General features: G+C 33.1%; 2 protein-coding genes across 4 annotated transcripts in view; one reads left to right on the forward strand and one right to left on the reverse strand.

Annotated features, from left to right (window-relative positions):
* LOC129225974 (zinc finger matrin-type protein 2-like) overlaps nt 1-11,754 on the reverse strand; it is a 36,263-nt gene extending 24,509 nt beyond the window's left edge. Inside the window, 4 exon segments of the mRNA XM_054860542.1 lie at nt 223-293; nt 4,063-4,215; nt 5,149-5,214; nt 11,665-11,754. Of these exon segments, the coding sequence (XP_054716517.1) occupies nt 223-293; nt 4,063-4,215; nt 5,149-5,163 (239 nt within the window). The 5' untranslated portion in view covers nt 5,164-5,214; nt 11,665-11,754.
* A 48,453-nt stretch (nt 11,755-60,207) lies between these two features.
* Nucleotides 60,208-241,911, forward strand: LOC129226475 (cAMP-dependent protein kinase regulatory subunit-like). Of its 3 annotated transcripts, none has more exons than XM_054861086.1 (11): nt 60,208-60,421; nt 208,441-208,617; nt 213,909-214,000; nt 215,787-215,895; nt 218,776-218,874; nt 226,523-226,582; nt 226,983-227,043; nt 227,125-227,246; nt 234,202-234,283; nt 235,404-235,599; nt 240,324-241,911. In XM_054861086.1, the coding sequence occupies exons 1-10, from the start codon at nt 60,416-60,418 to the stop codon at nt 235,574-235,576; spliced, it is 981 nt and encodes a 326-aa protein (XP_054717061.1). In that variant the 5' UTR covers nt 60,208-60,415; the 3' UTR covers nt 235,577-235,599; nt 240,324-241,911. The 3 variants fall into 3 exon arrangements, with proteins under 3 accessions (XP_054717061.1, XP_054717062.1, XP_054717060.1); XM_054861087.1 differs by lacking the exon at nt 60,208-60,421 and adding an exon at nt 203,763-203,948; XM_054861085.1 differs by lacking the exon at nt 60,208-60,421 and adding an exon at nt 203,957-204,137.
* The last annotated feature ends 18,792 nt before the right edge of the window (nt 241,912-260,703 follow it).

The raw sequence follows: 260,703 nt of genomic DNA on the forward strand, positions 1-260,703 counted from the left end.
GGTACCCTAAACTGTTCATTTTGGGCCTTATGAAAGTGCTTTTTTTCACTTCAGTAACATTTTACTGGAAGGGTTGGCAAAAACAACATAGAAGTTAGAAATAGGTGCGATATAATTATTGAAGAAAAATAGCATTTCTGGAACATGACTTGAAAAAATTATCCAATATGACTAAACAGGAACACTTTTCAGCTAGGAAAATGTATAGAGCGAGCATCTTACCCTCCAGTTTGGGAGGCAGGAGTCGTCTTTGTTATGACTGTTGTTTTCCCCAATTTTGATTCAAGATCAACCTAGAAAATAATTTTATATAACAATTTAAACACTTTACCTTAAAGTACAAGGATTTTTAAGAACTCAACATGAGATTCTTTTTTCTTTTCAAAATAAATCTAGCTAATAACTACAGTAGAGCCTCGTTTTACAAGGGGTTACGTTCCAATGAAATGCCAAAATGCCACGTAAATTAAGACTTAATAGTAGTGTTAAAAAAGATGTTATGTTCTATAGATCAAAAAAATGCTTCATTCTAGTGGTGGATAAGGGTCTAATAATAAGTTTAATGCGAACTTATTCCGAAACATACGCACAACGTGCATAAAGGAAATATGAATTAACTCAGTGTTTATAGTTTAAAAAAAAGCTGGTAATGGTAGTCTTTTGGCAGCCATTATTTATTTTTCACTAGTTCTTTTTAGGGCATTAACGCAGCCATGAGAAACGCGTCTACATCATGACGGGATCTTCCCTCACTAACAAATCAGAAAAATCATTTGCCTTTCTCAAGGAAAGGCTCAAAACCTTCAATGTGAAAGCATTTGATTGCTTGTCATCAATGTTGGTATCAACGTTCGTTTCATTTTCCTTTATCACTTCTTTAACCACCTTGCAGTTAATGACGAGATATTTCGTCCATTTAACATGTAATTCCGGGACTGATAAACCACAAGGGGGTTAAGCTCTTCTTCCAGTGAGCTCTGAATTGTGTGAGTTTAATAACTTTCCTTCTGAAAAAAAGCTCTGGAACTAAACGCAAAAAATGTCTCCATTGGCCCAAGCTCGCTTACTAGCACACACAAATGCAGTTTATTATGTATCATCTGTAATCTCTGCAGTTGGGAATTTGAAAGAGGGAAACATTTCATTTGTTTACAATACCACATCTATGTAAAATAAAACCTCATCTACGTTAATCAAAATAAAGATGTTAAATCTTAAACCATGTAAAATGAGGGTCTACTGTATTATAATATACTACAAAATGTTTATGCACTTATGACTGCTTTTGTCAATGTCTAAAATCCACAGAACCCAAACCTTTTATACAAATAAATCCTTCAAAATATTTAAGTCAATATATACATTGAATAAGAATGGGGGGAGGGGGACTTATTTCGACAATTTTCTAAAGTAATCCGTTTTATTTGTTGATTGAACTACTTTTATGATGGAGAAATACTTTCCTTTATAAAACTTAATAATTTTGCTCCTTTAAAATAACAACGTCAGACCTTATGAAAAATTTAAATTAATAGTTAAAAAAACTAATTTAATAATAATTAGAATTTTGTTAAAATTTAGTAGAATATTTAAACATAGTTCAAGGTTAGAACTAGAACTTAGCATTTAGTGTGAGAAAGTTAGAAAGTTAGAAGTAGAAAATACAAAGATAAAAATTTAATTTTGTAGTATATCAAGAACTTTACAATTTGAAACACCTAAAATTTATTTTCAACTTTTACTAAAAAAACTGAAGCATTTCTCAAGTTCTAAAATCATAAAGCGTCACATTTCTAAACAAACAAATTTTTAGTATAAACTAGCTTTTAATAATAATTTTACACTTCATCATATGACAAATCCATAAAATAAACTTTTAAGCTGAAAGGAACAAAAATCTAAATAGCTTAAAAAATATGTACATAATTATTTCGAGTAAGTACATTATTTCGCATGTGACGTGGGGATATTTTGTTCTTAAGCTATTCTAAGTGGACTGATACAATTAGAGCATACATATGAAATACATGAGAGCATACATATGAAAATACATATGATCATTTAAACTTAATATGAAAATATCCTTCAATATTGAAATTCATAACTAAAAATTGCAAAATACATGCAACATAAGCAAAGGCCAATATGGTGATGTACAAAATGAAAGTCAAACTCGTATTTTTAACAAAATTCATAATGCAACAACAATCCCAGGTGAAACAAATTGATTAAAAGCAGGTTTGTAATTAATCATTACCATAAGTAACCCATACAAAAAGTATTTTAAGGGGAATGATTTAGTACTCATTATCAGAGTTTTTTTTTTTTTTTTTTCTTTTAACTGAACAAGCAACAAGTAAAATTAAAAACTTAAAAAACATTCTTCCAATGAATGAGGGAAAAAGAACTTTAGAGAAGGGGAGAGAATCAAAGTCAAGGCAAATGGAAGACCAACATTTCTGATCTAAGTCTGAATGAAGCGTGAAGGCAATCAAAGTTGATCACTCAATGTTTAAAGAATTTTGTACAATAAAATATGGAATATCAAACTTTTTCATGTCATCAAAATGTATTAAATTAATTTTTAATTTTCTACTGACATTGATCTTTTCTTACTCTATCCTCCTGATTTCTTTAATAAAAGAGACATTAAAACATAGTCGGCAGTAATTTCCTTAATTAGGAACAATTTTTTACATACATATAACAAATTTTTTTATAAAATTTAAAATTAATCATCACATAAATCTTTTTATATCAACTTAATAGCTGCTTGCAAAAGCCGAAAACTTTTGTAGTAGCTACCACAAATTTTAAGTTACTATCAAATTTTCTTTTATTAGTAGCCACTGGCAACCAAAGAAAAATCCCAACTTACAGCATTGCTATGAAGCATCCTCAAAATTGATTCTTTACACAATAGGTCATTCTCAAAAAAATAGTAAAATATGGCCAAAACTTTTGAATTTTGCTATTAAAATTGTAATATTTTTTTCCCTACTAATCATTTTTTTAAGTGCTATTTATTTCTATATAAATTATCAATGTTTATACAAAAGTAAAAATGAAGGGTTTTAAAATATTTCAACCACTCCATGTAACAGAGTACACAAAAGAGGCCCTAAAAAAAATATTCTAGTCATAAAGAACAGTTACAAATACAGAACAAGCAAAAAAATGAATCAAAGATTCTAAAATTTATTTTGTCTGAAATTTCAAGGGGAAAAAAGCTCTTAAAATCATCAATACAAATGTAACAGAGTGGACATTCCACAGTTCAAATTAACTATTAGAAAAAATGAATTAGACAAATCTTGTTTGCTGACTGGATCAAACTGAATGTAGCTAAATGAGCAAGGAAGTTTTACTACTTAGTATATTTAAAGGTAGTACCACATTCAATGTAATTGTTAATTTCATCTTCAAAATGGCTGTGACAGAGTGGACAAAACATAGGATGCAGATACATAAAATGTTGGGACATTAATATTTTTTTTTTTCAAAGGATTTTTTTTTTTTTTTTTTTTTCAAGTTCTCTTGTAATTTGATATTTTTGGGATATAATATGACTGACAATTTATATTATTTCAGCATTTCAGCACAATCTTAAATCATATTTTAACTTCAATGATTTGAAGCTGGAACACAAAAAACTCCTTGTTCAAAACAAAATATATTTGAACCCTTGATAAATTATTGAAGTTCAAACAACCGATACTTGTTAATACACAATTAAATGAAGAATCTATATATAAAAAACGATTAATTGGTAATAATAATTAAAGTTGATTTTAAAAATTTCCAAAGTCTCAGACATGATTTGTACCATTTTAGCAAGAACGACAATTTACCATAAAAAATTCTGTACTCAATATTTTTTTCAAAGATATCAACTAATACCTTGCATCAAAAGAATATTCCTGACGGTATTGCAATTAGAAAATAATCTTTTAAATTAAACAAATATTTTAATTCATTATGTTACATTACTTCTCCAGACTTTAATATGCTGCTAAATGAATGAATAGCAATCACAAATAAAAGTTTGGGAAAGAAACTCACTCGATAATCCCTGGGCTTTAAAAACTCTCGACGCACTGGAGGTTGCTTGTCAAAAGATTTTCCCCAATCCAGGTCATCATCATCTTCAAGTTTTTCTCTTGCCAGTTTTTCATATTCATCTCGGTCCCATTTTCGTCGATAGTCATCTGGCCTCTAAAATAATATTATTATGAAGTTCAAAATGTACAACAAAGGAGAAAATGCATAAAAAAATTGTTAAACAACTTTTTTTCCCCTTTTATGGCATAGCTGAAATGTTAAACAAGTTTTCATTATTTGTTAAAGTATCCTACAGTTGTAAAAAATTGTGATTTAAAACACAAAATAATTTTATGTAAATGAAGTGAATTAACAAAAGCAAAGTACAACTCATTTAAAAAATATGTTATAATTGCCGCTGTTGTGAGTGGTGTAATTTTAATGCTGAATTTAGAGGGGAGCAAGCCAAGTCTAGAGCTCTAGATTAACAATCACCAGTTGCTATTGAAAATGGCAACCAAAGAACCAAGTCCCAGTCGCCAAAACTGGTGATCAAGAGCTTCTTTTTTTTTTTGAAAATAATATTGCGCTAAGACAACAGTCTTTCGATCCTATTTCAGCCCTTCTCTTGAGTCTCTAGTAAGGATCATCTTGATTTTGAATGAATAAATTTTTATTCGTTGTTCAGTTCACACCAAATATTCAGTTGAAGTAACAAAATCAATTATTTTTGACGTTTTTACATTTACTTGTATTTTAAAATAGTCTGTTTTTGCAATCACAATTTTTTTCATCTCTCTCTTTTTTTTTTGTGATAAAGGGTTTGCTTTTACGTTGACAACATTTTATAACTACAAATTCCCTGAAAAATTATCAGGCAACAGGAATTTTCTGACTAATAAATAACTAAAAAATTTTTCATAAGCTATTGAAAGGGGTAGAGCGTGACATACTAACAAAACTATTCGTAATAATGCTTAATAACTACATAAGATCACTATGCAGCTTCTAATCTGAATAGAAAAAGCACACACACACACATTAAACATTTAAGGTTAGAAATTAAGTAAAAAGACTTTTTTAAAAACATGGTTAAAGTTAACTTACGCTTGTAGATGCCATGTTGAAGATATGGAAAGTTTTTTTTCCCCCTCAAATTTTAATACATCAGATCTGCAAAAGAAAAAAGTTTATTTTTCAATGGAAAACACAAAAACAATTTCAATTTGAATATGCATTAAAATAATAGTAAAAAACAGCCCACTTAAAATGATTAAGGAATAAAATTACATGATGAATACAAAAATAATTAAATGGACATAACCAAAATACAAATTTACTACCACATCAGGGGTCTGACCACAGGATATATGGGTCCGTTAACAGACCCTTCACAAAAATCCCATCAACCAAAACGGACCTTTCACAAAATCCCGATCAAACAAAACGGACCTTTCACAAAATCCCAATCAAACAAAACGGACCCTTCACAAAATTCTGATAAACCACAAAATTCTGATAAACAAGATCGGATATTTTACGAATTGTTTATTGAAAGAGCAAATCCGAAAGAAAAATAACGCATATTTCTGTGTATAAACGGATAATTTTTGGAACCTTTTTTAAAGTCAAATTAGAGGGATCAGCTTATACAAAATCCGCTAATTTTGAAAAAAAAAAAAAAATCGATGCTCCTGAAGCAATAAATTATTGCTACTGCCAAATAAATATAATGGTTGTTTGTTTTATCACAGCTAATTAGCAGCTGTGTTGTTGCAAACTTTTTTGAAAAGGCATTGGTAAGCACTTTTCTCCACTCATGATTTAATAAACAATAATAATATATATCTGCGAAATGAACTTAGAACTGCAAAGGGATAGTAAGGGTGAGGAAAAAATAAGATCGCTTCAGATAGGGTTACCAACTTCAAAATTATCACCACTTAGGGTCTGCCGTTGAACCTTTATAATGACTTGATTAGAAAATATTCTCATCATTTTGCCAGCTTGTCAATATTTGCGTTTTTACGGTGTCATGCGGTGGGTGGTGGGTGCAGTGCGGTGCGATGTTTAACTTTTCTTTTGGGAGAAAATTATATGGGTTTTGATTTTTCGATGCTAACAAGGATGATTAACTTTAAATATAACTCTTTTAAATAACTTTTAACTCTTTTAATTACCGTTTTTTAATTCTTTAGATGTCTACATTTTGCAAAATGCAATCTTTTAACATCCGATATGAGAATCATATTTTGTTCTTTTTTCAAGCTAACTTCGCTTTATTAGGATGCAAATAAATGGAAAGTCTCTTTATTTCTGTTAGAACTCTCATTTCAAGCTTTTAAAGCAAAATTCCATTTTCTGTTATGAGTCAAAAATTAAAATGCTGAATAGATGGTTTATTTTATTTATTTTTTTTTTTAATTTATTTATTTTTTATTTTTTTTATTTTTTTTGCGTCAACTGTGTCCACAGATATTAATGAAATGTTTATCATAGGACTCTAAAATGCAATTTTAAAATAATTTTATCAAAACTATTTCTTTTACAAGCCGTTTTTATACTTTTGATGCCTTCACTTTGAGAATTGCGATCTCTTTGCATCCGCTATGGGAATCCGATTTTTCGAATTTTTGATGATTATTACGCTTTGTTAAAAGGTAAACAGTTAAAATATCTTTTTATTTTTGTTAAAATCACAGAATTTATAAGTTTTAAACGAAATTCTGTGCTTTGTAAGAGTGTCTTGGGTCAAAAAGTTAAATGCTGAACCCTATTCTGAATTGTATTTTATTTCTTTACTTTGTTACAATTTTTTTAAATACTGTACAGAAATATTTCTAGTATAATTTAGCATAATGTAGAATGGTAGATAAATATTGATACTTGAGAGAGCGATGCCCCCCCCCCCCCCCCGCCAAATATCAGAAAAACACTCCAGAATGCTTTTCTCGACATAAAAGAGGAAAACACTCAACTTTAAGTTTAATTGATGCAGTTTGTGCCATCTATAAATTCTAAAATTTCGTTTTAACAAAAAAAAATTTTTTTTTTGCAAAATTTTTTGATTTTTCACAAAATTAATTGATTTTTCACAAAAAACGGACCCTGTGAATAATCCTGGACAAACCCCTGCACATAGGCCATTCCACAGAAAAGAAAGTTTGTCGCAGTTAGCAGCTCTATACATTTCATTTCAAAAATTATTATGACTTGTTAGTTTATTACTTGTATTAAATCCTTATATATTATTTCTGTAGCCTGTTTTTGGTTTCTGCGCGAGATTTTCCGCAATTCCTGATCGATTTCTTTGATTTACACCTTATTTTAAAGCTTATCGTGCAGGCTACTGACGAAAAATAGACCCACGGTCTTAAAATTGCTTTTTCGGGCAAAAAAACCCGTTTTAAAGAACCAGAATGAGGTTTTCGGTTAAATTTATAACTTTAACTTGCACTGTTACCGACAGAGCTGAATAGCTTGATCGGCAGAGCGATCGATTGGTAACCAGGAGAATGCGTGTTCGGGCCTACGTCCGGACAATCTGCATCAAAAAAAGATAGAAAAATATCGCGCATTACATGAACAATGAATAACAAATATGAGGGAATACATGAGGTAGAAACGCTCCTAGCTGTTATGAAAACTTGATGCAATACGGAGCTAAATTGACACTCAACTGTAAGATTTTTTTTTTAAGCTCTGGCTCCGGGAAGAAAATTAAAACATAATGTAAGCGAAAATATAAGTATCAGGTTTAAGATTTCAGACTACATTGGAATTGTTTTTTGTTCAGTAAAATATAATAAATCGTATGTTGAAATATAGATTCTTCTAATGAGTTTTTGACTCTTTGTACGAATAAAAGAAATACTACCTCAATTTAAAGGGTAATATATATATTTTTCTTCTTTTTGCAAAGAAACAAATAGCGTATCAAATTTTTACTACATTTTAAAAGCTACGCTTAAAAAAGAACTTAGTTCAAATTATTTTGTATTTTAACCGTGCTGTTAAATGATGAACACGTGCTGCCATCTAAGTCATAACGGTTCAAACAGCCTGCGATAACAAATTGTAAAAATTTTCAAAAATGAAAACACTTCTCGGCAAGAAAAAAAAATTTAAAATTACCTGTGGGTTTTTTTTTTCGGTAGAGCGTTCGGCTATAAACTGTCTGAACTTCGGACCAGTTCGGGCTGTCCGACATAATAGCCAATTTACAGTAATATTACGCATTACATGTACTCATAACATGCAACAGATAACACACGTAATAAAATAAATGCAGTAGGAATGCTATTTGGTGTTTCGACTCCTTTATGCAGGCTACAGTTATCATTCAGATAAGTTGACAGCTAATCGAAGGGTGTTCTTCCCTTTTTTTTAAGCTTTGACTCCGTCCAGACCACTGAGCATAATGTAAGCATAAAAAAAAGTATTAGATATACCTCAAGGGAATCCTTTTTGTGCAGAAAAACATTTTCATTGTATGCTGAAATGTGGATTTTTCTAATAGCAGTGTTCGAACTTTTGTACAAATGAAAAAATACTACCCCAAATTAAAACTACGAGTTTCAACCAGTAAATCTTTAATTATTTATTCGAATACGATATAAAACATTAAAATTATTATCAATTTCATTAGTGAGAAATCATTTTCTACTCCTCTGCTTTCGGCTGAAAAAAAAACATTTTATCTACGTTCGAAATATTACACTTAAAAAACGAACTCAGTTTAACTGGTTTTGGTTTTGAATTTTAAATGTTCGATTGAAAGAAAAACAAGTGCGGGCTTTTAAGCCGTACAGATTAAAGAAGCCTGCTATGGGAAATTGTTGAATATTCAAAAATAAAAACACTTATTTTTTCAACCGAATTTATTACTTCTCTAGAATGTTTGTTTCAATCGCTACGTGAGATCTTCCTCATTCTTTAATCAAACTCCATGTTTTACGAATAATTTTAAATCGTATCATGCTGGCTAATGACAAAACATAGACGCATGATCTTATTATATTTTTTTCGGCCAAAAACTTTTTTTACTGTGTTTTATTACGCATTCCTTCAATGAATAGCACTCGAAAAAGAATTCACAGTTGCTAGGTTTGTTGGAGCGTCGTACTGTTAATCAGAATGGCGGCAGTTCGAATCCGTGCCACTAAATATCTCTTTAATGTTTCTTTCTCTTCCGTCAGATGCTCACATGGGCAGGACTGTATTTGCCACAACCTGTTTTTTCACATGCAAAATTACTGATTTTTCACGTGTCACTCAGCCACACTTTTAATGATATTTATATTTGCATTGAAAATACGTACAACCAAAAGCAGAGCGATGATCAAATTATCACAACGTTGTATTTAACGAGGTTTTGTTACTGATGTCTTCAAATTAGATGCCTTCTCTTGTGCGCTTACTTTTTTCCGTTTACTTTTTTCGGTTTTTCTTTATAATATTCTTTCTTTGAAATTTTTAAAGAGCGAATTGCCTTATGAAACGATTCGAAGTACAGTGCGGAGTTCCGCACGGGTCGACTAGTATTACTTTTAAAACAGAGCTGCCATCTACATGACAAAATGTGTTCTTCCTTGGAATGGCCCAAATATTTGTTTTCATAACAATTAAAAAGACCTTTTGCAGCTAAGAACAGATACAAAGGAGTTTAAGTTGGTTTTTAAAACTAAAATTTATGCTCATGTTTATAGCTTCATAATATGTGCATAGTTTTGAAGCAGAAGAATTTCATCATTGTAAAACTACATGTTGGAGTTTCGCCCTTCAAAAACTACAAAAGATGAAGAAACATAAAATGCAAGGAATGCACCCCCAAAATATCTTTGCAATTATTTTACGCTCTGTAAGAGAATAACTATAAATGTTTCTATAGATAAATTTCACACTTTAAAACTATGCAGTAAGAAATTTCAGCAGATAAAAGTAAGCCAGTAACTCACAAGGGTTCAGTTTTGGTCTCCTTATCTCAAAAAAGATATTTCTTTAGAAAGGGTTCAAAGAAGGGCTACTAGGCTAGTGAGGGGACTTTCGGATTTAGATTATGATCCATGACTTAAAAGTGTTAATATGTATAGCCTGGAACAAAAACGAGTCAGAGGGGACATGATTCAGTTGTTAAAATTTATCAAAATGAAATGTTGATGGGTTGGATTTTTGCATGAAAAACAGAACGAGGGTCATTGTCTAAAGCTATTAAAATCTCAGGTTAATCTAGAAATTGGAAAAAATCATTAATTTTTATTGGGGTTGTGGGCATTTGGAACAGCTTACTGGAAGATGTAGTAATGAGCAAAGGGGTAGATAGCTTTAAGAGGGCCATTGATCTTCATTTGAGACCATTAAACTGATTATGACCAGAGTAGCTGGGCCCAGATCCAGGGCTCAATTTTGCAATAGGCAGCTAGCTGCTTAGGGTGATAAATTTTACTTCAACCACACTTTTTTTTTTTTCAATTTTTTTTCTTGAAAGTGAAATATTAACATTCTTTCATTTTTCATTGTGATTTTTTCTTGTAATTTAATGTTTTACTTTCATATATCTCATGAAAATGAAATATCTTTTAAGCATGGTAATAAAATGTGCAAATTAATAAGGGTCAAGGGGAGAGTTTTAGGGGTTAAATCCCTCCCATTGGGGAAAAAAGTATAAAAGGCCACTTAAAGAAAAGTGCATATTTGACTTAAAATTGACTGTAATGTTGAAGTTTGTGTACAGCATTTCTTTTTAAAAACATTCTCTTAATAGTTGAATAAAATATACTTTTGCCCTTGAAAAGTAAAATAAAAAATAACAACGTAGGAATTGCAAAAAAAATTGCAGATTACTGCAGATGCGTGTTTCAGGGCTACAAGGCCTTTTTCAATGCAAAATAAGCTAATTGCTTATTTTGCATTTAAATTGCTAAACATTGTCTTACAATTCAAAACCGACAAATATGTAAAAATTGAATTTGTGGAATGTTTTTAGTATTTATTGCAATACCGCACCAGTTTGAATCTAAACAAGCAGTAGAATGAATAAACACTGAGGCTACTGCCAGCCAAAATTTACCTTCTTAGAGGTAAGGTTCATAACGGCCCTTTGATATGTTTATAAAATACAATAGAATTAACAATATTATTTAAAACCAAGGCTTCTGGGTATTTAGGCCATCCCCTATTATTATTTTTTTAATTTTAACATCAAAAAGCATATAATTACCTAAGTTAATAATTACTACTGAAAAATACTTTGATTTTGTATGGTTGTAGGTAGAGAATTTAGCAAAAAGTAAAAAACAGCAAATTTTCATTTCAGACCATCTTCCAAAAAGTGCCCTTTCAATTCGATTGCCTTGCCTCTTTTTTGGCCTGAGGAAAACCCTATACTGTTAATAACACTACCAACTAGCTACAAGCTTTTAATTTCACGTTTTTAATTATTTATTTTCAAAGAAATAGATTAAATATAAATCTCCATTAAGGAATATAAACCAGATTCACTACAAGTACTTATACAAGAAATTTTTTTATGATTTAATAACCAGGCAACTGCTTCTTTTTTTTTTCAAACCGCATGCAAATATTTGTGAAATACATACAAAATATTTAAATGAGATAGCAAACCTTTATCAAAACTTTTTAACGTGAAATCCTTTTCCAAACAAAACAAACTCTTTATGGGTTAAATTAAGTCGTGTCTCAATACTTCGTGACGTCATACCCGAAACGATGCCAAGATTTGTCGCTCATGCTGCCATCTACCGCTATTAACGTGATTAATTTTTTCGTTCTTTGTTGTTTTCCGGGATGAATAAACAGAAAATTTTTAAAGGAAATTAAAGGAATCCGTTTCTACAAAATTAAAGTTTGCGCAATCAAAGATAACTGTTCGAAACTGGATTTCTTTCTTCTATTTTAAAACCGAATAAATTGGAGCACTTTAAGAGTTAAACTAATTCAATAAAACTCCCACAGCTAAAGTTTGCGGGAAAAAACAATAAAATGGGGAGAAATTTACCGTTGTCAAAAAAGAAAACGCTCGTGAAAAACAATCAATGAGATAAAGTCAAAACAAACAACGTAAGTAGAAGCACAAATTTGTAAATTACCGCAGACACGTGTTTCGGCGTTACAGGGAACGCCTTTTTCAATGCAAAAAATAATGAGCTTATGGATGAAAAGACATCCGACAAAAGCCAAGAGCAGATAAGCATGCAGCTTAAAAGATAAAAACAGCGGATTAGCCAAACACCAATGACAAAGTTGTAAACCGATAAGGAACCAATCAGTGGCGGATTGGTTGAAAAAATCGGCCCTGGCATTAGGAGATTTAGCGGCCCCATAGCTCTTATAGATATTAAATTTTACTTAACGATTGGGATATCACTTAAATATGAGGACTTAACTTTCTGGCTTCTGGGAGTCATTCAAGTACTAGCAGTATAAACGTAATGGAAAGATTAACATTGAATCTGAAATAGGGGGGTCCGGGGCTTCTCCCCCGGAAAATTTTCGAAATTTTAAACTTAAAAACTCAATTTTAGACAATATTTGGTAATGTTAGTTCAGGGTTTCTCTTGCTGCAATTTTTCGGAAGTGGAAATCCAAAAACAGAATTTTAAAATATCTTCGAGTATATGGTATGAAGAGCGGTTCCGGGGGCTCTCTTCAGAAATTTTTTAAAAAGTATTAGTTCTGAAAACGCAGTTTTCTTTGGTGATTTTGAGGGGTCACAGTACCTCAAAAATGATGAAACGATCAAAAAAAAAATTTTATTGCTTATTTCAAAACTAAAAACTATTCCGAACACAGGGGAAAAGTTTCATTGCTTTAGTTCAAATATTTCAAAAGTTATGAGTGGTTTTTGGCCATGCTCGCTATGTGTTCTTATGCAAAAGAAAAACTTTAAATTGCTTTTTCTCGATGATGGTTTTTTTTGTGTTTTCATGTCATTATATCCCTAAGGATTTTTTTCTATTAAAGATACAGCTTTAAAGTAATACTTTTTGCAATTGAGATAACATATTTGACAAAACTGTGCATTGGATAAGCATTTTATAAATTACTCAAAATTTTTGAGCATGTTAAATCTATAAAAACCAAATTTTTTTTTAAAAAAAACTTTGATTTTTTTACATAATTATTCACAGAAAATTTTCTAATAAATTCATAACCAAATGAATGCACAGATTTTTAGAGAGATGATTATAGTGATCGTTTAGCAAAAAATTTTTTTAAATTAGTGCAAAAGTAAAAAAACCTTAGGAATTTTAAAAAATTGAAATTTTCCTCATTTTTTTGGATTTTTAAAAAAAGTAGGCAATATTTTTAAATTTTGAAAATAAATTATTGATTACGAAATAAGTATGCATGTTATGGTTTCAAAGGAATATTAAACTTACTTAAATTTAAAAAAAAAAGTTTGAAAAGTACTGTGACCCCTTAAGTTGAGATAGATTCCGAGGCCATTCACCAGAAAATTTTCAAATTGAAGTCTTAAAAGCCTTTTTTGGTAAAGACTAAGGCACCGGCAGTTACTTGAAAGTTAAGTTCCAAAAACGAAATTTTTGCTGACCTTCAGTGATGTTAGGAGAAGAAGTTTTCAGAAGGTTCACCCCGGAAAATTTTCGAAATTGAAGCACTAAAAACGAGATTTAAAACGTTCTTTATTGATGATGTCGAGAGAGAGGAGGGGACGGAGCAATTTCCCAAAAATTTTTTGATACTGTTAATTTGAAAACACAGTTTTATACCATCTTTGTGAATGTTAAAAAAATGGGAGAGGTTCGAGTACTTTCCTCCAGCGAATTTTCGAAACTGGAATTCCATGTTATGGCGGGAGTGGATTCGGCTGTTCTCTTATGAAGTTATTCAAAATTGAAGCCCAAAAATTTAAATTTTACACGATCTTTGATGAAAGTAGGAAGTGTGGGGGGGGGGGGGGAGATTCTGGGGATCACGGAATTCTTCCGAAATTGGTTTTTATCAACTTATTTTCTTTTAAAACTGAGGGGCCCGAAACCGTGAGTTTGTACAGCGTACAGAATACTTTATGTTTCGTCAAAAAATGTTGAAACTCACATTTCGGCGGCCTTTGGCCTTTGATTTGACAATCTTAATAATCTAGAGTCTTTCATACTCCTCAGTGGTATTTTAAGATTGCATTTTTTTAAATAATTTTACGGAAAAAAAAATATTTTTTCACTTTTATTCCAATTGTTATAAACAGCCCAAGTAGGGCCCCTATTCTCCAACTAAGCTGACATGATTTCACGTCGGCTGTTGTTGTAAGTTGCATTTTATAGCTATTGTGAATTGTCATTTTTAAATAAAAGCGTCAAAGAGACCAAAAGTATTTTAACTTTTTACGACCGCTAAGGTTTCCCTGTTGTTTTTTTTTTTTTTTTTAATAATTTATTCATTTGTTTTTTATTATACCACTAATAACATATTGGCAGCCCAAAGGCCCGACTAACTAAAAGTGCGGCCCTAGGCCCAAATTAATTTGGAGCCCCCCTGTGTATTTGATTTACATTTTTAAAGCACGGCACTTTTGGAGACCTCTTTGTCTAATCACACAACTATGTATAAATCACTTATGTACATTTATGAATCCCCTTTGGGCCTCCTCATAATCGTGACCAAAAAAATTCGTTACTGGCAGAATGATTAAAAATTCCCCTTTAAAGAAGTTTTTTTCCCATTAATAAGTCATATTTTTTTTTAAGTACATGTATTTTTCATATCGTTGAAATGCTATGCACAATTCTTTGAAACATTTGGGGCCCTTTAGGAACATGGGTCCCCAGCCCTAGACCTAGTCAGCATGCGTGGCAATCAGGCCCGGGGCAGCCCCATTTCAGAAATTCCCCCCCCCCCCCTCTTTCTGAGGGCCCTGCCTCCCTCCACCCGCAAGCTTTAGACCATGCGTAAAGAGGAGCTGAGGCTGCGTTTTGCGAATTTACGTTATTCTAAACACATGCGCGCAAAATTTACATTTTGCTGTTAGTAGACAGGCCCGAAAGACTTGGCTGTTAGTTGATCGGCCCGAAGCATGACCGGCCCACCGGGCAAATGCCCGGCTGCTCGCCGGCTGTATCCGCCACTGGAACCAATAGGAATGCAAGCAAAGGCCAGGAGCTTTCCCTTAGGTACGAACCCAGAAAGAAAGAATTCAATTGGACAAGGATTAAGCCGAAGCTTAAACAAAAAGAAAAGAAATTGTCAGTAACCGTGAACCGCAAGAAAGGAAAAGCAGAATGGAAAACCATGAAATAAAATAAACAGAAACAAAAAATATTCGAAAAAAGGAAAAATAAAGATAAATAGAAGACAATTACAGCACAAAGGTATTTATTTTCTTATTATTTTCTTAATCAATGAGATGTTGAACAACTTGTTGTTTACAGAAAAAGAAAGAAAAAAGACAGAGAGAACAAGCTGGTTAATGATATTTTACTTATGGAGAAATGGAGAGGAGGAAAAGAAGGCTTGTAGAATTTAATACGAAAAACTTATAACTTCATGAAAAGCTTTTTGTAAAAGCAATCGCAGCTTTTCATTTTGTTGGTATTCTGAATAAGTTGGTCTTGCATTTAGCAGTAAATTTCACTTTTGATTTTCGGCTGCGGAGATTAGATATTACGTCATAAGGTAGAGCCGGCTTAATTTAATATGTCGAACTTTACAAGAAGTTAAAGTAAAGGAGAGAAAAGAAATCAATAATTTTTATAAACGAAAGGCTAATCTCGATTATTTAACCTAATATTGATAATTTGATGGCAATGGCACTTAAATCTCTTCTTTTTTACTGATAAAGATAGAAATATGTAAAAGGTAATTTTTCTTTGCGAAAGACTGTCCACACATGATGTTCTCTGATGTTATGAATAATTTTGTAAGAATGAAGCTTGAAGTAGCGTCCCTAATGTCGTTCCCAAAGAAGCCCATGTTCAGTTTACTTTGCAATTTTTTCTTCCTTATGCGAAGAAATAATGTGTTTACAAAAAAAATCTTACTTAAATGTCTGCCTAAAATTCCATTTTCTCAGCCCTGAAGAAATTTTGACTGTTTCCTTCGGCACTTCCTAAGGAGTACATGTTCACAAACGCATCATGGGGATTAAAAACATCCAATTTGGCCATCTTTGAGTTAATCACAATTTTTCCGGGTTTCTGTATGTATTTTAGTATATTTATCACGCCGCCCTCGTCTAACTCGGAACTGATAAGCCGTAGCTGGTTGAAAATTCGTGCAAAGAATGAAAAGCAGCCCCTGATTTCCATAGGACAAAAGTGGGACACTATTGCTCAGTAAAGTGGGTCATTTATCCCGCCCCAGGCCCGTGCTGGCCCACCGGGACACCGGGACGAATCCCGGTGCGCCCCCTTTTACGGCGCCCCTTTCCTCAATGAATGTAAAATTCTATCGAAACTAGTTGGAAAAAAAATTATTTAAAAAAGTGTAAATGTGTCGTACAAAAACTCAGCCCTTGCGACAGATTAAATATTAAAACCTTGCTCCATTCAAGTAGAATATAGCCAAAAGGGGGAAAACGATCTCTTCAGTTACTGAAGTGCCTGCATAAAGATACTGGTTTTCCAGTCTCAATAATAAGACAGTAAATTACCCTCTGCCATTCATCTCTGTTTACACCTGATCACCATCCCTCCTTTTCCCCTGGAGTAACCAGATGGTTCCTATTTTCTATTTAAATGTTCGTTAATAGGAGTTGGTTGATATAAAGCATTGATGAAGTCAAGTAGGAAACAAAGCAATGATCACTCTGTTTTTAAACGTTTTAATGCCGCCTTCAGACATTTATCGGCGCCCTGTTGTCACGGGCCGACTGAAGAGGGAGGGGGGGGGGCGAAAGGGGCAATCGCACCACGTGCTGAGATCTAAGAGGGCGCCATAAACTAAACTTTTTCTGCAAAGAAATTATTATTTTTTAAATTATATTCTTTTTGAAAAAATGTTTTTTCGAATAATTATATTTAGTTCCTGTGTTAATGGTCGGAACTTTTTCTACCATTCTTTGTGAAAAAAGGAGAGGAAGGGGGGGGGGGCAGCACCAACTAGTGCTCGACTTGGACGCCGTCCGAAGAGGTGCAATCACCCTGGGCGCCAGTTATGAGAGAGAGGGCGCTATAAACTGAGCTATCGCTGCATTGTAGTTTTTTTTTAAATTTTTTCTTTTAAAAAGTTAGAAAAAAGCTTTTTAAAAGCAAATATATTATATTTTTCCTGTCTTTTATGGTACTCATAGACTTCGGATAACATGTTCAATTATCATATGAAATTGTTCGGTACTTTTCTCACCTCACTGCGTGAGGGAAGGGGGCGCCAGAAGATGGCTGCCCCAGAAGTCGTCATTTCTTTGGTCGGCCCTGGGCAGGGCCAGCCGGGGCGGGGGGGAGGGGTCACACCGGGGGCCGAGGTATGAGAGGTTGCCATGGAAACAGTTTTTGCTGCATAAACAATTATTTTTACACAAAAAAACTTTTTTCTAAAGATGTTTTTTTTAATGCAAATTTATTTGATTTAATTCCTGTCTTTGGTACACATAGATTTCGGATTGCATTTTCAATTATCTAATAATTATTATAAAAATGTTCGGTACTTTTCTCCTCATTCTGTATGAGGGGAAAGAAGCGCCATAAAATATTCACCCAGAAAGTCGTTATTTCTGAGGTTTTGTGAAGTAAAAATCTAACGGTAACACAATATTTTACTTATGATCATTATCCCCCATTTCGTCGATTTTTTGTTGTGTGATTAGCTAATGTTAATGTATTTCTAACTTTCTCTTAATTATTTATTGATTCATGTTTTAAATTGTATACCTGCGTTATTATATAGTTCAGCTTTAATTGACATTCCAAATTCGAAGTCTCAGTGTTTAAAAAGTTATTTTTCAAATACTTTTCAATTTTAGCAGTCACTTATTAGTTTGTGGATATTTCGTGTTTTTTCATGCTTATAAAAATGCTCAGTCATCAGTACTGTCAGTCTAAGAATTAATAAAATTTTAGAATGAAGTTGTGAAGCCAGCTCGGAAATGAAACGGCAAACGTAATTTCAGTTTGATACATGAACGTTTTGGTTTTGTTACTAATAGTGTTTTTATAGAATACAGTAAAACCTGTCTACAACAATACTGTTGGGTCCTAAAAAATTATAGTAATAGAAAGATTTTCGTTATAGAGGGTTTGATTATTCATGCTGACATTTTCCTGGGGCCAAAACAAATATTGTTATAGACAGGTTATCGTTACAGACAGTAGACAGTATCGTTATACACGGGTTTCACTGTACTAAGTTTGTTTTTGCGAAGTTTGTGAAAGTAATCTTTGTAATAACACAATATTTTACCTACGGTCATTATTTCCCAGTTAGTCAATTTTTTTTGTTACGTAATTAGTTAACGTTAATATCTTTCTTAGTTTCGTTTTTTTTTTTTTTTTTTTTTTTTTTTCCATGTTTTAAATGGTATGCATATGTTGATGTACGGTTCAGACTCGAGTTCTCAGTGTTTAAAAAGTTTCTTTTTTCATACACATTTTCAATTTGCGATCACCTGTTACTTTGTGATTATGTTGCATATTATCATGCTTTTAAAAATGCTCTGTCATCAGTACTGTTACGAATCTGGGCTGAATTTACCTATTAGCTAAACAAGCTATAGTTTAGGGCCTCTGCTTTGTTGGAGGTTCCCAACTCCCGAAAAATTGCATGATTCGTTCGTAAAAATGAAAAGTAGAAAAGATAAATTTCATTTAAAAATGCTTGAAAATTTGAAAATTTAGAATAGTTTAGTTACAAACCTGAAATTTTAAAATTTCTATTAAGTGAGAGGGAGGAGAGCGGAGGAATGAGAAAATATGTCAAATTCATCTAGTTACTACATCCTGCATCAAAAATGTAAAAATCACGGCTCTCACGTTTCTGTTACACACAGGCCCAGACTGGCCAGGTCGGCTAGTCGGCGATCGCCGAGGGCCCCCAAGCTAGGACGGGCCCCTAAACGGTTTTTTTTTTTTTTTTTTGCGAAAAATGATTTAACAGTTCTTTGATTTTCTTGCAATTCTTTCGATATGCTTCTTTATACATTTTACCAGGATTAGGGCCTGATTATTGAATAGGCCGTGGTCTAAGGCCCCTTGCTTTTTCGGGGCCCCAAAATGGCTAAAATTGTTTTAGCCAATGACTAAATGTGTAAGATTTGCCCGCATGGGGGCCTACAAAAATGTCTTGGTCTAGGGCCTATCTCAAATCCCTAACAGATCCTACAGTTTTAAAGAGGCCCCGCCAGAGTAATCGTAAAATCCTCGATGATTGGTTTTAAGTAGCGATACGGAGAGTTAGAGTTGTCGGCTATTGTTGGGCCCAAACACCGGCTGTCTTACTATCATGTTTGCTATGATGAAATATTTGTTTCTTAGTAACTACTTTTTAATAAATATTCCTAGATCCTTGAAGACAACAAGTTTTTTTTTTTTTTAATTTTTACTTGATAAGGAAATAAATTTTGATATTAAAACATTTTAACGTGTAAAGATGTTTTATAATAATCCTCGATCTTTTTGCGAAACTTAAGTGAGAACAATAAGCAATCGTGATTGCTCAAAAAAAAAAAAAAAAAAAAATAGGAGGGAATAAAGAATGAACAAATGAATGTGAACAAAAAGTTATTTCCTGAAAAATTTAAATATAAATTTAATTTTAATACATTGTTTAGAAATGTCTGGGAATCTGAATTAAGACACTTTTAAATAAAGACAGCCAAAATGTAAGCCGCAATAAAGAAAAAAAACAAAAAAAAAAAAAAAACAATGCATTATGGAAATCCATGGCAAGCCTAACACGATAGCTTCATAGCCTGGGCCGGATTGCTGAAAGTAGGCAAAGGCTTTAAGGGGCCCCGAGAAATACTGATGTCTAAAGGGAAAGAAAGGACTAACTATGATTCCTTTTTCCGGATAAAAAATTTTGAAAAGCCAATTCATTTTAAGTAAAAAAAAGTCAAACAATTCCATCATCCAATAGTCCTTTTTTTCTTTTCCTTATCTCCTTCTTCCGTTTATTGCTGTGATGCCAAAAGGCGGCTTTGCTAAAAGCCGAAACCGACAACCGACACCCTCGGGAATGTCGGGCTGGACACAGAAAATAATATGTTTTACGACATTCATCAATTCGTCGGACAGCGTGGGACAGACTTGTTGGGCTGGTACGGCACTTCATTCATCCAGTTAACAAGTTAACACCTCTTCTACCCTCTGTGGTGTGGTGAGGTATTTAAAAGACCTTTCGGCATTTCCTTTCTTTTCTTAAAATGATGGGTGAATATTTCGGGCCGCGACACTCCGAGTCTAATTGCCATGAAAATCAACTGACCGCTCAAATGGACAGGCTGATCGTCTGCGCAGAACGTGGGATATTGTTATACTTCAGAACAAAGATTCTTCTTTCTTTTGAAGTTTTAAACATTATGTAGGGCTAGAACGATCCTACTGCATTTCGTCTCCAATCTTCATTCAGAACTTTTCAGACATGAATTTTGTTCTCTCCAACGTACTGGATTTATACCGTTTTATATCCACAGAACTGATGAAAGATATGTTCCGATTCTAACTCTTCGATAGTGCTATAATAATTCAAGAACATTTTTTGAAAATTTTCGAATAGTTAAAAAAATAATAATAATAAATTACCTTTTTTAATTAAAATTATTAGGGTGAATAATTTTTTGTTTTTTAATTTCAAGTTACACTAGATTTTTCAGTTGCAAATGAAAAAATATTGAGAATATAGGAAACGTTCAGACTTTTTGTTGTAACTCTGATTTCTTGTATGTGCAGCGTCTGATTTACCAATTGGACCATGAAACGTGGCTTAAGGGCAGGCTTAGGGATATCCTACCTCTGGGGTCCCTTATAAGTTATGGAACAATATTTTCAATGATAATGTCTTATGAATTCAGCAACATTATCAAAAAATTAAATAAATAAATAAATTAAATAAAATAAACTTGTACTTTGGACTTAAACCCTGTGAAATAATTGTTATGTACGATGATTCCCCCTAATATGTCCAAAGATCGCTTAAAATTGGCTTCTTGGAACTTAGATTTCAAAAAAAAAAAAAATCCAGGGCAAAGTTCCGATCCTCATCCCTTCCCCTAACGACATTGAAAGTGGTCTACAAATGGTTTTTAGGACTTTAATATCGAAAAATTTCCGGGGAGAGTCCCCGAACTTTACCTCGCTGTTATTCAAGATCATCTAAGATTGCGATTTTAGAGCAATTTCAACAAATTTCCGGGGGGGGGGGTGAGAGTCCTGAAAACCTTCTCTTCTTATCAGTTTTAAACATGGTCCACGTTTACGTTTGCAGAATTTTAATTTAGAAAAATTTTCGATGGAGAGAGTTGAATCCTCTGTCAACTTATATCATCGAAAACGTAACCAAACGTGACATGCAATTGCGATTTTACTACTACATTTTCAGAAAATTCATCTGGAGAGTCTTTGAACCCTTGTCCTTATAATCAAAAATCATCTAAGCTTCGAATTTTGGATCTTAGTCCCTTCTCAGAGACTAAGCCCCCCCCCCCCCTTCATAAGGTTTAAAAATACACCATTTTTTTTTCAAAAAATTTCCCGGGGGAGAATCTCTGGACCCCCTACAGTTGGGGTTATTTTATACTCCACTTATAGAGGATCCATGCATCACAATCCTCATACCTACTCCCCTACATGCTCAAAATAATAAAAATAAAAATAGTCACTGAAAACAGCATGATAGCAAAAAACGCATCTTTAAATAGATATTGTGAAAACTTAATGAAATTTCGTTTTGACAAAGGGGAAAAGTCAATCTTACTTAAGACATGCATTCATATATGAAAATGTTACTATAGTTTTACTACTTCCAAGTCAAAAAAAAAAAAAAAAAAAATGCAGTTTTTGAACAAATAATTTTCAAACATTTTGTGGAAGAGGGTCCCCGGATCCTACCTCAGGGACCCCATTCCGGTACCTAGCCGACCACCCTAGTAGGAGCTCGTCCGGGCCTGGTTACACAGATTACTTGAGCAAAAAATTTTGTGACTTACATGTTTCATATCTTGCTATTTATTTGATTCCGAATGCCGGGGGTTCTCAAACTTTCAGGAATCGCGGCACCCTTTGAAGAATTACATTGTTCTTAGGGCACCCTGTCTATCTTTATTATATACATTTATATTAATACTATGGACATTTCGCGGCACCCCTAGATCCTCTTGCGGCGCTCAGTTAGAGAACCTCTGCCGAATGCAGTATTTTTGGAAATTCTATTGTATTGTTCTTTTATCTCACTTCTGCAAGTTGTCAATCTGTTCAGTTAGTACGGGAAAAAAATACTACTTGTAATTAAAAAAAAAGTTGTTTCAATGAGAAATCTATAGCTTATTCTTTCTCTCATTCAATTTTAAAATAGCTCTTCTTACCAAGTTAGAACAATGTTTTAAACTTAAGAGCCATTGTCTGTAAGGATCAGGCAGGTTGTGATTGTTGACATTTTTAATTTTTCTTATTTTCACATATGCTCTTCCTTATCATGAATGTAATGTTTGTGCAAAATATGAGCTTTGCCTGCCTTATCGTTTTTGGGAAATGAAATTTTTAAATTTAGGGGGCGTGGCTCATTTTTGCGTGTTTTTCAAATTTGCAGATTTTAAAGTTCTTGTTGCTTTAAGCGCCCCTATAATGACATGGATTTTTAAATTCTATACTATTATATGGTCTTCTTAGACACTTTAACAGCTGTCAAATCGGTGTGACTACGAGGGCGACGGCCACAAACTCCGTTTAAAAATAACCGAAAATGAATGTTTTTACTACATTCAATGCCAATTTTCTCAAAGCGCCTTCCTGATGACATCAATGTTTTTACATAAATTCCTAGCTACACTTGCATACATCAAAAATATGTAATAAAATTGGTGTCACTATAAGGGCGCCAGAAGATGTTGGAACTTTTATGTGATAAATTTCACAAAAATGCAAATGTTTAAAATTTAACTACTACTCTCGCACTCATAGCAGAGATCTGAAACTAATTAAGTTTAATAACCAACATGTTCGTCTAACATATGAAATAAAAAAATCGGTGTCACTCCTATTACTTTCGGAAATATAATCATTCGAAATTAGTATGTTATGGAGTTATTTTTAAAAAGACTTTTCTAATTCGAATGGCTTTTTGCACGGTTTGTTTTCAACTTTAATATAAAATTACAGTAGTGACACCTAAAATAATATGTTTCTAATGCTTTTTATAAAATAAAGCTTTATAAAAAGCATTAGAAACACAGTAAATCGATATAGGTACAGATGGACGTATTGTGTAATGTGCATTATTGCTAAAATAGTCGTACTAATATTCATATTTTTCCAACCATACTAATTTTTTATCTCTTATTTATATTAAAAATGCAACTATTTATAACATAATGTCTTAAATAATGACGAACATAATGTATTATATAGCGAGCATTCAGAATCTGAAACATAATTTGAGGATGACGTAAACTAAAACAAAGAAAACATAAAAAATCAAATCACCCAGTTTCAGAAAGACGGTCATCTCTTCTTGATGTCTGGTAATTTTGCAGCGCTAAAGCTTGGGAAAACATGGTATCCCGGAGAAATAGTAGAAGTTGACCATTTGTAATCTGAATACAACTACCCCCCTCATAGCAGAGATCTGAAACTAATTAAGTTTGATAACCAACACGTTTGTCTAACATTTGAAGTAATAAAATTAGTGTCACTCCTATTATTTTTGGAAATATAATCATTCGAAGTTAGTATGTTGTGGTGCATTTTTTTCATTTATTATTATTATTTTTAATTTATTTTATTTGTTTATTTATGTATTTTGTTAATTTAATCTTATCACACCCAGATAGTGTTTTGACCATATTTAATTTTAATTTATTACAAAGAAGCAACGTTTAACATAAACAGCTTTGAGCAGTAAGAGCGTCTTTATCTTGAATAGAAAATGCTCGCTTTGATATAGGTACAGGTGGATCTATTGTGCATAATATTTTAAGAGTATCATACCAATACTCGCCTTTTTTCCAGTCAAATAAATTTATTTATTCCAATCCTTCTTGCCATGCATTTGACCTTTACTTGCGAATGGTCAACTTCTACTATTTCTCCGGGATACCATGATTTCCCAAGTTTTAGTGGTACAAAATTACCAGATATCAATAAGAAATGACCGTCTTACTGAAACTGGGTGATTTGATTTTTTATGTTTTCTTTGTTTTAGTCTACGTCATCCTCAAATTATGTTTCAGATTCTGAATGCTCGCTATATAATACATTATGTTCATCACTATTTAAGACATTATGTTATAAATAGTTGCATTTTTAATATAAATAAGAGATAAAAAATTAGTATGGTTGGAAAAATATGAATATTAGTACGACTCTTTTAGCCATAATGCACATTACACAATACGTCCATCTGTACCTATATCGATTTACTGTGTTTCTAATCCTTTTTATAAAGCTTTTTTTTGTAAAAAGCATTAGGAACATATTATTTTAGGTGTCACTACTGTAATTTTATATTAAAGTTTAAAAAAACCCACGCAAAAAGCCATTCGAATTAGAAAAGTCTTTTTTTAAATAACTCCATAACATACTAATTTCGAATGATTATATTTCCGAAAGTAATAGGAGTGACACCGATTTTTTTATTTCATATGTTAGACGAATATGTTGGTTATCAAACTTAATTAGTTTCAGGTCTCTGCTATGAGGGCGAGAGTAGTAGTTAGATTTTAAACATTTGCATTTTTGTGAAATTTATCACATAAAAGTTCCAACATCTTCTGGCGCCCTTATAGTGACACCAATTTTATTACATATTTTTGATGTATGCAAGTGTAGCTAGGAATTTATGTAAAAACATTGGTGTCATCATGAAAGCGCTTTGAGAAAATTGACATTGAATGTAGTAAAAAAATTCATTTTCGGTCATTTTTAAACGGAGTTTGTGGCCGTCGCCCTCGTAGTGACACCGATTTGACAGCTGTAATAGTATCTAAGAAGACCATATAATAGTATAGAATTTAAAAATTCATGTCATTATAGGGGCGCTTAAAGCAACAAGAACTTTAAAATCTGCAAATTTGAAAAACACGCAAAAATGTGCCACGCCCCCTAAATTTAAAAATTTCATTTCCCAAAAACGGTAAGGCAGGCAAAGCTCATATTTTGCACAAACATTACATTCATGATAAGGAATAACATATGTGAAAATAAGAAAAATTAGAAAAGGTCAACAATCACAACCTGCCTGATCCTTGCTGACAATGGCTCTTAAACTATACAACCAAGTACTAAAATATCAGAGATTGAAAAGTGCAAATGAAGTCCTGAAATTATTTTTAACTGCTCTTGAGTCCCCTTCAGAATAATTAGATTTATTTCTCATCAAGTACTTAAGTAATGAACTATCCAAATGGGCAGCATTATTATGTTACTATCTGATTACCCATTTTCTAAATCTGTGCACCATTTATTTTAAAACATTTTTTATTATTGATCATTCTATATTTAATTCATTGTTATATTTGTCGGTGGGTTGGAGTGGTGATCAAAAACTAATTGCACCGAAAGCTGATGTGAGCAAGTAACAGTGCATTATCTTTTATCCTCCAATGCTCTTTCTCTCTTTCGACTGCTGACTCTGACATTGATTTGTCGAACCTAAACAATTTTTAAGTTGTATTATCTTAATTTGCAAAAGAGAATATAACATTTAAAAAGCTTTGCTTGCCTATTTTCTCCCCATATTTTTGTAGTTCCAACTACCCCTTATAAGGCTTCAAAATGCAGGATTTTATATCTATTTTTTAAAATTTTCTCCGGGGGAGAAACCCCCGGACCCCCGAAATGTGAGGATATTTCACTCCCTACTAATACGGGAGCGATTTTGCCAGAAACACTCTCATGTTACCATTCCCCCTATTAAGGTTAATCCAAAAAAATCATCAGGCAGAGAACAACAACTTTCCCATAAAAACGATATCTTTCTCCCTAAAAAAATGTCCCCCCCCCCCCCAAGATGTGTGAACATTCAGATGAAAATATTGGCGCCCCCCAAATGGGCCTTCCACCGCCCTCTTCGGAGGCCCAGCACGGGCCTGTCCCGCCCCCCCCCCCCACCTACCGAAATTCTAGAGGGCACAGAATTATAAAGGTACTTCTAATCAACTTGTGTGAGGGATATTTTATTACATTTTGATAAGTCTTTTTGCCTGCGGATGATTTCGAAGTTTCGAATGTGTTACCAAGTAATGTTCTATATAGAATTGTAACAACAATAAACGTTGTTTATACATGCATAATTTATAAAAAAAACTTTAGGCCAAATTGCCTATTTAGTTAAATGCTCCCAAGGGGCAGTAAAAAATGTAGTGAATAAGGATCCCCCAAGTTATAGAAAAAGAAAAAAGACGGGGAGACATTCGAAACTAACTGAGAGAGATCGAAGATATATTTTACGCACAGTATCAAACACTGGAGCTTCTTCCAGCAATATTCTGAAGACTTTAAAACTCAAGGTGAGCTCTAGAACAGTTAGAAGAGTTCTACAACAAGCTCGGAATATGAAGCGAAGAAAAATGAAAACACAGCCAAAACTGGAGGTTCGGCATATATTACTGAAAGATTTTAATTTGCATAGAGACATGTCTTGGGAAAAAATGTGGAATTCAGTTGTTTGGTCCGATGAGAAAAAATTCAACTTGGATGGTTCAGATGACTTAAGGTACTATTGGCATGTGACATTAGAAATAAAAGAACAATACATATTTAGCCGAAATTTTGGTGGAGGTTCTGTAATGATTTGGGCTGATTTCTCTCAGCATGGTAAATCAGGATTGGCGTTTCTCAATGGAAGACAGAAAGCTGAAGATTACCAATTAATACTGGAAGATCATCTCTTTCTGCTCATCTGATTCCTGGAGGTAACTGGTTATTTCAGCAAGATAACGCGAGTGTACACACAGCGAAAAGTACAAAAGAATGGTTCAAGAGGTGGGGTGTCAAAATTATAAAACGGCCAGCTCGTAGTCTGGATCTTAATCCGATTGAAAATCTTTGGGGGACCATGGTTCGCAAAGTTTATCATGATGGGCACCAGTACCAAACCACAGAGGAATTAAAAAGGGCAATACTTTCAGCATGGAAACATATACGACTGCAGCTGTTGGAAACACTTGTGAAAGCTATGCCCAGCCGCATATTGGAGGTAATTCAGAAAAATGGTGACCCTACACGTTTTTAAAAGTTAGTAGTTTACACTGATGGCTAGATTTAATGCAGTGTTAAGTTTTAAAACATTTCAAATATTGAATTTTTTTTATAGCAAAATTACATTTTCCTAAATCTATTCCTTTGTTTTACTAAAGTAATTGCAAATGTAACTTAAACTCAAATTTTTTTTTTAATTTTCTCAGATTATTATTGTGTTAATGCAGTATCTTAAGTTTGTAATTTTGTAATTCAGCATTGGTTCATTTTTGGATATTAAATGATTAAGTATTTGATCAAAATTCTACCAAACTTCAGAGTTTTTTACTTTTGAGTTGATACTTTTGTGCTTTTGTCCAGGTTTCATGTGGTATTAAGGTATTAAAGTTGAGAATTTGTTTTAATTAAATTATTTATTTTATAAAGTTTATAAGTTATACTGAATTTAGGACTATTTAGTCAGTTATTTATCTTTACTGGAACGAAAAATTTTTAACTGAGTTAAATTATGATTGAAAAAATGAAAAACAAAATGAGTTTATAATTTTGTCCAGCGGTGCATTTATATGTTTCTCATTAATTTCCAAAAACAAAACTTTTAGTAATCAATGATGGCAACATTTATTCATTCTATGGTGTTAAATTAACATTTTCGAACGAAACTTTCTCGTAACCCTGGATTTTTTACCTTTGCGTTTATACTTTTGTCCAAGTTTCACGTAATGATAAAATATTAAATTTGCAAATTTTCTAATTTCATGAATTTTTTAATTTAATTGATATGATATACTAATTTTAGAACTATTTCTTCAACTATTTACCTTAACTTCAATGAAAATAATTTTAACTGAGTCATGTTATAATTGAAACAAAAGAAAAAAAATTGAGTCTATAATTTTGCCTACCACTGTATATAAAAAAATGTAGGTAAAAATATATTACAAAACCGATGGTATAGGGTTGCCTAAGCAAAAGTGGTGCAGTTGTAGGGTTGCCGTTGTTCGAAGTTTCATTATTGAAACTTTTCTAACAACATTGTACAAATACTAACTTTGTTGTAACAATGTTGAACCAAAATGTCGGATAAGTCAGTTCCCCTTCAGTAGCCTTAGCTTCGGATGCCCAAAGTTGTAGGTTCAAACCCGGCCACCATTTGGTGTATTTTAAGGTCTATGGCAAGCTACAACTTCTGCTTTCCTTATTTTAAATAACATAACTCCAACTGAGGAAACCACCTATCTTCTAAATGTCTCTAACTCTATTTTCGAAGCAGAAGCGTTTGCAATAAAAGAAGCAATACATCATGTAGTTGTACAATTATTATTTACCATCAATTACATGGAGTAATAGTCAATCAGTAATTACATCAATTAGCATTCTTAACCCAACAAACTCTTTAAGAGATGAAATCCAACAACAACAAATAAATTACGGTTTTATAAAAATTTCTTTGATTAAAGGTCATTCAAACTCTGCTGGATACAATAGAGCAGATTTTTTGGCAAATCAAACAGCAAATGGATTATTAATACCAACAAAACAGCCATTTACAAGAAGTTTTGCAAAACAGAAAGAATTACAAGATCTACTGAATGCTTGGCCAGAACGTTGGGATCCAGACTGAACAGAAAGAGAAATCTACAAAATTCGTTCTTAAGTTGAATTTTCTCCTTCGAATTCAAATAGACATGAAGTATTTTTCTTTACGGGACATGGCCCTTTCCCCTCTTACTTAAAAAGGTTCCACATTAGAAATAATGATCTCTGCAGATACAAAGCAACCGGAAATCCTCTGTATTACATACAACATTATATTCACTCTTCCTCATTCCAGCTTCGTTCTTCAGGTATTTGGATTCCCCCCTCCCTCCCGCCCAAAACTTAAAAACTATTATTCCTTTCCTGCCGAAAAAAAGAAAATTACCGAACTTATTTCTTTTTTAATTGAACACAAACATTTTCTTTTTAAATAAAATTTTAAATTTCAATACTATTCACTGCATCTTTTTTTCTGGCATTGAGTATTTTACAAACGGGTCATTCCATGTCAACTCAACACACCCATTTTACCTCACCCCCTCAGATTTTGATAAAATTTGGCACACATATAGTGGGCACTAAGAATAACAAAAATACAAAATTTCAAATTTTTATCTTGAATAGTTTTTTGTGTACGGCCTTGTAAAGTTTTCAAAAAATCGTGAAAAAACTACAAACAAGCAATTTTCAAATTGCTCTAAAAGCTGTCAAACTTGAGTTAGAGAGGTGGGACTGGTGTTATTTTGTAGCTTTTTTAATGCTCTTTTAAGAGATATGCAACATGTCCTATGTAGTAGTAAAAAAAGTTTTTTTTGGTGCAAATCAAATTTTTGATTTTGATTTTTTTCAAAAAGTACCACTTTTAAAATTTTCAAAAAAATTCTATAAATAGACAGTACTTTCATAAACTGCCATGCAAAGTTTTATGATGGGATGGTAATGGGATCTATGCCAAAAAAAAATATTACCAGGGGCCAATCCAGGAATTTTTTCTTGCTACCTATTTTTGTGAAAGTATTGCATCATTCTATTTTTGTGAACTTTTAGAGGCATCCTAATTTTTGTAAAAGAGAAGTAGAACAAGTGAAATTTTAGTTCGAAAAGTGTAAATATCATCTAGTATTATTTTTAACAGGTTTTGTTTTTTAACGGGGAGGGGGGAGCTAAAAACCTAAGAAGTACCAAAAATACCATCGTTATTTCAGCTTAATGGGCTATGTAATGTGTACAATATTGGAAATTATGAGAAAAACGGTGCCCCAAAATATGTTAAAAGACTGTGATGATATTGCAGAAATACACTTTGGCGAGAAACAGCTAAAAATGAGTTAAAATACCACAAAAAGGTTGCTATTCAAGCGATTGTTCATATAAACTTGCTTATAATTTTATTTTATGAGTAAATTTTGTTTTAAACAGAGAAACAAGTTTTATATTTTAAAATGCAAATTTTTGTGAAATTTTCGATGTTTTTGTGAAGTTACTGATTTTATTTCTTGATTTTTGTGAAAGTACCTATTTCAAAACAAGATTTTTGTGAAGGTACCGAAAAACGGTAGCAAAATCAGCCTGTATTGGGCCCTGATTACTGACCCCTATTTTTCTTAAATACCAGATTTTGACCAAAAAATAATTAATTTAATTGTAGTAAAATATATTGTAGTAAATGCTTTCATGACAGATATGAATGTATTGTACTTTAAATTCTTCTTATAAAAATATTAGTAAAAATTAAGGCAAATAAAATACCAAAATTTAAAATTATATCAATTTATGCTGTATGAAATACAAATACAATAAATATTTACAATAAAATTTTCATAAAAACAGTTTTGACCAAATAATAATAATTTTAATGTAGTGATATAAGATTTTATGAAAAATCATTTGAGTAGGGGAAACTGGGAGGTTTGACCCACTTTTTACTAAGGTTTTTTTTTTTTTTTTAAAGTTTGAATAAAAAAAATTCCTGGTTGACTTTTTTCGAAAGGAAATATATCCAAGCAACTTTTTACATTGCTGTTATTTATTTAAGTTAAAAATTATTTTCTTTATTAAAGATTTTTCAAGAGTGTTCAAACTGGGTTAAACCTCCCCACTTGAGGGACGTTTGACCGATTGGTCAATTTCAGTATCATTATCTGATGAAGAATTTTCAGCAGCAAAAAAGAGTTTACGTTTCATAGATGAGATTTTTTTTACTTTAGTCGAAGCATACTGCTTAGAAGTTATTTTCTTCTTATCAATCGGGAACACACCTAATTCTTGAAGTGAAGTATTTAGTGTCTGAACAATCACTGAACTTGTTGCAAAGTCTGGATCTTCGTCTGGAACATTCACCTCCAACTCAGGAGAATCTTCATTTTCAGAATTTTTTTCACTAATGGGCACTGTATTTTTTAACTTAGTTAGGTCTTTTCTACACTGATCACAAATCATGGAGCCATCAAGTATTTGTGGAAATGAACCTGTCATCCAAGATGTGACATTTCTCAGTTTTTTTCTATCTCGAACACAATGATTTGTTTTCTTCAATGGATTACAGCACTGAACTCTTACCACAGTACTGCATTTTTCACTAGTTTCCATATTTTCTAAAAAATTCTTAAAACTTGCCTTTTAACTAAAAGTTTTAATCATAGATTAAATTCGCTAACACATGAGAAATACTGAAGTTCAAGTAATAATTCTTTTATGTGAGGTATCACAACTATTTTACATTATGGAATGGATAACTTAAGACAGTAATAAAATTTAAAACACTACTTGTTAGCAAGGTCTCTAGTCACTGAATGAATGCTTGTGGAGAGTCTGGCTTGAGCAAGTTAGAAGAAATACCAGACTGCCACATGGGGGGCCATGTGGCAGACTGGTGTTTGTTTTAACTTGCACAGAAAGGCACCAACTTGCTAGATCTGCAGATACTGGATCAAGTGAATGGAAGGGAAAAGTTTTTTTTAAATAATACTTGCTTATCAAACTATTTAGCCACAACAATATTTATTGTAAATTTATCAACTTTTCATACAGCATAAATTGATATAATTTTATTTAAATTTTGGTGTTTTATTTGCCTTAATTTTTACAAATATTTTTATAAGAAGAATTTAAAGTACAATGCATACATATTTGTCATGAAAGCATTTACTACAAAATATTTTGCTACAATAAAATAATTATTATGTCAAAATCTGATATTTATGAAAAATAGGAGCCAGTAGTAATTTTTTTTGACATAGTTCCCATTACTATCCCATCATAAAACTTTGCATGGCAGTTTATGAAAGTACTGTCTATTTATAGAATTTTTTTGAAAATTTTAAAAGTGGTACTTTTTAAAAAAAATCAAAATCAAAAATTTGATTTGCACCAAAAAAAACTTTTTTTACTACTACATAGGACATGTTGCATATCTCTTAAAAGAGCATTAAAAAAGCTACAAAATAACACCGGTCCCACCTCTCTAACTCAATTTTGACAGCTTTTAGAGCAATTTGAAAATTGCTTGTTTGTAGTTTTTTCACGATTTTTTGAAAACTTTACAAGGCCGTACACAAAAAACTATTTAAGATAAAAATTTGAAATTTTGTATTTTTGTTATTCTTAGTGCCCACTATATGTGTGCCAAATTTTATCAAAATCTGAGGGGGTGAGGTAAAATTTTAATTAAAAGTGTGTTGATTTGACACGGAATGACCCAAACAGTAAAAAGAGACAGAAATGGAGAGTTTTTTTTTCTTTTTAATTCTTTTATTATTTTATTTTTATTACATTTTTCTCATCACATTTATGTAAATATTTCTTTCTTTCTTACTGAACAAAAATATTTTCTTTTCTACGTACCAAAACTGAATGTTTACCCATGTGGGTTGCTTGTGAATTTTCACATACGTCATCCCATAATTTATTAAATTTAAATTTGTTAAATATGTACGAAGGCTTGGCGTATTTACTTTTAAAAAAAATCGGTGTATTTTTAAGATGTAGAAAGTCGGCAGCATCCACGTCTTATGATAAGCGGAATGAAAAATGTCCCTTAATTAAATTCCTTGCGCAGCTTCCCATCAAAGAGAGCCCAGGTGCCTTCATCTGGTGGGGAAACTGTGCCTAAAATTTCTTTTGGTCATGGTATCCGCCGATTGTAGTACCACATTTTAAAAAAAAAATCGTTGCCCATCTCTGGGGAATGCACCAGGTCTGCAAATGGTTAGTACAGCTTGACCACGGAGAGATGGTGGATGACTTTGAAGCGGAAGCATCTTTGACTCAGTTAGAAGCAAAGGAGTGTGAGTGGGTTTTTAAAGTTTCGAGTAAAACGCATTTAAGGTTCAGGTTCTAGGAAGACTTCCATTGAATTTTTTTCTGAATCATTCTGTAGAGCAGCACCTACCAGAGCTACTAGTACCATCTCTTGCCCCAAGACAGAGGAAAGGATCTCCTATCATTTGTACTGGTTATCTCCATTTTTACTTCCTTTTACAAAAAAATGGAAGTATTCGCAACTCCAACGAACTATAGGGGGCACTGCAGTCACTGTCTAATGGCGGAATTAAAAACTAAAACAAACGCATGTGGTAACGAAGAAAATGCTAAAAGTGTTGTGATTTTTGTTGTTATGTATGATTTTTTCGCTTTATTCATTTGAAAAGATTTTTCAAAGTCTTTTGGTTATTCTGACCCATATAGAAAGAGATTAGAAACCAAAAAGTATTACGAAAGTAAACAATTAATGCAGAACACACAGTAAGTTGTTCTGAAGCAGCCATTTTCACGATGTTGAATTCGGAATTCATAAATTTTTGGTTCGCTTCGAACGGTATTTTCATTTTGTACCGTTTTTTCTATACATTAGTACATGTTAAGTTCAGTTTCGTGAAATTTCCGGCATTTGTTGACATTTTTGTCACATAGTGCACATACGTGGCAGACTGTCAAGAGTAACGTTTAACACTAGATAATTTATTTCTATGACTATATGATTGGATATCTAAAGAAATCATGCATTTAATTCATTCGTCATGGAAATGATTTACCTGATATGCGAAATCTTGTCAAGATACATTATTCTTTCACACAATTTTAAAACCATAACCTTATAAACAGATTTTTGGCGAACTTTTATTTTTTATTGTTCAAATTCTTAACGTTCTTTCTGGATTTTTCAATCTGTTCTGCGATAAATACTTTCAAGAAAATTTATTTGCATACTTTCTATTTCAGTAGGATACTGTAGTAACAAAGGTTATTTAAATCATTTATGTGGAATTAGGTTAAGGAAAAGTGTCCAGTGAATGTTAAGTTCGGTTTTTTTCCTTCATCGAATTGAAAAACTGATATTTATTCAAATTCACTCAGAACAAAATAAATAAAATGTGTACTCACAGTTTATATATGGTGGTAGTTTTCTTTTCAGTTGATTGACCATTATTTCTTTTTACTTATCGAATTCTGTAATCTTACTGTCATTTTATTCCACTCATGATAAAAATTAAAAATGGTTTAACTAAAAACGCGAAATCTCGCCAAGGTTACTTTGATCGCACAATTCCAAAACTATAACCCTAAACAAATTTGGCGAAACCTTTCAGCTGAGAATAAAAGGAATAAAGTAAATTCTTTCTCGGTTAAACATTTTTCATTTTGTTCTACGATAATAAATTCAAGAAAATATTTTGCATACTGTCCATTCCAACTAAATGCTGCTGTAAAATATGATTAGTTAAATTAATTTAAGATTAAAAAAAACTCATATTCTTACAAATTCATACAAAACAATAAAAAATTTTACCTGGTATAACGTTATCCAATTTTGTTAATCCAGAGTTTTCTTGTTTACGCTTCCACTATTTAATACTTTTTTGAAAGAAATAAGGAAAACTAACATTATTTTGAGAAGCTCGAGAATACTACTAAGGGACGAATTAATTTCTGTTGTTGAAGGCGTTCTTAGACATGTTGAATGCGTTACTCAGAACAAACTGACCGCGTTTACGTCAACAGATACACGTGAAGCGCAACGTGGCAATGTTTTAGTTGCATTCGCAGTTTTATAAATCACCGCAAGGTAGCGTATTCGAGCGCTGGAGTTCCGAATTGTATTCGCGAAAAAAATTTCACTCAAAAAATCGGCCTTAATTTCCATTTTGCTCACCCCTGAATGAATGTTGAGTTTCTTTTTCAACCCGACCACACGTGAATAAGCAGGGCCCGATCAAGCCAAACTGGTGCCCAGGTCCTAAGTAGATGTTGGTGCCCCCCCCCCCCCCCACATGAGAAAATCTGCGCAGTTTTTAAGTCAATGTTTCATACTTAATGTGACCAGACGTCCCGCTTTTTGTCTTACTGTCCCGCCAAAGTTTCCCGCTTTTTTTGTTTAAATTCCGTCACACAAGAAATATAACATACAATCTAGATTTTTTAAACGCTTTTTCGATTTTTTGCTGTCGGTAAACGTAAGAACGCCATGTAAAATGTTATTCTTTAATGTCTAATACGCTGAACTACCTCCACCATGATTTGGATTGAAGAGGAGGAGCTGTTAAGCGTCAGGTGTTGGCCGCGAACGGGGGAAAATAATTTTGATTAATAAACTTGTTGTGTGATGCAATATTCTTTACATCAGTACTATTAAATTATTTTCAACTTGAGTTCTTTATTGGTACATTTGAGTTATTTCTTGGCATTTTTCTGTTACGTAAAATATAAAGCCTGTGGAAAAAAAAACTACTCTCCCCCCCCCCCGTCATGTGTCCTGATTTTTAGCTTGAAAAATTTGGTCACATTATTCACACTAGAAACCTAATTACTAGAAACTACATTTTAAAGGAACATTACTACATTTGAAAGGAAATCTGGGATTTGAATACCAAACACTTGATAGTCACCAAATTAATCACAGTTAAAATTGCCTCTTAAGGCAAAAAAGAGTTACAAAACAATTTAAAACTGCAAAAAAAAAAAAAAAAAAAAAAAATCTTACTAATTCTGACATCAAGTTTTAAAAAAGCTTCTTTCTGGCTTTAACAGAGGCAAATGTGTCGATTAAATAATTGAAATCTATGTTTGATGTCACAGAATTTTCAATGGTCAACGAAGAAAATGCCTGTAAATTATCCTGAAAAACGCAGCTTCTCAAATGATTTTTTATTCTTTTCAAAAATGAAAAGGGACGTTTACTGGAACAGCTGCTGATAGGCAAGGTAAGAGAAGAAGCTGTAGGGGTGAATCCACATTCGGAAATGTATGTGTAATGTTTAGTGATCTTATCCTTTTAAAACATTCTCCAGGAGAAGGGTTACCTTTTGCAAAAATTTGAAACTGTGTTAATTCTTCTGGAAAATGTTCATCTATGTCATCCGAGTAATTATTTTGAAATTCCAGAGCTAAGGGACAACGACTTCTTTACGCGGAATGTTTTTAACTTTATGAGGTTTTGAGCTGATTTTTAAAAAAATTTGAGCCTCCTCTCCCTTAAAGTTGAGAAAAAGTAAAATGATCTTTATAAAAAAAGGAAGTAACTGAATTTAGGCTAGGCTATTTTGGTGCCCCTAAATTTGTGGTGCCCAGGTCCGTGGACCCGGTGGACCGTGCGTTAATCAGGCCCTGTGAATAAGTGCCTAAGAACGTATAGACCCTGGAAATGTCTATTTTGACAATCCCTGAATTAATTACAACGACCTTTCTTGTGACGTCCGTATGTGCGTATGTTTGTGCGTATGTATGTCGCATAACTCAAGAATGGTATGCCCTAGAAAGTTGAAATTTTTCACGTTGACTCCTAGTAGGGTCTACTTGTGGCGATGCCGTTTTGGTTCCATTCAAGTGTTTCTAAAGGGGTCTTTTGCACCTTTTTGGGGGGAAATCATTGTTAATTTCGATGCAAACTCAAGTGGTGTCATAATTTAGCGAACACTTGGCGATATATCAACAGCCTGTTGGTCGCTAAGTTTTGTCGCCAACTTGGCGACAAATTTGGCGATTTTTTTTTAAAAACTGGTTTCAATTTGGCCACTGGTGGTGATATTTAGAGAGTGAACTATTGAATCACATTAAAATTGCTAATAATGGGGAAATAACATTAAATTGGTGTAAAAGGAAGTCATGTGATGCACACATCAGCTTGTTTTATATTTTAGCACTTACATCTTTTTGCTTCACACTGCTTCATTGGTATCTTGTATCATTTGTTGTAACTGGTTGTTAGTCATTATTTTGTAATAAATAGGAGCAGCGAGAACGTTCTTCTTATTACTCGGCGCTTTCTGGTTGATACTACATATTACAAACATTGAGAAGGGATAAAATGGAGGGAGTGAAGACTGTCATTCATGAAACCAAGACCCCAAGTCACGTGACAGATTTTAAAGCAAAGCATTAGAAGAAATCAGGTTTCTTTCGCTTGTTTCTCGCAAAATGTGTCAACCGTTCGTCGTTGTTGAGTCAAGTGACTTGCGGTCTTTGAGTCAGCTTTTGCTAAGCCAGATTAGACTTGCTCCCTCCATTTAAATTCCTGCTCCAAGATTACAAATGATGCAAATGATATTTCCGTTTCAAGGTCATCCACCACCCCTCCGTGGTCATGTTTTAGATACAGCACAGCCCCTTTAAAAGCAAAATAACAGCGTTCTTAAAGTGTAGATGTAAAATTTAAAAAGAAAAAAAAAACACACTAATAAGATATAGGAAGAATGGTGGAAAAATAGGAACGTGTAAAAAAAATGGATAATGACGTAATTTTGATGAAATCAAACAAACTAAAAAAAAAGAAGAACGAAAGATTGAATAACGGTGCTATGATTATGCAATTATTAGTAACTAAAAAATCGCCCGTCAATGTATGACGGGTGAAAATTGCTTCTACTTTTGAAGAAGCCATTGCCTGTTTGGTGACATCTTGATAGTTGAAATTGTAACTCTAACTCCAGTGGATTAACCCTAAACTCCAGTAGGTAGCATACATTGTTGACCATTTTTTTCATTTCTTCATTCCCCTGAAATGACACAGTCTTACCAGTAAAACAGTTAAGTTATCGGATCGAGTTCAGCCTTGTTACAATAAAGCCTTTCCATAGATGTTAAACATTACCGAAACATATTATCGAATTATCATGCGGTGGCGCGAGTTTCATTGTTGAAACACGCGTGTTTACTATGTCATTGACTATTATATATATATATGAGAATTTGGAGTACTAATTACTTAACATGAGCACCATAATTAGTGAGACAAAGAAAGTACCAACGAATGAGAAAATAGAGGACATGGTTGTGAAGAAAAAGAGACGAAGAAATACTCCCATTGTGCCACTATCCAACCAAATCAAAAATCACGTTTTGAAAATAAAAAAAATGTTTTGAAATGTCACCCTAAAATACCAGATAAACATTAGAAGAGTTTCGTAGAGCCAGTCAAATATTATTCAAACTTTCATCTAACATGTGAAAAGTAATTAGGCGCGTATTGCATTAGATCCTAAGAACAAAAAATAATATTAATAATAATAATTGAGAGAGAAAGATCTTCCTAATTTACCAAAGTATCTATTACTAAAGGAGTGGTAATTGGAACCACGGAAAGTAGAGGAATATGGGGCTAAGTGAAATAGCGGGGCAAAGTGAAATGGTTAAATATTTACTCCGCTTTTACAACCACTTATCTAGTAATATTTTAACCATGTAGTAACAAATATAGTTTGTTCCAGTCAAGAAAAAAATACCTCTGAAAAGCAAGGCATATGAAAATATAAGCAATTTTCAAAAATTGATGCGTAAATTGTAATGTTTTGTTGTAAGTCAAAAAATATTTAAATATTATCAAATGGTAAAGTTCTTCTTATTAAAATTTTAAATATTAATTGGGAGTTTCTAATATTCGGCAAAGTATCTATTTAGCTTATTTATTTTACAAATTACATATACAAAATATGTTAAAACAATAAGAGTCCTTGAATAATTGAATACCCTGCCTAATCAAATAACAGGACTTTAACTGTTGGCAGTTTTTTTAAACAGGTCAGACAAAACTTATTTTAAAAGTTCAAGTTGTTATAGTTCCCAAAATTACACTTCGGCTGTTATGATTCATTCACTCAAAGCACCTGACTTGAGCTAATGAATAAATTAATTAAAGTTGTTCACTTCAAAATGCCGTCGGATGTATTTTAGTAAAAGGTTTAATTTGATTATTTAGAAAGTAAATCGCTGTAATTGAAAACGCTAACAAAATCGCGGATGTGGAAAATTTATCAACATACATTAATTGCGTTATGATTTACAATTACGAGCAAAATAGATTAGTTCGACACAAAAATTCGTTTGATAAAAGTCTTTACAGAAAATTTGATATATATGAAAGCGACTGTCTCGAGAATGCTCTTGATACATGTACATTAGTGTGGGCAGATTTTTTTTTTTTTTTCGATGATGAGTATTGTGGCAAAGGTACCATTGGTAGAGCAAAGTGCACATACATTTTTCAAATTTTTTTTGGACAATTTCTCGAACTGCCGCAATGGGGTCATTTCCAAAATTTAAAAAGTATTTTTTTTTCTGAAAGAACATGCTTAAAAAAAATAGGATTTAACCATTTTTTTAATTATTTGACAAAGTTTAATATTTTTTAACAATTACTGTAAAAGGTACACACATATAAAAACATTTTTTGCGCTTTTGCACATTACACCACAAGTGATGAAATACCATTAAATTGTCATTACCTGGAACCGCGGTTGACAGCAAAAGGTAAACATTTAACGCGGCAATAGATTTGTGCGCCAAAGTACATCACGTGTGACGTCATAAAGACCACGCCTTATTTCCAAGATCGGACATTAAAAAAATTAAATAAAAAAATAACTGCGTTGGGAAAATAAAAGGTTTTTGGCTCTACGTTTTATTTTATTTATTTATTATTATTTATTTTTTTATTTTTTTATTTATTTTTTATTTTTATTTTTTATTTTATTTTATTATTTTTTTTTTTTTTTTTGCTTATTCTATCAATTTCAAGTTTTTCAACTAAAAGTAGTACTTTTGACTGAAGGAAACAACTACTTATTGTTTATAAACTTTGAAATTTGAAATAGTCTATCAGAAATCTTTGTGCAGCTGCTTTCAAAATAAAGTTTAAACAGCACAGAACTCCTGTAAAGCTTTCCTGTACATTTCCGAGGCAAGGCGTTTTGAACGCAGTCCTCTATGTATGTGAATCTGTTCAGCTTCACATTCAAGGAATACAGTGCGAATAAATAAGAAATTTGAAAAGAGAGACTAAAATTTATGCAAAATTATGACTTTTAAAACACGGACCAATATCGCCTGGCTGCAATCTCTGATTGCGCAAACTTTAATTTGTCAGAAACAAATTCAAGTTCTTTTTAAATTATCTATTCTGCGTAACATTTGAAACATAAAAGCAAGCTTAGTAAAATGATTCAAACTGCCCTTGAAAAATCCCACAGTAGTTTGCATTTTGAGTAAAAGAATTTCTGCGCTCAGCCAAAAGACCAAGCTTCATGGAGAGAAGACTTCTAAGAGATGAAAAGATCTCATTTAATGGAGCACACATTTTAAAAAATTCTCCCAGGAAAGGAAGTCATTAGAATGGCTCCCCTGAATCACTAATAAGAATCAAATTTTTGGCCTCTGCTTCAAACCGTTCCGTTGAGGAAACTACGAACCTAAATGTGGAAATCTACTGTTGAAAAAGAAAGAAATTGTGCTCAGGAAATTGCTTTTTCCTCGATAAGAAGGCGGAATGAATTTTCTTATTCAGTAATACAAAACAAATGGGACTTTAAATTACATTATTTTTTTTCCCCTCTAAATGCAGTATTCTTTAGTATCTTACTTTTATATTGTTACAGAGAATGATCAAAAACAAGAAAAATGGAAACACATGTAATGGGGTCGTTTCCGAAATTTTAAAAGTTTTTTTTTCTCAAAGAGCATTCTTAAAAACATAGGATTTGAACATTTAAAAAATAATTTGGCAAAGTTTAATATTTTTTAACAATTGTTTTCATCGGTGCTCAGATTCAATTTCATTTTTTAAGCTTCTGCACGTGACATCACAAGTGATGAAATGCCATTCATTGATGCCATTAGCGCAAGCGCAATATTTAATTCGCTTCTTTGCTGACATGCAGTGGCAACGATATGATTGATAGCAAGCTAACGAGCGCAATATTTAATTCGCTTCTTCATCATCATAATCTGGAAATACGGTAAACAGCAAGCGTAAGCATTCAGCGCGCCAGTGAAGTATGCGCCAAAGTTAATCACTTGTGAAGCCAAAAGATCACGCCTTGTTTGAAAAATCGGACATTTTAAACAAATAATTAAAAATTAAACGTTTTGAAAATAAAAGTTTTTTCTCGCTCCATGTTTTTACTTTTTTCATTTTTTGTTATTTTTGCTCATCACATCAACTTTAGTGACTAAAAGTAGTGCTTTTGACTGATAGAAACAACTCCATTCTAAAATTCAAATTTCTTCATTTTTTTTAACCTCTCTACAAAATTTTATTTTCTTAAAAACCGCTTAGGAACAAATATACTGCATAAAAAACTTCATCATCTACGTCACTTATTGAGAAGTGAGAATTTTTTAGTTCCGATTCACTGTCTAAAGTAAACTCTAATCTTCGGTTTTTTGTTTGTTTCTTGATCTTTTGAGTCGTGGAGTCGGAGTCTGACTGATTTTAGAGTATAAGAGTCGGAGTCGGAAGTCGAAGGCTTTAAATTCCAAGAGTCGGAGTGAGAGTCGGGTGCGACTGTGCCACGGCTACTGAGTAAAAGACTGAGTCGGATTGATATTCGGATAAAGGAGTCGGAGCCGGATCCGGAGTTGACCATTTTTCTACAACAGCCCAGGAATAAACTAATGCCAGGGGTGGATTGTCCCGCCGGTCCATCGGCCCGCGAACCAATGCGCCCTCCCGCCTATACGCCTTTTCTCCCTCAAGCCTAAACACCATTTTTATTTAGAAAATTTTTTTTTAATTTATTATTTTTGAATTATTTTGGTGTTTTTTTTTTTTTTTTTTTTTTTTGCGCTCACAAACATGTGTGATCTCCTTTTGCTTTTTTTTTTTCTTTTCTTTAAACTCGTAAACCTTCATACTATCGTTTTTTTTTTTTTTTTTTTGCACGTTTTATTTTATTTATTTTTTTTGGCACCTTTTTTTTATTGCACTTTTTTTTTTGTACCTTTTTCTTTTGCGTCCTTTGAAGGCCAAGGTTGACGCCCTCTTGCGGGACCCAGTTCGCCCGACTAATGCACAAAATTAAAGCATCAAAAATGGTTTCTTTTTTAGCTACCGGTGTGAAGATATACTCAGCGTCTATATGAGGTCGTTGGCCGTTTTATGGCAACAGTTAGGGTGTGATGTGGAGAAACGAAAATGTTGTTTGCCTGCAGCTTGATTATGGCTGTTCTAAACTGATGAACCCAAAATAAAGGAGGAAAGCCTCTGGACGTTGTAACCGAGCTGTTTAGTGTTGCTTTTTAAGTACATGTATTTATGATAAATTAGTAGTTCCTTCAAATCAATTGGTAAGCAGCAAATGCGATCATCTAACACGAAAGTTGATCATTTTTTCTATCCCACTTGAAAAGTAAGGTAGAAAAAAATGGCACGATTTTCCCACTATGTTGCTTTTTTTACAAGAAAGGTAAATGCACAAAATAAATATATTGAAAATTTTGACTTTTACGTGTGCTGATAGTTTGTGAAAACGTTTTAAATCCAAAAATTCGCAGCAAATATAACTATTATAATATTAGATGCTTGACGAAGAGCTTATAGAAACGGGTATTTTAAGCACGGTATTTTTAACATTGGTCGATCTAAAGTGGCAGAAAGAAATTGAAGGAAATTTTTTTGCTCCATTTTCTAAAAATTTTTTTGAAAATACTACCAAAGAATATACTACTCCAAAACAAGCTTTTCACATGGGAAATGTCATCGAGTTGTAAAGAAGAGAAAATTCTGTTACTTAATAAAGTCACCGACAAGCAAATGTAGTAGATGACGCCAACGCGTGCTGTTGTTTGAATTATGAGAAAATGTGAACCTCCTACACTTTGAATATTTAATGTCATTTTAACATATTGCTCGTTTAACATTAATTTTCTTCCATTTATAACATTTATGTTCTTTCTTTTAACGTTATTTAGTGAAAGAGTGGGAAAACGAAAGCATTGATCTCTTTGGCTCGAACACAAGTTACGGTTCTACAAAAAAGTATTCAATAATTTCCGTGAAAAAGTTTACTTCACTTTTTTTTCGGTGGAAAACATCTTTACTAATAATAAAGCTGAAAGTCTCTCTGCCCAGATCTCTCTCTGGCTGTCAACATCCCTCTCTGTCCGGATCTCTGTCTGTCAGGATCTCTGTTACGCGCATAGCGCCTAGATCGTTCGGCCGATTTTCATGAAATTTGGCACAAAGTTAGTTTGTAGTATGGGAGTATGCACTTCGGAGCGATATTTGGAAAATTCGATGTGGTTCTTTTTCTATTCCAATTTTAAGAACAAAATTATCATAAGATGGACGAGTAAATTACGAAATTATCATAACGTGGAACCGTAACATGGGCACAAGTCAGTTGGCGAGAAAATTCACTATACATTATTTGTAAATATACAGGAGACCAAAAGATCTTTTAATTTTCTATTACGTTCAAAGCCGTGCCGGTACCACTAGTAGACAATAAAATATTATCATTTATTTTAAAAGTTTTGCAATTGATTTGTGAACCTTTGTTTTTAAAACATCAACAATTTTTATTTATTTATTTATTTATTTATTTATTTTTTTTTATATATATTTTTATATATATATATATATATATATATATATATATATATATATATATATATATATTTTTTTTTTTTTTTTTTTTTTTTTTTTTTTTTTTTTTTTTTTTTTTTTTTTTTTTTGCAAAAGTACTAGAAGCAGTTTGAGAAAATCTGGCTTAATATTTCAAAACGGACAGATACGAACATAAAACCAATTTATCACATTTTTAATGAATAAAATCCAAGTCAAGCGAAAACTGCAAAATGGCTTCTGTCAAAAGAATTTCATTAGGCATTGCATAACATTCGGGTTTGTGTCATTAATAGGACTCAGATTCAGCCAATTAAGAGTGAATGAAAAGCGACCTACTCGAAGCAGTTAGAAATAAAAATAAAAAAATAATAATGGATTCGCACGTTTCCGTTAAAAGAATGTTCTCAACTGCATTCTTAGAATAGAGTCTGAAAAATTCGATTGGTTGAACAACACGTAACGTTAATGACTCTCTTGTTTGAAAAAACTACAATTCCGAAGAGTTAAAGTGGCGTTTTCATTAAATGGAATATTGCGTGGGTTTTTAACAGAAGATAAAATACTGTATTCTGTGAGATTTTGCTCAGCTTATGCGTATGTTGTTTTAAATATTTAAACTCTGAACAATGGTTAGTCTTTTTCTATAATTCATTTTATGGTAAGAACAGCCTTCAAAAGTTGTATATTGATTCTATCTGGTTTGCAAAGGCGCTCCCTTTCAAAAACCCCTAATATGATTTGAAATAAAGTTTGAAAATCTGGAGACATTAAGTAAGGAAATGTAAAGGAAAGCGAAGAAAAAAAAAGAGGAGGAGGAAAACATGGTTATTGGAATTTTAACAGTAAAAGCTAATGGAGGGCATCTTATGCTTTTGCCATGAAGTAAAAATGATTCTAATACAGTTGAACTTTTATACGACCGCGATTAATACAAAATCGTGGCTAAAATGGACTTTTTTTTGAAAAGTTTTGCTATATGAAGTCGAACTCGATTATTACGAGCTCTGATTTAACGAGCACCCGGATTTAACGTGGAAATCAGAAATATCTGGTTGGTACAATGTTAAGTCTGTGGAGGCGTAGCTCGCTTTTAACGCGCAAACCACGCTTAAAGGAGCAATATCTATGATTTATAAAACTTCTATAGACTTCCAGACCAGCTAATCCTTCCTTGGAAAAAATCATTTAACATTATGAAGTCAACCGAAAGTTAGTGATGAGTCATAGATCCTGAAAACAAGTGACGAGGGCCCTTTTGAAAAATGCAGAATGGGGAAGTGTTTGAAAATTATATGTTAGCCAAAAAAGACATAATGGACACACAAGAAAGATACAATTACAGTTCAAAGCAAATCAAGCAATGTCTTTCGTACTGCACGGAAAGTTAAAAACGAGCTGATGTGTGCAACACATGACTTCTTTTTACTCCTATTTAATGTCATTTCCCCATTATTGGCAATCTTAATGTGATTCAATAGTTTACTCTCTAAATATTACCAACAATGGCCAAATTAAAACCAGATTTTTAAAAAAATCGCCAGATTTGTCGCCAAATTTTAATTCTTAGCTCGGTACATGTCATGTCATTTATATAGCAGTGTTAGTTTTGGGAAGTGTTTACAAAAATAGGTGCCTAATGTGCGGATGAGTTAACCATGAACGATATTTTGATTTTGTTATCCTCATAATCAGTGGTTGGACGTCGCTACAAGTAGCAACGCTACTGTAGTAACTACATTTTTTATTAGTTTGTAGTGTAGCTCACTCCTTTTTTTAAAAAAAGTATAGTAGCGAGTAGTTCGCTACAGAAAAAAAGTAGTTTGTAGCGATTTCTGGAAATTACTTTTGAATAAAGTTTTTAAAAAAAAGTGCGTTTTCAAACGAATCTGATTAGTGCAAGTCTTACGCGAGTAAAACTTGTACCAATCAGATTCGTAAGACTGAAAAATACGAGCTGACTTTTGACGCCATACGTTGTACCTATTTGACGCCACTAGTTTGTTTGGCATAGAAACTTTCACATTTTTCCAATATTTGCCTTGAATAGAGCATGGCTTAGTAAGAAAGAAACGATTTTTCTCCCGTTTCATGCAAACTTTGGCCGTTAAACAAAAAGCTTTCTGTATCAATGCCATTTGCACATGCAGCCGAACCTCAACTTACGCGAAGGATGCGTTTCAAACATTAGATAAACAGCCCGCTTATGTGAAATTATATTTCATCAACTTCATATTTAGAACGAAAAAAATACGGAGCGGCGATTTGTAACCTTAACAATCTGATGTTTCGACAAGTACGGTGCGAGGAGTTTTGGCTTTCAGTGATGCTAAAGGGAAATTCCATTTACGAAACTAATATTTAGTACCCCAGAAAGAAGGTGATATAAGCCCCTGTGCTTCCGATCCGAAAATTTTCGTGCTGCGGGTGAGGAATTCGCGTCTGCTGAAAAATGCGTTTCTCGAGTAAAACTCACTATATAGACATTTCGCGTTAGTCGAATTGTGTTGTAGCCAGAGTCCACTGTTGTTGAAAATTGCACATTGAAGTAGAGTAAGCATTTCTAGTTATGTTTCGGATAATTAGTAGTACCGTTTGGGATATTTTCCTTGTTTCCTTTTTTTTCTTTTTCATCGATCGAGTGTTGATATATTAACATATTAAAAGTCAATTATTAAATGTTGTGAGTTTTTGAGGTTATTTGTTAAAATTGAAAAATGCTTTTATTTCATTTTATAAGGGGCGTAAGGAAAGAGATGGTGTCCAGGTCCAGAACCCTAGCTTGAAGCTCAAAAGCAATTAATTCCTACGAAGTATAAGTTCCTTTAAAATTGACTCATATAATGAAAATTAAAGTTTTTCTCTTTTGCTTAAAAAGATAAAGTTTGAGAGAGGTTTTTTTTTTTTTCATCATCTAAATCAATTTTATGTATATGTATGTCTATGTAAAATTTAAATCAAATTATGACTGGATTTATCTCAATTTCAAGTAGCCGAGTTACACTACTTGAATGAAATACTATTTAGTGTCAGGAAAGGATTAAAAATTTGAAGGTTGAATTCCTTCCACTTTTAAATCCTTTCTTGCAGGAAATATTCGGTGCAAATGGTAAAAAATGTTTGGATTGACGAATCGTTTCAGTAAAGAAAGGAACGAATAAATAAGTATCAGCAATATTCCATGTTCAAATGAGCCAATATATCAATCTGAACAATTTTTTTTAATTAAATTTTCAAACGGTGTGTATAAACGGTATGTTATTTATTTATTTATTTTTTAAAAAGTAGCGAAGTAGCGACTACGTTTCAAAAGTAGTTTGTAGTTACTACATTTTGAAAATAGTCGTTGTGGTTGTAGTTAACTGCATTTGTGCTAAAGTAGTTGTAGTTCGCTACAAAAAAATGTAGTTTTTCCAACCACTGTTCATATTATAGAAAGTGCAATTATTCAGAAACATATACTTAGCCAAACGTACAACAGTATCTGAATAAATCTGAGTAATTAGATAATGTAAATTTGAAAAATCGCTCGTTAATGCAAACTCCAAAATTCAAACTATATGGGATCATTTGCGGCTGTAACAAGTTTTTAACATTTGCTTTTAAGTAAAGTATAACGCTGTAGGTCAATCATTTAGATTTGGGTTTCAGGTGCGTAGCATTGAACGTCTTGCAGATAAATTTAAAATATATATTTATGAAAATGTAAGCATTTTTTTTTCCTTCTTGAAAATCATTAAACTTAGCATTTAAAAAATGCAGCAAAACTGAAATTACATGTACTTGTATAGATCTATCATAGCTCTAATCATAACTAATTTCGGTAGCTAGTTCTTGCATTAATGTGAAACACGTTAATGTTTTTTCTCCAAAATCGAGACAAAAATGCATACATTTCTTCATAAAGGAAAACTATTTATTCATTTTTTATGTTTTAACTTTTGTGTTGTGTTTAAGAATCTATACTTAATACCATGAAATTTGAGAGTTTGTTTGTTTGTTTGAACGCGCCAATCTCAGAACTACTGGTTCGAATTGAAGAACTCTTCTTGTGTTGAATAGTCCATTTATTGAGGAAGGCTATAGGATTTTTTTTTTTTTTTTTTTTAAAGTCATATTTACCGAAATATTTGTAATGGCAAATTAAACGTTTAATTAATTGTTTGGTTCTATGGATTCCTAATAGATGGCGGGGTAAGTTAACTCATCGAGAATGTTCTGGCCGACAGTGTCGATAGCTGCGGGAACCATGGCGCGAGGCTCAGACGCATGGCGGTTACGCTATTGTGGGACCGTTGTTTTCGGCGAACTTTTTTTTTTTTTGTGATTCAGGTACAGGATTTGATTTTGTACGATTTCGTTTTGGGTTTTGTTTTTCTTATTTCTTCAACGTTTGTTTTTGTTCTTATAGTTGAAGATAGTTACTTATCTAAGTAAATAATTCGACTTGTCGCATTATTCTAAATTTGATTTATCGTATTATTCAACTGTGATTAATCTTTATAACGTTTTTACTTAGTACTACCCGACCTAAACTCGGGCAGCGCCGGGTACCTGGCTAGTAAAATAATAATTGTTTTTAGATACAAATTAATTACACGTTAGATTTTACTCTTTTTTCTTTTCAAGTATGAGTATAAGATTTTAAAATATTTCAAAAGTTACTTATGACATTATTTCATAAATTAAAAAAAAAAAAAGACACGTATACCGCGCTTTGGTCATCCCTGATATAAGCTAACTCAGTTTTTTTTTTTTTAACATAAGAGAGGGTATCTATCTAATCGACAATAATGTTAAGAAAAAAAAAGTGCAAAGATTGGGAAAAAATAAATAAAGAAAAAATGAGACACAGGACTCACAAGCCAATAAATTTTGCTTTTTCGAGGAAAGTAAAAATATTCCGCTAAATTTGTAGTAGTACTAGAACTGATTTTTGATGTCGAGAACAGACAAGAGAACTTTCAGCATGCTTTTAATACTTTTCAAAATTAGTTTTCTGTTGAGCATGAGCTTTTTTAAGAAGCACTTTGGAAAGTATTTTTCAAATTTAACCTAATAACATGGACGAAGTGTTTTTTGTGATACTTAGACATTTTCTTGGTCGTCTAGCTGTTCGATGAAGCTAAGTATGCAATGTGCACTGGATAAAGAAAATATTGACAAAAAAAAAAAAAAAAAACCCTTGCTCCTTAATTTTTAAACAATCCAAAAAAAAAAAAATCTAGCATGGTCAATTTTGAACACTTGATCAATCACATATGCACAAATGAGACATCTTTGGGCTTATATTTGCAATTTGTTCCCGGAATTTGAAACTTTGGTTTTTGATTGTGATATATTCAAATATAAGGCACCATTATGTATCATAATATGAAGCATCAACTCTAAAAAAAATTTTGTACGAACTTGAAAAATAATGATTTGTATGTGTTGTGGGTTTGATCGTTCGACCACGCCCGCAACACGTACAAATAATATTTTTTTTTTTTTAATTTAAGAAATTTTTTTAGAAAGATGATTCTTCATAATATGATACATAACTGATATCACATTGATATTTTTGAATATATCACAATCAAAATCCTAAGTTTTTGGTTCCGAGAGTAAAGTGCAAAGACGGGTCAATCCATTTGAAATCACCCAAAAAGAGTAAAATTTGTTGCTCAACATTTTTGATTTTCCTGATTCTTTTATCATGGATTACCTATAGGTAGACATTAACAAAACTGCAATTGAAAAAAAATTACTAGCTATATTTTTTATTTGGCAGCCATTTTTAAAATGGCAATTTGGCAAATTTGACAAAAAACAGAGTTTGCGGAAAATTGTATTGCCAATTCATTTTTAAAGATATCAAAATAATTTAAAAACCAGTGTGTTAAGCATAAAATGTCCTTTAAATAGACCATATTTTTATTTTCCTATCATGCAGGAAAGTCAGTTAAACTCTTTCTCTAAAAATTCGAAAAAAAGTTAACAATCACTAATTTTTGAGAGCGTAAATTTTTAGGAAGGAAAAGAGTCTCGGCAATATTATTTTATTTCTGTGTTTGAGTACTCATAGTACTACCAACAGCATAAGTTTTAGTCTTTAGAATGAACTAGTTTTTTTTCTACGGCTTTTCAAAAATGTCCAAAAACACGTTAATGCCAATTTTCGTAGGTCAATATCTGAAAAGGGACTGAATGAAAAAAAGTGAAAATTTTATAAAATGTTCTTAATACTAATAAGAATATCTCACAAAAAAATTATGACTGATATTCAACTACGTTTTGAGTTATAGAGTTGTGAATTTCAATAAAAACGCTACCTTTTTAAATACACTCGTGCAATGCTAAAGTAACAACTATAGGCTTAAAATTATTTAAACTGGCAAAGTTAGTTGATGCTTAAGTCAATAAAGTATCAACACATTGTTCATTTCTTCTTTTTTAAAAATACAGGACTGTAGTAGTAGTACTACCGGTAAAATGCTTGAACTTGCTCATATGTTTTATATACTAAACTGTCACAAACTATAACACACACTAATGTTTTTCTATAAACTTGCTCATATGTTTTATATACTACACTGTCACAAACTATAACACACACTAATGTTTTTCTATATATCTTTATGTAAAACTTGTAACTACTTGGCAGCTGTAATTTTGATTAAAGAGTTAAACAAATATGATATCTCATTGCACAGTTTATCAGTTATGTTGTGTGTTCTTCCAGACATTGTTGTGAGCTCCAATGAAGTAACTTTACGTACTATTTTTTTTGCGGGTGCCCAAGCAGTATCATTTTTTGACAGTTGAAAGGCAGTTTTTGGTCCAGAAGGATGAAAGAAATGCACCAAAATATCATTGTTACATTCACTTTTGTCTTCAACTTTTCCAAGCCACCACTTCTCATCGTATATACAGGCAACAAAGTCATTATTTGTGAAAGACGACACATTTGTAAATAATATTGAAGTCTGATGATCATCAAATCTCGAGCCTGTGGAAGTAACAAAGCACCTTATTTCATTGTTACTTAAGGGAACATATCTGTGATAGCCTCTTGTACCTTTCACTGTTAAACAACATTCAAATCTCTCGGTCAGTGTTGTTTCCATTCGCTCAATTTCAGCTGAAGAAACATATACATATTTGATTCCAGTAATGTTGTTCCGACAGTATTTAAACATGTCTTGTGGAGTCAGGATTTGATCTGTATAAGGTCTTTGGAGGGATGCTCGTGTTACTTCTCGCTTTGTTGTTCCGCCAATCCCATCACAAGAGTTCTTCCCATGTGATGAGGCAAAGAAATTCCACTCGGCTTGCACACCATAATCGTTTTTGTGTTGGCAGACATTCACAAAGTTTTTCTTATTTTTGTATTGGCTGCTTGCGCCATCGCTGAAGTACACAACCATTTCAATATTTGGTATAATTTTCTTGATTTCCCTGATGAGGTGCTGTTGAAATGTGTACACAGCAGTTGTATTATGATCGAGGTGGTCGCTAATAACACAAATAGATTTGCAACTCACCGTTCCTTCCTTTTTGTAGTATATTACAAACGGATGAAGACTTGCTTGTGTATTAGTCCAATGAAAACTTTGTATTTCGTCCTGCACTGTGAATGTGAAGTTTTCTGCAAAATCACCAATCACTAAACAGTGGTTATCTTCCAAGTTTTCTTTAGTTTCCCTGAAATGTTTAGCTTGAACTTTTGATATAAAATGATGGGATTTTAAAAGAGTAAGCTTATCAATAAGAGAATGCAGAAACTCTTCACTGGACATTACTTGTGTTATGAGCTCATCTCTATCGGTTTGCACCCATTGTTTGAAAGCAACTTCATCAGGCAGATTGTCAATTTGATTTTGTAAGAGATCAAGCAGGGTATCTGGTCCAGGACATTTTGAACAGGTGTCAAGCATACATTTTTCATTTTCAGTATCACATACCATGAAAGCTATGAGGTCTTTATAATGTAAATTAAGCTTTGCTCCTTCTATCATAAGCTTTGTGTTTTGGTGATGTTTGCAAACACATACACTATGAGTTCCTGATGAACCCGGAAGAACGCACCACTTTGGTCGGAAAGCGCAAAACATAGAGCGACCAATTTTGTGAATTGGATATTTCTGTTTATATATGCTGTAGAGTTCGTTGAGTGAGAGAAGAATTAACCTTTTGTTTTTGCACCTTGACATTGTCAATCATAGTTGAAACATATTCCTTTTTACCAGGGCATAAGCGACTATTTTCGTCATCTTCGTAAAACTCTTTAACACAATTAATAATAGCTTCACTTATTCGGTTGCCCTGTCTTTTTGAAAGATGTGGCAAAATACCTTGATCCTTTACTAGCTGCCTAGTTAACTTTACCATGTATTCAGATGCACCAAAGTCCTCAACTATTTTTTTCTTTGACCATGAGCTTGGCAGTAGACTAACTATCTTAATTTTATCATCTTTACTAGACACTTTGAATTTTTCTTTTAGTTTAGTAATGAGTGCGTAGTACTCACTAATTGAAGTATCTGTTTCATTTAAACTCTGTGTTTCTAAGTCATTATGGAAAGATTCATCCAATTTTCGCTTGACTGTGCTTGTAATTTTATCAGTTTTTCTTTGTAAAGCTGACAGTCGTTGTTCTGTGTTAAGCTTTGTTATTTTACATAAAGGAGACAATTCCAAAGTTTCAAAAATGGATTCCAATTGATACAACGGATTCTCCTCTACTAATTCAAAAGGGCCAGGAAGAAATTCAGGATCATCCTCAGCATTATTTTTTTTCATCTTCGGGCAGTTTTTCTACAAAAATTTTTGATGCGCAATTTGAACATAGAGCTTGTCCAGGAATTAGTTCAATGTTCATATTTTTACTTTTGGAAAGGTGCTCAATTAGTATTTTACGCAAACCGTTTTTGATTGGCCTTTTGTGGCTACCAAATGGGTCACAGCATTTTTTCCCAAAAATGTGGTTGTATTTGTGTAAATATTTATCTCTGTGGTAATGACAAATATTAGTAATTTCATTTGAAATTCTTAATTTTAGCAAACATTGTTCTTCAGATGGCAAGTCACATACCTTGATCAACTCTTTAGGTACTTCTTTGTTGTAGTGTTGTTTATGACACTGTTCACTTATTAGTTCACCCACAAAACAACTCATACCGAATACTTAAACAATCAATTAAATTCTTGAAAGCTAATATTAGGTGGATTTAAAAAAGCACAATAATGCAAACAGAAAAATACAATTCCAAAACTACACTCTAAAGCAGGACATGTTCACTAGTCAAATAACTATCACCAACTGAACCTCATCCATACCAAAGCATGTCACCTTGGAGTCTAGACTTGTGAGCACCAGAAAAGATCTTGACTGTACAAGCAGTTGCAGACTACTTTTTTTTTTTTTTTTGCCTCTCTTACACCAATAGATTTAAACCCCAAAAACCATAAAAAATAAACAAGAAAAACAAAGATTGGCAAATGAATGCTTGAGTCAGATTTACTGAACAAGTAAATAACCAAAAAAGAGAGAAGAAAGTGAAAAATCCATGCTTTTGACAACAGTATCTTTCGAATTCTTCCATGGCAAAAATAGCCATTATTTCTTTCTTTTTTTTTTTTCATCTGTTCTTTGATATACCAGTAAAAGCAAGAAAATGTAATTTAAACTAGAATATATAAATAATTTTATCCCATGTCATTATTATGTTTTCATGATAGAACGATTTTTATTAAAAGAAATATAAACTTTTTAAAATGCTAGAATTGCTCAAGAATATTTAATTGGATACGTTAGATAATATGAAAGAAATCAGTGTTGATGGTGGATTCTACTAAAATCAGATCATCTATTACAAGGCTCTTGTTTAGATCATTACCTGCATTTAAAGATAGATTAAAAAAAAAAAAAGAAAGAGAAGAAAACCACACAACACTTCACAGAATTAAAATTTTTCTTCCCAGCTGCTGTGGTGAATATTAGCTTAAGATGCTTTATGGGCGAGTTGTTGTTTATATTAACAAATGTTTTTGGCAGTATTAATATTATAACTTGAGCTGCATTTAAATATAAACTAAGTAAATTATTTTTAAAACTCTAAATAATAATTTATTGACTTAAGCATCAACTAACTTTGCCAGTTTAAATAATTTTAAGCCTATAGTTGTTACTTTAGCATTGCACGAGTGTATTTAAAACGGTAGCGTTTTTATTGAAATTCACAGCTCTATAACTCAAAACGTAGTTGAAAATCAGTCATAATTTTTTTGTGAGACATTCTTATTAGTATTAAGAACATTTTATAAAATTTTCACTTTTTTTCATTCAGTCCCTTTTCAGATATTGACCTACGAAAATTGGCATTAACGTGTTTTTGGCCATTTTTGAAAAGCCGTAGAAAAAAAACTAGTTCATTCTAAAGACTAAAACTTATGCTGTTGGTAGTACTATGAGTACTCAAACACAGAAATAAAATAATATTGCTGAGTCTATTTTCCTTCCTAAAAATTTACGGTCTCAAAAATTAGTGATTGTTAACTTTTTTCCGATTTTTTAGAGAAAGAGTTTAACTGACTTTCCTGTATGATAGGAAAATAAAAATATGGTCTATTTAAAGGTCATTTTATGCTTAACACACTGGCTTTTAAATTATTTTGATATCTTTAAAAATGAATTGGCAATACAATTTTCCGCAAACTTTGTTTTTTGTCAAATTTGCCAAATTGATATTTTAAAAATGGCTGCCAAATAAAAAATATGGCTAGTAAATTTTTTTCAATTGCAGTTTTGTTAATGTCTACCCATAGGTAATCCATGATAAAAGAATCGGGAAAATTAAAAATGTTGAGCAACACCGACTGGGTGATTTGAAATGGATTGACCCAGACGTCTTACTTGTGCCGACAGAGTGGTGTAGTGGTTAAGACGCTGGCCTCTCACTCCCAAAGGTGCAGGATCAAACCTGGCTCCAGTCGATGGAATTTCAAGGCGCAGAAAATCGACAGGGTCCATGTCATGTGATTATATGGCATGTGAAAGATCCTTGGAAGTACTCGTTTGGCAAGGAGTATCTTTCGGCAAAATTAAATTCCTAGTGCAGTTTTGCATCGAATAGAGCACTGGTGCCTCCATCTAGTGGAGAAACTGGGCGTCAAAATTCTCGTGGCAATGGCATCCCACCGATAGTTCCACGTGAAAGAGTGGGTACTATGCCGGGGGATTAAGTCTGCAAAAGGCAGAGCCTATACTGCAGCCCCCATTAGAAAGAAAAAAAAATTCTTACTTGTGCAAATGGACTGAACTGATGAAGAATATACTACTATATCGTTCACAAATGCTTAAAGGCTTCCTTTGCACGTGATTCAGTTTTCTAATAAGATAACTCTCTGCAAGTTAATTGTTCTGAAGAGTTTCAAACAGTTTTTTACATCTTTTCGGGCGCATCATCCCCTCTAGAGGCTGGCTGACAGTGGCGTAGCAAATATTGCTCATGGTGGGGGGGGGGGGGGGAGTTTCATATGAAAATTTTGTCATTAAAGAACAAAAAGCGCAATTTTAGGTCCTTGTATGTGTGTGCACATGTAATTTGTTGCTTCATGGGTGGGGGGGGGGGAACCCCTTATCTTCACCTTGGCTACGCCATTGCTGACTGATACCTATCGCTCTCCCCTTTCACCTTTTCTTCTGTGAAAAAAATATAAGTTGGCGATGGCACTAGTGAGCGTTCATATTACTGAAGATAAAAATGCCTAGTTTTAATTGTAAGTAAAATGCAACTAAGGAAGCAATGCTACCGAATCGCTCTTAACCTTGGGAAACAAACTTAATTAATTAACTAAGGATAATTATTTAGAAACTTCTTTCATTAAGACTTTTTTTAGTTTCTTCTTTCTTTTTTTTTTTTCTCCCCAAATGGAACTGATAGTTGAAGAGATTTAACTTAGATCAGTGAATTTTTTTTCAAAAACAGAAGTACATCTCTAGAGAATTCATTTTCTTTTTCAAATTGGAATCTAGAGAAATTAAAAATGCTGACACTTAAATACTTTGAAAAAAATAGGGGGGGGGGGATCTCTTTTGTTTATTTTTATCGTGCTGCCTTGTTCTGGGTGGATTTCAGTTAAAACTTGAATGTCAATCTTTATGTTTGTTATATTCAAGTGCGGATCCCCTTTGAAAGAAATTTCAAACTTATTTGAGAGGAGCTGAACGACGGAACTAAATCATCTTTCTACTAAAGCTGACTGGGACAAGAGGAGGAGCGGTTTATTTATTAATTAATTTATTTTTTCAATTATGGATAAGGGTTTTTAAGCTTCACTCAGGCTTATTCGTAAACGTGCTGCTTAAAAATGATTTTTGAGCTCCGTTTGCAAAGAATTATTAAGCTTATACCCAGCTTTCAAAAGAAAATTGATCGAAAATGAAATTCAGATTTTCTGACTTTATCATGGCTTTAAATCTTGAATCAGGTCAGTTTTAACTTGTCAAGATGATGAGTAAAAACTAATCTTTTGTCTTCAGGGAGTTCATGAACCTCGTTATCGGTCATTGAATACGTTTTAAAGGTCTAAAATTAAATTAACTTTTCGGGGCTAATATTTACTTTGTGAATATCGAACTTGGCGCTGAAGAATGAAAAAATTCATCTGGTAATGGCAAAGTTTAACGGAGGTGTGAAAAGGAAACTTGAACTTCAATGTTTTCTTTTTAAACTCGTAATTTCTTAAAAATCAACCAAACAACTTTGTGCTGAAGAGTAAAAGGAATTAATGCTGCAGTATAACTTTGATTTAACGATTTCCTCAGTTTAATGATACAGTACCTGAACGACCGAGCCTCACTCGGTTTTAAAAGAATTATTTTTTGTCAACTCGTGTTTTTCTAAGGTTCGATACTTTTTCAAATATTCTTGAAAAGTATCACGTTTAAGAAATATTAAGGTTCTCGCTAGTCGTTGGATATGTTTCCGAGAAACGAGAGATATACATGTAAACACTTTATCAACATTATAATTCTTTCAGCTGTAAGAAGCCTACTACTGAAAATAGGCCTCCTCTCCCCCCGACCCCCTTAGACATCCACCTAGTGAAGCTCTGAGCTGGTTGCGTATAAATAAAAAAGTAGTTTCTAAGACCAAACATGGCAACAATAAATATAAAAATATTGCTAGGATTGAAAATGCGATGCGACCTTCTTATAACACTAAATTACCAAACATAGAAGATTCTGAATGCAATTAAATCAACATCTTGCTTTAAACTATCTGTTATATTTTTGCTTCCACTATACAATTTTCCTGTTATTATTTTAAAGATTTTGAACATGAAGCTAATTTTACTATGGTGAAATCGGTTTTTAACCCAATACTTCCTTCCATACTAGGTTGCGATTTACATTTTTATCCAATCGAGATTTTCATTTGGAATAAGTACTTTTAATGTAGTTGGTCACTTTACGTCAGAAAATTTTACATACAGCATGCTATCCATAAAAACTGATGATTCCCAAACCACTATAACAAATTATAACAACAATAGTCTTAACAAAATATAAAGTCTCAAGAGATATGTTTTTTCAAAATAAAATTTTGATGTCTAATTTAAAAAACATACAAAACTATTTGAAGTGTAAGAAAAGAAAATAAATAAATAAAATAAAATAAGACGGTCAAGGAATAGTTTCGCCAAAGTGGCTAATATCAGCCAAGCCTGGCAACCCTAAGCAATATTCAGTAAATTACCGCCCATTAGCCAGGGTTAAAGCAGAAACACATGAAATACACCGCCAGCTCAGTCATTTCAGTCTGGTCTGCTAATTCTATATTAGCTACCAGTTTGTTAGGCACTCTTGGCTTCCTTAAGAGGTTTTCCATCTGCAGCTCAGTCACTTTCCTATGCCGGGCTGATGAGTGCTAATAAGCACGAAACTGCAGTCCTCGGCTGAAATGACTGAGCTGGCGGTGCATTTCAACCCTAAGCAAGTTTGAAATTTTAAAGCGAGAAGCATAGAGTAAAGAAATTCATACTAAAGAGAGCAATCTATGTTAAAAAGGAGATGAAATTGAAGCCGGAATTATGGGATACAGCGGTGCAATGGTGAGCGGGGTTATGATAACGTGATTGCTTCTCGAGAATAGTTTTCACCAATCTCGCAAAGAGACCAAGTAAGGTAGCTGATTTTCATTTTAATTCATGTTTTATTGCGATTTCAAAAACGTGCTTCATAAACTTGCAAGAATATCTAGGTTTAAATTAACAAACAATTGAGATTCAGTAATGTTTTTTTTTTGAATCAAAATGTATCTCAAGATATTTAGCAAGAAGCGAAGGATCTTGGGATACAGCGGTGCAACTTCCGGCTTCAATTTCTTAGTATAGCGGGTCCTCTCTATGTAATTTCTTTACTCTGTGGCGAGAAGAGACAAATTTTCATTGTTATGCTTGCAAATCGCCTGCCTTATGTGTCAATTCAGTTTTTTTCAAGGCTTAACTTAATTTCTTCATATTAAAAAAAAACTTTTTTTTTTTTTTGTAAAACATTGCGTTTTTACAGAAAAACACTGATGTAGATAAACTTAGGATGCAAAACTACAATTGAGTCCAAAATTTCATCCAAATAGTTTGAGCCGTTTCCAAGATACGCTATATATATAGTCACAAGAATTGCTCGTTTAAAGATTTCACTGTTTTGTATTTGACTGCATTGAATGTCTATGCTCCTCGATTTGACGATATCCTTGATTTAACAATAACCTTTTCAGGTCCCTTGACAATCGTTAAATCGGGGTTTTACTGTACTTTAATAGGCACAAATTTGCAGGAAACTGTACACAAGTGTTACTGGGTTTTTAATGAACTTCTTTTTTAATTGTTTAGAGGTGAGCTTAGAGGTCGAAAAGACATCCTGTGTGAACAACCGGCTTTGTGTACGCTTTCAATTTCGATATTTGTTAGCTTGTTATTATTATTATTTTGTCTTTAAATGCCTTCAACTTTTTTTTTGTCTTATCGCCTTCCTATCACCCCTCGTGAATTTATCACCCCCTTGAGGAGCCAAATTGCTTATTGGAAGCGCTTGCTCCCAGATTGGGAACCAGTCTCAGAACGTTAGCGGTATATGTACCTGGAGTACCGAGCGAGTTGACTGCATGTGAAAGTATTCTGATATAGTTGAAAACATTATCTTCCCTCACAGCTATTCATTGGATCATTGAAGTCACTTATCATCATTGCAAATAGATTGCTATATTTGATACAAAAAGCAAGCTTTTTAACATGTTTGCTTTCGTGGAAGTCAGGAAGAAGTTTTGAGTGCGAAATAAACTTATTTAAAATTATCTTTCTGATTAGCATCAATAACAAACATTTTTAGCTCACAATTGACAGAAGCAATGTAAACGTATGTAAACGTATGTTCAACTTTCTATCGCCACTGTCAAGATTACTTGGTTTAGAGGTTCAACTTCTTCTACGTGTTTGCGAGCTGATGTCTTTATTGACATAGATTTTCTAATAGCAGTTATAGTTAATTACCGTGTTTACTACCATATTAATTATCAAACATTGAGTATACATTGATCTCGTACAAGCGTCTTAATTTAGATGTACCTATAGCAGAAACAATCAACAAAATATATTCCTGGCATAAAAGTTGCAACTTAATTTCCTGGGTGTTTGTCACATTATTTTCTATTTCAAGTAATATGAGGTCTTGATCCCTCGCCCCGTCAACCTGATCAAAGATAACCTGAAACTTTATTTATAGGACTTCAATTACTAAAAAAATCAGAAAGAGAACATCGGAATCCCCCAGTTTAGGATTGTACATTATACATACACCTAGAACCATGGTTACTGACATCAGGGCTCAGGGATGCTGACGAGGGCTGGGGTCGTGATGCAACTTGAGCTTTTTCAATTTTTTTATGCGCGGGGGAGGGGGAGGGATTCAAATGGGTCCAATCGAATCTGTCTTTGTGGGTGCTCAATAGCTTTTGGGGGAATGTACACCACCCCTCTTGTAGGGATAACCTTGGGCATCCCTGGTTTTAGTTCTCCGATGATATACAAGTCTGAGGAGGTAGAAAACGTCCACCTAAACCAAAAGTTGAATCCGTTCTTTGCAAAAGCGGATTGCAACGGGGAAGGGATCAGTGTTGAGTACTTGTGGAACTTTAGTTTTAAAACGACGCGGCTTGATGTTTCCCCTTCAAACTTTAAATAGAAAGAAAAAAAGAATATCATTCCTCCGGACATGAACGATAATTTATTCCAGTCTTTTAACAAATTACTTCACCTTTTATTTCTCTTAGCGATTTCCAATGTGAGAAGCTCAATTCATAAATCCCGCCCTTGCCTTTTTGGCGACGCAAACTCTTACCGCGCGTAAACAAACGCCTACGTCACCCTTACCCACGCGTTCGAATTTCAGCATTACTGCATCCTCTCGCTACTTCTCACTCGCGACAAACTATTCAAGCAAAAGGAGACAAGTATTTTTCGCTAACGCCACACCTTTCGTGACGTCAGATCGACGCCCAGCAGACGACACCCTCCTTTTTGAAGCGAGGGGAGAAGGTCACTCACACACTGCTTCACGCCACTTGCCTCTCGCGCCACTGAAAGAGAGTCGCCATTGGATACCGACGCCCCTACAACTCGTCCGAAGCGCCTGACCATGGAGGTGAGCGGAAGCGGAAGTTAAATTTCCCTTCTGTGATTTTTTGCTCTTCTTGGAAACTTTTATTTCCTTTTGAAATTTCGTCTATTTTTAATGCCTAAAGTGATTTATTGAAAATTACATGAGCTTATGTTTAATAATTTAGCGACTTATTAAAAATTACCAGAGCCTATATTCGATACTTTTACCGACTTATTAAAAATTATATAAGCTAATTTTTAATATCTTTAACGACTTACTGAAAGTTACCTGAGCTTATTTTTAATTTCTTTGGCGACCTTTTTTGAGTTACTCGAAGCTATTTTAAAAATCTTTTCCGACTTATTAAAAACTATCTAAAAGCCTATTTTTAATAAGTTTAGCACTTCTTAGAAATTGCACGATCTTATTTTATATCTTTACGTCTTCCTAAAACTTACCCGAGCCCTTTTTTTTAATCTCCGTGGCAACTTATTCAAAATTACCTGAACTTATTTTTAAAATTTTTAGCGAATTATTCAAAACAACCGGAACCTATTTTTAACATTATGAGCTATTAAAAGTTATCTAAACCTTTTATTAATGTCTTAAGCGACTAATTGAAAATTACCTGAGCCTTTTTTCAACATCTTTATTGACTAAATAAAAATGTCCAGAGATATTTTTGACCCTTCGCAAGTGCCTTTTACCCATTGAAAATAGGTAACACGTATCAAAAATTTAGTTGAGCATAATCTCTCGCTATGAGCTTGAAAAAAAAAAATATTGCACCATCGGATTTTTAATGTTTTGTTATTTTTTGAAACAAATTCTAAGTATCAAAAATCAAAATAATACACAACCCTTCTTTCCCTGCCACGCTCTAATTCACCCTTAGAAAGGTAGTTTTTTTTTTTTCCAAAAAAAAAAGGAATTTATCACTATTATTATGATATTAACTGTTTTCGTATTTTCACTCCTCCAAAATATATTTTAGTCCTCTGAAAAATGACAAAGTGCATTTTCGTGCCTTAAAAAAGAAAAAAAAAAACAAAAACTGTTGCAATATCACTTGAGTTACACATCTGTGCTTATTTGTAATGTCGTTAATAATATTATTAAAAAAAATTACTCGAACTTTTATATTTTTAATGGGTTTTTTTCGACTTATAAAAAAGTGCCTGCCCCTGTTTTTAACATATTTAAAGCTGCGTTAAAAAATATCTGCGCCAATTTTAACATGATTAGCGACACATTTAAAAAAAGTTCAGGGATTGTAGAAAGCAAATATAGTAGTTCCAACGAACTACGCTGCATTTAATGTGTTTCGAGTATAAATTTTTCACCTGGTTTAGGACAAACAATATGTTTATATACGAGAAACTTCGTGATGATTTATTAAAAATAGATTCCGAGACATTACTCAATTTTAGTTTTTAACCTGAAATCATGTTTTAGACCCCATGCCTTTATTCATCATATTATTTAAAAGTAGTAGTATTAACTAGAATTGCACATATTTTGAACCTTCTCAATGTAACGCAATCCCCGTCTGCTCTTAATACATTCTTTTCTAAGCCGATTTGCTGCTGCAGCCATTTACATAGTTTTTTTTATTTTCCTTTTTGCTTTTGGCTTGGCAATATTCCTAAATGATCTCATTTTTAACAAAAAATATTTTCTGGTGGCTTCGTTTCTTTTGCATCACTAATGTTTGCAATGTAAAAGATGTTGGCTAAGAGAGGTAAGGCAAATGTGAACTTTACCTTTTTTCATTTCTGTATTTTTCAAAAAATATTATCAATTTTTCAGAGAAAAAGTGTTTCTGAGATTGATTAGTGTTTTCTTTGTGTGTTGGATTTTTCAAGGATTTTTTTAAAAAATATTTCTCGACTTCATGATATTAAAAAAAAAAAAAAAAGAAGTCTTCTATTGTTCACCTGCGCGCTTACTGAGGCCACATATGAAAAAGACTGGAGCACATACGAGCAAGATTTAAATAACAGAAATACTATCCTATTTCAAAGAATATAACTCTTCAATGTGAAACATATACGAAACATACGTATATACCAATTACATTAATGGGTTTGTAACCTATACTGTGTCAGTTTAAATTATGCAGTAATATATCTAAAAGAAAATATTTTTTCCAAAAAATATAGCCCTGCTCACTGTTAAATTTACAAGTTTCGTATCATATTCCGAGCACTGATTAGACAAGAGAAAAACTTATTAGACTACATATAGCACAAATAATATTTTACCAAAGCATTCGCGCTTGACAGAAAGAATTCAAAAGCCCTGTTTTAAAGTAATTTTTTGAGTAACAGCAAAAACGTGTCTCATTTGTTTATTGTTCACTGATAGCAGTGAAAAAAACTTTAAAATGATGCCTTACTTTTGTAGTTTGCTTTCTAAGCACTTAAAAGTTAAATACATGTGTATGGTTATCCTAATCATCCTCATATATATGAAAGCGAATGATCGAGTAACGCTCCTGACGTCATCAACAATGAAACTCGCGCCACGGCATGATAACTTGATTATATTCTTTGGTAATATTTGACATGCAAGGAAATGCTTTATTTTGACAGGGATGAACTGGATCCGGTAACATACTGTTTTACTGGTAGAACTCTCATTTTAGGAAAATGAAGAAACGTAAAAATGGTAAAATGGAAAATGTAATTTAGGTTCATCCACTGGAGGATTAAAATTTCAACAATCAAAATATTTCCGAACAGGTAATTGCTTAGTTCAAATGCAGAGGAGTAGAAGCAGTTTTCACCCTTCATACCTTGACGGGCGACTTTCTATAGTCATGAACACTAAGAAGGAAGGTTAAATTTCTTTATATGGAAGAATGTGCAGATTCTGCACAAATGCGGGATGTAAGGGAATGTGCAGAATGTCTGCAGATTCCCCTACGCTAAAGAAGGTAACGAACTTATTTTTCCGCAATAATTTTTTTAAAGCATGGCTCTTAAAAATATCGAAAGAGCTAAATTCGATGGTATGGGTCTAAGTTTTCGCACCTTTCCCGTTTTTGAGACATACATAGTCTAAATATAGCATACTCGTATAACGATATATCTCAGTGGCGATAGTCTCGGTAGTTAACTAAACTCCATTCGAGGGAAAGATAGACTAGATGTAAATAAAGAATTGCGCAATTTGGCCATCTCATTCACGTGCTTAGATTGGACAAGAGCAATTCGGTGCCTAGCAGACAGCGAATGCGAATCGTATTAGTAAACTTTTTTTTTCTTTTCAAGAGAAAATCAACAAAAAGGGGCACTGCAGCAAACCATCTGTCTTTCTGTGAGAAACAGTGTATCAAATTTTTTTTACACTTTCTGGTAGTCAGTGGTATAATAATCTCTTAAATAACGTATTAGTTTACAATCCCCATATTAAATTTATTGTCCATGTTTGAAGTAGTCTCAACTTAATTCTAATAGTTAAAAAGCATGACTTTTTTTAGCGTGAAAATTTATTGAATTCTGTCCGATACACCGAGACTTACGTCATTGAAATATAATACTATATAATATATTTTAAGCGCGTATATCTCGAAAACGGGAAAGTTGTGAAAAAGTAGACCCACACAATGGGATTCATTGCTATCGATCTATATAAAAGCCATGTTTAAAAAATTTTCTGTGAAAGCAAGTTCATACCGTCCTCTTGTGAGTAAATAAAATGCTCTCGCTTACAAAATTTTCTGCAGTAGAAACACTACATCTACACGATATATTTTTAGCCTAACACAGCAGTAACAAGACAGGCATTTGATTCGTCCTTTGTTGACAGTAGTGTTTCAAAATTTTTTCAAACAGATTGCCATCTGTAATGTGAAGCTGACTATACCAACAATGCGTTTTCCCTGACCTGAAGTGCTCAGCGTTAATGTCAATTTCTGCGCAAGTATCTAACATTTATGTGTTAATATGGAATAAAAATATTTTACTTAGTATACTGAAACTCAAGTTTTGCAACCCGTTTATGTGAAGTATTTGCAAATTCTGAACATAATCAAATGCAAATATTAAATATCTGCTTTCAAAACTTCGGACATAAACAGAGTAGGAAATATTGCTTTAAATTTAAAGGCTGAAGTTCAGCAATAAAATTAATTTGCTATCTTTATCAACAATTTACCTTATACATAAAATAGAGGTAGTTATCAAAATAATGGAAACACTCTGTGACAACTGTGTTGGGAATCGCTACTCTGCCGTAAATGTTCTGTTAATAAAGATGCCTTCTGACCGTTATCACTCACACAGGTGAATCCAGGTAGTGATTGAGTTCTGTGGTCACTTTTGCAGTTGTTGTTCAGTTTTTGAACCTTACGATCCGCTTCAACATCCGTCGGTCTCTTTCACTGAGCTTCTCTTTCCGTCCACTATTTTGCTTTGCCGAGCTTGTCTTACCGCGCTCTGTGTATGCTGTCATGTCTTTAGATACTGTACCTCTAGAAACGCCAAAAAGTCGAGATGTTTCTGTTACACTTGCTCCAGCTAGTCGCACTCCAACAACTTGGCCTCTTTTAAAATTTGAGAGGTCCGACATTTCACGCGCTTGAAAAAAAATCCAGAACTTCAATTAAGTCACCATAAACTACCAGAATATGTACATTGCTATTTATTTAAAAAAAAAAAAAAACAGACATCTAGTTTTATTCTTCATTACTTACAAAGCACATTCAAAAATGTCACTTTTATTCACAGGTGTTTCCATTATTTTGATAACTACCTGTACATCGCCAGCTCAGTCATTCCATCCGAAGACTGCAGTTTCGGCGGTTTATTTTATGTATTTCTGCTTTAGCACTGGCTATAGAGCGGTAACGTACTGAAAATTTACCTCACAATTATTCAGTTCCGTTTTTTGGCAGCAATTAAAAATCCTGTGTCCGACTTTTTATGACTATATATTGCATAATTTTATCCAATTTATACGTACACTATACTGCCGGGCTAAGCACAAAAGTCTTTTCTGCGTCCTTATCAAAATTGAGTTATGGTCTCAAAGTGTTTGTTTATAGCGTATTTTACCCACGCGCGATGTTTTATGGCCATTTGTGAATGGGAAATATGTTTTTAAAAAATTCTGAAAAGTGGCATCGGAATCAAATATATGGAGGTATAAAAGTTTAAAAGGCTGTTTCTCAGTTATTCATATAATATATGACCTATAAGCAGTCAGGATATTGCTCTTTTCAAAGAGTGAAATAATTTTTCAAAAGTCGTCAACTGGGGTAATTTTGGCCTTTGTATGTAACATTGGAACAAAAAGCGAAAAGAGATTGGCTATACCATTAAGAAGCGATAAAATGGAGGGAGTCAAGACTTTCATTCGTGAAGTAAAGACCTCCATGTCACGTGATAGATTTTAAAGTAAGGCATTGGAAGAAATCCGTTTCTTTCTCTGGTTTCACGCAAAACGTGTCAACCATTAGTCTTTGTTGAGTCACGTGACTTAGGGTCTTTGCCTCAGCTTTTGCTAAGCCAACGATTGGACTTGCTCTCTTCATTTACTTATTCCTCCTCTAAAGGCTATAGCTACTATATCAAACATAGGAAAGGGATTATGGCTTATTCGTTTAAAGGGCCTTGTCAAGTGACGGATTTCAAGGCTTGTCGGCCTGTCGCAATGCATTTTTGAGAGTTCCTGGAAAATCCACCAATGTTTATTACGCTTTATGGGGGCAGGAAAGTGCGAAAATTCTTTAAAATAAATAAATAAACATCAAGATATTCAAAGAAAAGTATGCATTTAAGATATATTACTTCCCACAAGCGTACGTGAGTGCATACATTCAATCTCTAAGTTATAAAAGTATTTAATCGGCACACGTGGTGATGAGGTGCCCACACCAATTTTTTTCCCCTTCATCTATGGGTCTACTGTTCGTTTAGCGTAGGAGATTAGATTACATAACGCACTTTTTGTATGAAACGTTTTTCAAGGGCAGGCTTTTATCTGATTCCCCGACTTTCAAGTGCAATCGTGTGCTTGAATGTCTTAGTTGAGAACGGTAGCGGATATTTATGTACAAGTGTCACGTTTGTTTATAAGTCATCTGTTTACATGACAAAAGAAGCCGAGATCATTGTTGATTTTCTCCTCTCTGAGGAAATGGAGGCTTTTTGTCACGTCGAAGTTCGGGAAGAACAAACTTTTTTCTTCTCGAGTGAGTAGTTCTCAAAAGTTCATCTTTATTTTCAATCACGGAGAAGATTCGAAGCGGAATATTTGAAGTTTTACATTAATTGGATCTACAGCGTACGGTTTTCGGTGAATGTAATTGTTGTCGAATTAATGACACAAGAAATGACATTTATAAATTGCTCTACCAATTTTCACAAATGAAATCTTTTTACTCGTGTATTTGCCCTTTGTTTCCGGAATTTGTTCTTCTGTTTCTGAAAAGTACGTGAATGATCTTAATTAAGTATTTCTCTTGAAGTATCAGTTCTGTTTGGGAGAAAAAAAAGGGAAATTAAAAAAAACTTTAATTAATGAAGCTTTTAAAGGGTTGACCTATTTAATTAATTATTGTTTTTCTCAAAGTTAAGAGCAGTTGTAAAACACTTCTTCATTATTTGCATTTATGAGATGAAATTAGGTGTTTATATTTTCATTGATAGAAACGCTCACTAATACCATCCCCAACAAATTTTTTTCATGGAAGAAAAAGGTAAAAGGGAGGTTAGCAGGTTGGTGTCATTCAGCGTCTAGAAGGGGCTCTATGAACCCAAAAAGGATGTGAAAAACTGTTCTAAGCTCTTCACAACAGTCAACTTATTGAGAGTCCTCTTATAAGGAAATTAAATAAGCAGGGGCACCCACCTAGGGGGGGGGGAAGGGGAGTCATGGCCTAGACTGAGTGATTGAGATTTTTTGGGGGTGGGGGGGGGGGGGGTTGTTTCGAGGGATATTTTTTTTTTTCATTTTTTGAGGAGCTCTTGTTTTTTTTTGGGGGGGGGGTCTCCGCGATATTTAGGAGAGTGCGCATTTGCCCTTGGGGGAGGGCAGGGGCGGCAAATAGGGGGAGCAAGAGGGGGCGGTTGCACCCCCAAATATTTTGCACAGAATATTAAGAAGTCAGGAAATTTAATTTACATAATGCGCGAATCAGTGATCATCATATGCAATAAGAAATTTAAAAAAAAAAAAAAAGAATCTGCAGATGATCTTTAGTAAAAGTTGATGAAACATGAGACTTGTCCAGACACGAGCAACTGTTTTTCGCTATTTGGATAATAACTTAGAAATTCATGAATCATTTTCAGAACTTCCAGAATAAAAAACAGATGGAGAATAAGGTTGTTTCAACTAAAGAAGAAATTTCCTCATATGGGTTAAACGCCTCATACTTGTAAGTCTAGTGTTAAGATGATGCTTCTGCTTCTAATGTGAAAGGACAGTGCAGAGGTGTGACTGGCCCGATTTTTACGAGAAGTTCCTTGGTATTTTAAATGTATGTTCAATTAGTGAGTGAACATTGATTCCTTCGGTTAAGAGGCATATTTGAGCAATTCAATACATTGCATACTTTCATAGAAACTTCTTACAAAAGACACGCTATTTTTGAAAAGAAAAATCTTGTATCAACAAATACTTTTGCAGGATGCTCTTTAACTGAGAGGTACAAAATGGTCTTCAAAAGTTAAAGCTGGAACTCTTGATTGAGCTCCTATTAAGAGCTTGCTAATTTGGAATTATTGGACGCATTAAAAAAAATATTTAAAAAAGTGACAAAAATCCACATGATGATGCAAAGTCATATGATTGGCTCAATATTTTGTATCAAATAATAGATTCATTCAGTTTCTTATGAAATTAAAACAAGATTTAGTGATAAATCTAAGTTCAATATTATATGTGCAGGTTATTGAACAAGATAAATAAAATATTTCAGTTACACGTAAAAGTTGTTGAAAGAAGCAAAAAGAATTGTTTTGTGAAGAGCCAGTGCACTTCAATGATGAAAAATTAAGACTAGAGCACCAATGTTAAACTTGCGTGGGTTTTTTTAAAGAGAAAAATTTTTAAGATGCATTTTTTAACATAACTTTGTAGCTTCAATTATTTTTCACCGATTCCAATCAACTCAGATAACTGTGAAAGATCATTTTCGTGTCTCAGAAGATTGGAGTTTTTTTTATTGGTACATGATGGGACAAGCAAAACTTTCATCTTCAGCTATACTGCCAAGAGCATGCCACTGGATATTGACGGAATATAGTACCAAGATTTCCTTTTCTTCTGGATTCCAAGAATCGTACATTAAAAATTTACTTTAGAAACGGTAGTATCAAGATCTTTTCTGTTACAGTTTGCTATAAAATAAATTAAAAGTGTGGAAATTAAAATTTGAATTTCTTGAATGACCTTACTGAAAAAAATGTACTCGTATATTATTCCATATTGAGAAAATTCATGTTTAAAAAACTCGACCCCCCAAATGAAATGTTGAAATGCCGCCCCTGAGGGAGGGCATCCCTGGAATAAACAACATCGTGCAAAAGATTTCTCTAAGTATTTGTGGATAATATATTCCTTAATCAATAATATACTCAATCCATTTTCACAGATGAGACATTTCTGTGCATATTTGCACTTTATTCCCAGAACTTTAAATTTTGGCTTTTAATTGCAATATATTCGAACATAAGGCACCATTTTGTATCTTAATATGATGTATCAACTTGATAAAAAGATTTCTTGTATTTCAAAATAATGATTTGTACGCATTGCGAGCGTGACCGTGTAGGGAGGGGAACCAATCGCCCTCACCGGACGCACAAAACGACGGTTCTGCTCTAATGTCGTGGTTTCGGAAGAAAAACAAAATAATACGTGACCGTATTACCAATACGAGATTAGCAAAAACTTTGAAAAATTGCGTAAGCCCTTGAAAGAGTTATGAAAAAAAAAAAAAAAAAAAAAAACAGTGTTTGTTATTCTGAGTTAGAATTTAAATATAAATATTTCATAAGTTAATTCCGACCAAGCCGATGACTGGATACCGAAAAAGTGTTGGAGAAGCGAGAATAACCTTCGGAATGATATTTCTTCAGTGCTCTGAGAACCAATGCAGAAAAGACAGTTTTACAGAAATTGTCGATAGAAACCTCGAAGTTAACATGGGGTTGGCCAGGGTTGGCCAGATTGGACCCAATTGGGTTGGAGCCAATGGATTTTTTTTTGAAAAAACCCATTTAAAAAAACCCATTATTTAGCCCACTTTTGGGTTTTTTAAAATTTTCTGAGAAGTTTTTAAAAAAATTAATTAATTTAAATACTTTCACAATTTAAACTTTTTTTTTATTTGTTCTTCACCACAGACAATGAACATAAAAAATGAATTTCAAACTTTAATAGTATTTCTTAACTCTTAAAAGCATTAAAAAAATACTTCAAATATTTTAAATAAATATATTTAACTTTTTTCTTTCACTGGTCTCAATAAATAACTCAAATTATCTTGACTAAGTCCTGTCACGTCCGATTTTCTCAATATTTGTAGATTGTACAGAGGAAACTACTCTAGCTAAAAGGCTTTCACGTGAAAATTATTTTCTGCAAACCAACACGTCACAAATCGCGAATAAACAAGGTATATATTTTTTTTTTTAGAAATTAACAGATTTTACAAACGGTCGGATAGAAAACAGAATAAGATGTACAGCAAACAAACAATAGATTTTATCACTCAAGAAGTAAATTTGCCTTAACTGTTGGTAGTTATGGAAACTAAAAAACCTGAAACTTCACCATTCGTGGGTTTCGTCATCTTTTATACTTTTCTTCAGAAAACGCTGAATTTTCCAGCTTCTTTTTTCCCGAAGACAATTTTTGTGCTTTGTCCATATACTTACGCAACAATGTGCTACAACTACCCCATATTTTCCCTAAAAAAAGAAGACAAAAAACCCATATTTCTTTTTAAAAAATCCAGCTTCAGTTGGGTTTTTTTGGGTTTTATTTAAAAAAACCCAAAAAACCCTGGGTCCATGGGCTTTTTTAAAAAAACCCGGGTTTTTGCCAACCCTGGGTTTTACAGGATTGCCACCAAATATTGCCAGTATCAACTAGCAGCTTGTAAAGCATCTATAATGAACTAATAGTACAGTGGTTAAAATGGGACCCTTATGCGACATGCGTGACGGTGACATAAAGTTCATCATCACGCGTGTGAAAATCACGAAACGTCACTGAAAAGTCATCAACAGGTTGAAGGAAATTACGAATGTCAGATTTTGGTGACGTCATTGTCACACTTCATAATATTACAAAGTGACGGGTCATACGTTAATTGTTGTACCGACATCACAGTGAAGTCACATGAGAAATGTCACAAACGTGTTCCAGCGTTACTCCGGTGAGACGTCATAATTCCGTCATTTTGTGACTTGTGACCATTTTGACTCGCAGTAAAGTCATTTCAACTTTGCTGTGACGTGTTGTGCTATCAGACAGAATTAGTTTTTAAAAAGGGACTATGATAATTCTGAAAAGTACAATGACTGGATGTTTCTGAAAGGGATAATTAAGACAATAAATGTAAGTTACTGTTTAACAACAACATTTAAATTTTAAGACAGAAACAATGATAAAATTTTAATTTTAAGACAGTAGCAATCATAACATTTAAGTTTTAAGACAGTAGCAATAATAATGTTTTACTCTTAAGACAGAGAGAAGAAATTACACACTTATTTGGAAGCAAGAGCGATAATTTATGAAAAGAATGATAGTAAAATTCAGCATAACAAAGAAGATGAGCAGGGAAAGTGTGAGAAACACTGGTCTAAATCAAATCACAGGACGAGAAAAATTTAGTAAAGTGTTTAATTCCTAGTTAACATTTTTCCATTAGAAAACAAAACGCTTTTAACAGAACATCGATTTTTTAGGAAATAAGAGAATTTGTCAATGAAGACTTTCTTCACAAAACCATTATGAAATTAAGAACTAACATTCATTAATTCTTAAAAGCTTTGATTGATTTCTATGAAGAATGATGTTCTGGGTAATCAATGTCTGCACTAAAAAAGAACTTTGTACATTTTGACACATTTATAAGTTAGAAAAAAATCATCTGAAAGTATTCTTGACGTTAATAATAATAATTTTATCTTAATAAAACGGTGTAATTATGTTTTAATTTTGCTTAAGTGATATAATTTAAATGGTACTCTCTATGCAGGAATATTTAATTTGTTTGTCTATCACATGCGTATGCAGTTTTCCTTTTAGTTTGTTTCACACATTTTCAAGTTTTTTTAAATACTTTATTTTCAGTTGATAAATGTTAATGTTTGTTACTGTTAAAACCTATTTTTTAATATTTTTTACAACATTTTACAGTTTCAAAAACTATTTCTCTGTAAGAAATACCTTTGTGCAGAAAAGTATTAAAAGAAAATACAACAACGTTCAATAGCGCAACCGAAACACAAGTCTGCAGTTCTCTGGAAACTTGTGCAATCGAACGTTATTTTTTCTTTTTCTTTTATGTTCCCCGTAGTTGTTAATTATAATTATGTTGATTTAAACTGCTGATTTAGTTTTAATACAGAACGCAAATATTAATAATTCATTTAAATGCGGGAAAAGTATACTTGCAAATATAATTTCTTAATGCCTTCTAGGAAATACTACTCTTTTTTTAGCTTTAAAAGATGCTATTCAAGTTTACCTGTAAGCAGTTAAATGAATGTTCACGTGGGTTCTGACATCTAAGGTGGAAATTGGGATGAAAGCCCCCCCCCCCCCCCCCCCCCGGTTTCTAAATCCTATACTAGTTGACTCTGTTTCTCAAAGTTATAATTTTGCATGAATAGTCTTGCTTTTCATATTCTTATTCACTCTAAATTTTATGAAAAATAAATCAATAAAAAATCATTAATTTTAATATTTTAAAAGTTATGCCATACCACATTAAGAAATCGTCAAAAATAAATAAATAAATATATAAATTATCAATATTATATACAGCAACAAATGCGCGTAATTGTATTTGTTAGAAATGCGCGAATATTATATTTTTCATAAAATACTTGTTCAAAATTTTAAAAAAAACTAAAAAAAAAAAAATGAAAAATTATTTCACAAGCTGACAAAATGAAACTGAAACCCATACACGAAATGAGTTTATTTAAATATTTTTTGATACAAAAACTTTTTTATTTAGATCATTTAAAGAACTAATTCCTAATTGCCTTATATACGTACTTAAAGTTAAGTAGCATTTCAAAAATATGCTGAATCAAAGATAAGTGCAAAGAACATCCAATCTAAAAGAAACTATCAAATAAATAAATGAATAAAATTTATTCAAGTAAATAAAAATAAACACTGTATTTTTATACGAGAAAAAGGCAGATAATAAGATTTTTTTTTTATCAGAGCTGAGATTTTTTCCCCCTTCGATAATTTAGCTTTCATGAATTTTATTCGACACGCAATGAAGCACTTACTAACAACAGTTCACAAAGCGAATGAAAAAGCTAACGCCAAACCCCGGCATAGTGAAATCATTAAGCAAGCTTGAAGGTTCGGGGGAAAATGTGATTATGTTTTGTACTAACAGCTTCTATAAATCATTTATGGAAACTAAGAGAAGGATTAGCATTCAAGCAGTATATTTTAAAGCAAAAGAAAAAAAAATAAGTATTTTATCAAAAATATTCAGGTAACGTATTTGGGTAACGTCTTTAAACGTATTTGTCTAGAATCAGCTTCCATTTGAAAGCCAAAAACAAGCCTTAACCTTATCTTAGAAACCAACATTTAAGTGCGAATTTTCTTCGTGCCCTACCAATCCTCATATATATAATAGCCAACGATTAAAGCTCCTGATGTCACCAACAATGCAACTCGCGATATAGCATGATGATTTGATAATTCGCAACTCCAACGAACTATAGGGGGCACTGTAGCCACTTTCTAATGGCGGACGAAAAAGGTAAAACAAACGCACGTGGTAACGAAGAAAATGCTAATAAGCCTAGTAAATTTTGTTCGTATGCATGATTTTTTCGCTTTATTCTTTTTAAATAAATTTTCAAAGTCTTGTTGATATTCTGGCCCACGTAGAAAGAAATGAGAATTCAAAAAGCATTACTAAACGTTAGAAATTAATGCAAATTACGCAGTTCGTAGTTCTAAGCAGCCATTTCTCCACGATGTTGAATTCGATATTTATCAATTCTTGATAAAACTAAATAATAATTGAGGCCTGACAAGAATAACAATTAATGCTAGAAAATTTAATTATATGACATTACGAATTATTATCAAAAGAAGATGATACTTCTTTGCCTTGCTTGGCTAGCGCTTATTGTTTTGCATTTGTAGCTGAGTTATTTCTCAAATTCCCGAATCGGTTAATTTAAAAATTTTCTGTTTCGATGTTTCTAATTTCTGAGTTATGATTTAATTATGTCATGCTATGCAAATCATCAACAAAATTTTCACGGATATATGGTAGTAGTTTTCTTTTCAGTTGATCTACCATTATTTCTTTTTACTTATCGAATTCTGTTCATCATTCTACCATTTTATTCCATTCATGATAAAAATTAAAAATGGTTTAACCAACATGCGGAATCTCGCCAAGGCTACTTTGCTCGCACAATACTAAAACTATAGCCCTAAACAAATTTAGCGAAACCTTTCAGCTGAGAATAAAAGCAATAAAGTAAATTCTTTCTCGGAAAAACATTTTTCATTTTGTTCTACGATAGTATATTCAAGGAAATATTTTGCATACTGTCCATTCCAACTAAATGCTGCTGTAAAATATGGATAGTTAAATTAATTTAAGATTTAAAAAAAAAACCATATTCTTACAAATTCACACAAAACAATAAAAGTTTTTACCTGGTATAAAGTTATTCAAGTTTGTTAATCCAAAGTTTTCTTCTGTTTAGACTTTCACCATTTCTCAATCAACTCGCGTTTTAGAAGGAAATAAGGAAAACTAACATTATTTTGAGAAGCTATAGAATACTATTAAGGGACGAAACAATTTTTGTAGCTGAAAGCAATCAAAGACACATCGATTGCGTTAATAAATACTCAGAACAAATTGCCTGTGTTTACGTCAACAGACACACATGGAACGTAGTGTGGCAATGTTTTAGTTTTTTCGGCAGTTTTGTAAATCACCGCAAGGTAGCGTATTCGAGCGCTGGAGTTGCGAATAGTTTTTGGTCATGTTTTACATGCAGGGAAATGCTTTACTTTGACAAGACTGTCATTTTAGGCGAATGAAGAAACAAGAAAGCATTCGACAATGAACGCTATCTACTGGAGTTTATAGTTAATTCACTGGAGTTAAGATTAAAATTTCACCTATAAAACTATCACCAAACAGGCAATTGCTTCGTTTAAGTGCAGAAACAAGTTTTACTCGTCATATATTGACGGGCGATTTTCTAGTTATTAATAAAATCCAAGTGTCTACTCCAGATCAGCCTTCGACCACCCTGACTTTTCCATACTAATAACATAAAATTTCTAGGCATCGAACTGTTGATGCATTTTTTTTTTAAATATCATTCAAAAGATACTAAATACTTTTTTTACAAAGCTGATTTGTACAATTCTTTTAAATTTTCTTATCAAATTGAACTTATATTGATGCTATTTTGCTCCACTTTCTCAAATTTCTTTTTCTTTTTTTTTTTTTTTTTCGTATCTATCGTATGAAAATTTAAGTCATCAAAAAATAAATAAATAAATAAAAATCCTTATAAAATTATGTTAAAATCCTAATGTTAAATGCTGCGTGGCCAAGAAAATAATTTAAATGCAACCAATGGGATTTTTTTCCATGCCAAAAAATTAATTAAAAAAAAGATAAAAGGAAATGAAGAAAAACCCAATTTCTACGATACATATATTTTATGATAATAAAAAAATTAAATTGTAAAAAAAATGACATTGATTGTCTGAAGCAGTTTTTTTTTTTTTTTTTTAAATACTTTAACAAAAGAAAGAGATAAAATGATGCCCTTTTCTCAGAAATTAAAAATGATTTCCCCGGATTTTCTTCAGAACGTAAAAACTTCCCTGACTTCTCGGTTATCTAGGTAGATACCTTGACAACAGGTGGACTCCTTTAAGGTTTGCTACCTTTTTCAAGGTGTTATATCTATGATTAAAATCTGGATGCATGAAAATGAAAGCTTTCACTTCTCAAAATACGAACAGTAAGCAAATAGTGACTAAGTGGTGAGCGCGGTATTTCCTTCCTTCTTCCTAAAAACAACGCAGTTGCAGTTAGAAAAGCCCGTACTCAAATACACGTTCATCATTTGCTTGCACACATTAAAAAAAAAAGGAATAAATAAAAATCGAGAACGCGTGAACCTCCTGATGCATTGAAGACATCATCAACTAAACGAGACTACAATATATGCGAGACTACATCATAGGTTAAGGTATTGAAGTCATAGATTAAATGCGTTTTTCATAGTTCATAAAATCTTATTCGCGAAGCAGAAGCATACTTTTACACCTAATGTTAACGATGCTTCGCTCTTGCATTAAAAAACAGCACGAGAAAAATCCTATAAATTTAACAAACGTCGTGACAATGCAGTGACGAAATTCTGCAGCTGTTACGAAAATATCTGATTTATTGTTTGAATTCTATTAATGATTCTATTTATGAAGCAGTGGATATTAAAGTGAGTCTCGTGTGCTTTCTGCTGATATGGAATTGACGTAGGGTGCGAAAGAAAAACTACTCAATTTCAGTTGATAAAAATGTAGGCCAATGAAAAAGCAGAAAATAGTTTTATTTCTGAAAAATATGCTGAAGCACTATTGTTGTTCAGAGAAGTTTGAAAGTTAGACGTCTTAAGTAACGTAATCAATGTCTTCACAACTTCGCAAAAGTTGTTACACACTAGAGGTTCGACATCGATGTTGATGCTTTCTAAACATTTTTTTTTTTTTTTTTTGTTAAAACATCGTAATTTTACCATCGATGTTTGATGTTCGGGGATTGAAGTTTTTTCTTCAATCGATGTTTTGTGTTAGTTAGTTTTTCGATGGCGATGTTTTACATTTGAACCAAAAGTATACTGAAAAAAATGTAAATCTATTTAGTTTACAGTTATGATGAAAGCTTAATTATCAATTATTGGTTATTGTGAGATCTATCACATCGGAAAGTATTATTGTTAGTTGTCATTGAAGTAAACTGATATTGCAGAAAAGCTAACAATTCTTTTTTCAAATCAACTTTGAAAAATGTTGCGAAGTTCTCAAATTGATTCACATTAATTATTGAATAACTTACTTTCAGTTTAGTGAATAGTTTCACTTAGTGAATATTTATAATTTCCATTAAGTTCAGTGAATATTTATGGTTTTTCGTTGAACTGAATGAATATTTATGGATTTTTCGTTAAATTGAATGAATATTTATAATTTCAGTTAAGCTTAGTGAATATTTATAATTTTCGTTCCTTTAAAGTCTATCCATTACAAATAACGAGATTACCATGCCGAATAGAATCTTCGGAAAGAAACGAGAAATAATTAATAAATGAAACAATACCTTTGTGCTATAAAGTAACAGTAAGAAAAACAACGTGCAGAAATTTCACTGAATTTCAGACACGAGTTTCCAGACCTCAAAGAATCCCCTTTTCAACACAGAAAAGTTTGAGCATGTGGATGAAAAGTCATCCGACAATCGCTTTTGTTGGCAATTTGCAGTAAATTTAGGTATTTATTAAATAAAGTAGTTTTTCTAAGTGTCAAGAGAAGATAACTTCATTATTCTAAAAGAAACTATCTTCTTGATTCCCCTATCCCACACTAGGAAACAGTTTATAAATAGTCTTTAAACTTAAAGTTTATAAAGTTTCCTCCTAAACTGTGAAATTTTAATAATGTCTCTATTTATTATAACGTACTAGAAAATCGGCCGTCAAGGTATGACGGGTGAAAATAGCTTTTACATTTGAACGATGCAATTGTCTGTTTGGTGATAGTTTGATTGTTGAAATTTTAACCCAAACTCCGGTGGATGAACCCTAAACTTCAGTAGATAGCGTTCATTGTTGACCCCTTTTTCATTTCTTCATCATCCTGAAATTATAGTCTTGCCATTGAAACAGTTAAGTTACCGGATCCAGTTCAGCCTTGTCAAAATAAAGCATTTCCCTGCATGTCAAACATTACCAAAAAATGTTATCAAATTATCATGATGTGGCGCGAGCGTGTGTTGGTGACGTCAGCGTTACTCGATCAGTGAGTTGGATATTATATATATGAGGATATGCTTCGCTGGACACCATGCAATCCAAAGTTAATTTTGTAAATTGAGCATTAAATTTAGATTTTAAATAAATAATTATAAAGTTTTATCAAATTTTTGAAGTATGCCTCTATTGCCGCTGGTGAACGATATCATCATGTCTATTTTCTTATATTTTACAAAATATCATTAACTAAATAATTCCTTTTTCTTTATGTATTTCATTTCGTTGGATCTATAAATTAGATACTATTTAGAAAATGACAACGTCACGAGCCTGTTTCCTCGGTAACCTACCTTTTTTTCCCAGATGCCAAGGGTTTCCAAGTTGAAAAGTTTGAATCCAATTTGTAATGTTTAACTTGTACCGTTTCAATCCTTACAAATTCGTTTTGTTTAAGCTGCAGTTAAATAAATGTCTTTTTACCCCTTTCCACGACGGCATATCCCGTTGAGTTACACATTCTGGAAATTTTCCAGCAAATTTAGATTTTTTTCCTGAATTATTTCGTTTTATTTTATTTTTTTATTTTATTATTATTTTAAACTTTATTATTTATTTATTTTTATTACTTTTAGTTTTTCTATAAAACAAAATGCAGTATTTACTTTCTCGAACTTAACCAAATTCGCAACTCCAATAAACTACAGGGGCCACTGTCGGATGAAAAGGTGAAACATGGCGGATGAAAAAGGTAAAACAAATAAATGCTGTAACTTATAACTTGTTTTGAGGCTTTGTGAATGGCAGTAATTTTTCATCGTGTTTGTGGGAAACTTTCTTTTCTATTCTTCTAAAATTACATTGCACCATAAACTGTCTAAAGCCTGTAATTTACCCAGAAAGAAAACACGTGGAATGAAATGTTTTACCTTTTTCTTCAATACTACTAATCACCGCAAGGTAGCGTATTCGAACTCTGGAGTTGCAAATTACCTTATATTTATCAGTTGTATTAGAAAAATATCATCTGTTGTCAAAAGTAATTATGTTTTTAAAAATTCGCAACTCCAGCGCTCGAATACGCTACCTTGCGGTGATTTACAAAATTAAAGAAAAAGGCAAAACATTGCGTTCCACGTGTGTCTGTTGGTAAACATAGGCAGTTTGTTATGAATATTTCTTAACGCATTCGATGTGTCTTAGAATTCGTTGAGCTACAGAAATTGCTTCGTCCCTTAATGGTATTCTCGAACTTCTCAAAATAATGTTAGTTTTCATTATTTCCCTCTAAAAATTGAGTTGATTGTCGTAAATGGCGAAAGCGTAAACACAAGAAAACTCTGAATTGACAAACTTTAGCGTTTGCAAGAAATTCACAACGAATATGCTCGTCTGTTCGAAGCTTTTTTTTTTTTTTTTTTTTTTGAAAGAGGATAACGTTATACTAGGTAGAATTTTTATTTTTTTATTGTTTTATGTGAATTTCTAAGAATATGGTTTTTTTTTAATATCTTAAGCTCGGAAGAAGGATTTGATAACATTAGCAGAAGAATTAGGATTTCATCTCCACTTAGTTTAAAAATAATTAATTTAACTAACCTTATTTTACTGCAGCATATACAGTTGGAATGGACAGTATGCAAAATATTTTCTTGAAAATATTATCGTAGAACGAAATGAAAAATGTTTGACCAAGAAAGAACGTTTAGAATTTGCAAAAACAAAAGCTGAGACTTTTCGTCGCCAAAGCAGTGCGCCAAGCTTTATTGCTTACGTTATCAGCTGAAGAGTTTCACCAAAAATTTGTTTAGGGTCATAGTTTTAGTGTGTGCTAGCAAAGAACCTTTGGCGAGATTTCGCATGTCAGTTATACCATTTTAATTTTTTATCACGAGTGTATTAAAATGGTAAAAAGATTATAGAATTCGATAAGTTTAGGAAGATCATTTAAAACGAAAACTACCTTCATATATCGGTGAGAATTTTATTCATGATTTGCATAGAATGAGAGAATTAAATCATAATTCAGAAATTAGAAACATACGAAACAGAAAAAAATTAAATTAACCGATTCGGCTATTTGAGAAATAATTCAGCTACAAATGTAAAACAATTAGTGCTAGCCAAACAAGACAAAGAAACTTCATCTTCCTCTTTTGATAAATCAATCGTAATGTCATAAAATTATATTATCTAACATTAAATTTTATTCATGTCAGTCTTATGGCCACAATGAAAATGAATTCCATCAAGAATTGATAAATATCAAATTCAATATCGTGGAAATGGCTGCTTAGAACTGAACTACGTAATTTGCATTAATTTCTGACGTTTAGTAATGCTTCTTGAATTGTCATTCGCAACTCCGGAGCTCGAATACGCTACCTTGCGGTGATTTACAAAACTGCCGAAAAAACTAAACCATTGCATTCCACGTGTTTATTTTGTGCAAAACAAACAATTTGTTATGTGTATTTTTTTTTATTTGCGTAATAATTCATTAATTAGAATCGTCATCCGCAACAGCGTACGGTCAAAAATATCTGACATAAACTGTGAGTACACATTTTATTTATCTTGCTTTGAGTGAATTGCAATAAATATCAGTTTTTTAATTCGATGAAAAAAAGCAGACTTAACAACATTGACTGGACACTAGGCCATGCTGAAAAAATTACTCCTTTTCCTTAATCTAATTCCACATAAATGATTTCAATAACCTTGTTACTCTAGCATCCAACTGAAATGGATAGTATGCAAATAAATTTTCTTGAAAATATTTATCGCAGAACAGATTGAAAAATCCAGAAAGAACGTTAAGAATTTGAACAATAAAAATAAAAGCTTGGAATTTTTATCGCTAAAATAGCGCGCCAACTTTACTTTATTGCTCTGCAAAAGTGTGGGCCATTATCGGTGGAAGAGTTTCGCCAAAAATCTGCTTATACAGTGATGGACAAAATTATAGACTCAATTTTTTTTTTAATTTTGTTTCAATTACAACATGACTCAATTTAAATTATTTTCATTGAAGTAAAGATGAATAGTTGAAGAAATAGTTCTTAGAAATAGTTAATATATCTTATCAGTTAAATTAAAAAATTCATAAATTTTGAAAATTTGCAAATTTAATATTTTATCATTACGTGAAATCTGGACAAAAGTATAAACTCAAAGGTAAAAAATCCAGGATTACGAGAAAGTTTCGTTCGAAAATGTTAATTTAACGCCATAGAATGAATAAATGTTGCCATCAGTGATTACTAAAAGTTTCGTTTCTGGAAATTTATGAGAAACATATAAATGCACCGCTGGACAAAATTATAAACTCATTTTTCTTTCTCATTTTTTCAATCATAATTTAACTCAGTTAAAAAATTTTTTGTTCCAGTAAAGATAAATAACTCTCAGCATGGTAAAGCAGGATTGGCATTTCTTAATTGAAGGTAGAACGCTGAAGATTATCAATTAATAATGGAAGATAATCTCTTAGCTTTTGCTCATCTGATTCCTGGAGGTAACTGGTTATTTTAGCAAGATAACGCGAGTGTACACACAGCGAAAAGTACAAAAGAATGGTTCAAGCGTGGGGTATCAAAGTTATCAAATGGCCAGCTCGTAGTCCGGATCTTAATCCGATTGAAAATCTTTGGGGGATCACGATTCGCAAAGTTTATTATGATCGGCACCAGTACCAAACCACAGAGGAATTAAAAAGGGCAATACTTTCAGCATGGAACCATATGCCACTGCAGCTGTTGGAAACTCTTGTGAAATCTACATGCCCAGCCGCATATTCGAGGTAATTCAGAAAACTGAGGGCTTAACTCGTTTTTATAAGTTTGTAGTTGACACTAATGGCTAGATTTAATACAGTGTTAATTTTTAAAACATTTCAAATAGTGATTTTTTTTTTTTTTTCAATTTATCCATGTTAATACCAAAATTACATTTTCCTAAATCTATGCTTTTGTTTTACTGAAGTAATTGCAAATGTAACTTAACTTAACTCAAAAAAATAAATAAATAAATAAAAGTTTGTCAGCTTATAATTATGTTTACACACTATTGTAAGTTTGTAATTTAGCATTGGTTCATTTTTGGATATTAAATGATTAAGTATTTGAATAAAATTCTACCAAACTTCAAAGTTTCTTACTTTTGAGTTGCTACTTTTGTCCAGGTTTCATGTATTATAAAGATATTCAAGTTGAGATTTTTTTAAATTAAATTATTTATTTTATAAAGTTTATAAGTTATACTGAATTTAGGCCTATTTAGTCAGTTATTTATCTTTACTGGAACAAAACGTTTTTTAACTGAGTTAAATTATGATTGAGTAAAATGATAAAAAATAAATTTATAATTTTGTCCAGCGGTGCATTTATATGTTTCTCATTAATTTCCAAAAACAAAACTTTTAGAAATTACTGATGGCAACATTTATTCATTCTATGGCATTAAATTAACATTTTGGAACGAAACTTTCTCGCAATCCTGGATTTTTTACCTCTGAGTTTATACTTTTGTCCAGGTTTCACGTAATGATAAAATATTAAATTTGCAAATTTTCTAATTTCATGAATTTTTTAATTTAATCGATAAGATGTACTAATTTTAGAACTATTTCTTCAACTATTCATCTTTACTTCAATGAAAATAATTTTAACTGAGTCATGTTATAATTGAAACAAAAGGAAAAAAAATGAGTCTATAATTTTGTCCACCACTGTAGGGTTATGGTTTTAGTATTGTGTGAAAGAATAATGTATCTTGACAAGGTTTCGCATATCAGTTAAATCATTTCCGTGACGAATGAATTAAATGCATGGTGATTTCTTTTGATATCCAATCATATAGTCATAGAAATAAATTATCTAGTGTTAAATGTTACAATCTTGACAGTCTGTCACGTATATGTGCACTATGTGACAAAAATGTCAACAAATGCCGGAAATGTCTCAAAAATGTCAACAAATGCCGGAAATGTCAGGAAACTGGACATAATATGTACTAATGTAGAAAAAACAGTACAAAATGAAAATGCTGTTCGAAGCAAACTAAAAATTTATGAATACCGAATTCAACATCGTAAAAATGGCTGCTTCAGAACAACTTACTGCGTGTTCTGCATTAATTTTTTACTTTCGTAATACTTTTTGATTTCTAATCTCTTTCTACATGGGTCAGAATGACCAAAAGACTTTGAAAAATCTTTTCAAATGAATAAAGAACAAAAAATCATACATGCGAACAAAAATTTCTGTCATTTCCTAAGTTTAGAAGCAATTTTTGCGTTACGGCGTGCGTTTGTTTTAGTTTTTTCATCCGCCATTAGACAGTGACTGCAGCGTCCCCTATAGTTTGTTGGAGTTTCGAATTTCTTTCTACGTGGGCCAGAATAAACACAAGGCTTAAAAAATTAATTTCAAAAGAAAAAAAAAAACATACATTCAAACAAAAATTCCTAGGCTTATTAGCATTTTATACGCTACGGCATGCGTTTGTTTTACTTTTCTCATCTGCCATTAGACGATGGCTGCAATGCCCCCAAAAGTTTGTTGGAGTTGCGAATACGCTACCTTGCAACAATGATCGACGAAATTGCCGAAAAAGGCAAAACATTGCGTTCCACGTGTACGATTTTGAGCAAAACAAGCAGTTTGTTATGTGGTTTTTTTTTTTTTTTTTCCTATTTGGGTGATTCATCATTTGGAATCGTCATCCGCAACAGAGTAACATCAAAAATATCTGCTAAAAAACTGAGTACACATTTTATTTATCTTGTTCTGAGTGAATTTGAATAAATATTAGTTTTTCATTTCGATGAAAAATAACGGACTTAATAGCATGGCTGGACGCTAGGGCCATGCTGATTTAAATAACCTTATTACTACAGCATCTAACTGAAATGGACAGTGTACAAATAAATATTCTTGAAAATATTGACCACAGAACGGATTGAAAAATCGAGAAAGAACGTTGAAAATTTGTACAATAAAAATAAAAGCTTGGAATTTTTCTCTCTAAAATAGTGCGCCAACTTTACTTTATTGCTATGCAAAAGTTACCATTATCGGTGGACATGTTTCGACAAAAACTTCTCTAGGCTTATTGTTTTAGTATTGTGTGAAAGAATAATGTATCTAGACAAGATTTCGCTAATCAGTTAAATAATCTCCATGACGAATGAATTAAATGTATGAAGATTTAAAACAGAACTGCCACTACATATCCGCGAGCATTTTGTAGATGATTTACACAGCATAGCATTACAGAATTTTATCATTTAGTTGAGTAATAGAAATGTGACAAAAGACTATGTGACAAAAATGTCATCAAATGCCGGAAATGTCATGAAACTGGACAGAATAAGTACCAATGTATAGAAAACAACAGTACAAAATGCAAATGTTGTTCGATGTGAACCAAAAATTTATGAATATCGATTTCAACATCGTAAAAATGGCTGCTTCAGAACAACTTACTGTGTGCTTTGCATTAATTTCTTACTTTGGTAATACTTTTTGAGCTCTCATCTATTTCTACATAGGTCAGAATAACCAAAAGACATTAAAAAATATTTTCAAAAGACTGAAGAACAAAAATATCATGCATATGAACAAACATTTCTGTCATTAACTAAGCTTAGAAGCAATTATATGTTACGGCGTGCGTTTGTTTTACCTTTTGCATCCGCCATGAGACAGAGGCTGCAGCGACCCCTATAGTTTGTTGGAGTTATTAAACAAAACGAAATGGAATTATTCAATTGTTATAATTATTTAATTTATCGTTTGATTAGTTTTAATCTTTAGATATTTTGTAAACATGTTTCGTCAATAGTTATTATTGTTAATTTAGAATATAAAATAGAGAGTGTGTGTGTTTTATGCTTCTTGAACGTTCTAATTCTTTTTTTTAAGTGATACATTGAATTATTGTGATAAGTTTTTCTGTGTGCATCGTTTTTGTTTTCGAATAATATTGAGTTTCTCATGTGAGTTATTGGCAAGACTTTAACAGAGTTTTTGAGCATTGTTTGAAGGTAAGTTTTCATACATTTGTGCGTTTACCTATCGAAAAAGTGTACTTGAATACATTCAACAATGGTAGCAGAGTGAGGTTCAGCTGGAGACAATTATAGTAAATAAAAATTTGGTTTAAAGCAATGGTGCTCAACCTAAGAACCGCAGGCCAGATATGGTTTGTTGTTATGTTCAATGTTTCAAATCGAAAAATAAATTCAGGTACCTCCCAAAGCTGTAGGTTTTTCTTTATCCGTTATTACGAATGATTGTTGCAAATTTGAAGCCAAATAGTTAGAAATTTTTCTATTCAACAGATGGAAACTTTGTATCAATAAAATAATCGTGTACTAATGATAAAAATTCTTGGTTTGTAATTTTTTCTCATTTATTGCATTTTTCCATGTTGTCTATGAAAAATATTTTAAAATATTTTAATTTTATATGTGTTCTCTGACCCGCGAGATTTATTTTAGAATCAGGTGTAAACAAGAAGTTCTGTCTAGAACTAGACGAGCCTACTTTCCCGTATACCCATACTACTTTCTAGCACCTGATCAATATTTTCAAAAATAGCTAAAATCGCAAATTTTTTCAAACATATTTTTAAAATACTTTAAGCTGATTTCTAGGAATAAAATATTCCTCACTCATCTAAAAAAAAATATATGCTTAAAAGAAAAATAACAGCAACTTTTAAACAAAGCAGCTAATACACTTTTTTCCATTAAAAAAATCTTTAACAGATTTCAAAACGAAAAAATAATAATTAAAATTAATAAGCTCATTAAAATAAATACATCATATCAAAAAAAAAAAAAATCGGTTCTTTTTCCCCTGTTGCCAAAAACAATTTTTTAAATGAATTAATGCACTTACCAAAATAAACTAGTATGTTGTGGCCATACTAGTTTATTTTGCATGTGTAAACAAAATTACACATGCAAAAACTTGACGACCATCCCAATGTCTGAATTATTGCAAAAGCAAAGCAAAGAGCGAAAATTGAAAGTTATTTTAAAAGCCTTGCTTGAATTAATTACAAATATTTTATTTGTTAACAAACATAAGATGGCAACAGTTAAAAATTTTAAATCATTGAGATAATATTTCCGATCATTTCCATAAAATTAAAATCACGAGAAATACGCAGACGACAATCTATTACGATTTATCTTTCTTATTGTTGCATTAATAAAGCTATTTTTATTCAAAAAAAAAAAAAAAAAAAATCAACACTTCATGGAGCGATTGGCGTCAAAATTGAACCAAAGCCTGTTCACATATGGATTCACATATATTCCGAATTTCAACCAGAACGTAGCGTTACTTCTTGAGATAGGGCACTCACAATGGAAACAAAGAACGGGTGATTGCGCTACCCCCTTTTTAGCTGTTGACACCAAATTAAAATCAGCTCTTATACCCACTAAGGGCTACTTGCCGATAATTTTTTTTTTCATTCCGTTCATTACTTCTTGAGATATAGCAGTCACAATTGACGACAAAAAACGTTCTATAGCTCAACCCCCGTTTGAGTTATTGACACCAAAATTAAATCAGCACCTGTACCTGTTAGGGTTAACGTATGGACCAATTTTGTTTGATTCCGCCAGTTACTTAGTTTGATATAGCAGGTACGCATAACTCAAAATACGCCCCTTTGCTCCACCCCCTCCTTGGAGGAATTCGCGCCAAAAACCAATGGGCACAAGTTCACATGGGACAGATATGTGTACCAAATTTCGTTCGATTTCATGCGGTAGTTTTTGCTGTACCGACAGACAAAAAGACAGACAGACCGACAGACATTTTTCCCCATCTCAATACCCTACTTTCCAATTTTTAATTTTTCGATATTTATTCAATTATTTTATTTATTTTTGTCTTTTTTTTGTTTTTCGCGATATTTTTAAGATGCATTAAGCCTTCTTTCATGCTTTTTTCTTCTTTTTCTGACTTTTACTGGGAAAGTAGGCTAAAAAAGGTTGAGTACCACTGGTTTAAAACATACAGCTTCAAATTAGCTGGTAATGAGAACAAAAGTAATGCTCAATAGTTTATAAACGTAATTCGATTTTTCTTTAAGTCAATTTCCAAATTTCTAATAGTTTGATTTTAGAGAATAATGGCATTTAATTCTTTTGAAGTCTTTTTTTTAATCACACAATAAATTTTCCCTAAATGCAAAAAGGAGCAAAGTACTCGAACCAAACAACATTTTTCTAAAATATGAACATTAATCTTATCAAAACGAAATTCAGACATTTCCTAGTCTTCGAAATTCAAGTTTTTGTATATTTTCTTTAAATTAATTTACATAATAATCTTCTTGTAAATCAGTTAAAACACCGTGAAAAAAAGGGGCGGGGGGAATCATATTGGAAAATGTGTGTGTATGTGTGTGTGTCCGTGTGTCACGTCTGTGTGTGACCAGTTTTTTGTGGCCGCTCTACAGCAAAAACTACCGCATGAAATCGAACGAAATTTGGTACACATATCTGTCCCATGTGAACTTGTGCCCATTGGTTTTTGGCGCGAATTCCTCCAAGGAGGGGGTGGAGCAAAGGGGCGTATTTTGAGTTATGCGTACCTGCTATATCAAACGAAGTAACTGGCGGAATCAAACAAAATTTGGTCCATACGTTAACCCTAACAGGTACAGGTGCTGATTTAATTTTGGTGTCAATAACTCAAACGGGGGTTGAGCTATAGAACGTTTTTTGTCGTCAATTGTGACTGCTATATCTCAAGAAGTAATGAACGGAATGAAAAAAAAAAAAAATTATCGGCAAGTAGCCCTTAGTGGGCATAAGAGCTGATTTTATTTTGGTGTCAACAGCTAAAAAGGGGTAGCGCAATCGCCTGTTCTTTTTTTCCATTGTGAGTGCCCTATCTCAAGAAGTAATGCTACGTTCTGGTTGAAATTTGGAATATATGTGAATCCATATGTAAACAGGCTTTGGTTCAATTTTGACGCCAATCGCTCCAAGAGGTGTTGATTTTTTTTTTTTTTTTTGCGAACAGAAATAGCTTTATTAATGCAACAATAAGAACGATAAATCGTAATAGATTGTCGTCTGTGTATTTCTCGTGATTTTAATTGTATGGAAATAATCGAAATGGACTCAGCACACCTCAAAACGTTCGAATCCTTCAAAATTCGAAATTCGAAAATTTGCACGAATTCAATACTTTCTTCTATATACTATTAGATATAGAAGAAAGTAAAAAAAAGGGGGGAGGGAATCATACATTCGTTCCCCAACTACGAATACTGATAGTTCAGCCAAATACTGACACTGAGGATATATCCCAAACCACTGTTTAAACATACAATTAATTATTTAATTTGACCCAAATCACAGTCAGGCAAAACTTCCATCGTTCGAACAAGATTTGCTGTCTTTTCTTCTACCTGGCACATCTTTTGATATTTTCTATTAATAAGTTAATTACTTATTAGTACAGTAAAAATAGCGGTCGGACCCAAACATCCAAAAAAAAAAAAAGCTAAACCTGGTGCAAATTGTTTATTACCCTCCCAATAAGAACAGGTAAAAAGTCCCACCCCATTGTGCGTCGGGTTTTTGAATGGGGGGCATCTAAAAATTGCTGTTTTGGGTATTTTTCCAGAATTTTTAGAGTAAATTTAAAGTGCGAACATTATGTTATACTAAATTTAAAAGCATGAAATTAAAGGTGTTTGACCCCCAAGAGGGATGACGTAACCCACCAATGCTAAAGAGCCCCCCTATCCCCGTAAAACGAAGCAGTACCCCCGAACCCCCCTCCATACATTTCATATGGAAACATTATTTTATGCTAAGTCAAAGTTAGAAATCGAGTGTCTCCATCTTCCAAGATCGATGGTGCACCTCCTCTCAAAGCTACAGCACCCCCCCCTTCCGTCAAATAAAATAAATCCTCACCTCCCCCCCCCCCCTTTTATTTCAAGTAGAAGTATTATTCCATGCAAATCTAAAATGCATTAAATCAGGACTGTCCACCCCATAAGAACATAGCTCATCTCCCAAAACAAAATTAAATACTAAAATATTATCCTCCCCCCCCCCCCTACCCTCTCTGATGGTGCACATTTGATTAAATGACCAGAAAAATTACGCTGACCTGTTTTTTGCTTTCAAATGATTTCTCCTAGTCTTGTAACAAAAAGTCTTCGTTATCAAAATGTTTTTTGAAATCTAGATCCTCAGCAAAATCGTTATTGTTGCAGCTATGTCTAACACCGTTTGAGCATATAATTGAGCACTTCAGTCCACTTTCAGACTTTTCAAACATTCACTATATCCAATGAACCCCTCAGAGCAAGCACAAGATTTGAGACGCAGAAAGTCTTCTAGAGCAGAAGGCTTCGCTGTTGTAACAGGACGCAGATTATATTTCTGTGGTGCTTTCTTTGCACCCATCAAAAATGACACTAGCTTTCCCATACTTACAAGTTACCTATACACTGAATTGCTGGAATATTTCCTTGAAGCTTACAGATCATTACCAAAATATGACCAAGCAGGTATCTTCCTTTATTACATATGAGGCAGTCAGAAGCAAAAAGATGTAAGTGGCAAAATTAAAAATTTGGAGATAATCAGTACAAATAGTTGGTGAACCTCTCCTCTATCTTGAGGCAAGAGATGGTACTAGTAGACCTAGTAGTTGCTTCTATACAGTATGATTTAGAAAAGAAAATCAGTGAAAGCCTACCTAGGATCTTATCTTTAAACGCGTTTTTATTCAAAACTTGAAAATGTCCACTTACATCCCTTTGCTTCTCACTGCCTCATACATGACACCAGCTGTTCGTTCTGTGATGGTGGATGAACCTTTTGCTTCAGATAATAGCACTTTAACGATACAAGATTTCTTTCCTTTTGAAACCAGATTCATCGAATACTGATAGAGGATCAGCGCATAACTCGTACCAGAAGTTTTGAACAATTTATTATTCCATCTTTACTGTTCATACCATTCGGTGTAAAAGATGGTTTGGGCTTACACATCTTTACAGATAGTAACTACTCTCGCAACAGAAGCTAAAGACATAACTGTTTACCTCCTTTGCAAAGAAATGCCATAAAATTGTTTGCCTTCAATATCCTTTGATGTTACTACCCGAACGTTAAAGGTCTCATTGTAACTCATCTTATCATCAGCGAGCAATACCATTACCAACTTGAGAGGGAAGAAACTTCTGGGAGCTTTAGAGACGGATTGTGATTTCCAAAATGGGAGACAAAAAGGTGTAAATATTTAGCATTCTATTGTTGTATTGCTCATTGCTCTCATCAAGACTTGTTCTATAGTTGAATCACTACAGGTTCTAGACCACCTGAATTTGTCACTGCGTTAGATCGTTGGATAGCTGATGTTTTAGCTGATGTTTGATGTGATCAAATTTTTTTTTAATCGCATAATATACTCAAAAGTTTGAGATAGTGTTGCATGTATACTCGTATGTCTGCATATTTAGCATAATTCACATAACCAGCTGCGTAAGAGAGAGGTAGCTCGGTGTTTGCCAATGAGAACCCCCACCGACTTAGAGGGTGCAGAATTGCAACATTGCCTGTCTCACTATTGGCAATTTTGGTTTGTCCCCCCTTACGGTGATGGCAAAAGATTGTAGAAAAGTTGAAGTAAGTTAATCAAGAAGTAGGGAAACTTTGGTCAATTTGGACTTTTTTTAAGCTGCACATGAATTTTGTTTTCCAGCGCTCTAATCAGTTTAATAACTCCAATCACAAATAATTTGGTTACTGAGCTCGCTTAGATCTTTTAAAATTATCATTCTGATGTTACCATATCATTGTGTGGCATTTTGTACTTCGGAAAAGTTTGAATCAGGGAAATCTTTTCGTGAACTTCACTGCAACAGTTCATTTTAGAATGTAAATTCAGGGTCCCCCCCCCCTAAAAGCAATGGCGCACCCCTTAAGTGTGACGGAGTATCCATCCGGAATAAAAGCCCTCAAAAAAGAAAGAAATACCCCTTGAAAAAACTGCCTTAAAAATTTCAATGACGCAAAGCTGTTCCATGAGCCCCCCCCCATTCCCCCCCCCCTGCCTGTGCACCCCTGTTAATTAGAATTTTTTTCTGTGAGAGTTTATTATTTTACTGTTATAGAGTGGTTTCTGCGAGGTTTGAGAATTTTTTTTTAAGTAATAGAAGTTATTTTTATTTAAATAGAGGATTATTTCGTTCCCCCCCCCCCCCTTCCCCCCAAAACCCGACGCGCAAAGTGCTGGGATTTTTTACCCCTTCTTGCTGGAAGGGTAAGAAGTAATTTGCAACAGGTTTCACCTTTTTTTCTTTGGATGTTTGGGTTTGGCCATTTTTTGGCCTAATTTTACTGTACTCTGGTTGAAATTTGGAATATATGTGAATCCATACGTAAACAGGCTTTGGTTCAATTTTGACGCCAATCGCTCCAAGAGGTGTTGATTTTTTTTTTTTTTTTTTTTTTTTTTTGCGAATAAAAATAGCTTTATTAATGCAACAATAAGAAAGATAAATCGTAATAGATTGTCGTCTGCGTATTTCTCGTGATTTTAATTGTATGGAAATGATTGGAAATATTATCTCAATGATTTAAAATTTTTAACTGTTGCCATCTTATGTTTGTTAACAAATAAAATATTTATAATTAATTCAAGCAAGGCTTTTAAAATAACTTTCAGTTTTCGCTTTTTGCTTTGCTTTTGCAATAATTCAGACATTGGGATGGTCGTCAATTTTTTGCATGTGTAATTTTTTTTTTTTTTTTTTTTGGGAATATTGCATATTGTCAAGCATGGGGAGGGATCAGAAAAAAAAAGAAAAATATAGAAGAAAGTTTCGTGATGCCACAACATACTAGTTTAAATTTAAGGTTATAATTATTGAAATAAAAAACCTGTGGGCAAAGCGGGCATAGGATTTAATCATGTATTTATTTACAATTTCTTGACTCGTGTGCTGACTTAGATTTTCTATTTCAATATTATAAGTATAAATAACTTTAAAAAGTTATTTTTTAGGATATCAATTAATTAGTAAATTAATTTAATCAGTTATTTCTTTATGTTTTTTAAACAAATGTGCTGACTTCAAATTGTATAAGTACAACTTGTATGTATTTTTTTATAATGGCAGGTAACTAGTCAACTATTTTAATCACTTATAACTTCATATTTGAAAGGAAAATGTACCAAATCACAATTAATTAAGCTTACCCGCTTTGGGCTCCCTGGTAGAGCAAAGTGGGTTTACCAAATGTTTGTAAAGTTTGATAATAAATAAATATTGTGTTTGAAATAATACAAAAATCACTTTTTATTTTGAAGTTCAAAAACTCTGCTAGGAAATAAATCCGAAATTGTTGCAATAAAAATCCAAAAAAATACTATTTTCGAGTATTCTTCGAAAATTTATTCACTTTGGGTCACCCTCTCCTAATAATAAATTGATTTCAATTTTGACATCTTGAACTGTTTTTCGCAATCACGAGTTGTGTGACCCTACTCGTTGTGTTCCTTGTTTCTACAAATGTTCCCTGTCTCCCTGAATCGACTTTATTTGTCCCCGACCCTTTTTCCCTGGAAAAATTATGTAATTTAAATTTGAGAAAAACCGTTCGCCTTCCTGCTGCCTTACTTTTTCCAGTAATATTACTTTAGGTTATAACTTGTGCCACAAGTATGATAATGATTTTTTGCGTTAAAATTAAATTAATAAGTAAACAATACAAAAATATCCATATTTGTTGCTGTGAGTGTCGGTAAATGCTATAACCAGAATAATGTTAATATTTTGAATTTGTAAATTATGAAATTGAAACTTTCAATACTACAATTAATTTGAAAAATAAAAGCAAAACACTGTTATTTCGTAGTTTAAAGTTTTCACTTCTGATTTTTCTCGTTCTATGACGAATGCTTTTCTAATCGTAACGTATTTCATGCAAAGTGTTACTACGAATTTCGAGTCATCGCTTAAATTTAAATTATGGCAACAGTGACACTGTATTGAGAAATGGAGTGAAATCAGCAAAATTTAATTATGTTTAGTGTTGGGAATGAAGTTTAAAATTATCCGAAGCATAAGACATGTTATTTTAGTATCTAAACAAAAATCTTTAAATGCAAGTTGCAAAAAACTAAAATTTCCGCAAATCCCAAAAAAATAAAGAAATCCTATTCTTAACTTCACTAGGAATTCGCTTTTCCAGTTGATTGCTTTAACGAAGACTATACAGCTTGTTTCTAAACACGAAATAAAACAAGCTGAGTAAACTGGAGCAACTACTTCAAGCTCGCCGTTTCGTACCGAAAAATAAATAAAAGCTGAAATAATAAACTAGCATAATACTTGCAGTTGAAACAATGGCAAAAAAATATTTATCGCATTTTTCAGTATAAATGAACTCGAAAATAAACATCCGAATGGTGGAGAGAGAAAATTAAAATAACTCTCTATTGCGAAGACCGAGTCTAGGAGTAAAAGAGGAAAAGCTCTTTGCTCTGCGGAAGATAGAAATTTTTCCAAGGTCCGCGAATAGAATAAAATTATATAGATTCGTAAATTTCCCAGTGCAGGAACATCAATCTCTCTCTATACGCTATTTCATTAGCTGTATGTGAGTGTGTGTAATTGTTTCCAATATAAATCCACCACAGTTTACGTCATTTTTACGTTTCCTTTAGATAAATCTACAGTTTACGTCTGACCTTTGGCAAATTTCGCACAGAGGTCCTTTGTTGCTCAGGAATCCACTTGGGGGGGGGGGCGTTCTATATCGCCGTTAATGCGTATCTTTGCCAAATTTGGCACAGAGGTCCTATGAGGAAGAGGAATTCACATAGGGGAGAGTAACACAAGTCCGGAGTAAATGAATGATGGGTAATGCAACGTATGATCTATATAGTGTGCCTCCATTAAGTTTATCAAGCGACACTGTAAAGAAAAATTATATTTTTCTCTCTTTCTTTAATGAATAAAAATGTTACTGGAATTTTTCTGAACAAAGCGTTTGTTATTCAACGCTGGACTAAAGTCACTCTCTATGCAGTGTTTTTCTCTAAAAGTATATCCGTCAGAAAAACGTTTCCCATTTGTCATAAAAGAGATCATGTCTCATGCTGTGTCTAGGGTTGAATCGTGGCCATCAGCAAGTTTCGTGACTTAACTTCAAGGTGAACTCTTCAACATTATTGATGTGCAGGCATTAGCCGTTGAGAGCTTTCTCTTGGCAGAGTTTTTAGCGGTACATTTTGGGAAAAATAACTTCGGGAAATATTCTTTCCGCTTTCATGGGGTGAAATCACAGGGTTTTAGAAATTTTTTTTGTATGCAAAAATGCTCAAAACCCAAGTTTTGATAAAATTCATAATAATTAAGAATAGGGATGTTTCCTTCAGTCAAAAGTACTACTTTTAGTGACTGAAATTGATAGAATAAGCAAAAAAAAAAAAAAAAAACATGGACCCAAAAAAAAAAAAAAAAAGTACTTTTATTTTTCTAATATTTAATTTTTAATTAATTTTTTTCTTAATGTCCGGTTTTTAAACCAAAATGTTTCACTGTATGACGTCACAAGTGATGAAAGTCATTTTGAAATGGAGCGCGTGGTTGACTTTTCTGGCAAGATATCGCCTTTTAATGATTTTTGCACCGCAAGCAATTTATTAGGGCAACGATAATTTTTAGTTAGATAAAATATTCATGTAGCGAAGTTTGGCAGTGTCCTGAAACTTTATAATGGTAACCTTATTTGCTCACTTGTGACGTCAGCAGCGGAAGTGAAAACTAAGGTCCCTATAGTGGAGTCCAGTTAAGGGGGCTCTAAAAACAACGGCTGAATGTCATTTAAGATTATATTTTTAAGAGAGAAAATAAGTGAAAATAATGAAAAAACCAGCTGATGTGTGCATCACATGACTTCCTTTTACTCCAATTTAACGTCATTTTTCCATTACTGGTTATTTTATTGTGATTGAATAGTTTACTCTCTAAATATCACCAACAATAACCAAATTGAAACAGATTTTTTAAAAAAAATCGCCAAATTTGTTGCCAGATTGGCACCAAAACTTGGCGACCAAAAGACTGGCGATATATTGTCAAGTGTCCGCCAAATTATAACACCACTTGAGTTTACATCGAAATTAACAATGATTTCCCCCCAAAAAGGGGCAAAAGACCCCTTTAGAAACACCCGAATGCAACCAAAAGAGGAGGTGCACAACTAGATCTCACTAGAAGTCTAGATACCAAATTTTAACTTTCTAGGACATACCATTCTTGAGTTATGCGACATACATCCGCACATACGCACATACATACATATACGTACATACGGACGTCACGAGAAAAGTCGTTGTAATTAACTCGGGGATGATCAAAATGGATATTTTGAGTGTGTATACGTTCTTAGGCACTTATCCACGTGTGGTCGGGCTGAAAAAAAAAAAGAAAAAAAAACCTCAACATTCATTCTGGGGTGAGCAAAATAGAAATTAAGGCCGATTTTTGAGTGAAATTTTTTTGCAAATACAATGCTTCCTTTTTTGTAAAAGGAAGTAAAAAGTAACTTACCCCATGTTTTTGATCATGCTCTTTTAGTTTTTTTTTTTTTTTTAAATGAGTAATCATTTAATTCTAACACTATCAGCCATTTAAGATTTTTTTTCTTCTATCAAACGTAAATAGTATGTCCAAATAAGCTAGTTATAAAGCAAAAGCAAGTTTCAAACAACTAGGTAATACCTACCAGTGAGTGAACACTCCCCCCTCCCCCGGTTAACTAATTGTTCATTCTTTTTTTTTTTTTAAACATAAATTAGCAGTCGCCGTAACTTCCTTCCACACAATTCCAAAAAGAAAACGATTAAAAAATGATGCGTTTTTCCACAGGTTTGGGGTGTTTATTAACGAGGTTGATGCACTTATTTTCGTCTCAGCTACCCAAAAACCTGAACAACCGTAAATGTTCTCAATATTTTAGACAAGAAGTTTCGTGTAGAACTAAAGGAGCCTACTTTCCTGTATACTGCCGTGAGAAGGTAAAGGGCCGTTTCTATCCTTTTTTCATCTCTTGTACTTCAACGTTATTATACAAGCTTGCTTATTTGGTTTCCGATGAAAATAAAGAACGAAAAAAACTTCAAGTTCCTACAAATCACTATTGTTAGTACGGCTGGAATACAAAACGTGTTTCTTAAAATATCGAAAACTCTTTTTTGCGGATAACGCCCATTACCTTCCCACGGCGGTACGCCAGTATCGACTTCTAGTTTCAGATCAACATTCTCTTCTAAGGCCTAAGACGGAAAATTATGTCAAGCATGTATTTTTAACGTTTAAAGCTTATTTCTATAAAAAAAAATTTGTCTCTCTCATCTGATTAAATACATACGTAAAAAATAAACAAATGGGCAAATAAAGTAGTAGCACCTTTTAAATAATGCAGCTAATGTATTTTTCTCCACAAAAAATCTTTAATCGTTTTCAAAAATGAAAAAGAATTAAAAATAAGAAGCACATTAAAATAAAAACATTTATCAAAATGAAAGAAAGAATTCATTTGTAGCTCTTTATTTTGGGTAAAAATAAAGAATCTCGAATTTTATTTTCCTCCCATTGCCAAAAATTGAATAAATAAATGACTTTAGAAAACAAATAAATAAGTGATAAAAAGTCCTCTTCAATAATAATTTTCATCAAAAATAAAATCATCTGCACTGGTCTTTGTTTCTGTTAAAAAATAAAGCACTCCGAATTTCCATTTTTTCCCCATTGCCAAAAAAATAAATAAATAAATAAATAATTTATTAACTCAAAAACAATTAGCAACATCAACGATTCAGGTTATCGCATGTTGAAATTTCAGCTTTAACTTAAAAGTTTTTCAAAAAAAAAAAAAAGATTTCCCTTCGAAACTATCGCAAAGTAGGTAAATTGTGTTTAAAGTGCAAATTCTGATAGTTCTCGAGTCTTTTTTTTTTTTTACTACTATCACAAGCTACTCCAAGAGAAAAAAAAAAGAGAAAGTCTTAAGCACTCTCTAGGATTGATACATATATTCCAAAGTTCGGATGTGCAAGCAGCTAAGATTTTTCAAAGGCGTTAAAATACTTCTTGACACACTTTAAAGGAAGGAAATTCATTTCGAGCAGTGAGATATGCGAAAACTGCGAAGGATTTATTGATCAATAGGGAAGTTGCAACCTATTAAATGTTCATATTTTGACTATTGGATATTGTTAATTGACCCTCAAAACTAAAAAATTTACCATCGCTGAATTTTAAAACACCGTGATTGATTTTTAATGAATATTTAAAAATCCACGCGCAAAAGTGCGCTCTCCTGAAACGTCACGAGCTTACGTCACTAATGGGCAGCCGTCCGCCGAAGATCCCTTGTTTTCGCTACGGACATTTTGAGCGTGCTGATATTTTAATTTTTTAGAAATTCAGTAATCCTTTTGAACACACTATGGGGGCCGGATTCGTTAAAGCACAATCTAATAATCTTCCTCAAGTAACATCAATGATAGTATTTGAATATTTCCGACAGAATGAGAGGTTTAATGTTCCAGAAATGCGAGGAGTTTCTGGAACCTTACGCTTCGTCTTCGAAGCCAACTGCACATCCTTCGGCTTCTCTTGCTGCGGAAAGTGCGCACGACGTCACTTCCTGTGCCATTTGACGTCACAATTGCTTGAACTTTAAAAATTAATTTAAAAAAAAACTACTTATCGAATTGCAAAATTTTTTTCACCTATGATGTTCATACATGTTACTCTATCATATAAAAATAAAATTGAAAAATCGAAAACTTCCCTATTATAAAGAAGCTAACTTTCTAATATGAAATAGAAGATGGCAGTAAAAGAATATCATTTAATTAATTAAATTTTTATTTTAATTTTTTCAATATTTTAATTTTTACATATCACACTATGTTAAAAATTAACATATTGCATCGTATTAGCAGATTCTATTGTATTTATTTAATCACAATATCGTCGCCTCAGAGCAACACTAAGACAACTAATCCCCGGAATAACACTAAGATATCTTACTGTTGTTCTGAGGCGACGATATGCTAAAAATTTTAAAAACATTTTAATATTTAAAAAATTCCGATGACCTTTTTTTCCGCTATTTTTTCTAAATAATAATTTATGATAAATTATTATTTAAAATACAATTAAGCATGCTTAATTGAATTTCAAGGACGGATCCAGCAGTTTTTCAAGGGAGGGGTGGTTGAAATTTATTACATTTCTTACCTTTATTACTACCCATTACTAGATATCCTGGTTTACAAATGTCAATACTAAATGATTCGAACTTCAGTTTCGAAACATTTCTGGGAGATAGCAATTAATCTCCCTTCTCCAAAGGTCATCAAATATGTCTAAAATTGCTTTTCTGAACTCCAATATTGGTAAATTACCAGTGAAGAGTGGTCTCCATTGCCCCTCCCTTGTAACCGCGTCTGCTAAATTTTTGATGCGTATTTCTGATTTTCAATGCGTAGCGTGATATACGCTTGTCGAAGTGACAACGATGTCTGTAACGATACAGTTTTATTGTAGCACAATTTGTAGTTAAATCCCCCAATTTTACTAAAAGAACCCAGCATTGCAATTTCAAAAAAAAAAAAAAAAAAAAAAAATAGCGCCGACATTTTGCCTGTAAATCGGTATTTTCCACAAGCATACACTTTGCAATGTGAAGCCCATTATTAGAATTTTCTTCATTAGAATCGCGAACTTTTCCACGGTTCGTGTTCAAGACGCAAAAAGGTTATTTCCCACGAAAGTTAAGTGTTTCGAAATTATTGAAAGAAAGTTTGAAAAATCTCTAATTATAATGAAGAAAAAAAAGTTGCGTAACGAAAACTACGTAGAAAAATATCGATTTAAGCAATTTTGTTTCTTTGCCAGACTTGATCTGACAAAACTATTTAATCAATGGATAAAAACCATTCACATTTAAATTAGAGGTTTCGAGAGTTTATTTTGTACTTATCATGACAATATTGTCTAATGGTGAGCATACATTTTTATGAAATATGTTAACCATTTAAATGGAACATATATTTTATTTTACTATTGCTTTTATCGCCTGATTACGAAGGATTAATATATGATTTGCTTTCAAACTTTCTCACTATGACATACTAACGAATGACTTCATTTTCTATTTTTAAACAAGCTCACATCACATGACTTCCTTTTACTCCAATTTAATGTCATTTCCCCATTACTGGCAATTTGAATGTGATTCAATAGTTTACTCTCTAAATATCACCAATAGTGGCCAAATAAAAATCAGATTTTAAAAAAATCGCCAAATTTGTCGCCAAGTAGGCGACAAAACTTGATGACCAAAAGACGGGCGATATATTGCCAAGTGACCGTCAAATTATAACACCACTTGAGTTTACATCGAAATTAACAATGATTTCCCCCCAAATAGGGGCAAAAGAGCCCTTTAAAAACACCCGAATGCAACCAAAAGGAGGTGCACAAATAGACCCCACTAGGAGTCTACGTATCAAATTTCAACTTTCTAGGACTTACCGTTCTTGAGTTATGCGACATACATGCGCACAGATGCAAATACTCACATCCGCTCATACGCATATACATACTTACATACGTACATACAGTCGTCACGAGAAAATTCGTTGTAATTAACTCGGGAATCGTCAAAACGGTTATTTCGCGTGTTTGTACGTTCTTAGGCATCCACGTGTGGTCGAGTCGAAAAAAAACTCAATATTCATTCGGGGGTGAGTAAAATGGAAATTAAGGTCGATTTTTGAGTGAAAATGTTTTCGCGAATATAATACTTCCTTTTTTGTAAAAGGAAGTAAAAAGTGAATAACGATAATCTGCGTCGGTACCTCGTACATGGTTTTCGCTGCAATTTTCAGTTTTCTTTTTTGGTAAAGGAACAAACTCAAACCAGGTAGGAGGGTTTTATGGGTCCAAACATCCTCCAAAATTCACCATTAAGTTCTCTTTTGCCATTGTAATTAAAGTCATGTTTAATTAAAGTAAATGTTTTACTTCGCAACACCAGAATATATATTTGCATTTAATATGTAATGAATATTATACATTAATGTTCTGTCATGCAGGTGACTATTTGTGAAAATATGCCGTAAAAATGTGCCAACATGACATAAATAGGGCAGAAAAAATTTCGGATATGACGTTGAATATTTTATTAATGTATACAACTTGAGTCAGGCCTATTGTACGTAATGCAATAAAATATAAAATACATTAAGCTGTTAAAAATTTGGAGAAGTAGAAAAATGAAAGAACCCTCCGCGAAATAACTTTTCAATGCCATTCTTAATAAATACATGAAATAAATTAAAAAAATGATTTGATATTGCCTCTCGTTTTCCCATCAAAGTGACACTCTTTCTTTATTAGTTTTCCACAAAAGTCATGCACGTCAACCACATTTTGAGAAGGGAGATCTCATCACCCATAATATATAATTATGGTTGGACCCCAGATTATTGACTTGAATTCTATAAATATCGATTTTTGAAAGTTCATCAACCTCGTCGAGGGAAATTTCTATAGTCCTTTGATAGATGGCGCCAGTAGCCTTAAAAATTTCAATTTAAAAAAAAAAAGGATTATTTCTTCTACTTTTCTGATTTGAGTATTATGGGGCGAAAACAGAAGTGCTCACTTGGGGGGAGGGGGAGGGGCGTGGCGCAAATTGTACCCTTGAAATTTTTAGGGAGGTGTTTTAAGAGGTATTTTTCTCTGTTTGGAGGGACTCTTGCCCTTGGCGGGGGGGGGGGGGGGGTCCGCGATATTTAGGGCGCCCTTACTATTAGGGATGGGGGCATCCCTGGCGAAAAATACTGGAAAATATTAACAATTTGGAATGTAAATAAAAAATCAAGTGAAGAAAAAAAAATAAAATATCGATCTTAAACTAAATTTCGAGTAATTTCCTCGGCACCAACAGCAAAAGCATTAAAAGCAAAAAAAAAAAAAAAAATACAATGAAAGCTGCACAGATAACGTGTTTCGAAATTACTATGGAAGACTTTGCACACTCAAAAAAGGATTTCCTGAAACTCTGAAACAGGTATATATGCAAGTATGATTACAATTTCCCCCGTACTTTTATGGTATTCAATTAATTTTGCTGCTTTTGAATGATTATTTTTGAAACTGAGATAGTCGAGTCAACGCTTTCGAGAGAAAGATTTTTTTTTAATTGCAATAGAAATCCAAACCAGATACTAGAATCACTCAAATTGCGAAATTCCAGCCTTTGTTTTTATTAAACCAGAGAGTTGTTCGACTATACATTTAGTATTCCACTTTCGTCCATTGTATGATTATAATAGACTTAAGTAATTGATATAAAAGAGCAAAGGGTCGTCCAAAACATTGATCGATTTGAAAACGTTGGGATAATATATATATATATATATATATATATATATATATATATATATATATATATATATATATATATATATATATATATATATATATATATATATATATATATATATATATATATATATATATATATATATATATATATATATCTTGATGGATTATGATAGGCGATATTATGTCTTTCTAAGTTGTCAATAGTTTTTTCACTTCTGCGTTTAGATTGCTACTTGTCGAGAACTTTTGAAACAGTCCAGGTATATTGTTTAAAAGCGTTATACATATTTCCTGAAAAAAAATGAGTTTTTCTTTTATCAATATAATGTATTTGCTGTGCGTTGAGAAAAACACTACTTTTTTTCTTTCGAAATGTGTATGTCGGCATTTTTTTTCCTTCAAATTGTGCTACTTTTTTCACAAAATAACAGGTGGGGAATTAATTATAGGTAACATTTTCAGAAATTCTAAACGATAATATTACCATTAGAAACTTCTTTGGGAAATTTGTAAAACATGTTTGATAATTAATTATGTTTTTCAGAGCTCAATTCCTTTGTTCAAATTTTTCTTAAAATAGTATGAAATATTCAGAAAATTCTGCTATCAATTGTAGTTGCAATTCGTAACATTAAACAGTGTTTTTTTTTCTTTGAAATTAGGCATCAAACATTTAAAAATGCTGTTCTTTGAAGAGAGTTTGTGCCTTATTGAAAGAAAGATAGCGAGAGAGGTTGATTTAAACCGGGAAAAAAACGGTTAAAAATATGTTTTTAACTAGATTCATGACATTATATAAAAAGCAAGTTCATTACAGAGCAGTTATCTAGTATTTTACACATACATGAAATATGTATAATAACTGCGAGTTACAATCTGAACTCAGTGGTAGAAGATTTACCTTCCAATTTTTTGCTCCTTACCTTCAAATTTACACAAAACCACCAGCGTAAACTTGAAATCTCTCTACTAACATTGATTTCGTTTTTAGCGAACATTTTCAAGAGAAAAAAGAGTGCGAGAAAATTGAAAATGTTTCCAAAACACCCATGTTTCCCCCCGCATTTTTCGATGTTTTCGTTATCTCAAAACTTTCCTTTTTTTTCCCCTCCATATCTCAAAGTTTACTTTTTTGGAGTAATTATGATTGCTGATTGATTTCACTAAGTGTTTCTTGACATTTCTCATTCTATTATCTTTACAATTGGCAAATGGGGTCGTTTCCAAAATTTTAAAAGTATTTTTTCTGAAACAGCATGCTTAAAAATATAGGCTCTGACCATTTTTTAAATAATTTGTTCAAGTTTAATATTTTTAAAAAATTACTTAAATCGGACACATTACTTAATCGGAAAAATTACTTAATCGGTGTGACATCGCAAATGATGAAATGCCAATCAGTGTTGCCATTCACGGAGAAAAATATCTAATTCGCAACTTTACTCACGTGTATTGACAACGATATGGTTGTTAGCAAGCGTAGAGCGCAATGTTTAATTCGCTTCCTGATGTCATAACGTGGAAACGTGGTAGAAAGATGCGCCAAATTGCATCATTTGTGACGTCATGAAGACCGCGCCTTGTTTTCAAAATCGGATATTTTAAAAAATTAATTAAAAAATAACTGTTGGGAAAACGAAAGTATTTTCTGGGTCCATGTTATTTTTTTTTTACTCATTCTATCAATTTCAGTGACTAAAAGTAGTAATTTTGACTGAAGGAAACAATCCCATTGCGACTACATGGTCCATTGTAGTCAATGAATTTTATTCTTTGGAATGCTATATTATCGTCAGCTTTTTTTTCTCATGTATGCATGCAGTGTTTATTCACAGTTCTAAAGCTCGAATATGCCACCTTGTGATGGTTTAAGAAATTAGCCATAGAGGTAAAACATTTAAATTTTCGCGGACGGGGCAGATGTCTCATTGGACTATCAGATGTCATATCCTACGTTAATAGGTCGGTCTTGGTTTTACCTCTTTCAGCCGCCATTAACTAGAGACTGCAGCACCTTCATAGTTTATTTGAATAAGGAATTTTTATTGATCCTTGTTTTTCATTTAATTATTATTATTATTGTTATTATATTTTGTTAGACACTAAAAATCTCATTCTATTTCTTTTTTCTTTTTCTTTTTTTTCGTATTGGGTATTTGTACGTTACATTATTTCATTATTCAGTTTTAAACGCTTAGATGCGATATTGGATATTTCTTCACATCATTTTATTCATTTCTTGTTTTTCTTTAGCTTCTTCAAAATGGATGTTCGTTTGTACGATATATTGTTTTAATTCCAATGTTTTACTATATGCTTAACACGACAGTCATGCGTGATTCCTTTTAAATAAGAATTTCTAAAATTAATGACATTTAAATTAATTTATTTAGAATACGTAGTTTTCTTTATTTCTTTTCTTTTCTTTCTTTCTTTTGTATGTGTGTGTGTGTAAAAAATAAAACCGTTCTTTAAAATAAAAAGATTTTCCGCTTTTTTTTTCTTTTTTAATATTGCAATTTTTTGACAGTACCTTCCACGTCATTGCACACATTTCTTTCTGCATTTTTTTAAAATCATTGTTTCGTGTATTATGGTATAACTTTTTTGCATTTTTCGATTCATGTGAGTGCTTTGGAAGAAGCACCAATGTTGAAAAGATAAACCGATTTTTACAAATTTTATGATCATAGATCCTTGTGAGAATTTTAGTTAGTTCAAAATGAATCCAAGTTATTTATTTATTTAAGAATTTGATTTAAGTGCTTCATTAAAATGGGTTCTAACTTTTTTTTTTTTTTTGATTGATTTGATCGGAAGTTGTAAATACCACTTGGGGCGTCAGAACATCCAACTCCGGCTCTGTTTTTATTTACTTTTATGAATAATTGCTGAAAAGTTAACTAAAACACTCTTAAGTTAAATGATGCACTGATGTAATTATTTTACTTGTTCCAGTTCAATTCAAAAACTAGTTATTTTAAAATTACCTCATTACTTCTTAATAGGATCTTAATCTAAATTTACATGAAATCTGTGTGCTCTCATTGCAATGTTTTAATTTATTCATTTCCTAGCTGCAGCTCACTTTAAAAGCTAATTATTTGAAACCATGTCATAAGAACATGTCTTCCTCCTGGCGTGCCTTCTTTAATCCAAATTTACATGAAAGCAGTGTGACGTCACCCACTAAAAGCAGAACCCGTATGCATTACAGAAGAACGATTAACAAAATTAACTGCCGTTCTAAACTCTTGAACTATAACATTTGAGGATCTTTATATCCAAAGAACGTTTTTGTTAACCTATGCTACTCTAAATAGTAAATACGAAATCTCTCTCGAACCCGATGATCTTTTCATCTCGTTTTGAATTTAAAAGTAACTGTGCGTGGGTGTATAACTGTTCTGCTATTTATTTTTCTACGCGATAAATAAACTTCTAAGAATATCGTGAAAAAAAAAAAAAAAAAAAACTGCACAGGTAATGCTTATATTGTTTCATGCTTCCCTTTCGTTTCATTAGACATTTGAACTTATGATTTTTCAAAGGTGGAAATTTATTTCGCTAGAATTAAAATCTAGGTTTATACAAATCGGTATTATTATCATCCTTATTAGTGCTAATATTACTTTTTGCCTTAAAACGATCCTTAATTTTAAAAATGGTCTATTTATACAGACGTGGACAGTTCAAGATTTTGTTCAAATTCATTTCAACTGCACTTCCTTATCTTTACTAATAATAAAGCTGAAAGTCTCTCTGTCCGGATCTCTGTCTGTCAGGATCTCTGTGACGCGCATAGTGCCTAGACCGTTCGGCCGATTTTCATGAAATTTGGCACAAAGTTAGTTTGTAGCATGGGGGTTTGCACCTCGAAGCGATTTTTGAAAATTCGATGTGGTTCTTTTTCTATTCCAATTTTAAGAACAAAATTATCATAAGATGGACGAGTAAATTACGAAATTATCATAACGTGGAACCGTAACATGGGCACAAGCCAATTGGCGAGATACGAAATTATCAGAACGTGGAACTTTAACATGGGTACAAGCAAATTGGCGTGAAAATTCACCATACATTATTTGTAAATATACAGGCGAACCAAAAGACCTTTTAATTTTTCTATTACGGGCAAAGCCGTGCGGGTACCACTAGTTTTAAATAAAAATTTAGCATTGTGGATAGCAGAAGAAGAAAAGCAATTGAAAATTTTCCAATATTACATTTTTATGCTTTTTATTTTTTAAAATTATTTGAATGTTCTAAATGTTAAAAATCAAAACTGTGCACATTTCTTCTTATCCTGTGATTCTGCATTTCATCTTTGGAAAGATTTTTCTTTAGTTTTTTATGGAACTAATCACTATTATGGTTCAAAGTGAATTTCAGCCGCTAAAAAATGTCAAAGAGTATTTTCATGCCTTCAAAATAAATAAATAAATAAATAAAATAAAAAAGCTAGCTAAATTTTTGGTTCTAATTATACTGATCATTGTTATAAATATAATCATTTCTCGAACAAGCTATATTATATTGTTGAGGATTACATTTTCAAAACAGAGTTTTGAGACATTCATCCTTCCTTTTAACACATATTAGAGCTTAAAACAGTTGACAAACTTACGAAAATTTACTTCATATATCTCAATTTTCTTTTTCTGTCAATAACATCTGATACAACTTAAGAAGAATTCGTTTATTTAGCAATAAACTGTCATACAGAAAAGAAGAAAAGCTTTTCGAATGTTTTCTTCTCCTAAAATCCAAGGAAAGGATTTGTTATTTATTAAAGAAATGCTTCGACATTTATGAAGAAACTTTTGGAATTCGTTCTATTAGTATCAAAAGATTTTAGGAGAAGTTTTATGACATCCATTCAATCATACCTAAAAAGCTTTCTAAAATAATCTATTTTGTTTTATGGGTACAGCTTAAGTCTTCACGAAAAAAAATGTATTGGAACAAAAAAATCGATGTTAGAAAATTTTTTATCGGAGCCTGGTATGTATGCTATGCTTAAAAATAAAAGACCATTCTTTAAAAAACTAATTCTTTGCGAATAATATTTTTTTTTTCTTTTTTTTTTTTTTTTTTGAGCAATCACGATTGCTTATTGCTTTCACTTGACTGTTTTGATGTGCTATCATTTTATTTTCCGACCAGCACCCTCTGCAGCGTCATCGTCGACCGGCTCCACACGATGCTGCTCCTATAGCGAAAACCGTCTCCAGGTTGCATCCATATGCTACACACACGCGCATACATACACAATTACACACACACACGCGCGCACACACAAATACATACACCTACACACAATACACAAACACATACACTCACATAAACACACACTCAAACACATACATACACACACGCATACATACAGACACCTACACATACACACACACCTACACACAACTACCCACACACTCATCACACTCATGCCTACACACAACTACCCACGCACTCATCACACTCATGCCTGCGCACAGACACAAACACATATGACTACACACACATAAACATTCCCCACCACACACAAACACTCATACACACAACTACCCACACACTCATACCTGCACACAGATACAAACACACATGCCTACACACACATGCACATACCCCCTATACACAAACTCCCCCCCCACACACACATAAACACACATGCCTAGATACACACACACACACACACACTCGTGATTGCGAAAAACATAATTTGAATTCAAAATATCAAAATTCAAATTATTATTTTTTTATTATTTTATTTATTTATTTATTTATTTATTTATTTATTTGTTTATTTTTTGACTTTTTACAAAGACAGAAGATATTTTAAGAATTGATTTCAACTGAAGTAATATTTTAAAATTTTAAACTCCGTTTTTGCAAATAGAAAAAAAATCAAAACACTATGTTTTTTACTAAAAAAAGAACAGAAAAGATTCCATTTTTGATTTAAAAAATGTATTTAGGTGCAGTAATTTTTTATTTTGAATTCGTTTTATTGATTTTATAATTATTTTTTTGAATAAAAAACTAAAATATTAGCTGCCTTGTTATTTATTTCTTTTTCATCAATTCAGGTTCCAACGTTTATATTGGAAGGCGCGTTTATACCATTGATTTTTTAGATGGGTTTGTGTTAAAAGGAATTTTACTCTTGGAGGAGCGAGGGCTCTTGCTCTAGGAGGATGTGTGCCCTTGCTCTTGAGGAGAGTTTTTGTTTTTCATTGGTCATACAATATAATAGGTATAAAATAAGACTTTCTATTATCCAAGATTATAGGGGAGAAAATGGTCGTTTTGTTCACTATTTTACAGCTGAGTATTATCAGTTGACCTTTATGATTGAAGAGAGAAACGTATTGTTTTTCGAAAAGGTAAGTGATTTGTAACAAGCGATTTCAGATAAATTTATCTGTCAGTTTTCTTAAGTTGTAAAACACATTTGTCCTTGTTTTTCACTCTCGGTAGATGCGTAATGATTTATGACTGGTACTTTCTCTAAAAATAAACTCGAACACTTTCGGGGGAGGGGGGGAGGGATCCCCTTTATCTCTTTCAACATGGAATGTTTAATGTTATTTGTTTTGCGTTGTTGTTGGCAATTATGTTCCGATTTTGTATTGTTACAGTTGATTCAATTATATACTATCATTAAAATGTTTTGTTTTGTTGAAATACGAGATGTAAAAAAGTTAGTATTATAATAAAGAGAGTATAAGAATTTTGCTGTATATGCAGAGGAGGCCTGAGCTCCCTTGGACCCCAAGCTGTTGGGTTGCCAATAACCTCCACCTACAGGAGAATCGACAGGTGGTCACGGGCGGTCACTTTGACCATCCCCTCAAAAAAAAAAAAAAAAAAAATTCCTTACTTGGCAAATTTGTCTAAAGTTTCGGTATAGTCGATGACTACCACGTTTCTTTTTTTTTTTTTCGTTTTGCTTTTTTATTTTTAATGAATCCAATATTTCTTCTCATTGGATGCAAATGAGCGGGCATGCTCGTTTCGTTAAAATTGGAGTTACGTTCAGTAAATTTACCTTATAACCCCACCCAACACGTTAAGTTCTCGGAACCCTGCACCCCCCCCCCCCCCCCTCCATCCTAAGAAGTACATTACAGGGTTTTTGAAAACTCAAATCAAAATCGTGCATTTTTATAGAAGTTGAAAAAAATTCTACTTTTTTGATTTGTTGCAAACAATTTTGAGTTTCGTTTGAATATTTTTATTAAAAAGAACTTAGGCTTATTAGTTCTTTTCTTTACAAGTGTAATAATTAAAAAAGTGTATGATCTTCCATCATGAATCTAGCATTTAAAAGAAAGAAAAGTCTCTTGTAACTGAATTCTCTTATTTTGTCTGATTCTAACAAAGTATATTACGCGCAACTATAAATTAAGAGTTTTAGTCCTTACTAGAGATGAAAACAGACGGAAAAAAAACGGAAAATTTCGAAACGAAACGAAGAAAAAAACGTTTTTTTCCGAAGGGGTTTATTTTTACTCCGGAAAAATTGAAAAAATGAATTTTTTCAAACTTTTTAGGAAGTTCTACTTGAAATGTTCATTAAAAGTGATTAGAAATTTCTCATAATTAAATTCTGATGCAATTTCCTACCCCCACCCCCTCCTTGTATGTTAAAATACTGTCTAAATTTTATAATGCAAGTTGTATGATAATATAATTTGCATATAGATCAAAAAACATTTAATACTTTTTTGCAAAAAAAATTAAACCAATATCCTTAGTGAATAATTTATTTTCCTTCTTCATAAAACAAACAAACATAACTTTATTCACAGAACTATGTTTCTGCTGACTGTGCAAACCAAATGTACAGGGTGCAGCCAAAAACCCTGGCAAGCAATTTTCTATGTAACTTATCAAAAATAAATACATCAACAAAACAAAAATTAATAATAATATGAGAAGACCTTTAGAAATCAATAAATTAATTGGTTTCAAACTGGCCGCCTTTTGAAAGAGGTGCAACTGCTTATTGAAATTTTCATTCAAGGGCCGCAAGTCCTTTAATCAATCCTGTTCTGTATAAAGCAAATGGTTTAGAGTACAAACTTAGGTGTAGTTTTGGGTAGACCTTTGACTCTAATAGCGAGTAGAGCGTTCACTCTAAAGATATCATGTCAAAAACAATGTACCTTGCAGAACTGTTGTCTTTTTGGCCGTATGAACTGGTGTGAAGTCAAATTGAAACGTCCAGTCTACATTGCTGTGCTGGAGCACCCTTAGGTCCACAGAAGTACAACAGCTTCTAAATGTCCTTCTGGTACACTTTTTGATTCATTTTATGGCCCTCATCCACGAAAAACCAGAGATTTTTTTGTCCCTTGTGCTGATTCCATCACAGACAAAGCCTGACTTCAGATTTTGGCAACGTTTAACATTTTCTAAGGTGTTTGGAGTGTCTGCAGACCGAACCCTATTTTTCTGAGGGTTATGAGCTGGTTGAACGGTTAATCGGTGAAAGCTTCCAGCGTGGACTTGTGACCCGTTCCAAAAGTTTCTAGCATCTTTGGAGTCGTACGAATGCCTGAACTTTTTGGAACTCGTATAACTTCTGCTTGAGCTGTTTTTGCCCTTAGTCGCACTTATCGGTCCCAAATTCCTATCTTATGAACGACTTCTCTCGAGGAAACCCAAGGATTTCATTGAACTCACTTTTGGATGACCTGACAAATGTTCACTGTTCATTTTTGCACACATTCTGGACATCGGCTATCATTTCCAAGCCATTATTTGAAGCGGCATACCATATTAAATACTGTTTGTTGAGGCACAACAAGCAAACAAACTGTCGTTATAATTGGTTAAACAACTTTAAAATAGCAGGTCTTATGTTTAAAATTGTAAGAAAACCGAAAAATAACACATAAACTAGGAGACACATTATAAATTATATTCTAATAAAGTGAGAGACACCAAATTAATAAGACACGCATTAAAATGAAATTACTTTACTTCCATTCCTTGATGCAATCTTTGTCCGAGGCTTTTTATTTATTTATTTATTTATTTATTTATATTTATTTATTTATTTATTTATTTATATTTATTTATTTATTTATTTGTCGCACCTTGTATACTGCCGTGCTAAGCATAAAAGTGGAATCTGCAGTTGAACTCAAGCTGAGATATTTGGTTTTATAGTTTGGCTTTTCCAGATAATTGATTAAGCTGTCTTCTTTTTTTTTTTTTTTTTTTTCAGGAATTTTTTTAAAAATCGTTCTTGATCAAACGAACCTAAAACGTTCAATTTATTAAGTAAATTATGAAACCGAGAAGAACTTGGTTTTAATAACTCAGTGTTTTTTAAAAGTGCAGGTATGACTTGCAGTTACTGTTACTACTGCGCTAAGCACGGCCGTATGAATAAAATAAAAATCCAGTTTACGTTTTGGTTCAGCTTTAGAAACCATAACGCAGTTTTGGTCTGGGGTTTCTGTTGGAAAGAAAAAGAGATCAATTTAATTTTGATTTGGACTTATACTGGATTGGAAAAAATCAAAACTCAATAGCTTTTATTTTCAGACAGTAAAATTACATTGTAAGGAAGGGAAATCATACTTATTTATCTTTCAAACAATATCAATTATGTTTGAAAGTCAAAAATTACATTTATAGTTTCAAGTTTCAAAGGCAATCTAAAATAGAAAATGTAATTGTTATAATTAGATACATTTTACCCAATATTATTGGTTGAACGACGACTTGACTTATTTCTGGTGATTGACCCAGAAAGCTCTCAGTTATAAAACAAAAAGTTTTTTCTTTTTTTTCTAATTAAACTTACCTTTATGTGTATTTCGGTCAAGCAGAAAAAGAGGATGTGTGGATTGCATATATTTTTTAATGCTTAACCCTTTATATGTTCCAAGAAACACAGAGCTATTAAGAGACCCTATTTTTATTCATAAAAAATCAATTTTTCCATTTTTTCCTATTTTCCCCGGAAAAAAACAGTAAAAAACCGGTTTTTTCCACCACTTCAAAGTTTCCGAAAATTTTACATCTCTAATCCTTACTAACAAAAAAAAATGAACATTTTTAGTGTACCAGAAAGATAAAGACCAGGTTGCTTTCTAATGAATTCCCGATTCATTAGCTTGCATACAGTTTTAGATATTACTTTTACTGGTGGAAGAGCGTGTGAACCCTGAATTTTTGATACTAATTTCGTACTTACAGATTTAAGGACGGAAGGAGGGGAATGCTTGGTTAGAAAATGTTGCTGCAAGATGGCCCATCCCCCAAGAGCAAGGGCGCACCCCTCTCCCTTCCCAAATGCAATGAAAACCTCCCCACAAGAGTGAGACCCCCCCCCCCCAAAAAAAAGAAAAACTACCCTTGAAACATCCCTTAAAAAATTTCAATGGCACAGTCTGCGCCATGGTCCCCCCCCCCCAGGAGGCACCTCTTGACTGACAGCATGGCCCCCTGAAATTTCTGAAAAATGTTTACGTAAAATAATGAAATCATCTGCTTCAATATTGAGTGCAAAAATATTCAAGTGTTGCAACTAATTTAGGACAAAAGTTTCGAGTTAAATGTAGCAATGAATGTGGAGCGGAGGGATTACAACATAAAGTTTTACTAAGGCACCCTAAATTATCGGTTATCACTACTAAATCAGCAAATTACGACACAGATTTGTCTTTGAAAAAACAGACTTGTAATTTCTGCCAAATGTACGAAATGAATGAAAATCATAGACAGCACAAAATGCAGTAGTAATTTATTATTTAACAAACTATTTAAATTACTTTTCCTCCCAAACACAAACATATTAATAAATATATTAAAGCTTTAAAGCTTTAAAATATTAATCTTGATATAACACTACTTTATTTTAACTTAACAAATACTTTTAGGAGAAAGCTGTCAACGACTCAAAAAATTGCTAAGAAATCAAAAATTACATTAAAAGCATATTTTCATTTCTGGCACACTTCATTAATATAACGTCTGGAGACTTGTAATTGGTGTGCATAATGAAAAATGAAAGAGCTTCAGATTTTTCAGGAACCAGCTGCAAACGGGATCAGAATTTTTATTTTGAAGATGTTAGCTGCACGCTATCATTAATAATGGAAAGTCTTACTCCCATATGACATACGGTTTTACAGAGCAATAACAACGACTGCAGTTCATTAAGTTAAGCGTAGTGACGGGAATTTAAAAAAAAAAAATATATTGGTAAGATAGGGTTATTTCTAAAAGTTTTGTGGATATCTTGCACATCCGGGGGTCAACTCAATAGTACTGACGAGCGAACTAAAAAAAAAAAGGATATCTGTCATGCGACGGTGTACATGGATTGAAGGCGTATCCCTTTCTCCCGCGAGATTTATACTTTCGTCCTATCATAGACTAACCTAGAATTTTTCTAAATTATAATATGAAACATAAACACTATGGTGAAGAGATATTCGGGATTTTACACTTGTTATTTTTATTTTAATTTAAGATAATAAAAATCGTAATTGTGATGAAAAAGAATGAATTGTGATGAACAATCCAAAAATAGTAGTTGAAGTATTGTTTTTCACGGGAAGAAATTCGTGTAAATTTGATGTTTCTCAATTGAAAGTAAAATTTAAATCCAGTTATGGTATTCAGAGGTGAAAAATCTGTACCAAATTCAAACCTTTAATTCATCTCGATGCTAAATTCAATGATCCATGCAGTAAAAAATGTGCGCACTTGTACTTCTTATGAAAGTGAGTTGTTTGTTTGTTACCTTTTCAAAACTACTAAACCGATCATCATAAAACTTTGTATGCACGTTGTCAGGAGTGCTGGGGTCAACATCGGATACCTTTTATTTAGAAAAAATGTTTTCCATGATTTTTTATTCCAGTTTAAAGAAAATCGAAACTTTGAGAGTATCTCATCGAATAAAGGTCATATTTGTTCGATTTTTGCAGCATGTTAAAGTCCTTAAAAAACTGCACAATGTGAACTTAACCCAAATTTCGATGAATAATTAAAACATCCCCTAGTTCGTCCTTTTAAGTTGTTTTGATTTCTAAAACAAGGTTTATCTGGATTTTTAAAAATTTATATCCAAAATTTACGATGGATGTAATGTGATGTTCCACGCAGATATCTTGTGATATTGGGAAATACAATGAAGTATTTTTTTAAAACATTTATAAAGTTTATTTTGCAGTTTTAAATTTGCACTACTTTTATTAAAATGCTTTTACATCGCATTTCTGACGTAGCTCAGTTACCCCAAATAACAGGATAGCTTTGAACCAGGCTAATTTAATTCATTTTAAATAGAGTTAAGAATGATGACTTCTTAATTTTGGATAACAATACATCTATCAAAATATGAGTGGTAATGTTCGAAATAGAGAAATTGTGACTCTCTGAATGACTGTATTTATTACAGATAAGTTTATTTGTTTATTACGTAATAAAACGTAACATATACCTCTAAAATTTTTAAGACCTTTGATTATTGCTTGGTATTAAATTTCAATATGCATTTTTACGACTAACTCCCGCACAGCACAGGGCATTCTAATTTGCAGTGGAATGCCAGCAAGATCTTATTTCATCAACCATCCCCAACAAAGTTTCGTGTCTGCGTTTACTTTTTCTCGATCTTCCGTGACTTCTAACATCTTTATGGTGTTCTCCTCCCCTCCACCCCTTCTTGTCATATTTCCTGTCTTTCAATATTTTTCCTGGTAGTATGAATTATTCTTTGTTTTGCTACCACTACGTCTTTTCGTTGTGTGTTTTGGTGACAGCTTAAGTATATTGTCTTGGCTACGTTTTGCTTTTGCATGTTCCACTAAGTATGATGCTATGACAGTTATCATATCAGCAGTGGTGACACTAGAACTTTTTCTAAGAGGGGGGGGGAATAGTTACAAGCTTTATATGAAGCTTTTTAGCATCAAAATGAATTCTATCCAGCTTTTTAAATCTTACAAGAGGCTTGAGCTGTTATTAAAGAAAGAAAAGAAGGGTTTTTGCCTTGATTGATCAGGTTCCACCGCATTTTGATAACATGGTATGCACCAAAATCTGTCAAATTATGAAAAAAAGAGAGGAGGGGGGGGGGGCGACCTTGGCGAGGAACAGAAGAATTAAAAGCGAGAATAAATGCATAAAAAATTGGTTTAAAAATACAGAACTAAGAATAACTTGCTCAATTTTGGGGTAATGGGTAAAGATTTCCGATATTTTCGCTCTTTCGAAGTTTTTAGTACAGTTTTCATCCACTTATGTCTGTGAATCTGGATTTTCAGCACTAATATAGATAAAATCAAAAATCGAGCAAAGTTGGACATTGAAAGTGACCTGGTTTCGTTTTGTCTCAGTCACAACGTAACATTCAAAATTTTGTCAAGGACAAACAGTGGCAGCCCTCCTGTTGATGTTCTGAAAGTGATCGCTATTGCATGCACACAAAGGCGGATATAAGTGGAGAGTCATGAAGATCAGGAACCCCCCTCCCCTAAACCGTCGACAATATTATCCATCCACACTGAATTCCAATACTTTATGAATAAAATGTAAACGGTTGCAGTAATATTTTCAATTCATTATTTTTTAAAGCAAGTATTTAAAATACTACTTTCTGTCATCTGCTTATAAAACCAGTTAGAAACGTTTGTGCCCGACTAGATGCCTTATTCCTGGTCGATTTTGTACTCTTTATTGATGCGCAAGCAATTTCAGGAGTTTTTTGAACCAAAAACCGTCTATTCTTCCGCGTGATTCCCCCCCCCCCCTCTAAAATGGTTATCTGTATCTTCCCCTGCATGCACGCCTCACCTAGGAACTGGAAACAATTTGTTTTTAGTTCCTTGATTCTTTGATTTCCTGTGTTCAAATTGAAATGTGTTTGAAATAAAGTTAAGAGAAGAAATTCGCATCTTGTTTACAAAATTGCTATCTGTATTTTCATTTAGAACTAGTATCAGTTTCAAATTGCGATTGAACTGTGCGAGGAATAAAAGGAGGAGGGCGTGACTTCACATTAATGTTCAAAGGCGGGCGCAAAGCCTGAAAGGTTGAGAACCCCTGAAGTAGTGTGTGTCTGTTCTTGCCATGACTGAATAAAACCGTGTTCCACATTCCATCAGTACGAGAATGGAATTGCGTGTTCGCGCCCACAATTATTACGAAGTAATTCAGAATATATTTGACGTGAAATCGATGATCCAGATTGATGACGATGCTATTAGATACGCTAAACTACGGTAACGTCTGCCACATAGAAAACTTTCTAAAAAGCATAGAATGGAATTCGCTAAAGAACACGTTGTAAATAACTTTTGACCCTCGATAATAAGATGTGTTTGCAGACGAAAAAAAAAAAACTGTCGTATAAAATAGAACTTGAAAATTCGGCAAACTTTCCTATTTATAAAAGTGTGTCTAGTAGATTCTCTATATAAAAATATTATAATATATTAAATTTACGTTTTTTTTCTCCCCACCTCCTTCCCCTCCCCTCCGCAAATAACTTCTGCATTTACTTGTGCCAAGGGTTCAATTCCTAATGAAAGAAGTGCAAAAGCTTAATATTCTTTGAGACTTGTTTTAATGCATAATCAGTAGGAATTTCGTCTAATATGTAAAAACACACAAAATCGAAAAGTGCAATTGCTAAGTTCCCAACAGCTCCAATGCAAGTTTAGACCTGCTTGTACCTTAGATCTATCTCTATATGGATAAAACATATTTATATTGCTGCCTAGCAACAAGAGTGACAAAGCTCCAAAAAAAAAAAAAAAAAAATCCTTCATTGGAGAAAATCAAGGTTTTACGGAACACTCCACTGAATTGATTTATTCTCAAACACTACAATGCATTAAATCAAAATTGATCAAAAAAGCTTTGTACTAAAATATGATTGAAATTAAAAAAAATAATAATAAATCACAAATTATCTAGAAAATGCAGCATATATAGCATATATATTGTAATAGAAATAACTACACAACATATTTTAATTATTTAGAGTTGTTATTAGAAAATGCAATGATGTGAAGAGGGTCTATCACTTCAAATGCCTATTATGGGCGTCCAAAGTCTTAATCCTGCCCTGACAGCTCGGTGAGGAAATACTAACGCTATAAGACATGAGGCACTATTTTCTTTTTTCGATTTGCCACTGGTGCTCCCATTGTAAGTTATATAGAGGTGCCCATTCCTCCCAGGGGTGATGGAGCTCCCCCCCCCCTGAACGAGAGCTCCCTCCCCCAAATGAGAGCATAAGTGTTCTCAAATTACCCCCTAAGAATTTCAATGGTGCAGTCTGCACCATGGACCCCCCCCCCCCTCCTCCTTGGGGGCACCCCTGACGTCATAAAAAGGCGTTATTGTACTTCTTTCCCTTTTTTGAGTTAAAACTTCCTGTTTTAAAAATATGGGAGAGAAATTTTCTCAGAACGTGAATAGTCGTAATTTCGGTCCAAGAAAAAAAAAATTAACTTCGTCCAAAAAGGGGGAGGAGGGTGAGAAATTACGTTTTAGGTATATACATTTCCGTTCAGGTGCACTTTGAAGTCAAAACTTTACAAAAAAAAAGAAGAAAAAAATGAATAAAAAAACAACAAATCAGAAGGGGAAAAAAGGCAAACAAAACAAAAACAACAAAAAGAAATATTCTCTCACTTCAAAAAGCGCTGACAATACAGATTTTTTTGATTATTTTTTCACTCGTGATGGAGACTGTCCTTTCTTTTCCACTGGACAAAAATAAAGAAAAAAAACGTGAGAAATGGTAAATTTATACGACTGTTCACTCTAGAAGAGAAAGCGGGGGTATTATCTTTCCACTACCGCTGCACAACGGCAAGACGGAGAGCAAAATTAACAACGCGGGCACGTTGCTCAGTTACTGTCTTGATAAGAGACGTATTCATGTGCATTAATTACCCGTCGTCGAGGTAAAGCGTTGAATTACCCGCCATCGTTTTTCGCTTTTAATAATATCGTGAAAATTACGAATCCTCCATCAATAGATGGCGCAATCATCAATTGACTGCAGCGTGGTAAGTAATCACGTGATCTTGATTTCTCTTTGGTGATATTCGTTATGGAATGAAAATATTCTAGATCTTTGAGAGTACTATAGGGCACATGTGCGGTGGTATTTAAAGTTTAGAAAAAAACATTTCTGATATAGTATGATGTGGTCATCACGATATTTTGTTATGAATTCATGGCTGTAACGTATAACGCCTGCAACAAAATTCTGCAACTCACAAGAAACAGAATCAAAGAGCAAAAACTTAAAATAATTCTAAAAGCCTTGCTTAAATTAACCACAAACATTTTATTTGTTAGCAAGTGGTTCAACAAATGAGAGATGGCAACAGTAAAAAAAAAATTTACCATTGAGATTTCTCTGGTATTTTGATACTATTAAATCGCGTGACAGCCTTTCTCTAGACGATTTTAATGCGATTTATCTTTCACATTGTTGATTTAATTAAGCTATATAACTCGAGCAAAAGATGAGCAAGATCAGCCCCCTTTAGAGGGCTGTCGCCACCAAATTTGTATCAGAGTCTGTTTCTGTGTAGGTTCACTCTTATTACAAACTAGTGGTACCCGCACGGTTTTGCCCGTAGTAGAAATTTAAAAGGTCACTTGGTTCGCCTGTATATTTACAAATAATGAATAGTGAATATCTCGCCAATTTGCTATGTTCATTTGCTCGCCCATGTTACGGTTCCACGTTATAATAATTTGGTAATTTACTCGTCCATGTTATGATAATTTGCTTGGTAAAATGTTCTTAAAATTGGAATTTTTAAAAAAAAAAATCGAATTTTCGAAAAATTGCTTCGAGGTGCACACCCCCATGCTACAAACTAATTCTGTGCCACATTTCATGAATATCTGCCGAACGGTTTAGGCGCTATGCGCGTCACAGAAAGACATCCCGACAGAGATTCAGACAAACTTTGAGCTTTATTATTAGTTAAGATTTCATCTAAATCGTATCTTGAAACGTAGCAGCAATGAACAAGAAATAACTTTCGATTGCACGTTTCTTGGAGTCATTGGCACCAAAACGGAATCAGCTATTACACTCTAAACTCTGCCTGTGAACCAATTTTTGCTTTATTCTGTTCATTACTTTTTGAAATATAGTAGTCGCAAGTAACTAGAAAAAAAAGTTTGATTGTTTATTTCCCCTTTGAGGTAATGGCACTAAAACTGAATCCGCACCAGGACTGTCACTTGGGCGATCAGGGGGAATAGGTAAATTGACCCCCTTGGATTTAACAAACATAATGAAATTAGCCTCCTTTGTATGCATCTTGTTGTTTTTTCTCTATAAAATGCAATGAACGCAAACCCTCCCTGGAAAATTGTGAAATGACGGGCCTGATCAGTACCTGTACCCTTTAGGGTCTAAGTAATTGTAAGAACCAATTTTTGTTTGATTCCGTTTAGAAATTCCTGAGATATAGCGGTTCCTTTATCGAAAATAAGCGGTTTGGGTCAATTGACCCAAAACCCCTTGAACAAAAAAACCACAAAAACTAATGAGCACTAATTCACATAAAAGTACATATGTGTATCAAATTTTGTTCGATTTCATGCAGTAATTTTTGCGCTAGAGCGGTCACAAAAACCGGTCACGCACATAAGACAGATACGCACACAGACAGACAGACATATTACAAAAATGGTCAAAATGTATCCAAAACACCCCAAAGCGTGCTAATCTGCCAAAATTCGAAAATTTTCACGAATCTAATACATCTATTTTTCAGACGTAGAAAAAACGAAAAAACTTTTAAAGATCTATTTTAAAGTTGTGTTACTTTTTTTTCTGCAAGTTTTTAAAGTATACGTTTTGAGGGGGGGGGGGGGGAATGAAGTCATTTTCAGACTCAGCGCTAAAAATCCTGATTAGCCAATTCAATGATCGAGTAACGCTCTGACGTCACCAACAATGAAACACACACCTTAGCATGATAATTTCATAAAAATTTTTGGCAATATTTGACATATAGGGAAATGCTTTATTTTGACAAGGCTGAACTGGATCCGGTAACTGGGTAACTTAACCGTTTTACTAGTAAGACTAATTTTAAGAGAATGAAGAAACGAGAAAGTGATCAACAATGAACGCTATCTACTGTAGTTTGGGGTTAATTCACTAGAAGGGTAAATTTCAACTATCAAAATATCACCAAATTTATTAAATTAACTTAATAAACTTACAACTTAAACAACGAAATACATGCACAAAAGCACAATTACATTATGTTTCTGAAATCAAGGAGGGCAATTTATGAAATCTCAACCCCCCCCCCCCCCCCCCTCCTGCGAAGACTTGATGTAGATGTTGTTAAACTACCTTTTCTACATTTTTGATTACAGCTACTTTCGTCATTTTTCAAATAAAAATGCTCAACAAAAGTGAAACATTCTTTTTTTTTTAATTTACAATTACCTGATTGTAGTACTCCAGCCAACGATATATAATGCACTACTCTATACCATTCTAACGAAAGGGGTTCAAATGTACCATTCTTCTGAAAGGGAAATCTCCCATTTTTCTGTCCCTTAGGAGACTATTTTTATGGCTTTTGACCTGAAGTATGAATCCTTAAAAAACATACGTATTATTTATTTATGATTTCCTCGATAACTGTTCTTCGATCTGAACCCTTTTTTTTTATCGATTTCTAATGCATTTCTGAAACGAAAGAGTATCATCTGGCAACATTATTAAAATCGTTACCCGCTGTTTCCTTTTTTCAACTGAAATATAAATGAAATTGTAAACGACTTTCGTCACGTAGTGACAAGACGTTTTCAAAGCGGAGGCTATATTTGCAAACTATTTGAGCTTTTGAACTGTATTTACATGTTGTTGTGTGCAAAAAGAAATATAGTGATGGCTAAAAAGTTCTGGAGCAGGCAAACTGGGTACAATGCAATGTCTGGAAGATGCCGTGGGTTGCGAGGTTTTCCTGGTGGGGTCGCGACAATATTTTTTCAAAATGTGTAAAAATATTGTTTAGTTTTAAAACTTTTGCATGAAAATTCTTTTTTTTTTCATAGCAGCTTTTCTTTTCTTTTTTTTCCCCCATAACGGTGCACAGGTCATTCAGGATCATTGTGATCCATACCGGTTCACTGAGGGCCACTTCAATTTTTTCAGTTATTTGACTTTAAAAAAATAAAGAAAGAAAAGTTCGCTCATTGCTGCTCTCTTTGGTAATTTTATGAAATAAGTTGCTTACTCTTTACTAAAAGCTGGTAATATTAAACACTGTTATTTGCGCCATGTAATTATATTGAAGCTATTGTTCAAAAACTATTTTGGAAGTTTTAGAAATCGCTTTTCCTGCATTGTAATAGTCTATGCCAGGGGTTCTCAAAGTGGGTGTCACAGAGAAAGGCGATAAGTGTCTATCATATCAATATTTCAAACAACTAAAAATAGACTAAGATGCCGTGAGAAAGTTTTAATTCTTCAATGGATGCCGCAAATCGGAAGAGTTTTGCTGCATTATAACTGCACTACTTTTATTAAAATTATTTATTTTGTAACCCATTACTGACGTGGCTCAAAGTTATCCTAAATTACATTGCTTCTTCCGTTTTATACCAACAAGCAGTAGCTGCGTCACTGGGGGGAGGGGGGTCGTTCCGGGTGATCGCTAAAGTTTATTTAAGAGTTTCTAAAATTATGCAAACTTTAATTCTAAAAATTTCGACGAATATACTTTAAACTATATCTCAGCAATCAAATTTAAACGAAATTAGAACAATATTGCTGGGAGGGAGTAGATGCACTTACATATGCCCTGGGGCAAATTTAACGTAAACTGCATTCGTCATTGATACTTTTCTTTTAATTTAAAAGTTTCATTGCAACACAAGAAGAAAAATGAGTCTTTTTTGAAAAATATACGAAAATCGTGTTGACATAAAAGAGATTAAAATCTACTTTTTCGTGGAGAGGGAAGAAGTGACACCACAAATTACCGCCCCAATGACACCTGTGGTAGGAACGGCACTGTAGAAATAAAAGTGTAATGAAACTATTCAAGTATGAGTGGATCTGTTTAAAATAGAGAAATTATGTCTCAAAATTACCCTGAATGAGAGAAATTACGGTTTCCGTAACACTTTGCGGAAACAGAAGTAGGAGTCGAGTCGAACCGGTCTCAATAATTTTAATACTATTAAAAAAAATTTTTTTAATTTATAACCAACAAATAGACCCTATAGTCTTACGAAACCTATAATGCAACCACAGGTACAGTTATATTGATCAAATTCTATTTCAGAAACCAATTTTATTGCTATATTTTCAGCGCTAAGTAAATTTCCTAAATCTGCAACTTTTTTTAAAATGGTTTTAATGAAGAATAGAGTAATAAATTGAACTCCTCTATAAAAATATATATATGAACTCCTGAGTTCATATATATATATATATATATATATATATATATATATATATATATATATATATATATATATATATATATATATATATATATATATTATTTTTATTTATTTATTTTTTTTAATAAGCAAAAGGAAACATCACAGCATTTCTTCAGACCAAGAACCCGAGATACGTTGGTCCACTTTTAGAAAACCCAAAAGGGGAAGAAAAAAAAAAGAAAACTCTTTTAGAAGATTTAGAAAAGCAAAATCCTAGTAATGTCAACAGTCAAGTTGATGAAAACCGACGTTTTCCTAATTCTTAAAAAAATGAAGATAATTCCGGCAAAAGTAGAAGCTGGTCAATTTAATATTTTAATACATATTATATTAACCTCCAAACTTTTTTTTCATGCTAAACACAAAAGAACATAAGTTATAATAAATATTGGACAAAATTTATAATTAAAATTTTTATAGAAGATGTTTTCGCAATGTGAACAAACGTACACCTGGCCCGGTGCGTGTTGATTCACTTCACAAAATTCTGTTAAAAATTAATGTTTTCCAAAAAAAATCTGGGATGATGAGAAATATTTAATGAAATTCATGTTCGAAAATCAAACTGCTCATTTAGTTTTTATCAGAAAAAAAAGAGAAAAGTATAGAAAAGCGGACTAACGTGCCCCGACTCCTTCGACCATTTCGGCTTCGTTCAAGAGGAAATCCAAGTTGTCAAGCTCAACGTAAATCATGGCAGTCATTTTCGTTATAAAATACTCAAATAAATAATAGCCGATGATCGAGTAACCCGCGTGTTTCAGCAATGAAACACGCGCCACGGCATGATAATTTGATAATATGTTTTGCTAATGTTTAACATATGTTTTGCTAATGTTCTGCTAATGTTTAACATGCAGGAAAAGGCTTTATTGTAACAAGGCTGAGCTCGATTTGGTAACTTAACTGTTCTACTGGTAAGACTGTAATTTCAGAGGAATGAAGAAACGAAAAAGCGCTCAACTGAACTATGAACGCTACCTACTGGAGTTTAGGGTTAATCCACCGGAGTTAGGGTTACAATTTCAACTATCCAAATATCACCAAACAGGCAATGGCTTCGTTCAAATGTAGAAGCAATTTTCACCCGTCATACCTTGACGGGTGACTTTCTTGTAATCTTAATAATAGATAAATTAGGTCACCTGATATTATTTTGTTGCAATTACCTAAACTTTATCGAGCACTTAGTTTCTTCGTAGTGAAAACAATATTAATTACATCCTATCCATTTTTTGAAAATTAACTATATGCATCTCACAATGGAACGCAATGCATTTATCTAACATTCCAAATTCAGCTTTTCATCATAACTGATCTTGTAAAATAAGATAATGTAGTTTTATCTTTATATGACTAAAATATTGTTTAAAAGATTTTGCTTTATCTTATCTTGTTCTTGATAAAAATTTTTGATATTTTAACTTCAAAAAGAAAATTTAGTGCTTCTAGTATTAGTAATCATTGAGTAAATAAGTGTTAATTATAAGGCACTTTAAAATACAGAATTTTTGGCCGAAAAAAGATGTTTTGTTGGCATTAGAAATAAAAAGTCAGCATCACCAAACATTGTAAATGGAAATAGATGATAAATCTGACAAATGATGGTTTCAGAGGAAAAATTGTTGAAAAAAAAAACAAAGAAATATTCCAATTGTAGAACTTTCCCTTCTTTTCCAGCAAAAGCAACGTTTTTTGTGACTAGTATTGAAAATATTAATTTCTAAAAATAATTTGATGAATACAATACGTAACGTTCTCTTATTAATTTATTAGAAAATCGCCTGCCAAGGTATGACGGGTGAAAATTGCGTCTACATTTGAACGAAGCGATTGCTTGTTTGGTGATATTTTGATAGTTGAAATTGTAACACTCACTCGAGTGGATTAACCCTAAACTTCAGTAGGTAGCGTTCATTGTTGACCATTTTTTCGTTTCTTCATTCCCCTGAAGTGACACAGTCTTAACAGTAAAACAGTGAAGTTACCTTATCGAGTTCAGCTTTGTCATGATAAAGCCTTTCCCTGCATGTTAAACATTACCAAAACATATTATCAAATTATCATGCCTTGGCGCGAGTTTCATTGTTGAAACTCGCGGGTTACTCGATCATTGGCTATTATATATATGAGGATGATTAGTCTCTTATTAGCCAACAATAGTACTAGATGAACACTTCCATAATTACAAAAATGGTCAAAATTAGGTGCAGTGTTAAGATATTTAAAGTTTGAAGCAAAAAAGAAAATTAGTGAAAAAATACGAAATTGAACTTTTTATCCGGAGACTAAGTTCCCTAACTTACATGTATTGAAACAATCTGCATTGCAAAATAATTCCAACCTCAAAAATTAAACATTTGCGACCAAAACTCAAGGAGGTATTGGAGTTCAAAACCTTAAGAGATCGTGCAGAAGATGAAGTTAGAACTAATCGCCCTTTCAGAAGAACGACAGGTTGTCAAAGTTTAAAAAAAAAACTGTGTTTTTTATTCCTATTGAAAAATTAATGCAAATATTATACTTTACATAAAAACATGCTGCAAATCTCGTACAATTAAAAAAAACATACTCAATGCACAAATAATTTTAAATCCTTGACTAGCTGCGTGCCCGGCGTTGCACAAGCTACTTAAAAAATGAAAGAGATGTCCAATTGAGGTTTTTGTATTACTCTGACATCAGTTTCTAAAGCGCTAAGTAGTAAATAAATACAGTCGACGCTCATTATAACGACCGTACATTATAAAGACCGTTCCATTATAACGACCAGTGGTAAAAGTCCCAACTTTGTTCCTATGAACTCTACGTTAATTTACCTTCGTTATAACAACTGTTCTGTATCGTCTAATCCAATACAACGACCGAATTCAGCAAACGCTATTTCTGGTGTTCTTTCCAATAAAGCAAATTTGTAGCTTGAAATGACCTTGATTATTGTTTACAGACATATACCTGAAGTTTTCAATGTCAAATCCAATTTTGAGAGGGGGTGAGGGGGGGGGGATTACCATTCACCACAGCTAGCACAAAAAAAATAATGAGAGGAAAAATCGAGAAATTTCCAGATTCCTAAGGGAGTTGACGGATGTGTTGGTAGTTTGGTGTTTGAATCTAGTGGTTTTTAGCCTACTTTCCCAGTAATAGTCAGAGAAAGAAGAAAAAAGCATGAAAGAAGACTTAATGCATCTTAAAAATATCCCGAAAAAATATCAAGAAAAAGTCAAAAATAAATAAAATAGTTAGATAAATATTGAAAAATTAAAAATTGGAAAGTAGGGTATTGAGATGGGGAAAAATGTCTGTCGGTCTGTCTGTCTGCACTGTCTGTCTGTCTGTCGGTCTGTCTGTCCCCCCCCCCCCCCTAATAACTTTTGAATGAATAGTCCGATTCAAACAAACTTTTTTTTTGTTCGAAAGAGCTCGGCAAGGACACCTCATTCCCATATTTCACTTTTTGATTTGAACTATTTTTTGTTCAATTTTGAACAGTTCAAAAAAACTTCACATTAGCGCCTACGGGGAAATTCAAGGCAATTCCGAACTGTGAGGCGAGTTTGCTTCAAACAAACTTTGTAGGAAAACACTTTTGATGAAAAACTTGTATATAAAATATCTTTTTGATTTGAACAATTTTCCGTTCAATTTTGAACAGTTCAAATCCTTTAACATTAGCGCCTACGGGGAAACTGAAAGTCAATGTAGATTCCGTACTTGAAGGCGAATTTACTTCAAACAAATTTTGTTGGAAACAGCATTTGACGCCAAACTCCAGACTCCGACTCCGAGAATTTAGGAGCACCTGACTCCGACTTGACTCTTGTGCCCGATAATTAATCGGACTCCGACTCCCCGACTTCGACTCTGACTTCGTAGCTTTGGCAAAAATTTATACACGGAAGACAGATGACTGACTCCGATTTTTGGATATTCGACTCCGACTCCTTTATCCCAAAATGAAATTGACTCCGACTCCATAGCTATGGTTTTAACTGTGAAATAATTATAGTTGATGTGACTTGTTTTTATTTTGACGCTAAAGTTTTAATTTAGGCATTCAGTATGACGTGGGTCTCGAGTCATTCATGTTTCTACATAAAAATATGCGCAGACGATTTTTTTTTTTTTTTTTGACAATGAAAATTATTTCTTTAAGTTGACATTTTATTGTTTTTATTTATTTTGGTAATTGCATTAATTCATTTAAAAAAATATTTTTGGCAACAGGGAAAAAAGAAACGATTTTTTTTATATGATGTATTTATTTTAATAAGCTTATTAATTTTAGTTATTTTTTCGTTTTGAAAGCTGTTAAAGATTTTTTTTAATGGAAAAAAGTGTATTAGCTGTTTTGTTTAAAAGGTGCTGCTTTTTTTTTAAGATGAGTGAGGAATATTTTATTCCTAGAAATCAGCTTAAAATATTTAAAAAATATTTTTGGAATAATTTGCGATTTTAGCTATTTTTGAGAATATTGATCAGGTACTGGAAAGTAGTATGGGTATATGGGAAAGTAGGCTCGTTTAGTTCTAGACAGAACTTCTTGTTAAGTTTTAGGGTTCTCGAGGGACTTGTAAATGTTTCTTTGAAAAGCAGGAAAATCGCAATTTATCACCTATATCTGAAATGGAAAATAATGCTTTGCAAAAATCACTTCTGCTAAAAAGGCAAATATCTGTTTCTGGTTTTATCTTCAGAAAATGTAGTGGTAGCAGATTTGTAAGTGTGTAACATTTTCCTCCCTATATTTTCTACTTTAAAATTTGCTTAATATTCTGTCATAGTATTTTGCACACGATTTTTCTAAAAATTCCTATGATAAAAACAATTTGGGCGGGCATTTAACTGGAATGTTTGAAAAAGTACCTTTTTTTTGGAACAACGGGGCATGCATGATTACTGTGTATATATTTTTTAATTATACCTCTTATAACGACCACTCGTTATAAAGACCTTTTTCTCTTCGACGGAGATGGTCGTTATATCGAGCGTCGATTGTACGCGTAATGCAAGGTTTGCAAAACACCAGTAGAGCATATTTTTGGCAAAAATCTCTTTAAAGTTAATCATAGTTAGCAATGATACAAGTTATGAGTATTTTCAATTAGCACAAAAGATGAAAATATATGCATTATCAATTATAATCTGTGCTCACTTTAAACTGAATTAAATCTGATAGACTATATCTGAAACATTTGTATGTACAATTACGATCAGCTTTTTAAATAAAATGACACATACTTTTTGGTTGCTTACGTGAAACTAAAGCACCAAGACTTTATAAATACCAATCAGCATTAATTTAATACCAAGTCATCAGATTCTAATTTAGCTTTAGTTAAAATCCTTAAAAACAATCTTTTTGTTCAACTCTGTTTCACTTAAAGAAATCCAAACAATTTTAATTTAACATGTTCTTTTAACGATACAAACTGTATTTCAAAAATAGAAACAGGAAGGAAAAAGAGTTATTACAATTCGAAAACTCACCCATGTGACGGGAAGAAGTCCAACAAAATAAACATAATGAGTCGCACATCCTAAATGTACCAAAATATGAGGCCGGTGAATGATAAACTTACACTACAATCAACAAACATAGCTAAAGAAACAACTTTCATATGTTGAAAGGAGTTAAGAACGTTGAATGTAAAAAATAAAAAAAGGACAGACGATAAAATAAAGGCTATATCCGAATAGAGCAACCAATTTTAAACTAATTTAAAATGAAATTCTAGATGGAAACGTTGTTTTAAGATTTGGACAGCAGCCAAAAAAAATCTCTTTTAAAACAATTATTAGAATTTTACTTGCTCACGCAAATGCAAAATGGCAACAGGAAAGAAATAAAATTCCCGAATAACGTTATGTTAATTAACGTTTTAATTAATATCTCCGCTAATTAAAGTCGCACAATTACGAGATTGGTCCTACTGTTTTCTTTGGAAAATTTCGAATTGATCGGTATCTCGTTTGACTCCCGATTCGCAGCGGTTCTCGAGAAGATAGATCTTCAGACAGACAGACAGACACAGACGGACGCGAACAGATTTTAATATTATAGTGGATAGCCGCTATATTTCCCCCCAAAAGGCGTTAAAAGTTGTGTTAGTCAAAAAACGCTGTTTCATGTCCCGGTGAATATTTTTGGAACTAAAGTCAAACTTTTTGTGTTGGAATTATTTCTCAATGGATATTATCCCCCTAAATATAAGTTAGAGGATCTGAAATCCATGTAAAAATTTAAACTTCATATTTTTTCTCTAATTTTCTTTTTCGGTTCAAGATTTCAATATCTTAACTTTGCACCTTTCTTCGACCATTTTTGTGATTTTAAGTATACATCTAGGTCTAACGGTTGCGAAAATAGAGGTTTTTGCTGGTTCAACGGGGACACGCCGCACAGGGAAAAAATGGGTAGAGTGAGACACGAAAATTCAGTTACATTTTCCACTATCAAAAAACACAAAAATCAATTTCTTTCAAATGGTACACTATTTCTCAGTGTAATAGTAGGTATTATAAAAGTTGACTTCGAAAAAGCTACGAATTTACACTAGTGAAAAAATAAATAAATCCAAATGCAATCTTATCTCAAAGTTCTGTCACCAAGTGAAAACACAGTGAGACACATTTTTTTTGAAATATAGCAAATTTTGAAAGAATCTAAACATATTTGGAAAAATGTGAATGATTGTTGCCGTTTGGTTTTGGTATGAGCGATTGCCTTTGGCAAGGTAATTTACATGTCGTCTTGACTTGACACAGAGTAGTGACATCTATCTTGTACTTCTTTGAGACTTAGATAGAATGATTTAGATGATTCTGGATTAGTAAATGAGCTTAAAGTGTCATCTTGTGATGTAGCATTTGATAAGGATGGAATACTTTCAACAGCTTCTTTCCTATCTGTTTCAGAAACTCTTCAAAATAGCTTATTTGACTTCCTTTTTCCTAGGCATGTTGAAATTTTGAACTGTGGATAAATAGTGTTACCATATAGCATATATTGTAATGAAACAAAAAAAAAATTGAGTAAGTACGAAATGGAAATATGTATGTGATATTGTGTTACTATAAGAGTTAATTCCATTCAAGCATCCTTATTTTGTTGGTACAGGGGTTTAAAATTTGTTTATTATTAATAATTCAACAGAATAGTTATGATAAAATTTAATTGAATGCATAACTTCTCAAATTTTGATATAAAAGTGCTGTGGGAGCAGTAAGCAACGAATTAATGGTTCCTGTCTCATTGTTCCCTCATTTCAGAATATAAACTCAATATCTGCCATTCTCAACTCAAAGAACATTAACATCATTCTACTGATAAGATGAACGTTACTTAATTGGCTAATGTAAGATTAATAACACCAGTCTGTTAAGTTTATCTAAGACTTTAGAACCAATGCAACAAATAACGAAGATATTTCACCTTGATGGTATCAAATTATTATGACATAGTTATTTTTCTTATGTGATACTTGAAAGCAATCTTTTTCTAAAATATTGTTCAAAGCAAGTCGTTTTGACTTTTCAAAAGTTTTACCAGGATGGAAATCTCCAAATAGTAAATAAATAGCTGTTGTCTCACTGTTGTCCCTGTCTCACTGTACGCACTCCTCCCCCACATGCACTTAACCATAGTTTAATGCTTTAAAAAAACATTATGGGGGGAGGACAACGCTTATATACTTACTAGCCGCCAAGGCGGGCTGGTCACTACTCCGTCCTCCCGAAGAATACACCGCCTTCGGCGATGTACTTCTGTACTTCTACTTATTTTTCGACTTCGACGGTGTACTTCTTCTGGGGCTTCGCCCCTACTTGCCGCCTGAGGCAGCTTAAGTTAACGAAAGAGCTTGAAATGACGATTTTGGGATGACAATTATATCTCTTTAAAGGCAAAGATGAGAAAATCATCGCTTCAAAAAACACGCCTTGAGCCTTGGTTTCCTAGGCGTGAACTCGCCGATCGTCGGCGTCGCTACTCGCCGAGTGCAAAACTTGATTCTTCTGCCTATGCGCGCCCAAGCTAAATCGACGTCGTGAATGGCCACGCCGGAATCCACTTGACTTTGATTTCAGCGTCACGGCGAGTAGCGACGTCGAAGATCGGCGATTCGCTCCTAGGAAACCAGGGCTTTAGTTGAACCATTTTCACTCGGAACAGGCAGACTGCCAGCTTCCTCATTGCTCCGAACGGGTGAAACGTAGATGAAGAATAACGTTTTAGTTAGTATTTCTGCTATTTAAAGTCATTCAAAGAAACAACCTGGTTAAACATGATCCCCGTAAAGTTTCAAATATTTTGATATCTGGTTCAATCGTCAATTCCATGGCGTTCTAGATAGAAAAGTTCGAAAGACATACATACAATAACTCAGCAATAAATCATACATACAATAAATCATACACTCATCAAAATGAACTCAGCATACCTAAAAACGTGCAAATCCGTCGAAATTTGAAAATTTTCACGAAACTAATACTTTCTTCTAGGTACTAGATATAGAAGAAACTAAAAAAGAACTTTTTAACGACAGGACATCTGTCAAAAACTTTTTTACCCACGATTTTTCAATCATTTTCTAGATGTCGTTTTATCTATGCTCACCTTTGCTTTAATTATTACTGCTTTCTTTATTGCTTGCATTGAAAAGGAAACTCTTTGATCCATAATATATGTGCAGTCCGCATTGCTACAAGTATATGCACAATTTAAACTTTTTTTTTTTTTTTTTGCGATTTTCACACATTGCACACTTAGGTAAACATTTCAACCGAGACAGTGAGGAGTAAAGGGATGTAAATTGACGTTTTAAAGTTTTGAGTAAAGCGCGTGACAAGCTCAAACCCTGGGCACAGATTCCAATGAAACATTTTTCTATATTATGCTCTGAAGCAACACCTACCAGGATTCTTTTTACCATCTCATAACCCTAAAACAAGATAGATCCTCTTACCGTTTGTACTAATTATCTACACATTTTTAATTTTGGCACTTACATCTCTTGACTTCTAGGTGCTTCAATTGTAAATGCATATCTGTTTTCGAATTTGCTTTGCATTATTAGGGAAACAATACATCATTATTCTAATGCCTCATGGGAGTTGACATTTTTCACATTACCTTAGCTCTCGAACAAAACTAATCTTATTACAGCTACCCACGTACAACAATTTCTGGTTTGCGTTTCCATGAAGATCAAATTAACGTGGAAAATGTCTTTCATAAGTGAAGAATCTAAATTGATTTTTGGATCTATTCAGAAAGATTAAATAGAGAACTACTATGTTTACAAGCTTTTAAAACTGACGTGAACTGTGTTTAAAAATTAAAAGCAGTTATTTCAAAACACTCTAATTTAACAAAATTAAGAATTCAAAACGACAGTGAGTTGCTGCATACTTATTTCTTAACTAATAAATATGTCTCTAAAATTACGTGCACATACACACGCATTTACTTTTTCTTTTTCGTTTCCATTTTAATTTGCTGGAATTCCTTTTTACTTCCGTTTACAAAAAAGGAAGTATTGTATTCGCGAAAAAATTTTTACTCAAAAATCGACCTTAATTTCCATTTTGCTCACTCCCGAATGAATGTCGAGTTTTTTTTCGAGTCGATCACACGCGGATAAGTGCCTAAGAACGTATAGACACGCGAAATATCCATTTTGACGATTCCAGAGTAAGTTACAACGAGTTTTCTCGTGACGTATGTATGTACATATGTATGTATGTGCGGATGTGCGTATGTGCAGATGTGCGTATGTGCGTATGTATGTCGCATAACTCAAGAACGGTAGGTCCTAGAAAATTGAAATTTGGTACGTAGACTCCTAGTGGGGTCTAGTTGTGCACCTCCCCTTTTGGTTGCATTCGGGTTTTCTAAGGGGGTCTTTTGCTCCTTTTTGGGGGGAAATCATTGTTAATTTCGATGTAAACTCAAGTGGTGTTACAATTTGGCGTACACTTGGCGATATATCGCCAGTCTTTTGGTCGCCAAGTTCTGTCGCAAACTTGGTAACAAATTTGGCGGATTTTTTTTTAATCTGGTTTTAATTTGGCCACTGTTGGTGATATTTAGTGAGTAATCCCTTGAATCACATTAAAATTACCAATAATGGGAAAATGACATTAAATTGGAGTAAAAGGAAGTCATGTGAGGCACACATCAGTTTTTTTTTTTTTTTTTTTCTTCTTCTTCTTCTTCTTTTTGGCTGTGTGATTTTTTTTTACCGGCCGTTTATGAAAGTTTTAATGCATATTGCATGACTCTGTCATGGAGTGTGCTGAAATAAAAAAAATATTAAAATAACAGACATACATTAACATATTCATATAGTATAAATATTATACAGGTGTGTTTGTATACTTGTATTCATTTTTTAGAGTAGAAACTTCATACTTTTGGGAAAAGCATGGGATCTTTAAATTGATTGAATCTTGGTGAATTTCTAACGCGAGACACGATGTATGTTCACAATAACTTCAAAACTGGAATCAAGCTTAAAATGGAAACCTTGGTTCCACACGTTATAGTAATACAAAACACGAGAAAGTAGATATGTAGTACTAAAAAGTCAGAAGCGGAATGAATAGCCTTCGGCGTGGACGTGAAGTTGCTTTACTTTCATTTGGTACTCGTGGTACCCGCACGGCTTTACCCGTAATAGAAAATTAAAAGGTCTTTTGATTTCGCCTTCATATTTACAAAAATGTATGGTGAATTTCCCGCCAATTGGCTAGCCCATATTACGGTTCCACGTTATGATAATTTGGTGATTTACTCGTCCATCTTATGATAATTTTGCTCTGGAAAATGTTCTTAAAATTGGAATAGAAAAAGAACAAAATCGAATTTTCAAAAAATCACTTTTAGATGCACACCCCCATGCTACTAACTAACTTTGTGCGAAATTTCATGAAAATCGGTCGAATGGTCTAGGCGCTATGCGCATCATGGAGATCCAGACATCCAGAGAGACTTCCAGCTTTATTATTAGTAAAGATTACAGGACAATTTTCCAGAATTAAGCAACATTACTCTCGTTTTTTTTTTCCCCCTTCCCAATTGGATAGAAAGGCTAGTAATTTTGCTGTCGGCCAAAAAGCATTTCTTTTTCTTTCTTTTTTCTCTTCGATTTCCTTCTCTCTCTCTCTCTCTCTCCCGAGCAAAAGAGTGATATATATATATATATATATCTATATATATAAAAATCTCGTGTCACGATGTTTGTTCGGGGTAAACTCCGAAACTACTCAACCGATTTTTATCAAATTTCATACGTATCTGTAATTTGGTGCAACTTAAAAGATAGGATGGTTTTTATAATTTTTTATTGTAAATAAAATATTTATTCTACATTAATAATGTGTGTTGATTGTTTGGTTCTGTAAATTCTTACTAGATGGCGCTGTAAGTTGATTCATCCTCAAAAATTTTATTCTTAAGTTAATTTAAATTTACAAATGATGCTATGTTACGGATATTAATGGTTATTAACAATATCGCCGTAGAAAGGAGGAGTATAGAGGTCACACTTTTCAATCTAAATGTCAAATTCTACAAATCAAGTTGAAATGGATAAGCAGCGGGTAGTTCCATACTCACCACTGCTTTTAAAAACGTATGAGGCTTATATAAATGTCAAGTTTTGTAGCTCAATGGAATCCATTAAATACTTTGTCAAATACGTTATTAAAGGTTTTTTTTCGGTTGTATTTGGACAAAAGATATGGACAAAATTGCTGAAAAAACACGATGAGCGATGAATGGACATAAAAACAGTAACGAAGTTATCTGACTTCCCCGTATACAAAAGAGACCCTTCTGGACAGTATCTTGCAGTACATCTTGAAAACGGTCAACGAGTATATTTTACCGAAGATATTTTCTACGGAGAGCACTTGAACCCCCAAAAACGACCCTGATTTTTTTTTTTTTTTTTTTACATTCTCAAAAACCTAAAGTGTTTGGCCCAATTCTCAGTAATAAAATTATTTACCAATGTTCCACGCTATTTTACATGCACTGTAAACAAATCTGAAATGTCACTGATTATTTCCGTGGAACATGTTGGGGTGTCACAGGTCCTCAACAATTTTATTTGGAAATCAAGTATCTGCTTCAAAAAATTTCCTGAATTGCTACAAACGTCATGAATGCCGACTTCTCACTGTTGCGAAAAATATTTTTTATTTCCAGTTTAAAGATTAACTGAACGTATTTATTAAGATTGCTTCAGTTCGATTATGTTCAGTCTACATTGACTAAACTTTCAATAAGAGGGAATGAGCCTCTGGATTCCGTAGCTTTGCAGGAATCGCAGACGAATTAGACCATGATACTTGCTTGCAGGTCTGTCTTGCCTTTCGCCATGATTGCAGCATTAGCGTTGGAGCTTTCTTAAAAATGTCGAGAGGTGTCAAGCTTTGTCTTCAACTTACCTAACTTTTTCTGAAGGTTCAGCGACACGATTGGCTTTTAGCCTGGGATAGTACTGAATTCTTCAAAAATTTCAGGATAATTTCGGAAGGTCAATGCATTTTAGTGAAGAACTGACTACACTACTGTCGTCGTGGTCCGTTCAGATTGAAGTAACTCCCAATGGGAGGAAGTGAGTCTCTGGATTCCGTAACTTTTCAAGAGTAACAAGCAAGTAGAATTTTTTGCGCGTGCTTGAAAGTCCTTCTTAGCAGTGGCTATGGTTGCGATAATGCTTTTGGTACATCTTGGTGAGTCGAAAAATGTGCCAAGCTAATATTTTTAATCTTACTTCGGTTCTCTCTAAAGGTTCAGAGAAATGATTGTCTCGAATCGGAGACTTTTCGGAATTCTTAAGAAAGACTTCAGGATAATTTTAGGAAGGTTTCTGACTTTTAGAGGGATACGCACATATTTTTTTCTAAGATATGTTACTGGCAGAAATTTGGCATATTCACTGCCCATTATTTTTCAGGACGTTTCTTTATTGTTTTTACAGTGTTGATTAAAAAAAAAAAAATCATGGAAGCCACGCAAACAAAGAACACAACATTCATCAGTCTCGGGCATAATTAAAAATTAAAGCCAAGACATTGGGACCAAAACTTCACCCAAAACAAAACTGTGGATCCAAAGCAAAGTGAATGTTGAATTTGCATTTGTTTTCGTTAAACTTTTTTTAAAAGACGTCGAGTGTTTAATATATATTACGATGCATTTCGCAAATTGTAATTATTGGTAGCACACAATCATTTGGAGTTGAAATTTTTAAATGCAGGTTTGACATAACGAGAAACAGTATTCGTCAACTGCTAAAAATAATTTATACGACATAATATCCAACACAATCGTCATTTCTGTGGGGAAACTATGTAAATTTCATGCTTGAAGATGTACTCCATAGAGTTAAACAAACACACCGATGGTCAAATCTAGATTTTACACGAGAGATGTATAATGAAGCTTTGGTGTTGATTGAAGATTAATGCATCTCAATTTAAAATTCTTTGTTTAGCCATTATGGTGTGCGATCACCTGACCGATTGTTCACCGACATAGTTAACACTGATTTGCATCGAGAAAAAACAGTTCAATGTCGCTGCCTTCATTAAAATTATTGTGAAGAATAAGCCATTACTGACAGCTGAAAGAAAAATCATAACCAGATTGTGCTGACCGTTGATGCTGAACAAGGCTATACAGTTGTCGATGAAAACAAAGCCGTAAACATTCCAACAGAATTTTTAAATTCTCCGGATATATCAGAAATGCCACTAGACGATTTTCGGATCAAAATTCGTTCACCAATCCTTCTTTTTCACAGTTTAAACCCACTTAGATTATGCAACGGTACACGTTTCTTCATCAAAATTTTAGCAAATTTGACGGAGAGGTTTAAAGGAGAAATTTTTGTGTTGCCACGTAATAGCGTCTTAATTTACAAACACATTTGGAAGGGTACAATATCCGATTTGTTTAGCTCTTGAAAAGACCATAAATAGATCTCAAGACCAAACAATGTCTACTTGCGGTTTGGACTTAAAACATACATGTTTCTCTCATGGTAAACTACAGGGTGTCTTGAAAAAGACTGACTGTTTTCAAAAATTCATAACAATAAAATGGTTAATGATAAAAAAATAATTTTTGCAGAAAATTCATGTGGTGAGCCGTAAGTTTCGTCCCCCAAAGTTCCAAAATTTAGTTCAAGAATTTTCCAATAGATGGCGTAGCAGATGTAAGATCGTAAATCAAAAAAAGACAGAAAGTTACATTATAGTTTTTCGAAAAATGTTTTTAATAAATAAAATTTCGCAACAATATTTTCAAAATGCTTGCCGCCGGCAGCAACCACATGTCGCATTTGCAGCAAAAATCGGTGAATTCCAATTATTATTTTTCGACTTAGAGGCTTACAATCTGCAGCGCCATCTATTGAAAAAAGTTTGAACTCAACTTTGGAGCTCTGGGGGGACGAAACTTACGGCCCACCACATGAATTTTCTGCAAAAATTATTTTTTTATCATTAACCATTTTCCTGTTATAAATTTTTGAAAACAGTCAGTCTTTTTCAGGACACACTGTATCTATCGCTTTCTCACGAGTGGTAAAGTTATCATACCCATTCGTGTTAGCAAAAGACAGGTTAAACATGAATATTGTGCACAACTTTGTGCTTAGATAATTTTTAGTTTTCAAATAATAGAAACACTAGATCGAAGTCAATGTTATCTACCTCAATTATAAAATTTAACTTTTATTTGTTTTTAATTTAGTTAATGTATTTTGTAAAAAAGTTGTAATAATATCAACAGATTGCACAGATTTCAGAGAAATATTTTAAACACTTAACGTTTAAACAAAGACACAGAAAACGAGTGCTTAAATTTTAAGTACTATTCACTGTTTTTACCAGACAAAAAAAAAAAAAAAAAAATCCGGCTCCCTACCCCCAAGAGAGAGAAAGATAGTGATACATTCCGTTTTTCGTGGAAATAATTAAAAAATCTGTTGGAGTAAAGAGACTATTCATAATTTTCTCTCGATCATCATATACGACATATAAATAAAAAAAAAAAATAACAACCAAGAAAACCCCAATTAAAATTAAAATATTAGCATAAGTTTTTACTACTTTCAGTCATTCATCATTTGTCAAAAACGTTAAAAATACTTAAGGGTCCCTAAAGAATTGTGAGTAACTTTAAAGGCTATAGAAATGACTAAAATATTTTCTTTTATTGTTTTACTAGCAGTACACGGTACACGCACGGCTTTGCCTGTAATAGAAAATTAAAAGGTCATTTGGTTCGCCTGTATATTTACAAATAATGGATGATGAATTTCTCGCCAATATGGCTATGTAAATTTGCTCGCCCATGTTACAGAAATTTACTGGTTCAAGTTATGATAGTTTACTCGTCCATGTTATGATAATTTGTTCGATAAAATGCTCTTAAAATTGGAATAGAAAAGAACAGAATCGAATTTTCGAAAAATCGCTTCGAGGTGCTCTCCCCTATACTACGAACTAATTCTGTGCCAAATTCAATGAAAATCGGCAGAACGATCTCCGAACCGGATGTCGGTTACGCTATGAGCGTAACCGACATCCGGACATCCAGATATCCAGAGATCCAGACATACAGACTTTCAGCTTTATTATTAGAAAAGTCTAATATTATTAAGAGTGTAAATACTGTCTTCACGCGAAATATAAAGAGGAATTTTAACATGAATTTATTATATAAGGATAGCGTTTTCAATAAAAGGCTGATATTTTTAGCAATCGCTAGATTACTTTTGGCCGGATGTTATAACAATTTGTGCTTTTGTTATGCTTCATCTGTTTCCAGTTCCTGTTTTACTTTTCCTTTTTCATTTCCCACTAATGAAGTGTGAAAAACGTTTTTCTTGATACACGTAAAAACCATTTCTTTTTGGGAGAAAATGATTAGTTTTCTTGGAATTTCTAATCAGGCATTTCGAAACCAAACTTGCAGACATTTTCAAATCATTAAAACGGTGGCCGCCGCTTTCTTCTGTTCTTTAACTTTTCAAACTGTTTTTTTCTTTCTTTTTGCATAGTTTGCATTTAAAAGAACGTTTTTAACACTTCTTGTTTCATTATGAAAACTGAACATTCCAACTTCTTTTTTACCTTTTTCTTCCAGAAAAAGTTCTTAAAGTGAATTTTCATTACTATCTCCCCCCCCTTTTCCCCCAATTAAAGCACCTTTTTTTTCAAATTTATTTATCTTCTTATCAAGACAGTAAAATATGTAACAACAATTGAACTCCATTTACTTTATTTCCGACTGTCTGAGAAAAAATATGAAATCCATCAAATCAGTTGCATTTGCATTCGAATTTTGCAGCCAAAACTGAATTTCTAAGAGAAAGAAAAAGAAGCCGAAGTAAATGGATGATGAATAATGCTACGTAGGGGAGACTGGGGTAATGGCAGTCAGTCACCTAAGGGAAAATGAATGTAAAACTTTACTTTGCGTTAAATTTGAAACACAACCATGCAAAATTGCTTAAATATAGTATATTTTACCTATTGCAGACTCAAATTGAACCTTAATTGATCTTACCTATTGGAAAAATAAAGAATATTGCAAAATCAGCTTTGACCGGTATTACCCCAACCCAGGGGTTAATGGCAGTCAGTAATGTTATTGACTACTTAATGGTTGTAAATGAAGAAATATGAGAATTAAACGTCAAACTGAAATCTTTATGTTTATTTTATTAAATAACTCCGCTTTTTAGATACTACAAAAAAGAATTGAAAGTATAGACATAATATAAAGTCAATTATTAAAATAAAAAAAAAACATCTTTCCATGGTAAAAAAAGGGATTACAAATATTTGGGCAATGCCAATATGTTTACACAAGTTTATGAGCTTTTAGAGGCTCAAGTTAATTTTACTTTCCAGAGCACATGTCACATAACTACCTCTCAGGGGGCGCCGCCATTACCCGAGTGTGGTGATCGTTATTACCTCAACCGTATGTTTTCATTCAACGGCTACAAAAACAAATACCAATGCTTAAAACGTTAATAAAACAATACATGATACAACAATATGGCTTACCTTGTTCTTGTAAGATTAGTCTCGTTCCAAGAAAGCTAAACAGTAAGCGCTGATAGGGGATTAAACTATTATCTTTCTTATAAGGCGAAACATCAAAATAGTATTTCTTACACAGTAGGCAAACAACGACTGACAAGATGGCCAGCGCTTCAGTAGTACATCTATAAACTGCCGTGAATCAGTTTAAATCTGAGTCATTCACTTTACGAGAAATCATAGTGACCGCCATTACCCGCTGATCACCATTACCCCAGTCTCCCCTATGATCTATATAGTGGCCCACCATTAATTAATCTCATTACTAATTTTATTTGTTAACTATATATACAAAAAATAGTTGTGCATGTGTTCTTTATTAAAAATCCCCAGTTTATGTCGTGTCTTTTCCAAATTTGGCACAGAGGTCATTCGATGCTCAAGAATTCACACAGGAGATTTTCGCCTGAAAATTCATACAACTGAATGTTTATGCCTGTTCCCAACATTGACTGAATTTTTAGGATTTTAAAAGCATGCAAAAAGGTCTAAATTTAAGTTCTGAGTCATAAAATTGCCTTTTTTCACACGTTGACCGGACATTTTTTTTTTCTTTTATTTAAGACCGAGCATAAAATAAATCTGTCCCAATGAAACTACTGTTAATATAACGTTATAAAGCACTTTATATACACATATCTATGAACTTATATGTATTATGCTTTTCTTTGCTGGTTGGTAGGGTAACCACGCCCTCAAATTTCGAAGATAGTCTGTAAATTTAGACTTTTTTGAGACTATATCTTTAAAAATAAGTATGAATGAGTACTTCGAGACGCCAAGTCCTCAAGTTTAAACATTTCCGTTTTTATCCTTAAGTATGAAAATTTGCTTCTACATTTTCAATTTGAAGTGATTTTTTTTTCCTGCTGATTGTATTCCTGGTTTACCGAACAGCTGGATCATTATGTTTATAACCTATCATACATCCATTGTATTATGCTAAATATTACGTACTAGTCCTAACATTACAATTTCAAATAGTATTAGTGATGAGACATCAATGTCGATGTTTTCAAAATGTCTATGTTTTTGTTAAACCATCGATGTTTTTACCATCGATGTTTGAGGGCCGATGTTTTTTCTGACATCGATGTTTTACGTTCAATGTTTTTCCTATGTCGATGTTTCATATTAGAATTAAAGATATCCTAACAAATTGTGGATGTGTTTACAGTTATAGTTAAAGCTTTTTTTTCATTAGTTATTGCAAGATCTATCAGATCGGAAAGAGTTTTCTATTCTTAATTGTTTATAGAAGCAGACTTAATTAGCTGAAAAGTTAACAATTGTTTTTTTCAGCACACTGTTATAAAGAATATTGAATGTTTCTAAAGTTTTCGTCTATTATAAACATGACGTTTTTTACTATAATTTTCCTCCAAGATATTGTTGAAGCTATATTACTGTTCCCCTCTCTTCAAAAGTCGTTGATTAAAAAAAAAAACTAATTTTACTTCAAATATGTAGTACATGCATTTCAAGTCGCTATTAATATTTACAATCTTTAATGTAATTTGAGTTTTAAATATACTTTCTACAACTCTTCCATGTCCTTCCATTGGAAGCAGGTATAATAGAACAATCATTTATTATGTATTATAGTTTATTTTCTCTTCAATTTCTTTTTTTTTTTTTTCTTTTCTTTCTTCTTTTTCCCCCTTGTGCATGTAATCAACTTTTAAAATTATGTTACGGAACTATTCCGATTAATTTGTATTGTGCAGGAATATACATTAAAACGTTCGATATTTCAGAACGTCAAAGTTTCAAAACATCGATGTTTTTTGGGTTGATATATCGATACTATCGATGTTTTAATTTTGAACATTGAGGTTTCGAAGAATCGATGTTTTTTCGTCCATGTTGCAACACTTTACAGTATACATACATTTAAATGGTAGAACGTCGACATATGTACATTCTGCCGCATGAAGAAAAAACGCAGTATCTAGAAATGTTTCATTTGTCAATTTCTGTTTTTTTTTTTTTTTTTTTTTTTTTTTTTTTTGCACTTATGTCATCTATGGTATTTAGTTTAGCATTTCGCTTATTGTACATGCTTTCTTATTTAGTCTCCGCTAAAAATAAACCCGAGAACAACGTCTAATTCCAACATTTTTCTATTGTTGATATGCAGTGGCACAGCGAAGGAGGGTTTTGGGAGTAAAAACACCTCCTAGTGTCAGTGGTTTCAACATAAATGCGTAATTTAATACAGTAGTTAAAACATATGAAATGCCTGTTTTGATCAAGAAACCCCCCCCCCCCCCCAAAAGGTATTTTTATTCAAAAACCCAACACGAGAAGATATTTTTGATCACCCCCCCCCTCCCCCTCCTGGACGTATTTTTGATCAAAAACCCCCTCCAGAAGGTTTTTCTGGCTGCGCTAGTGTTGTTATGGAATTCATAACGCGTTTCTTCCAATATCTCAAAACTTTATTCCTTCAGATACTGCATTATACCATCCCACGTCAGCATTCTGCCGAATATTAGCTAGATTTTCTTTTCTTTCCTTTTTTTTTTTTTTTTTTTTTGGTGGTGCCGAAATGCATAAGTTTGTTGCATCTTCATATGCAGTGGCGGATACACCCGGCGGGCAACCGGGCATTTGCCCGGTGGGCCGGTCATTTTTCGGGCCGATCAGTTGCCCTGTCTACGGGTGACAGGCCGTCGCTAAGGGGGTCGTGGGGGTGCTACACCAGCCCAGTTTTTCAGAAATGGGGCCGCCAATTTCATTTTAGTAATGCAATAAAAACCAGAAAAACAAGGGCAGTATTTTAAAGTTAAAATACTTTTGTCCATTTTTCAACTTCATCTATGAATTGCATTTCACATTTAAACTTACTTATGAATGGCAATTCACAATTGTTATGAATTGTAATTCATGACAATTGCGATTTAAAGTGACAAAAAGAATTTTTTCAATAAGGCTTTAACAGAAAATGTAATCTTAAAGCACAATTTGGAGCATCCAAAATTCTGCATTCTAAAGATTATTTAAGTAAAGACCTCCTAAATGTGCGTTTCTAACTTTTTTTTTTTTGTGAAAAATAAAACCATTTCTACCATTTACCTTTCCTATTTTTTTAAAATGAAAAATATCATCCTGAAAATCAGAGTTATGTATATAGAAAAGTACACAGGCCCCAGAAATATGGTTTAACTACACTGTTAAAACTACAGGTTGCATTCGGCACCTTTCAGGGGTGAAACGCTTGTTCACCAGCGGCACCTAATACGGAGCCGAAATTGCACCTCTAACTAGGGTGAAAAACAGGCACCTTTTAAAAAATAGGCAGCGGGGTGAAAAGAATGAACCTTCGGAGAGAGAAATGGCACCCTTACTGTAGATCCTCCCCCCCTCCCCCGTATTGTGTGCGTTTCTGAATACAGTTGTGTATTTTTCTTTTTTTAATAGTTTTGTTTTGATTCATGATAGTCTACGTTTTGCACACTTTTCACATTGCATGAATTCAGTACTGGAAATGATTAAAACTTGTAATTACAGCATTTGACCATATTTCAGAGTTTTCAACATAGTTAAGAAGTGCTCATTGCTTTAATTCATCTGATCGTTCTCTACATCAGTGTTTCTCAACCTCTTTTGACCCACGGGTCGGTAAAAACAAATGAAAAACATTGCGGACCTGTGAAATTTTTATCATTTTCTTAAAAATAAATAAAATAAATAATAATAATTATAATAACTCTCGGGGCGGTAAAAAACTTGTGAAAAAATTCTGCGTACTGATGAGTTTTTTTTTTTTTACAAAGTAATATTAAAAATGTATAAAACAATAAATATCTACAGACTTTATTTGGTATCAAAGAGTTGTCACAAATATATTTAAAGTTAAAGACGAGTAATTATTTGAATAATCATAGTTAAGTTAATGATCATTTAATAATGATCAAACGCACCGAAAGTAAAGTGTAGATGTACTTATGAATTATTTACATGAACAGCCAAAAATATTCTGGGATATTAAAGTTACGGAAAAACAAAATCGTTTCTCAAACATTCAAAATTTCAATCAAAATAACAATAAAATAAAATGCGCATAAAATTTTTCGACAGTTAAAAATTTAAAGAAATTCCTAACACTATCGAATAACCGCTAACAGGAAATGATTCAAACACTTGAATGAAAAAGCAAAAGAAAAAGATAGACGGAGAGAGATTTCTTTTTTATTTTTTGCGCTCGCTACACAAAGAACAAGAATCATTTTTATTTAGGTTCTCACTTGTTGATTATTGAAAATATCATTGCGGTTACTATTTCGGTGATTAAATGTTGCTTATCGAGTACTCAAGAAAATAATGATAGATACATTTAGTAGCGTTTTGTGTGTGAATGATGGAATTTTCAGGACAGTAACAGTAACCTGAAAATAAACAACTAACGGTACTACAGTATCGTAACGGACTAACGGTAACTGAAAAGCATTAAACGTACTTTTAACTATGTTTGAAAGCCCTAAAAGCTACAAAGTGATCAAAAGCTGTACTTACTTGTTATTTTAAAGAATTATCCTACAAAAGTTGAGATTTAATCCAATAGTGTACTTCATTCAATGTGAAAGACGTAGAAGCCACGCGTAGTGCAACCTATCATTCGTCCGCCATATTGAAGTGGTTGAATGGTGAATGTATGCCGGAAGCGTATGCGCCAGCAAGTCATTTAGCGATTGCTTGCTGTTTTGGCACCCCTGTCTACGACTGTCTGCTACTTTCGCACCTCTGCTTTACTTCCTGGCCAGTATGGCACCCTTGGTCACCATGCTTTCACCTTAGGGGGAATATATTCACTCGTCTGGAACCTCTGGTTATAACAGTGTAGGAGAAAAATTAAAGTATAGCAAGAGAGATTGAAAGTATTGAAAGTCACACTAGTAGTTCTAAACGTTTTAATGTAAAAATCATGTATGAATCGAAAATTGAAACAAAACTTTATCAAGAGGTGAAGAAGGAATGATATTTAAAATAAAACAGAGAGTAGAAAAAAACAAAAAAAAAAAAAAGACCAAAGATCATTAAGTTTATTGAAGGTCACCAAAGCACTAGATCAGTTCCAGAAAAGTTTTTTTTTATCTGGGGCCGCAGATAGCTTGCATTTCAAGCAAATAAAAATGCTAGGCTGTTAATTGAAAACTTTATTATGGAAAAATTAAATGTAAATGGTTTTTAAGGAGAACACTGTTGGAGGGTGTTTCATATTTTGTATCAATAAAATAAATAAAAGAAGATTGGGACGTAGCCAAAAGGGGAGAAGAGAGGGATCCAAAAGAGCTTAAATATTCCGTTTTAGTCACCAGCTTGCCTAAAGTGCATTGTTGAAACTTAGCATTTTAAGGAACTCCTGAGAAAAACTCCCGAAACCCATTCCTTAGTTTAACGTCATTAAAGATGGCCTGAAACAGCATATTTGGAATTTCAGCTTCGAAAAACTTCGAGGAGAGTTTTTCTGCCACAATCGACATAGAAACGTCCCCCCCCCCCATCATTAAAGAGCGTCAAAAATCAGTGTCGGAAAAATGTCGGTGGCCCCTTAAGCATCTCCTTCCTATAATATCATCGAAGATCGTCTAAAATTACCTTTTTTGGGCTTCAATCACAAAAAAAAAAAGGAGGAAAACCCCCAAATCCCCACTTCTCCCATAACATCACGACAGAAGATTTTTTGACGTATTCCCAAAAATTAAATTAAAACCTCAAATTTAAATCTAAACATCACACACCAAGCAATTTTTGTAACTGGCCATAGTACTTTCCCTATCGATCTACTTCGTTTCTCACTTCAGATTCTGTATCATGTAAAAGTCCATGTCATATGGTGTCATGGACTCGCAGGTACACCAGACGTTTATATCTTTTATTGTCCACTAACCTCATCTTTCAGCATTAAATATTAACCCTCTAATTTCTCTTTCCGAAGTTTCGATTGTTTACCGGGTGAAAGCCACCGATCCACTCTTCTTAGTAACACTATGAAAGAGCGTTTATAACTCCGTTTTCGAATATACAGCATCGAAAAATTTTAAAGAAAGTCCCTCCTCTCTCCCCTTTCGTCATCTTCAGTAAAGCACGTCAGAAATCTCGTTTTTAATGCTTCAATTTCGAAAAAATTCGAAGTAGAGCCTCGCCATAACTCCTCCTCCTAAAATCATCGAAGGTTGCTAAAAGTTTCGTTTTTGGAACTTAACTTTGAATAACAGTCGATGTCCTAGTTTTCATCAAAAATAAATAAATAAATAAATAAATAAATACATATATAAAAAGCTTACGATTGCCTTTTTAGATTTCAATTTCAAAAAAAATTCTTGGTGGATGTTGCTCAAATCTCTCCTTTCCCTAGCATCAACCAAAATCTTTTAAAACTGCATTTTCAGAGCTAATATTTTGAAATTTTCTCGGACCTCATCTTTCTGACATAATTGAAGGTAATATATAAATGCAAGTTCGGAGTTTCACTTCCGAAAAATTGTCGGAAGAGGACCCTCAAATCTCCGCTCTCTCTAACATCATCAGAGATCATCTAAAATTGCGTTTTAGGACTACAATTTAAAAAAAAATTTCGGGGGAGAAACCCCAACATCCCATATTTCTGACTCAATGTTAAACTTACAATTAGGTTTCTAATTCTAATATTTAATAACTCCCATATACAAGAAAATCAATGTACTCCCTATCTCTCGTTGTATTGATACATGTGTTTGAAAAAATTAAGGGGTCGCACACACCCCTCGCCTCCCTAATAACGTCCCTATTCTAGCTGAAGTAATGTTGGAAGATATCATCACGGAAATAATCAATACAGCACCAGGCACTTAAAAATACTTAAATAGATTATTACAATCACCTTTTTTTTTTACAAACAAAGGTTTAGCTTATCTTGTATCAATTGTTCACTATTAAAACACAGAAAAGAATCCCATCTGTTGAATTTTGTTTAAAAGAAAGTATTTAATTTTTTTGAATAATTTCCTCTTATTTAAGTGATATCGTTTCTCAATCATTTTTGTAAAAATTAGTATCTACAGAAACTATGGGGCCGCTACATCCCTTTATCAGGGCCGATTTCTTTAACCAATCCGCCACTGCTCATATGGTTCACAACATATTTTTAACTGTACTCAAACTACCCCTGGATTTGGGGGCACGTCTCCAAGCTCATGTTTATAACGTTCGGATAAATCTGCAACGGTCTACCTCTGACGTCACAAGAATGGGTGGAGCTACGTTACCTTCTGACGTCACATCGTTTTCTTTGCTAGTTGATTTTCGCGTTTGATAATTTTTTTTCTTTTCGCTTTTCGATCATATTTTTTTATTTATTTATTTCTCTTTTTTTATCTTTATTTCCTTTTTATCATTGTTATAAAACAGAAAGGGAGTTTATTTTTTAAAGCAATAATGGTTTTACTTCATATTTAATTAAAATATTATTTGTTTTTAAGGCATAAATTTGGCGTTATAAAAGATATGATTATTTTATTCGAAAAATGGGAGGGGGGAGGAGATATCAAGAATAGTTTTTCAAGTTATTTACCAAAATATGTTTTATTTTAGCTATTTAAGGGAAACATTTTGTGGGGAAAAATAGATTTTAAGTTTCTCTGTAAAATAAAACGGTATACGAAAAAAAAATGAAAAAAAAATCACGATTTTCTTTGTTAAGAAATAATTTAATTCCTTTGAGCCGAGAAATAACAGGAATTATCTAACGTTTATTAGCACAAATAAATAGTGTTGAATACACGTGTTTCGGGATTTCCAGGAACCCCTTTTTCAATTCAAAGTTGTGAACTTTTGGATGTAAAGACATCCGGTAAAAATCTGTTTATTTGTACTAAAAAACATTGGTTATTTCTTGTTAATAATATTATTAAAGTTTAAAATAGGGGGTGACGATTGTCAAAATAAGTTTATCAAGTTACTCAACCATTATATTTTTATTTTAGCAATTAAATAAAATTTAATAGCTAAATGGGATAATTTAATAGCTAAGTTTATGGGGAACAATAGGTTTTAAGAGTTCGTGAAATAAAACAGCTGACAAAAACAATGAAAATGGAAGAGCAGAATGGGGGGCAAATTATTTCTAAGGAATAAGAGGAAACAAGAGGCATGGATTAAAACGAAAAATATACATTACTGAAGTTTAGCGCATTTGTGCTCAGGCATCCCAACTCCTTTAAATGACTGCTTTTGACTAAGTTTCGTTTTTTTTTTTTTATTAATTATTTTATGGAATAAACTAAGATGACTTGAATAAGAGTCCCCTGCTCGTTTCGCTACGCCGCAGACCCGGATTTTATGCCAAGGTTCGGCACGGTCAACTCGACCTTTCATTTCTTCAGTGGGTCGATAAAACGAGTACCAAGCGTGCTTGGAACCTAAACACTAGGGGCTCCGCGTTCGGCTGACCGGAACATCTGATTTTAGCACCCCAGTGCCAAATGTTAGTTCATAAGTTTTGTTGATTTTAATTTCAAGGATATAAAGCTAGCAATACGTTTTTTAAATGAATCAACTTGTAAATATAGGATCGAATTAAAAAAGTTTAAAATTTCGGGGGAGGGGGAATGAAATGAGATGTAAGTGTAACTTTTTTTTTCTAGCAAATACTTGGTAATAGATTAATAGCAGATTAAAGTAACAGAAATAGCAATACCTCCGTAGTCAACGTGTTAAATAACACTAGCCTACACTCCAGGCTCCCTCGTCAAGGGCGCCCATATAGGGGGGAAAGTGGGAGCTCAAGCCCCCCCTCCCCTAGATATTGGAACCTCCTTGCTTTTAGTACGTTTTCTTTGCAAAAATGTAAAAACATTTCTTCTCTAGCCACCAATGAATAATTTATTAAAAATGTCACACTTCAAAAAGTCTAATCTGCACTGAAATCGGTTTCTATGGGGAAAATATCCTGCTAAACCATGAAAAAATATCTGAGCGCCCCCCCCCCCATTTTAAAAATTATGCATATGGGCGCCCATGTTCCCGTACCTACAGTTTACACATGTTTCATTGGTCAGATGGGACCCTGAAAACAGTTAAGTTTCTTGATCCAGAGCAGGAGCCGGGCAATCCCTGATCCAGCACCCTCGGAGATATCGATTTGAAATGGAAACTTGGAGGTCTTCGTGATCACGAATGATTAAACGTGGCGTGAACCTGTCACCATTAGCGTACACGGAGGATCTCCGATCAGCCGCATCGAACCCGCGATCCTGCAGTTGCGAATCCAACACCCTACCGATCAGAAGAATACGGCCACATGTTACAAACATGCAAAGGTCGCTGTATCATTTACCTGGGGACCCTACTCAATGGGCTCCTTTTTTCCACTAATGGATTTTACCGCAACGCTGTAATTGAATTCTTGACTTCAAAATTCAAATGATTGCCTGGGGCTTGATACTGGATGTTATGTTTTGGATGTTGCGTGTTGGATAATGTTTTCGCTTAAAAAGGATGTGTGAAATCGAAAAGGTCGTTAATAAATAATTTGATTTCGAGGTGCATGGACGCTACCATCCAAGGGGAGGGACATGCTCGCGGAGGCCCGAGGACCAGAGCACATGGGCGCCACCATTGAAGAAGATGGACACGCTCATGGAGGCCCGTGCACCAGAGAAGTTTGCATCATAAGCATAGAAAAATGAAATCAAAGGAAATCAATTATTGTCAAGTAAAAACAATAAACAACCGCGATTGCTCAGAAACATATTTATATAAACTTTTTTGGGGTGGAAGGAATTGGTTTCCATATCACCTATCTATTTGCGTGGAAACGCCGGAAAGAAGAAGAAGAAGATAAACTTTTTTATTTTATATATATTTTTTAAATTCAGCAATTGTGAATTCCTTATTGTTCTCACTTGACCGTTTTGGGCGTCCGTCCGTCCTTTGATTTTATTTTTGCCACCACCGGTGGATTTTTAAGGGACTCCACCTTGGTCACCCCCTCCCCAGTCCCCATACTGCTACTCCAGCGGACACCGTCTCCAGGTTGCATCCATATCCTACACACACGCAGAGGCCTACACGCACACACACGCCTGCACACACACAAACGCACAACTGCACACAACCAACATGCCTGCAGATAGACTTACACGCACAAACTCGTGATTGCCAAAGACATAGTCACAATTAAAATTAATTTTTATTTACTTATTGATTTTCCAATTTTTAAAAAATTATGTGAATAATTATTTATTCATTTAATTTATCTTAAAACGACTTCTAAGACGTATTTCTATTTAGTTATTCAGTTCAAAAGTTACATTTTTCTGATCACAGTATTTCTGCAGTTTTGTATTTGCCCTTTGCTTAAAATGCAGTTATTTTTACTTTCTTTCTTATTCAGTAAAAGTAGTTACTTTCTTTCTTATTTAGTATCATTAAAAACATGCTTAAAAATATTTTTAAAGTATTAAAAAGTTTTTCAGTTATTGCAACTTTATTTTTTAAAGTCAATGGGGGGGGAAGGGGGTTTCTTGCCAATTCAGGTAAACTAAGCGATGGAATAATTTTAATCGTGATGCATTTTGCAGTTCTTTAAGATATTTTGTAATTTTTCAATATGTTTAATTAATCCAGTTTAGTTTTTATAAGTCAAGGATGAAGAATGCCTCTAAAAATAATATAAACACCTAAATATAAAAGAAAACCTAGTGATATATGTTTAAATTTCTTATAAATAACTAGAAAAAAAAGTTAATATAAAAAAAAATGTTTTTTGAAAATTGTTTTTTGATTTTATTTTTCAAAAGCCGTGAGGTATAAGAAATCCTCCTTGAACCCCCCCCCCCCCCCTTGCCGGCACCCATGTGCACATCTCTTATTTCCTGTGGAAATAATAGGTGTCACATCATTGTCGTACCAGTAAAATTACAAAAGTATAAGAAAAAGGAAAAGGAAAAGAATGAGTTAAAAAAAAACAAGAAAAAAATAACAGCGAGAAAACAACGTAAATCCGCTTATTTCAGACCGGCTAAAGAAAACGTAGCTCCACCCATTCCGATGACATCTTAAGGCAACGTAGTTGTGACGTCAGTGGTAGACCGTTGCAGATTTATCCGAACGTATGTTTATAGACATAATCACCGTACCAACAGGGTAACTTACTCCACAATAAGTGAGCCAGTGGAGAAGAAATTCTACACTACAGTAAACTCCCGATTACACTGCTTAACAAGGTTTCTGTTCCTGAATAAGTAAGTGGTGACTTTTATATTTTAAAGGGTGTTGAAAAAGAATATGACAATAAAAATATTCCATCACACACAGATTTTTGAACAATACAAAATCTTTAAAATATCAATTTAATGTCATTTATTCAACACGTGTACAATATTTTTGACCTTACTTATTTTATATAAGTAATTAAAAAGCTTAAAACTGATATAAACACAAAAATATATACATTGTTTAAAAAGTTGTAGAAGATTAAGAGATTGTTTCAGAAAAAATAATGATACCTGTAAAAAAAATTCTTAAATTTCATACTTTATATAGCTGTAAATACCTTAACTGCAGATTCTCTTAAAGGACCTATCACAAACTTCTCTTATAAGATTCCAACAGTAATCCTGAGCATATTAGGATTGAAATGTCCTTGATATCGCGCTGCAATTGCATAAATATCCTGGTGAAAGCTCTACCCATGCTCGTCGCTCACAGCTCCCAGGAAAAATTTAAGTGAGATACCCCCCCCCCCCCAGAAAAAAAATTCAATAACATTGTACATCCCAGTTTTCTATAACTTATTAACAAGTCTTTAATTACTTTTTCATATTTAGAACTTCTATTATTTCCTAAGAATTGTGTCACAACATTTTAAAAATCAAGCATTGCTGTTTTTCCTAATTCACTTAAACTAGCTTCAAAATTTTGATCCTTCATAAGCTTTCTTATTTGAGGGTCAATGAAAACAACTTCCTTACTTCTTGCTTAAGTGAGTGATGGGAACTGTTTTTGCAAATATTGAAATCTACACCCTTTTTACTTTCTTCTATATCTAATATATAGAAGAAAGTATTGGATTCGTGCAAATTTTCGAATTTCGACGGATTCGAACGTTTTGAGGTGTGCTGAGTCCATTTCGACTATTTTTGAAAAATGTCTGTCTGACTGTGTGTGTGTGTATGTGTGTGTGTGTCCATGTGTGTGTGTCACGTCTGTGTGTAACCAGTTTTTTGTGGCCGCTCTACAGCAAAAACTACCGCATGAAATGGAACGAAATTTGGTACACATATGTGCCCCTATGTGAACTTGTGCCCATTGGTTTTTGGCGCGAGTTCATCCAAGGGGGGTGGAGCAATGGGACGTTTTTTGAGTTACGCGTGCTTGCTGTTCCTCAGGAAGTAACTGGTGGAATCAAAAAAAATTTCGTCCATATGTTGCCATTAAAAGGAACAGGTGCTGATTCAATTTTGGTGTCAATAACTTAAACGGGGGTTGAGCAATAGAACGTTTTTTGTCGTCAATTGTGACTGCTATATCTCAAGAAATAATGAACGGAATGAAAGAAAAATTTATCGGCAAATAGCCCTTAGTGGGTATAAGAACTGATTTTATTTTGGTATCAACAGCTAAAAAGGGGGTAGCGCAATCACCCGTTCTTTTTTTCCATTGTGAGTGCCCTATCTCAAGAAGTAATGCTACGTTCTGGTTGAAATTTGGAATATATGTGAATCCATATGTAAACAGGCTTTGGTTCAATTTTGACGCCAATCGCTCCAAGAGGTGTTGATTTTTTTTTTTTTTTTGAATAAAAATAGCTTTATTAATGCAACAATAAGAAAGATAAATCGTAATAGATTGTCGTCTGCGTATTTCTCGTGATTTTAATTGTATGGAAATGATCGGAGACATTATCTCAATGATTTTAAATTTTTAACTGTTGCCATCTTGTGTTTGTTAACAAATAAAATATTTGTAATTAATTCAAGCAAGGCTTTTAAAATAACTTTCAATTTTCGCTGTTTGCTTTGCTTTCGCAATAATTCAGACATTGGGATGGTCGTCAAGTTTTTGCATGTGTAATTTTGTTTTTGTTGGGAATATTGCTTCCTCGTCAAGAATGGGGAGGGATCAGAAAAAGAAAAATATAGAAGAAAGTTTCGTGATGGCCACAACATACTAGTTTATATATTGCTTTAACAAAATTCTTCATTAATCCCAACTTTACGTGTGAAGATGGAAGATTTTTTTTTTTTTTCAAAAAATCAATTGGGGAGGATTTTTGCTTTCGCGTGCAATATATTGTTTGCGCTTTGGTCATTTCTTTTTGATGTAATGCTCATGTTTCGCCCTGCTGTCCCACTTGCACAGAAATAGCAGTATTTTGTCTAACCGAGTTGCAGACCACAGAGAATAGCAATTACTTTAAAAACTGTACGTATGCTCCAATTATGATTTGAGTAGTTTATTTCGTGAAGCAATATCTTCATACTGTCGTAAGATTCTTTCAATAACCATAAATAAGCTACGGGAACCGATGGCAGGGCATTTCCACACGCCGAAGGACAACTTCAACTTCCGTGATCCTGCGTTAATCCGAAATGATATGGAACGCCTTGCGCCACCTGCTCTAGGTCGCAAAAAACGAAACTTATCGAAGTGAATTTGGTTTCTACTCTCTTGCTACATACTCTATTGCTGTAATGAGTAATAAAAATATTTCTATGGATCAAATACATCTGAAAGAAAAATGTGATAAACTTACAACTGCCTATATAATCCAAAATACGTGAATTAACTTTCTTAAAATTGGAGGGTGTGATAGAAAATTTTTGCAGACATATTCTTTTTCAGTACCTTGAAATTCAGTACCTTGAAACACCCTAAGTACATTGAGGAAAAGAACATTCGTTAACATTTGTTTTTCAGTGTTATCCGCGGAATAGGGTGACACGGTACCGCGGATAATCCGAATAATTGGTAAAAAACGATACTTAGTGTATATGTTACCGTTAAAGTATATAGAATACCTAATTATTCCATGAAATAACTGATCGTGTCTGTTAAAGTGTGTAATGCGTTATTAATTTGACACTTTAACTAGTTATTCTATGAAATAACTAGTTACTCTCTAAATTAAATAATGAGAGACAGTTAAAGTGTAAAATAAAAAATTTATCTAAAACGAAATAACTAGGTATTCTATAAATTAGCTAATGATAGACAATTGAACTGAAAATGAAGCAATTTATTTAATTTATGCAGCGTATAAATGGTATTTATGGAAACGTACACTGGGTTTTACACGAACATTTTTTAAATCCCTGTCCAGTACCTAAACTTTGAGCTGTAGCAACCGAACTGGCGCCAACACGCTAAACAAGTTCTCCCTCTATGGCTTGGAATAGTTCATAAATGCAGTAGGGGGTGGAAGGTAAATGTATTTGTCGTGCAAGACATATGACATAGATTATTTTACACTTAACGGGCTGCAGATCGTTATTCTATGAAATAAAACCATTAAATACAAGAGAGTTTTACACTTTACCGGACACGATCAGTTATTCCATGAAATAACTAGGTATTCTATGAAATAACGGATTTCATACTTTAACGGTAACATATACAATAGCCAAAAATATTAACAACCCTCACATACATTTAAATCATAACTAAAAACATTGCTACATTGCATCAGCTAACATTGAATATAAAACATATAATATGTAAAATCTAAAAGTGAACAATAAAATAATCTGAGGTTTTAAAAAAATGTGAATAGACCCGCGGATAATCCGACCGCCGATAATCGGGAGTTTGCTGTATAGTCTTCGCCGAATCTAACAGTTAAAAGTACAAGGTATTTTTCCTGTTCCGTTAATCCGTTTCCAAGACCCTTGTTGTTACTCTCGTTAAAATGCTAGACGGTTATATTGGTAAACACTTTACAGTGATCAGAGTCAGAGGCGGCTCATGGAAGGGGCCAGAGGGGGCCAGCCCCTCACTTTTTTCAGACAGTAATTTATAAGTATTTATTTATTTTCCTTTTTTTTTTTTCGTGCGTACGTGCTTGAAAATTAAAAAAACTGTACCGTATTTTTCTGCGTATAATCCGCGGTTTATCTGTTAAAAAAGTTATCTGTATTTTTTCCCTCAACACCAACGCATTAAATCTCGATATTTACAGCAGGATTCGCTGAGACCGTTACCTTGCCTGCATGTTGTTTATTTTACACAGATTGAATGTTATTCTTACACGATTCAGGCTGTGTAAAATAAAGCAACATACCGTAAAATAAGCCTTCATTTGCACAAGATTAGCCGGTTTGCTTCTTTCTTGACTTTGTCTTCTAGTAAATGACAATTTAGAAATGAAATCATTATTTTTTATATTAATTTTGAAAAAACCTTCAAAGGTATTGTTTTACGTTTTTAATTTAGGTGCTAAAATTTTATGTTAAATCAAAACTTTGTTTTTCTGCATCGTATTATCCGTGGATTATACGATTTGTTTTCCCTTAAGACCAATTTTAGGACTTCAATTTTTGAAAAAAAAATCCAGGAGCGAGCTGCAGAACCCCTTTCCGTAAAAATCTTTAAAGTTTGACTACACGTGCCTTTTTGGAACTGCAATTTCAAAAAATTGAAGAGGGAGGAGAATTGATTTTTATTTATTTTTCAAAAAAAGAAAAAAAAAACGTATCGGGGAAAGTCCCGAAGCTCCAACCTTTATGGCCTATAACCGCATTTTAAAGCTACAATGTCTACAAATTTCAGCAGAGTCCCCTGTACCGTTCTTTCCCCTAACATCACCAAAAACCGTCGAAAAAATTGCTTTTTTTAAAACGAAAAATTTCAAAATAGAGAGATTTAGTGAGCAAATCAATCAAATTGATGAGATTTTTTCCTATTGTGCCCCCCCCCCCGCCACCCCTCCAATAAAAATTATTTTCTAGTTGCGCTACTGTGTGTGTTCTGTTTTATATACGTGTGTGCATATACGTATCGTTATAGATTATTCTTTTAGTTCAAAAAATGTCTTCCCATTGTTACACAGAAAATTATACTTGTTTTAAATTACTGCTCATGCAGTGTTTAAGAAAATGTGACAAGTTATCAATAATTGGAAGAAGATAAAAAATCTGTCTGCCCCATGGGGCGTCGGCAGATTTATATGCAGAAGGGTACACCCACATATAAATCGCTAAGGTTTTTTTACTAGTTTTTTAATTTCTGTTTTTTTTTTTTAGTTTTTTTTTTTTTAAATTTAGTTTATTTATTTTTTTTTTTATTTATTTTAAAGCGAATACTGAGATGTATTTTCATCTTTGTTAAAGTTAATTAATTTATAACTTTTTCATATTTCTCTGATCACAATATTTTTGCACTTTTGTAATTTGGCCTTGCTTAAAATAAAATTAATTTCACTCATTCAAAATAATTAGTTAGTAAAAGATTAAAAATAATCTTTCTATGAAATGTATTAGATTAATATTGCTTTTTAAAATTTATTTAAATGTTTTGAACAGAAAATGGGTGAAAGTGATCCCCCTCCCCTCCTACTCCGAAGTCCTCTCTTGCAGCCCTCTGCCGGTGCTGCAAGGGAGGCGTACTGCAGCGCCGGATAGCGTACTGGACATAAACGTGAGATTAATAATTTTCGTGATGTATTTTGAAGTCTTTCCCTATCTGATTAATTAAATTTTATTTTTGAAAGTCAGGGGGTGAGAGTGCACCACCCTGCCGGCAATCGTGGACATAAACCTGATACTATTAATATCTTTCGTGATTTACTTAGTAGGTTAAGGATTTTATAGCTTATCCTGTGTTTAGGATGAATTTAATTTTATTTATTTAACACAAATAATTATTCAAAAAAATAAATTATTTAAAGAAAGTTTATATAAAAAAATATTTTTAAAAAAATAATCTTTTTTTTTTCAAAAATCGGGGGGGGGGGATGGCAAGTACACCCATGGTCTGGCCCCCTCACTTTTTTAAGGCACGATCCGCCTCTGATCAGAGTTATACATAAAAGTCAACAAAAATAAATCCCATTTTGGAAGAAAATCGTAAAAGGATAGCAATGACAAAGGAATCAAGGACAAATGGGTGACATTTCAGCTGTGTAAAGCACGTTTTTAAAAAAATCGAGTTTTTTTTTAAGGGGGAGAGGGATTTTTTGTTCTTTGAGAACATTTCTATTCAACAAAGAAATTATTTCTTGTGTTCCATGACTGCCAGTCATAAATCTTTTATTTTTTGCATCCCATTCAACTTTTGCAATTTTACGGTCTTTCTTTATTAGAAGTTCTGGCTAAAAATGGCAAAAATATATTTATTTCTACAAAAACTCATTGTCGGTATTTTCATTGGTGTTCGAAAGAGTATGGAAATCATGCCTTTAAGAAGTTTTTCTTCTAACGTGAGTACAAGAGCACATGTACCAATTATTTTTAGCTATTTCAAGACATCGATTATTTAACTAGCATGTAAGTAAGTTATGTAGTGTTCACATCAAATTTTTAATAGAGAAAATGACTAGTTATGAACATGGTTAAGGGTATTTTTTAAACTTGGACTGCGATTGAACTGTGCTGTTGCAGTTCTAAATAATAGAAGAAGTTGATTCTCACGGTTAGAAATTGCATTTTTATAGCTGTGAAGTTTTCACTGATTTTCAACTATGATTAACATAATTTTTGACACAAATTATAATGCACTGGTTGGACCAGTCATGGTCATACTCGCTTAGTGACGGGCATACTAAAAATTATAAATGCTCATGATAGCTAAATTCAATTATTTTCTGTAAAATCCCCAAAAACGTATTTAACCACATAAAAATAATAATCTTTCTTACAATATAAAAAAAAAATTAAAACTCATCAATTGTAACAACATTAAAGTTAAAAAATGGATAACTGATAAATTACGTTTGAAAGGTTCTTCTGAACAACAACAACAAAAATTAATAAACACTTAAAACAAATAGAACTATCGTATTTATGAATTTTTTGTAAATCGTCTACCAAATTTAGCTTAAGTTTTATCATCTATTTTAAATAATAATTTTTTAAAAAAAAGCTATGGAATGAGTACGTAACACTAAAACTGCGACCTGATAACAAACAGCAATATCAGGATCTTAAGAAAGAAATCCTTCAAAAACTTAAATGCAAAAAAAAATTACATTTTTTTGCTTTTTGAACTTTTTTTTTTTTTTTCAAACATAGAAAATTTGTTTGGGAAAATAATGGGGGCGGGGAGGCGGAATTCAAAAAAAAATGTTATTTTGAGAATCCACTGATGGTGTTCCTAGACTACGAACTTGATATTTACAATACAAATGTGACGACCAGCAACAGGCTCTTGGCCCAGCTAGGCTGGTCCTAGTCGATTTATTAGTCCTCAATGAAGATCAATGTTCTCTTCAAGCTGTCCACCCACTTGCTCATTACCACCTCTTCCGGTAATCTGTTCCAAGTGCCTACAACCCTACTAAAGTAGTAGTTTTTCCTTATTTCCAGGTTAGCCTGAGATTTGAATAACTTAAAACAATGACCCCTCGTCCTGCTTTCGATGCAGAAATTTAATCCATTAACATCATTCATTTTGATAAATTTAAACAACTGAATCATGTCTTCTCTGATCCTCCTTTGCTCCAGGCTATACATATTAAGCCTATTAAGTCTAGTATCATAATCTAAATCTGAAAGTCCCCTTACTAGTCTAGTTACCCTATATTCAAGACAAACCTATCCATTACTGGTTGGGTATCCATAACTAGTCATTTACCTTAACTAAACACAAAAGTATTTCTTCGGAAAGTTCAGAAATACAGCATTCCGATATTCTTTAAAAAACGCCATTTCGCTTATAAACAAAATATTTCGGTTCGATAACGATAATACTTTCGAAAAGATATTAACCCGGTGGAAAAAAGATGTCTTTTTGCAGACACATTTTTTTGCTCCAAACCAAATTCGTCTAAAAAATATGAAAACATTCTCTATTCATTGGAAGTCGTATTTTATGAATCTCATTTTTATACCTTCTTCTATCCAGTACTTCTGTGAGATGTGGAAAGAACTGCCACTCCATACGCATTTTGTTTACTTTGGCAAAGTACGATTCAGAATTAATGGTTTCATTTTTTGGCGAATGTGTCACCATTCAGCTTTCCTGCGGGAAGGAGCGCGGAGTTATGAGAGACATGTGGTGGCAAAAAAAAAAAAAAACAAATAAAATGGAAAGAAATAGTAAATAAAAACCTTTTATCTTATTCTTTCACAAAATTTGAAATAGAGCTTTTCTCCCATGTAATTTACAATAAAAGAAAAAATAAAATTTAGTTTCAAATGCTCCAATAGGGAAGTTGCAACCTATTAAATGTTCATATTTTGACTATTGGATATTGTTAATTGACCCTCAAAACTAAAAAACACACCATCGCCGAATTTTAAAACACCGTGATTGATTTTTAATGAATTTTTAAAAATCCACGCGCAAAAGTGCGCTCTTCTGAAACGTCACGAGCTTACGTCACAGGGCACTAATGGACAGCCTTCCGCCAAAGATCCCTTGTTTTCGCTACAGACATTTTGAGCGCGCTGATATTTTTATTTTTTTAGAAATTCAATAATCCTTTTGAACACACTATGGGGGCCGGATTCGTTAAAGCACAATCTAATAATCTTCCTCAAGTAACATCAATGATGGTATTCGGATATTTCCGACAGAATGAGAGGTTTAATGTTCCAGAAATGCGAGGAGTTTCTGGAACCTTACGCTTCGTCTTCGAAGCCAACTGCAGGTCCTTCGGCTTCTCCCGCGGAGGAAGAGCGCATGACGTCACTTCCTGTGCCATTTGACGTCACAACGCTTGAACTTTAAAACTTAATTTAAAAAAAACTACTTATCGTATCGCAAAAATTTTTTCACCTATGATGTTCATACATGTTACTCTATCATATAAAAATAAAATTGAAAAATCGAAAACTTCCCTATTATTGAATGTTTTTTCTAAAAAATTCTCAAATTATTTATTTATGTACTTTTTAATTTCAATGTCTCTTTTTATTTTATTTTCTTACTAGCGGTACCTATACACGGCTTTGTCCGTAATTGAAAATAAAATGGTAATTTGGTTCGCCCGTATATTTACATATAATGGATGATGAATTTCTCGCCAATATGCTATGTTCGTTTGCTCATCCATGTTATGGTAATTTGCTCGTCCACGTTATGGTAATTTGCTCGTCCACGTTATGGTAATTTGCTCGTCCACGTTATGGTAATTTGCTCGTCCACGTTATGGTAATTTGCTCGTCCACGTTATGGTAATTTACTCGTGCACGTTATGGTAATTCGCTCGTTAAAATAGGCTTAAAATTGGAATAAAAAGAGAACAAAATCGAATCTTCGAAAAATCGCTTCGAGGTGCTCCCTTCTATGCTACGAACTAATTTTGTGCCAAATTTCTTGAAACTTAGCCGAACGGTCTAGGCGCTATGCGTGTAACAGACATCCAGAGATCCAGACATACAGTCTTTCAGCTTTATTATTAGTAAAAATAAAGATTACCCCTCCCTTCTCTCTCTTAAATATATTAAAAGGTAGGACAGAAACTGAAAAACGAGGAGGAAGGAAATTTCATTTTGGCAAAACTGGGGGGACACCGTACGGTATCGTGATCTGACTGTCTTGAAATACTTTTTTTGCTCAAATTCTTTGATAAAACAAGCCAGACTACAATCCATTGTTATGCAATCTCCACTTTAAAAAATGATGTGCTATTTAAAGCAGTACAACCCCATTGAAATTGTCTCTTCACGTTTCCATGACAATAGCTTTATTTTTTGTTTTAAAATTGCACAAAGGCTCATGAATTTTTGAAGTACATTGGCCACAAATTTTATATTTACACAATGAAATTTATACTCTGTCTACAAGCAGAACGTTCTCAGTAACTTCATTCGTCTGAGAATGACCTTTTTGATTATTCTTTTCTAAGCACATAACACAAATTAAAAGGTCATTTGGTTAGCCTATATATTTACAAATAATGGATGACGAATTTCTCGCTAATTTGCTATGTTCATTTGCTCGCTCATGGTCGCATTTGGCAGTTTGCTCGCCCACGTTATGGTAATTTGTTCGTTCATGCTATGATAATTTGCTCGGTAAAATGTTCTTAAATTTGGAATAGAAAAAGAACAAAATTGAATTTCATAAAACTCGCTTTGAGGTGCTCCCCCCTATGCTACGAACTAATTTTTTGTCAGCTTTCATGAAAATCGGCTGAACGTCTAGGCGCTATGCGCGTAACAGAGATCCAGAGATCCAAACACATAGATTTTCAGCTTTATTATTAGTAAAGATGTCCACCTGAGTACAAACCGTCACAATTTCACGATCTCCCCCCCCCCTTTTTCCCCTTCAAACTGTGACATCATTTGTGGACCGCCCCTTACGGAATTTTTTTTAACCATTCTTATGCTTGTAAGTATGGCAATTTCAGTCAATGTGATTTTAATATTTTGAAATTCAAATTAAAAATTCATTCAAATCTTTTACGCACTTATTGGTGTAATATTTTTTAATGACTTTCACCCCCCCCCCCTACACACACTACTGAAATTGCAAAAAAAAACTTACACTATAGCTGTATATTAATTTTTTGGGTCATTTTCCGACTGTTTTCTCTACAGAAACACGTGTTTTAAGGGATTAAAAACTTGAAGGAAAGTGAAAATAGTTAAATTTAGTTGCTCCACATTGAAAATAGGTTATTTCTTTAAAACTGACGTAATCTCACAGGCTTGCATCAGTTTTCTCGAGCAGAAAGTGCTTTTAGAAGTAATAACCTAAAATAAATTTTAATAAAGAGCTCCTAACCAGAGCACATACGCCATGTAAGTAACTGATGTGCTATTTGAAGCGGTTTGTCGTTATTTTCTTGAAAATAATAATCCGAGAAGAAACTTCAAAAACGGTCCCAAAGTTTTATCTGCATTTGCATTTAAGTTTAGTACAAAACCAGACTTGCATGTATAAAATTACGAAAAATGAAAAGTTCTCCACTATTGAAAGAAACTCACTATCCACAAACACGTACACCCACCCCGGTAAACAGAAATAATAGTTCAAAAAAATTTTAAATGCCATAATAATTATTGATGTTAAATCAAGTTAATTGCTTTTTCTTACCTCAAAGCCCACAAAGTTAGCTTCCATTACTGCTGGTGCGTGATGAGGTATACATAAATGAAAGAATCAATAATGACACATCAATAAAATGTCATAATTTTGAAGAAAACTTTTTTGAACATTACGCATACATTATTAATTAAAAGCAAAAAAAGAAACCAATAAACATTTTCTGAATATTTTGCGTATATTTGAGAATAAATCAGTTAAAAATGCAGTATAGCGTAAAACTTTGACTCTCTCTTATGTTGTTTTTTCAGTTGTATCACTTCTGTTGTCGGGATGCGACATGTACAAGAAATTCATCACATACTGTAGTATGATGCACTGATAGGGGGGGGGGGGGGGACAGTTCAAAATGCTTCTGACATATTTCATGCGGATTCATACGTAAGTTGACCTCCTGAATCCAAATCTGACCACCATTTCCCCCTACCATCTCCCTCTTTTTGGAAATGATGCCCCCCATTTTTTCAGTTTTCGAGTTTCATGCCATTATTTTAATTTGGAGGGATAGGTACCGTTATACATTGGTGGTCAAAATTATAAGAACAAAAGAAAAATCCCTAAATTTGGTTTTGATGCGTTTGATCGGAAAGTTACGTAAATTTTATGACGAGAAACTAATGTTAAAAGAAACATTTTTAAGTATTTAATTGGAAATATATGGGAATTTCGTATTTAGAATGAAGTTTGAATTTAGACATCCCTGTAATATGGACAAAATTATACGGACAATTAGATTTGTTTGTTCTAAAAAACAAATGTTTTTTTTTGTTCTGCACACTGCACTACATAACGATATAAATGCTTAGAAAGCGATTGGGGATGTCACATTCTATTTTCAGTCATGCCGCTAGGTACTAAACTTAAAGAGTTTTAGAAAAGGAAAGTGGGGATTGAAAAACTTAACGACTCACTGTACGTCAAATGACAACAAATCTGAAAAGGTAGAGATTAGTCATTTAGGGTTTTCTCAAAAATCTCGGCAAATAAGGACCACTAAGACGAATAGGTAGGGAATCTTCTGTTTCTGTACGTGTGAAACACATGGGAATAAAACAAGCTTGCTCCAAAAAGCAATTATCAGGAGATATTAGATGGGAATTCAAGTTACGATGCTGTTCTTGAACTGTTCAACATGTTTTACAAAAAGAGAAAAAGTTTCATGATGTGAAACTAATATCAACGACTGACCCTTAAAAAAGTTCAGAAGAGAACAAGGGTTGAGAGTCCCAAAAATACTGTTATGGATAAAAAGTGGGATAATTTCTGATGAGAAAAAGTTTAATTAAGATGGTCTAGATGGTTTTTGCTGCTTCTGGTATGATCTCTGTGAAGGAAAAAAACGAATCTCAAAGCTTACATTTGGAGGCGGCTCCGTAATGGTCTGAGGAAGTTTCGGAACGGACGGAAACTATACCAATATTTTTGTGCAGGGCAGAATGAATTTTGAGAGTAATGTTGATGTACTGTAGAGTATTTTTAAATAAGAAACACCTTTAAGTACGAGTTTAAGTAGTTTGTTCCAGCAAGATAATGCCTAATTACATGTTTCTCAAACCTCAAAATGATTTCGTGCGCTTATTTCAGGAAATTACTGTACTGGCCGGACGAAAGGCTGGATATAAGTTTAATGGTAACTTTGTGAGGCATTCTGGCATCCGAAGTATGAAAAAATGGTATTCAATATCGAAACAAACAATAACTCATTTTCTCCACCGAAAAAGTCAGGATAAAAGTTTCTAAGAACGTTCTTTAACTTTCATGACATCGAGACTGAAAAAAGTGACTGAAAAAAGGGGTATAGTATTGATTACTGGGGGGGGGGGCTTTCAGGGCAAAACGTTAGTTGTCCTTATAATTTTGTCCATTTTTAACAATGACATTTTTTTTATTAATCAAGGTAAAACATTTATATTTCGTATTTTCAAATATTCTGCATTCCACAATGATTTCTAGCATAAAAAGGCATTTTGTATATAAATTTCACTGAATTATTTAAGAAATATTTCTTTACTGTGCAATTTTATGTGTGTCCTTATAATTCTGACCACCACTGTATTAGCCATTAACGCTCTTCTGAGGGGCTGATGAGATGCAAAGCTCAAAAGCATGAACATTTCGACCAAGTCGGGAAACTCATGGAGGTATTGTTTAAATCATCAAAACCGATTTTTATTTTTTTTTTTTTTTTTTGTAGGGGTTTGTTTAACTTTTTTTTTGGGGGGGGGGGGCATAAAACCAGAGTCCAAGACTCACTCCCATGAGCCCCGTGTTCGAAAAAATTTTAACGTTGTAAAAAAAAAATTTGAAAAATATTGGAACCGACTCCGACTCTTACACCGCAGCCGTGGCAAAAATGCAGACTTTGAGGGAAAATGACCAATTCCGACTCTTGAAGTTTTAAAACCTTCGACTCCCGACTGCGATTCAACGACTCTGACCCCTAAACACTGGCTTTTGCTGTGACATAGTGATGGTTCAGATGATTTGTTTTTATTCCTGTTATAGTTTTAATTAATTAATTCAATTTTTTCAGCAGAAAATGAAAAGAAATTTGGAGTGCTTAATTGTTTAACAGAAAAAAATAGCTGTTCAGACAACTTTATTTTTATGAAAATTATTTATTTAAAAGGACTTTTCAAGTTTTTGTCACACAGAAAGGTTGTAGTTATCGTAATAAAGAGCAATCAGATGGTGTGAAGCCGGGGGAGTATGTTCCAACGATTGTCAATAGAAAAGACGTGCTTCTGAAACACGACTACGTTAAACCACTGTTCAAGGTGAACCTGGAAAAACATAAATTGCTGTTTGCCACTTATCATACTCACCTGACATTGCACCATCTGATTTCCCTTTTTTATGATCACCGTGTGATAATAAAAAAAAAAACGTGAACATTTTACTGATAGTCAAAATACCATCTTCTGATATTTTGTTCAAAATCAATTGACTTTTATTGATTTGTACCGAAAAATATGTATACATTAGAGGGTAAAAGGTTGTAGATAACGAAAGTAACTACACCATTCATTAAAATCAAAAAGATGTTAAAATTTATCTTTTCGAAAAAAAAAAAACGATACTTTTCCGTCTCCTTGATACATATGAACATTCTAGGGTTGACAATATTTCTCAACATCAATGGTTTTGTTACCTCCTCTCTTAGTTATGCCCTTGGAGCTCAGTGCTCCCACACTTAAATAAAATATCATATTAGCAAGGACGTAGCCAAGGGGTGGGTCCATGGGGTCCGGACCCCCCCCCCCTTCCCGAAAGACTCCTCTCCTTTTTTCTCAATTGTTGCATCTCGCATCAACAAAAATTTTCCGAAAGACAATAATTTTATAAAAGGCAGCATTCTCCCCTTAAATATTTCCAGTAATCAGCAATTTTCTCAGCGCTTGAGTCAATTCAGAACACGAGAACCTCATGCAACAACTGCAGGTTCCCAATTTTCGTCCGTTTTTTGCTGTGTCACCTACTCCGTCCGAAACGGGGAAATGTCCCTTTCGACTTTCAAACCAGCTGGGTCCTGTGACCTTGAAATTCTGCCCCTCTCCTTGGTCCATCAAATTGCCATTGGCAAAGTAAAAACAAGCATTTATTGCCACTTCCGCCGTATCCCATTCTCATTGGCGTGGTTTTCTTTATTTCTTTCTCTTTTCTTTTTGGATTTTCGTGGATTTCGTAGACGCATGTTGTACGAAAGACAGTCAGAGTGAGGTGCGTTCCTGGTGAATCAGTAATTGAATTCCGATTCTTTTCTGTTTTAACACGCAGTTTTTATCTACGTCATACTTATAGGAAACATATCTTGAACAAAAAATTGTATGCAAAAGAAAATTAAGTTTACCCAAACTAGATAAGTCGTAGTGCTCCCTTTTAAAGTTTTCTTGATAATACGAGCAATTTTACGTGTTAATGTGTTTTTCCATTTAAAAACTAATTTTAGATTCTAAGCCAGCAGCGAAAAAAGAAATTCTACACATTTCGTGTGCTTGAGGATGAGAAAAATAATTATTGATTTTTTTTTTCATTTTAACTCTTATATTTTTGGCATGGTTCATTTCAGATTCATTTTATTTTTTGATAAAAATTTTATTTGAACTTTTAGATTACTTTTAACATCTCTCTCCTTTCTGAGTAACTAATTACGTAGCTTTTTTACTGATGTTTTCCCCCCAATATTTAAGCATGATCATGGAACATATTAAATGCCCCCCCGCCCAAAAAAAAAATCGTGTTTGAAGGTAAAATAAATAAAATAAATGAATAAATAAAACTTGAAGTTGATGTAGCAAACTTTTTACGGTATAAAAATTGTATAGAAAAATTAAACTGAAAATTACTTGAATATTTTACTGTGATCAGTTTATGAAATTACAAGTTCGGCCATATTAAGGCATGTAATAAGTAATTTATTAGAAATTATTATTTTTAAATCTTACTGAATTGTGATTCTATGATCCCAAAAGAAAAAGTTAGTTTTTAATTGACGAAAAAAAATCTTATTCGATGTTGTTCCATAAAACATATTTGTATTTGCATCATTGGAACACATTTTCTGATTGTTATTCACTGGCTTTGTACTAAGGAGTTATTTAATTATTAGCATCTATGCATCCATCTTTAGTAAATTGTAAAGGTAGCATTAAACGTAACAAAAAACAGGCATGTGCATTTAACTATAAATTACTAGGTGAAAATTACCGCTATTTACTGCGTTACAAGCAAAGAAACAAAAAAGGTGAATACGAGGTAAATGTTTTTGAGCTTTTCTTTTATATATTGCCTTTTTTTTAAACACTTATTTTCTTCAAGCTAAAGATATTTACTATTTCTTGCAATAGAGTGTTTTGCTAACATCGTATTGAAGAAAAAAAATCATTACCTGCGTCGTAAAATATGATATGTACTGTTGTTAAAATTAACAACATGTTGTTAAAATTAACAACATGTTGTTAAAATAAAATTACACAGATGCTTAATTTAATTCATTAGGTATACATTCCATTAATCGTCATGTAAAAGATCCCTTAGGTCGTTTGACTGTGAATACTCTTGACAAAATTAAATTCCTTTTGCAGTTTCGCATCGAAGAGAGCTCAGGTGTTTCCATCTGGTGGAAACTGGGCATCAAATTTTCCTGTGACATTCACATCCGCCCCTTAAGGGTGTGGCATATGAATGACTGGATGCCATATCGTTGGTTCGCACTTGCTCCGCAAAAGGCTAAAGCCTCTAACACAGCCCCGTTAGAAAGAAAAAAATAATGATAAAATAAGCCTTTTCCGATATTTAAATTTTTTTCGAACAGCTTTCACCCTTTTTAGGAATAGCGACTTCACTTGAGAACACCATTTATTTCTTGCTTCTCTCTTTTTTTTTTTTCCAGCTAATTGAAATCACTGTGTCAGTTGGCTGAAGAAAGAAAATATATATATATATATAATGGTTGCAACAAAGGAAGCCTCCGTCCCTCAAAGAGTTAATAATTTGTTCAAGCTTTTAATTGATGATTAGGAATGATAATTAGAAAACGGATAAGATTGGAAATATCATTCTATTTCGTGTTATCAAAAGAATATTATAAATGTAAATAAATAAAAACCAATTCAAGCTTTTTAAATGAAACCTTGTTAATATTTTCGTTGAGAGAGTTGTGGGATTTTGCCTGAAATGTTGTTCAAATCGGACAGGGTTACGTTATGTAACATTCATATAGTTATACATTCGACTCCATAGATATAGATTTATTTATCCTCATACAAATAATGCCGATGATCGAGTAACCCGCGTGTTTCAACAATGAATTCGCACCACGGCATGATATGTAATTCGATAATATGTTTTGGTAATGTTTAACATGCAAGGAAAGACTTTATTGTGACAAGGCTGAACTCGATCCGGTAACTTGAACAGTTTTACTGGTAAGACTGTGTCATATCAGAGGAATGAAGAAACGAAAACAATGAACGCTATCTACTGGAGTTTAGGGTTAATGCACTGGTGTTAGAGTTAAAATTTCAACTATCAAAATATCACCAAACAGGCAATTGCTTCGTTCAAATGAAGAAGAGTTGAAGCAATTTTCACCCGCCATGCCTTGACGGGTGACTTTCTAGTTTTCAAATAAAATGGCATAAGTACAAATGTACATATTTTGTTGAAATATATTACAAAGCTTTAATATTTTATTAAATTATCGCATGCATTTTCCAAGTAATTTCTAGAACAGTTTTCGTTTTCCGTTTTTCTTTTATTGTGCCCTTTTTATTAATAGAAAATATATCACTTATTTTCAGGAGGACAAAGGTTCACCCATATTTGGAAACTTTGTATGTGATAACCTTCAGTTTAATGTTAATTTACAAACTGACAATAATTAATTTACCACTTAACATAAACTTTTTGTTAACTAATTTTAACTAATGACTCTATTAATTTCAATTATTTAATTAATTTTAATTAATTATCATATTTTAATGATCAGTTTTAATTGGATTTATCTTGGTCTTGTGTAATTATCAGCTACTAATTCTGCTTTAGCATGCCTCCTCTTTTGAAGTTCGTGCAACCTTGGACCCCCCCTTAACAAAGTTCTAGCTACGTGCCTGATATTAGTGATGTAAATAAATTTCTAACGTATTTTCCATCGTATCAAGTAGTACCTGATATTAAAATCCTAAAAATAGCAAAAAATAAGTAATTAAGATTTCAAACTATCCCAATAAAGAATGGTTAATACCGAATAATTATACTACCGTAAACTATGAAAATAACTTGCATCATTTAAAAATAATTTTTATGGCAGCTCTTAGTTCTAATTGCGTACATTTTTTGTCTGACAAACCCACATATTATTCACATCTCACTCTTTAAAACCACCTGCTTTCCTATATTAATGTGATAGTTATTATTGCTCCAAGGCTGGCACGGGAGATCCAAAATGGGAGCCCATTGTTTATCCCGTGAGCATAAATTTTTCCTAAACTATACATTAGCATTACTGTAGGAGCCAACGCCCCTTCGCACAACAGGACACGTCTGCGAAGTGTTCTTGGCAGGAAGTTCGGGCCCAAACACGCGAACCCCATTTATTTAAGAGGAAACCCTCGCGGGAAAGGGCTCTTAATTGGCGTAATGGCCCGTAATGGATTAAACAACCTTTGGTATTTAATAAGAAAATGCGTTATTACGTATGCAGACGAACTATATAAAGAAATGCCAACTTGGAGAATATTGTTAATGTAAATACCGCGTTGGCCGGGACCTTGAAAAATTGTTAACTGATGGAAACATATGCTTATATATATATATATATACTGTCGTTAGAAGCAAGAATGTGGAAAGAAATGTACGTGGGACTAACTAATTTTTGCCTGTTATTCTGCTTCTGAGCACTGAAATCTAAATGATACATTCTGGCTTGTTTATCCACCTTTCCAAGGAAGTGACTAAAGACAAATCGCTGTATTATTATTGTAACACGTAAACATCGATGGCTGCCGCTCCTTTTTTTTTACTTCTACTTATTACAATTTTAAGTGAAATGTTTCCTAACTTGGGAGTGAAATTTTAACGCGTTTTGAACTTTCACACCATTTGGAAGGTCTGATTTTTTTTTTTTTTTTTTTTGGTAACGTGAATTTTGAAAGAACGTTTGATAATGAATAAGAAAATCTAAGACTAAGCGGTTTTTTTTTTTTTTTAGTGTGTGTGTGTTGACTGCTATTTCTGGTATTTTTTGCATTTTTGAAGGGAAAGGTGTACTTGTTTTTCCCCATTATATTTGAATCATATTTCTTTTTCCATCATTAGTCACTGAAAATAGGCACAAAATTTCTAAGGCCTATGAAAGGTGTAAAACCTCACTGTAATTTCTTTAAAAGTTCGATCTTATTCTCTTTTTCATTTCATTTTAAACGAAAACCTCTTCTCATATAAATAATATCCGATGATCGAGTAACCCGCGTGCTTCAACAATGAAACTCGCGCCTCCGCATGATAATTTGATTATATGTTCTGATAATGTTTCACATGCAGTTTAAGGCTTTATTGTGACGAGACTGAACTCGATCCGGTAACTTAACTGTTTTACTGGTAAGACTTTCATTTTAGGAAAACGAAGAAACCAAAACAATGAACGCTTTCTACTGGAGTTTAGGATTCATCCACTGGTGTTAGGGTTAAAATTTCAACCATCAAAATATCACCAAACAGGCAATGGCTTCGTTCAAATGTAGAAACAATTTTCACCCGTCATACCATGACGGACGATTTTCTAGTTTTTATATAAAATCAGAGCTCCTCTAGTACAGAACTACTTCACTTTCTTCATTGTTATGTAAACAACACAACCTACTTAGTTCAAACTAACTTGGCTAGTCACCAAAAAGGATTAAGTTTTTAGCTCCGTTTGATTTATTCTGGAAGAAATAAATGGGCTTAAAAGCAATAGGACTACGTTTAACCAAATATGAAATAAGTAATTTAGAATGCTTTTGATCAGATTAAAAGTAATGAAAACAAATTAAATCAGATTTGAAAGCAATCTAGGTTGATTTTAACGTCATTAAATGTAATCTAGATTAAAAGTATGAAAAGTTGGGGAACATGAAGAACAATTTTAATGCTATTTTAAAGATTATTTAGCAACGTTATAAATGGCCTTTTTTGTAAACTTCTCTTAAATAAATAAATGATAGTCTTATTGTTTTAATTTGTTTCATCGATTTACATTTTATAAATTGTTATTGTTTTCCCTTTCTTTTTCTAGTTCGAAGGAACAAAATGGTGTTTTTTTCTAATTCAATTGTGTACATTTAATCTCAAAACATCATTTAACACATTTTCTTGCTGTGTTTTCTACCATAGAATTTAGACATTTTTATTCCTCCAAACAACGGTGTTTGATTTTCATAAGGTGCATTAACGTAGTTTAATTCGTTTATCAATTTCTGACAGTATTTAAGTCATTAAGAAATAAAAAAAATTAAAATTAATTAAAAATTAAAAAATATATTTAAAAAACTAAACAAATTTAGCTTTTTTTTTTTTTTTTTTTTTTTGGAGGGAATGACGGCAAAAGAATTTTTAGGAATGCTAGTTGAAATCGTGCTTTTTATACTGCGCAGTTTTTTTTTTTTTTTTCTCCGGAAGAATTTTTTACAGAAAGGAAAATGTAGCAATAAGTTCGGAAGGGGCGAATGATATTGAATTCGAACTCGTCAAGATTTTATCTTTCGAACCGTTTTGTCATGGTACCACGCATTTTTCTATGGAACTTTTTAAACAAAGTGCTTGGAACTTTTCATAAAAATACCTTGTGTTAAGGAGTCAAGTGAATGCGAAAACTAAACTCGAAAATATATTTCTCCGGCCCACAATACTAATATATTAATTAAAAAAATTTTTTAGACAAATAATGATTACAAGGGGTCATCCACAACAATGATGTCACTCTTTGAGAGGAGGAGATGGATTCCTGAAATTGTGTTACAGGGGAGGGATGGAGTAAGAAAAATTGTGACATCACAGATTTTTCTTATAATATGCTTATAAAAAATAGTGTGATATGGGACAAGGGAAGGAGAGGGGGTAAGTTGAAATGTGACACTTTGGTAACAAAAGGGAACGAGATAGAAAATGCTGGCGAGTGTGTCATCATTTATAGATAGTCCCTAAGACCAGTAAATGACCAAAATAAAAATGACTGCTATACAGTCTTTGACAGGGTTGCCAGATTTGAGAACAGTAAATACGGGACAAGCTTCGAGGAGTGAAAAGGGGGGGGGGATATTTTTGAGGTTGAGAGCAATCATTGGTTATGTATTTTTAAGGAGTGATAAACAACCATGTTATAATAGCTTTCCATAGATTTCTCTTAGTATGTTTATGGGTGAGCACATTTTTGAAGGAACTCTAACTCAAAGAATAAAGCAAGCAATAGAACGAAGTTCAGTAAACATAGTGACGTTGAAAGGAAAAGGTGCTAATTAGTTTTTTTACCTGCGTTGGCTATAAGTTAAACGGGGCAATCGAAAAATTTTCTTGTTAAATGTGAATACTTTATCTGAAATAGTAATGCAATTAATCGTACAGCAAAACTTGTTTTTTAATGCCATACCAGTCAATGGAGAAATCTGAATGAGTAAAATAATTTTAATGCATCATTTGCCACTTATCGCTTTCATTCATATCTTTTTGTGCAACTAAGCTATTAAGCCCTTCCTTTATTGTTGAAAACTCATCGTGTAGATCATCTACAGTGGCGGATACAGGCGGCGGGCAACCGGGCATTTGCCCGGTGGGCCGGAAATGGTTTGGGCCGATCAAATAACAGCAAAGTATTTCGGGCCTCTCTACTAACAGCAAAATGTAAATTTTGCGCGCATGTGTGTAGAATAACGCAAATTTGCAAAACACAGCCTCAGCTCCTCTTTACGCATGAGCTAAAGCTTGCGGGTGGAGGGAGGCAGGGCCGTCACCAAGAGGGGGGGAGGTGGAATTTCTGAAATGGGGCTGCCCAGGGCCTGATTACCACACAGGCTGACTAGGAGTAAGCCTGGGGCCCCATGATCCTAAGGGGCTCCACATTTTTCAAAGTATTATGCATAGCATTGCAACGATATGAAAAATACACGTATTTTTTTTTTTTTAATAATGACTTATTAATTGGAAAAAAACTTCTATTGGTCTTAAAACAAAAAGAAGATTTTTATCTATGAAATCAAACCAATTTCTCATGTAACTCAGAGCAGTTTCAAAAACTTTCTGGTATCCCTCAGTCAGATATTGTATTTTTCTACCGTCTAGATGTTTTAAGGTTTTAGTGACGAACGATTCATAAAACTTAACTTCAAATCTGCTTTCTAGCTCTTTTACCAAATATGTCATAATATCATAAAGTTATCAGCTGCAGTTGTAGATTCATTTTGAAATTTTTTTACGGGCAGCTTCAAAAACGGAGGACAAATTATTAAGAAAATGGAAAACTAATGCAAAGTTATTAGTTTCACATGTTTGAGCTGCACTTTCTTCACTGAAAGCAATGATTTTCTGAGGGGCTTATAGGGAAAGATTCTCCCTCGCTTATAAAATAATTCACGAGAGAAGGCCAAGATTAAATAAGTCGATCTACAGCACGAGCTAAGCTTAGTCGTCGTGTCGGGATATGTTTTAGTAGTAGTAGCTTTTTAAACTCTAGGTCAGCAAACTCAAAAAACTCTTTCAGGTCATTCCGCTTAGTTGCAGATCAAGAAAAATGTGAATAAATTTTTAAAACAATAGTTTTGACATCAATTTCTAAAGCAACAACAGTATGGAGAAATGCAGTGTTAACTATATGAGCTAAACACCCTGACTTAAGTAAGTTTTTCTTTTGCTCTAAGTAGGGTATATACTGACCGCTTTGTTTCTAAATTAACGTTAATACTGTCGGTTGAAAATGAGGAAACTGGTCGTAAAGCCAAATCTGACTCAATGAAGGCTTTAGTAAGAGTCAAGCAGGGAGGGGGAGGGGGGTTAACTATAGAATCAGCCGTCTTGGAACTTTTTGCTCTTTGATTTTCTTATTGCTCTTTATTAACCTTTTTTTTTTTTAATTTTTTTTAATTCCCCCCCCCCTAAAATAATGTCTCATTTTGTACAATATTGTTATTAACTAGAATACGGGACTTTAGTCGTCCCGTATGGAAGTTCCCCGGGACGCGGGACAATTTTTCAAAATACGGGATTGTCCCCTGAAATCCGGGACGTCTGGCAACCCTGGTCATTGACCACGTAATGGAGGTGATTCGACTAATCTAGTTTCAAATAAAAATGTTTAGTTTTTTTTTTTTTTTTTTTTTTTTAAGTAATCATGAATTGCTTATTATCCTCGCAAGCAAAGTTGATATTGCTGTGATTTTTAGTCGACATGGTTGCAAATCGTTTACGTTCATTCAAGGCTTAACTTAAGCATAAAACTTACGAACACACACATTCCTTATCGAGAAAAACATAACTTGAATTCAATGTCAATCCCCCCCCCCCCTTCCCCCAATGCATGAATGTTTTTATTTCATTTTTATTTTTTTATATTTACTTTTTAGAGGAGTGAAATTCGTGTTGGTGGAGTGAAATATACGAAAGCAGGGAAGGAAGCATAATAGTGACTAATTCAATAAAAAGACTTACTTTCTAAGGATGAAACAGAAGATGTCGGGGGGAATAAGAGATGCGCTAAATTGAGTTTTAGGATTTATAGTGTTAGACATTTTGTACTTTAAAAAAATAACGAAACATTCAAATCTAATGCTATTGAAGCTCCTATTACTTTCCTTTCCATTTTCCACGATACCAAATTTTTATTTGAAATACTAATCGTAAACATACGCTTGATTAAATTTTTGAGGTGTTTTTCAATTTTCAAAGCATGAAATATGCTTGCAGGGGCATTTAAAGCAAGGTATCATAGTTAAAGTCATGGAATTGGAGTCGGACTGAGTTTGGAGAAAAGAAGTCGGATTGGAAAAATCTTAAAGCAGTGATTCTCAACTGGTGGTACCGACAGATTACTGGCACTGGTCCGCAAAAAATTTTTTGCTAATCCACGCTGCAATTTTTCCTAACTCAAAACAAGAAAACACTGCAATAATTAAGTCCTCTAAGACATTTTACGTGAATTTTGCAATTATTTTTCCCAGATTTTTTTTTTTTTTTTAAGGAAGAAAAAATTTAAAAACACCTCATCGGTCGAAAAACACATCACTTGTTCGCAATTTTTTTCAAAAGCTCTAGCCGGCTCGCGGGTCAAAAAAGGTTGAGAACGCTGGTCTAAAAGTCGGAGTCGGTCATTTTCCCGTCGGTCCTAAACTTTTCCAGGGTTATGGAGTATTAGCCGGAGTAGGACTGATTTGGGGTAAAAAAGTCGGTGTTGGAGTAGAAGACTATAAAATTTTAGGAGTCGTAGTTGGAGCCATAGTCAAGTTCCAGGAGTCAAGTTTCCCAGTGGGTTACCAGATAACCTGCGCGGCGTGTAGTAGGTTGACGACTTTGTAAGGTGTTTTGTGCTGCAACTGATACATCTGTGGAAACGAAATTCCTCTTTTGTATACATAACTAATCGTTCCACAAAACATAAATGGTTTGTAAATATTCCATTCAAAACGAAATAGAAAGACTTATTAACTTCACATGCTAAATTATTTAATTGCTATACTCATTCATCTTCTCTAAGCTGAGCAAATGAATTTATTACGTCATATTCTCCGTCGTGGTCCTGGCATTACGTCATTAACAGCACGTGTCAAGACTAAAGCGAACTCCCGAACCGGAAATTCCCAAGAATGGAGGAATTCCTACATCATCCAATCGATCCGGAGCGTCTAAAAATAACTCGAAAATAAAAGGGTCCCTCTTGTCGTGTCCATGCCTCCCTTTTCTCCGGATCATCCTCAGGAGCTAACGTGCCGGGTCGAAGAATCCGGCTCATTGTCTATCCGGCATGACAGGCATTTTTGTGAATGGAATCGCAGAACCACTGAGGAAGGGGGTGCGCCACACCGATGAGACGTTTAGATGTTCGATTTGCTCTGTGGGTTATGTTTTATCCGAATTCAAGTGGTATTTATTTTCACCAGATCTGTAAAAATGAGTTTAGACGTCTTTTTCACTTCTATGGAATTGCTCAAACCACTTAGCATTTATATATTAAAAAAAGCCTATCAAGCAAAACTTTATTATTGGAATACGGAAATATTGACATGGTTCCGATGTTATAACTTATTATAAAAAAATAACTAAACAACGCATACGAAAAGGCACAAATTTACAGAAAATTGCTGCCACGTGTTTTTGGGGTTACAAGGAACCCCTTTTGCAATATAATAGAAGTGAGCTTGAGGCTGAAAAGGCAACCATCTTTTAAAACTTTTGTCAGATGTCATTTCATCCATCCATTTGCTCACTTTTTTTATATTGAAAATCCCGTAACATGTGTCCTAGGAACTACGAAACGCTTGTACATAATTGTTTACACATTTAAGCATTTCCCAATAAGCGTTGTTTAATTATCTTTTACATGTCAAAACAGAGGTGTTAAATTTTTTTTTCAATCATGGGATCCTCTCTTTGTAAAAGTAGTACATAGTTCTTAAAGCGTGATGAGAGAGAAATTTCAAACGTGCTACAAAATAGTCGGTTGGTGAGACGTTATAAATTTTAGGGAATGAAGCGAAAATGTGTACAATGCTTCAGCTCTGAAAACTGTCCACAAGAACTTGAACTCGTCTGTGCGTTCTGGAAGTTGCTAACCACATACTAGCTCTCAAGCTCTCATATGCATTTCACCCATATTTGGTACAGCAATATGATATGGATTAACACTAGAATTATGGTAGGGGTATTTTGACCCCAAGCAAACGTTTTCTGCTAACTGCTCCTCTATATTTTCATAGAAAGCTTGCCCCCCCCCCCCCCTCCCCTTGCGGTTGGACAGTCCCAGAATTACAAATTAAATGGACGAAATATCTTGAACTGCAAGGTGGTTAAACCTTCCTTGACTTTTCCTAAATAATCGTGCTGTTTGATCATATGAAGTTTTCAAGAATATTGTTTTTTTTTTAACTCAAACTAAAAGGTTATACCTAAAAGTGTGGGCACGTGTGATTTTGATCCTTTTGAGAAAAAAAGAAATTCAAATACATTTACTGATGCTGAAACAAAGCAGATCCTAAAAAATGGCTCTTATAATACAGCATTGCAAGAATTTATAAAGCATTTAATACTATAACGCATTTATAATGTTTTTGTACATAAAAGGGAGCATGAGCCGCTAGTTTCTGAATAACAAATGAAACAGCGCTGGTTAGTTTAAGGGTTTTTAAACTTTTTTTAAATGCTTAATTATACATTCTTAAAATTTCTGCATCGTTTAAAAACTCTTCATTTATTCTAAAAACGTTTATTGTTAACTAATTTTTACAAATATACAACATTAAAATTGTATAGGGAACTATGCATATATCTTCTCAGGGGTCAAAATGACCTCCGCCGTACTTCTAGGCAGGGCTGCGGAGTCGGAAGGAAAATGGCCGACTCCGACCCCGACTCCTGGATTTTGAAACGCCCGACTCCGACTCCAACTCCGACTTCGACTCCGGATGTTTTTGATTTTTTTAATTGTATTTTTTCAACTCCCTCTCTCCCTTCAGGGGAAGGGGGAAAACCTCTAAACAGAGATCGAAATATTGATTCCTTTTCATGAAAATTTCGCATTTTGTTTTTTATTGTAAACCCAAGACGCATACAATGTTAGAAATTCAATTTAAAAATCAAATTTTCCAACAGTTACGAGTTAAGAAGTGAGATGACTTAAAAATCCCTTTTAAAAAATTTGAAAAGGATTATCTGTAATTTGCCCCCCTTTAATGTTTAACAAATAGATATTGATCAAATCGTGTGCTTTCAATTTTTGAAAGCTGTAACTTGAGAGAAAAAAAGCTTTTTTTTTCTAAATTCAAGTTCTTGAGAGGGGGTGATTTGCCCTGGGTGACACCCATCAGGTAGATGACACCCAAAGTTAATTTCAGAGTTTATAAATACTTTAATTCTGAAATTTTTCGCGAATATATTTTAAATTATATTTCATCAATCAAATTTCAACGAAAATAGGGCACATATACATCAGGAGCTAATTTTACACAAAATGCGGCGGTATACAAATTTGTACGAATAGCTTTTACTATACCTATATTTCTTCTTCGCTAAATTTTTAATTTAAATTTTATTGTCTGCTTTAGAATTAACCTTAATATTAAGATTTTAAGATTAGCTGCAATTATTGAGTGTTGCAATCAAGAAATCATTTACACTTATTTTGTTCCATACTTTTTAGTGAGTACCAAGCTTATAGAAATAGTCTTAATAAAGAAAAAACATTAGATTATTTTTCATCGGATCTTTTGGATTCGTGCTTTCGCGCCAGAACGTTTTTGAATTTGTCGATCATCCTTAAACGTTTCAACCTTAGCTACGGGCCTCGACTTATTAATTTGTTACATTTCTTTCGCTATTTTATAACTGAGATCGAACAAAACACTATATTTCTATTTTTATTTGAAAGTGATTACTTGAAAATGTTAGGCAACAAAACCGTTTGCTGACAGTCGCTATTAGTTAAGTTAAAAAGCAAGCAAACTAGAGGACGGCTACAGTAAGTTCGGTAAGCATTCAGGCTAGCTGATTGCCATAATGGCAGTTATTTTCTCATTAGTATCTTTTTATACATGTAATTGAACCAATTGGTAGTCAGTTTTTAAAAAATGCAAGGAGAGTCAGTGAAAAGGAAAAAAAAAGAAACCCGGAGTCGGAGTCGGAGTCGGCAAGTTTTCTAACAACTCCGACTCCGACTCCTTTACCCCAAAATCAGTCCGACTCCGACTCTTCGACTCCGACTCCGACTCCACAGCCCTGCTTCTAGGTATACGATGACCGCCGTAATTCTTGTGTTAATGCCATTTGCAAATACAGTAGAGTCACGCTTAAAACCGACGTTCGTTAACTCGGGCGAATTCGTGAAATCACGGCCATATCTTGGTAAAATGAAAAAACCCCGTTCGAAAAACCTGTTGCGGACACGGATTTCCCACTTCAAAGTTTTCAAACTTGACCTTTTTCCGATCCATATTCGCTCGAGATTTCGTGACGCTGTTGTATAAGATCAAATCGGACTACAGCCGAACTTGCTTATAACGAGTGCCAAGGGACGGCGATGTTTGTTATTATAACCGAGTGCTTGTAAAAAGCGAAATTGTGAAAAAGATCATAAAAAACATTAATTAGTTTGATTTTTGTCATCTTGAATGCAAATTATGTTTTCGCAATCATGAGTGTGTGTGTATGTAGGTGTGTGTGCTAGTGTCTGTGTGCAGGCATGAGTGTGTGGGTAGATGTGTGTAGGTGTGTGTGGGGGGGGGGTATGTGTATGTGTGTGTAGGCATATGTGTTTGTGTCTGTGTGCAGGCATGAGTGTGTGGGTAGTTGTGTGTATGTGATTGGGTATGTGTATGTGTGCAGGTGTATGTATGTGTGCAGGTGTATGTATGTGTGCAGGTGTATGTATGTGTGTAGGTGTACATATGTATGTGTGTGTAGGTGCGTGTATGTATGCGTGTAAGTGTAGGATATTGACGCAACCTGGAGATGACTTTCGCTAGAGGGGCAGCATCGTGAGGAGCCGGTCGACGGTGATGCTGCAGAGGGTGCTGATGGGAAAATAAAATGATAGCACATCAAAACAGTCAAATGAAAGCAATAAGCAATCGTGATTGTTAAAAAACTCTTCACAAATGCTTTTTTTTTTTTTTTTTTTCGTCTTTTGAATCACTCTACAGTTTGGTTAAACAAGTTGGTTACTTTGCTTTGAGCTGTCTGAATGTCTCTTTCTTATGTCATTGCTTTTGGGGAATACACATATGTACACATATATAATGTTTAAATGTTTCTTTACTCCACAAATGAAAAAAAGTTCTGTCATCGCTTGTTCTCAAGATTTATGATTTATTACTAACTTTGGTTGACATTGGAATACTTAAGAAAATTTACCAAAAAAGGATAAGATGAACTGGAAATCAACAGAAATTTTACGAATCACAAAAATATTGCTCGCTTTAAGCGGGGTTTGCTCGTTAAAAGCGAGTTATACCCTCATAGACTTAACGTTAGACCAACCAAGTATTTCTGATTTCTTCCCTAAACCCGGGTTCTCGTTAAATCAGGGCTCGTTATGAACGAGTTCGACTGTACTTAGTAAAAATTACATGTTAAAGGGTTTTTTTCTCCAATTGCCGGAAAATGCAGATCTATAAAAAAAAAATAAATACAAAAATAAAAAAGAATTTGAATTACGAGAATTTGCAATTTTGTATAGCTATCTTTTTTTTTTTTTTTTTTTTTTTTTTTGTGCGAAAATGTCGATGTTTGGGCTGAATAAACGTCGCTCGTGATAAATTTAGATACTAATAATTTTCAAAAAATCTGCAGAAATATAGCAGAAGTTCTGCGAAATTACTTCTTAAATTTGAAGATATTTGCTGAAAACCTGCAGAATTTCTCAGTACTAATTTTTAAAAACAAAATGAAATTTTGCATACTTCTACAAAATGTATTGTTTCATTAGAAGACTTTTTTGAATAATGTGTAGAATTTCTGAGGAAATACTCAATTTAATAAAACTTCAAATCGCGACAATTTGCATACTTTTGCTAAGGCAACCCGATACCATCGTGTTAGTAATATTTTTATCACCATTTTTTACGTATAAATTATGACTAATGACTAATGAAGAAACTCGATGAGGGTAAATTACTAATACACGTGCATCTTTTAGCACCTGATAACCTTTATGGGAAATGTAGGCATTAGGCAAACTTATTTAAGCTTTTTGTTTACACCTTTTACTCTTGATTTGTGAGAGAAAAAAAATTGGAAAGTATTTTACATTATTGACTGAAGAGTTTCGCCAAAAATTTGTTTAGGGTTTTAGTACTGTGCTAGCAAAGAACTCTTGGTGAGATTTCGCTTATCAGTTAAACCATTTTTATCATGAGTGGAATAAAAATGTAGAAAGATTGCAGAATTAGATAAGTTTAAAGAAATAATGGAAGATCAATTACAAAGAAAACTACCACCATATATACGTGAGAATTTTGTTGATGATTTGCCTAGCATGACATAATTAAATCATTTAATTCAGAAATTAGAAACATACGAGACAGAAGAAATTAACATTAAACGATTCGGCAATTTGCGAAATAACTCAATCACCTACAAATGTAAAACAATTAGCGCCAGTCAAACAAAATAACGAAATATCATCTTCCTCTTTTGATAAGCAATCGTATTGCCATATAAATAAATTACCTAGCATTAAATGTTATTCTTGTCAGTCTTATGGCCACAATGAAAATATAGTTCTGTCAAGAATTGATAAATATCGAATTCAACATCGTGGAAATGGCTGTTTAAGAACTACGAACTACATGATTTGCATTAATTTCTAACGTTTAGTAATGTTTCTTCATTTCTCATTTCTTTCTATGTGGCCAGAATATTCACATGACTTAAAAAATTAATTACGAAAAAAAAAATTAAACAAAAAAACTCATACATACAAACAAAAATTACTAGGCTAATTAGCATTTCATATGCTACGGCGTGCGTTTGTTTTACCTTTTTCGTGCGCCATTAAACGGTGGCTGCAGTGCCCCCTATAGTTTATTGAAGTTTCGTGTAGAATACCTGTTTTAATTACTTGAGGAAATTGGAACAAGCTTTATTTGATGCAGAAAAAAAAATCTCATTCGAACGACATAGAATGTTAAGGGGTGGGGGAAATCTTTCATCCCTTTAATTGGCAATTTACGTGAAATTTTAGCTTAAAAAAATAATTTCAAAAAAAAAAAAAAAAACAATACGAAACTAGAAAAAATAAACCTCAGGTGCAAACCTCCCGTCCTCGAAGTAATTTTGGGCAGAATTTAAAGATTAGGTGCTATGGGGTGCCCAGGACGCAGACTCGCCGCAGACTTCCTTTCACAATTTTTTTTGACGTTACTTTTTTACAATATTATATAGAGATACTGTGAGAAATTTGTTTCTTAACCGTGTGAACCACACTACAGTCGAGTCCCGACTTGCGCGAGGGATGCGTTCCAAGACCCCTCGCGTAAGTCGAAATTTCGCGTTTTGGAGAAGAGTATGTAAACGAATTTTTTATTAACATGCCCGATCATTTTAGACATTTTTAAACACCCCTCAAGCTGTTTTAGACCATTTTTAAATTATATATTACCGTTTCCCACATAAAAAGCGGAGTTTTTACTGCATTAAAAAAAAAAATCTGCATTATTCGACATAAAATGCTGTTACGATGCACAAAATCAATGATCAATGGTAGCGTTGCACTGTGCAGCAGATATAATGGTTATATTTAGAATAACTAAAAAATTAAAGATGATGATTTAAGGTGCGCAATTAGATCGTTATTCTAATATATTTTTATTTCAGTTGCTTCGCATCCTTATAAATTATTTCTGTAACCTGTCTTTTGCTCCTACGCGAGATCTTCCTCAATTCTTGATCGATTTCTTTGATTTACGCCACATTTTAAAGCTTGCCGTGTAGGGTAATGACGAAAAATACACACGGTCTAAAAATTGTTTTTTTTTCCCTTCAAAAAAAATCTGTTTTAAAGCACTAGACTGAGGTTTTCGGTTAAATTTATAAATTTAACTTGCACTGTGACCGACAGAACTGAATAGCTCGATTGGCAGAGCGTTCGAATGGTAACCAGAAAAACGAGTGTTTGAGCCCGGCCCGGACGATCTCCATCAAAAAAATAGACAAATATTGTGCCTTGCATGAATACTTGAAAGCAATAAATAACACAAGTGAGGTAATAAAATAAGTGATGGAAACGCTCCTTGCTGGAACGAAAACTTGATGCAACCTGTAGCTAAATTGATTAATTGATTCTTAATTGCACGTTTTTCTTCTTTTTTTTTTTTTTTTTTTTGAAAAAAAGCTTTGGCTCCAGTTAGAAAATTAAAGTATAATGTAAGCGAAAACATAAGTATATTAGGTTTAAGATTTCAGACTACAATGGAATAATTTTTTGTTCAGAAAAAAAAAATCGTATACTGAAATGTAGATTCTTCTAATGGTATTGACCCTTTGTACAAATAAAAAAATTACTACCCCTAATTGAAATTACGCTTTTCATTTAGTTAAACTATGAATATTTATTAGAATACAAAGCAAAACATTAAAATTACTAACAACTTGATGGGTAAAATATTATTTTTTTTTTCTTCTTTCGGCAGAAAACAAATAGCCAGTCACATTTTTACTACATTCGAAAAGCTACGCTTAAAAAACGAACTTAGTTCAACTATTCCTATTCCTGTTCAGAGTCACAACTGACTACAACTGTATTTATGTCGAGGACTGCATACTAAGTGCCTTGCCTCCATTATTTTATATACCGATAGATGGCAGCACCATCACCGGATCGAACAGTTAACGAGAATTTTGAACTAGTCCAGGAGATAATAGCTGCCTAGTACTAGCACCCCCAGAGGTATCGTTTCACTTGGAGGACATTGAGACCACGAGCATATTTAACGTCGCCCAGTCCCCTTTAATGACGACGGTGGGTCTTCGACCATCGAGGTTCGAACCCAGGACCCTCCGGCCCCGAATCCGACACTCTACCGATCGGGCTACCACGGTCCCAAGTTCAACTGATTTTGTATTTTAACCGTTTGGTTAAATGATGAACACGTGCTGCCATCTAAGCCATAACGGTTCAAGCAGCCTGCGATAACAAATTGTATGAATTTCAAAAATAAAAAACTTCTCATCAATATCTTATTTTATACACTCTGTCGCAAAAAAATATATGCACCTAGGAGAAATTGAGGTACACTCACGAAACTTGGCAGGCATGTAGTGTATAAGGAGATAAGAAGATGATTAAAAATTCTGAATGAAAGATAATTTTACTAAGCAGTTACAGTATGCAAAAGGTTACAAATCAGTAAGTAGAAAGCCACCTCTGGCAGCTATACAAGCCGAAACACGACGTGGCTTCGAATCAATTAGGTCACTTATGATCCCCTGCGGAAGATCATGTCATAATCTTTGCAACTGCATCGTTAATTCCCCTGTATCCCGGGATGGCTGCAGTTGCCTTCCCAGCACGTAAAGACATGCTGTATTGGCGAAAGGTCTGGTGATCTGGCAGGCCATAGGAGTACGTCATGTCCCTGAAGACAATGTTAAGAGAGACGCGTAGTATGTGGACGAGCATTGTCCTGCTGATAAATGACTGCTGGGTGACTTGATAGCATAGGCAGAACAATCGGCGTTAAAATGCTGTCCATGTATCTGCGAGCTGTCAAAGTGCTTTGGAGAACAACTAAAGGTGATCGTGTGTCCCAAGAAATCGCTCCCCACGCTGTCACACCTTGTGAAATGGCTGTATACCGCTCGACAACAAATGCCGGATCGAAGCGCTGGCCGGTGCGCCTCCACACACGTGTACGGTGATCATCAGCACTGAGACTGAATCGGGATTCATCGCTGAAGACCACACGCCTCCAGTCTGTTACTCTCCAAGCTGCCCGTGGTTGGCAGAAATCCACTCGACATTGCCTGTGATGTGGGGTCAGTGGCAAGCGTCTTAATGGACGTTGGCTTCTTAAGCAAACTTTGGACAGTCGTCTCCCTTGATACCACCGGATGCCTGGAAGGAGATAAGTGGCGTTGAATCGATGCTAGCGGCGTTGTCGGTGCCGACGTGGTCGCTCTTCTGATTGCGTGATCCTTGCGTTCATTTTTGTTCCTGGAACGCCCTGACCCTCCGCGACAATACTCTCCCATCCGTGATCCACTGTTGCCAACACCGAGCAAATACCATATTACTCCGACCGAGGTGGCGGCCGATACTCCTGTTTGACCAACCTGCTTCTCTGAGGCCTATTATACGGCCCCTATCAAACTCCGTCAGCTGCCGGTTACGTCTTAGAGCATCTTAAGTCACAATACAGTCTACCGAAGTCAACATTCGATTGAATAGCCCTACGATACAAGTACTCTTGCTTTTAAACTCTCCCATACCTGCATTTCACATGCTCATACCGCGCTTAGCCTTGTTTCATTGGCGCTGAAATTTTAATCATTTGCATATGTAGCAAAAATGTGACTGGCTATTTGTTTTTGCTGAAAGAAGAAAAAAATGATATTATCTTGAAAAATTCCCCCTCATTTTAAAGCTTATCGGGCCGGCTAATGACGAAAAATAGAATTACAGTCTAAAACTCATTTTTTTTTGGAAACGCCCCTTGCTGTTGCAAAACGTTTACACCGCCGGTAGTTTTTATGTAGATTTTTTTTAAGCAAAATTCTAATACAATTTTTCAATTTTTTGCGTCAATTTCAGCAAAAAAAAAAAAAAAACAATTTACCTGTTTTTTTTTTTTTTTTTAAATAAAGCTTAAAAGCACTGGACTTAGTTGTTCGGTTAAATTGATAAGTTTTTTTCCGGTAGAGCGTTCGGTTATAAACTAGCTAAACAACAGTTAGGGCCCTGCATGGGACGTCCGACATCATAGCTAATTTAGATTAATATTACACATTACATGTACTCATAACATACAACAGATAACACACGTAAGGCAACAAAATAAATGCAACTGGAATGCTACTTGGCATTTCGACTCCTTTATGCATCCCTTATACAGTTATTATTCAGATCAGTTGACTATTAATCGAAGAGTGTTCTATCTTCTTTTTTTAAAGCTTTGACTCCGTTCAGATCACTAAGCATAATGTAAGCATAAAAAAAAGGATTAGATTTAAAAACTCAGATTTCAAGAGAATCCTTTTTGTGCAGAAAACCGTTTTCACTGTATGCTGAAATGTAGATTTTTCTAATAGCAGTGTTCGACCTTTTGTATAATTGAAAAAATACTGCGCCAAACTGAAATTAAGAGTTTCACTCAGTAAACCTTTAACTATTTATTCGAATACAATGTAAAACATTAAAATTATTATCAACTTCATTAGTGAGAAATCATTTTCTACTTCTTTGCTTTCGGCGGAAAAAAATGCATTTTGTCTACGCTCGAAAAATAACACTTAAAAAACACTCTTTTCAACTGGTTTTGGTTTTGAAATTTAAGTGTTCGACTAAAAGAAAAACATGTGCTGACATTCTAGTCGTAACGGTTAAAGCAGCCTGCTATGCGAAATTGTTTCAATTTTAAAAAATAAAAAAGGAAATTCAATCTAATTTATTATTTCTCTTGAATGTTTGATTCAATCACTATGCGAGGTCATCCTCATTCTTTAATCAAATTCCATGTTTACGAATAATTTTAAAGCGCATCATGCTGGCGAATGACAAAACATAGACGCATGGGTGTTTTTTTTTTTTTTAGCAAAAAAACTTTTTTGCTGCTTTTTATTACACATTGCTTCAATGAATAGCTTTCGGAAACGAAGGCGCAACTGCTCAGTTTGTTGGAGTGTCGTTCTGTTAACCAGAATGGCACCAGTTCAAATGCGTGCCGATAAATATCGGTTTAATGTTTCTTTTTTTTCCATCAGATGCTCGCATAGGCAGGACTGTCTTCACGACAGGCTTTTTCACGAGTCACTCAGTCACACTCTTAATGATATGTATGTTTGCATTGAAAATACGTACAACCAAAAGGTGAGCTATGATCAAATTTTCCCAACGACGTATTTAATGAGGTTTTGCTGCTGATGTCTTTAAATTACACGCCTTCTTTTGTGCGTTTACTTTTTTCCGTTTACTTTAATGCGTTTACTTTTTTCGATTCTTCTTCATAATGTTCTTCCTTTGAAATTTTTAAAGAGCGAAATGCCACATGAAACAATTCGAAACACAATGCGGAGTTCCGCACGGATAGACTAATTTACTTTTATTGCGTTTCCATCTATGGTAACACCCCTCTGTCAAGGTCTCTATAATCCGCAATACAGGAGTATCTTCCAATTCCATCGTGTTAGTATTTTGCGTAGACTCTACTCTGCGAGCTTTATATTAAAACTATAAAAGTTCTGAACACTCATACCAAATTGTCGTGCTTTCTTCGATCCACGTTTTTCAAGCGTATCAAGGATCTTTACCTTTTCTAAAATTTCCTCAAACTTTCGCTTTTTCTTCCCATCTTAACAAACTTTAGATGATACAGCGTGCCTAGGTGCCACAGTATTTCATCACTTTTTTTCATTTTTAGAATGTGAAAAAATAAATGAAAAATATTGAGTGGTTATTTTTATGCGAAATAACAATGCGATATTTAGACTAGTGTGGTATGAGAACTTGCGGAGTCAGTGACGCTAAAAGGATGAAAGTTCATCCACGAAACCAATATTTAGAAGTCGATACTTAAGATCACGATTCCTTTCCAAATATTTTCGTGTTGCGATCGAGGAATTCGCGTTAGCTCTGAAATTCGTTACCAGTGAAAAACTCGCGTTATAGCCATTTCACGTAAGTCGAATCGCGTTGTAGCGGGAGTCGACTGTATCGATCCAAAAGTACAAATGCCAACGTAGAAATCCGTAGGCGAAGAAATTCACCCAATGAACCTTTTTTTCCCCCCGCCTCTCATTCTACATTGTGAAACGTTATTAATATTTTAGGGTGTTCTCGAATGTTTTACCGAGATTAAAAATGGAAGCTCTGTTTAAATGTCACATTTATGCGGCAGCTGTCTCTTCAATTATGTAGTATTTTTCTTTTTTCTCCATTCTTACTAATTCTTTTTTGACATAAAGAATTCCCACTAGGAAAATGATAAATTTTAATGCATTATTTTTAAAGTGTCAATCAACTAATGTAGGCTGATTAATAAAAAATGATAACAAATTAATAAATATAAAATGTGCACAAATCCTCTAAATGTTGACGGTCCTTTTCAAAATAGTCTCCACTGTATGCAATGCAGTAGTCGCCATTTTTCCCCCTTTTTTATAAGTTGTCAAAAGCATCCTGGAAGCCATTTTTGGACACATCTTTAAAATCGCCTATGTGACGAACGCGGGCAAGGCATTCAAAACATGGTTATCCTTTTGAATCGGCGCAGATTACTCCAAACCTTCTATCGGAAGTGGCCATTTTTCTACTGAAATAAATTCGCAGTTGCGACTGTAGTTGTTCCAGTTTATTGAATACTTCTCCTTCTCACTTCAGATTAATCATAGTTTTCTCAACAGAACTAAAACGTTTTCCGGTTCATGAATAGAGTGTTTTAGTGTGAATGATTCTCCAGCCTTCACATGCAGAAGTTTGTTTTAAAATTGAACTGGGCAGAAATTCTCTTTACTTTTTACTTTAAAAAAAAGCTACTAAGTAGAACAACTTTGCCTGCGTTTTTACACTTCCGGACTAGGAAGCGTCTGCAGGGCTCGACTAACTAAAAGTGAGGCCCTAGGCCCACAATAATTTGGAAGCCCCCTGAAAGCTCTATAGCGGAATACAGTGGTTGAATTACAGGTTTTGGGGCCCGTTTGGATGCATTTTTGGTGCCCCTTTATCTATCAAAGAATTATGTAAATCATTTATCATGTGCGTTTATGAATCTCCTTCAGGACTTCTCTTAATAGTGACATGATAAAAATTCTCCTTTAAGAAAGTTTTTTTCTAATTAACAAGTCATTATTTTTTAATTATTATTTTTAGAATGCTTGTATTTTCCGTGTAGTTGTTACGCTATGCATAATTCTTTAAGTTATTTGGAGTCCTTTAGGAAGAGGGGTTCTAGGTGCAGAGTGGGAATGTGCGGTAATCAGGCTCTGAGCATCTGTTGAAGTGTAAATACAACTTCCAAAAAAATTTAAACGGTAGCACTAGCTTATAGAAAGTGATGTGTGTTGTTTTTAACTAATGACGTGCCGGATTGTTAAAAATGTAGATCTACGGATACGGATCATTAGTGCTAAGATTCGCGAATACGGATACTGACCTCAAATTTTTTACACAATTCAATTTTGAGTCCAAGTGTAAAACTTAGCATGGAAGATATTCCCGCGTCAGGGCAAAGGCATTCTTTCTGTATAAATTTCGTCTACGGCAAAAGTATAAACAAGAATGCGATTCCTTCATTAAGGAAGTGTCCTCTAAGATTGGGGGAGAACTGGGAGCGGAGGAAAGCTCTGGATTTACGCTTAGATAAAATGTGAAAAAATTATTTCTAGTTTGTTTCGGTAGATATAGGTTGTACAGGAGCAAGAGTCTGAAGCTGCAACTGAACAGACTAGAAATTTAACATTTTATTTCGGCATAAATGCAGCACTGACCCATTCCTCCCGATTCGCCCCTACTGGCGAAATACTCAGTCGGGAATATCCTTACAAACAGTAAAGGGCTAAAATAATACTTTAAACTATTAATGAACAAATTTCTTCTGCCTAACAAATTACAAACTTGTGTGTGATTTCTTAAACAAAAAATTTCGTCATTACCGTTTAAAATTATAACTTTTTAATGAAATATATGTCACGTGCAAGACAAAGGGGGAAAAAAAGGAAAAACGTTTAAGTGATTTCAATGAATTTTTTTCATTAAAACTGACATTTCTTTCTCTGTATTTTTTAACTAACAATAAAAATATGAAAAACAAAGCTTTGAAATAAATTGCCCCCCCCCCCTACACACAATGTTTATGCTATTTTTTGCTTCATGATGAAATGACGTTTTTTTTTAACCAAATTACTTTTCGCGAAGTATTTTTTAAATATTTTTAACTTTGAACATTTTAAGAAGGAGAAGTAACAATATCAAACTGTTAATTTTAGGGCCTTTTTTTGCGTTGAGTTTCATCATTGAAGTTTATGTGTGGTGACGAAATGAAATGACTGTGGCAGAATCACAGGAATATTTAATGCCCATTTATTGCAATAGTAGCGACCATATTTCTAATGAAATAAAAACAAACTGTTGCGCTTGGCCAGGGGCGGCTCTAGCAGTTTTGCCGCCCCGGACAAATTTCCAAAGTGCCGCCCCTCTCCACGGTAAAAAAATCAAACATTACAATTTTTGCATTACAAATATAGTCCCTTCTTTTTGGTAATTCCTCTTTTTTTTTAAATATAAAACATTCTTTCAAAAAAAAAACGATAAGCCCCCCACCCCCACCCCCTAAAATGGTCATGCTTGAAAGCAGTTTCGCGTTGTCTTCACGTATTCATCAATTCATCAATCCTAAGTACGACCATGGCTTTCCTGCACTTGGGCTGTGCCACCAGAAAATATTTATAGGGGGGGGGGTACGCTTAAAAAATACCCGTATCTGCTAGAGGGGTCTGGGGGTTCTCCCTCGGAGAATTTTTTGAAATTACAGTCTTAAGAACGCAGTTTTAGAAGCTCTGTGGCGGTTTAGACGGTGGAAAGTTTCAGGGGGTCATTTGAGGGGGGAATTTTAAGAAACTGAAGTCTTAAAAACACGATTATAGGCGAAATGTGTTGACTTCAGAGTAAGGGTTGGGTCTTCGATGATTTTTTTTTTTTAAATAGATTTGAGATGACGTAAACTTTTCACCCCAATTTTTTGACACTGAAGTTCCAAAAGGCAGTTACCGACAAACTTTCATGATTACAGGAAAGGGCTCTTTGAATCTCCCCAAGAAACATTCCAAAAGAGAAGTAATAAAAAGCGATGTTTTTAAGCCATTTTCAAGGACTGGGGTGAGGGTTAAAAGGTCTCATCTTAATTTTTTGAAATTATAGTTTTTTCATTTTCAGATTGCATACGGGAGCATCGTCTCAATGTATTAAAAGAGGACTTCGCGCTAAGCACCTCAACAAAGCGTCGTTTTTAGACGATTTGTATGATATTAAAAGCAGGGTGAAACGAGATTTGAAGAGCACTTTAATGATTTTAACTGAGGGAGGAGGCTTCCGAAGCGTAGAATTTTAAGTATTTTCTTATTTTTTGATCGTCTAGTAAAAGTAAAAAGAAAAAAAAGGAGAGGTGGGGGTAAAACAAATATGAAGTGTAGTGTGAGGTGTGATTAACTAAGAAATAATCTGTAACTATAGAAAAATTTAATTTTAAGTTTCTTTTGAAAATAAATTAAGACTTTTTCACGACAATCGATATTTTTTCCAATTAAAATTACTTTGTTTCCCTAAGGAGCATTAATTTCTTCTCTTTAATAGCATGGAACATTTTTTTAAAAATGATCAATCAAGGAAGGGGGTGGGGGAGAGAGAGGAGTCCTGTGCGCGATCCAATTCCGACAACATGCAGAAGTTCAAAAACTGGACCGTCAAATATGTATCATTATTTAAAACGTGGTAAATAATATAAATAAATACCTTTGTGCTGAACAGTAAAGTAACATAAAGTAACAACGTCTAAAAAGCACAAATTCTGCGAATTTGTGCTTTTTAGACGTTGTTACTTTACGTTACTTTAGTGGTATATAATAATTACTTGCTACGCAATTGCAATATCCCACGGCGCCCCTCCCCACGGGAAAAAAATAAAAAGGGATAAATTGACAGTAAATACATGCCAATAAACCTTTAATAGATCATGCCAATAAATAAACAGCACAATGAAATGAAATCAAATTTATTAAAGCTGTACATTAAACTAGACAAAAAAAAAGGGCACTTCAAAACAAACACCAAATTAACATGTCTTGTATTAAAGACCTCGAAACATAGCTGGATTATCAAATTATTGGTAGAAAAAAACAATTATAGTATTTAATTAATTTAACAATATTTCTTGAAAACAGACAGGATTTTGGAAGTGCTATGCATTACTGACAATTAAAGTGACAGCAAAGCAAAATACTAAAATGGACGAAAAAAATAGAATCGTTATTTTAAAAACATTAACTCATCTTTTTTTTTTTAAATAATCATAAAGTAGGAATGCAATTAAACAATTTTTGTATTGGTGCATATTTTCATGACAGCTTAATGAAAATTACTTTCTCGTGTTGTACAAAAGTTTTAGAAGTCAGATTACTGTTTACCGATGTTTCTCTTCTTGTAGTAACTTATAATAAAAGTTCAGTCTGAATCAAGTCTGTTAAATAACTAAAAATGAAAAAGAATACCAGGACAAAGGTTAGAATTCAATGTGTACCGCCCCCCCCCCTCCTCTAAATTATTACTACTGCGCACCTTAAATAAACACATTTAAAAGGCTTTTTTTCTTACTTTGGACCCTGCATATCATCAGCGTAATTGTTATGTTCACAAATATGTGTGTAACAATAAAACATAGCTAAAGTTGGGAAATAAAATTTGGAATTTGATGCACGAATTAGTTAGTGTTGGTTTTCACAGCTGAAAGTACATATTTATGTAATGTAGCGTGACACATGACGACAGGGTGGAAGGGGAATCGGGTGTGACACTTTGATAAAAGGGGAATGAGAGGGGAGAGCTCACAAATACTGAAAAAGAAAAAGTAGCATTTTTATGGACTGCCTCCAGACAAATTATACGTAGTTTGTTTGTTTATTTTGTAATATTTTATTTTATTTTATTTGTTTATTTATTTGCTTCAGAAATATAAAGGCGTTATTAAGATTTAGACCATTCCATGCATGAATAAAAAGTTAATAGGGGGGTGAAGGTGGGTTAGGATTTAATATAAAAAGAAAGCAATTCTTTTCTAAATATATATTTACTACTCATGTTCGTAAAATAAGTGCACCACACGAAAAATTTAAACATAGAAAGGTACCTTGCGGTGCCTTTCCGTAAGAATTTTAGGATTACCATTTCCTACAAGAGTAATTTTTAACAGTTGAATAATTTGTTACAGAAGAATAAGATTTTTTTTTTCTATAAGGAAAAAAAAAACTTGAAAGAAACAGCCTTAAAAATCAAGAAAAAGAATAGAAAACGTTTAATTTCAAATATTTTATCCTCCATTTCAGTTAAATATACTTTAACGGATAATCTGAATAGTTATTAAAAATTATCGATAAAGAAAATAATAGTCATAAAATACCATGTAAAAAAGAAGCATTCGAAATGAAAGCAACTTTTTTTCATGTGAAACTTTTTTCGAATACTTTGGTAACTATTTTAATTTTAAACACGTAACTGTAGCGTTTATTTTCTAGGATGGCAAGAATTTAAAAAAATATCATAAGAAATTTCTTATCGAACGACAAATGACCAATATTAGAGACCGAAAACAGCTAAGGGGGGAGGGGGGGGCTACTAAATATTTTATGTTTTAATTTCGAATAAAAATTCTACGCATTTCTATCATAATAAAAAAATTAGTAAAAAATAATTGTCACATAACATGATTTTTGTTCAGAAATATGGCCTGTATTATAATTCCCCCTCCCCTATTTAGTCTTTTTTAGGGCGTTCTTTTTATTTTTCCCCTTACTTTAGTGGATTTATCCGGTTTTAATGCCACTATGACTATTAAATTGCAAATGTAGAAGGGTCATTCTCCTGTTATACACGGGATATTTGCAGACATTTAAAGTGCAAAAAACAGTTAAAAAGGATGTTAATTCATATTTTTTTGCAATTTGATCATAAATCAAGATTCATTCTGAAATTTCAAATGCTATAGTGCTTCTATCCAATTTTCTTGCCTTTTGGTCAAATACATTAATTAGAAAAATTACAAATTTATTTAATTTGTGTCATGCACGGGACATGTATGAATGTTACTCTATCTCAGCTATAAGAATTCAAAAGTTAAAATAGTAGTTGTGTTTATAATGAAATAAAAACTAATACTGGCAATAATATATACCATTTTAAGTGAAAGTTCAATAAAAAGTATTTTACATAATAAATATATATATATATATATATATATATATATATATATATATATATATACTTTAAATTGTTATAATGTAACTAGTATTAGGATGATACGTTATTTAATACTAAAACATCATTGAAATATCTACCTAAATCTCCAAGCAGAAAAAAAAAAGGCTACGGTTCCTGCTATTGCAAAACTTCTTATTTGTTTGAATGTTCCCTGCTTCAAGTGTACGGTAAATTGTCGGGGACACGTGGACTACAATCAACGGAAAGAAAAAATACCATGGAAGATACAGCGCCGCACAATAACTGTTATAAAAGAGAAGTAAAAGTGTGAAGTACCTAACCCTGGTAAAATACAACCCCGGAGTCGGCGAAGCAATTGACAGGAAGAGAGGAAAAGAGCATGGAATAATCAGGGATGAATAATAGGGCAGTAAAGCACATAGCCTAGGGCTCAGCAGATCCCAGAATCAGGCGAGAGTTCTGGTAATCAGACCCTGACCCCCCACCCATTCAGTCTCGTTTCCCAACCAAAACAGGCAACTGTTGACCATTTGCTGTCGGCAACAGCAATTAAGGTACAATAAACGAAGAGGAAAGAAAACCTTCACGTATTTTTCAGACTCCCAAGCTATTGTGCTCGCAAAATACTCTCATACAAATTTGCTCCTAATGTAAAATGTATTTTAGACATTCGAACCAAAATGCCGCCCCTCAAATTTGCCGCCCCGGACAGGGGTCCGGTTTGTCCGGCGCTAGAGCCGCCCCTGGCTTGGCTCATGTAACGTTACTGAATAAAACACAATGAGTGAAATAGTTTACAAAATCATTCTAATAAAATTAGTGAAAAAACAAAAAATATATTTTTGTAAAATTTGTCATTTTTGCGGAATTGTCCTCACCAAAATTGGAAGCTCAGTGAAAATGCTTTTTTTCATACGTGAAATCTTTACTAATAATAAAGCTGAAAGTCTCTCTGTCTGGATCTCTCACTCAGAATCTATGTGGCCCGAATAGTGCCTAGACCGTTCGGTCGATTTTCATGAAATTTGGCACAAAATTAGTTTGTAGTATTGGGGTGTGCACCTTGAAGCGATTTTTCGAAAATTCGATTTTGTTCTTTTTCTATTCCAATTTTAAGAACATTTTCCCGAGCAAAATTATCATAAGATGAACGAGTAAATTATCAAGTCATCGTAACGTGGAACCGTAATATGGGCAAGCCAAATGGCGAGAAATTCATCATACATTATTTGTAAACATACAGGCGAACCAAAAGACCTTTTAATTTTCTACTACGGACAAAGCCGTTTGGGTGCCACTAGTAGTTAAATAAAAGCCGTGATTTCTTTTGGTAGGGATATGTGCGCGTTTTTCAGCTGATCGATATTTAACTGGTGTGTGTATTGTAATGAAAATATCTTTTCTTCAAGGGGCAAGGGATTTTCATTCGTTGCAACTGTGACACGTATTCTGATATAATTCTTTTTTTCCTCCAGGGGAAGCACGGATTTTCATTTTCTTCTTATTTTTCTAATTATTTCAATTAAATTCTTCATTCTTTAAATTCGGAGATTTTCACTTGATTCAATTCAGCTATCAAGATTGCTTACTGTCGTCATTTTACCCAATGCCTGACATTTGTCAAAATCTAATCTCTTTGCGATTGGTAGATAGCGAGCTACTTGATCATTCGCTGCGTAGCCCATGAAATTCATTCACTCGAATTAAATATTAGCATCTGTTTTTCTTTTCTTTTTTTTTTTTTTTTGCATGTATAACACAGACAATCTAACTGGCATTTGTCTTAAGCTCTTGATAAATACTCAAATGTGCCGCATCCTTGGAATTCCTCCAGAAAGACAGTTTTCCCTCAAATACTCTTAGCGAACTGGCTTTTGCCTGGTGCATTTTTGCCTAGTTGAAATGAAGACCTTGGAAGTCCTCCATTGCTTGGCAGAAACCCTTCGAAAACCTTCAGGAAGAGTTTTCCCAGACGTACTCTGATTCAAACTGACCTTTGGTGCAATATCACCTGATGATGCTCTTGATCTTTATAATCCATACGCAGATGCAGATCTTTCCCACAAAAAAATGTTCTGTTTAGTGCAGTGATGCACTTAGTAGTCCAAGGGCTCATGAGTGCCAGACCAATGCCATAGTATAATGGATCGAATTGACCTTTGTTTAGTGCAGTGTAGCTTGAATTTTTTGCTTTGTGTGATCCAACACAAAGCAAAAAATTTTCATCAACATATTTTATTCAAAAATTTTCACTGCATTTATAATTTCAGCTGAAAGTCCTTTGGAAAGACAACTTTCTCACAGATCTCCTGATCCAAGCTGACCTTTGTCTAGCTCAGTATAGCTTGATGAGGATCCCTGAACAAATAAACGTTGATCAAATTCTTGGAAAAAGTTTTCACGGCATTGCTAATAAGTTCAATTTGTTTCCATCTATTGTTCGAGATTCGAAATTGTTCTTTTCTTTTTGATGCATGTACTGCAGTTAGCATATTATATTTCACTTTTTTCATTATCTTTTGGAATCATTATATTCCTTCAAAATTGTATTCTATTTTTAAAACCTTTTTGTTTTCCTTGCCAATACACACGTACACGTGTTTCTCTCAATGCGCAATTTTCTTTGCTTTCAAAGAACTTCGTAAAAGAAGAACATTGTTCATCCCATATTAGCTTTCACTTCGCTGTTCCTGCAGGAAATTCAAACCTCAAAATGGAGCTAGCTGAGCGGGAGTCAATTGTGAAAATTGATATTCTATTCTCTTATTTTGTATGGATACTAAGTTGTTTCCATTTGTATTGCTTCCTTTGAGAAATAATTACCCAAGCAAAAAATATACATATTAATGTATATCGATATTTCATTTCCAAGATAATAATTGTTTCAGTTAATCGATATTTCGTTGAGTTGATGAGACAAAACATATGTTGCCATGTAATTTTGTAGAAAATAAATGGAAGTACAGAAACGACGAAAAGAATTATTAGGAGGAAATCTGAAAATAAATGGGGAAAGTGTTAAGTACGCTCAAGTTCAACTTTTAATTAGAAATGTATTACGATTTTACTACCATAATTAAATGTTAATCAAACCGAAGGTAGCCAATGCAAACGTGTTATTTTCAATCTAATTTCTCTGAACTTTTCAATTTTGTCCTATTCTAGTGATCGCTTTCTTCCTTTTATGCCACACATTATCGTTGAAACTGTACTAGCTTTATAGGCTTATAAGTGTTCTTTTCACGCGATATTTAAAGGGAATAAAAAAAATCAGAAAAGAAATTCACAAAGAAACATTTTGTAGTTAACTCTGGAGCAGCGGTTCCCAACCCTTTCCCTCTTGCGAACCCCTTCCAAACCCCGAAAGAAGTTGGCGAACCCCTCGAGTACTAGGTAATAAGTAACAAGCCAAAAAAAAAAAAAAAAAACAAGCGAACGCACACACGTATAGAAAATAAAATTTGGGAGATTTTTTTTTAGTTTACTGCTGCTCCATAATTTATAATAAGAATGAAACCATAATTGCATAACATAAAATTATAAATATTGCTACGAACTAAAATGATTGCTAAAATGTGAATGCAAAACAAAATCACCAAAAAATAAACACTGATTATTCTGTGTTGAGCTTCAATCAACGTTGAAAAATTTTTGAAATGGTACATTTGTCTTGCAAAGAGGTTCAAAATTTGGCTGAAATTTTTCTGACACAAGGGTACATTTATCTCTATCATTAAATCAGAATTCAATTAAAGAATGATTTTTAAAATACCTTTCAGGGAATTGTCTGAGTTTAACTAAGTGGATTTTTTTTCTTCCAGTAAAATGAGAAAGACCTCTAGGTTTAATCCTTTGAAAAGGACAAAGAACCTATCTGTTTGATAAAGATATACTGCGCACATTAATCGTTTGATTGCTGAAGAATTTTCTTGTAACTATGCTATAAGTTCAGAGTAAAATGCGTACATTAAAAAATATAAGCGTCTGTTTTTCAATGTACGCAGTTGTTCTAATTTTTACAAAAAAAAAGGTAATTTTTAACGAAGCAAATATTTTTAAGCTCATTCACTACAAAAGAAATTTTCTACACAAAGTTCATAAATTCCTTATTTACATATAGCGTAAATTAAGATGCATGGTTAAATTCCGTTGATTTTTTTTTATTTTTTATTTTTTTTTACTGAGTAAACCTCAAATGCCAAATTTTCACCCACGAAAATTTTCTAAAATAATTCATTTTTCATACTTCCTGTTGAATTTTTGGGTTGCTAGCCATTCTTTCTCTTTTTCGACAATAAAGCTCGAAGTAAATTGCAGTCTATGCAGCGTGAACATTATAGTAACAAACAGCGTGATCTCCCTTCTATGCATTTTTGACTCAACACAGGAGAAAAGCGATAGCTCTTCGTCGGACTCAAATGGTAAAGGAATTAAACATCAAAATATTTGAGACGCTCGCATATGTTCCATGTAATGTTTTCATCAAGTAATGTTTAGATGCTAAGAGTATAGAATGTGCGAGAGACAAATGAATAAAAAAGGAGCAAAATTTGCTTGAAACCGCTTCAACATGAGACTTCATCAGAAACAGGCATGTCAAAACTTCGCTATCACAATATTTTTTTCGCGAACCCCCCGGAGTTCGCGAACCACCGGGTTGAAACCGCAGCTCTAGAGAATAGAAGTTCGTAAAGAGAAAAAAGATGTTTCCAAATAACAACAACAACAATGCTAACAACAAAATAACAAAACTAATCAACAAAATAATAATAATAATAGTATGATATTGAAAATTCTGCCTGCAATAATCCTTGAGAGTGAATACTTGAATTTGTTTGACACTTCATTTTATTTTATCTAGAGTTTCTAACTTTTATTTTATGAATTTTTAAAAAAATATTTTCATCTCATTTATTTTACTGTTATTTGTAGCGTAGTAATTGCTGTAGTATTTTTTAAGCAATGCATCTGCGTTGCACTGTATCTTAATGAAATAAAACCATATGAAATGGAATAATCATGTAATAGAGTTCAATGTTTTAATAAATAAAATATATATTGCATTTTGCGCACACTGTAAAAATAATATCAGTAACCTATTTTGAATAAGTATTTATATTTGTGATGAGCTGGAAAAGGGCAAGAACAGAAGAATCAACCCGAATGGTTCCAGCAGGGGGACTTGGTGTCATATTTAAATTCATCAATTTCTCTGTTGGTACTTTTCGGTACACTTTGTTCGTCAGAGAAAGTGACTTGAGGTGAACGAATTCCGGAACGCGAAGGGTAGGTAAGTCCTGTCAAATTTTATCCGAAGATAAAAGCTATCAAGTTTGATACAAGATATGTTTTTAAGTTCTGCATTAAAAATCAGGGTTGGCCAGATTGGACCCAATTGGGTTGGACCCAATGGGTTTTTTGAAAAAACCCATTTAAAAAAAACCATTATTTAACCCACTTTAGAGTTTTTTAAAATTTTTTGAGAAGTTTTTAAAAACAATAATTAATTTAAATACTTTCACAATTTAAACTTCTTTTTTATTTGTTCTTCACCACAGACAATGGACATAAAAAAGGAATTTTGAACTTTAATAGTATTTCTTAACTCTTAAAAAAATACTTCAAAGATTTTAAATAAATATATTTAAATTTTTCTTTAACTGGTCAATAAATAACTCAAATTATCTGGACTAAGTCCTGTCACATCTGATTTTCTTAATATTTGTAGATTGTACAGAGGAAACTGTGCTAGCTAAAAGGCTTTCATGTGAATTATTTTCTGCAAACCAACATGTCACAAATCTCAAATAAACAACGTATATGTTTTAGAAATTAACAGGTTTTACAAACGGTCGAACAGAAAACAGAATAGTATGTACAATACTTACATTATCTTACAAAAAGTTTAATATTTCTTACTCTGTACACAGAAATAGAAAAACAGGCAACATAAAATTCAATATCTTGATTAAGCTGGAATTCCGTAAAAAGGGATTTAAACTACTTTGACGTTCTACAGTAGTTTTGCATAACAAAATGAAATACAATAAAGTAAAATGCAAATAAAAAATGTAGTAATTAAAAACGAACAATAGATTTTATCACTCGAGAAGTAACTTTGCCCTAACTGTTGGTAATCATGGAAACTAAAAAATCTTAAACTTCACCATTCTTGGGTTTCGTTGTCTTTTTTACTTTTCTTCAGAAAACACTGAGTTTTCCAGTATTTTTACCCCAAAACAATTTTTGTGCTTTGTCCATATACTTACACTACAATATGCTACAAGCACCCCATTTTCCCTAAAAAAAAGACAAAAAAAAAACCACATTTCTTTTAAAAAACCCAGCTTTAGTTGGGTTTTTTTGGGTTTTATTTAAAAAAACCCAAAAAACCCTGGGTCCATGGGCTTTTTTTAAAAAACCCGGGTTTTTGCCAACCCTGTTAAAAATACAATATGTTGATAGTTTTGTCTTGAAAATATTGAGAGAAAAACTGAAGTTTAAGATTGTTTAACAAACAATCCCCACTTTTCAGAAGGTACCCCCCCCCCCCCTCCAATTCCCCGACGATTTTGTGATTAGGAATGAAACTAATAGATTATTTCATAATTTTTAACTGTGCATATGTTATGCTGTTAACCATGCTATTTGTCATTAGAAATTCAAAAAAAAAAAATCCACGAATGATTCTAAAATTGCTTGTATTATTGCTCTTAGATATGAAAGAATTGAAACTGATATGGTATGTAATACTATAATAAAGAATTATATTTTAGAAAAAATCACGGAAAAAGGATTCCGAAATTCTCGGAAACGTTTTTGAAAATTGTTTGGAGAATTCCAAAATACTCGGAAGCGTTTTCGAAACTTTCATGAACCACAGCTGCACAGAATACTCAGAAACATTTCTGGAAATTACGGAAAGAAGATTCCGAAATACTCAGAAACGTTTCTGAAAATTACAGAAAGAGGATTCCGAAATACTCAGACACATTTCTGGACATTACAGAAAGAGGATTCCGAAAAACTCAGAAACGTTTCTGAAAATTACAGAAAGAGGATTCCGAAATACTCAGACACGTTTCTGGACATTACAGAAAGAGGATTCCGAAATACTCAGAAACGTTTTTGAAACTTTCATGAACCACAGCTGCACGATATACTCAGAAACGTTTCCGGATTTTTTTTACAGTGCAGGACTCATTTTACTCGCTAGCTCACGGAGTTCATCTCCCATACTACTCTTCCATTTAACGTGATTTCTTAATAATTAGGTGAATTATTTACGAATTTTAATAAGTTCGGAAGACTATAGATCCCCCACAAATCTTAAAACCGGTTAAACCTTTCACCGGTTAAAAATTAAACTTTGAATAAAACTGTATTGAGACATTAACTATCTATTCGTGCTGTTTTATCTTGCTAATTTCTGCAAAAAAAAAAGGGTCAAGGTTTCAAGTATGATCCAAAGGATTTTTTTCAGTGATTGTTCTAGCCCAATATTATAAATGTTTGTTGAGGAATTTAGTTAAGTACTTTTGTTTCGCTGCTAGTGGTCCAATTTGTAGTAGATCGATACATTTATCATTGTGTCGTCCAGAACTTTGCTCATTGATTTACCGATCTGATTTCGTAGAACATGGTCTGTGAGGATAATATTAATGACCTCAAAGGTGCCAACGATCTTCCATTGAACAGGTCAGAATGATAATGGCGCAAGTCAAAAATTTTATAAATTGAGTTAAGCATGTCTGCTGGATGGCGTGGTGGTAAAGGCGTTGGCCTTCTGCGCCATGGTTCCGGGATCTGACATGCGGTGGCCTGTGGAGTTTCGAGATGCAGAAAATCGTCAGCGCCCATGGCGTATGTTTATGCGGCATGTAAAAGAGCCCTTGGATATTCGTTTGGCTTTGAATGCCCTGAAAAAAAAAAATCCCTAGTGCAGTTCCGCGTCGGAAAGAGACCAGGTGCCTCTCTCTGGCGGAAGCTACAGGCATCAAAATTATTCGTCACAGACGTCCGCACCTTAACTCGCATGAAAGAGAGAATGTCATATTGGAGGATTGCACTAGGTTTGTAAAAAGCTAACCCACCTAATGCAACTCCATTAGAAAGGGGAGGGGGAATAAAGTATACCGATTGCGTGACAAAATACTGCCCCCTTCTTTGCTTCAAGTGAGCAGTATAGTGTATACTGTTCACTAGGAGCGAAACGAAAATCATCCACTCAACAGAAACTGCTGTTCCATTGAGAATTACACTTTCTTTCTTTACTGCGGTCAAATGAGAGCAATTACCAATTTGTGATTGCTCAAAAAAAAAAGTTACAAGATAATATTTTAAAAATTCTAATTGCTCTCCCTCCACCATATCTTTTTTTTCTACGATGCTATTTCTATATTTTCATTAAAAATACAATTTACTGTAATTTTAAGGCGTATTTTCAATGTTCAAAATACTCTTGTGGCTGGAGGCCTTTGATAGATCCTAACTTTTCTATGCAACTCCATAGGCTCTGTATGCATAGGTTTACACGCATACATGAACAGAAAACTAAATACCCTGCATTAAATCGGTGCACTCCGTCGAGTCTGTAGGAATTCTGCCAGTAGCGTACAGAGCACCTCCGCGACCCGGGGGGGGGGGGGGAGCGAGAGCTGTAAGGGCACACACTCTGAAAAAATAATGTTAAAATTAGTTTTAAAAATTCTTAGGATTGGGTGCACTCATAAATCTTTCGGGGAGGAGGGCGTACCGAAGGCTATGTACGCTACTGCATTCTGTACAATTTTTAACACGCTTTTATTAGCTTCATCTGTATGTATGTACCTTGTAACGAAATCTTGGAACTAAAATTTCGCCCACTTCCCGCTGTAGGATTCTTTTGAAATTTGGCATGCGACCTCAGATCCGATGACAATACAATATTCTGTTTTTCAAATTAATTAATTAACTATTAATTATTAGTTTATTCCAATTTTAATCAATATTTTTGCATAAATCAATTAATGAGGACGAAAACTGCTCGCAAAAATTATAATTAAATATCAACAGAATCACCTAATTTTTCTGCAACAGATAAAATTTATTCCAATGTTCCAAGGTAATTAGAACGTGAATTATAATTGTTTTTAAATAATTTCATTCCAAAATGTAGGTAAGCCTTCAAATGAAAATTCATTGTTGATCACGGTTATTGTTAAACTATGATTTTATTAAAATGTATCTCAATTTTTTAAAGTACTAATATAAATATCACATACATTGATGTCTGGTATGGATTAGCTGGATTAGACGAATAATCGACATGCAATTTATCAGAGCAGTTAAACGTTTTTGGAGCTGAACTGGTACACCTTAAAGAGTATCATTATTCCTTTTGGAGTTCGAGAGATCACCGTTTCAAATGTTAAACAAGCCCTTTTTTTTTGGGGGGGGGGGGGGGGCGGATTTCATGAATATAGAAAATTTTGAAATATGTTTAAAAAAATATTTTTTCGTAAAACAAGTAAAACTAAAAAGAAGAAAATACAATAATAGTTTAAAAAACTTAAAAAAAAAAAAACACGCTTTTGTAGCAATATTAACTAAAAAAGTAAAAAATAATCTTTGGATGTTAAGCATGAGAAAATAATTGACCAAACAGTTATCTTTGATGTAAAAAAAAAGCGTGAGGGGCTTCATATCAATCGTCTTGAATGTCTTCCATTTGTTGCAAAAATGTAAATAGAACATCCATACATTATTTTTTACTTTTTAGTTCATATTGCTACAAAAGCGTTTTTTTTAAAGTTTTTTTAATTATTATTTTATTATTATAAGCACTCGCAAGAAATTTCATAAGAAAAAAAAAATTCTGCCCAGGCTCTGTCAACAACTTTGGTAAATCAGGGGTGCCCGACTCCCCTAAGAGAAAGGTCGCACCCGCCCCTAACAATTGCAAAGACCCCCCCCCCCCCGAAAAATGAAAAAATTACCCCTTAAAACAACCCCCTCACCATAAAAATTTCAATGGCACATGGCGCATATACATACAGTTCCATGACCCCCCCCCCCAGGTGGGCACCCCTGGGTGAATTCTACAAAAATCTCCCACTGATGACGCACAATTTCTACAAGCTCTTAAGAAATCCTTCACTGATTCTACAGACATTTTTTGCAAACTCTACGAAAATTGTCAGCAATTCTGTATAGACAGTTTATACAAACGTTATTTTAAAAAAAATCTCCATAATAAACGGATTATATCCACAATTCTTATTAAAACTTTTTAAACCCTCCGCATATATATATAGGGGATGCCATTATGCATTTTTTTTTAAATAGAAGTGTTTTTTTTTTTTATCTCAAAACCACTTTAACTAAGAAAAGGTACAAGTTTTTATTTATTTATTTTTCTTTTTCAATTGATTTCCCTATCTTTTTGCAAGCCAAGCCCATTACTAAGTTTTCCACAAAAAAAAAAAAAAAAAAAAAAAAAAAAAAAAAAAAAAACTTTTTTGCTCAAGCGAAAAAGTTGTTTTTCGGTAAAATTCCTGTGAGCTAACCAACCTCTGTCTATCATTAAATTCAGTTCGACATCGTTGTTTTTTTTTTTTTTTTCCAGTGTTTTATGCATTTTGACTTATTTTTACATGCTGCATTTCTATTTTTGATAATAAGCGGAAAACTCTTTGGAGAAATACGGGGAAGGGAGTGGGCAGATGATCCTCTGCACTTCATGTATTTTATAACTAACTTGAACCAATACGTTTGGGATATAAAAATTTTGTTTTAAAATTATCAAATGTTTGAGCTCTCTCTGCAAATGAAGAAACAAAGGCTGAAAGAAAGGAACGAGAAAAAAAAAATGAAAAATCTAAAATAAAAACTTTGTAGCCGCTATGTCTATTTATTTTGTAATTTTTAAGTAACTTAAAGTTTTAAAAATTTCTTTAACAAAACTTTGTAACTTTTAATAAAATTTCCGATCAAAAACTTTTCCCAACTCAGAAGCGCAAAAGCAAATTATTTCTTTCAAACGTATAACTGTCATGAAAAAAGTTTCCACCCTGTGAGATAAATGTGTGTATTTTTTTTTTCCTTAAATATTTTTTGCTGCCTCTAACCTTTTAAGTGACGTTTGTCTGTCGTATATTTTGGAATTCAAGCATTGACGCAATGCCGTAGCGTTTTTTTTTTTCCGATCACTTACCGCGTAACATCTATTTATAGTCCGCATGAAACAGTTTTAGTTTCCTGAATTTCGATTATTGACGACGAAAAAGAGATTTATCACCAAAAAGCAAGAAAACGAGAAAACAGTTTGAAACCAATCTGGAAATGAAAGCCAGGGAAATTGAGATTATCTGTGGCCTATGCCAAAAATATGTTACAACTGCTCTTTGGACGAGTTCCAAAATATAAAATTCACAAAAATATCTTGCCGAGGTTAGCTACGAAAATAGCTATCGCATTAGGGTTCTTGCGATCAGTCCTGCTTTTTGAGCGGTGCTAAGCGCCACACAGAATTGGGAAAAGAAAAACTTCTATGATCTCCCGAATCTGAAAATTAAATGTGAACCGCCGAAGAAAACCGAAAGGATAGGCTGACGTCATCAAACTGTGAGTTCAGAGTTTCCGGTCGAAGCAGTCGGTCAATCACAACCGTTCCATGGTAAGCAAAACAGTTAAAAAGATGGCGACTCATAGCAGCGACGAAGAACAGAGCTTAAGGGAGTGTGAGGCCTATGTTCAACGTCATAATATTCAAAGATTATTAAAAGATTGTATTGTTCAGTTGTGTGTAAGGCGCCCTGAAAATCCCGTTTCCTTTCTTAGGGAATATTTTCAGAAATTGGAGAGGGTAAGATTTCAAAGCTCTGCTCAAAATAGGCTTAGTGCAAGTCATTGGAAACTATCGTTGTTTTTAATAAACATCCATGAGTTTTTAAAGCTTAAAATTGCATTTCATGCCGTTTTTTGACATGAGCAGTTAATTGTATCTGAAATTTATATCATTTAGCGAATTTCTTATTAAATGACGTAGCGAAGTTTGTGCCGATCATCCTGTAAAATATTTCTGTGTTTACTGTCATATTGTGTTGTTTTTGTTGTGAACTGCATCTGCTTATATTTTTTTGAAAAGAAACTTTTAAAAAAATTGTCTTATACAAGATCTCAAGTATTAGTGCAAGTTGTTTATAATCTGCATATATGAATCATGATGTTGACTCACATGACTTCTCCGAAATGTGTATAACTACTTATTTCGTGAACATATTTTTGACAGTCATGTCACTTTCCGCCCCCTTATTTAAGCTTAATTATTTAATCAATGCGTTCTCTTATTGTGAAATAAAAACAATTTGATGCAAGCTTATCGGTGTAGATGTATTTGGAATCTAAAATGCTTTTTAGAACTCCTTAGTACACGATATGAACTGCATAGACTTCCAGCTTTAATGTCTAATTAAACATTATTGCGGAACTTAATTGCAGATAAATTTATGTTTTTAATATCCTATTTTCAACACAGAGTTTTAAGATTCCTTTTATGTGTGACCGTAAATCTGAGAATTTTGTATTTTTCTATGCTTATGTATATTAAAGGGAATCGAATAAAATTTCTAGATGATGGTTTTATTCTGAGGGGATTTTCTCCAGATCAGCCATCATTAACATTTGCTTTGCGAAAATAACTTTCCTAACAACATACCATGTTTTTTAGCAAAGTTCTGCATATAAATTTTATTGATCATGTTTTTGACTTGTCTGTTGTGATAAAGATGTTTAATAGAGCAAAGAGAATGATAATGGGCAAATTCTATCCTGTGATCACTGCATTGCTAATCAATGGTCTTGACTGCACTCCGGTAGATTTACAAGTTTAGTAGGGGCCTGTTACAGTGGTAATTTTGAGGGTCCTGTCTATCATAAAGCATTGGGAAACTTTCGTCATTTGCATTTTTGTATCCCCTTTGGGGCCTCTACTGCAGTAAGAATCCTTTGCAATTCAGACTGCTGCTAATTACAGGGCTAATAATTTTCTCTCTTGGCTCGCTCCCTTAAGGAATAAGGTCATGTGGTGTACTAGTGAAGGATGTATTCCCACTTTCGTCTATTAGCCCTAAAACCGTTTTTTTTTTTTTTTTTGAACATCCGGATACGACAACAGATTAGCAACACAGTGGATTTTGATAGGAAACTCAATACCGTCTTTCACCTCGCCACATCTTGTATTTTGATTTCATTACAACCAAAACTTCAAGAGAATTGTTTGAGAAAACAGTTCTATTGCCACAAATTATGGCATACATTTTTGTCATGTTTACCTCTCACTGTTAACTTTTTTATGCATGTTGTATTAGGTAATTATTTATTTCAAATTTTCTTAAGAATATAAATGTTACAATGATAATTATGTTTTTTTCTCAAGTTTATTAACCTGGGAGGAGGCTTGGGATCATTTTATAACCCCAAGCCTTTTGCAAATAGTAATTTCCAAAAAAACTAGCCATCATTTCATTCTATTACCAGTACCCGAGTCTGGTCCCCTTAATCTACCTTTTGGTAGCAGTTTGAACGGATTTCAGGAAAATTTCTGAAATTGAATCAAATAATTGTTTTATCAATGAAGAAAATGGAGCTAAAGACTTTTTAGAAGAGCAATTCTTAGATAATAAAAATTGCAGCCAATATGATACAGAATTGAAAAAGGATAAAAATTCTTTAAATAAAGTACAAAACTCTGATTTTTTATTGCAAAATGTGATATAAAGTGGAGCAAAGTGAGAAAAGATTGCCTTGAATGTAGTGATGTTTTTTGTTTTGTTTTTTTTAACTTTTAATAAAAAAAGTAAACATTTTTAGCATTAATTCTACAAGTTTCTCCATCAAAAATACCAGTAACAGCATTATAGTTGCTATAAAGCTTGCAAAACTCACATAAAGCATTATTATCCGCTTCGTGTGTCTGAACTTGATTTAAAGAACAAATGTTGAAATGCTTTCATTGTAAGCGCGGTGTAAAGCTCATTTTTAAATCGCACTTATGTTTTAAATTTAATTTTAGTGTCAAAAATCAGAAAACCTTAAGGTTTTAACAGTATGCAAGTTGAAAAATTATGTTTTTATTAGCGTATGACTTGGTTTTATCTGGGACCCCCGTGCGTCCTAACATTCGCCCAGGAAGCGCGCATTCTCCCCGGGTAAAATGAAAAAATAACTACAGTCAACTCCCCCTACAACGCAATTCGACTTACGTGAAATTGCTTCAACGCAATTTTTTTCGTTCACAACACGAATTTTTTAGAAGGAAGTATCAGTTTCGTTATTGGCTACTAAATATTAATTTCGTAAATGTTATTACATCTCTCTGGGCATCACTGAGAGCGAAAATTCTCACATCAAACTAATTGACGCATCGAGTTGTTAGTGCACCAAATAACCATTCAGCATCCTTTTTTATTTTATTTTTTTCATTCTAAATATTAAAGTTGATGAAATATATTGGTATTTTGGTGGTACTTGATGGGAAGAAAATGAAAGTTTCTGATTTAAAAGATTCTTGAGATGCTTTAAGTACAAAACGTTGGCAGTAGTGCGACAATAAATATGATTGAATCTTCCATGCGTACAATTAAAAGTCAAAACAAAAAGATATTCGTGAAGGTTCAGAACTTATTTTCAATATTTAAGCTTGCAGAGCAGTCTAGCAAAGTAAATGTTATGAAAATGGAAGCTGCTCTTGTATTGTAGATTTAAGAGATCAGGAAGAGGGTCTGTTGCCACACCCTGAAACGTTATAAAAGAAAAGGCGAAGCAGCCGTATTTAAAAATGTATAACATAAGAATAATGATCTCATAATAGAGCATAAATCACAATTATCTTCATTTTTTAACTCATAAGTATGTTACTGTATCTACCGTACAGTACTACTATAGTGCAGCATTTTATTATTACTATACATACTGTGCGTGCGGTGTTGTTTTATTTTATGTCATTCTCTCCCGTTGATCATTCATTTTGTGCATCTTAAAGTATTTCATGTTGAATAAAAGTTTTTTATTTTTAAATTCAGTAAAAGTTTAGTTCTTTATGTAAAAAACTGTAGTGTATAGTTGAGGAATGCTTTAAAGCATATTGAGGGATGTTTATAAAAGTCTAAAAGCATTAGGTATGCTTTAAAAAATTGTATACATATATTTTTTCACAACGCGAAATTTTGACTTACGCGAGGAGTCTTGGAACGCATCCCTCGTGTAAATCGGGACTCGACTGCATAGGCTTATTTCGCAGAGTGCAGCCCTATTTTGCTTTTTTGAAGCATCCTGTAGTCTGACCATCATTACATAATTTTCCCTGTAAAGTGGGATCAAAATATATTTTTTCAAACTATTTTAAAACACAGCAAAATACACATGGCAATGACTCAACTTTGATTTTTAAAAAAAGTGCAGGTATGACTTTTGTGCTTAATAAGACAGTGTTGTGGTGCTTTTTTTTTTTTTTTAATTTTTGTGTTCATAAAATGAATTAGGCACAAATCTCACAATTTTAAGAGACCTTACTACAAATGCGCTTTTGGAAAACTGCTTTTTGTAGCATATATTATACAACATCGATTTCATACAACAGTCAACGTTATCAGAATTACTTTCGTACTTTTTCTGTTAAGATGCTTCACGTCGCTTGGCAACTGATTCTGTTGGTTCATTTTTTTGATTTTACTTTATTGATGACTTGATATATTGATGTGGCTGATTGTTTTACACTTTAATGAAGATTTTATTGTTTAATTTAGTTTGGAATTATTTTAATTGAACTTTTCATATTCAATTGCTTGTTTTTTATTTGGCAGATTATTTTACATTTTGATGGTACTTTAGTCTTGTTTCAAGCTTTGTTTTATTTGAAACTTCATAAGATAAAATAACTTATGATGTCACTATGTAGTTTCTGTGTAACTTTGACCGAAGATGTCATTAATTAATGAATTGAGAAATAATTGCCAAGATTAAGAATGTGTCAAGGTGTCAACTTGCAACAGAAAAGTTCCTACTTTTATGAGTGGGGCTTTTGCTGTTGTCAACTGTGTTCTTTCTTTGTTGTCTAAAGTCTGTTGTCCTCTTTGTTTATCATAATCTTATAACTTTTATCTTTTAAGGAGGCAGCAGCATCAGCTAAAAACCAACAGAAGAATTTAAATGCTACAAGTCCTTGTGATGAAAGGGAAGATGACATTTGTGCCACACCAAACATGGCTCCAGCACAAAGAGTACGCAGAGGAGCCGTCAGTGCAGAAACATATTCTGAAGAAGATGCCACAACTTATGTTAAAAAGGTACAGTATTTTCCATTTAAAACTTTTAATTAGAATTTTTAAAATATAACTTTTTTTTTAATTAAAACTGACATTTAGACACTCATTTTATTAACAGTTTTGTACAAAGGGCCAAAACAAGCAAATAGTAATGACCAGGAGTGCATCACATTGCAAAAATTTTTCTACTATAAATTGGCAGATGAAATTTATGATATAGCTGAACTCACTTATAATGAACACTTATAAGGAATGTAAAGAGATAGCGATGTTTTTGCTCTTCTCATTATAACTGAGTGCTCTTAAAAATAAGCTAGAAAAAAGTCCCAAAAATTCGTCGTTGTTGCTTTTGTTCTTCTATTTAATAAATCCTCAGCTCAAAGCAACTTTAAGACATCTAATCCCAGGAATAACAGTAAGATGTCGTACTATTGCCCTGAGGGGACAATATGTACAGTTAACAAAGAAGATGTTTAGTTTGCTTTGAACTGACTGAATGTCTCTTTCGTGTGTCATTGTGCACATCTACAATACACATATATAAATTTTAAATGCTTCTTTACTCTCAAATTTTAAAATGCTGTCTTCATGTGAGATGTAAGTGGAGGCAGGGATGTAAATGGCAAAATTAAAAATTTGGAGATAACCAGTACAAATAGTAGGTGAACCTCTCCTCTGTCTTGGGTCAAGAGATGGTACTAGTAGCTCTGGTAGGTGCTGCTATACAGCATGATTTAGAAAAAAAAGTCAATGAAAGCCTACCGAGGATCTTATCTTTAAACGTGTTTTCCTCGAAACTTTATAAATACCACTCGCATCCCTTTGCTTCTCACTGCCACATATGTTCTCAAAATTTATGAATCATCACTAACTTTTGATTGCCTTTAAAATGATAAAGAAAATTTACCAAAAAATATATTATAAGCTGAGCTGAAAGTAAATAGAAATTTTACTAATCTGAAATCTATTGTTCGTTATAAGCGGGGTTTCCTTGGCAAAAGCAGGGCTCCCAAATGGTCCGCTTTTCCCGCCAAAGTCCGTTTTTTAGGGTAAAGTCCGCTTTAGACCGCTTTTTAACATTTTGGTCCGTTTAGTCCGCTTTTGTATTGTTTTTACTAAAAAATCAGATTTTAAAAATTTTCATTACATTAAAAGATACTATGTGCTGACTTATGTTAAGCACGAACACGCTGCCGCGGCGCCGTTTTTCTATTGAACCTGACTTTCTGGTATTTCACTTCATATTGACGTCATTACTCCTCCTTCAACCGCTGTAACATGGAAATCTAGCAAATGGAGAGGTTTGGGGAAGGAGTTATGACGTCAAATCAAAGCATTTTGCTACCGAAATTTCTCACAAGTTCGTACTCAATTTAAAAACCTTGAATAAAATCAAGAATGTTTCATCAGTGCAATTTTCTGAACTTGTGTTCGATTGTGAGTTTAATCTTTTTGCATCTTGTTAATATTTTGAAGTTTTTGACAATCAGAAGTTATTTTAACATTCATTAACGTAGATTTGCTTATTTTATGTTTAATTCTGATAGATATTAAACTACTTTTTTTTCGGAACCATGGTATCATCAAACTTTCTTGGACTTCGTCGAAAATTGCTTGCTGGGTTTTGAGATTTCAATCTCTTTGCATCTTGTAAATATTTTGATATTTTTGGCAATCTGAAGTTATTTTGACATAACACCTCCTTAGATTAGGTTATTTTTTGGTTAATTTTAATGGACAATTAACTTTTTTATAATTGGAACCATAGTAACATTGAACTTTTTCTCACTTCGCGGAAAGTGCTTGTCATGTTTGAGATTTCAATCTTTTTGCATCTTGTAAATAATTTGATATTTTTGTCAATCAGAAGTTATTTTAACACTCTCCATAATAGATTCGCTTATTTTTTGTTTAATTTTAATAGATAATAAACTACTTTTTTTTCGAAACCATGGCAACATTAAACTTACTCGCACTTCGTGGAAAATTGCTTGTTGTTGTTTGAGATTTCAATCTTTTTGCATCTTGTACATATTTTTATATTTTTGGCAATGGGAAGTTATTTTGACACACTCCACCATAGATTAGCTTATTTTTTGTTTAATTTTAATAGATACTAAAATACTTTTTTTCCAAACCATGGCAACATTGAACTAACTCGCACTTCACCGAAAATTGCTTGTCGTGTTTGAGATTTCAATATTTTTGCATCTTGTTAATATTTTGATATTTTTGGCAGTCGGAAGTTATTTTGACATTCGCTACCATAGATTAGCTTATTTTTTGTTTAATTTTAATAGATAATAAACTTTCTTATTTTTGGAACCATAGCAGCATTGGACTTACTCGAACTTCATGAAGAATTACTTCTTGTGTTTGAGATTTCAATCTTTTTGCTCTTCACATATTTTGATATTTTGCGCAATCGAATGTTATTTTCACATATGCTATCCTAGACTAGCATATTTTATGTTCAATTTTAGTCATATTTAGACGAAGAGAGTTTTTTTTTCCCTTGGAAATTATGCCAACAGTGAACATACTTCGCGAAAATTTGATTCTTGTGTTCAATATTTCAATCCTTTTGTATCTTGTAATTATTTTAATATTTTTGAAAATTGGAAGCTGTTTTGACATATGCTACCTCAAATTATATTATTTAATTTTATTTTAAAAAACTAAAACTTTGTATCCTTATTTTTTTTTAAATACTCATAATGAGTATTTTTAATTTGAAAATATAGCTCTATGAATCTGAAATTACACATTTATTTATTACATTAAGTTATCCAGTAACAGCAGGCTCAAATTTACATTCATCATCAGTGTATTTATTGCTTGAGCAGCATTTGTATATTTTTGAGTGTGGTGATTTTAATAAAAAAAATTTCTTTCGCACTAATTTTTATATATACATGAAGACGGTTACAATATTTTTTGGTGCCCGAACGACTAATATATACATATAAAGAAATGATTTGGATACTTAGCATACTAATAAATGATTTGCAATCCTCTTGTATTTTTGAACTTAGTCAGTCAGTAGCATAGCCAGAAATTACCTCCTGCTTTGGTGCTTGGTCATAAACTCGCATATGTATATAAACTTACCATATTTAGGCTGGAAATATGTGTAAAAACCAAGGGTTGTGGATGGGGAGGGGACCTCTTAGCCTCTAAACTATATCTTCTTGTCTTGCGGTACCTTATATCAAAATGAATTCTCTTTAAACTGGTTATGTGAAGAATTTTGTAAACTACTATGTGCTAAGGTGTTTACTGTAATAACTGTATCTAAAAAGTCTTTATTAGGTATGCACTAATTCATCGGTCACTTAGATGATTATTTTTAATTAGCCAGTTTTTACCCGTTAATTAGTAGAAAATTTATTTTACAATTAAAGTTACTTTGTAAGATGGTTAGTTATATGCTTGCTTGTTACCCCTCCCCCATCCAAATGTTTGTGTAATTTAATGGATAAAAAATTCAGTTGTGCAGAATGTGATAAGGATTTATCATTGAAAATCATTATTGTGGTTTATTAACGAATTACCTTCACGTATTTAGTGCCAGGCAGCTAATTTGCCTTTTGGTGCTTCCCTGGTTTAACTATGAATGGTCCTCCCTAGGTCATCTTTTTAATCCTAACTGGTCCTCTTTGGTCCCCTTTTTGATTCAAAGTGGTCCTCTTTTACCCCTTTCTATGACTAAAATGTGTTGGGAGCCCTGCAAAAGGGAAAAGTGAGTTACGCTCCCCTTAACATTATACCAACCAAGTGTTCATTTGGTCACTAAATACAGATTCTCATTGTAAGCGAGTTATGCTTTCATAGATTTAACATCGTACCAACCATGTGTTTTTGATTTGGTCACTAAATATGGTTTTTTGTTATGAGCGAGTTTGACTGTAATTGCCAAAAAAAAGCTATTGTTGATTATTTACAATGCATTTCATATTAAAGTAGCAGTGCTGTATTTTGTGCAAAAGTCATTTATAAACAGTCTGTAAAACCACATGAAATCCCAGGGATCAGACCAGAGGATCTGTGGGTCCGTTTCTGGGCCCTACGTAACATTCTGTTCAACCAAAGCTAATCGTTCACAAAATTCCTGTTGACAAAATCAAACTTTTCAGAAAATCTTTTAAGCTGTAAGCTGTTGTAAAGTCAAAATGTAGAAACTGTTTTGGAGGCAACAAGAGACATCACTTAGACCCACGAGACAACTTTCTGTCATAGTTGACCATGTTTCTCGCAATAGGTGAAAATTCAGGAAGTTCAGAAAAAAGCAAGTGTGGTTTACCGATTTTTTTGTGAAAATGTATTTTTGAAGGAAGGTAAAATGTGAGGAACTTGTTTCAACTATGATTGGATGTGTTAAATTTTTATGCTTAGTTGAAAATTTATGTTTGCGATTGTGATTTTAGAAAGGAATTGTTCCCACAGTTTGCAATTAGGTTTTTCTTGTTAAGTGTTGCATTTAATCCAAATTAATATGATTCAAGTTTTGTTTCAAGTCAAGTTTTTTTATTCTTGTAACTCTATTGTATGTGTTGTTTTTTCTTTTCTTTTAACAAACTAATGTCTGCAAGATCAACTATATGGAAGTTTCGCAAAGCTGGATTTGGGTATCTCTGCTTTTACTTTTCATGTTATTAAAGGCATTAGTGAATAGTCAGAAAATACAAAATTGTACCAGAATATGTTAGTATTTATTTCTGTAGTCTTTAGCTGTAATGACAGTACTAAAATCTGTAATGTCCTTATTTTTGAATGTTATTTGGAAATAGTTTTGAAAGTTTTATCCGAAGTATAGGTGCCTCCTTTTTTCTACTTGAACCGAGTTAAATTGTTCGACTCAAACTGAGTATACATGGTAATCATTTCAATGAAAGTTCTTAAACTTTCTAAAACTTTAGGGCAAACGTTCAATGTTTTTACATTGCTATATTGAAAATTATAGTCATGATCCAAAATTGTGCTAACCTCATGGCTGCTGAATGTTAGATGGTATAAAGTTTTAGATTCCACAAAATTATTTCATTTTCCACATAAATGTTTCGTAAATTCACAAAAATAGATACTGTGAAATATTCTGGACAGACCCCTGAAAACATTTAATTCCCAAGCTAAAGTCTATCAAATGATTTGGTGGTATCATGTGTTATGGATGTGAGAGTTGACTATATCTACCCATGTAAATTTATCCAGAAAATGTATGCAGTGTGTTTCTTTTCTGTTTATTATAGAAAAATGTTCCATTTTTATGTTTGAATATTTTTATCACCTGCTTCTTTTCTTTTTTTCTTCAGGTTGTACCTAAAGATTACAAAACGATGACAGCTTTATCCAAAGCAATAGAAAAAAATGTTCTCTTTGCACATTTAGACGACACAGAACGCAGGTACTTGAAATCTGCATCATTGTAGCATTTTTTGTTTTGCTTTCTTATCGTTTTTTTTTACTTATAATGTAGAATATTTTTCATGTTTTGAATTTGTCTTTGTATTTTTTTTTTTTTTTTTTTTGTGAATTTGGATATTTTTACCATCTGCGTTAAAGTTGTCTTTTTGATCTTAGCATATTATGTGATAACAGGAAGACCTCTACATCCTATTATGATGTGTAATATCGTTAGTCCAAAAGTTTTCCTCTTTGTTTCTTGTCAAGCATTTTTTGTTTTTTCCGCAAAATTTATAGAGCATTACTTGGCCAAACAATTTCAAATTATGTATCCCTATTGATTCAATATGTTGTGTCTATAAATTTAAGTATTTTCAAGAACTGATTTTGAATTCCTGTCCTTTTATTTTCTGTCATGTATTATATCAGAATGGTTTGTTTTCTTCACTCTTAGATAAATATATCCTAATTCATGCTTTCACAAAGTGGATACGTGGGAGAGATGAGGGTTGCCGTGAAGTGTCCATGCTATCACTATTTATCTATATAATAGAGGAGAAAATTCAAAATTTCAGAGGGTGGTGTGAATCAGAAAAGTTTGAGAACCCCTGTCCTAATCCAATGCTTTCAAAAAAAATGATTTTGAACTTTTTAGTTTTGCGCTGAAGCAGCAACATAATCCTTTTATTGTGTGAAAGTACCATTCTTTAAATATTTTTATTTCAGGGCAAGAGGAACTCGATTTCAGATTCTTTAATGTTTTTATTTGTTCTGAAACTAAATTTATGTTAATCATGTAGTTTCATTCCAAACAGTTCATTTTCACTCATATATAATCTTCCTTACTCAGTTTCTTGTTTTGAGATCTTTGTTTGCTCATTAACTGTCTATTGTTCCCTAAAACTATCTTGAATTAATATGAAAAAGATTTATCAAAATTACTTTAACTAGAAATGAATTTTCTTTAAAATATTTTACAGAAAAGAAATTTGTAATTTAGATTATGCTAGCTGACTTGAAATTTCAGCTGTAATAGACAGTGAAGTGCTAAGTATAACAAAAAAAGTTTACATTTAAATGGTAATGGAGTTTGTTTTCAGCATTTGAGGAAACTTCTGATCTGCTGATCCTATTTCTTCACATACAATGTCCCTTTCATGGTTAAATCTTGCTTTCGCTTTCAAAAGTTGATTTGTTTTTCAGTCATCCTTTTTATTTGTTGGATTGGGATTTTTCCCTTCCCAAAGCAAAAAAGTGAGTTTTAGTTTAAATAAAAATATGTTTAGAAAAAAGCAATTAGTCTTCATAATGGTTACTATATGTACCTTAAAGTGGCATTTTGCTATTAATGGTGTCAGTAATGATGCAACCTGTAGACATTTTATGTGATTGTTTGTAAAGTGTTTTGTTTTGGACATCTTGGTGGACATTTGATTGATTCTTTAAAGATTCATGATGTTCCCACTAGGTGCTGTCTGAATTTTACCTCAGTTACTTGTTTTGTTTAAGACACTTCTGTTATGGGATTAGTACAATAAACCTCTAGTTTCTGTGCTTTGTTTTCTTATAAGCCCCGCTTTTCATAATTTTGTTCATTTCTTACACCTGGCATAATGGTACTAAACACTCACTTTTTGGCCCACTGGAAAATGATTCTTCTCGAAATTTTGGTCAGTTTCCCTTTGCCAGTTGATATAAAAGAACACTGAAATGTTTGTTGATTTTTTTTTTCTTAGTTTCACTTGTTAACTTTTCATACTTATATAAGTTCTGCTTGTTTTTTTCAGTGACATTTTTGATGCTATGTTTCCTGTGGTACATTCAGCTGGTGAAGTTATCATTCAGCAAGGAGATCAGGGGGACAATTTTTATGTAATTGATCAAGGAGAAGTAGACGTATGTTAATATTGTTTTTCTTTTTCAATTAAAATTTTTGTATGCAGTAACTGCCTTAAGTGACTAGTTTATTCACCATTCATCGCAAATGCTAAAAAACGGCAAATTTTCTGCCAAAAATTGGCAGATCCTCTCCTTGGAAATGTTCTTATCGGGATGTTCCTGCCCTCAAAAAGTTCTTACTATTGTTGACAGTTCAAGTAAATTTGTGTAAAAAAATGTATCAGAAACATTTATAAAGTGGGAACCCTGAAAACAGAAACAGAGAGACCCTGCAACCATTGTCACTAACACTTGAGGTAGTCTATAGACTAAAATAAGAAATAACGTCGAAAAGCACAAATTTCAGATTACTGCAGACACGTGATTCGGTATTTCAAGGAACGCCTTGATCAATGCAAAGGCTGTTTCTTAATCGAAATGTTTTTTACCTGGGCTATGGGATCGGTGGGAAAATGACCAATTCCCACCAACTCCTACTTCTAGAGTTTTAGGGTCTCCAACTAGGGATGCACCGATTAATTGGCCAAATAGTGGCGATTAATCGGCGGAATTTTTTTTTTCCAAGCATACCTTCAATAAGAAACCATGATGAATACATTTATGAACAATAAATAAATGTAGTTTGCTGCAACATCATGATAGAACTGCAGTATGAAAGTGTAGAAAGTAAAAACAAATAAATTAGAAAGTGCATAAAATTAAATTTTAAATACTAAAGAATAATTCTCACATCTTATATTCACATGACACTACTAAGAATAATTAAATTCCTGGACCTTTAAATTGGAATGCGAAAAATATTTATCCCCTCTAGCCTTCCTCCCTCCCGAACACTTTTCATATCAGCTGCCATGCAGCTTTTTTTTCCCCCAAAGCTTCCCCCAGTATTAAAAAGGGGCAGGGTGCTGTTTTTTTTACAAAAGGGCACTTTTTTGAGAAAAGGGCATTTTTTCGAAACTAAAAGGCATGTTATCGCTTCAAAGCATTAGTGAATATAGTCTTGGGATATATACTGTTATTCTTGGGCTAAAATGTCTTACTGTCACAACAATAAAAACTTCGAAACATTCATGAATTACTTCCTAAAACAATTGAATAGCTTATAATCATTTTTAAAAAAATATGATAACTAATTCTTTCAGCTGTTACTAGCTGTAACAAACTTTTAAATCCAAAAGTAAACTCTTTATAGTAACCACCACCATAAGAAAACAAAAACCAATAAACAACACCAATATGAAAGCACTTGATATTTATTTTCAATAGTTAAGTCATTTGTTTTCAATTAAAATGTCCAAAATCATCCACATTCTGCTTTTACATGCTGAATTCTTTATATTTTTGTGTTTCTTTGATGCCACTTGTCACACGAAATATTAGCGTTTTGCTGTATATCTGCAGCAATCTTTTAGCATCTGCTTTCGGTTTTCGATATTTCTTATTATTTTTTCAGTAGTACACAATATGAAGTATATTGAGCAAAAATACAAACATATTTTTAGACCCAAAAATGCTTGGCGTGCATATAATGCTTAATAATAAAACAGGTCGTATTATCTGCCAATTATGCATGAAAACAACTGTTTCATCAAATAATCGCGATTTACACTATTATAGACTGAAATAAAAAATAAATTTACAGCGCAAAAAAAGAAAAGAAAAAGATGTCACCAGATTTTAGGTTAATAGATTTGTGCTGCTTTACTGCACCTGCTTTGTTCTAATTCAAAATGTAAAAGCACTATTAAAAACTTGAATTTGAATGAAAGATTATAAATGCAGGGCTAACTTATAACATTTATCTGGCTGGAAGAGAAGAGTTAGAATTATCTTAAAACACATGTCAATTGGACAAATAAAAACGTCCCTTGTCATGAAGCGATAAGGAGGAAGGATGACAGCCAGTATTCTTTCCTGGAAATTAGTGTAAATAGCCCCCCCCCTCCCCCACTATTGAATAAAAGGCAATGCAGACCCCCAGGCCACTTTTATCCCTTGTGGTAACTGATAATGGAAGGCATGCTTTTCTCATAGTCAGCTCAATGGCAATCCAAGTTGGGAGTAGAGGGGGAGGGGCAGATATTCGCTATTTTCACTTTAAAGAAAGACATTGTAGGAAAACAAGGGAAGGGGACACCGGCTTCCTGCCTTTTCCTAGTAAGAATCTTAAATCAAAAGGGTGCCTGTTCATGGAACAAAAAGGCAATCAGAGCGTAGACCGATAAAATGGCAAGTTGGGTGCGGCGCCCTCCCGGCCAAGCTTAGGGGAGGGTCAGTTATTTCTATTTATCTTTTGAAGGACAGAGACCTAACAGAAATAAACAAATGTGTATATGATCCCACTCGCAAACCTCCCCTTAACTCTCTCCAAAAAGAAAAAGCTTCCAAATGCTTTTGTTTTTTTTCTTAAAGAAAATCAGGATCAGCATAGTATAAAGAATGCTCTAGAACCTGTATCAATGCAAATTAAGAAATTAGTAGTTATTTGTTTTTGATAAAGTATTTTTATTTATGTATTTATCTGTTTTGGACTAAAAAATATTGCAGAAAAAACACCGTTAAGGTGATTCAAATGACTTGAAACCTTATTTTAGACACCAGTTTCTTCTAGTTAAAACCATTCCAAATCTGGATAACAGGTATCACCCATGTATTGGAAAATACTAAATCAATCTGCTGCTGATTTTTTTGCATTATTACTTTATGTATAATTTGTAGAGTTTATTTTAGTTAAATAACTTATAAAAATACTCTGAATTGGTAGGCCTTTTGAACTTTATGAATTCATATTGAAATCATAGTATGCACTATGCTATTGTATCAGTGTTTAAACTGACAACTGTTTCACGTTTTGGTTTAACAAAAAAAAAATTTTAGGTTTATCTGAACGGACAAGTTGTAACTACAATTGGTGATGGAGGCAGTTTTGGAGAACTTGCTCTAATTTATGGTACTCCTAGAGCTGCGACTGTTAAAGTAAGTTTCATGATTTTACTAAAGTACCTTCAAGAGTTTCCAAATTCTATATAAATAAATGAAAGAATATGTGTATATATGTATGTTCCCTATACAAATTCACAGTTTACATCGAATCGAGACCAAATTTAGCAAGGAAGTACTTGGGCACCCGAGAAGGAAGGTAGGGGGGTTTTCAAATGCCAAAAAAGTACTGAACCGTTCGAATTTTAATTTTAGGGCCCGAAAATGGTATTAAATGGCTTTTTCTACCTGAAATAATTATCTGATTTCTTTGATTCAGGTCCCATCCGAAAGCCCTCAAAAAAAACGCCATAGAGTCCATTCATTTCCTTCGAATTTCAAAAAAGAAAGCTGTAAAATCACCAGAAAAAAAGCACTGTAAATCCTAATGGAACAGAAGTTTTAAATCGGAAAATGATCGCTTGTGCGATATCTTCTTAAATTAGCATTCTTTCTCTTTTTTTCTCAATAGTGACTAAATAAAATTTTATTTTTGTTTCGAGGTAAAATTATTCCCCTTTTGATTCTTATTTGGCGATTTATCTTTCTTTTTTTTTAGGATTTTAGTTGTATTTATAGAGGGTTGTGTTTAATTTTTTCGGGAACTTTTGATTTGCTGTTTTCTTTCTTTGAGAATGATTGTTTTGACAGGAAATTTTGTAGTATTTTTTTTCTTCTATAGATGCCTGACATGCTGAACATGCCAGACTTGCCAACTTTTACGGATTATCCATAAAATTTACGGATGTCACTTAAACTTTACGGGCTTACAAATAGACTCCCGATTTTTACCATTTTTAGCTACGGTTCGCTTGGGAACTGTTTTTTTAATCAAATCATAACTTTATTTTTTAAAAAAATCCTCCAAAATAATTTTAAAAACTCGGATTTGCTTAAAAATCAGCCAAATAAAGCATTCCGTCCCCCCCCCCAACTACCTCCTAAACACAACTGGCCATTTTGTCTCGTCTTTTCTTCTGAGCATTTATGCAACTGCAGTGTTGCCAGATTGTTTCAAAATCCCCCAATAGGTAATTTTTTTCCCCCTTAGCTAGCGGCAGAAAGAAACTGTTTCCTTTCAATCCGCTTGCTCTCTGGAAAGATCTGGCAACCCTAGCCACTCCCAGTTTTGTTTCTTTAAGCTCATTGGTCAACTCCAGGGCTTTTTTCGATCCGTGGGTAAAGAACAAAGGGACGCAGAATGCTTTCTGAAACACGACGTGTGTTTGTTTGTTTTGTATCTCGTTGTACATATGGATTCTGGGAAAAAGGAAGAAAAATGATTTTCAAATGGAAAAGGTGTCATATGCTGTTGAATTTCCGCATTTAAAAAGTCTGATAAGAAAGAGAGGAAATGTGTGTATTGCGAGATTTGTTTGGATGGCTTAGCGATTTCTCTCTGCGGAAATGATGTAGGTCGCCATGCGACTGGAGGGGTCCATTTGAGAAATGTGGAAGCAGAAGAGAAGAGTTTAATGAATTCAAAAAAAAAAAAAGCCACTGCTGCGTCATTAAATTCAGCTGCATTTTCTTCACATGTTGAAGTTGCTGATTTTGAAAATATAAATGCATCTTTTTACCATGTAAAAAGTAAATAGTAGTATACTTTACAAAAAATTTTAATTTGAAGCATCATCTAGCATCAGCATTTGTTTCATAAAAGTTAGCACAATACAGTAAATTTAGATGTGGTTTCAATATTTGATGCATTATTGATTGAACTTGAGCTTCTAAAAAATGTTTACTCCCAACTTGACTTTTGAGAGGTTGAAAAAGTAAATATCTTTTCAAGGAAGGGAAACTGTTTCAGGTTATTATTATACACTTCTAAAAGATTACTATTGACAAAATTATATGAATATTCATTTTCATATTTAATTAAGATTTCGTATATTTTCCATAAACTAAAATGCAGTTTGATGTTTAAATTGCAGTGATTAGCTTTATTTAAGTATTGCAATTACATAACAAATTTTATCATATTCTTATAGTAGTATTACACATGCATAATCTAATGTTATATTACGTCAATTAATTTGTCTTGGTTTTATTAAATGCTTTGCAAAAAGTTTTACTGATGCCAGTTTTGAAAAGTTGGCAAGTCTTGACATGTGTCACTTGACAAAACTTTTATTTTCGAGGTAGACCGTGCAAAGCCGGGCATTGCAGCTAATTATGAATACCGTAATTTCGGGTAGATAAGCCGCCCCATCGTATGCGCCGCACATGCAATAATTTACTAACTAAAAATGAAAGTTCATCGGATAAGCCGCCCCATGGTATACGCCGCAGAAGAGTATCAAAACATGGCATCCCACCCCCTCCATATATATTTCTTTATATATACATATGTATGGATGTGATTATTTATTATAGTTAGAACGAAACTGTAACAAGCAACTGCACTTGTTGATGGATAGAAATGGAATTAACTTCGTGTAACAAAAAAAAAGTCGGAAAATGCTACGGTTACGCAAAAAACAGATGACATCTGCATTTGGTTGGATGAGAAGTTTTCAAATCATTGTGTTATACTTAGCAGTTCATCAAAAAAAAATTTACCTTTTATCGATTGATTCTTTTTTTTTTTTTAAATTTATCATTATGGAGACATTTTAAAACATTATCAGACTGTAGGGACTCTAACTCAGACAAGCTAGCGATTCCTCCATTTTTCAGCCTCGTGAAACGTCTGTTACCATCACGAATCTGGCAACACTGGAAAGAACAACAGCGGTAAAATCGGTGCAAACTAACGCAGGTTTAAGGGTGTGAGAAATTAAATTTAATGAGAAACCTGTTTCATGGTGCAATTTGAGAGCTCTACTAGCGTTTATTAATGAATTTTAACATTGCCACTCGATTAGGCGGACATGAGAAACACTAAGAAGGGTGGGGGGAAAATTTCTTCAGATACGCCGCCCTGGAAGATACGCCGCAGATGTTAAATTTCAGCTTTAAAACACGTATAAGCCGCGGCTTATCTACCCAAAATTACGGTAAATATGTACTGTAGTCAAACTCTCTTGCAATGAGCGCAAAGGAACAGCAAAATTAGCTCATTATAACTTAGTACTTGTAAAAAAACTTCAAGCAAAGAGGATAATAAAATTCATACATACTAGATTCATACATCTTTTTTTTTTTTTTAATTTCTCTACAGTAATTAAGTTAATTTTCTTTAAATGGTCTTATTGCCTCATTCCTGGGTTATTGTTTGGAAAGAATGCTTCTGGCCCATTAAACATTGTCATTTACATTCCTGGCTTGAAAAAAAGTTTGAAGTTTTTCTGCACATCAAAAGCCATTATGTTGCGGGATATTTTGAAAAATATTGATCACTTTTAGCAAGGTGTGCTCACTAATAAAATCAACTTACGCTCCCATAGGCTTAACACTGAACCAATAAAATCTTTTGAATTTCCTCACTAAAGCTGATTCTTGTTTAATTTAATGGGTTTGTCATAAAAGTGAAATTAACAGCATGGAATTAAATATGTGCAGTAGATATGGTTCTAGAACCCATTCTCCTGCAAAAAAGAGGTGGGGACATAAATATATTTCTCTTCGTTCGTAACATATGTGAAATTTTTTTAAAAAAATCAGGATTTCGTAAACCTTAGCCACACATTATTCTACTATAACAAACTTAAAACCCTCAGACTTTTATGGTCACCTTAATTTTTCAAAAAACAGATGTAAATAGAAGAAAATTAATTATTTAAAAAATCAATATTTGGGGGAGGGGGGGGGCAAAAGCAGAACGCTACTAAATTTGGGACCTGAGCTGCAGAACAATACTGTTCAAATATGAGGAAAGAAATCATAGAAAATCGCCAAAGGTGTCATTTTTTTCTGAGAGTATAAAGAAACTATCCATGTGCCGTTGTTCCGACAGAAACTGCCATTTTTAATGTGACCAAAGATATTTGTAATGGTACCAAAGCACTCAGAATAATCTGGTGATTGGAAAACCGAGACAGCAATTTTAGGCGCTGAAATTAGTCACAGTACAAGGTTTTGCAGTTTTCAGGTTTTTGTTTTGCAATCAAACTGAGTGCTAAACAAATTAATGTTTCAGTTTTGCAATTGTGATTTTTGGAAAAGATCGCATTTCTACATGAACGATTACTTTTTTGTCAATTGTTTGCTCTTAATGTAAATTAATATCAACTTAATTTGCTTTTAAATATTATATAGAGTTACCAGAGGACTCGACAAACGTTGTTTCTGTTCAAACTTTGTAAATTGAAAAGTTGAAAAATTTCAATAAACCATCCAGTGTTTGAACCATTGTGTTAAAAAGAAATCAGTAAAAAGAAAATGTTTTAAGCCGCTTGGTGTCAGAATGCGTATATTTATTACAACTTGATTGACCCACTGAGCAGTTGTTTTACCAACTATTTTTTCTCGCATACCTGAAAGGTCTTCATAGATTCTATGGTTTGCTCCTTTAGCCATACTCAAAGGATAAGAATTAGTGATGTGCCGGGTCGTTAAAAAATTTACTCTTCAAAGAAATCTCTGTTAAAATTGAAGGAGTGTTGGAAGGCACAGGTCATCGCTGCATTAATGCTTGGATAGAATCTCAAAAATTATTTCTAGCTTGCTCGGTAGATGTAGGATACAGGAGCAAGAGTGTAAAGCTGCTACTGGACAGGCTAGAAATAATTTTTTGCATTTTATTTCAGCATAAATGCTGTGTTGACCTATTCCACCCAACTTTTTCCACCCGGTGGAATAACATAGCCAGGAACACCTTTACAAACAGTAAATAGAGAATTTGCTCTCACTTTTTTTGAAGGGTGCAGAGAAAAACCAAAATAAAGAAGAACAGAAACCTCAAATCAATAACAAAAACTAATATTAGACTAAAAAATGTCCCATAATTCCGACCTCATATTAAGATGGATTTCATGGGTCCGAAAACACTTTAACAAATATCAACTGACAGCGGATAGAAATTTTAAATCATTGAGCTTTTTCTCCTTATGTTCCGATTATGAAATCACTACCAATCACGCGTATAAAGTCTTTGAATTGTATTTAAAATTTACTGAACAAGATTATAGCTCAAACTGTATACAACTTGGAAGTTCCAAATAAATATCAAACGCAGTAAACTTTGTTCTTTCAATTTTTAAGTTTTTACTACCATAATTCTGAAAAACGCCGAGTCGGTTTTTATTAATATCTCCGGTGATTAAAGTTCCACAAAAAAGAGGCCAAGCTAAGAACACTTTCGGTCAAGTCACCTTTTGAACGAAAAAAAACTATCAAAGACAGTTCATCTCTTTAGGAACTACGATGGCCACAAATAGACACATAGATACACTTTTAAAATTTATTACCTGTTCCTTTTTGTGATGGCGGGTACAAATTGGCTTCTGAAATGATACCTTATAATTTAAATGGAGAATAAAACCTAATTTATACAGAATTTTGGTCTTTTTCCAAATATTTGAGAATTTTTAGAATAGAATAAACGGAAATCACTCCCCCCCTCCCGATGTAAAATAAACATGTTCTTCAACTACAGTGATTAAACACTCTTTAAAAACCAAAAACAATTCTTTGCAATTTAAAATGTTTTGCCAAATAAACAAAAAGTATTCTTGCCATTGGTGCCAAAACTCAGATGGATTTGAGCCTAGAAACAAATGTTGCTAGGTACGGTACTTTCAGATCATTTGTTTAGGAAAACCTAAAGCACCGATCCGGTCACATGGTTTAACTATGACAACAGAAGACGTGTTTTAACGTGAACCTAATGAAAGACTACAGTCAAGGGGTCACAAAAAATCGTTCTTAAGTAGTCCTTAAAAAGGAATTTTTGGATAAATTCTACAGAAAAACATTTCCCTTCCCGCTTCTCATGTCTCAAACTGTCACTATGTTTTTTTATATATTTGCATGTATAGAACTTGCATATTACATACATTTCTGGTATCTTTGTATATTAATATGTGTAAGAAAAACTTTTATCTGCACTGTTTACTACTGTAATATTTATTACTGTAATTTGGAAGGAATACTGTGTTTTCTTTAAGTTTTTTGACCTTTTTTGTTGAGAAAACAGTCATTAAATAGAGACATTATGGTTCTTTTAGAGAGAAACATGTGTACATGTATTTTGATAGCTGATTGGTCAATGTTTTTCCGGTTACGCATTTAAACTCTCCCTTGACCTTGATTCATCTACTTGTTCATTTCGCATTGAGGAAGGAGGCTATTGCCTCCGAAACATGTCTGCATTTTTAAAAACTTTTTATCCTTTTTGTGCTTTTAAACGTTGTTCCATTTTTAGCTAGCTAATTTACCTTTCACAAAGCTATCGCTTTCAAATTCAATGTGTACATGTGTTTGACAAAATTGTCTATAACCATTTTTGTTTTGTCTGGGCAAAGTTTACAATTATCCAATGTATTTTCAACCTGCCTATAGCGATTATCACATTTCAAATGCACCTGTCTATAACAATGGTAAATACTGCTGAAAGTAAATGCTGAGTTTCAAAGTTAAAATTTTTCAAGACATTAAATGTGTTAAATAAAAGTAAAAACATGTTTTTTTGTAAATGTTTTAATTAGAGACGTACCGAGTACTCGGTAACTACTCGGTACTCGGCCTACTCGGCCAATATGCCGAGTACTCGGTACTCGGCCAAATTTTGATGAGATACTCGGCCAATACCGAGTAGTTGCAAAAAATTGAATATATTAAAATTAACAAAAAAGCTCAAGCATATATAATTTTCTGCAACCATTTACAATTCAAATTTAAATTTTGAGAATAATGAAGTTTGAAATACTTCAATGGAATAAATCTTGGTTCGAATGTCTCGAAAGTTAAAACTTTTTTGTTAAAAATTGTGCAAATATGGAATTTTTGCTACAAACTAAAATTAGTTATAAGATATATAAAAATACCTTAGCTTTAAAAATAAAAGGAAATAAAACAACGTTAGAAGCACAGTGCAGGATCACTGCAGACACGTGTTTTGGCGTTACGAGGAATTTCTTTTTCAATGCACAAAATGTGAGTTCGTTGATTTAAAGGCATCCGGCAAAAGTCGAATTTTTTGTCGTATGCCTTTACATTCTTTAGTTCACATGTTATGCACTGAAAAGACGATCCTTGTAACACAGAAAAACGTGTCTGCAGTGTTCCTGCACATTTGTTTTTTTGCTTTTAAAAATTATTTATGTTTAGCGAACTAGATCTATAATGAATAAATTTGAATATTTTGTTTTAATTCCAACTTGATAAGTCATACCTTTTATTTATTCATTTTTAATTTAAAAAATATTATTTTTGCAAAATTTTGTAGTTAAATTTCAGCAGGAATTTAGTTTAAAAACTATTATATGGACAAGGAGGTCTATACTACTATTTCAATAAGTTCAAAATTCATCGGTGTGTGTCAGTGGTCCTTCTTTCAACATAATTGGTACTGGGAAACTCGGCCGAGTAGTGAAAGGCCGAGTTACTCGGTAACTCGGTACTCGGCCGAGTAGTAAAAGGCCGAGTACTCGGTACTCGGCCAAAGTGCTACTCGGTACGTCTCTAGTTTTAATATTTTCCTTATGCTGTTGAGAAACTAAGCAATTTTAATTCTTAAGGTTATTTTTCCCCCTCTACCTAGGCCAAAATAGATTGCAAATTATGGGCTATAGACAGAGACACATACAGAAGAATTTTAATGGTAAGTGAATGTATAAGTGCTTGAAATTTTTGAAAAAAAATATTTTAATTAAACCTTTTTTTTTTTGCAGACTTAGTAGCTTGGATTTATATATTTTTGTTCTGATATGTAGCTTTTTGTTCTGACAAAAGGCAGGCTTAGCAAAATAATTTGCAAGGAGATACACCATTCTTATAATGAATGATTTATACATATTTAACAGAAAGACACTCCAACTACTAGAATTTCTCTGTAGTTCAGGAATTTCATTTCTTAATGCAAATGATAATCCATTCTACAGATAATTCCAATTTCGATCATTTTCCAATTTTCTATAATGAAATTCATTAAAAGAGCTTTAGAACTTATTTCTCCATTATTAATGATCTGATGCAAGCTTCTTATGTTATAATTTTTACAGGGAAGCACAATCAGAAAAAGAAAAATGTACCAAGAATTCCTCAGTAAAGTGTCTGTGTTAGGTAAGTTTTAAGATTTTATGTATATTTTGCTTGTCATAAACCTAAAATGATGAGGTTATTTAATTTGGTTTTTAACTTCAGAAAGTCTTGATGACTGGGAAAGGTTAACTGTTGCTGATGCATTAGAACCAATGCAATTTAACGACGGTGATATCATAGTTGAACAAGGACAACCAGGGGATGATTTCTTCATAATAGAGGATGTAAGTGTTTTTCATTGCATTCCTCCCCCCCCCCCTCTATTAGCCATGTTTTCTTGCTTTGAATCTTAGTATCTTTTTCAAAAAATAGGTTCATAACTGTTTCTCTCTCTCTCTCTCTCTGTAACTAAAATAAAATGAATTTTAGAAAATAATAGAATAAAATTAATTATAAGTGAGATATGACATTATTGGCAGCAGAAGTCTCATGAAAAGGGAAACATGACTCAACAACAACATGACAGTGTTGCCAGATGGTCAAATCCAGATTTCCCCAATTCCCTTCCAACTTTTCCCCAAAAAGCGATGTTTTCTATCAAAATTCCCCAAATTCAAAATTTTTTTCCCCAAATAAACAAATTTTCTTATAAAATTCCCCAACTTTTTTTTTTCTTCCCATTTTTGCCTTTTTTTTTTTTGTCATCTTTATCTTTCTTTATCTTTACTAATAATAAAGTTGAAAGTCTCTCTGTCTGGATATCTCTCTGTCCGGATCTCTCTGTCTGTCAGGGTCTCTGTGACACGTAGGGTCTGCTGGGGGAAAGTGGTCAATGGGGTAAAGTGGTCATAAGTCAAATAAATGTCTATAGCTTGGAAATAAATGTTCGAATAAATGTGAAAATTTTATTTTACGATAGGGCAGTTAGAAACTACATTTTGAATACAAAATTTCACAACTGGCAAAATTTTATTTGGTAAAATAAAACAATTTGTGTGAATATGAAAAGTTTCAAAATCTAAACACCTCTTTTAACTTTCTTGGAAAATTTTGTTTGTTAGAATTATGAACAGATTGACTGCACAGGAAGCTTCCTACATGTCTCAAGAACTCTTACTCATTAGTAGTTAGCTGAATCTATTTTGGTTGATTTTTTAGAACAATTTAAGTAAGATGGGGTAAAGTGGTCATAATATTAGGCTTAACAAACATTGTCCTTCTAACGTCACTCAATCTTTAAGTATGAGGCAGACATAAATGAAATATCAATTTCACTTAATATGTATTGTTTTTACAGTAAAAAGGATTAAATATACCAGTGTATGCGTATGCATATGCATATACTCGTGTAGGCACGTATATATACGTATTCACATAAATGCACCAATAAACGTGTAGTATATGGATATCTGCAAGTATTTTTTGTCTATAAAGATATACGTTCGACTATACACGTGTATACCCGCTTATACTCGTATATATACGAACACTTATATACTCAGGTAGATACGTATATATGCATACGTACTCAAAACTCGAGTAGACACTTACACACAAGCATATGATATACATGTATACAGGGTGGGTTTAAACTCTTGGGGAAAATTCTTAAAAGATGTAAGAAGGGAGTAGAACAACCAAGAATCATAAGAAACATATGGTCACAAACACAACGCTGACGCGCTACATGCACGCAAAGTCAGAACTTGAGGGATGCAAAACAGGTCACAAATTTATTACACAAATACAATTTTACGCAACATTTTAGGCCTTCGAAAGTGTTAAAGAGATTGATGAAATTTGGGGCCGGCTGCTGTAATACATGCGTCGCAATCACAAAGAACTCTGTTGCAACAATGAGACTTTTGAAAAACTTTCATCAGCCGCTGTGCCTTTGTTGCGATGCGTGTATTAGAACTACTACAGGCCGTAACTTTAACATCTACTCTAAATATTTCTTAAAAACTAAAATGTTGGTTAAAATCATCTTTTTTTTCCAATGGGGATGTATAAGAGTCCCACCTGAAGAGGCGTCTGGGCCATAACCAGACCTAGTGCGCTCCCCTACAATGCATCAGTCTTTCATGTGTCACCATTAAGGTGCTGATGCATGTCACTATAGTTTTTTTTAACGCCCAGTTTCCACCTGGGAGAGGCACCTGGACTCTCTTTGATGTGAAATTGCACTAGGACTTTAATTTTGCTTAGGGATTTCTAAGCCAAACGAATACCCTAGGGATCTTTTACATGCCGCATAATCACACGACATGATGATTTTCTGCATCTCGAAAATCCACCGACCGTCATCCCCACAGACATACAAAGCCAGCGCCTAACCATCTCGCCACCAGCCGATCAAGTAAAATCATCTTTGTGTAACAAATTTGTGGTATGTTTTGCATCCATCAGTTTCTGGCTTACTGTGCATGTAGCGCGTCAGCGACTATAAGTTCATTATGATTCTTTGCTTCGTATCCTCCCTTCTCACACCCCTTTGATTTTAGCCCCAGAGCTTGAATTCACTCTGTAAGCATACATGTGTATTTGGGGATATACCCGTGTATACATACATGTACTTATATACATGTATATACGTCTAAACTGGTACATAATGGTGTTTACACGTAAACATACTTGTATACTCGTTACTTCCATATGTATGTACGTCAGTAGGTATGTACCAAACACGAACTGGATGTATCCACGAAATAACTCGTGTATACCCGTATATGTATGTCTACCTATATATGCGTATATATGTCTATTATACACGCATATACTCAGGTATTCATGTATGTACTCCAGATACAAGTGCATACACGCATATGATGTTCGTTTTTACGCGTATATACTCGTGTAGACATGTATACTGTAGGTAATCACGTATACATGATCATGTATACCTGCATACACTCGTGCATATTCTTGTAACTATAAAAATAACCGAAATATATAAATATTACGGTTAATTTATAACGGTTTTGCATCAATTTTTAACTATGACCACTTTCCCCCACCCCATGGGGTAAAGTGGTCATAAATACATAGGAAATCAAACTGTTATAAAACTACTTAAATGAATATAATTTTTCCTGAAATTCTATGTATTGTGTTCTTTAATAATGCAATGTAAAATAACAACAAAAAAAAGTTGAAGTGTTTAAAGAATTTATTGTATTTAATATCCACCTAAGTTGAAAATCTACGATTTTATGACCACTTTACCCCACCAGACCCTATAGAGTCTAGACCGTTTGGCCGATTTTCATGAAATTTTGCGAAGAATTAGTTTGCAGCATGAGAGTGCTTTTAAGCGATTTTTCGAAAATTTGATTTTGTTCTTTTTCTATTCCAATTTTAAGAGCATTTTCCCGAGCAAAATGATCATAAGGTGGACGACTAAATTACCAAGTTATCATAACGTGGGCAAGCCAATTGGCGAGAAATTCATCATGCATTATTTGTAAATATACAAGGAAACCAAAAGACCTTTTAATTTCCAACTATGGGCAAAATCGTGCGGGTGCCACTAGTCATAAATACAAGCGCATGACCGAGAGATAAGAAATACCCAAATATTTTTTTTCTACTCGCATTTACTACTCTGCTTCTGCATATACATTTAAACTATGATTTTTGTATATATTTATCCAAGAATTATCCTTCGTCCCCCTTATTTTTACCTGTTTCACGGATCAACTAGTTACTCAAGCAGAACATTAATGCAAATTCCATAGCTAAAGATTCCACATAATGCGAAATCCATAAAGTTGAGCAAAGCTAAAGCAACGCTGTTTGATTCAAACAATTTAACTACCAGATATCAAAATACGAAAAAAATTCTTTTTTTCCAGAGGTTTCTTTTTCCCCAATTATTCCCCAAGAGAAAAAAAAATTCCCCAAAGAATTCCCCTCAAAACTCATTTCCCCAAAATTTCCCCAGAGAACACCAGATTTCCCCAAAATGGGGAAATTTCCCCCAATCTGGCAACACTGCAACATGTAAGTGCTGTATTTGAGAGTTCAAAATGAACACAATAAGTGAAATGCTTAAACTAACTACCAAACGGCACGAACATGAGGGTCACGGATTTGGACAAAATTCTAGATATAGGTCAATTTCCACTAGGTATGAGCAGAGGTAAAGCGGTTTGATTGCATAGGCCCTAGTTTGGCCGTAATGGGGGTCAGAAGTTGATAATTTGGACAAAGGATGCAACAGAGTTTCCTTTAAAATTACCATTTTTTTCCATTTTTCTGCTACTGTACTGCAGTATGAGCCATTTGCATGCTTCCCTTCAAATTAATTATGTTGGATCCTAATTTTTAATAAGCGGTTCTCAAATTTAAATTGGTTACTACTTTTAATTTCAATCCCTTGAATGACAATGTAACATAGTTACAGGATATTTATCGTTTGCAAATGAAACTAATTATTTTCGTTTTATATTAATCGTGTGCTAGTAAAAAGTATTTATCGTTTGCTAATAAAAACATTTACTTTAACTGGATATTTATCATCTGCTATCAAAGATACCCCACATTGATAAGCAAAAATGGAGAGGAGAAAAAGCTCTGATTTATTGCACATGTCACACAAAAAAAAAAAAAAAAATGCAAGATCGTTTCGACTTTTCAAATAACTCAGATAGTGCTCATAAAAAAAAAACATGTTCTCCCTTATACTCATTTTACTAAGAAAAGATGCCAAAGGTGATGGGAGATCGAACATAGTGTCGAAGTCTGAAATTCCAATGGAAACGCCATTGCATTTCTAGGGCCAAAATAGCAAATTTGGGTCCTCGTTGCAGTCAAACCAGGGCCTATGCAGTCAAACCGCTTTACCTGCACTCATACCTAGTGGAAATGGACCTATAGCTAGAATTTTGTCAAAATCCGTGACCCTCAAGGTCATGCCGTTTGGTCGTAAGCTTATTTCAGTGTGTGTATGTGTGTATTTCTGTTATATGCATGCAGCTTTGACTAGTTTTTTTATGTTATTAATTATTCACTTCTGCATTTCAACTACTCTAAGAAACATAATTGTGTTTCTAGTATAATGATTAATTTGACTATGCTGAATTAGATTACTTTATTGTACAAAAAGGTACAGTAAAAAAAATTATTCATTCATTCTTCACATTCTAAAAGAGAGTGTTTGTTTTAAACTTCTGAAATCCAAATGCTTGCAAAACAAAAGTATTTTTAGTAGCATACTAATTAAATGCTGATGAAATTCTGCAGTAAAATATTGCTTTAATATATTATAATCTGTCCAAATGTACAAACTCTTTGTTAATGTTGTTAAGGCTTATCGTAATTTGTAAATAAATATTGTCGTTTTTTGAGATGGATCCCCTCCCTTCCTCAAAATATTGGTATGCTCAGTTATTTTTAAAAAATTTTACTAGCAATAAAATACTTCCAAAATTGTGTCAGATTAAAAAAATTAAATTATGCTATCTTCTGCTTCAATGAAAATCTTATATAAAGAAAATATAGAATTAGTTTTTATCATTAATTTAACTCAGACAGATACTGATGATTACTTTGCTGTGATCTCTCCCTGATCACCTCTAATTGAGATTCACCTGTAGAACTTAAAATTACTTGAAGAGTGGCAACAAATACAACACATTCAAAGTGTTTTTGGTTCCTGCTTTTTTTATTTTTGTTGCTACTTTCCTAATAATTTTTATGTTGTCCTACTTTTGCTGCTAATTTTCTAATTTTCCTACTTTTAGATGTGCATTTTTTGCAGTTCTTGAAAAGGCCTAATCCTCCAGTACTTTTTTTTTTAAATCTAAAATCAGAATTAAGTACTTTTGTAATCTGTACTTAAGCACTTTAAGAAGTTTCATGGGTTGATGTGTCACTTGACTACATGCTTTAAATCAAGCAAAATGGATGAATTGAATTATGAAGAATCCAAATGTTTAAATAAAAATTGAAATGATATTCCTCTACTTGGGCAATTTACAAATGTCTGCTACTTTTTATTACAGTGGACTCTCTCTATTCTGAATGCTCATGGGATCGAACAAAAGTATTCAAATTATGGGGTTGTTCATTGTTTGTGACTGGAAATGCATGCATAGGAATTCTGTTGTGTTAATGTCCAGTACTTTGTCAAGTGAGCTATACCAGTTATTGAGATAGAGGTGCTGAATTTTGAATCAGGGGCTAGTGCAATGTCTTATTAAACTCAGTTGGACTTTTCTCTTTCTTTCTTTTTTAATTTAAAAAGTTATTTGTGACATTCAACTGTGTAAAATATTACAATACAGTTATTGGTATAGTACATGTAAAAAAGAGGAAATTCAATCTGTTCTTGCATTGACAATGCAAGATTACACAATGATTGTGTATTTTTGTTCAAGGTGCATGTTATCCAATTGCTTAAGTGAAGTGATTTCCGTTTGATTCTCAGCCGCATATTGCTTGTACATAATCTTGCTTTAAAGCTCTTGAATACTACTTGATGCAATAGTTGAATACTTGAAATATGCAGTTTCCACAAAAGCAGCCTGCAGTGGAAGAAATTTCAGGCTCATATTACTCAGCAGAATGATTTTATTTAATGCAGCAATATCCGCAGAAATAATTTTTCTTCTTCCTCTCTTCAGCATTTTCTTAGTGCTCTTCAGTCTTCAATCATTGTGACAAAATTGTGAAGGTATTTCAGGTTTTTCAATTTTATTCATTAGGAATTCCCCAGCACCGATTGTGAACATGTTAATATATAGACAGAGGTACTAATTAAATAGGGTTAAAAATAGTTTTCATAATACTGGGGTGCTCATATTTTAGGGTGTTCAGAATACAGAGAGTCTATGTTAAATCTATGGGGTTTTACCGGGACCATCAAAATGTGTTCAGAATATCAGGGTGTTCACATCAGGGAGAATTCAGAGAGAGAGAGAACACTGTTTATACATGAGAGTATTTTTACCCTTACTCGTTTATCATATATGATATCAATTACTCGTTCAACTTAGCTGAGAGTAGCTACCTAAGTCATACCAAATAACTAGCTTCTTAAAAAATTAAGTTAGCCTTTTTTTTTTTTTCAATGTTTAAAAAAAAATTCTTCAAACTGAAACTTTCTTGTGTTTATAGAATCGAGTCTAAATATAAACTAACTGCATGCATTGAATACCTAATAATTTTTCTTGCTTTTAGAAATTCAAAGGAATAAAATGTAATGTCATCAAATATACTTTCTGTTTTACTTACTAGGGCACAGCAGTTGTTCTGCAGCGCAGGTCCGATTCAGAGCCACAAGTTGAAGTTGGTCAATTAGGGCCTTCTGATTATTTTGGTTAGTATAGTTGGAATTATTTTATTTGGTCACTAAAAATTCTTGTTCAGTATACTAAGTCAGTGGTTTTCAACATTTTTGCTACTGAGGACCACTTGGTATTCTTCTGAATCCTAAGTGGACCATAGCATACGATAGAAATAATATTTTCACAACAATCATATTAGGTGAAATGAGAAGAAGAACCCAAAAGTTTTCTTTAATAAATTTAATTAAAACTGTTAGGTAAATTGATATAAATTAATTTTTGCTAGCGGTTGGTGAACCACGTTAAATTAGCTCACAAACCACAGGTTAAGAATTACTGCACTAATTCATGTATCATAAAAAAACAATTTTAACTACTGTCTAAACTGTGAGCAAATCCTCGTGTACTTTTTGTGCTTTTTCATTTGTAAAGGTTGCAATGTCATGCTTAATAACTTTTTTCGTACAAGTTTTGTCACCTTTTTTAAAATCAATGCTAATGTTTCTTAAAATAAATTATAAATTATCTTTTGAGCCAGTAAAATTTTATATTAAAATAGCATGTAAGTGCATTTAATAAATGAAATGTTCCCAACACATTTCTTGTTTACCTTTGTCGACTGGTTAAAATGTAAGCATTGTTCTGAATATAGTATTTTAAAGATCTTAATTATTAGTCTTGAAACAGTTATGTTGAAAAAGCCTTTCCTTTAAATCTGGGGATTCACAACCTCTAGTTCACTGGAAATTTTGCCGGTCGTCGGAGATCGTATCTTGTTCTTGTTGACAGCAAAAAAAAACTTTATAATAATAACATTTTCTACCAAGTTTTTTGTACTAAAATGTAGTGATTACTTACCTTAACATTGAAATATTGTGAGTAAAACATTTTAAAAATATCTTACAATTAACTTATGGTATGGTTCTTTAATGCCAAGTTTAAAACTTCTCATCAGTCTGCAATCTTTTTCCACTAAATTTTACCAGTATGTGGGACCAAGAAAGGTTGAGAAGTGCTGCTTGTATGAAAGTCATAAATTGCAAATCTGATTTAGCAATGCAATAGGGTAGGCATTCATTATCTGAAAGTTTAAAATGTGTTTTTATTGTCTTACATGAGGTCATTGTTTTACCGAAGTATTTTATGTTTTAGGTGAAATTGCATTGCTACTTGATCGCCCTAGAGCAGCTACTGTGAAAGCAAAAGGTCCTCTTAAATGTATAAAATTGGATCGTGCCCGGTTTGAGCGTATCTTGGGTCCTTGTGCTGATATCCTGAAGCGGAATATGACTCATTATAATAGTCTGATTTCATTATCTGTGTAGTTTTCATTTTGCCAAATATTTAGGTGAGTTCAGATAGAATTTGATATGATTTGTGTATGACTTTAATTTGTTTTATTTCTAGCTTTATTTCACGAAAATTTTGTAATTGAGTTTGTTGCATAATAACTCTAGTTTTTTTCATTTATCTTTTGATTTTTTAAGCTGGGAACAAAATCTTGGATTTTCCATGTTCACAATGCATGTGATTCTTTCTCGGAAAATTTTTATTTTATGCGAAAAGTTTGCTATTTTAAGCTATTTGAGGCAAAAGAAAAAAATCATCTATGCCGCAAACTACAAAACTACGACAGTGATTATGAAACACTGCTCTAAACCAGGATTCATACCCTTCTTCAAAACTTCCAACCACATTCCTTCATTTAGGAAATTTATTTTGAAGGGCCCTTCAAACTACTACATTTTGGTGCTAACCCATTCGAAACTCCTGCTTTTTTAGTTTAAGACTACATAATCTTCCTTAATGAGTTATTCAAGCTATATAAATATCTTGCTTTTCCAGTTGAACAAATATTACTTCCAACTTTAAGGCCCAAAATTCTCTTTTTTTTTTCCAGTTTTCCCGTTTGTTGCACAATTTTGATTTTCACTGTCGTGAATGTTAGTTTCTCAGCAATTTCAATTTTTCACATCTTATACCTGCCTGGTATTCATTTCATTATTTTAGTAATTAATAAATTATTTTATTTTTTGTAAACCTGCCATGAAAGCGTACTGGGTAGAATTTTAATCCTTTTGCATCTTGTAAATATTTTAACATTTTCGACAGTTGAAAGTTATTTTAAGATATATTGCTGTAGATTAGCTTATTTTATTCCATATTTCTGTATTTAATTAGCATTACTAGACAGTTTTTTAAAGAAAGTAAAAATGAACAATAAGTTCTGATTCAAATGTTTGCAATTGGTATTTGTTTCCAAAACACATATACTTTTGTTGTGTATTTTAACTTGTGTTTATTGAATAGTTTCAGCGGTAATAGATTACTTAAAAAGGACTTGAAAAAATAGCTAAATACCTTAATCTTACTCATGTTTTAAGCTTATATGTGCATTTCTTTAAGCGATTTATTTTTGAAATGATGGATAACATATCAATCAACCTAAGTTGCCAAATTATATTTTATTGTCAGGTAGAGTAAGCACTGAATTGGAGTGAAAAATCTCCCTCTTTTATTTGCCTATAGTCCTTCAAAATCTCACTTCTCTCCTCCAAAACTTCATCCTTTTTGTTTCTAAAATAGAATACAAACCTTAAAGAATGTATCATGTTTGAAATCCATTTAGACTTACTTCTTAAGTTTCGGATTTTCCAAAAAATCTAAATAAGTCAGGATTCTCTACTTTGGATGCTTGGAAAAAAAGACTGTTTATTAATCTTTAATGAGAATAAAGATATTGGTGTTGGGTTTGTTAGGCTTAATTGATCTGTGCTGGTGTGTTGAACTTTCAAAAATGGCGAACAAAACAAAAATTTTGAACCTTTAGGTTCAATGTATCAGTAGCTGAACTACAATTTTTAATGTACATGCAAAATAAATGTCTTCTCACTGCTTTTTCCAAAAAAAAAACATACTATGTACAACAATTTAAAATAATCCTAGTTCAGTCTGTTGCCATAGAGATCTAGAATGTGGTCCAATTTTCATAACAATCGGTTCAGTAGTTTCGGAAATTTAAATACCTAGCCCTCTAGCACCTTGGCATCCGGCATCCTCAGGGTCAGCGCTCTTGGATTTAGTTGTTTGAACTTTTATCAAAATGACCTTAATTTATTTATTTACTTGCTTTTTAAGAAATGAAAAAAAAATTTACAGTATAGTGAAGGTCCGATTTTAAAGGAAATTTTATTCCAGAAAATATATGAATATATTCCACTCTTATGATGATATTTCATAAAATTTGAAGTGGGGGGGGAGGTGCAATAGTTAGAGTTCAAAACTAGTAATTGTTAGTCTTAGTAGTAAACTGTTTCGCCCAAAGTTTTCCATTTGAGGAAATATATATATTTGTATATTATCTTTGTGTGTGACACATTTCTTTTGATGTTATGAAAAAAGAAAATATAGAAACTTCACAATATAATGTATACTAGCTGCATGCCCGGTGTTGCACAGGCTACCTAAAAAATGAAAGAGATGTCCAGTTGATGTTTTTGTATTAATCTGATATTAGTTTCTAATGCGTCAAGAAATAACTAAATGTGTGTAATGCAAGGTTTTCAAAACACAAGTAGAGCATTTTTTGGCAAAAATCTCATTAACGTTAATCATAGTTATCTATGATACAAGTTATGAGTATTTTCAACTAGCACAAAAGATGAAAATATATGCATTATCAACTATAATCTGTGCTCACATTAAACTGAATTACATCTGATATCTGAAATATTAATGTACAATTACAATCAGCTTTTTGGATAAAATGACACATACTGTTTGGTTGATTACGTGAAACTAAAGCACCAAGACGTAATAAATACCAATAAGCATTTATTTAATACCAAGTCATCAGATTCCATTTAAGCTTTAGTTAAAATCCTTCAAACAATATTTTTTGTTCAACTCCGTTTCACTTAAAGGAATCGAAACAATCTTAATTTAACATGTTCTTTTAACAATACAAAATGTATTTCAAAAGTAAAAACAGGATGGAAAAAGAGAGTTATTACAATTTGAGAACTCACCCATGTGAAGGGAAAAAGGCCAACAAAATAAACATAATTAGTCGCACATCCTAAATTTACCAAAATATGAGGCTGGTAATGATAAACTTACACTACAATAAATGAACATAGCTAAAGAAACAACTTTCATATGCTAAAAAGAGTTAAGAACGTTGGCTGTGAAAAATTAAAAAATGACTGACCATAAAATAAAGGTTATGTCCAGATAGAGCAACTGATTTTTAACTATTAAAATAAAATTCTAGGTGGAAATGTTGTTTTAAGATTTGGACAGCAGCCGAAAAAATCTCTTTTAAAAAAATTATTAGAATTTTATTTGCTCACCCATATGCAAAATGGCAACAGGAAAGAAATAAAAATTCCTGAATAATGTAATGTTAATTAACGTTTTAATTAATATCTCTGCTAATTAAAGTTGTACAATTAGGAGATTGGTCTATTGTTTTCTTTGGAAAATTTCGAATTGATCGGTATCTTGTTTTACTCTCTATTCGCAACGATTCTTGAGAAGATCGATCTTCAGATGAACAGCTAGACGGACGAGAACAGATTTTAATAGTGATTTTGTGATAAAACTAACTTGGGAATCATTTCTGATTTTCCTTTTTAATTTGGATTTTGCACACTGGGAACCAAGTGTGTGTATATTTCTTAATTTTTTCATCCAGCTTCTATTTATTTATTCGTTCATTTTAAATATTCAATCATTTTGTAAGTACCTCAAAGCCAGACTAACATAAGTCAAAGAATTGCAAGTTTCCGCATATTAGTGCATTGTGTGTAGGGGAGATTGTTGTATACCTTGGAACACTATTCATATTTTAATTTTTCACGTCAAATATTTGAATCAAATTTAAAATCTAAAATCACATTAAAATACCCCAACCTATTTCTATGCCATGTATTTTTTATAATTCAGACAGTTAGAAAATAAAATATTGCTAGCCATTTAAAGTAAGAGTTCCAAGCTGTCCCAAGGTACAACATCCTACTGTATCTTGGGACACATCCTGTCGTTCTCATAACCAAAATTTTTGAAATACTTCTCTTTTATAACGAAATAAAATTCAGTTGTTTAGTTTTACAAATACAAAGACAGAAAATAAAATAATAATGGAGAAAATATTTATGTTGGAGTCATGAAATTTTGTTTCTCTCACAAAATTGTCAATTTTACTCATTGGGTGTTGATTTTTACTATGGCACCATTTAGTGGTGAAGGTTACTATTAGAGATTACAAAAACATGGCTGCTAAAATAGATTCTTAGAAGTTAGCAATGTCTCAAAGTACAACACTCTCCCCTATGTAGATTCCTATTCCGCATCAAGGCATATGAATGTAATCCTTAAAAACAAATCTATGTAAGGTGTTAAAAGCACTCAAGCCCAATCTTTTGTATGGACCAAGCCTGGGGCACACACAGAAAACCATTTTAGGGGAAGAAGGGGATGCTGAATATGACACCTCCTCCCCCTTCATAAACAAAACAACAGTGTTGGGTACAAAAAATTCCTTAAACTACTTGGGGATCAATAAAAGGCACCAAATCAGCTGGGAATAGGGCACCTGATTGGGGTTGAACGTTGCAAATTAATTTCACAAGTAATGAAATGAAGTAGTACTTCAAATATTTACTTACGAAAGTAATTAATGAATTGAAAAAATACTGTAATCGTTTACATTTTATGCATAAAGAGTTCGAACACAATGTGGACGGATTCTGTTGCCGACGGTTTAGGGGGGGGGCATGACCCCATTACCCTCCCCTTGTATCCCAAGCAACCATTTTTCTACTCTCCTGTTAAGTAGCGACAAAGTGACATGTTAGTATAGCTTTGAAGTACAGATTTATCTTTTGATTGCTAAATAATGTTAATACCCAAAACGTTATTAAGAATGCATTACTTGAATTAAAACTCACATTCTCAGTTGCCAAAAGGTTGATAGCAATTTAGTATCCATTGATCAAAATATCTCACATTTAATGTTTGCTGTGTTTTTCTGCAAAAGTTATATAAATTCTTTATTGTGTTTCATTTTAGTGTATATTGAAATGGATTGTATTGCCTCTACCGAACTTCTACATAAAATGGATTGCAATACAGCACTTCTCCCAGTGCTGCAGAAAGTGGTACATTCCCTTTCTTGTCCCAAAGATACTGGTCAACCGAGTGGAATAATCAACCCAAAAATGAAGAAAAAATTTTTAAAGCAACACCCAAATCAGTCAGTTTGTGCATTTAGATGGCATTGTGTGTGTGTACTTTTTCCTAGTGTGTGTCTCATACAATGGATTCCAGGTTGTGATTTGCCTCCTTTACTTTTTGTACTACGCCTGTCATTTTTGTTTCCATTGAAAGGCGTCACAATGTGCAACTTTACGCATGTGTACAATGGCATAGGGAGCAAGAAAACAAACTTCAAAAAAATGCGACCGTAGAAATGGGAGTCGCAATACACCAAAGATATAAAAGGTAGTCATGATTGTATGTGAGGGATCTTGTATTCTGATGATTCTGAGGCTTGATTGATGCTGCGCATTATCCTTGTAGCCATTGCACAACTGCAGCACTCTTGAAGCCGCGAATTTTTTGCATACAGAATGAATTTAAAAAAAATTATATTTTATATTAAATTGGAAGCTGCTTTGAGCAGTAACTGGTTCTGCTTAGAAGACGTGAGAGCAATGCATGGAGGTGGGAAAAGGTTTTCTTTTGATCAGCATCACTCTTTATTGGTTGGACATATCTCAGAGCTAAGTTAGGGCCTATGCTAAAAAATACCCTTATGTCTATCCATTGGTGTTAATCTCTCAAACCTTTTCTGCCTTGTTGAAAGGCATCAGTTTTTGAGTTGAAAGCGTCTTTAGCCTATTACTTTTTGATATATTTTAGAGTTTATGAACGTTATTGTAATAAATGTATTGAATTTAATATGTGCATTCATAGTGTTAATGTTATTTCTGTACATATATATAAATCCAAATTTCTGATGGTGTTTATGAATGAATGTAATATTTTGGGATTTGTACTTAAAAGTATATTTTTTTCACTGAAAATAAACTTTTTCCAAAGTATTATTGCTTGATGTAAAAAAAAAATGTACCATAATTTATTTTTATTTTAGTTTTTTTTTTTCAAACTTTATTTATTTTTATTTTTTTACTTCAAGGAATATTAAACTTAATCCAATAAAGCCAATGTTTTGTTTTCAAACTAACTAGATTTCTGAAATTTTAAATTAAAAAAGAAAAAGAAAACATTCTGGAGTTGAATATGTTGTATCGTTTCTTCACCGCACCAGACATTTAATTCCAGATTTTGTATAAATGAAAGCGAAAAACAGTAGGCCCTGGTGTAGCTCTTTTTTATCACTATTAAAATGGGTTAGTTTTTCTTTCAGAGCCTACCTTCTATAATTTTGATTTAAACTGTAATATATCACTGAACAGATTGTAGTTATTAATTTTAAGCTGCTTATAGCTCATTTGTAATCAAGAGCTTTGAAACTAGAATTTTTAAGTGAGAAATAACATGTTTGTTATCTTTTTAGTTTTCATTGTACAAAATGGGAAAGACATCTTAGTGTAAAATGAGCGAGCTTGTATGGAAATAAACATATATGCTGGAAGTTTTTTGTATTTGTACTCTCTTTTTCTCTCTCTTTGTTTCAAGCACTCACACTTTTAGAAACTGCTGTAAGAATGATTATCCACCTTTAAGAATGTATTACATGCTTGTCCTCAACAAAACTGAAATATATATAGCCCTTGAACAGGGCTCCCTGCCGTGATAAGTCTTTGAATCTCATTTCAGTTTTCAAGGGCCCCCAAAAGTGCTTGAACATCATATAAAGTCCTTGAAATTTTTGAAAAACTGATTTTTACGCAAGAAATCCCCTTTTGTGCTTTGAAGTACATTCTTCACATTCCAGCTGAGTAAGCCAGTTGGATAGGAACCATCAATAACGAATGCTCAGTCATGTTTTCTCTCACAGCTCCCGAGGAAGCCTGGAAGCAGTTCTAGAAAGGAGTCTCGCAGTCGTGAGCTTGAGTTACAAATTTTTGCATCCTGCTCTTATTTCAATTACAGTAGGTGCTGCTTAATGTGAGCATAGTTATTGCTATCATTTGCTTAATGTTATCAGAATCACGAAGTCCCAAAATACTTGTATATTAACATGTGTTGAAAAAGTCGGATATTATTATCAGCGAGAGTGTTCATTTATTGTTATCACTCTTTCATAAACTTTTCAGAGGAAAATTTTTTTCCTCTTTTTTGTTCCTCGATCAAAAGAAATACAAAGGTAAACCTGACAAGTAGCTTCCAGGGAAACAATTTCCTTTCTCATCAGTAAGCAGAAGAATTTTTATCCCCACTGAGTTACACTAAAAACTTCACTCTAAAATCTTACCGACCCAACATTTTATGTATGCAGAAATAACTCAATGATTTCACCGTCACAGAAATAAAAATTGGCATTTTGGAACGCTTTGACAATTTAACCAAAATGAGTCAAAGAAGTACTGCAGAACAAATAAATATTTCTCAGCCTTACTTTGTAAGTTACTAAAAAATTGTGATGAGACAGAAAACAAAGTGAAGCTAAATGAAAACTTAAACAACAAGTGAAACCGTGCTGAAAAAGATGATGAGGTTGAACCCGCTTTGAAACTGGTTTACGAATGTCAGGGAAAAAGATGCGCGTTAATGGTCTATTAATGCTGCACAAAGCACATGATCTTGCTTTTAAAATTTGTAAAACATACTTTGTAGCATTGGGTAGATGGTTTAGTCAGTGGGAAACAAGAGCTATTTCATTCTGCTAATTTATAATTTAAAATAGCGTTTAGGTGAAACATTGTAATTTTAATCTCAGTTATAAAAATGAATGATTTGTAATTGAAAAAAAATCATTTTGCATCTCCTGGGTTCTATTTGGTTATTGTTATCAAAACTACATCTGTCCCAAAATGATAACTGCTCCTACTACTGAATACTGTATACTGTATTTTGAAATTAGAAAGTTATTTTACAATATGCTAGCTCAGAAAGGCTTTTTTAAAAGTAATATTTTTTTTTACTTATAAAGTTTCTGCCGAATTTCAAAGCTAGTTCAAGGTTATGATACATTCATCAATTTTTATGATGGTGACTATGTAGAAAAGTTTTAGTCGCCCTTTCAGTTGTATGCTAAAAAATATTTTTCTTGTGCTTAGTTTTTTTTAATTCTAAAACGTTCCTTACTCTCTGAATAGCCCTTGTAATAAGCTCATATTAACCAGTTTTCTTCTTATCCAGTAAGTTATTAAGTGTTTAGTAACTCATTGGACCAAACAAATATTTTATGTCAAGTGATATTTCTCGTCGAAGAGGTTAGGTGTTATCAATCCACAAACTGACGCCTTAAGCTTTTAGAGGTCATCAAAAGTCATTTCGTTGTAATTTTGCTAGTTAATTCTCACACTAAAACAGCAGTAAAAAGTGGAAACTTCATTACACATTCTTAAATTACGTATATTGTGTGCTAAATAATATATTATACTGAAAAAACATATTGTTAGATTAAAATTAATTTTAATTTGATTACTTAGAAATATTTGGACATCAATGAGTTCTTCATACTTGATTGCCAGCTCTAGGTGTTAATATATAGACTACACTGATAATGTACATACACATTTCAGGGGTGATTGTGTTCCGGTATTTTACCGGATTTTCGGTATTTTCATCTTGAATTCCGGTATCTTCATCTTCGAAAATACCGGAACCCCTATATTTTCAGAAAACCCTTTTTTTGTAAATTTAGGATGATGTTTAATGAATCGCATGCGGAAAGTCCAAATTGAAGACGTTTTGTTTGGTATAAAGCACGGTCATGTTTTGGAAACTCCATGGTAATTATCGAAGAACAGCTGGGGTGGGGGTGAGAATAAAGACTAGATAAGAAGAGGAAAGAGGGTTACTTGAAAGAAGATTTTTCCCCTTTGGGAAGGGTTGCCGCAAACGATTTTCCTCTGCTGCTGAGGTCAGCTATTCTAATTTGTGGTCCTGTATCTAAAAGAAAAAGATTCATCTCCTAACATTTCTCTTTTTTTTTTTTTACTGCCAAAGAAACTATTTTTCAGATGATGCATTCACACCTGCTTCAAGGTCAAACTGAGAACGGGTGAAATCAAATCATCAAATCAGTTTTATTTATTCTTTTGGGGAGGGGGAGGTAGGAAGAGAAAAGTGATAAGAGCTTTGACTCTGTCTTTGTTCTTTATGGCAGTTGGAGGAATTTATTGTATGCAAATATTTTCTTTATTTTATATTCTGGTCTATGATCTTTATCTGCATGCGTTCTGTTGTTATTGAACTAATTCTAACTATGCTTTATTGTTATTAATATGCTCCTCGTAAATATAAATTAGTTTGTTAAATTAAATTTTACTAGTTAACTCTTACTTTTCATTTCGCTACTTTTTTTTTTTTTTTGATAAATTTATTCATTTGAACTTTGCATGTTCTCTTTTAAAAAATGAGGTATCTGGGTAAATCTGAAGATATTGGCTTCATCGATGCAGGAAAGAAGAACAAGTTTAATTGGGAATGGTTAAACAGAGTGGATTCCTACAATGAAAAAAATGGAAATATGGTGTAAAAAAATTGATAGGGCTGGATTTTGCTTTTGTGTTTCTTGCAACAAGCCCTTTACACATGCTAATGATGGCGTAAAGGCATTATTGCAACATTCTTCTACAAATACTCATAAAAGAAACCGGGAATCATTGAAAAATGCTGGTGTATTAGGTGGATTTTATCCAGATGGTGATTATGAGATGAAAGAAGACAACAGAACTGTTGATTTTCTTACTAGAAAATGTCGATCTGAAGCTTTAGTGTGCTCATTTATTACTGAACATTCTCTCTCATTTGCTGTAGCTCCAGAAATTGGAAATAACCAAAACATTATTAAAAGACTTGCAAGCATTGAACTCCCTTAAGTTAAGTCGAACCACTGTTTCATACAAACTGAAGCATGGACTTCCCAAAACAATCAAAGATGAACAGTGGAAAATTTTAAGGAATTCAAAATTTTCTTTGAATTTGGATGAAAGCACTACAAGAGGCTCGGATAGCATATAGTATTGTTTTAGCACAGTACTATTGTGAAAAAGAAAATAAAATAATTGTGAGACATCTATCATCCATTCAACTCTCTTCATCAACTGCATTGTCTATTTATTTGAAAATAGTTTCGCTAATTGAAAAAAATGAAGTTCCATGGAGTAATTTAATTAGTGTGTTGATGGATTCATGCTATACCATGCGTGGTACAGGGGTGATTGTGTTCCGGTATTTTACCGGATTTTCGGTATCTTCATCTTCGAAAATACCGGAACTTCTATATTTTCAGAAAAACCCACTTTTGTAAAACTTAGGGCGATGTTTAATGAAACACCAAAAGTCCAAATTGAAGACGTTTTGTTTGGTATAAAGCGTAAGCTACGGTCATGTTTTGTAAACTCTATGGTAATTATCGAAGAACAGCTGGGGTGGGAGATGGAATAAAGGCTAGATAAGAAGAATCTTTGAAAAATTTCAAGAAATGAGAAAAATTAAAAGAATTTAACTCCCACCATGCACATGGACGTATTAAGTCCAATTAAAACTTTGAGTTTTAGCCCCAACAAATAATTATGTATATAAATTATTATATACGTGTATGCACACATTATATATACATAATATAATGTGTACATACACGTAATATGTATATATATATGCCCATCAAAACACTTTTTCTTCTTGTGAAAAAAAAAATTCAAGTATTTTTTCATGGAGTCACAATCACCCCTGGTGGTAAAAGAAGCGGAGTTGAAAAAAAGATTGAAGAGCAAAGCTACCAATCTTTTAGATATTGATGGCGATACTTGCCATACAGTGAACTACTGTGCTTTGCAGTTTTCCAAGCCCTTTAAAAGGTACTTAGAAATTTTATGTGATGATATACATATTGATCTCAAAAGTCACGATAAACGACAAATTTTTTTTGAAGTATGCAAGTTACTAAAAGTGAAACCTCTAAAGCCCCTTTCCAGACCAAATCATAGATGGCTCTATATCTTGGCTGTTCTGGAAAGGGTTATCTCCTTATGGGATGCCTTAGTAGTTTTCTGTTTTTCGTGGATGGCTGAACAAAGCATCTACAAAGAAATTATTGATGACATTTTCAAAAAAAGGGAACTGTCTGAAGATGAAGTCTCCGAAGTCAAAAAGATCAGTCGTCTATTAAAAAAGAAACCTTTGACAGCTGAAGGAAAGAAAAGAAAAGATCGTAAAGAAGCTCTTTGTGCACCAAAAAAAAACGCTACTCTACATTGGATTTTATAATGCAGCTCACCCTCATTTGAACAAATATATTAAATTGTTTCAGAGCAGGGAGAGTTTGCTTCATGTTCAATTGTTTGAACTAATAAAACAATTTTTAGTTTATTTTATGAAGCATGAAGTGGTAGCCAAATTGGCAACATATGACCAAATATTGAAAATTAATGTTAATGATATAGAGTGTCATTTGCCTGATAACTTAATTTTTGTTGGTGGTGTTGCTTCTCGAATTCTTCGTGGTCTGGGAAAAACGAATCCCTTATTGAAAGAAGCTATATCTGTTTTCAAACAGTACAGAGTACATGATTAAAAAACTGCCGTTAAAAAACTCTTTATTTGTTAAATTTACAGGCTTGAATCCAGCTTTGCGGGGAGAAACAACAACATTTCAGGCACTGTTGAAACTAGCTGACTATTTGCCAAATGTTGTCAATGGCAATGAACTTGATGAATTAAATCAAGAGATCAGAAATTACCAAGTGGATGCTAATTTATCAACAGAGTCTTCTGAAGACAGGGAGATCATTAAATTCTGGACCACTGTATTTAATATGGAAGAATTCGGGATAAAAAAATATCCGGTTCTGTCTAAACTAGTTAAGGCAGTATTAACATGTTTTCATGGGTCGACTGTTGAGGGCACTTTCAATTTCATGAACGATATAATCACCGAATCCCGTACATCCCTGAACTGTTATAGTTTAGATTCCATCCAAACTATTAAGTACTATTTACTTTCTATTGAAAAAACTTCTTGTGCAGCTTTTGGCTCTAAAAACCCTGCAAAGGAGTTTCTGAACAAAAAGTTGCGAGACAACTTAGTAAATAGTTGGTCTATCTATCAAGATTCTCTGATCAACAAGAACACCATCCTATCTGCTTCAACTTCCTCTTCTGCTATTATTACATTTAGTATTTTGGAAACCACTAAAAAAATGTATCTACTTCAGATGCCTCTTCCTCAATTATTATGCCGGCTTCACAGAGTTCTGAGCTTTCTTGTGTAGCAAGTGCATCAAATAATTCTATCACTTCTGCTGTTACTAATTCTGTTTAGTTAATGTTTTGGAAACCACCAAAAAAAATGTGTCTACTTGAGATGAAACTTCCTCAAGTATTGCGCCAGTTGCACAGAGTTCTGAGCTTTCTTGTGTAGCAAGTGCATCAAATAATTCCACTTCTGCAACAGGGCATAAGCGTTCTCCTCCTTCAGATTTCTTCAAAGCGAAAAATAAACAAACAAAACTTGGTGCTTTTTTTAAAACAATAGAAGGATGAAAGGTGTAAAAAAAGTAGTGTTTGCAATTTGTTTCCAGTTCTCTTTTTATACATTGTAAAGTAATTTTTCAAAATTTTGATCTTTGTATCTCAAAACGGATAATTTATTTTCATTTCAAAATTGGATAGCAAGCAAATAAACACATAGTACTTAGTTTAACCAGTGTTATTTTTTAATATCTTCATTATTCATTTAAAATTTTAGTCGTTTTATTTCCTTAAGTTGGATTTGCAATTTGGTTTTAAATTCATTTAGCTTTTTTGCATAAATAAAAGAAGTGTAATTTTGAAAACTCACGAAATAAAACATTTTGTCGCTTATCAAATGCAAAATTTATTATTAGAATTGCAGAATTTGTTAATGTAATAAACTAAGGGCTAAAAATTAGCATAGGAGACTCCTGAACTTAGAAGGCTCACTGAAGTCCACTCAGACTGAATTGTGTGATGTCACTTGCACAGTGATCATAATACATGCTGCCCCTTTTTGCCCCAAACTTTATTTAATTCTGAAATCCTTATGTACTTTTAGTAAATGAATGTAATTAATGGTTAAGGATTCAGATACAGTGGAGAAAAATAAAACATTCTTTGAAAAATTTTAAGAAATGAGAAAAATTAAAAGAATTTAATTCCCTCCATGCATATGGACGTATTAAGTCCAATTAAAACTTCGAGTGTTAGCCCCATCGAAAAATTATGTATATAAGTTATATATATACGTAATATAATGCGTACATGTACGTAATGTGTATATATATGCCCATCAAAATACTTCTTGGAAAAATAGTTCAGATATTTTTTCATGGAGTCACAATCACCCCTGAAATTTTTAATACATAAAAACATACTCTCTGTATATAAACTTATGTAACTTGTCTTAAACATATGCAAAAACATTATCTACATGCATTTTTCATTTCGTACTTGAATGTAGTTTTGAGAAAATGAACTCACACAGTAGTATTATAGTTCTGGTGGTGAACAGTATGTGGCGTACTGAAATACTTGACTCAAATACACTACAAAAATAGAAATAACTTTAATTTCTACAATCACTAAACAGATGTCAACATGAGAGCTGAATGGCATTTCTATGCAATATCACATGGTAATGGACAATGACGGAATCAGAGGAACTGTAAAAAGAAGTGATACTAAGAACAGCTTGCAAAGAACTACTAGAAGTCACATTTTAACTCCTACAGAAATGTCAACCTCCCGCATTGTTTCTATTAAACATTACATGTATCCTTGTAAGCACTCAGTATATTAAACTAGCTGAAAAAATGCTGCAAGAAAGGTTTGACTACAAATAAAATACCCAATACAAGAGCTAATCACTGCTTTATGCCACCCTATTTTAATATTCTCACAGTAAATTATTGTCCACTAGCAATAGGTATGAAGAATAGTGTGTTACTAAAAGATTATCAAAAGAAAATGTCTATTATTTTCAGCTATTGCATAGATTGTGTGTTGATCACTAAATTTAGAACCTCTGTTATTGTCTTGGTCCTGGTACAGTTTCAAAGGATCAAATTATGAATGTGCTTTGGTAAAGCATTCCAATACGCCATATACTGTGTCACCATTAGAACTAGAGTACCAAAAGGCAAGTTCATTTTCTCTAAACTACACTCAAACAAGAAATAAAAAACGCTCTTTTTTAATTTAAATTTTGTATAGATAATGTTATTGCATATGTTTAAGACAAGTTACATAAGTTTATATACAGAGAGTATGTTTTTATGTATTGAAAATGTGTGTGTACATTATCAGTGTAGTCTATATATTAACACCTAGAGCTGGCAATCAAGTATGAAGAACTCATTGATGTCCAAATATTTCTAAGTTATCATATTAAAATTATTATTTTTATACTTACAATATGTTTTTTCAGTATGATGTATTATATAGAGCACAATATACGTAATTTAAGAAGGTGTAATGAAGTTTTCACTTTTTATTGCTGTTTTGGTGTGTGAATTAACTAGCAAAATTACTCAATTCCAAAGACATGTATCTTTTTTACAAACCAAATACACAAGAAAATCTATATAACATGCATAATACTTGAATGGAATATTCAATTGCTAAGAAATTTTATTTTTAATTCCATCCCCTTTTGGTTTACAGGGATCTAAAAATGTCATTTTTTTCAATTTTATGATCTCTGAGGAGCTGTAATGTATAAAGGGTAAACAAACACAATTACAGTTAGATTTTCTCGTTAGTTGTGATTAAAGTGATTAGTTTTTGCCATATTTCACTTTGTGTTTTTAACCCCCCCCCCCCCTTTGAAATGAGTAAAAATTTTACATTTGACCTTGAACTTTGGCCTGCTGCCATTATTTTAATTAAGTTACAGCTACATAACTCAGTGTGTGTGTGTGTGAGACTATTATCTTACATACTATAACATCAAAATGTTAAATTTACTCCTATGATTGTTATTTAATTAGATTTTGGTCAAAATGCAAAGGTCTAAAAGTTCCATTTTTGGCTACAAAAACGACTTTTGATGACCTCTAAAAAAATTAAACGTCAAGGTTAGGGAAAAAATAAAAGTGGTTTTAAACATAATTCATATGCAGCCTTTTGAGATATGAGTTTCAAAAAAATTAAAAATGGTCGAGAGCACATTTATCCGTCAAAGCTGTATGGAACGACCCAGTGATGAATTTCCATTAGAATTTCTGGAGCACAAAATCCAAATAGAACACACAGAAATCAATGTGCAACAAAAACCATTAAAATTCAAAATCAAGCATCCAATTTTTAGAAGAGTTACACATTGTTTTAGGTTTAATTTTTGATTGGAGTTGAATATCATCTAGACAGCTTTGTTATTTAGTTTTTCGTTCCCGCATTGATGGAAAACACAGATTCATAAAGGTAAGTTGTGGCGAATGGATTTGATTTTATAACAAGCGGTTGACATTTCTTGTTTTCTAGACTTAGCTGGCCAAAGGGATTGGGTTAATTGTACTGAAAGATAGATTTTAAGTTGCAGTCAGGAGTTATGTCTATCAAAAATTCATTTTGACATTAGACTGCGTAACTTTGTCAAAATAGAAAATGGTTGGACCACCTACGTATAATCTTCCAGCATTTTATTTTGAGATATGAGAAGTAGTGCGCTAAGACAACTCCATGCTTCAAAGATGTTCACACATTTTGTCAAGCAAAGAGCTCTTTAAAGGCTCCACATTACTTTCCTTTGAAAAATCCTTCAAAATAGGAAAAGACTTCATCTACCTCTTCTCAACAGATTCTGCCTACAACTGAATTTTTCTTTTAAAAGTGTGAAGTAGTATCGTAAGTTGGGATATTATTCCCTTTCATTTTCATGAATAACATCTGACGAAAATATACATTGCCAATCTTCATCTTTGAAAATGTTGGCCAGTTTTACATAGTGTTCCACTTGCAGCAGTGTTAGATTTTAGAGTGCAAATCCAGTAATCGTGAGAAGGCTTTCCCCTAGCTGTACGGAATCTAGGGGATGTCCCTGCTGGTACTTTCTGAAGGATGGCAAATTCACCCAATATCTGGAGGTTTCTTTTTTTTCATTGAAATTCGACCGAGAAACTTGAAAGATGGTGGGTAAGGACGGCAGATACAAGGATTTTTCCATTTGGGAAAAATTGAACACCAACTCTTTTCTGGGGAGACTTCATTGCTATATAGAGAAGCACAAGAATGATAAAGGATTCCCCTTTCAACGCACAGTATTGTTTAAAATGTTGACTTGAACAGCCATAGTTGGGCCAACTATTCCTTTCATGCAGCCCTTACAAATTGAGTCTTATGGAATTTTCAAACCCAAGAATTAACTCTTCCACCAGTTCCAAGGGAAAATTCTTGTTTTCAAATGCAAAAGCATATTTTAATATAATTTACCACTTTTTTAAAAGTTTGCCGCGGACAACAATTTGGGAAGCCCTGCTGTAACATATTGGATACCAAAAATTCGTAATAATTACTACGGACACATTGTTCTTGCTATATCTGATTTTGTACCTCAAGTTATGAGATAATGCATATTGCGAGAAATATTGAGTCTAATTCACAAACCAAAAAAATGTTTTTCCCCTTGCTAGTTATCAAATTAAACAGTAGCTGCTGCTTATAATAGTGTGAATATCTTTTCACTACTGCAACTATTTCTGTATAAAATGGTTATTTACTTCGGAAATATATTGTTTGAACATAAATTCTTCTGCAATTTTGCATACAATAAATGTAAACAAATCTTACTTAAAATTTGCAGAATTTTTGACCTCAAGTGTTGAAATTATTAAATTTTCTCTATGGGGGGGGGGGACGAAAATTGCATATTCGAATTCTGTTGATGTGTTTTTAATAATAATAGTAAACTCAATAGTAAATATAAAGCTGTGGCGACTGATAACTCTTCTGTTTCATCTTCAGAAATTCGATAATCTTTAATAATAATAAAGCTAAAAGTCTGTGTCTCTGGATGTCTGTTACGTGCATAGCGCCTAGACCGTTCGGCCAATTTTCAAGAAAATTTGGCACAGAATTAGTTCGTAGCATATAGGTGAGCACCCTGAAGTGATTTTTAGAAAATTCGATTTTGTTCTTTTTCTATTCCAATTTTAAGAACATTTTACCGAGCAAATTATCATCACGTGGATGAGCAAACTACCATATGCAGGGGCGTGCACAGAAATTTTGGGCCGCCTCAAAATACTCTACATATTTTTTACCCCTACTAGTTTTAAAATTATTGGGCCCCCTTCAGGCTTCGGCCAACAGGTGTCCCTTCTCCCCTCCCCCTCGTGCACGCCCCTGACCATATGCGACCATGGGCGAGCAAATTAACATAGCAAACTGGCAATAAATTTATCATTTATTATCTGTAAATACAGTGAACGCCGGTTAATTGAATCAGCCGCTTTAATGAATCAAATCGTCAGAAACAGAACGAGACCCAGCTTCATTGAATTAGCCGCTTTATGGAATTTCAACTGTTTAGAACAAACGTGATTCATATAAGCGGCGGCCACCATACAGGCGAATCAAATGATCTTTTAATTTTCTACTACGGGCAAAGCCGTGTGGGTACCGCTAGTGTTCTATATTTGCGGCTAATCAGGCACGTAGCTAGAACTTTGTTAAGGGGGGGGGGGGTCCAAGGTTGCACGAACTTCAAAAGAGGAGGCATGCTAAAGCAGACTTAGTAGCTCATATTTACGTTAAAAAAATAAATCCAATTAAAACTAATTATAAGAATATGATAATTAATTAAAATTAATTAAATAATTGAAATTGATAGAGCAATTAGCTAGAATTAGTTAACAAAAATTTTATATTAAGTGGCAAAGAAATTATTGTCAGTTTATAAAATTAACATTAAACTCAAAGTTATGCCATACTAAGTTTCCAAACATGGATAGAAAAATTCCATCACATAAGCTTCCTCTATTCTGATGCTTTGAAAATGAGTGATAATAATTCCTATTAATAAAAAGTTCACAATAAAAGAAAATCGGAAAACGGACACTGTTCTAGGGATTACTTGGAAAATGCAGGTGATAATTTAATAAAATATTAAAGCTTTGTTTTATATTTCAACAAAATATGTACAAGTCATTTTATTTGAAAAAATAAAGAATATATCTATCGAGTCGAATGTATAACTGTATGAATGCTATATAACGTAATTCCGCCACTCTGTTCGATTTGAACAAGATTTCTGGCAAAATTCAATCATCCTCTCGACGAAAATATTAGCAAGGTTTCATTTAAAAAACTGGAACTAGTTCTTTATTTATTTACGTTTATAACATTCTCTTGATAATACGAAATTGAATGAAATTTCTAATTTTATCCGTTTTCTTATTATCATTTCTAACCATCATTTAAAAGCTTCAACAAACTATTAACTCTTTGAGGGACGGAGACTTCCTTTGCTGCAATCATTTGAAAAAAAAAAAAAAAGGCGTATTGACGTGTTTTGTTTTTTGTTTTTTTTATCGTTATTATTTTTTTGCAACGAATTGGTAAATAATTATTTACCAATTCGTTTTTCTTTCTAATGGGGTTTCGTTAGAGGCTTTAGCTTTTTCGGACATAGTGCGAACCATCGATATGGCATCTAGTCTTTCATATGCTACCATTAAGGCGCGGATGTGACTGGCACAGGAAATTTTGACGCCGAGTTTCCACCAGATGCTAGACACTTGAGCTCTTTGCGATGCGAAACTGCACTAGGGATTTAATTTTGTCAAACCAAACGAATACCTGAGAGATCTTTTATCTGACGAGTAATGGAATGTATAATAAATGAGATTAAGCATCTATGTATTTTTATTTTAACAACATTTTGGAAAACATGTAAATGATTGCTTTTTATAAATGTTTTTTTATAAGGTCATGACTGATTTGAACATTATTGGCAATTTTCCTCTGATGTTTTTAATTTGATGCTGCATTTAAAAGATCAAGAGGAGGCATTGCACCCACCTATCTCACCACCAAACACGAGTTCTGTTTATTCTGCTAATACAAACAACTTCTGTACAAATCAGTCTTTTTCAAATTAAAAAAATAATTGTAAACAACTACAGGGAAAATGGCAGTATGCTCTGTTACGAATTATCGTGACACTATTTGATTATAACCTGGTTACTTTACTGTCTTTATTAGCAGTAAGCAAGTGTTAGACTCGAAAATTTCATAATTTGGAGTCAAACGTCAAATTTTGATCATTAAGGTAGTCTTCGTCCCGTTTGCGATAATACAGCAGCTTCAAATTAGATACATTTTCAACAATATGTATGCATAAAGCTAGCCAATTTTTGGAAACAAAACTTATAGGTTTCTCATAGCCTCAGTTTGCAAATTTTTTGCTCTTCAGTCATCTGATGTTCCAAAGTCTAAAGACAATCTTTTGTAAAAACTCTTAGAATAATTGTGGTTAAAAATCCGGTAATGATTTAAATCAATCTTCTAAAATTAATATAACAATAATAACACTTCTGATTCTTTCATTTTCAAATTGGTATAACTTCCATTATAGGAGTAATTTTGTAATCATCCTGTATTCGCGAAAGCATATCATATTTTATAACGTAGGTATTTACTTTTTTTTCGTTCTTTTATGTGATGTTAGTAAAATATATTCTAGTGCAAGAAATAGCAAGTAATTTTAACTTGAAGAAATTAAAAGTTAAAAAAAAAAACTAATATAGAAGTGAAAAACACAAGAAAATTTACCTCGCATTCACCTTTTTTTTTAATTTTTTGCTTGTAACGCAGTAAATAGCAGAAATTTTCACCTGATAATTTATAGTTAAATGCACATATCAGTTTATGTTACGTTTAATGCTACCTTCGCAATTTACTAATGATGGATGCATAGATGCTTACTAAATAATTCCTAAGTACAAAGGCGGTAAATAACAATCAGAAAATTTATTCCTATGAAGCAAATATAAATATGCTTTACTTGAAAAACGGAACTACATCGAAGAAAGATTTTGTTCTTCTGTTAAAAGTAACTAACGGCTCTTTTCTTGGAACCATAGACTCACAATTCAGTAAGACTTAAAAGTACGAATTTCAAATAATTACTTTTAAATTACATGTGTTAATATGGCCAAACTTTCAATTTCATAAACCCATCAGAGTAAAATATTCGAATAATTTTCAATTTCATTCTTCGCTTTATAAAATTTTGATACAGCGAAAAGTAATTTCGTTGCGTCAACTTCAAATTTTATTTATTCCACTTACTTTACCTTCAAACACAGATTCTTTTTGGGCATTTAATATGCTTCATAGTCATGTTTAAATATTGGGTGGAAAAACATCCGTAAAAAATCTAGTTTGTTTCTCAGAAAGGAGAGAGAAGTTTCTCAATGTTATCTTGAGCTAAAAATAAGACACAAATTTTCAAAAAAAAAAAAAAACTAACTTTTTTTCAAGATTACAGTTCAAAAGTTGTAAGCTTCTGAGGACATAAGTAATCTATTATTGTTAAAATTAACTAAAAGTTTAAATAAGATTATTAATCAAAATATAAAATGAATCTGAAATGAATCATGCCAAAAATATAAACAGCAAAAATAAATTAATTAATAATTAATGTTCATTTTTTCTCATCCTCAAACACACGAAATGTGCAGAATTTCTTTTTCGTTTCTGTCTGAACTTAATTATTAAATGGGAAAACACATTAGCACATAAAATTGCTCGTATTGTTAAGAAACCTTTAAAAGGGAACTACAACTTACCTAGTTTGTGTAAACTTAATTTTCTTCTGATTACAAATTTGTTCTAGATATGTTTCCTATAAGTGTGTAGTGTGTAGTAGAAAAATGCTGTGTGTTAAAACAGAAAATAATAGGAATTTCAATTACTGATTCACCACAGATGCACCCCACTCTAGCTGTCCTTCGTGCAGCATGTGTCTAGGAAATCAAGTCCAAACGGGAAAAGAGTCAAAACAAAAAAGAAAGAAAGAAAACCACGCCAATGAGACTGGGGGTACAGCGAAAGTGACAATAAATGTTTGTTTCCAATTACTTTGCCGATGGCAATCTGGTGGATTAAGGGAAAGGGGCCGAATTTCAAGGTTACAACCCAGCTGAATTGAAAGCAGAAACGAAAATTCGTCATTTTTGGATGGAGTACGCGACACAGAAAGGCGGTAAGAGGGAATTGCAGTTTCACGAGGTTCTCGTGTTCTGAATTGACTCGGATGCGGGTAAATTGCCGATTAATGGGAATATTTAAAGGGAAAATATCGGTTTTCATAAAATTTTTCTCTTTTGAAAAATTTTTGTTGACGTGAGGTGCAACAACTGACAAAAAGCAGACAGTGGTCTTTTGGGAAGGGGGGGGGGGGTCCGGACCCCATGGACCCACCCCTTGGCTACGTCCTTGGGCTAATGATTGAACGTTTCTCAATCTTTTTTGACCCTCTGACCGGCAAGAGCTTTGAAAAAAAGCCGCTTTCTGCTTCTTCTTCTTCTTCTTCTCTTTTTTTCTGATTATCTGGATTTTATTTTATTTTGTTTAGAAAAAAGAAACTTGCATTTGCGAACTGTTAAAAATATATGACTTTTTTAACGGACCAGTGAGATTTTTTTCCCCTATACTCATTTCTTTTCTTTTCTTTTTTTCAAAAATAATAATAATAATAACTTTCGACTCGAGAACCGTTACACACTTGTGAAAATATCTTGCCAATGGCTGAGAATCAATTTCCGTTTTTATAAATGACTAGTGGCACCCGCACGGCTTCGCCCGTAATAGAAAAATTAAAGGTCTTTTGGTTCGCTTGTATATTTACAAATAATATATGGTGAATTTTCTCGCCAATTGGCTTGTACCGACGTTACAGTTCCACGTTATGATAATTTCGTATCTCGCCAATTGGCTTGTGCCCATGTTACGGTTCCACGTTATGATAATTTCGTAATTTATGATAGTTTTTTTTCTTAAAATTGGAATAAAAAAAGAACTACATCGAATTTTCGAAAAATCGCTTCGAGGTGCACACCCCCATGCTACATACTAACTTTGTGCCAAATTTCATGAAAATCGGCCGAACGGTTTAGGCGCTATGCTCGTCACAGACATCCTACGGACATCCTACAGACATCCTACAGACATCCAGACATCCTCCGGACAGAGAGACTTTCTGCTTTATTATTAGTAAAGATAATAAATGAATTAATAAATACATAAACAAAACTTTACTATCAGTAATTAAAGTGTAATAATTATTCATAAGTAAAAGTATTGCTGAAAACTTATAGAACAATAAGAAAATCAGTCACAAAATTCAAGTAAAAGATGCGGTATAGGATATTCTAACAATAATTATTACGGTGTTTTCTTTTTTGATTAAGGAAAAAAATGTAACGTGAGCGAGCAAAAATCTCTTGAGAACCGATGCCGGACCACCTGTTCAGAATCGCTGTTCTAAAGCCAGTACTTCCTGCAAGCTGTTTTCCTTGCAAGATAAGCAAAATTCTTCTCTTTTTATTCCACCTTTCTGAAGGGAAAGGAAATCGGTCTATATTTAAAGGAGGTCAAGATTACGAGAGATTGGAATATTCCCAATTTGGTTAATATCACTCAAAGCTCACTGTATCCGTTTTGTAATCTACTAACGGCACCTGCACAGCTTTGCCCGTAGTAAAAAATAAAGATTCGTTTGATTCGCTGGTATTTTTACAAATAATGGATGATGAATTTCTCGCCAATTTGCTCTGTTAATTTGTTCGTCCATGTTATGATAATTTACTCGTCCATGTTATGATAATTTGCTCGATAAAATGTTCTTAAAATTTTAATAGAAAAAGAACAAAATCGAATTTTCGAAAACGGATATCCAGACATACAGACTCTCAACATTATTATTACATCCTCATGTAAATAATAGCCGATGATCGAGTAGCCCGCGTGCTTCAACAATGAAACTCGCGCCACGGCATGATAATTTGATAATATGTTTTGGTCATGTTTAACATGCAGGGAAACAGTGGCGTAACTACGTACCGCAAGACTCCGCAACGCGGGAGGAAAATTTTTGAGCTTTGCTTTCATTCAATTTTATTAAATTGTTCCGTTAAAAAAACGAAGTTAAAAAAGCTTATAATGGTTCTGGAGGCCCCTAGAGAGCCTGAACCTATTTACCTAGGACCCCGATTAAGATATCGGAGGCCCTAGGCCAAATTCTTTTTCGGGGCCCTCATGTAGCCACATTACAATTTTTGATATTTGCTAAAACAGTTTAGCAAATTAACAGATTTTTTAGCAATTCGGGGCTCCCAAATAGCAGGGGCTCTAGGTCACGCCCTAGTTGGCCTATTCAGTAAACAGGCCGCTGAGTAGAGAGAAGAAGGGCCCACAGCCCAGATTCCCTGCGCAGAAACCAAACCTTGGCTCAGTGCAAAAAGTATCATATTGCCCTTCCTAGGCCATCTGCCACGGAAAAAGGGAAAATTTCTGAAAAAAAGGAAAATGTCCTGACCGTACCGGAGCCCGGAAAAAGACAGCCAAGAGAAGTTGTTGGGTAAGATCTGAATTGGAGGGGGGAAGAGGACGGAATTGGAAGAAGACCCGAAAATTTTTAAGCTTCGTTTTTATTTAATTTTTCCGTAAATCAAACTTAGTTTTAAATGCTTATATTGGTTCTGGGATATCTAGGACCCCATAACCTATCGGTCTAGAGCCGTCGATTAAGATATCAGAGATCGTAGGCCAAACACTTTTTTGGGACCGTCTTGCAGTCAACCATTACAATATTTTCCATTTGTTAAAACAATTTTCGCCATTTAATAGCAGAGGCTCTAGGCCACGACCTTGTTGGCGTATTTAGTAAACAGGCCCTGACATTAGGTTGGGGAAAAGTCCCCAACTCTTGACCTCCCAATTTAAAGAAAAGAAATGCAATAGCTACTTTTCTTTTGATTTTACTTTTTTGGGTGGCAATTGCTAATGTATTACTAACTATATAAGTTTTCTTACATTTTTTTCCAAAATAAATAAAAGATAGGGACTTAGCCAAGAAGGGATCCTAAAACTAAATAATTTCCTTTTACTTCACCAAAGAGAAGACAGCCTATTGTGTTTTTAAACTTCAATTTCGAATACATTCTGGGAGAGAGTCCGAAAAACTTTCTTCTCCCTAATATGTCCAAAAATCGCTTAAAATTACTTTTTTGGAACTTCGATTTCGAAAAATTCCTTGGCAAAGTTCCAAACTTCATTCTTTCCCAAAAATTTACAATTTTGAAATTTTGATTTTCAAAAAATGCCGGCAGATAGCCATCCCTTCTCGTCAGGCCATCAAAGGGGGGCTGCTGCAGCTACGTTTCAGGAGTTCAATTTTGTAAAATTTCCGGAGAACAGCCTCCAAACCCACGTTCCTTTTAAAATTACCATAGATCCTCTACAATTCAATAGCAAAAATGTTTTCCGGAAATGTCATCTTTGAACATCTTCCCCTTACAAACATCCTAAAAACGCATTTGTGGACCACTTTCGATGAAGTTAGGGGAAGGGATGAGAGGGTTTGAAACTTTGCCCCTTAATTTTTGGAAATTGAATTTCCAAAAAAGCAATTTAAGGATGGCTTACAATCGCATTTTTAAAACTTTTATTACGAAAAATTTACAAAGAAGGTCCCCAAAACTTGCCCTTTTCTAAATATCACCTAACTTCGGGTAAACTTGCGTTTTTGGAACTTCAATTTCAAAAATTTGGGGGCAGAGTCCCCAATTCAATCCCTTTTTGTAATGTCATCAAAGGTGGCCTACAATTGCGTTTTTAGAAGTTCCATTTCAAAAAATTCCCGTGGGAGAGCCCCCGAGATCCCCTCCCTTTTAACATTGACGAAGATTGTCTAAGATTACGTTTTTAAGATTTTAATATCGAGAGGTTTTCGGAGGAGTCCCTGACTTCTTCCCCCAAAAGTAAAAGTGACTCATTACCACGTATGTAAAAACTTAAAACTTTACGGGTAAAGGCCATCGAGCCTTCCATCCTCCTAAAATCACTTACGAATGTTTAAGATCACTATTATTGAAATTCGAAAAACTTCGGATTAGAATTCTGAACATCATTCTTTCACCTAACGTCATCAAAAGTGGTCTATTGAATTTTAAGAAGTTCAATTTCGAAACCTCAATTCGATAGCCCACGAACTCGGTTGTTTTAAAATTTTCGAAAGTCTTCTAAAATTGAGTTTTTCGAACTTTTAATACCAAAAAATTTATGGAAG

Source organism: Uloborus diversus, chromosome 7 (assembly GCF_026930045.1).
Source record: "Uloborus diversus isolate 005 chromosome 7, Udiv.v.3.1, whole genome shotgun sequence".
Lineage (NCBI taxonomy): Eukaryota > Metazoa > Arthropoda > Arachnida > Araneae > Uloboridae > Uloborus > Uloborus diversus.

What these genes read in the sequence shown, in the direction of transcription:
- LOC129226475 (XM_054861085.1), top strand. Translation starts at nt 203,970, where the DNA reads ATGGCGACTCATAGCAGCGACGAAGAACAGAGCTTAAGGGAGTGTGAG. An exon ending in CTAGAGCTGCGACTGTTAAA is followed by an intron (nt 218,875 to 226,522) that starts GTAAGTTTCATG and finishes CCCTCTACCTAG; the next exon opens with GCCAAAATAGATTGCAAATT. An exon ending in AGGGCCTTCTGATTATTTTG is followed by an intron (nt 234,284 to 235,403) that starts GTTAGTATAGTT and finishes TTTATGTTTTAG; the next exon opens with GTGAAATTGCATTGCTACTT.